The following is a 288,358-nucleotide window of genomic DNA, read 5'->3' on the forward strand; positions in this document are numbered from 1 at the left end:
ACGCAGGGCAGCGTTTATTAGTGCTGCGGTAACCACCCTTGTGGACTGAATCCCCCTCAAAGGGCTTCTTTTGGAGGACATGACCTTGGGGGGGACCTCCAGCTTTTCCCTTTGGGCTTCCAGCACACTCCAAGGACCTGACAAAAACCTTACTCTGGAGGAAACTGGCATTATCTTAGTTCTGTTGTTTCCAAAAACAAATTCTCAAAAGGTTCAGCAAATTGGCAAACATCCCGCATCAGTGATAGAGGAAAAAAAAATGGACTCTTCAGGGACTCTAGATATTGAAATCACTTGATACACTGAACCATTATAATTGCCATTTTTTATAGAGCTAAAGCCAAACTTTATAAGGCAATACAGTGCTAACAACTGTAAGAAGCAACAGATAAAACTCCCTGACGGTGGAGGTTACAGGACGCTGCTGAAGTGGGGGAGAGGCCAGAGGAAAGCCCACAAGGAAGCGTGGAGAGCAGAGATACAGAGCACGCAAAGATGCAGGTGGAGTCCGCAGAGAGCAGAGGGAGGGAGCATTGGCAAGGGGACCTTTGTAACCTGTTCTGACCGGTCACAGGAAGCAGGCTGTCCCCAGGGAGGGAAAGTGGCCTTGGGGAAAGTGGCTCTCCCCAGCGGAGGACAAGCCCGGCAGAGGGCTGACCGGTGAAGGCTGTCCTGTGACTGCACTTGTAGTCAGTGAGGGAGAATCTGGGCGGAACATCACAATATTCACTACGTGGAGCTAGAGAGAGCCTAGATAATGCTGCAAGGTTTATTTAACCAGGAAGAGATAACAATCCCATATATGTATTTCCTCCCAATAATATGGTCTCAATATACATAAAACAAAATTTGGGAGAAATACAGGAAGTAAATCCCAAACCATAGGACACTTTAACACTCGTTTGCTACATAAAAGCGTAGAAGTAGATAAAAAAAATCAGTAACAGTAGGCAAGACCTGAACAATAATAGGCAGATAGATATAGGGCACTGCAACAACTTTAAGCATTTACATTCTTTTCAAGAACACACAGCATATTAAAACATTTGACCATTTCTTGGGTCATAAAGTTTGAACAAATTTTAAAGGCCTGAAGTTACAGAGCTCTAGGGGCTACGTTTAGGTTAGAAGTCAATAAACAAAAATAAATAACCACTTACTTGGAAACGTAGACCTAAATGTAAAATACAAAACTATAAAACTATTAGAAGGTAACACAGAAAATCTAGGTGAACTTACACTTGGCAAGGACTTTTCTTGACATCAAAAACATGATACATGGAAGAAAAAAAAATTGAACTTTTATTAAACTAAAAAATATCTGCTCTGTGAAAGAAGAATGAAAGATAATCCACAGAGCAGGAGGCAATCTCGCAAAACAAGTATCTGATGAAGGGTTGGCATCCAAAATACACAAAGAACTCTTAATTCTCAACAATTAGAAAACTCAATTAGGGCTCCTGGCTGGCTCAGTCGGTGGGCATTGTGGGTTCCAGGCCCATGTTGGGTGTGGAGATTACTTAAAAAATAAGATCTTTAAAAAACAAATCAATTAAAAAACGGGTTCTTTGAAAAGATGAATACAACTGTCACACCTTTCAGCAAAATAAAAAGAAAACCAGGAGTGTCAAGAATGAAAGAGGCGATTATCATTACAGATTCCTTAGACATTAAAAGGATAAAGGGATATTTACACTCCTAGAGACTCCTAAATTCAACTTGGATAAAATGGGCAAATTCACGGAAAACCACAAACTATCAAAGCTCTAAACAGTCCCATAACTACTAAATTGCATTTGTCTAAAGACTTCTGAAAAAGAAACATCCAGGTGCAAATGGTTTCACAGGAGAATTCTTCCAAACATTTAAGGAATTAACACCAATTCTGTATAACCTCCTTCAGAAACTAGAAGAGGAATACGGCCCAACTCATTTTAGGAGGGGAGCGTTACCCCACAAAAAGGAAACTACAGATCAGTATCCCAGACTATTCATTATACGAATAAATACAAATTAAGACCACAATGATCCATGACCCCACATCCACTGAAGGCTAACATTAACCACCACTAAGTAACAACTAAAAATACCAAGAAACTGCTGAGGATTTGAAACACTCGGGACCCCTCCTATATTGCCGGTAGGAATGTAAAAATAGAAAATCCACTCTGGAAATCAGTTTGGCAGCTTCTTATGAAGTTAAACACACTTACCATAAGCTACAATGGTCTTAATCATACGTATCTGTATGAAGCCTCACGTACACATACATGTTCATAGCAGCTTTATTTGAAACAACAAAAACCTGAAAATAACTCAAAGGTCCATCAGTTACTCAGTTACTCAATGAATAAACACAACTAAATGATAAAAGCGGAACTACCAATACATGCAACAACGTGAGTACCTCAGAAGCATGTTAACCAGAAGAAATGGAGACCAGAGACTAAATATGATTTTCCATTTATTGGAAATCCTAGAAAAGGCAAAAGCAGTGACAGAAGCAGATCGATGGCTGCCAATAGGTAGATGTAGAAGCAAGGGATTGGCTGCAAAAGGGAACAAGGGAAACATAGGTGATAGGAATGTTCTAGATCAAGACTGTGATGGTAGCAATTACATGACTTTATACAATTGAAAAAATTCACTGAATTAAACACTTAAATTGGCAAATTTTATTATATATCAAATAATATCTTAAAACTTAAAAAAACATGGAAATACATCAAAATGTAACAGTGGCAACATGCTTTGTTCAATTCCCAAGTATTCTACAATAAGGGGGTTATTTTAAAATCAGAATAAAAATGTCATTTAAAAACAATTAGTATATTATATAATTATACCACATGATCATTAATTACTTAAAAATAAATATACACAAACTCAGCTAGAAGAGTGGAAAGGAAATGTACGATTTACTTTGGTGAGGGGGTAAAATAAATTCCCTCTAAAGCTTCTCAATACTTTCTACCTTTTAGGATAGACTCTGTTTTAAAACTGCAGTCAGAACAGAAAATTACTTGTTGTAATAGGTATAAATGTATCGGGAGCTTTGCCCAAGTTAATGAATTAGGAGGCATTATATGTACTCACTTTGCAAAGACATTTTTGAAAGACTACTTGGTCGTTTCTTTGCTCTTCCCCCCTCTAAGTTTCTACTTCAGGGTTTAAGAATTGTTCTAGGTATCACAAAGAAAATGAGGCAAATATATTTTTCTTTTTAACGTCTTAAATAACTACTACTAAATAACAAATAGTTCTTAGACTAGGAATAAATTCTCCACTCAGTAATACACTATTTTGTAAACAAAAGAAACAACACAAATAGCACCTTGAATCAAGATTTCCATCCGGATCGGCTATACAGAAGACAGAAACTGGGGGTGACAGGGACTGCTTTAATCGCTCTCAGGAGTTCCTTTAAACAATTCTTCAGGAACATTTTCCTCATTCTTCTGGAGGTTAAATACTGGTTTGGGAACATAGAACCAATTAACTAATAATCCCCCCCCCCATTTTTTTTTTTTTTTTTTTTAAGTTTCCTTAAAGGCTATCTTCTAAGAACAGTCTGGCCCACTGTGAATTTAAACTGGAGAGTAAAGGGAAGAAAACACACAAACAGACACATACTTACAGAGCAAGCAGGACCTAATGATCACCTTGAGTTTAGGGACAAAACCACAATATCGTGATATGACTTGATTCAAGAATTCAGTAAGAGATCACTTTTGGGAGACTAGCTAAGAGAATGGACTTAGGACACACAGTACATTCAAAACCTTTAGAAGGCAAGGATAGGTTGACATACATTCCCAGAAGTGGGAGCAGTACCTGAACCAGTGCTGTTACATAAGATCATCATAGCATCATCAATAAATCCCAGTCAGTTTGACACTCTTCCTTTGGTTTCTTTGCATTGTTGGAAGGCACAAGAAAATCTGTATTTTTAAGGATGCAGCAGGATGTTCTCTTCCTACATTTCTTTTTGCAGTACGTTCAGGACTACTTTTACACCTTTTGTCAGACATGTGAGTCAAAACGTTAGATCACAAAAGAAATGGTAGAAACAGGTCTCAGCAAACACTCAATGATGGAGCTGATGTTCAGTTAATAAGCTTTCTGCCAAGTTAAACAAAACACACTACCCAAAAGTGGCCAACTCAATAAAGGAGGGTTTATTGTATCAAAACAAGTCCATGTGCAAAGCAGGTTTGGAACTGCGTAATTCAGCAGCTCACTAGCATTATCAAGGACCCTGGTGATTTACATCTTTCCACTGAGCCAACATCATTATCCTCTGTAATCCTAAAGTGGCTACAGCAGTGCCAGACTCAGAGAAGACAATGTCCAAAGGAGAAAAACTTGCTCCTCTGAATCTACTAGTGAAGAAAATCTTTCTCAGATGTCCTCTTGCAGAGCTCTTGTCAGTTGCAATCGACAACACAGGTTCACATCCTGGTGCCTCAACAGTTACTTGTAAGGAGAGAAGCCCATGCACGACTGGCTTAGAACAATCTGATTCACCCTTGGGGTAGAGTCCAATATCCCTGGGCACCAGGCTACACAGAGGAGGAACACTTGAATAATCAAGCAAATGAGGAGAGACAAATGGCTACTGGATAGCAACCAACAATTTGTCAGTCTGATAAGCCTGAAACACTAGCCTATTGCTCACTGGCCCTAAAATCACACTAACTTCCATTGTCTGAAGAGTAAAACAGAGCATGGAAATGAATATAATGGATTGTTATAAAAAAATAAAAATTCAGCGACAAATAAAAACTATGATTTAGTGAGTACGCTTTGTGTGCCAGACACTAGTCTACGCATTTTACATCTATCAACATATTTAATCCTCACAATTGTTACCTATATTTTACAGATAAAGAAAACAGAGACGCTGAGTAACTTGCCCATGGGAGTTGTTAAGTCATAGCTGAAATCTGAACTTAGGTGGTCAAGTCTGGCCTCATTTTTTTCAACTGCTACATTATGCTGCACAGGGAAATGCAAAAGGGGTACAAATATATTCTAAAAAGATTTTAAAAAATCAAATAAGCCAAAGGATAGTGATGTAGAAACCAAGCCAAAAAGTTAGCTGACATTTATACACTGTACATTTTATTAAATACTGGGCTTTATTACAACAAATTAATTTACTTCTGATAGAAGTTTCATTTAAAAATGTGGCTGTGTTCAAATTTTTAACTTGACACTGCCTTTTGCGCCTAACCATTCTCTTTTTACTGGTTTCTATACTCAGTCACTGTGGGCAGAAAGATTAACTTCTCAGAACAAAGGAATTTCTCCAGTGGTACAACATTCAATAGATGTAAGAGCAGTCCTCCCAAACTGTGGACATGGCCACAACAGAATATATGATCAGAGAACATATTGCTTTTTATGGTATATTTATGATAGCTACAGATAACATTGTTAAATCATGCACATTACGTCTTTACTACTTACTGAAGGTTTCTACCTTACATATGGAAATTATTCATGTCCCATGGTTTGGCATCTAGCCCCAAATTAAACTATGATAGAAAATGGCTGTCAAATTGTCAGACCACCACAGAAAAGTCGTCAGCTGTAATATCCATCCTGGATTCGTGGTGGTAAGTTCCTGGGACTTGCTTTTTCCTGTGTTTTGATCAAGTCTATAATAGCTGACAGTACTGCACAGTCTCTGGATTTAGTGTCCTTCCAATCTACAGGATGCGGACTTTCGATCTTCTCTTGCAGAAGGGTATCTAGCTCCTTTCTTAATTCCTAAGGTTGGGAAAAACCACATGTTCAACAAAGGTAGATACACTATTAAGCATCATAATAAATAAAAGTGACTTTAACTGTTAGAAAGAAATTTCATAAGCTATTATACACTGAAATATCTAGTGAGCAACTAACTAAAGTGTGGTTATGAGAGTAGCCAACTCAAGGGTAGTAAAGTTAAAAAATTCGAACTTTAATCACATTGAGCCATTTAGAATGGGTAGTCTATAAATCCCTCAAAAAAAAAATTGAAAAAACTACACATAAATTTCTCAATACTTTTTGCTCCGCTGAAATAGAGCAAGAAATGTTCCATATAACATACATAACACTTGGCACAAAACCACAAGACTATATGCTAACTTGCATGTAGATTCAAAGACAATCATGTAAAGTCAGTCACCTTAACAAGATGGGCAATTCTTGCTGGAGACTGAAAGACAATCCATTCATCTACAGCAATAGTTTCTTGATCGTTATCCTTCTGGATGGAAATATCACCTCCAAAGAACAAGAGACAGTATGGAGAAACCTCTGTGCAGTCATACAAGTATATCTGTAATGAGAATTAAAGCAAATTAATACTCACAAATCTGAAAGGATTATTGCCACATTAATTCACTAGCACCAGTGTTCATCTATCATTAGTGCTTTCCTTCTAAATTAGGTATTATCCTCCTACTACTGCAACTACGGAGACTAATTTTAAAGATAGACCGTTTAATGTTTTTTTAAGATTTTTATTTATGTGTGAGAGAGAGACAGAGAGAGCGCGCGCACGCACACACACAAGCAGGGGAAAGGGGTAGAGGGAGAAGCAGATTCCCCACAGAGCAGGGAGCCAGATACGGGGCTCGAGCCCAGGACCCCGCGATCCTGAGTGAAGGAAGACCTTAACCAAGACTTAGTCACCCAGGTGCCTCCAAAAATATACCATTTTAAACTAGCCTGTATTCATTAATTCAGAGAACAAAGGAGTTTTATATTTTTGTTTCAAACAGCATTGTTCTTCAAACAAAATATTTTGATTGACAAAGCAAAAACACTAATGTATCTGCAATTACTTTTATCTATACATAAACAGAATCTTAGTGTTCTCACCAGTACTAATAAGGTACATTGACATATCCATAAAATTCTCCATATGGTGTAAACTCCTGTATACCCTAAATGCCAGTATTTCTTGAAAGCAGGCTCTGAAGGAAAACCAGGCAAATCAAATAACTGTCCCAATTAATTAAAATACAAAGATCCATCATCATGGACCAGCTGCACATTAAAAGTATAGATTTACTTCAAGAAGTTATAATTCATATCAGAAAAAAATACTTCAGGACAAATTTTAATTGTGAAAAGTATGTAACAGCAAAAATACATCAACACTGATGTTTAGATTCCGGATTACTTAAAATATTCACTTACACTACTTGTTCTCATCTTCAGATGATAGATAAGCCAGTTGTAGTGAAATTCTGTTTGCTCCACATTAACAGATTTAGGATGAATAGCAACTAGTCCATCAGTTTTTGTGTAAACCTTGACCCTTAAAAAAAAGGCAAAATGTAGTTTTTTAAAAAAATTCCAGGAGATTCCAAACCAATCCTAGAATCTAAAAAAAACCTCCCCAGTTGAGGTCAGTTAATTTTTGTGAAATAAATGTACAAATCTATATTTGAGAACAAAAAAAATTTACTTCAGTGTGTAGGAGTCTTTAATTAATAGAATTCAGCAGAGAGATGTTTGATTGTTTAAATGGTCCATGGTAATTACCTGTACTAAGTGACAGCATAAAAGGCTGGTAATCTGTTAACCCTTTCTACATTTCTAAGAGCATCTTTTCCATAGTACTAGGAATTCATAAATGCTACTAACCAAAATGAATCACGGTCACGAGTCATTATGCAGAATAAAATCAGAAATTATTTTTCCTCGCCACAGTCTATTTAACCAATGCCACCCTAGAATCCTACATCACTTAGAGCAGCAGGGTTTGGCAAACACTTTCCGTATCAGACCACAGAGAAAATACTTTGTGGGCGGGCCCTGAGATCTGTCACAGCTACCCAACTCTGCTGGCGTAGCAGAAAAGGACACACAGACATGTAAATGAATAGGTGTGGCTGTGTTCCAATAAAAATTTACACAAACAATATTTTGGCCAAGCACAGTAAAATTTGCTGAATCCTGGTCTAGACCAAAATAAAGCACCAAATACAAACAAAACTACATTTTTCCCATAAATCCTTCCTAGGAAGTCAGAGACATATAATATATATTTCAGAGTCTCTCTGTTATACTACCTGTAAAGTCAGGGAGTAGACACAAAAAGAAATGTGACAAGGACTGGTATCAGAGAAGTACCTGGATCACTTAGAATGAGGATAATCCAGCCACCATGATTAAAATTCAGGTAACCCACAATTTCGTATGTTTAACAGGGTTTCTCAACCTCTGCACTTTTGACATATTAAACTGAGTAATCTTTGTTGTGGGTGCTGTCCTCATTACTGAAGGTTTGATAGCATCTCTGGCCTCTTATCTACTAGACACTAACAGTACTGCCCCAGCTGTAACCACCACAGGATCTCCAGACAGAGCCAAATAAAATGTCCCTTGGCAGGTAAAGTCACCCCAGTTGAGAAACACCGCCCTAAAACATTGTCTGCACTTAGCTTATCTGAGATCTTGTACTTTTTCATGTTTATAATCATAGGGTATCCAAACTTTTTCATTTAATGAAAAATGAAATTATTTTGCTGAAATTACTTTGAAATTATTTTGTAAAACTATTCTGTTACTACTATATAGTAACTTTCATAAGCCTATGAGCTTAAATGCCATATGATATTATCAAATAATCTCCCCACTGCTACTGGACATCCATGTTCTTTATAGTACAGCTTTTATTTATTTATTTTTTAGTACAGCTTTTAAAAAACATTTGGAATTACTTCCTTAGGACAGAGTGCTCAAATTAACATACTCACTTATGACTCCACTGAGCCACTATTTTAATGACTTGACAACTGATTCTATCTAGTGTGCCTCTAAAAGGGTGGTACCAATTCACATACTACTAGTCATTTGTGACTTCTAGTTTCTCTGTTCCCTCACCAGAATGAACTCATTTGTTAGGCAAAAACATGCCTTACACTCTCCAATTACTACTAAGGCTGATTATCTATATATACAGTAAAAGTTACAGCTTATTTCTCAAAATAGTGAAATCACCACAATTTTCATCAAAGAGGTAAATTACAAAATTATGTCTTAGAAGAAATCCTAAAAAAAAAAAAAAAAAAAAAAAAAATCTTCTCTAGGTAATATCCATCCACCTCTGATTTTTTAGTAGTTGGCTTACTTTCCTAATATTTACCTTAGTATTATATTTTACTAACATTTTGTGTGAATAATAGCTGATGCCAGGTATGTGCTATGAGGGGAAGTGATGCCTATATTAAAGAGTCGGCCTTCTCTTAAGTGATCAAAAGTAAAGAACAAAGAATAGGGTCCAAATATAAATAAGAACAAGTTTACAACGTAAGTTCTGTTGCATTAAGAGTATTTCAAAAGCTTAAGGAGAGCATTAAGTAACTCATAATAATCTTCAATGCTTACATTTTTCTTTTTTTACCCAAGTTTAGTCGGATTTTAGCAACTTTGGGATATAAACCAGCACAGATGACCGCTTTAATTATCTTCTCATTATCTATTAGGGGGTAGGAAGATTTAAAAAAAAAAAAAAAGTAAAGTACAGATACAACAATGGCAAATGGCAACAAGCTTTTTACACTGAATTTTCTGCTTTACCTGAATTTATATTAGATTTCGGATCTTTAGGATTTCTACTGCTTACAAATCCAGCTCCAAGAAGATGCTCAGCAAACTGTCCTTTCATGTTATGCAGCATCTAGAGATCAATGGTAACAAACGGAACTAGAAGATCTTTCACACAGATTTATAGAGGCATATACTCATCAATAGCTAGTTCTCCTTGCTTTATAAACACTTGCAAAAATGTGGTGTTTTTAGAGCAGAGGTTGCAAAAACCTGTTTTTGTCAATAAACTATTATTGGACAAAGTCACATTTACCTATTACATATGCTTATTTTACACTATAAAGGCAGAAGTGAGTGGCTGTAATAGAGACTATATGGGCTATAAGCCTAAGATATTTACTGTCTGATTTCCTTTCAGAAAAGATCTACCTGCTATAGGGAATAACCACTGGTGTTTAACTATTTTTGCCAATTTTTGCAAAAAAGAGTCACTAATTTTAAAAGTTGTTCTCCAATATTTTGAAACAAAAAATACAGAAAAGCATAAATAAAATAACATCTGTATTTCTACTGCTGAGAATGAACTACTGTTTCACATTGGCACAAAGGCTTAAGGTCTGTTTGTTTTGAAGGAGAATTATAATTTGAGTACAAATGATGCATTGTTCATAAAGCACATAAGCAATGCAGAAATGTACATATGAAATTTCCCTGAACTCAGTACTGTCAGAAGTAACCATTAACTAAGGAAATACTGTAGACACTTACACATATTTACTGACAGAACTGAACAGAAATGCTACGGTAACAATGTGATAACAGTATAAAAGTTGTTTTAATAAAAGTATGAAAATTAATTTAGTTCAATTTGGGGGGGGTGCCAGGTAATTTTAGTTCAATTTAAAGTTTTTTTTTTCTTATGGGTGCCTTGGTGGCTCAGTCAGTTAAGCACCTCCCTTCAGCTCAGGTCATGATCCCAGGGTCCTGGGATTGGGCTCCATGCTCAGTGGGGAGTCTGCTTCTCCTTCTCCCTCTGGCTCCTCCTGCATGTGTGCTCTCTCACTCTCTCTCAAATACATAATTTTAAAAAATACTCATTTTATCTTTTTTAAAGATTTTATTCATTTATCTGGGTCAGAGAGAAAGAGAGTGCGAGCACGAGCACAAATGAGTAGGAGAGGGAGAAGCAGGCTCCCCGCTGAGCAGTGAGCCCAATGTAGCAGACTCCTGGACCACAACTTGAGCCTAAGGCTGACACTTAATCAACTAAGCTACCCAGGCGCCCAATTTTAGTTCAATTAAAAAAAAAAAAAAAAGAAAAAAAGGAAAACTAAATAGGGATAGAAATTAAATTGATGAATCCTAAATTTTCATGATTATAGTATAATAAAGGATCCCTGTAAACTTAATAAATGATGAAACATAGTCAGTCTTATTTAAGTGTATGCCCCTTTTATGAACTGTGTGACTTTAGCTTCCCCAACTAATTTCCTATCACTGACTCTCTAGACCACCCTCGTTTTTTTATTATATTGTTCAAGGTAATCTTTATATTCTATTCTGGATCTATAATTCCCAATACTGTTTTGTATTCATTTTGTGTTTAAACAATATTAACACACTTCGCTCAGATTTAGCATGCACTCTCCATTCCTGAAATTCTTTTGATTTACCTCTTAATAGGCAGCATTTCACTGTTGGTGAGTTTTTCAACATCAGTTCATGGGTCTAGTATTTCAAGCGCTTGACCTGACCTGACCTCTGTCTTTATAGTTGAATTAATATGCTGACTGGATGTAATATTCTCAACACTTAAATTAGGCCACCTTTTCATACCTGTAGTTCATTTTATTTTTTCTATTTCAGGGAAATGTTCTTGCACGTATCTCTATGTACACATTTGTAAATACACCTGAATTTTCTTTGGAGAGACATCTATTATCTTCATGATGGATCAGTCCAATCTTCCGGTCTACAATTTTTTCTTTTGCAGCTGAACCTACAAATTGTGATTATCTAAAGCCTTTCTTCTATGGCAATATTTTAAAGGGACTTCTACTTTGCGCCTTCTGATTCTCTTGGTCACTGTGTCTTCTTAGGTCTACCTGCAGTCTTTATATCCATTCTATTGGTTTCTTTTCTTTGTTTTACTGAATTCAGAATCTTCTTAAACTGGTTTCTACTATGAAGGAGTTGAAAGGTATTTTCTGTTACGATATGTTCTATTTCATTCTTTTCCCCCTCTGATTGTAGTAACTTTCAGAATTTTCTAACTCTTCATTCTGTTAATCTTTGAGCAGTTTTGATCAGATTTGCTAGTTTCTTGATTATTTTACCTCCTTGGGAATTTGTTAAATGTCCAATACCAGGGTTCATGCCACATAGCTGGAACGTACACGTAATAGGGGAAGGTGAGGAATTCCTATTCTTACACTTCTCCAATTCAGTATAGCCTTCAGTCTGATAGCTGTCCTATTGATTATCTTCTGTTTCACAAATGCGTCCTGTCCAGTGTTTTCTTATGACACAAAACAGTTAAATATAACCTACCCCAAAATTAACGTACAGACATTATCCAATATTTTAAAATAGATCCTCGGAGGTTTTTGTTTTGTTTAAGATTTTTATTTAGTAATGAGACACACAAAGAGAGAGAGGCAGAGACATTCGAGAGGGAGAAGCAGGCTCCCCACGGAGAGTCTATGAAGGACTCAACCCCAGGACCCCAGCATCATGCCCTGAGCTGAATGAAGACACTCAACCACTGAGCTACTACCCAAGTGTCCCTAGATTCTCGAATTAATGAAAATTTTCAGGCTAAATCATCAAAACAGCAACTAGGGAGTCGGGGAAAAATGGGGAGTCAAGCTTTACTACATTTTCCTGCTATACTCTGGAATCTTCGTTCTTTCCTTAGCTAATAGTAGCTTTATGTTTATTATAGTGTAAACCTTGTTTTGTTGCAGTTAATTTAATAGATTGCCTCTATTATTTTGTATAATCATTCAACTTCATATGACAAACTAACACAATCAACATTTTGCTACAAATCTAATAACTAAACAAAACGGATACATATATACTCTAACATATTTGGGAATCATTTCAAAACATCACCGTTACCTGCAATGTATTTGAAGACAAAAAATATTCCCAGCAATAGTCTTTTTCGTATCTGAAACCACGTCGCCTAGCTTCTTCCCAGCCCTATGGGGCAAAGAAATAAAGAGAACTATTCTGATATTTCATTTTCTTTGTAAAAGAAATTCAAAGAATTTTGAAATTTATAAGCAAAAAAACAAAACTCAAGTTTTCTACAATTCTAATTAAGTGATAGCTATTCAAAATAAATTTCCAGACCTTTTTTCATATAAACAAGTACAAGTTATATAGTAATATATTGGGTATTTTATACTAGATATAAATATATAGAGTATATATCAATCAAAAAGAATACTCTGTTGGACGAATTCCAATGCTATTGTATATTTTTAACTTCATAAATAGAATATAAACTTTCCCATAATATGTAGTACAAAACTGGATCAAGAACTATAGTAAAAAGATGCTATCTCTAAAAACCAAATTACATTTAAATTTTGCAAAGATGGGTGATAAATGTTTTTCTCAAGTAAGCATGACTTTTGGGAGAAGAAACGATCTCTCTAAATAATGTACAGGATTATAATACGCTATCAAAATGTTAAATCTAAAAGCAGTTATAGTTTATTAATGAACAAAATGAGATTATCTTTCATGAAAGTCAAAGATACAAATGAATACTATCAAATAACATCGAATAGGTTTCTGAGACAAACTCTCCACTTGTCTATTGTTATCAAAACAGACTTTCTTCCCAAAAGGATAAATATAACAAATTACCAGAAAATTGAAAAAACCTTTTTTCAATTTTTGAAAATTGAAATTTTCAATTTCAATTGTGTAAACACAATTTGAGTGTTCACCTAATTTTAAACACTCAGTAATTTAATCCTAATATCTATAATAATAGATACCTATAATAACATAGATTTTTAAAAGGGAGTATGTTCCTCTTCTATCAGCTTTTCACTTGAATGAATAGTCACAATCTAAGATAAGTCATTGTTTACTTTTTACCTCAAATGCATTTACAACTGTCAGGTGGTCACTTTTGGTGTCTTTTGCCAGTTCTTTTCTTCTTGCATCAGCAATCTTTTCTTTGCCCTTCAGAAAGGAGGGGAAAAAAATTCATGAAGGCAATTTAAAAAGCTCTGATGGTAAGTAAACACAGAAAGGCATCCTAATATAAAAGCTAATGAAAAATGGACCTAAACAACAACTATTCTATGTATATAAAAATGTCCAGCCTTTTATTTGTATCTTTCTTACCAACGGAATGACAAAGGGATCTTTGAAGCTGAGACTAGCAGCAATGGTGAGTACTGGGTCTAAACAACAGAATAGAGCTCCAAAAAGAATCATTTTTCCAATGTGTGGCTCAACTGGTAATCGTGCTAAGTGGACTCCAAGGGGTGTTAATTCTTCTTGTTTATCCAAGGCATTCTGTAAAGCAAGTATTTATGTTTAAAATAGACATTATAAAGCATCATATTCAAAACTATTTTAGCTTGCTTTAAAATAAATAAATAGCAGGAGAGTCCTCACCCTCTTAGGCCCAAATGCCCTAATATCATTCAATATTGTTTTCTTCATCAAAACTTAAGTTCTGAGGTCAGCAAAGGTTAGAAACTTAGATTAAAACAAAACAAAAAAACCCCACTTTACTCTAAATGTTAGAAGAGAAATACATTAGCAAACCTTCAATCAAATAAAGATAATCACTCACCAGATTTGTGGGGAAAAAAACAACAAAAAAGAACTATTATATATTTGGAATATATAATACAGAGCCTTGATTCTAGTAATTTAAGAGACATCAGACAGGAAGGCAAGAAAAAATGGGCATATCTAGAACACTGAAAAATGGGTGTGGACTACTGCTCTGATTACCTAGGGAATTTGGTCCAATCATCCCACTGAGCATAGCTAGAAAAGCTGCTTGAAGACACTGAGGAGTTAAAAAAAGTACAAGAATTATAAAAATAGAATTTAGGGAATAGAAGTCCAGGTTGGTGAGCCCAGCATCGGGGCTTCTTTTCCTGGCAAAAGCAATATAAATCCTCTTTGGAGAAGTTATCACCATCCCAGGCTTCAACTTTGTATCTACAAAGAACTATGTAAATACGATATCCAGTATATAATTAAAATACGTCTACAAGAAGGTATCAACAAAAAATTTTAAAAAATAAGAACTATAACACACATGTATCCCATTAGACAGACTTCTACTACACGTTTATGGCAGAAATAACCTTAATCTTACAAAAACTCTTTCAGAAAATAGAAAAACAAAAAATATATAATGCTCCCAACTTGTTTTTTTGTCCCTGGCATAATCTTAGTCATCAAATGTGACAGGGACATCTGGAGAAAGGAACACTATTGAAAAATCTTACACATGAGAAACCAAAGGAAAATAGCAAAGTGAATCCCAGCAAGTCAGATTTGTTTCAGGAACGTAAGTTGGTTTAATATTTTAAAAATCAATGTAACCCAATACATTTGTCATGACAAATTAAGCAAGAAAAAAAGAATCGTATCATAATCTTATCAGAAGCAGAAAAGGGATTTGACAAAATCAATTATCCATGCATGATAAAAATCTTAGTAAACTAACAATAGAAGCTTCCTTAATTTGATAGTTTCCACAAAAAAATCTTTTTAACAAACATGCGCAACAAATTGTTGACAGCTTTCCTGTTAAGAACAGAGACATAAGAATGCACACTATCATACCACTTCAGCTCGGCATTGTACAGGGGGCCCAGATATTGGGAAGGGATGTATAAAACTGTATTACAGGGGTGCCTGGGTGGCTCAGCTGGTTAAGTGACCGACTGTTGATCTCACCTCAGGTCTTGAGCTCAGGGTGGTTGAGTTTGAGCCTCACACCCACTTAAAAACACAGAAACTGTATTTATAAATACAACTGTGCATGCAGAAAAAAAAAATCTACATATAATCACCAGAATAAGTGGGTTTTAGTGACTGATTACAAGATCAACATTCAAAAACCAATTTCAGAGGTGTGGCTCTTTCAGTGGGTAGCTCAGTCGGTTTTAAGTGCTTGACTCTTGATTTTGGCTCAGATCATGATCTCAGGATCGTGAGATCAAGCCCCTTGCTGGGCTCTGCACTTAGCGGAGAGTCTGCTTGAGATTCTCTCTCCCTCTTTTCTGCCTCTCCCACACTCTTTCAAATAAATCAATCCTTAAAAACAAAACAAAAACCGGTTTCAATTCTGTATGTCAGAGTCATAAGAAAACGAAAAATCTGCTACATAGAATCCAAAAATACCACTAACTGAGAAGTAAATCTTTAAAAACTCTCCTAAAACCCCTACAAAGAAAACACCAAAATACCAAGAAATGTTAAATACCTAAAAAAATGGGATAAATCATGTTCTTGTCTGGTAAGACTCCATACTGTTCATTAAGGCAGCATGGCACTGGTTCCACAAAGACATACAAAAGCATTATAGTAGAACAGAGTCTACAAATCCAGACACTAGATGTAGGACAAAAGCTGCAGAACAAAGAGGAAATGATAAACTTTTCCATAAATAGGGCTTAAATTTTGCATCCTACCTTACTAAACACACACAGAAAATCAACTGCAGATGGGTTAAATATCTAAATGTGAAAGACTAAACACTAAAGTTAAATAAGTATTATCTTCATGACTCTGGGGTAAGGACTTACTAAAGAACAAAAATTACTAACGTAAAAAAAGACATGTGACTACATTAAAGTTGGAAATTTATTTATCAAAGCACAAACATACAGACACAGCTGACAAAGGCTCAGATCAAGAATACACAAGAAGGATAAAAGGAACTCCTTAAAACCTAACAGAAAAACAGGTATTGGCAGTTTATAAAAGAGGCTATCCAAATGAGCAATAAACCTACGAAAAGCGGTTGGCAAATTAAGTCATGATAATGCAAATTAAAACTACCATAAATTAAAACTACTGCAAACCTACCAGCAACCTCAGAACAAAAGATTCCTAAGGGCTGGTGCAGCAACGAGAATTCTCACCTACCACTGGCACTGGAAGAATATAAAGTGGTTCGACAACTTTGGAAAACTATTAGTTATTTACCAAAGTTGATTATATATATGTCTATAAATACATACCTTAATAGCCAGTAGATTCACTCCTAAGTATATATCCATGAAAATACATATAAGTATGTGCATCAAGAAAGTGAATATTGAAGATTACTCATCTCAACATTATAGGTAATAGCCTCAAACTGGAAATAAGAAAATGCCTTTGAGTAGTCGTGTAATAAAATATGGTAAAGAAATAAAATAAATTTCAGCTAAAAGCAATAATGTGGATGAAATCCACAATATTAAGTCAAAGAATCCAGAACTCCATCGTCCCCTTCAAAAACATCCCCCATATCCTGTGTGAGTTCATGTAAAGTTCATGAAATAGACAAAATTAAGTTGAACTCTTTATATATAGAAATGTACGCTTATATGGTAAAACAATCAAGAAAAACTCAAGAGATTACCATTAAGGTCAAGATAGAGGTTATCTTTGGGACTGAGGGACAGGGGAGTGCTTGGGAAAGGGTAGGAGGGGGACCTTTTAGGGATACTGGGAATGTTCTTACTTCTTTAAAATGCAGGCTTCACCAGCAGAAGAAAGGAAATAAAGACTGAAACAGAAATAAATGACATAGAAAGTAACAACAACAACAGAACAGCTCCATGAAACCGGGAGCTGGTTCTTTGAAAAAATTAATGAAACGGATAAATTTCTAGCCAGGCTTATCAAAAAGAAAAAAGACCCAAATAAATAAAATCACAAATAAATTATAGAGAAGAAATGACAACCATTGTTACAGAAATACAAACTATTATAAGATAATTTAATGAAAACTATATGTCAACAGATTGTACAACCTGGAAAAAAAAAAACCGGATAAATTCCTAGAAATATATAAACTACAAAACTGAAACAAATAGAAAACTTGAATAGATGGATAATCAGCAAAGAAACGGAATCAGTAATCGGAAATCTCCCAACAAACAAATTCTACCAAACATTTAAATAAGAGTTAATGCCTATACTTCTCAAACATTTCAAAAAATAGAAAAGGAAGGAAAACTACCAAATTCATTCTATGAGGCCAACATTAATTACACTGATACCAAAACCAAAGACATCACAAAAAAAACTACAGGATAATATCCGTGATGAACATGGATGCAAAGGTTCTCAATAAAATACTATCAAACCAAATTCAACAATACTTTAAAAGAATCATTTACCATGATCAAGTGAGATTTACTCCTGCATTGCAAGGGTGGTTCAATATTCGGAAACCAAGGACCATGATATACCATATTAATAAAAGAAAGGACATTAAAACCGTATCATTTCAACAGATGTAGAAAAAAGCATTTGACAAAATATAACATTCATTCATGATTAAAAACCCACAACAAAGTGGGTTTAGAGAGCAGATATCTCAATATAATAAAGGCCATATACACAAAACTCACAGCTAATATTCTTAAAGGGGAAAAGAGAACTTTTCCTCTCCCCTCAGGAACAAAACAGAGATGTCCACTCTCACCACTGTTATTCAACATAGTACCAAAAGTCCTAGCCTCAGCAATCCGACCGCAAAAAGAAATAAAAGGCATCCAAATCAGCAAGGAAGAAGTCAAACATTTCACTATTTGCAAATGACATGATACTCTATATAGAAAACCCAAAAGATACCTCTAAAAAACTGCTAGAATTGATAAATGAATTCAGTAAGGCTGCAGGATACAAAATCAACATACAGAAATCTGTCGCATTTCTATACACCAATAATAAAGCAGCAAAAACAGAAATTAAGGAATCAAAGCCATTGATAACTGCACCAAAAATGGTAAGATACCTAAAGAATAAACCTAACTAAAGAGGTGAAAGACCTGTACTCTGAAAACTAATAAAACAGTGAGGAAAGAAACTGAAGATGACACAAAGAAATGGGAAAACAGGGATCCCTGGGTGGCGCAGCGGTTTGGCGCCTGCCTTTGGCCCAGGGCGCGATCCTGGAGACCCGGGATCGAGTCCCACGTCGGGCTCCCGGTGCATGGAGCCTGCTTCTCCCTCTGCCTGTGTCTCTGCCTCTCTCTCTTTCTCTCTCTGTGACTATCATAAATAAAAAAAAAAAAAAAAAAAAAAAAATTAAAAAAGAAATGGGAAAACATTCCATTCTCATGGATTAGAAGAACAAACATTAAAATGTTTACACGACCCAAAGCAATCTACACATTTAATGCAATCCCTATGAAAATATCATGAGCATTTTTCACAGAGCTAAAACGATCCTAAATTTTGTATGATATTGGCACAAAAACAGATACATTGATCAATGGAACAGAACAGAAAATCCAGAAATTAACCCATAACTATATGGTCAGCTTATCTTTGACAAAGCAGGAAAAGAATATCCAATGGGAAAAAGTCTCTTCAACAAACTGTGTTGGGAAAATTGGACATCAACATGTAGAAGAATGAAAATGGACTACTTTCTTACACCACACAAAAAACAAATTCAAAGCAGATTAAAGTCTAAATGTCAGACTGGAAATCATCAAAATCCTAGAGAACGCAGTCATTAACCTCTTGGACACTGGCTGTAGCAACTTCTTACTAAATAGGTTTCCCAAGGCAAGGGAAACAAAAGGAAAAATAAACTACTGGGTCTTCATCCAATAATTCCTTATCCTATACAGCAAAGGAAAGGAAACAATCACCAAAACTAAAAGGCAACCTTGAAAGTGGGAGAAGATAATTGGAAATGACAAATCTGAAAAGGCTTAGTATCCAAAATATATAAATAACTTATAAAACTCAACGCCCAAAAACCAAATAATTAAAAATGGGCAGAACACACAAATACACATTTTCCAAAGACATACAGATGGCCAACAGACACATGAAAAGAAGCTCATCACCACTCATCATCAGGGAAATACAAATCAAAACTACAATGAAGTATTACCTCAGACCTGTCAGAATGGCTAAAATCAAGAACGCAAGAAACAAAAGGTGCTGGTGAGGATGTGGAAAAAGGAGAACCTTTCTGTACCATTGGTGGGAATGCAAACTGTACAGCCGCTCTGGAAGACAGTATGGTGGTTCCTCAAGAAGTTAAAAAGAGAAACACCCTCGGATCCAGCCACTGCACTAGTAGGTATTTACCCAGAGAATATACAAAAATACTAATTCAAATGGATACACACACCATCCCTCAATGTTTATAGCACTATCTACAACAGCCAAACTACAAAAGCAGCCCAAGTGTCCACTGACTGATGAATGGATAAAGAAAATAGTGCGTATTTTATATGGGGGGGGGGGGGGGATACTACTCGGCCACAAGAAAGGATGAAATCTTGCCATTTGTAAGGACATGGATGAGCTAGAGAGTATTATTGCTAAGTGAAACAAGTCAATCAGAGAAAGGCAAGTACCACATGATTTCACTCATATGTGGATTTTAAGAAACAGACCAAAGAGCCTACAGAAAAAAGAGAAGCAAACCAAGAAACAGACTCTTTAACTACAGAGAACTGATGGTTACCAGAGGAGAGGTGGGGAGGTAAGATGAACAGGTAATGGGGATTAAGGAGTGCACTTGGGATAAGCACCAGATGTCATATGTTAGTGCTGAATTGCTATACTGCACACCTAAAACTAATATGACACCTGTATGTTAACTGTAATCAAATAAATAAATACATATACATACATACATACATACATACTTAAAAAACAAAACCAAACAAAACAGGCTTCAGACCCTACTGTTGACAAGGATTTATTTCCTCGCCTCTTCATGATTCTGCTGTCTGCAAATGGCTAAGACTGGCTCTAAAGTTCAGTTCAGAGAGAGGAAGTCACATCTACTTAGGCTTCAGAGCCCAGCTAGCCTCTGGTTGTCCATCTCTAACATAAATAGTAAGTTGGTTCTAATTGCCACCTAGCTCTATGCTACTAGATAAAAAAGCAACAAAGCTCTATTACATAAAAGCCTGGAGGGGAAGACAGACAAGTCAGTGGTAAAACTACACTACTCCCTAAAATACAAGTAACCTCACTAAATCTAATACAAATTCCGAGATAGATAATTTACAATACTTTTTTATTTAAATATATTATTACTCATATTAAAAGCTACTACAATGCTGATATGGCCCAAATTCTCAAAATTAACTGTATAGATGGCTTAAATAAAACTGAAATATGTAAAGTACACCTTCAACAACCTCTAACAAAGAACTAATCATCAGAATTTGTGGCAATGACTAAAATGTTCTACTTCTGTGCAGTCCAATGTGGTACCCCACCAGCCACATGGGCCTACTGAACATCTGAAATGTACAACTGTGACTAGAGATACTGATTTGTAATTTACTTCAAAATTTAAATTTAAATAGTCACATATGGTTAGCGGGTACCTCACCGGACAGCACAGTTCAAACCACTTTCTATTTTGAGCACTACCTCACAGAGCCCTTCTCTGGGCACGGACTCACAGCCAGTCCTGTGACTCTTGTCAACATGGTCTTGCGCAGGGATGGCTACCAACTAAGTAGTCACTTGCCTAAGACACTGAAACTAGTTTCTCAAAACACTGACTTCATCAAAACCAACTAAAACAAAAAACTTTAAGAACAAAATGAAAGGCAGGGATATGAATATAAGGCACCTATTAGTTTTCTTTCAAAAACACAGGAGTTGCCTTTATAAGATATCCACACTGTCACTAAATTACTTGGATTTGACATTACAGTAATCAGAAGAGTCAATAAACCAACCAAAGTCATTTGAAGAATACAAATGAAGACAAAGACCAGTAAATTCAAAGATTTCAAAATTTTATGTAATTGTAAAACAAGCCTGGAATGAAAAATTATGTCGGAAGGGCCCAGAAAGAGAAAAACATCACAAAGGTATCATTTCCTATCTTTCTAATTAACATTTCATATACTAAACTGAACAGCCAAAGGATTTATCAAATTCAGCACGATGTATTCTTCGGTCTACCTTACAGTAATGAATAAAAATTTTAATGAGGTAGCTTACTTATTATTTTTTTTTTAAAGATTTTTATTTATGAGAGAGAGAGAGAGAGAGAGAGAGAGACAGGCAGAGACACAGGGAGAGAGAGAAGCAGGCTGCCTGCAGGGAGCCTGATGTGGGACTCGATCCCAAGACTCCAGGATCATGCCCTGGGCCAAAGGCAGGCGCTAAACTACTGAGCCACCCACGGATCCCATATGTGCACTAACATTATATATCTAAGTTAGAGTTTTTAAAAATAAAGTAAAATTTACCAGTTCCATCAAGTGTTTTATGGACAGTGACACTGCTTCATCTGATGGTGGATCCATTAACCTACTCAGAAAATAAGCAATTCCACCTAGCCTTAAAATCTGGGGGAAGACAAATATCATTAAACAGATATATTGACATTAACAGTTTAGTCCTGCCTGTCAATCACTTGAATAAAGCATTAAATCCATACATGATTTTTAAGTCACTACTTTGTAAATTACTCACCAGCTCTATATTGATGGTAAAAGTAGCTGGTTAAAATCTCATAAGTTAAGTTGATTACCAATCATCTTCAAAATAAGATTAATTGTATTAGAATATATAGAAGGTGGTGAAAAATGGTGAGTAGTTTATCATGTAGTAACAGTGCACAAAACTAACATTTACTGAACACTTACTATATGCCAGCTACTGTTCTAACAATTTTATATAAGCTTAATTTAAATAACTTGTCAACTAATAGAACTAGCTTGTCAGGGGAGGAGCTGGGATTCAAACACAGGCAGTACAGCTCTAGAGTGTACATGATAAAAAATGTGGTTAATAAACATGTGAAGGAAGTTTAAAACCAGTACTAACCCCTCCCCCCCACCCCCATTCCAGATGATATGGAAGGAACAGGGGCCTATGGCAGGGGAGGGGGCTGGTGTCCCTGAATCTCATGCATGCCCAGAAAGGCCTGGAAACTTCCATTTTGTTGAGGCTTTTGGTTATCACACACACACAAAAACACTAATGCATGGTAATAATTCTTCTTCACAGATTAATATGATACTTTCATCTCTATTAATGTTGAAAATTACAACCCTACCCTCCATTTATTTTAACTCTCCCACCTAATTTACCTTTATTTGTAAACAAAGTTCTTCTAAAGGAGTTCTCAAAATTTCTGGCAGTTGATAGTCATCCAGAAGGCTTGCTCGAAGCCCATTATACAGATGATAGCAATGACCAGGTTGAACTCTTAAAAAATAAATAAATAAGAGGAGCATTACTAATGATTTTCTAGAACTCCAGAGAATAAGTAGGGAAAGTAGCCAATATCTATATTTCAGTAAGCTACACCATAACTTACTTAATACTTCATTTTTATTAATCACATATTCTTTCTCCCCATTTGTTTAATAACCCTAGATCCACTACCCCTATGTCCTAGTTTAAGAAAGAGAAGATTTTCTCCTCCAAACAACTATTTGGTTCCCTATTTCTAACTTACAGATTCCAGATTGCTGCACTTAATAACAGCAGTCTTCTGAGGTTTACTTCTGTCCTGTGAGTATTTTAGGATTTTCTGTAACATATCCTAGCATTATGTAACCTGTCTGTATTATTTAAAAAGCTTTTAAGTATGTGCTTAGTGAACTTTCAGAGGGATGCTGGAAATTTTTTAATTGTTAAGTTTTTCTTTAGTGATGTGAATGGACAATGTTAAGGATAGATGTGCAGGGGTGAGGGTATTCATAAATTTTCAAGCAGAATAAATATTTTATGAGCTCTTGCTGCTACAGAAGGGGAATGCCATTTTCCTATGTTAATAAAAATAAATTCTAAAAATCTTAGCTATTTTTGTCCCAACTCTATAATGATCCATCATTCATTAATATAACATGCCCATAGAAACTAAGAGTGCCTTCACTGAGGACCATATAGTTTGCCCTGGCATTTAAATAATTATCAATCAGGCTTTGCTAAAGAAATTTACACTTATGGACCCTACAAGGAACTATGTTCCATCTGAACTAAAACACTATAATTCTATAGTTAACTTCTATCAAGCTAGCAGGAATGAAAAATTAAATGAAATATAATACTTTAATTTCTCTAATTGTTTTAAGGATAAATCTAAGACTAATATGTTTACTAATCATATTAGAAAAGTGTACCAAACAGTAACTACTTCTTCAATCAGTATCCAGTAGTAGTAAGTCTGAAGGACAAAATCTTAGTCTTGGTAGATCCCGAAATTAAGTTATCCCCCGACAGCTGATTAGAAGAGTACAAATTCTTAGAGTAAGCCATGACTTTGCCTCAAAAGCACCAACTGTATAATCTAAATAAACGGTCTCCGAGTTATAATGGGATAATCTGCAAAGATTACAGGTGAGACAGCTTTACTACATACAAATATAAAACAAAGCACTGATAAAATGATATATAGTTTTCTTCCAAACAAAATGATCTATAAAGTTTTCTTTCAATTCTTCTTTCCTTACTTAAATCAGTATCTGAAGGCTGATGGAATACTTTAGCTCTAAGAGGCAAAAGAACAACTCTCTCCTACAACTCCAGACAAGATCCTACCAGAGTAACAGGTGTGAAAATACTGTGAAGTATGCATTAAAATGAGTAAGTGCAGTTCTCTGAGTTAAGGTAAATCATTTTTCCACCATTAAGAGAGACGTTATTTCTTATGCCTACCACATCAAGGGAGAAAAGGTATGTTCCCTGTGTTTTCACTGGTAACTGAGTGAAAAATCAGTATAGCTGTAAAGTAAAAGACTAGGAGCCCAGACTGGAGCCAGACCAACTTTTAATTTCTTTATACCTTAACTTCCATACCCTTAAAAAGGGCACCATACCATACCTCACTGCACTGCAGTGAGAAGAATGGATATTCAAATATTACTCATTCTCATGATTATTAGTAATATGTGCTTTCAAAAAAGAATACAACATAATTACATATAACAGAGTAAGAATAAATTAAGAATAAAGAATAATTTTACTTAACTAGATGGAAGAATTAAAAGCAGAAGAATCATGAAATAGCAAAGAAATTATGATTAAAAGCACTTTCAGACAAATGTTCCATCTTACCTTCCAGCTCGACCTTTCCTTTGTTTGGCATTAGCTTTACTAACCCACTCAGCAGACATTGTACTGATGTTGTTTTGTGTGTCAAAGTGTGTTTCTTTTATTTTTCCTCCATCTATCACATAAACTACATCATCTATGGTAATGCTGTTTGGAAAATAGATATATTAAATATTAAAAATACATCAAAAGTACATAACCTCTAACAGGCCTACGGATAGGGATTTTATAGCATTTTCTTATTGGTCAAACTGATTTAGCAGTTTGGGATTTTCCCTATTGTTCTCGTATTTACCATTACAGGAATTAAGCAGTTAATTAAGCAGTTGATGCTGCCTCAATAGGCAGCATCATGGAGCTGCAGTGGCAGCTAATTCTATAGATGACATGATAAATTTTTATTTGCCCACAAACTTCACAGCTTACTTAATGACTTTTGTACACCTAGCACTGTGGGCCCCCGTGCCAAGGTTTAGTATCAGCTTCCAGAGCAAAATTTGGACTGTACAGACATATTCGTACTTCCAAATGAATATAAAAAAATTTAAAGGCTATTCACAACTGATTCAAACATGACCCCCAACCAGAAAAAGGTAAAAACAAAATTGACCTCAGCTCCCACACTTCTTTAAGAAGGCTTTAAACAAAAACACTAAAACGGCAATTTGTAAAGAGGGCTAAAACATTATGGGATTAAAAAACAAAAATCAAAACCTATGCTCTCTTCAATGCCATGACTAAATTAAAATGAATTTATGTAAAGAAATTATGAAAAATCTTTTAGAGATAAAAAAGTATAAGGTATATTAACAATCTATGGGACTCAAAACTAACAATTATCAGTAGTTGATATTTAAAACAATCTTTACCTAGTCTCTGCAATATTAGTAGCAATTACTATTTTCCGAACACCAGGAGGAGTTTTTTTAAATACCTGTAAAAACAAATCAAAACCCCAAAAGTACATTAATTTCTAATACATTATTCTTGCAATTAGAAGAATTACTTCACATAATATACTACTGACTTTTTAGCATTCTGTGTTCACTCATTTACATATGCATCTAGTATCTACAGATATATTTTATAGGTATACATCATTTTCAATACTATAGAATTCCCTTCTGGTAACACAAACTAAATCTCCCAGATTCTGGAACCTTATCACAAACAAGATTTCAAATGAAATATTACTTGGGCAACCCAGGTGGCTCAGCGGTTTAGCACCGCCTTCAGCCCAGGGCCTGATCCTGGAGACCTGGGATCGAGTCCCACGTCAGGCTCCTAGCATGGAGCCTGCTTCACCGTCTGCCTTTGTCTCTGCCTCTCTCTCTCTCTGTGTCTTTCATGAATAAATATTTAAAAAATCTTAAAAAAAAATCATTATTTAAATTTACACAATGTTTTTTAACAAAAGCTGAAAGTGGGATCCCTGGGTGGCGCAGCGGTTTAGCGCCTGTCTTTGGCCCAGGGCGCAATCCTGGAGACCCGGGATCGAATCCCACATCGGGCTCCCGGTGCATGGAGCCTGCTTCTCCCTCTGCCTGTGTCTCTGCCTCTCTCTCTCTCTCTCTGTGACTATCATAAATAAATAAAAATTTAAAAAAAAAAAAAAAAAGCTGAAAGTATATGTCTTTTTATGTAGTTAAACTTTTGAGAGAGAGAAGAGAGAGTTAGTTTAGCAGTAAGAATTAGGAATTATCCAAAACTATGAGTAAGGGCACCAACCAACCAGGTAAATGCCAAACTCATCAGAATGGATGTCTGGTTATACCATCACATATAAGCTTCTGAGATCAGACTGATTTAAAAAAAAAAAAAAAAGTCTTCAAATACCAAATCCTACAAACAATGGCACCCTTTACAAAGCCAGCCAAGTAGCGATTCTCTCTCTGCCTATGTTTCTGCCTCTTTCTGTCTCTCATGAATCTTAAAAAAAAAAAACAAAAAAAAACAAACAAACAAACAAACAAAAAACCAGGAGCCAAGTAGAAGACAAGACATATAATCAAGTACCACCTGCCTATAATGCAAAGAAATGCATAAATTCATCTCCTCATTTATACAAAACACAAGAGAAAATGTGTTTTCCAATCTAGTCATATAATCTCTAGCAAAGGAAAATGTAATTTACTATTAGGGTGTCAGAGAGGAAGTACTTCCACCCTGGATACTTTTCTGTCTGGTCTTCTGAACGAAGTCTTTTCTCTTTCCTCTTGTCTTCCTTTAGGTATGTACTTTGTATCTAAATAAACTGGCAGGGCCTTACTTGGCCTATGGTATCAGCAGAAAAGATATTAAAAGTCCCTCAATAAAAAACGTCTTTCTCACAACCCTGAGATCACGATCTGAGTCAAAATCAAGAGGTGCCTACACGACTGAACCATCCCAGGCACCTTGTCTTGATATTTTCTTACAAAGGAAGTGGAAAAGGTAGAAGGGAAGATGGATTTTCTTCTGATCCATCTCATCTTACCTGGGCCTACAAACACTGCAGTCCAGAAAACTACCTTGCCTTTGAGAATGTGGTGTTCATTCTAACTAGGGATATTCCTGAATCTGACGAGATAGAACATTCAAAGCCATACTAATATATTATTAATAAAAGAGGAAATCTCATACCTACAAACATACTAATTCTGTTAAATCAAAATCTCAAACATCAAGCTGTAGTATGTCACAGATAACTGAAACCCAAGCTAGTTATTGGTGAAACCAATCTTTAAACTTTTCCCTAGGAGCACCTGGGTGGCTCAGTGGTAGACCATCTGGCTTTGGCTCAGGTTGTGATCCTGGGATCGAGTCCCGCATGAGACTTCTTGCATGAAGCTCCCTGCAGCAAGCCTGCTTCTCCCTATGCCTCTGCCTCTGCACCCCCACCCCCGTGTGTCTCATGAATAAATAAATATTAAAAATAAAAAATAAAAAAAAATTTCCCTAATGTTGACAAAACTATCATCTGTTAATTATCCTCGGTAATTAAAGTTTTTGTCCAATTATACCCCGAAGACTCATTTGCAAAAGTTCTTAAAAAGCTACTTTTGTATAAATTACTACTTGAAAACTCACCTTTAAAAACATAAAAGATAATAAAACACACAACCAGCAGCCCTTAAAGCTCATCTCAGTGTGAAAGACAGAGGTTGAATAAACTTAACAACATACCTGTGTCTGGTTAACTGTAGGCATCAGTGAATGTAGAGGTATAATAAGAAACCTGTCTGAAAATTAAAAAAGAAAATTAAACTTTAAGATATATAGTTGCAGAAAAGCTCCAGCAAACAGACATGGAAAAATGAGATGAGATGCTAAGCCACATAATTCTTATATTCCTAGTATAATTAGAGTAACTTTATTCTTTTTATTTTCTTCTTTCCTTAGTGCTCCAACAAATTCTTGCTCACATTTTATGCTGTCAATTTATTTCACATTGATAAGTACATTCCCCAAATTCCTAAAGAATGCTTAAAGTTAGGAATATCTTTTCAAATTGTGATAGAAAAACATCATTAACTCCATTCCCATCACTTAACTGAAGACCAAAAAATTTTCCCTTAATATTAATGTAAGTTTATAGACTCTGGGTGATCCTTATTATTTTAATCAACAGAGAATATGTGAATTTTTAGAGCACATTACTTATGAAATTTCCACGTCCCTTTTTAAGTTAAAAAAATAATGAAACAACACTGGGTAAATATAATGCATTCCAGAAGTGACCCACATTTTTAAACATAATTTCATAGAAATGTAAGAAATCATATTCCTATTTTTAAGTTCCAAAATGAAATAGTCCATTCGTGATTTTAGCCAATAGGATTTGGTATAGTATTAGTGATGAAAATGAGGGAGTGTTAATTAAGGAAGGGTAGATTTCACGTTTAGCTATGGTTAGAAAAAAATGCAACCTGACTTAAATATCTAGCAAGTATCCAAATGACTCAAGATAGCTGTATTTCCCCAGGAGAAAACAAAACAAAACAAAACAAAACAATTTTTCTTCAAAGGAGCTATGATGCTCCCCAACTCTCTAGGACCCTCTGAATAAGGGTTACAAATCTTAAAAAGTAGTAAAAAGTGGTCAAGCAACTGATACTACTAAAAGGATGCTCTGACTTACTTGTCTCTGTGACACAATATGAAATACATCAAATCAGTCAATACTCAAGCCAAAAATATTTACCTTGAATTGGAACCGTAATATGTAACTTCCAGTTTATAAAAAGTACAGGTAAGAAAGGATCAAATGAAATGACACTATAATGATTCAGATTCAGAAAAATCTAGAAAGTATAGGTGGACCTAGTTTTTTCCACAAGTCATTACCAGGAAAGTGAGGAGGGTATGAAAGTGATTATCTAGAGTAAAAGATTTATGTGGTTTACATTTTTCTGTAATTTGAACAAGTTAGCTCTAAAAGACACTTTCCAGGAAAAACTGGAATATAGACTGGGTTACTAGACAATGCTTAAGAGTTAGGTATGATAATGACATTGTAGTTAATAGAAACATTGTGGTTATATACAAAATTTTCTATTTTTATTGATGCATATTTTTTGAGGATAATGTGATATCTGCAATTTACTTTAAAAAGGAAAAAATTAGAATACAAAAATAACTGCTGCACTGAAGTCAATGGAGTATGATACACATGATGACTCTCTAGCTGTCAGTTTAAAATGTTTCATTACAAGTTAAAAAAAAAATCAGCTGCCAGGTAAAACAATGAAAGTAAAAATAATTCCACTGAAGACTATAACTGGGATAAAAATAGTTTATAGTGCTGATATTGTGAACTACAGTAGTTAATGGGAACAAAGTCTATACTCTTAAGAAATAAGATAGTTGTTAAGCATTTGATAAATTGAGTTTTAAGATTCACCTTTCAGTCAGTATAGAGTTAGACCAATTTTTTGCCCCTTCAAAAATGGCTAACAGTGTAACCAAGTATTAATATTAAGGCTAAATTTAAAAAATAAAACTTGAGAAAACATTAAACTTTGGAAAGATTTTCTTTAAAAAGAATTGAGCTGGTAGTGAAAGTATAAAGTAATACTTCCTTCCTTGAGAATTACTAAGTTAGAAAATTAATAATCAATTACAATAATCTATAGTATCACGTCCTTTTCCACATTCCCTCCAAAATTATAGTATTACATTTTGGTATATCTGTATTTTTCTTGGTAAATACATACACATATACTCAAACTTTTTTTTTTAAACTTAAAGTAGATCATACAGTAGCATTTACTTTGGGGGTAAGAGAGGCCAACATTAGAAGGTTCAGCCAAAAAAAAATCCAGTTATTTCAAGAAAAAAAAAAATTGTTTAATCAAGACTATGCTTTTTCTTTAGAGAAACGTTATCACTGACCAGGAAAGAGAAATCAGCATTTCATTACAGAGCAATCAAAGTAATCAAACAAGAACATTTTCCAACTAGAGAATAGTAAATAATTTCAATTTTAATGTAGAGGGCATTACTATAGTGGGATTTAACGAAGAATGAAAAATACAGCTCTACTATTTCAGCCAATAGAATCAGGTAGAAATATTTTTAGTGTTTTTGGAAAATATGTGTCAAAAGCACTTCAATAGATTAAGATTAGAAATTATAATCAGAACTATCAAATACTACAGAGAATATGCTTAATATTTTACTGACTTAAAATAATTATTCCTGAAAATGCTCTGGCTGAATTTTATGGGAGAACAACGGCCTCATGTATTTCTCTAAGAAGAGATTGTTTCTCAAACATGCTACTAAAGCATCAGAATCACCTGACGAATTTCTAAAAACTACAGATGTTTAAGCCACATTCTTAGATTTGGAGTAAGGATAGGGTCTGAGTATTTGAATTTTATTTTTTTTAAAGATTCATTTATTTATTCATGAGAGACACACAGAGAGAGGCAGAGACACAGGCAAAGGAAAAGCAGGCTCCTTGCAGGGAGCCTGATGTGAGACTCAGTCTCAGATCTCGGAATCACGCCCTGAGCCGAAAGCAGACACTCAACCGCTGAGCCAGCCACCCAGGTGTCCCTAAGTATTTGAATTTTAAAGAAGCACCACTAGCAACTCTGTTGTACAGTCCCAGATGAAAAACACTGGGCTAAGGGATAAATTCAGCCTTTTCTGCCCAACTAAATGCAGCAGTGAGTGAAAAAAACAACCTCAAGCTCCCAACATCTTAACTTTAAGGGCTCAGTATTATTAGGCAAATTTAGGAAAAGAGGTAAAATATTCTTATCATCATACCAAATAAAGAACTTTACCATATACCTAACACCTTCATCTTGTGACTCAGAACTTTATTTTTAAAAGAGAAATGAGAGTGAGAGTGAGAGAGAGAGAGGGAAAGAAACAGAGAGATACTCAGCCTGGGCTTAAGATCATCAAGATCCTACAGTGAGGTAGCCTTAGAAGTTAATACAATTAAAAAGAACATAACCATGCTACAAATGATTTAAATGCTATTCTTGAAATTGCAATAAAATAAGTTAGTACCTGATTTAAACATCACTTGTGACATCAAGAGATCATGTAAAGTGCTGATATTGTCCCAGCCTGGTAGAAAGACCAATATTGCACCATCCTGTATGGAGGGGAAATAACCATTACAAAGGATCAAGTAACAAACACCCTAAAAGTAAACTTCTGTGCACACCTGAGTATCCATTAAAATTCTATTAGCTCAGGAAATTTAGTTACTGATTGTAACTAAAGAATACAAGTTCACTTTTTAAAAATAGGATTTATAATCCAAGTATTCCCATTTGTTTAGTCTTTCCTTTAAACAGATCAAATGCCTAAATCTTGGTATTTTGATATTTCTACTTCTAGTGTCAAAGGATTTTCTTCTATATGCTATTTTTAAAAAACATGTAAGAAAATTATTCTTGTTACATTAATAAAATTAAAACTATTTCACCAAAAAAAACAAAAAAACAAAAAACTAACCTCTTCTTCCAAAACAATGTGTCGGATAAGGGCAGCAATCAAATTCAGATCAACTTTATCATCATCTATCATTTCCATAACATCTACAGTACTTGCAGAATATCTATCAAAGTTAAATAGAAAATCATGAAATTACCTAATAGAAGTTTCTTAAGGTCCAACCTGCTATAATATCTTAAAATGAACTCAATCAGCAAATGGGGAAAACATATAGAAAAGAATTACTGGAATAACAACAGTTATGAACAAATTCAAGAGGACAATCTCTGCCTTTTTGTTTTAGTCATTCATCCTCTGGGCTAATTAAAAAACAAAACAAACACCCTACTTACCTTTTTCGCAGTTCCCTTACATAATCTGGCCAGCGTTCTTTATAGATTGCTTCTTTTTCTTCTTTTTCTTGTCTATTTACATGCCCTTGCATGAAACCTCTCTTAAATTGAGACCTTTGTTCTTTTTGTTCTGGAACATATCTAAAATTAAAATATTCTTAAATAGCTTCACTTTTTGGAAACTCTCTGGTTTTAGCAAATATGACATTTTACATTCAAATTTTTCTTTACATTCAAATTTTAAAGAACATTTTCATTATGTTTTCTAGTGAATGCTATTAAATACTTGTTTATTTGCAACTATTCATTAACATACAAAATGAGATAAAATTTTTAGATAAAAATCCTTCTCTACCGAAGTATATAAAACCTTGTAGATCATTAGCAATGGAAATAAAAAAATTTAAGAGTCACTTTTTACACCTTTCAAGTTTGCTCTACAAAATTAACATTAATGTAAGTCCAAAATAATAGTAAATGCCTAGTGGAAGACTCCGATTTTGAATATAGTTTACAAACCTGAGTGCACATAAGAATCCCATAGAGAACTTATAAAATACAGAATCCTGCATCCGATCTCTGATGATTTCGATTCAGTAGGTCTGGTTGGGGTCTGCTATCTAGGAATTTTAATTAGTGCCCCAGGAAATTCAGATAGTTTATAAACCCAAACTTGAGAACTGTTTAATTCTGCTCAGTCCTACTGTCAAAGCTAAACAGCATAGCCAGAATCAGTAGTCAAGTCTCTTATGTGTCAGTCCAGTATCATGTCAGGACTCCGCCATGCTGTGGTGACTGCTAAAAATAGAGGGTGTATCTGCCTAAGAATGCCATCTCCTTTTTTTTTTTTTTTTTTTTTTAAATTTTTATTTATTTATGATAGTCACACAGAGAGAGAGAGAGGCAGAGACATAGTCAGAGGGAGAAGCAGGCTCCATGCACTGGGAGCCTGACGTGGGATTTGATCCCGGGTCTCCAGGATCGCGCCCTGGGCCAAAGGCAGGCGCCAAACCGCTGCGCCACCCAGGGATCCCCAGAATGCCATCTCCTAATGTAAGTGGGTTTGGAGAGGCATGGAGGTGGGAAAAGACCAAAAAAAAAAAAAAAAAGAAAGAAAAAGAAATTAACTGATTTGAACTCCAAAGCCTCTCAGACTTTGCCTACGGGAGAGCACTTAGACGCAACAGGAAACTGGGGAGTGTGGGCTTTAGAATTAAACAGAACTGGACTGAGGTCCTTGGTCTGCCACTGACTACCCTGTGTGGCCTTGAACCAGGTATAAATCTCTGTCCTTTGGTTTGAGAAATTAATACTCTTATAATAATATTGGCATGAAAATAAAAGAAAAATCCAATAAAAGCACAGTGCCTGACACATAGTAGACACCCAAAAAAATGTTAATCCCCTTCCCTATTCAGTACCTGTGACCCAGGATTCCCCTAAGTCTTCGATACATATAGAGGCATCAACTTGAGGTAGGACAACCTGAGACAGAGATTAGTCCTAGTCAGCAGGATGGACCCACAGTTGGCTCCCTTCCCAGCAATTCCAAGAACCAGAGGTAACCTTCAACCCTCCAGCCCAAGTGCCCAATGACAACCCTCTGTATCATCACACTCTGTTTCCTTTCCTCTTCCTTCCCTGTATTGCAGCTCTTTTGTGAAGGGAGAGCTGGGGGCTACTGCCTGAAAACTTCTGTCCCAAGGACTACCCTCTTTCAACTTCCCTCTTACAGCTGACTAGGGGATGAGAAGTGCAAAGACACCATCCTTCTGCCTCAAGAGACCCTTTAGCTACAGTTCCCTGAACATTCTCTGGCTTCTAGGGAGCTTAATAAAGCAATTCATCACTAAGTAACTTTAGAGTACTGTTTCCTGAAACTTCATTTTCACTGCTGTCAAGCTGCCCCCCGTTATTCTATCAGAAAACAATTGGTGCCACAGTAGGAAGTGAGATGAATGGTGGAATCGAAGAAGGAATGCATAATAGAACTTATTGATGACAAAACCAGAGCATGGAAGACCAAGATTCTCTCTTATACTTTCAGTATGTTCTACCCTGACATACATACTTCCCATACTTGCCTTCTCTGAGTTTCACTGCTTTCCTGACTTGCCCAGTCTATCCCTACTATATAATCTCATTCCCAATGTTCTTTACTTCCCGCATAATGGGTCAGTCATACTTTATATGACAGCTTGTGTGTCTCCTTGTCTACAAGTAAGCTCTGAAGAGATGTGCCAAGTCTTTCCTTCTTTATGCTCAGACCCCAGTGCACAGTGCCAAGACATAAAATTTAAGAAGAATCTGTTAAATACATGTTCACACAAAATTCAGCTGACTTTTCTCCATCTAAAATATACTACAGGGTCTTTGTTTTCACCTTCCCATTATCACTTCCTGTTTTTTTCTCTTAACAAGTAGGCTGTGGAATACTGAAAGATCTCATCACAAATGTTTCTACATCTGTCTATTTATTCACGTTTACTACAGGCCAGGCACTGTACTGTGCACTTGGTACAGAGATGAACAGGACAAAATCCTTGACACTGAATAATCTGCAGTCTAGTGCAAGAGAAAAATATAAAGATTTATTACATGACAATATGGTTAGTATTTTGAAAGATGATAAAAAGTGCTATAGGAATTGAGATAAGAAAGCGACTCACTCTGTGAGAAGGAGGAGAAGGCAGTGAAGTTGGGATTTGTTCTTACAGCCCTGAATTTTTATATAAAAAAATGGAAAAGGTAGCATATGTAAGTCTAAAAGGAGAACACAGCATGTAATAAAGCACAAAGTCATGAATGAAAGAGAGTACTGGCTGGCATATTAGGGAACGGTGCATTTAGCATTGGGTAGGCCATGAGGTGCATAAGGCTAGAAAAAAAAGGATGGGGCCAAACTGTAAAGAGCCTCGCAATGACTAGCAAGGGACTAGAACCTGATCCTATGAGCTGTGTTTTCCCAGCCCTTCTCTCATCAAGAAATTCAAATATAATTTGGTTATAGGTCCCTGGAGGAGGCTGCTGATAGCTAATCAATAATTTGGTCATACCAGCTGAGGTATTTGGCAATAGATCATGACAAAGCATAGAGGTCCTTAAGTTTTAAAGGCACTCTCACATGTGACAGTGAAGACCTCAGTGACAACAGAGGAAATATTAGCCCAGGAGAGATAATAAGGACCTTAAGTAGGAGAAATAAATATAAGACAGCAAGTTCAAGGAGAAAGATTTCAGGGTTTGCGTTGTGGGGGCAGGTGAGAGCACAGAATGATTTAGACTACATTAGTTACTAAGCACATAAAGCAGCTAACATAACCTGCTTGATACTAGCTCTTCTGATTCACAGCCTAGACACTGGGTAGAGGATAATACTAGTAACCTCTATTTTTTCCTTTTAAATTTGGATATAACAATTTTAGTTGGGAAAGATGTGAGGTTCAGGGTATCTAAGGTGTTAGAATGCTGCTGAGTATAGGGTTAAATCCCAAATTTAATGTTCAGGAAGAGCTTCACTTCTGAAGCTGTGAAAATATAGAACTATGGTCCTGGAAACAGGACTGCACAGTGAAACCACAACAGACAGAAAAGGCTAATTAAGAACCCTCAAGGGAAATCCTATTTAAAGGGTAGGCAATGGAAGCCAGCAAAGAAGAATAAAAAGCAGGTAAGAGAACCAGAAGAGAGGTTTAAGCGCTAAGGACAAAGGTTCCCAAACTCTGCTGCCCAGGGATATTTAGAAAACTCTGAGGTCTGGCTGCCAGCCCAGAATTTATAATGTAATTAAGGTAGGGAGTGTGAATGGGGCATCTGGATTTTAAAAGGCTCCAGGTGATTTTAATGTGCAACCAAGTTTGGGAATTACCAATTTAAGGACAAACAATGTTGTAGAAGGAAGTGGTTAAAAAAGAGTTTCTGAGACTACAGTCTGACAGTACAAAAGGTTACATATTAGTATTTTTTAACATTTTTATTTCCTAATATTTACTTACCTTATTTTTTCAATTATATCTTCCAAAAGATACTCCACAACCGGAAAGGTAAAACCAGGTATGTGTATCATTGGACAGTTACCTATTATGGCAGACAAAACATAAATCTGTACTCAAATGTTGAAAAAAAAATCAGAAACTGTAAATAGGCCAGTAATGCTTTTCCTAAGCTCAAAAAATGGTCCTGGCACTTTGAGTTCTACCCTATTTTTTCATATAAAGAATTTAATGAGAACTAGCAGTCCACTCTTCCACTTGCTATCATTCTACTGCTACCACACAGTACACATCCCTCACAGTCCTACAAAGTAACCCAAAATATCAAAGAATAGAGCATTTTATTGGACTCAAAACCCGTTACTGGAAATCTACTTCCTCTCCATCATTAGCCAAGATGGTACCATCAGAACCCAATTTTTATTGAAATTAACTTAAAAAGTACTACTCCTATGTCACCCAGAATCAGGAAGAGAAAAAATAGTTAAAACAAGACCTAATGAAAAATTAAATTGTTCCTACCATTCTAGAATCACTAGTTAAAATAACTGTCTCTAGTGCTTAGTTACTTACGCTACTACTTCTATTTCATACCAAGCAAACAAGCACTAGACATGGTAAACAAAGATCAACACTGCATCACAGATAAAAGTATCTGAAGCGGTATCACAGCTCTGCCTCTGACTTGAAAAAGTTTGAGGGAGTTACTCAATATTAGTTCTGGATACCTCGTAACACACACAGAAAGAAAAGACATACAACTAATTTCATGGGTCTGAGGATCAACTGGGTTGAATATAAGAACACTAAAATACAGCTCTTCTCCATTTCAACCCCCCACCCTGATTTTCCTCTACTTCCCCCATGAGTGTAAGCAAGAGAGGTGTAATTTAAAAACAAATCTATTCTACAGCTAGTCAAATTTAGTTTCAAATCCTCTTACCACTCTTATGCAACCATTATAAGGAATACTGGGAAATAGCTATACAAATGGGAATTATAGCACCTACCTCACAAGGTGTTATGAAGATTAATGAAGACAAAGTGACAAATATAGCACACCTGGCATACTGAAGGTGTTCCCTAAGTGGTATTATTATTATTGGCAAACTGCCACCCTAGTCTGTGAAAGTACATAAAAGCCACGAAACAATCACAAAAAAATTATTCAAACCTGTGCTTTGACTTCAGTGATGCCACCTAATCCGATAGCACCATAAATTTACATGTTTTCATATAACACCTTAAAGATAATGCCACCTTTAAAAAAAATAGGCCCACTTCTCTAATCTGCTGAGACTAGGATAGTCTCAACTATTTAAGACAATTTAAATATTTTTCTGAATACCTAAAAGAATTGCTTAACACTCATTTTAACTACTTTCTACCTAGCAATGTTATTTTTTTTTAGCTTTAAATTCAGTGGCCTTATGACAACTTTCTAAAACAATAATCATAAAATTTACTCACCAAAATATTCTGAAAATTTCTCAGCATTCAAAGTTGCACTCATCAATATTACTTTCAGGTCAGGTCGAAAATTGAGAAGATCTTTAATAACAGTCATTAAAACATCTGATTGCAGATTTCTCTCATGAATTTCATCAAGCACAATATGACTAACACTGGACAAATGCCTAAAACAAAAGTGTGAAGTATGTAACTTAGTACAAAATTTGAAAACTGCATCACTCTACCTTACAACTAATAAAGTCCAATTTAATAATTACATCTCCTGATAATGTTTAACTAAATGTCTGTCCTGAAGTGAAACATACTCACGAGTCTGACTGGAGCCACTGTAGGATGATTCCTGTTGTACAGTATAAGATAGAACCCTGCTTCCTTGGCAACCGGCTGTGAACAGAAGACATGAGTTAACAGTTTTTGGTTTTCTTTACTAACAAATTACTCACTGCCACAAAAATTTAAAAGAAATCTTCAATTTAAAAACTTACAATTTAAACAAAATTTTCAGTTAATTTTTTGGTTCTAGGAATGCCTACTGCAACAGAGTATGTGAAATACCACATTCAAGTGCACTATACATTACTTTCATGATACATGAAATGACACATTTCATGACATAACTTTAATGTCTTTTTAAAGACATAACCATTAACATTCAGATGACAACTTAATACTTAGGGGCCTAAACTCTTGGTTAGTAACTGGAAAGTCAGTTCACTTAAAAGAGGTAAATTGAATCTTAAGCTCCAGAAAAGGACCACAGAAATATGGTGGAGTGAATGGGGGGTAAAAATACCAAAATCAATAAAGTCAGTGTTGGTACCAAAAGATAAAAGACACCAACTCCTTTTGAGTGTAGTGATGGTCTAATGATGTACATCCCGGAAAAAGTAATTTCTCTCATCATTTCATAATGTAAAGTTTATCTTAAAAAGGCAATCCAAACATGAATTTGGATTTTAAAAAGTTGCAAGCCTCCTCTGCTGTAGTTACTTTTAATGTTAATTTTAATTGTAATCAACATTAAAATGGGGGACATATTTCTTTTGAATATCTAACTTCAAAGTTTCACTGAAATCTACCTGTCCACAACAGGTGAACATTCTTTACCTTTGTAGACGAATCTGGTATCCAGTACTGTTACCATTGCCACACGATTCCGCCCTTTCTGCAGCCACTCTTTCTGCAACCTTTAATCAAAATGAAACATATTTACAAAGAAAATAGTTTCCTTTAGGAAAAAATCTTGAACATCCATGAAATCTGAGATTGTTGAAAAAAATGTTCATCAGATTTTCCTGAGTTAAAAAAAGAGAAGCAGATACTAAAATCCCAGGGATTTAAAACTTGTTTCTTAAAAACTGCAGACTACTTCTTAAATTTACTTTTCACTTCTTAGAAAGCCCTCCAAGGCCAATTCTCTCATTATTATTTTCAAAGTGCCTTTCTAGAGCATCCTTTCATTGATTCTTCCTTTCTTTGGACTATTCTATAAGAGTTAATTAAAATCATGGTCTAAGCTTATAATACTTTTGTGTAATTTGAGGGTAAATACATATTGATACTTTTTTTTCCCTCCAGTTTTTTATTGGTTTCTTCTTGGTATAGATTGGTGTTGCTTAATTCCTGGTTCTTGGTTGTGTTCTAAAAGTTATGGATGGCAAAGATGAACTTGGAATTGATGAAATGTTATTATAATCCAATACCGATTTATGTAACTAAAAGTAACCCACAGTCATCTCATAGAACAGTGGATTTATGAGATTAGAAACAGAAAAATCGGCACAATTAAGAAACAATACTTCAGAAGTAAAACTTTCCCATCAGCACCTCTTGTATTCACAGACTTAGATCATTATTTCACTCTTTATTACTTTACCCATTCAAGTACTAATAGATCTTGGAAAAATACACAAAACACAACCTAGTGCACATATCTTCCTACTGTCTATATATTGAAATCCTGTATTACTGAAAATAAGATTGTTTTTAATTTACTTAAATCTAGCTATATAATTGTATTATGACAAAAGTGGTTAATTTTCACTGTTCTTTGATTTTATGTAATTCCTAGGAATAGGACTCTATCAAAAAGATTGCTATTATACTTCTTTAAAACAGTATTTCTTAGAAAAAACAAAACAAAACAAAAAAACAGTATTTCTTAGAAATTAGTTTAAAATGTATACTCTATTCCCTCCAAAACACTGACATAATTGGTAATGCAGTTCCTAACCAGATTCTGTATTAATGAGTTAAAGATAATAAACAGCACCATCATATAACTAAACATAATCATAAACCTTTATAATTGAAATCTGCATATAAAATTATGTAACACTGAAATTAATTTACTATACTCATCATATGCTGCCAGAAACCCAAACAACTTTAAAGAACATATACCCATATATTAACTAAGTCATCTAACTAAACAAAAATGCTGTTTGCACTAAACATGTAATTACAACTGTGAACAGAATTAACTGCTAATTTTTCATGATAAATTCCCTCTTACTGAATAACTGCATTAGAAAAATTTTTAAATGCAACTTAAAATATTGCAATGCTTCCTGCTTTCACCACCACAGTACTCATGTACCGAAAAAACAATCAGAAAGAACCAAAAAATGATACTAAATGAATTAAGTAGTAAAATTTAAAGCATCTATATGGATGGACATTTTTTGGAACTTACAATCCTATAAAAATTTATCAGTTTTCTATTCTTCTAGTTTTATACTACAATTTGTCTGGATTAATAATTGATCTTAAACTCAAACACCTATTATCAGTAAGAGGTCATTTAAACTTTTTGTGTTTACTACCAAGTACTTACTTTCATAACAATATATCCTAAACCCAATTAAGAATCACTACAAACCTTCAAAATGAGTTTATTTCTAGCAAGACTGGGAGAATGGAAAAAAAAATGGGAATTTTAAAAAGTGAGACATTACTTACTGAAATGGCACTAATTCTTCTTGGCTGGGTGCAAACTATCCTGCATGCAGATCCTTTTCCTCTTTCAATGTAGTCATCCAAAATGAACTGAGTAACTTGAGTAGTTTTTCCACAACCAGTTTCACCACTTATTACGGTCACTTGATGGTTATCAATCATATTTACCAATTCCTATTTCAAAATGGAATATAAGTGAAGGATATCACATGGTGAAGAAATTCGATAGTGATCACAATTCTGTAATAACTGAAGTTAATTACTTTTAGCAAACATATTAATGCTTTTAAAATTTAGTTAAATGCAATGCTGGCAGTTTGGATATCTGGGATCTACCAGTTTTCAAGAGAAAACCAGCACTGGGGATCCCTGGGTGGCTCAGCGGTTTAGCACCTGCCTTCTGCTGCCATGATCCTTGAGTCCGGAGATCGAGTCCCACATCAGGCTCCCTGCATGGAGCTTGCTTCTCCCTCTGCTTGTGTCTCTGCCTGTCTCTGTCTCTCCCCACCCCCAGGTGTCTCTCATGAATAAATAAATAAAATCTTAAAAAAAAAAAAAAAAAAGCAGCACCAAATTATAAAACAAAGCCAGGTGTGGTTAAAGAAAAACACACCAACAAGAACAAGAAGAGAAAGCAGGTAAATTTTATGCATAAGAACAAACATTAATTAAAGAGAATGTTGATTGTCAGGCTCCCTGCATGTAATCTGCTTCTCCCTCTGCCTGTGTCTCTGCCTCTCTCTCTCTGTCTCTCTCTCTTGAATAAATAAATAAAATCTTAAAAAAAAGGAGCCACCTGGGTGGCTCAGCGGTTTAGCACCGCCTTCAGCCCAGGGCCTGATCCTAGAGACCCGGGAACGAATCCCACATCAGGCTCCCTGCATGGAATGCTGTTGATATGTAGGGTACTGAATAAAGACAAATCCCAATACTTAATTAACACTAAGGACATTAAGGAGTTATATCATAACTCATACAATATGGTTTCATCTGCAGAACTTCTACATACTGTTTTTAGAGATCAAGAATATGACTTACCTTAAGATTATTTCCTCTCAAGTAATTATAATAAGGATTTTAAATATCTAAATAAAGATTTTAAATATCTAAATTGGTAAACTTCAATTATCTGGAAAATCTTGTATTTGGGAAAAATCTTTCTTAAAAATTTTAGATAAACACTAATTTTTAATAGTAATATTCCTGCATTAATAAAACCATCCTACTTCTTCAAAGAGATATGAGAGGTTTTATCTACAGACAGTATTAGAAAACCCACCTTTAAAATTTTTCCCATCTACTCTTAACACATTATTTATACTAACACTAAATTATAACACTAAATTATAGCTTATAAACACAGAGAAGCAGCATGTGCCTCATTCATTCAACAAGTATTTACTGGGGGTCCACAGAATGTCAGGTATTGTTCCAAGTAACACACAGAGAACACTCTGTCCTCAGGAACTTACAATGGCCTAGGAGGGAAAGACATTGTGGCAGGTGGTGGTTAAGTGCTTTGAAAACCAAACCAAAATCAAATTAAGGCTGAGACAACAGAGAGGGATGGGAGACTATATTCTCCAAGATAATGGCATAATAAAGCACAATGAATTAATTTAAGCATTACTTTCAGTAGAGCCTCAATTTTAATTAAAATGTTTGGTCTCATATTAAGAGCAAGGTCATTTACCTGAGTAATTTCCTTTTTAAAGACTTTACTTATTTATTTGAGAGACAGAGAGTGCTTGCAGGCACAAAAGCAGGGGGCACGACAGAGGGAGACAGAGAAGCAGTCTTCCCACTGACCAGGGAGCTCAAAGCAGGGCTTGATTCTAAGACACTGGGATCAGGACCTGAGAGGAAGACAGATGCTTAACCAACTGAGTCACCCAGGGTGCCTCTACCCAAAGTAACATCTATATAAAAAATTCAACTACAGACAGAAAGGAGAAAACCTCAAGAAAATTGTTTCATGACCATTTTTTACTTTTGGGCTTCCAAAAATTCAAGACTAAAAGGAACTTTCAATAATACCTTTTAGGGGAAGGTTGTTTATTTTTTTTTCTTCATACAGAGGTTTAAAAAAATTATTTTACAAATCAAATTAAATAGTGTATATTCATTTTACCTTTTGCATTCCATATGAAGGCAGCTTTTCCCTGAAATGCTGAAAATTAAAAATAGTTTTTAATTTTCACAAAAGCAATTAATCAAATTATAATCATGGTAATCAGAATATATCAAAAATATGCTAGAATCCACAAATACTTTATTACCTCACAGCTTATGTCAAGTATCAAGACTTAAAAAAGAATTTTTATAAAAAGAACTAATGTATTTGGCAATCCCCTTTATTTCTGAAATACTGAATTTTATTATATTCAATAGAATGGAGACACTTTCTTGAAAGTGCCAGTAAAATGAAATCTGATCTGTCATTTAATAGCATTTTTATAATCCCCATTTTTTTTTCATTTTTTTGTTTCTTTTATATATGAATCTTACATTTGTTTTCTTTATCACATTCATTTTCCCACCCAATGATCCACCATTTACTAATCCATTAGGCACTGGAGAAGTTTAATTATTTCTGTGTACTTGCTTTTGAGAATAAAACTTGAAACAAGTAATATCTGAAACAGGAAAATCTGCTAATGCCATTTAAGAACTGTGATCTTAAATCCAACTTGGATCCTACATCCTTCAAAGGTTTTATCTCATACGGTTGCCATGAAATCTGAATGAAAAACCTTTATTTAAATTAAAAAAAAAAAAAAGCAAATAGCAGTTTTTAATACATAAAAGCTACTCAACAAATTTTTCATGAATTGCAACTGGAATACCAAAGAGGAAATGATTAACTCCTTTATCTTTTATTTGATAATGTCTAATTTTGAAGACTACGGAATCCCAAACCTACGCTACATAAAAATGACATACATTTAGGAGTGCTATGGTTTATAATAACCTACATAAATGAGAAAATTTCAATGGTAAAAAAATAAATAAACCACAGGTTTAACAAACTCCCTTTATTTAAAAGAAAAAAAACACACAAAATTAGAACTGTCCTAAGTAATCTAGTATAACTGCCGTATTTTTAATTTTTATTTAAAACATCATCCTTATTTTTTGCCTATTTGTCAAGATAGAAGACTGAAAAAAATCCTGATTTTTTTAAATTAAGATATAATTAACATATAACATTGTATCACTTTCAGGCGTACCACCATAATGATTCAATATCTTTGTATACTGTGAAGTAATTATCACAGAAAGTCTAATTAATATCCATCATCACACAGTTTGCATTTCTTTTCCTTGGGATCAGAACTTTTAAGATCTCTCTTAGAAATTTTCAGATATAAAGTGCAACATTATTAACTGTAGTTACCATGCTGTACATGCCATTCCTGTTATGGCCAATCAGGTAATTCTTAACAGTACCAAAAAAATTGAGAGTCAATCTGATGATTTTAATGAATTCTAGTAATTTAAAAGATCAGGTTGCCATTATTTTCTTAGTAATGTCTTTTATTTTAACATTATTTAAAACCATTTAACAATTTCTAAAAGTACTTCACGTACTCAAATGTAACAATCTCAATATTTAAGTATATATAAGCTAACCCATTAGATTTGAAACATTAATCAATTTGCTTTATAAATATGTAAAGCTGATAAAGACAGTAATAACCCAATATTCTTTCTCAAGACAGACAAACCTAAATTCTAATTTCCTAATTTTAGGCTTAACTCTGAGATAAGGAACAATGAGATTACAATCTGAGGACACATGTCTTTTTTAGTCTTCAGAAACACAGCACAATGACATGCATCTAGTAAGTGGAAAATTAACGTTTGTTAAATGAATGTAAGCAAAAAAGAAAAAAAGATGGAACATTACCAAAAAGGATTAAAAAGTTGAGCTCTTAAACATCTGAATTTTAGGCTTGATTCTTTTACTAACTGTACAACCTTTAGATAGGTCACTTAACCTAAGATTCTTTTTCCTCCTCTGTAACAGAGGCATAATCTCTTACACAGGGTTGTTGGGAGGTTTAAATGATGTAGCACAAGTGAAGTGTTTGCAAGTGTCTAGTCAACAGAAAGATCACCAACTTTTTTTTTATGTTTTACACATTTCTTCTCCTAACTTCTTTTGACTCTGATCACTTACTCATTTTCAGTAATTTGAGTTCTGTCCTCTATACAAAGCAGACAGTAACTAACTCTCCTTCCAAAGGCTATAAAAGAAGCTCTTCTCTCAATCACAACATTATGAAATAACTCAACCTGAAATTTCCTCTCCTCAAATCTTATTTTCACTAAATAGGCACCAAAATCTACACAATTCCACCCCTGGACAACCTCGCCTCACCTGTTTTTTTTTTTTTTTTTTTTTTTTTTTTTTTTAAGAAACTCTCACCTCACCTGTTCTGATACCCAATCTGATCATCAGCTACAGTCAATGGATCCTTTCTTTTTTATGGAAGATGTGATATCCTGCCTTTTTTTTTTTGTTTTTACAAACGGCAGCACATATGTGCATATTAAAGATATGGCCTCAAAGTTTCCTCAGTATTTTTCTCTTAAAATACATGAACATTTTATTACATCTATCTCTAGAATGTCCACAAAACAAATTTCATGTGTTAACAGGAAGAAACCTTAAAATATCTTGTCTAGGGCAGCCCGGGTGGCTCAGCGGTTTAGCGCCACCCTCAGCCCAGGGCCTGATCCTGGAGACCTGGGATCAAGTCCCACGTCAGGCTCCCTGCATGGAGCCTGCTTCTCCTCTCCCTCTGCCTATGTCTCTGCCTCTCTTTCTCTATGTCTCTTATGAATAAATAAAATGTTTTAAAAAAAATATTGTCTAGCATGGAAAGAACATGAAAGCCTCCATGAATATCTACTCTTGTCACAGTCCTGTCTTTAAAGTGTTGAAAATAAGCACATCATAATTTGGGATTTAGTATTATCATCTGTAAAAGGAATGAGTTGGATTAAATGGCCTAGAAACCTTACAATTCTAACTACCTTGTTTATGACATCTCACAAAACTGGCCTAAAAAACTAATTTTTTCTCACTATATAAGCTGCCATAGATGAGACAGGCTACCTTAGGTTATATTGTGCAATCCCATTCCTACTGCTTTTCTCTAGTATATGAGAAAGAATTCCCAGAGGATGGTCTACTGAAATACCACTGATCTGTATCATGTAGTACCCTCTAAACACAAATGTGAGAAGAAATGACAAGTAAAAACTTTTTCCACATCTTGCTTTCCATTACCTGCATTTCTATATACCGAAGGTCACTTTTTTTCTTTCGTAAGTCTTCCAATAGTTGTTGGTCTAAGGCTACATCTGGTTCATTTTCTTGCAAGAGATACTCAGAATCTCGGTCAATATATTTGTCCCTGATTCTAAATGTTCTCTTTTCTTGACTTATCAATTTCTTTTCCTGGTTCTCCAGCTTCTTCTCTGAGTTTGGTTTGTTCTCTGCAGGAATTTCAGTACCATATCTATTTTGACAAAATAAAAAAATGAGCCGCTAGAGCCCTGAAACAAAATACGCTATTTAAAAAATCATCAGCTTTTTTCTTAGATTAAGGAAATATTTAGATTCTTACATTACCAGATAAGTTATTCCTTGTGATAGTTAAAAAAATTAAAATTCACACAAGAGTCATCTCTCCATTGCAGTGAGTTACAGTATTTTTCTTTTTCGGATTTTCTGAGCTTTGTTTTATTTCACAACTTTATCTTCTTCCTGCCACCCTTTCTGAGAGCTATATACCGGCTGCTATAGAGGCTGCTCTAAACCGGCTGCTACTTTACATAGTTCCAGAAAACCCACTACTACTTTTTCCACTAAATGATACGGTTCTTGTGATCATCCTAAAAACATCAACAATTTAACTTCTTGCAGATCTCTCTCACTGGAGAATTTTGGAAATACAAAGAGGATGAGTAGGAAAGCAATAAATAATAACTTAATAAATCTAATACCCAAATAGACTGTTCTTACCACTTAGCTTTCTGTGTAATGAACATGTTCAATCTTTCACCAAATATGCTCAGTCTACATAAGGAAAAAAACTTACTTCAAAGTTGAATTTCACTTACTGAAGAGTCTAAGGATGTTACTTTCATTATCAACCTTTCCCTAGCCACTGCTATGGAAGAAGTGTTACTCTGTCCATTCTGTAAAAGAGTATGTTTTGTTTTACCCATGATCTTCGGGAGCAAACCAAGAGATCTGTGCTTCTGAATCTTTATCATTCTTAGCTTGGACTGAATGTAGCAGCTGCACAATCTGTTCTTCTCGACGTTCATCCATGTGTACAACAGCTCTCTGTTTTGTGCAAAGTAAAAAGTATTCTGATCAACACTAAAAAGCATGTGCAAAATTATTTCATAACAAGAAGGTAAATATGTTCGACAAACATATAGAAGTTAAAATTACCCCACATTGCCCTCTAGCCCAATTTCACTTCATAAACCTAATTAATGTGAACATTTTTGTATATCCTTCTAAACCTTTTTCTGTTATCTATAAAGTTACTTCTAATATGATCGCAAAGAAGGTACATTTATGTCCCTTACTAAAACTTTGGTTACTTTATCTTCTACCCTCTCACACACTGATTATTTCAATTTTTCCCTATCTTAAGTTTTCAAAGACACTCACAATTAAAGTTATTAAAACACAAATGTTTAGCTCATAAAAAAAAATCAAAAAGGCCAAGTTGAAAACTGGAAATAATATTTTGCTCACAAAAAAAAAAAATATTTTGCTCACAATGAGCATTTTAAATGCTCACACTAAAAGGATGAATATTTGGGGAAGAAGGTGGAGCTGAGACAGAATGAATAAAACTGATCAACACTCTGCAGATGGTCCAATGGGCCTGATAGTTGCTTCACAGAATAAGAAAAACAAAACAAAACAAAAAAACAGAAGATAGGAGTTACACTGTACACAGTAAGAATAAAATTTTCTAAAACTGTTCTTTTACAATTGTATGTTATAATTAGTTGAATTTAAACCTAGTAGTTACGAGAGGGTAGATTTTTCTTTAAGTGTGCAGACAGAAAAAAGAACTAATGTATTAACTGGAAAAAATCCAGCTGCAGAAAATACATGCAGCAGGATCTTATTTTCATTATTATTGATATTAAAATAGGTTATTCATTTTACATTCTACATTTTTGCAGTATTCCTTCCAGTTATATTTATGATGCATGGTAGATGCTGCAGTGAACTTTGTCAAATGGATGAATGGTTGAACCTATCTTTTACAATGAGCATGTGTTACATTAGTGTTAAAACCATTTTTCTCTCAAAAGAAATACACAAAAATACAATCAAAGAGTTTACAAAAACCGTCTTTATCATACAATTAAAAGTCCAATATAGTAAAATTCTGATAGCCTCATGAAATTAGAGATGATAGCAAAATACGCTTATTGACAGGCACTAAAGCCCTTTCTCTCTCTTTTTTTAAATGTTACAGCATGAAAATCTTTTTGAATTGGCTTCTAGATCAGACTAATGTATCTCTTCTCATGGCATAGGTACTTCACTAGGACTAGGAGCTTATACCCAGTTTCTCCTAGGCTCTCCCCTATGTATCTTTTTTACCTCTGAAGATTTTCATCTGTAATCATCTATTAAAAAAAAATTACTGTGAGAATACCAGAATTTGCGAATGGTCTTGGGGAAACCCAACATACAGGATCATTAGAACATTTTTGTCCAATACTTTAAATTCTGCAATGTTTTCAGCACTCATTAACATTTATTGCTTTCTGTACCTACAAGAGATGATTATCAAGTAAGTTTTTTCTTGGTTAGAATCTACAGCGACACTTTAATGATTAAAGACTACTCTGGGAAAGAGGCCCCAGGACATAAAGTCATTATCAAGCAGTTTCCTTCATTTTTCCAAACACCTCAAGGGCTCAAAGGCACTGTTTCTACCATTTACTTTCAAAATGGGAAAGACAAGATGAAGTACTTTTTATCAGAGAACTATTTATTTCCAACTGAAATTCACACTTATAGCTTTACTTCAACCTACCAAAACCTTACATTTTGAAGTTTTTACCTCTACTAGCAGAACACAAGCTCTCCTCACCCTACAGTATGAATTTTAGATATTCACAAAAAGGATGATTAAAAAACAAAATAGCCCCTGAATACATAATTTACACTTTCTATAAATTATTTTTAACAAGATTCCTCCCACAATGAGGCTCCAGAAGCTCCGGGCAGTGGAGAATTTAGGAGTGCCAAAATTCCAAACCTGGACCTAGCTTTTTTTTTTTTTGGGGGGGGGGGGGTAGGTCACCTCCCCTAACCTTCCAGCTGTGTCACCCTTCACTTTACCTGGCCCCAGCATGGAGAATAGCAGTCATGTTTTGTGTTTCATGACTATTTTATCATGCTATTTAATTTTGTTGTTTTTCCCTTTTTTGGACATCCTTAAATATTCCTCCTGCAGCTTCGAGTCACAAATTCCTGGCAAAGGAGATCCTGTGATTGCCTGCAAATTGTCTATGTTTATCAGCTTCTAATTATCTACAAGTATTTTAAACCCATACCACCTTTCTGTTCACATTTCACGAAATACAGTAGTCACAAAGAAAACAAAAACCCAAGGAAAATCAAGTGCTTGCCACCAAACCTAAGCCCACCATTATCAGAATCTTTTTGCTCTCTTCCTTCCTGTTAAAAGGGAAGTGGAGTCAGTTTTCCTGCTTAAGGCTAATCTCACCACCTAAACTCTGCTGCCCAATCCCTTTCATCTCCTGAGGGCTAATCCTATCTAGATTTACCTTCCTTTCCTAAATCTCTCTCTCTGGTAATCATTAGTGTGCTGATCAATATTCTGATTTGCTTCTTTCCAAATATATGGTAGAACTGGATTTTCCCACCCATGAGTTAAGCATGGGCATGTGACTTACTGGCCAGAGAAACATGACTGAAGTCTCTAAGAATCAGGGCAATGTACTGTATTCCTTCCCACTGCTACCAAAATCTGCTGCTTCTCAGATGGGTAGAGCTCTGTGAGCCATTCTCTTAAGGAGGACTCTCAACCTAACTCCCAATGGCCTAGTAAAGTGAGTAGAAAAACCAACCCATTAAGACTTGGAGACTATTTACCACTGCAGCATAATTTAGTCTACCTGGTGTTTCCTCTCCACTGACTCCTTACCACCGGTCCATGAACAAGACTATAGTCGAATATCTTACTTTTAAAATAAACAAAAAATCCTCTTTTGAATTCTCCCAAACCTACCGGCTACTGCCCTTTCTTCTTCCTCTTCACAGTAGAACTACTTTAAAAGCATTCCACTTCATCTCCTCACTAGCCACCCCACTGCAACCTGGCTTTTACCTCCACTGCTCCACAGAAAGTGCTCTCATCAAGGTTACCAATGACTTTGTTGCTAAATTCAATAGACATTCTGAGCTCTTACCTTACTTGACCTCTCTGTACCATTTGCCACCACTGACGACTTTGCCTTTTTTATTTACTTTCCTCCCTGAAACACTGTCCTTGGATTCTAAAGGAACACCCACCTTATTTTCTTCTCTGGCTGCTCCTTCCTAGTTACGAATCTAAGAATCTTCTCTTGCTCCATCCCTTAAATTTTCTTGTGCTACATTGAACAACACTAGTGATCCACAAGCTAGCAACTCTGACACCATTTGGGTGTCTGCAAGGAAAACAGAATCTTTGGCGCTACCTGAGTCCACATTTTAACAAGGTACCAGGGGCAAGTTTGAAAACAATAGTCTATAGAATTTAGGCTTGCACCCACTCCTTATCTTCTCCAGTCACTAGCTAGTATTCAAAGGACCATGAACTGCCAGTCTAGATTTTTCTAGATATCAGATCCACATGGCCTTCTACCTCCCTGAAATTCTCGCCTTTTTTTTTCAGATCTGTGAGAGAGAGCACGCATGCAAATACACACACACACACACACACACACACACACACAGGTGGGGGAGGGAGAGAGGAAGAGACAAAATCTCAAGCAGACTCTGAGCTGAGCCAGAGCCTGACGAGAGCCTAGATCTCAGCTAAAATCGAGTCGGATGCTTAACCAACTGAGCCACACAGGCGCCCAGAAATCCTTCTTTTTATGCCCTATAACAAAAATCAAACTCTCCTTAAGCTGAGTTCCATCATCTTCCTTCATCAAGTCTGTTCCTTATATAGCCACAAACATTCCATTTATTAATACCTGGTTTTCCCTGCCTCCAGATAAAAGCACTAAATCACTTTAACCTGTCCACTTTCCTCCATCTCTCTCCCAATGTCCTAATTCAAGCTATCATTCCTCACTTTAATTATGCAAAGGCTACTCAACTGCCCCAGGATTGTCTCTTATCAACTCTTTCTCTATACTGCTGCCAGAATGAATTTAAACACAAATTCAATCATTTAATTTTTTTTGTTTCAAATGATTTAATGGGTTATAAGAGCTCTTAGGGAAAAGTTAATGAATTTCAAGGCTCTGCTTATTTTTCTACTCTTAGGCTTTTCATATTGTAATTTTAGAATTACAAGATCATGACCAGTATTAATAAAAAGAGCAAAACAGGTACCAACAACACACCCTGACCAACATACAGATAATTAAGTATTATTTCATGAAGATTTGGTTCAATTATATGCATGTGTGTACTGGGCTGCAAATTAATATATACTCCTTTTCGTGGGAAGCAGTCAACATTTTGAAAGTCACTGCTCTACCTTCATCTCAGGACACGCCACCCCCATGCTCTATTGGTTCCTCTTGAATATGGAATATTCAAGAATATGAATATGTTCCTCTTAACCTCTAAACTGTGGCACATGCTGCTGCCTCTGCCTGAAAATCCCTTTCCAAATCCCTCAATTCCAAACACACCCACATTTTGCTATCTTTCAACTTTCTGCTTAAGGGTTACATCTTTGGAAAACCTAGAATCTTCTTAGTTTGAGTTAGGGAATGGCCCACATTCTCATTTTAATACTTTAACATTATATTCTATCCCTCTAACAGCCCCTAACACACCACAATTTCTGTAAGGTAATGACTACATTCTATTAACACAGTGCTTAAGGCTGTGTCTCAGATATATCAGATCCTCAATTTAAAAAAAAAAAAAAGGAAAAAGAAATGAAAGTTGGAAGGAAAAGGACACATCCTTAGAAAGCAATAGCTTGGCAAACAAAGGAATTAATTAAAAAGTAACTGAAGCTAAGGAAATTGACTGGGAAGCAATCACATGGGCTGAAGGTGGCTAAAAAAAAAAAAAAAAAGTGAGCCAATCATTGACAAATGGTCTTATTTAGATTAAGATGGAGATGCATTTCAGAGAGAATGGTCTGAGACCTGTAATAAAAAGCAAAACTGGAAGTATATCGGGATCCCTGGGTGGCGCAGCGGTTTGGCGCCTGCCTTTGGCCCAGGGCGCGATCCTGGAGACCCGGGATCGAATCCCACATCAGGCTCCCGGTGCATGGAGCCTGCTTCTCCCTCTGCCTGTGTCTCTCTGCCTCTCTCTCTCTCTCTGTGACTATCATGAATAAATAAATAAAATCTTTAAAAAAAAAAAAAAAAAAAAACTGGAAGTATATCTACAAAAGCTGTAATTACATCAGATTGGGGACACAGGCTCAGTACATGAAGAAGGAAACCTGGTATACTGAAGCTATATTACCAAGGTTTCCTGTAAAACATGTTAGGATCCAAGTGAAATGTATTCAACTCAGAAGTGATCTGGCTTCTAATCTCAGGTTGTGAGTTAGAGAATGAGATGATCTAATTTTTGCTTTTGAAAGCACCACAAATGGTTCTGCAAAGGACAGATTCAGTAGAAAACAGGAGTGGAAGCTAGAAGATTTCTTAGAACAAAATAATGGCTTGATCTATGGTAACTGCTGTGGAGACAAGAGGTTGGATTTGGGATATATTAAGAAGGCAAAGCTGGCAGATTTTGCTAAAATGAAAGAGAAATAACAAAGATAAATCCAATTTTGGCCTTTTAAGTAAACAAATCATAGTAACATTTACTAAAATAAAGAAGGTTTGAGGAGAGGGTAGAAATCCAGAGTTCCATTCACAATGATCCATCACACAACTAGCTTTAGATGGAATTAACAATGAACGACTTTTCCTGATCAAATTTTTCATCTGTTTACGTCTTATTTTCCCAGGCAATGTCTAATTTCTTCAGATCCCCATCACATCATGTGGGAAATGGGCTAAATAAAATGTGAGCCCGTTTTAACTTTCTAGTTACAGCAATCAGCCAATGATTCTTCCAATTTCAAGATGACTTAGATGAGCTTCATTTTAAAAAAAAAAGTTCATCCAATGAACAAATTTGGGCTCACAAATACACACACACACACACTTTTTTTCTTTAAGAGAAGAATGTGATAAGGTGTGAAGATAGATGGATGATATCAAAAACACACTTGGAGGGCAGCCCGGGGGGCTCAGCGGTTAAGCGCCTGCCTTCGGCCCGGGGTGTGATCCTGGAGACCCGGGATCGAGTCTCACGTCGGGCTCCCTGCAGGGAGCCTGCTTCTCCCTCTGCCTGTGTCTCTGCCTCTCTCTGTCTAAATAAATCTAAAAACAAAAACAAAAACACTTGGATAAAAATGACACGGGTCAAAGACAAAGAAATAGAGACGCCTGGGTGGCTCAGCTTGAGGCTGGGCACCTGCCTTCGGCTCAGGTCGTGACCCCGGGGTCCCGGGATCGAGTCTCACGTCGGGCTCCCTGCGTGGAGCCTGCTTCTCCCTCTGCCTGTGTCTCTGCCCCTCTCTTCTCTCAGTCTGTGCCTCTCACGAATATATAAATAAATCTTTAAATAAAGAAACAGAAGCCTAAGCGAGGATTTAATTGCATACATTCTGTGTCTAATACGAAAGGTGCTTCTAAAGAAGTCACTAAAAAGCTTTCCACTCCTGGTAAGAAAGCTTCTGTTTAACAAAGAAAAAAAAATTTTCTTTTTTCAAAGACACTTATGCTTCCCTCGCTACAGATCTTCGATACAAAGCCTGAAGAGACTAAATCAAAACATCTTTTGGAATTTGGAATTTCTTCCTTTTTTTTTTTTTTTTTTTTTTCTTTTTTCTAGGATCCTAAGTTTGATGCCCAAAGAGGAACTTGCTGATGAACCGGAACTCCCCCCGCCCAACATAAAGACAGACAGACAGGACAGAACACAAAAGCCCTGGATTTGTGGTTATTTTGATAAACGTGAATGAAAGCTGGACCATTTTTTCCTCAACGACCTACAAGTGCCAACGGCGCTTTGGCAGCTTTGATTCTGCGCAAACCGATGATGGAGGAGGCCGCGGTGCGGGCCGCAGCTCCCGCGGTGCAGCTCCCACCGCGCAGCCTCCGCACCGGAAGTCCCCGCCGGCACCTCGGCGCAGGCGCAGAAACCACAAAGCAACCGGAAGCCAGGGGCGGGGGGGGCGGGGGGCCCAGAGTCGGCCCCGTGCCCCCGTGTGCGCGACCGAGTCTCAGGGTTACCTCCTGCCTCTCCGCTTCCTTGTTCTTCTGACCCTGCTTCTTCGCGTACCACAGGCCGATCTCGCGGCCCTTCAGGTGCCCGGGGTGTCGGCCTCGGCCGCCTCGACCGCCGCCGCCGCCGCCTCCGCCGCCGCCGGGGCCTCGGCTCCCTCCGTGGCCTCCTCCGTAGCCGCCGCCGGAGCTGCGGGGCCCGCCATCCCGGCCCCAGCTCTGGTGGTAATCGTAGCTCATGGTCCCAGCCGACCGCAACTCGTGAGAACCTGCAGCCGCTAGAAATGGCGCCCGGGCCCGGAAGCGGGTGCACGTCCACTTCCGCTTTGCTTCCGGCGCCCGGCGCGAGTGGGAGGGCCGTCGGGGCGTCACAGCACCCACTTCCGGTGACGTCACGGGCGGGCGGGCGGCCGCGGTGGCCCGCGAGGTGGCTCGGGCGACGGCGCGTGCGTCCCCAGGTGTCTGCCTCTGCACCTGCCCAGCCTCGCAGGTGCCCTTTACCGACGCGCAGCGTGTGAGGAAGTGGGGTTCGCTTTGTACTTTATTACCCGTAGTGAAGTCTGCAGTTTGCTTCCAACGAGGCGCTGGACAGTAAGACATCTCTTGACACCATGAGACAACCTGTGCATGGTTCCACTTTCTCCTAAAAGTCTCCAAAAGAAAAAAAAAATGAGCTCACCAAATATATATTTTTATGTAGCTACCCCCCCAAAATGAGCTCACCATATATATATTCTTTAATGTAGCTGCCCCCCAAAAAATGAGCTCACCATATATATTTTTTTATGTAGCTACCCCCCCAAAATGAGCTCACCATATATATATTCCTTTTATGTAGCTACCCCCCAAAAAATGAGCTCCCCATATATATTTTTTTATGTAGCTATCCCCCCAAAATGAGCTCACCATATATATATTTTTTGTAGCTACCCCCCAAAAATGAGCTCACCATATATATTTTTTATGTAGTTACCCCCCAAAAAAAAGAACTCACCATATATATATTTCTTATGTACCTACCCTCTCAAAAAAATGAGCTCACCATATATATATTTTTTAATGTAGCTACCCCCAAAAAATGAGCTCACCATATATATATATATATTTGTAGCTACCCCCCAAAAAAATGAGTTCACCATATATATATTTATTTTCTATAGCTACCCTCCCCAAAAAAGAGCTCACCATATATATATTTTTATGTAGCTACCCCCCAAAAAATGAGCTCACCATATATATTTTTATGTAGCTATCCCCCAAAAAAAATGAGCTCACCATATATATATATTTTGGGGGGGGGTAGCTGCATCTTGAAAACAGTTCGACACTTGTTTCAAATAAGTATAAGACTGTCCCTGCATCTCTTACAGAGCTGTCATTATTTATTGCCTTTATCCAACAGCATAACAAGGAGCGTGGATGCCAAAAATCAGTACAGAAACTCTTAGGAAATTTGAATAAAAAGGCAGCCGAAGATTCACATGTTCCTGTGAAGCCATGTACGGTTGGTTGACCAGGTCACTTTGTGTTGAGCACAAACTCTTCTTGAATAAATCAAGCGACTGGGCCACATAGGCCCAGATATTCACCAGAGGACATCCAGTTCATTTGACATATTTTTAACAGGTTTAAATTAAAGGTGCCAGGGATACTGAACAAGACAAATGTGGCATCAGCTTTCATTTGTTTATGCTCTCGAGACAGTAAAGGCCAAAGAAGTGATTGTGCGACGAGCAAAGAAAGGAAGATACTGTATGCTCTGAAGGGGTCCAGACTACACCCCTGTAGCATACAAATTATTTTGAGCAGAGACATTTGAGTTCCTGAAATGTTTTAACTGCCTAAAAGCAGAGCCTCCCAAAAGAATTCCATCATCATAAATCCCTTCCCCTGAGAGCTTGCAAGATTGACTCTTATCTCTGGAGACTAGAAATCAGCATCACACCTGAGCAGGAATTGTCACAAAACTATTGTATATTCCATCTATGCTCATAAGAGCCCATTTTTCCTTCCTAGAAGTCGTTTTCCCATGAGTACTTTTCTCCTCCTCCCCTTCCCCTATTAAGACAGTAGATCAGCCCCAAGTTCCAACCATCTCCTTGAATCACATTTTTATGTGAAGTCCCACAGGTATGTGATTAAATCTGCCCCTTCTTTTGCTAATCTGTCTCTTCTTGGTTTAATTTGCAGGCCCCAAAAATAAACCTAAGATTGGGGAGGAAACAATTTTCTTTCCCAACAGCCATAAGAGGTTATGGCAAAATAATTTGATTTTGATGTCAGGTAAGTCTTTCTTAAAGAATGAGAGATTAAGCAGTGACTTTTGAGCGAGGGAGACTTTAGCCAAACTAAGCGGGAGGGGAGAGAGATGCTTAGCGGTGGAAGGAACAATGTATAAGAAGAGAAATAAGAAGATATTGGAGAGTGAGGAAAGTCTACCCTTAAATGTCAACACTGTTGGAGAAGACCAAAGAGGTAGAAAAAAGCCTAATCATGGAGACCTTATATGCCACATAGAGAACAGCAGTAAACTTTAGGCAGGAGAGTGATTTTTTTTGGCTATTTTGAGGAGAAAGGAATGGAGGATGCAAGAGTGGATATGGAGAGGCTAGTTAAAAGGCTCTGGTTTAGGAGAGGCAAGATGACATATGGAAAGAACTAGAATTAAGAGATACTGACTGATAAAAAAATGTCAGATTTGATGTTTCACTGAACGTGGACAATAGAGGAAAGCATCAGATAACTCTTGAGTTTAAGATTTGATTGACTACCAAATAAAGAGATACCATAACCAGAGATGAAGAACACAGATGAGGAGGGTTTTTTTTTTTTTTAATTGGGGAAGGGTTGAGTTAATGCATTTAAATAATACATGTGGAGTTTGAAGAGCCCGTGAAACAAAAAAATTGAGATGTCTAGATAGTGGTTGATGATGTGAGTTAAAAGCACAGAGAGAGCAGACTGAGATATATTTTGGTTAGTCCTTGACAAATAAGATTAAGACTATAGGAATGAATAGTTCCAATAAATGTATTGAAATTCACTGGACATACCTGATATGACAAATATGTTAATTATTCAACAGGTAAGATTGAGTAGGCTTATTGGGGATGGTCGGGGCAAAATTCGAAGGAAATAATGTGGATTGTTAGGTGAGAGTGTTATGAACTGAATGGGTCTCCTCAAAATTTCTGTTGAAGACCTAACCCTCAGGGTAGCTGTATTTGGACATGGGACCTCTAAGGAAACAAATAAATGAGGTCATCACATTGGGGCTCTAATATTACAGGATTAGTGTCCTTATAAGAAAAGATATCAGAGAGTCCTTCTCTCTTTCCTCAGAAGAAAGACCCTGGGTGGACAAAGAGGCTGTCTATAAGCCAGGAAGGGTGCTCTCGCCAGGAACCAAATCTGCCAGCACCTTGATCTTAGACTTCCCAGCCTCCAGAACTATAAGAAATTTGTTATTTAAGACAGAAAAATAGCATAAATAGATGGTACTTATTTATTCATTAATAGTGTTTATTTATTAGACCAATAAAGTAGTGTAATACCACTAAAATATGTAGTGTTTTATTAGGACAGACTGAACAGACTAATGGAATAATAAGACTAATAGTAACTGGGGAAGAAAACTAGCATTTATTTGTTGCCTACCATTTGCTAAATATTGGTCTAGGCAATTCACATTTGTGGTCAGCAAAATAATGACCGCCATAGATGTCCATATCCTAATCCCTAGAATGATGAATATGTTAAATTACGTGACCGAGGGAAATTAAGGGTGCTAATCAGCTGACCTTAAAATGGGGAGATGATCCTAGATTATCTGGATGAGCTCTATGTGATGAAAAGCATCCTTCAAAGTGGAAAAAAGAGGCAGAAGAGAATTTCATAGTGATGGGATAGGACTCAGGCAACTGCTGCTGACTTTAAAGTTGGAGGAAGGGGGCCACAAGTCATGGAATTCAGGCAACATCCAGAGCTGGAGAAGGAAATGGATTCTCCTTTAGAGCCTCCAGAAAGGAACACACCCTACCAACCCCTAGATTTTAGCCTAGAGAGGACCCTTATCAAAGCGTCTATGCTATAGAATTGTAGGGTAGTATATTTGTGCTAATTAAGACTCTGAGTTTCTGGTAATTTCTTATGGCAGCAATAGAAAAGTAATCTATTCCAGATTTCACATGATCCAATGATAACCCCAGAGAAAGGTAGTGTTATCTCTATTTCCTGATAAATTCTATGATTTCTCTTCACCTCATGTTTGTTGGTCCTAAACAGAATCTCAGTTATAAATTTAAAATTACTGATTTTTCCTAACTTCTTCAGCACGAAGTAATACGGTATTGCTTGAGGCTATTGCTTTAGGCAGACACTTTGGAACAAATGACCCTGTAGTAAAAATCTGGGCAAAAGGAAGATTTCTAAGCAAAGACCACAAAGATATTAGTGGGAAGAAAAGTTACCAGTTAGTACTTTCGTTAGTGTGTGTGTGTGTGTGTGTGTGTGTGTGTGTGTGTGTGTTTCTGCTTTGCTTAGAATCTGCAAGAATTCTTAAGTTTCCTAATGACAGAAAGCAAAAGGATTGACTGGCTCATTGTAATTGCCATTGTCACTCTTTCTGATGCTCTGCTTTGTCCTGTGCTCTGGGCAGGCCAAAAGATGTCTTTCATAAATGTGGTCTCCACTGATCATGGGCTGGGCACAGAATGCAGAACCATTGCTTTTAAACCCACTGCGCTTGGTCTCTAGGCCTACAGGCATGGGCCTCCCAATCCAGCCACTTCTAAAATGCAGCAAGGGTGAGCCACACAAGACCACACCACTATGGGAAACCAACCACAGATTTCCCAGTCTTAGGGAATCTCTTATTCTCCATTTTCGTTACCCCAACCCCATGAAACAACTTTAGCATAATTTTTTCATGGATCTCATATTCTTGAGGGACTGGGTGAAAATTCTTTTTAGTGTTCCTCTTGGAAAATGGAATCGTTAATGGACCCTTACCTATTCCTGGTGACATAAAGAAGGGACCATGCTGATAAGAGTAATCCTAGATATATAAAAATCTGGCTGTTTTGGGGTGGGGTAGGGGACATGGAGGAAATGGCTCTTTTGAAATCAGGAAAAATACAAGAGGATTAATAAATAACTCAGAGTATCTTGTCACATAAAATTTTGGAACTCAAATTGGGAAATTTTAGTTACCTTGAAAGAAAATTTGTGGAGAACATTTCCTGACTATAACAATTATAGTAAAATTATAAATTTACTTGAAACACAACTCACGTAGACAAAATGTAAGGTTTCATTATTATCATAATTTTTTATTACTGATCTAATGTCTAAATTCCCTTCTTGCTAGGCAATAATGGCAGAAACGTCTTAAAATTGATAGTTAATTTTCCTTATTTCAGGTAATTATGAAATTCTTATATTAGGCCTTTTTCTCTCTTTCTTCCCCCTCTCTTAGGGGAAGACTTGGTAGCTGGGGGCTGGAATCATTTGGAGGCCTCTTCATTGAAAGAGGTGGCCATCGATCCTGGTTTTTTTCTGGAACTGTAGCTGGCTATGGGCTGGAACACTTAGTTTAGCCTCTCCATTTAGTTTCTCTGTGTGGCCTAGTTTTAGTCTCCTCACAGTACGACAGCCTGGTTCAAGAGCAGTTGTCACAGAACAAGGTGGAAGTACGTGACATTTTTAGTAACTAACCTCAGAAGTCCTATAGCAACGAGTTACTAGTTGAGATGGTTATAGATGTCCACCCAGGTTTAAGGGCGGTTAGACCTCATCACATGATGGGAGAAGAGCATGTGGGATGAGAGATATTGTGTCCATCTTCACAAGATGCAGTTTGCTGTACGTGCTAACTTAGGCCCTCTTCAAACCATGTTGCACCACCGTTTTGACAGTTTTACAGACTTATGTTGTATGACAGACACATCTGCTATTATCCATATGACAACTAGAAGTAGGAAAAAGAATGATAATACTATAAGTAACATTTATTGAGTGCTTATTAAACGTCAGATACTATGAATAGCCATATTTTTTTTTCTCTATGGCTTCTTTTTATTTTATTACAGGTAGAGTAAGAAACTCAGGGATGGAAGGACTAAAAAGAATGAGACCTACCCAAGGCAAGGATACCATTGTACCTGATATATTTCATAAGAAGTAACATATTCTTGTGAATGTCAGAAAAAAGCTAGGTGTCAGCAGCATTCATTATTCATTCTTCCTTGCTTTATAAAGCTTCCATTTTCAATCACTGAAATCTCATTTATCTATTATCAGAGACACTTTTGAAATAATCAACCTATTTTTGGTTCTCTCCCCTCTAAATCATGTCCCCCAGCGGACATTTCAGTTATAACTCCAGAGAGGAGAGAGTGTGAAAGGCTTAGGAAAGATGATATGAAGGAATGAAAATCCCTGATACATAGAAAGTAGAAGAACAAGGAAGTCTTATTCGTGTGAGAGAATATGGGTTAGGTGGGGGAAGGAGAGGGAAGATGTGTTTGAATTTTGACCTCCCTCCTTCATCTCAGCTTTCACATTTCCTGCTTACAGATCTGAAAGCACACCATATTTTGAAATAATTTTTAAAAATCTCTGGTTATAGTTTTTTAGTGTATCCAGCATTTGTGCTAAAGAAAAAGTTAATTATTGAATTCCTGCATTCCCCTGGAATTCTGGGAGATTTTACTTTTTTGTTATCTCAAATTGATCTGTCTTCCTTTATGCCAATTTCATCAGCTCCCATCACCAGTTTCCTTGCTTCTCTGACCTTCGCAGAATCTTTTGGACAAGTCAGGATTTTGTCCTGGTTTTCTTTCTAAAACTGGTAAACGCTGAGGTCTCTTGATCAATGAACACCAAACCTGTGTCTTACCCAGATCCACCAAGGGTATTCTTCTTGAATGTAGAAGAGAATCATATGTTCGTCATAGTAGGGTTTTTATATAACACCGAGAAGTTGCAGATTCTTAACTTTCATTTAGTATTTTAAAACTTTATAAATAATGGTATGACTAAGAGTTTTTACAGGTAATCATATCTGCCTGGGCTCTCCTCATCCCTAATCTTTCTAACATCCACTTGAGAATAACTGAGCTCTAGAGAATTTGAGTGTAGATCACACAGTAGTAGAGTCAGAATTAGAATCAGAGATTGAAACTAAGCCTTCTGATTCCTAGCCCAGTGCTCTTTCCTCTGTACAGCTGAAGTGGAACACACTTAACACACTTGAACTGTTATAGATGGTGGATATGTCATTTAGAGTCTCTATAGAAAATAGATGGCAATCTTGGGGATCCCTGGATGGCTCAGTGGTTTGGAGCCTGCCTTCAGCCCAGGGCGTGATCCTGGAGTCTAGGGATCGAGTCCCACATCAGGCTCCTTGCATGGAGCCTGCTTCTCCCTCTGCCTGTGTCTCTGTGTTGCTCATAAATTAATGAATAAAATTCTGAAAAAAAGAAAGAAAATAGATGGCAATCTTAAAACAGGGTAATTCATTATTCAGGGGACATTTGTACATATACATATTTAAAGTATATATGCAGGGACAAAAGATCTTTTAAAGGGACTATAGAAGATTTCGTTAAGCTGGAGTTAGTAGTAATAGAGATGTTACTATTTCTAGGCCCAAGTGGATGAAGAAAGGGAGTACCAGCCTCCGGAAACAAAGTGGCAGAGTCAGCTTTCTACAAGAATCAGTGACTGCTGATAAAGGGTAAGATCCTGTCCAAGGTAATTTTTCAGGGAAAGAGGAATAAATACCCTGACCTCACTCTCTTCCTTGTTTCTTGTCTCTTGCTGGAAGTCCCCAGTGGCCAAACCTAGCAGGAAGCAGAGAACATTTGCTTCTGTCTGTTGCCATGGTTTGGTTCAAGTCAGGCTTTTGGTGCAGAGAGTAGGATGAAGAGTAGAGAAATTTGCGGAAGAAAAGTTAACATAACACGCTCTGGTCCAGAGCATACCTTTGATGCTTTTAATTGCAGTGAACTGTAAATATTTCAATAAGAGGCAGAATCAATCAGAGAATTTTCTGTCCCTTTATTCTCTATCAAATGAAGATATATCTGTTTTCAGCCTCCTCTTTTAATTTAATTGTCCAAACATTCAGTGGCTCAAGAAGGCACTGCTTTCTTTGTGACTTGGGGTATTTTACAGTTAGCAGTAGGAGTGGGGATGTCCTCACCTTTAAGCTAAATTTCTGAAGGCATGATGTACTTGTCCCCCTTTTATTACCTTCTTTAAAGGTAGGTCTTGATGATATACAATCATTATTTTCTTATTTCACTCAAAATACTGAAAGAGAATTTTTAAAATTCTGTAATAGAAAAATAAAAAACAAATGAGTACTTTTAGCAGGAAATTTATAGGCATTACCTAGTTTCCTTTTTATTTACTATAGGTATCCTGTATTTGGGGAAAAAAACATACAGATAAGGTATATCTTGCTTCACAACTCTAGAGTGAGTGTGTAAATTATTGTGCAATTCTGTAAAAGTTAAAGAGGACATTATAAATTATGTTAAGGAAACAATTGTAAATTGGGACTATTCCAGGCAAACCAGACATTTTGTCATTGTAACTATGAATTATTGTCAATGTCTGCTAATTCCATCTGTTTCTCATGAAAGGAAAAAAAATGGATTCTAGGATCCATGTTAAAGATCTTGAGTGTCTTACATAGCATACTTTCCCTTGAAAACCACATAATTTCATTAAATTGGTCGATTTTTCTCTGTCCAATGTAAGCAATTTCGGAATTTAGAAAAAAATTTTATGAATGAGTACTAAGAAACAAATTTTAAAATCATTTAATTTTCTTCTAATAATGAAAATACAAAGTCTTAAAGCTTCTATTAAGCAAGTAGGTATATCTTACTACTATAACCAAATGACTATGGATTTGTCTCAACCCTACTATTTTTTGACCCTCATATTTTAAAGCTTTTGGTAATTGTATTTCTGTCAAGTGGATAGAAACTAAAATTTGCTTCTGAGATATTTTTTTTTCTGAAAAAATTACTCAGTGAAACTATGCTTATATGAAGGTAAACATTCTCCTCTGTAATGAAGTGTTTCAAGATCACGTGAATCCAAGAATTTAAATTGTTTTGCATAATATTGCAAAAGATTGTCATTGTGGTCATTTTGTATTTGGATTTTGATTGCCCCATGGCAGGAAGTTCCTGCTTGTTCTTGAGAAGAACATGTTTTTGTTTTTTTTTTTTTTTTTGTATATGTGAATGTACATATGTTCTTTATACATTTTAAAATGGAGATCCCAAGACTGTAGGAAAGACATACAAACATGATTTTCTTTGTATCTTAAGTTGGAAAAAAGATCATATAAACAAACTGACCTAGGGTTTGGACCAATATAATCTGTTCTAGAATCAAGACCAAATAACTCAAACCTTGGGAAGAGGTGCCATTCTTGGATTGTGGTATGCAGTATCTCTGCATCTCATGACACCAGGGGGGAGGCACTATTTACATTGTATTATAGTTTGGCGTGTGATTGTCTAGTGAGGGGTCATAGCCTGTGGCACAGACTGGCTAGCTAGCCGTTCACCAAATTTAGGTGTCTTCTTCCTATGCACAAATAGATATTTTTCCCAGTCTCTGTTGAAGTTAGGAATGGCTGTATGTCTCCACCATAGCAAAAGCTGCAGTGACTGAGGTGCTGTTCTTACAGGCCATCCCTGGAAGTGTCCTTGTAGGATCCTCCATGCCCTTTCCCCTCCTGCCAGCTTACTGTAAATGAGGATAATGATCATAAAAAGGATAATGATCATGAAAAGTTGGACCTACAAGATAGAAAGAGCCTAAACCCTGAACCGTATCTTAAAGGAAGAAGCTCAACTAGTAAGGAACATTCATTTAACTGCCGCTGCTTTTCTTCAACTCTACCAAATCTTGCACAAATACCTCTCTTTGGCAGGTCCTAAACCTGAAAACTTGCCAGCAAGAAAGACTGGAAAATAGAGTTTTCAGGCTTCTAGCCTCTGAAAAATCGAGGACATTAGAAACATTGGGATTTTCCAAAGTAGTAACAGAAAATAGACGCCAGAGGTAATTTTTTTCTCTCAAGCTACAGGCTCCATAGAAAAACGTATAAGAAGTTTGTAATTTATTTATTTACCAAGGAAATCCTTCCTATTTATTGACTCAGAATACAATACCATCACCATCTCCACTGCTAAACCCTAATCCTAGCAAATATCTCAACCCAAACTACTAAAATATTTCCTCCTGTTTCTTCCGTAATCATGTTTCTACTTGTATAGTCTTTTCTCCTTGACAACTAAAGACAGTAATTTTGTATTCAAATATGTCACTCCTTTGCTCAGAACCCTCCAATCACTTCCCACCTCATTTAGAATTAGATTCAAAGTCCACAGGTACCTGGTCTGCAAGGCCCTAATGAACTGTCCCTCCCTGCCCTTATCTGGTTTTATTTCCAATCACTATTTGTCTTTCTTACTCATTTGCATTTACATTGACCTCCTCAGTGGTTTCACAAAATACAAAAGGCATACTCTCACTTCTGGAAACTTGATGTTCCCTTTGCTAGAACTATGATTTCCCTAAACACATAGCATGTTTCATCACTGTATTTGACTGATGAAATATTGCCTTATCAGTGAAGCCTTTCCTAGCTGAAGTATTTGAAAAAGCACTCCTTCCATCATTGTCCTGTTATTTTTCTTACCATTTTTATTACCTCTGGTACCTACTTTCTGTCAATACATTTAGCATTACCTGAGATATATACATGTACACGTGTATGGTATGCAAATGTGTAGTGTGGAACTTAACCCCATCCAAAGAGAGGTCTCTCCCCTTTGAGGAGGTTGGAACATCACGCTTTATACGAGTGACTTTGGCGTGGTGGATCAGCTAAATAGTAACGTGTGATTTCAGGTGGGACTTTGCATCATTCCTAAAGAGCTTGACTTCTTGAGGAGCTGGAAATCAATCAGGTGAGCAGTCAACCATTGCTTGCCTCTGCTCCTACCATGATGGAGCCCCAGTAAAGACACCAAGTTTCAAATGAGCTTTTCTTCTTGGCAATATTCCCTGTATGCTGTCTTACACTGATGGCTGGGAAAGTAATGCTGTCTAAGACTTCATGGGGAGCAGACAACAGAAGCTCCACATGTATAGACTTTTTCTGGACTCTGTTGTATGTGCTTCTTCTCTTGGCTCATTTTAATCTGTATCCTTTCCCTGTAATGCACTGTAAGTAAGAAAACAGATTTCTGTGACTTTTGTGGGTCCTTCTAGTGAATTATTGAAACTGATCATGGTTTGGGGGATATCCCAAACTTGTAATTAGTGTCAGAAGTGAAGGAAGTCAGGGCACTGCATGGCTCAGTGGTTGAGCATCTGCCTTAGGCTCGGGCCATGATCCCGGGGTCCTGGGATCGAGTCCTGCATCAGGCTCCCCACAGAGAGCCTGCTTCTCCCTCTGCCTGTGTCTCTGCCTCTCTCTCTGTCTCTCATTCTCTCATAAACAAATAAATAAAATCTTTAAAAAAAAAAAGTGAAGGAAGTCTTGTATGGATTGTATTCTCTAAATTTGCACTTGGCTCAAACTCATTATGTATATACATTATACATATATAATGTATATTTGTGTGTGTGTTTTGTTTTTGTTCACATCCATAATCCTAAGTACCTGGAACAATTTCTAGCATATAGTAGGCTTTCATTAAATGTTATAATGAATAAATGAATGAAAGTAACTGAATAGAATGAGAAATTAAGAGAAAATCTGATAAAATCCAATATTAAAGAACCGTGTTGAGAAAAGCTTCCAAATAATGTATAACCAAATGGTTTTTATATTCTGAATAATGCTGTGGATTTCAAAATGGTTGCCTCTGCCAATCACAATTCTTTGAGATTATATCCATGTTTATATTAACTGGGAGTCTTAGGTATTATGTCTTTTCAGTTTGTAGAAGTCACCACCAGATGGTGATATTTTTATTAGGTAATAGTTTTTGTCTTCAGATTGATCAGTTTATAGAGAAAATAAATTATGCAGAGTATAGTACTACTAATAAAGCCTAACAGGGTAAGGTATTTAAATACAGCATAGGATATCTATAAAGGTATTTCCTATACCAGAAACACATTTTAACAATCATAATCACTTTAAATAGTAAGTAGACTTTATACTGATGTAGCTTACATACCCTTACTCTTTCTTAACAAGGATTGAGAGGAGCCATTCATGCTTAGTCGTAGCCCCTGTAGATTTTTCTTATAGCTTCAACTACAATTGGATTGGATGACGATGATGATGACGACACAATGACCACATGGGGCTCAATCCCAGAACCTTGAGATCATGACCTGAGCTGAAGGCAGACACTTAACTGACTGGACCATTCAGGTGCCCCTAATACAGCAAAACTTTTACGTGTATCTAGTGTATAGTTAATAGCTAAGGGCACTTAAATGGAAATATCCTAGTTTTTTTGTTTTGTTTTTTCCAGTTCTCTCAGCATAGGCCCAAGTCCAATGAAAAGAAAATAATGCATAAGAGGGAAAAGGAGTATTACTGTCTTCCAGTTGAGTTCTTGTGCTCTTTAGATCTTGATTTCCATCATCTTCTCCTATGCATTGAAGAGCTGTAGCAATTATAAAGGATTTGTTTCTGTTTAAATCTTTATTATTTTCTTCACTTTTATTATGATTCTGTTTCTAATTTCCTTGCTGCCAAAAACTGTACTTTAAGGCAACAAAAATCACCTTTCTCTTTTGTAAAACTATACACCTAATTTAATATATCAAAGCACTATTAGAATATTCAACTTTTATCTTTATTTTTTTCAACTTTTAAAACAGGCATTCAATGCTATTAATCTATAATATTTGATTTGTCTAGCCATCTGTCATTATGGTAAAATAGCCCTCCATTATGGGGCATCTAAGTGGCTCAGTCAGTTAAGCAGCTGACTCTTGATTTCAACTCATGATCTTAGGGTTCTGGGATCAAGCCCAGCTTAGAGCAGAGTTGGGTTCTGCGCTCAGTGGGGAGTCTGCTGCAGGATTCTCTCTCTCCCTCTGCCGTTCCAGCCCCCCCCCCCGAGTCTCTCTATCTCTTTCTAAACTAAATAAATAAATCTTAAAAAATAAAATAAAATAAAGTAGCCCTCAATTTTAAGGATATAAAAAGTCTTTTTAAATAAATTTGTCATGATAATATGTTTGAATTTGAACTTATATGTTATGCATTATTTGAGTCTTGCTTTACAAACTTTATTAATGGCATTACCTTTGTTTCCGAAGTTTAGAAGATGAGCTATTGAGAGATTAAATGAAAGATAAAGTCCATTGAGATAATTACTTTGAAAATAAGTTCTTTTTGGCAAAAAAAAAAAAAAAAAAAGTCTTCTGAAGATGAAACATTCTGAAAGTTCATGTCAAGTAATTTAGAATTCTGACTCAGTATAATAAAATAGAAACCAAAGTAAATTATTAAAAAAATAATAACCCCATCTGTAAATAGTAAATAAGATATGTGAGTGAGGTGAATAAGATAGTAAATAAGTAATAAATAGTAATAGTAAATAATAGTAATAAATAGTAATAGTAAATAAGATATGTGAGTGAGGCACACAAAATCAGATACCATGTAAAATGTCAACTCAATAACCTTGGAAAATAAATATTTCAGTAATGCATTTAATGTATGTTTAAAGGAAGATCAGAATAAAGCATTTTGAAGTAAAATCAATTTGTAATTTTTGAAATATACATTGCTAATATTCTGACAAGGTGATTCCTGTTTTATGCAATATAACATTTGCAAACATTGCATAACTACTTTTAAAATTAGTCTTGAAATGTATACCTTACACTCATTTAATAAAATATATTGAATTTGCTTGAGATATACATATCTTTGAGAAAAAAAAAACTCAAAAGCACCTAAAGTTAGAACAATATTTGTACTAAAATTTTCTGTACTTCAAGAATGGCCGAGAAAATTTGCCAAATCTGCAGCTTTAGAAACACACTTTTATTTTTTTACTTAGTGGATTTTCCTCTACTTTACCCAGAAGTTTGTTAATCTAGCTGAGTATACCTCACAGAACTTAATCTGGCAGTGTTTTTCCCAAATTTCTGCTTAAATAAAACAATTCTAGAAATGATAATGTGTACATTTACAACCTTTTTCCAGTAATGTTTGAGTGATGGATTACTAATTCCACTTGTAACACACAGCATTTTGTGTCAAGGGCAGTCTTGACATAATGAAAAGATGAAAGGAAAATACATTTAAGAGTGAAAGGAAGAAAAACATTTAGTAAGCAATTTGTACTTTATAGAAATGAAGGAAACAATTATTTACAGACTACAGGCATGCATGTTTCAAAGTTGGAAGCTAGTCTGCCATTTTACATGAGAATATATTTCCTAGACATGAGTGTAAAGCTAAAGCAGTAACTGTAATAAGCTTGTTTTGCTAGGCACATGTAGGCAAGTCTCTTTAAATAAACTCAGAGTTTTGCTACATTTCTTCCATTCCCAAAATATCTTCTCACCCCTTGCAGTAAAGGCCAGCATTATGTGTTGAAACATGAGCATATGAACAGTATATTCACTGAATTTTTGCAATTTTCTCTTTACTCTGAGGATGACCAGAAGGCAAAAACTTTAGTAAATGAGGCTGATATTTAATCTAGAAAACAGCTTTAGGAATCGGATAAGAAACAAATCTTTTAATTACCACAGTGTGTGATCTACAGATAATACATCAAAAGCACTTAAGTGTGTACACAAGTTCCAGCTGCTTAGCCTAAAAACAATTAACTACAAAATCTGTAATGCTTATGTAAACCAACAAGAAATAAAGGAAATCAAATAGCCTCAGAACAAAAATGTTTAGTTGAGCAGTTTGAACTCACAGACTCCCTTCTTGCCTTTATTAGACCAAATGATCACTGGTTACCCTTGCTTTCTTCCTCTCTTTTTCTGTAAGCTTTATTTAATAACTGGATTTCCTCCTGGTAACCATCCTTCTCTTGATGCTGCCGTTTACTGTTTTGCCTGTGTGCTTCAACAGTGTCCGGAATGGAGATGTTGATATCACCGTCAGGATTACTCGTGGGTAAAAAGAGAGAGTATGAGGCTGTTTCCCCTAAATCACAGGAAACAAATCTGTTTTCTTTCCTTGAGTAGCGTAGGGATGGAGATCTGACCTGTGTCGAGGACTGGCTGATGTTACTAATGATTGACACAGTGTCCAAGGCTTCTTCATTATCACAAATTTCGAGAACTTCCAAGTGTATTTTCACGCTGGTGTCCGCAAATGTGGAGGGAGTGTCTTCTGAGTTTGGTTCATGGCCAACACTTTTGGATCGATAGACTTCTATTTTCTTGGAGGCTGGGGTTATTTTTTGTCCTTCTGCACTTACCTCATAGGTAGATAGAGATAGGGTTTTCCCTGTAGGCGCTTGGAGAGACACGGTCCCCTGGAATGCGCACAAGGGAATGGCCAGGGCACCACCAGAACGCTGGGGACAAAAACAAATTGTTATTATTGAAAACTGGTTTCTGAAATTAGGCCATTTGGAAATTCATTTTATTTATCACTGTGGTAAAGTTTTTCCATTTTATCCAAAATGCATTTCCCTAGAAACGTTTATCAATGAGATTTAAATTCTTCCATCTAAAACCTATAGTTCAGTTTCTCCTAGTCAAATATAACATCTAAATGAGGACATCCAGGAACCTATTTTTTGAAGATAGAGGACATATTCTTGTAGTTTAAGGCAAATTTGAGTATTGCTGGGCGCAGCAGTAGATGTTTCCAAAGGCAGAATGTGGGCCAAAAATTGAATGCATATTTACAATCTGGAATTGCTTTTATGTTTTTGTTACATTAAAAAGTTTGCATAGGTTGAAAGAAATGCAGATTGTTATCAAAATGCACTTTCTTCCTGCTTAGTATGTCAGAGAGAATAATAATTGTGAAACTGTGATTCAGATTAAGTATGAAGTATATTTCAGCTGTTAGGTTTGAGCATACAGAAGAGGAACCAGATGTCCCAGGACTGTGCTAAACTGTGCTACACCATGCTTGCTTTTTCACAGAGAAATCACAGTCACTAAAGTAAATCCAATAATAGAGAACTTCCTCACATCTCTGCAAAAAATGTTCTTAAGGTTAGAACCTTCTATATTATATTTAAGACTTCACATGTTAAGATTTTTAAAAATCTGTACTCACCATGGATAAGTACTTAAGAAATGAAAGAAAACAGACTAAATCCTATAATAGCCAGTATTTTATATTATTGATTCATGCCTTCTTACTTCAGTTGACTTGTTTTCTTTTTCAATTACGTTAGTCTCAGAAGATACCAAACTCCTAGAGCAATGTTCTGAAAGCTAGATTCCCAGATTGGTGTCATCAGCATTACCTTACAAATTGTAAGAAATGCAGATTTTTTTAGCCCAATTCCAGATCTACTGAATTAGAAACTTCGGGGATGAGTTCCAGTGATCTATTTTAACAAGCCCTCCAAGTGATCCTGCTGCACAGTAAGGTTTGCAATCCCTAACTAAAGAAATGTTTTAGTCTGGAAAAAGAAAGGGTAGGAAGATGGTCAATAGACACTTTTTATACATGTGCTGTCTACCTAAAAGTTACTTTTTAGCTGAGTTACTAACTAAATTGGCTTAAATGTGTCTTTACAGGGGAATTGGCATGAGGGCTCATCATATTTTGCCAATTTAGGATGATCAACCTTCCTGTTTGCCTGTAACTATGCCAGCTTTAGCACTGAAATTCTTGCATCTCAGGAAACCTCTTAGTTCTAGAAAAACCAGGATAGTTGGTCACCTTATTTGCCATGGGCATTCTGTAAATGGACCTAAGTGTGGCTGGAAGAAGGCCAGGACTTCTCTTCTACTAAAAGAAATTTTTAAGGGAGGATGTATCATAAGATTCATTTAGGTGCCTTCATGCCCAATTCTTTGAATTTAAGGACAATGAAAAATACAGTCTAGGATATATGAGACATGTTACCAGTCTTTTGCAGTTATTCTCTATGGAGAGATCTTGAATCCTCTTTATCCATAAAGGTTCCTGGGAACCTGATTTTAGGGCTTTGTACCATAAAGGGTTGAAAACTTTGAACACTTACATTATAAAGTTCAGCTTACCCTTCTGCTGAGGCAAAGAACGTCATCAACTTCACATGTGTGACTGAAGCAGGGAAATAGGGACAATACTTAGGTTCATTACTATACCAAAGCATTGTTTGAGTGGTAGCAACTTTCAGCAAAGGGGAAATGGCCTTCATTTATTTATTTTTTTTAATTTATCCATTCATTAAACATTTGCTGAGTGTTATAGTAGTCCTCCCTAGCCACAGTTTCACTTTTCACAATTTCAGTGTGATCTGACAGCAGACTATCCTCCTTCTGCAGAAGGTCAGTAGTAGCACAACGCTATGTCACAGTGCTTGTGTCATTCACCTCACTTTCATCTCATCATGTAGGTATTTTATCATCTCATCACAAGAAGAAGGGAATAAATACAGTGCAATAAGATAGTTTGAGAAAGACAGAGAACACATTCCCATAACTTTTATATACTGTTTTAATTGTTCCATTTTATTATTAGTTATTTCTGTTCATCTCTTACTGTGCCTAATTTATAAATTAAACTTTAAAAAAAATAAAAAAATATAAAAAAATAAACTTTAGCATAGGTATGTTTGTATAGAAAAAAGCATAATAGATTTTGGGTTTGGTACTAACAAGGGTTTCAGACATCCCATTTTGGGTCTTGGAATGTATCCCCTACGGATAAGGGGCGAGTACAGTGCGTATAAGATTCTGAACTTTCATTGGTACACAGATGTACTATCTCTTCCTTCAAAGACCTCATAGATATAATTGGGTGACAAAAGCATGTAACAAAGAAAATAAAATCTTAGTTCCAACTATTTTAGTAGAGATAAGAACCAAGCTCTATGGAATCCAAGGAATGACCACTTTTGGTAAAGAGATTTCATACCTGGATGGCATTTGAAATTGATCTTAAGAATTAAGAAAAGAGGAATCAGAAAAGACCCCGAATAGCCAGGGGAATTTTAAAAAAGAAAACCATATCTGGGGGCATCACGATGCCAGATTTCAGGTTGTACACAAAGCTGTGGTCATCAAGACAGTGTGGTACTGGCACAAAAACAGACACATAGATCAATGGAACAGAATAGAGAACCCAGAAGTGGACCCTCAACTTTATGGTCAACTAATATTCGATAAAGGAGGAAAGACTATCCATTGGAAGAAAGACAGTCTCTTCAATAAATGGTGCTGGGAAAATTGGACATCCACATGCAGAAGAATGAAACTAGACCACTCTCTTTCACCATACACAAAGATAAACTCAAAATGGATGAAAGATCTAAATGTGAAACAAGATTCCATCAAAATCCTAGAGAAGAACACAGGCAACACCCTTTTTGAACTCAGCCACAGTAACTTCTTGCAAGATACATCCACGAAGGCAAAAGAAACAAAAGCAAAAATGAACTATTGGGACTTCATCCAGATAAGAAGCTTTTGCACAGCAAAGGATACAGTCAACAAAACTCAAAGACAACCTACAGAATGGGAGAAGATATTTGCAAATGACGTATCAGATAAAGGGCTAGTTTCCAAGATCTGTAAAGAACTTCTTAAACTCAACACCAAAGAAACAAACAATCCAATCATGAAATGGGCAAAACATGAATAGAAATCTCACAGAGGAAGACACAGACATGGCCAACACGCACATGAGAAAATGGTCCGCATCACTGGCCATCAGAGAAATACAAATCAAAACCTACAATGAGATCCCACCTCACACCAGTGAGAATGGGGAACATTAACAAGGCAGGAAACCACAAATGTTGGAGAGGATGCGGAGAAAGGGGAACCCTCTTACACTGTTGGTGGGAATGTGAACTGGTGCAGCCACTCTGGAAAACTGTGTAGAGGTTCCTCAAAGAGTTAAAAATAGACCTGCCCTATGACCCAGCCATTGCACTGTTGGGGATTTACCCCAAAGATACAGATGCAATGAAACGCCGGGACACCTGCACCCCGATGTTTCTAGCAGCAATGTCCACAATAGCCAAGCTGTGGAAGGAGCCTCGGTGTCCATCGAAAGATGAATGGATAAAGCAGATGTGGTCTATGTATACAATGGAATATTCCTCAGCCATCAGAAACGACAAATACCCACCATTTGCTTCAACATGGATGGAACTGGAGGGGATTATGCTGAGTGAAATGAGTCAATCGGAGAAGGACAAACATTATATGTTCTCATTCATTTGGGGAATATAAATAATAGTGAAATGGAATAGAGGGGAAGGGAGAAGAAATGGGTAGGAAATATCAGAAAGGGAGACAGAACATGAGAGACTCCTAACTCTGGGAAACGAACTAGGGGTGGTGGAAGGGGAGGAGGGCGGGGGGTGGGGGTGAATGGGTGACGGGCACTGAGGGGGGCACTTGATAGGATGAGCACTGGGTGTTATTCTGTATGTTGGCAAATTGAACACCAATAAAAAATAAATTTATTATTAAAAAAATGAAAAAAAGAATTAAAAGATTTACAGTTTCAAAAGCTTTGCTTTCTGAGTCGTAAGTCATGAGAAGAAGAAATTAAAAACTTCCTATCCTAAGAACAATTTTTATCAAAGACAGAAATTTGCTTTTTCTATGGACTGAAATAAAAATAAAAATGGACTGAAATATTATTTTTTTAAAGATTTTATTTATTTATTCATAGAGACACAGAGAGAGAGAGGGGCAGAGGAACAGGCAGAGGGAGAAGCAGGCTCCATGCAGGGAGCCCGATGTGGGACTCGATCCAGGGTCCCCAGGATCACAACCCAGGCTGCAGGCGGTGCTAAACCGCTGTGCCACCAGGGCTGCCCTGAAATGTTATTTAATCAGAAAAGTTGTCATTTAATGATGTGAATTATAAATACTTCCTTCTTCATTCTGAGAGCTAGTAATATGAAAACTTAACTTCCTTACATTATACTTTATTGCAAGAAGAAAAAAAGGCCCCATCTCAGTGCTTAAAAAATTGTTTTCTCTTCGACATAGTACACTATATAAACAAAGTCCTATGGAGTACACTAGTTTAAAAAAGAAAAATGGGATGAGAAACTGAGTCCTCATACAGTGTTTAGCAGTATTGGCATGTCTGTCTTAAAAGAACCTTCACTAGAGCATCAATAGTATGACCGTATCTTTATCTGTATCTTTATATTAATTGTGCATCACTGATGAGCAGTTCATATAAAAGCAGATGTGATAAAGATTTCTTTGTATCTGATATCATACATCCACATAATGTGATTTCAGTAATTCTCTCATGTTAACTTTACTTAAATGAACAAACAAGCTTTACTGAGTTATTAAATGACATTAACGACATTCAAGAATTGCATAGTGCCAGAGTTTAGCTAAGTACGAAGTCTGTTATTTGAAAATAGTACACAAAGTCTTGTGTTATCAAAACTAGACTTTGACGGGTGCCCGGGTGGCTCAGTTGGTTAAGTGTCATGATCTCATGGGTGGGTGGTGAGACTGAGCCCCACGTTGGGCTCCATGATTAGCAGGGAGTCTGCTTGCAGATTCCCTCCTTCTCTTCCTCCCACCACTCGCACACTCATGGGGCTTGCTCTTTCTCAAATAAATCTTTAAAAAAAAATTACACTGTGAAACATTCTTTTTTTTTTTTTTTTAGATATTTATTTATTTATTTATGATAGACATAGAGAGAGAGAGAGGTGCAGAGACACAGGAGGAGGGAGAAGCAGGCTCCATGCCGGGAGCCCAACATGGGACTCCATCCTGGGACTCCAGGATTGCACCCTGGGCCAAAGGCAGGCACTAAACCGCTGAGCCACCCAGGGATCCCCAACTGTGAAACATTCTTATTCAAAGGGATAGTCTTCATTTGAGAGTCACACAAGTCAAAACACAGAGACAGATTGTACAGAAGCAGATGTGAGCATACATCTTTACACTTTTAATCCACAATTGACATGTTAATTTCAGCAAAATGGTACTGTCACTTTAAGCCAATTTGGTAATTTTAATGTTACTGGTTATGAAAGTATTTCATGTATAAATTTATTTTGCTTTTAGATTTGTATAAGGACTGTAAATGTAAAGAGTTTTACTGAATATTATTTATACGTCCTTAAACAAAATCATAAAAATTTGATTGGACAGTAAGATTCATGGATTTATTCTTTTCTTTCAGAGAGACCTGTATGTTATTTAAGTTAGAGAAACATTCCTCCAGGTGAGGGAAAATGAGACCTTGAATGAAGGGAGAAGTAAAAGGGATAGAGATTCAGGAAGACATCTAACAATTTGAGTAAAATAAACAATTTCCAACTGTCTTGCAATATGGAAGGAAGGCTAAAATGGAGAGAGATAAGTAGCAAAAAAAAAAAAACAGACTAACTGAACCACTATTATGTATTAAGATTGGGTTAGCTGATGGGTCTGTAGCAAGGAATGAAGAGGCTGTCATATCTTAAGAGTTCATAGAATACACAAATACCAAGCTCGTAAACAATTGCATTTCCATGTGACTCATGCTACCAAAGACCTAGGCTGGAGAATTATAAGAATATGGAATAAAAGCACGTAACCAAGGTGGACTGAAGGAAAAGGAGACCTGGACAGGGCTCAGTTTTTATAGATGAAAAGAAATACTTGAAATCAGTCCTACTCTTTAGCATTGTTCTTAGCTAGATAACAGTCAAGGAAAAGGAATATGAAACATAAATATTGAGCAGGAAGAGATACAATTATCACAATTTTCATGTGAAAATGTCTACTTAGAAATTCTGAAGAAGAGACTCTAAAAAAGAACTAATTTGGAAATTTAGTAAGGTTGCTAAACTGTGGGTAAATGTTAAGACATCAATAGCAGTTACCAATTAAAAATATATTTTAGGGATCCCTGGGTGGCGCAGCGGTTTAGCGCCTGCATTTGGCCCAGGGCGCGATCCTGGAGACCCGGGATCGGATCCCACATCGGGCTCCCAGTGCATGGAGCCTGCTTCTCTCTCTGCCTGTTTCTCTGTCTCTCTCTATCTCTCTGTGTGACTATCATAAATAAATAAGAAAAAATTAAAAAAAAAAAAATAAAATAAAAATATATTTTAAAAAGGTCCCATTCAAAATAGTAATAAACCTATAGAAATATGTGAGAGCAATATGAAAAAACACTATAATGAAAGAACTCCTGAATAAATAGGAGACAATGTTTCCACATGGGAAAACTCTATTGTAAATATGGCAATTTTATTTCATCAATTTAGTACAATTTTAATAAAAAAACTTAATAGAATATCAATGAAATTTTACTTGGCACATGCAAGTTCCTCCTAAGATTTATCTGCAAGAATCAATGTTTATGTATAACCAAGAAATTTTGGAAACAGACTAATAAGGTAGATTTACAAACATAATATGAAGCTACAGTAATTAATACAGGTTGATAATGGCAAAATATGATAAGTAGTCAAGAAACAAAATATAGTATATCACAAAGATGGCATTTCAAAATAGAATCAATTGGCTTTCCATTATAAAATTAAATTAGATTCCTTTTCATGTTATAAGCAAAAATAATTCCTTGAGTCTTAATAATGCCTTTTAAATGCTGTTTGAGGAAGACCTTTACAAATCTGGAATGAAAATCAGAAATGACAAAATAAAAGGGACAGATTTTATTGCAGAAAAATTGAAAATGTCTGTGTAGAAATTGATGCTGAAAGCAAAGGTAAAAAAACAAATGGCATCCTAGGAGAAAATATTTGCAGCATACATAAGACAAAGTTTTATAGTTATAAAGAGTTTCTCCGAATCAATGAGATAAACATCCCAAAAGAAAAAAAGGAAGTGGGCAAAGCAATTGAAGGAAGAAATACAAGTGGAGAATAAACATGTGAAAAGATACTCAATTTCACCAATAATCAAAAAAATGTAAGTAAAACAATGGTTCATTTTTAGCATCTCAGATTGCCCTCCACAAAGAGAAAGGGGCGGGGGGGGGGAGAAAGAAAGGAAGAAATAAAAGGCTAGAATGCCATCTTTAGAGTACATTTTGATTGTAGTTGATTATAAAATAAAACTACATATACTTACCAGCAATCCTATTTCTGTGAGTCAGTCCCACCACCAAATATCAACACATAGTATTGTTTATTTCACCACTGTTATAAGTCCCCAAATAGAAATAACCTAAATGTACTGGAAAACTGTCTTGAAAGAATGAGATAAAGCTGTAAGTCTTGCCTGGGTAAAATAATTTCGATACATTTGGAGTGATAATAGCAACTTTAAGTTGCAAAACAATATGTAAAGTATGATCTAATTTTCTTGTAGGAAAAACACCTACCAGAAAGCAACTCAGCAAGCGATACCTGTACCAGAATAAAAGATACAGACACACAGCACACACATATATTCTAGGCACAGGAAATATCTGAAAGGCTACATTCCAAACAATTGTTTCCTCTGGAAGTGGGCGGGGGGGGAGGACTTCAACTTTTATGTTTTATATGTCTAAATTGTTTAATGATGATGATGATGACTTTGCTTATGGAAGTCTATTAGGTAAAAGAGGAGGCAGAGAGTGCAAAATATTACTAGAAGGGCATCCAGGATGTGGGGTAGGCTACTGAGTGGGTGCTGTCTATGATGATAGCTCAGAGTTCACTTTGGTAGTCAGTTTGGAGGTTGTGCAGTATTTGGGGTTTGTGCTATATTGGAGGTTTGTTTCTGCTGCATTTGGGGTTTATGCTATTTTTAGGGTAGGAGAGAGGACACAAGGTGCGTGCAGAGCACTGTCACAAAATTTTACTCTGATGGTTGATTGATTAGAATGAGAGTCCCAACTGGGGTATAGTTTATTTTCTATCCCCTTTTTCCCCCATTTTTTTAAAGAGTAGCAAATGGTGCTTTTGACAAGAAAAATAAACATTTTAGAATATCAGAAATGAAAAGGATCAATCATATGGACCTAAGAAGACAAAATAAAGTGACTAGGGTCTGTCATGAGTCAGATTCTCTTCACTAATTTTACTGTGAAAACTAGTATAAACATTTGAGTCCAACAATCTTTCAATGCAAACATTAAGTTCAAATAAAGAATCCCACTTCAGAAAAAACACATATAATTTGAATCACAAACTGCAATGTCATCCACAGATTTGTAAGCCATTCAAAAAGTTCAAGAATAATTTCAAAGTAAGACTAAAAGTAAAAAGCATTAAATCTTAAGTGAAATTTAACATTAATTGTGAGGAGATTTAAAAAAAACCCTGTTATTATTGGTTTAACTTATCTTTATCTTTGTACTGGGTTGACTAGTGTGTCTCATCCAAATTTATATCCACCTATACCTTGTGAATATAGTGTTATTTGGAAATAGAGTATTTTCAAACATAACCAAACTAAAATGAGGTCATAATGGATATGGGTGGGCCCTCATCCAGTGACTGATATCCTTTTAAGAAGAGAAATTTGGACATAGACTCACATAGAGGGAAGATGGCCACGTGAAGAAAGAGACAGCACTTAGAGCTATGCTATTATAAACCAAGAAACGATCCTCCCCTAGAGCCTGCTGACACCTTGACTTTGGACTTCTGGCCTCCAGAAATATGAGACAATAGATTTCTGTTGTTTTAAACTGTCTTAAGTTTGCAGTAATTATTTGTTACAGAAGTTCTAGGAAATTAATACAGTGTTTTATGCAAACAGGTAAAAAATACTTATGAAAAACATTTGCAAAGTTCTACAGCTGCCCATTTTCTTCTGGAGACTGGAACTGTGTAGCATTTTTGCCAAATCCAAGCAGAATGTAATCTCCTCCAGGGAAAGGAATATTTCCTTATGGGTCTTTATTTTCTTTATCATCTATGCCAGTGCCTGACACGTGGTAGGCCCTCAAAAAATATTTGTTGAATGAGTAACCATGTGCATGAATGAATGAATCTGCAACATTGACCTTGTTTTAGATTCCATATTTTAATTTACTAAAGCAGAAAACAATAAGATCATCTTTCAAAAGTGTTAGTGTTTAAAATTTATTTTTTTTATATTTTAACAGCCCTATATAATAAAAGATAATAGTTGCAGATGCATCAGAAGGTGATTTTAAACATATCCTTTTTATAAAAATAAAAGAACATTATGGGAATGAATTATAGGTGAATGTTTACTGCATGATTAAAAAAGTGATAAGATTCAGAGAGCATAAAACTAGTCATTTCATAGTCTCTACTTTCTTTCCATTTAAAAGTCTATGAATTAGCATATGCTGTCAGGAATAATGATAATCCATTATTGCTGTACCCCTGAGCGTAGGTGGCTGGGAGCTTTTTTATTTGGAAATGAAAAGCAGTCTCTAAACCTCACAAATGCTTCAGGAGGAGAGAGCGTGCCATGTAAACACATTAGCACAAATAATCTGCTGTGATAATTGATTCAGACTTACTGACCTTGGGCATATTGAACTTTTTATTTCTTTACTATAAGCCTCGGTGGGTTCAGGGTGAAATTATAATATAAAAGAGCTGCTCCAAATTTCTCTCCTAACAAGGTGAAGTATTGTGTTATCTGAATCACTCAATTTAAGAAAGACATATTATAACACGTACAATCATAGCACTTACCAAACCACGGAGTTCTTATTTCTCATTTTATAAAGGGAGAATTGGCAGCCAGAGAGATGAAGCCACTTTCCCAGGGTCACACAAGTAACAGTAGGATAGATGTCTTGATGCCCAGTTAAGTGTTCTTTCCAATGTACCATGTTGTCACTTTAAAATAAGTCTGCTTTAGCCAAGAGTAGATCATGGGTTTTCTGCCCTGGAAGCTAGAATCCTATCACAAACTCATGAGTAATCCAAGTGACTAACAATTTTAATCTAAATTAAAATATAGATGATCTTTAGGTTATTTAGGTGAGTCTTAGGCATCTAAAAGCACAGACATTGAAAAAATAAGTCAAGCAGACCATCTAAGATGGTTTGAAGGAGAAGAGATAAAGACACTAAAAACAAAAATAAGAGGGAGAATGAGAACTTTGTGAGAAAACAATAAACTAGAGTTTTAATAATTTACTTTTGGAATTTTATTTAAAACTGTGTGATTGCAATATTTTCGACTTCTAAAATATTCCTTGTGTCATCTTCCCAGCTTCATTTAAATGTTTAGTACACCAGAATAAGGAGGACACATGAATTACTCAAGAAAAAGAAATAAGGGGCACCTGGGTGGCTTAGTGGTTGAGTGTCTGCCTTTGGCTCAGCATGATCCCAGGGTCCTGGGATTGAGTTCCGCATCAGGCTCATCACAGGGAGCCTGCTTCTCCCTTTGCCTATGTCTCTGCCTCTCTATGTCTCTCATGAATAAATAAAATCTTTTAAAGAGGGCAAGAAAATAAGGACCTTTATAAAGGGCACCATGTATCATTGAAAGTGCTAGGTTATTTAACACATTTGACTTAATCCTCACAGATCTTTAAACTGTAAATTAAGCCTCCTTTTTTTTTTAATGATTTAAAGTTTCACAACTGAATAACAAATTTAGGATTTATATCCATCGTAACAAATATTTATTGATTCTACTAAACAGAAGCCATATGTCAGACTACTTACCAAGCATTTTATATACATTTTCTTACTTGATTTTCTTATCAACCTTACAAAATAGAGACACTCATTATCCCAATTTTGTAAATAGTGTAATTGAGCCATGGGGATATAAGTCAGTAAATGGCATAGTCAAATCCCAATCCAAGATTATCTCAAACACTCTGCTCTTAGCCATTCTGTTACTACAAGTCATAATGTTTGTAATAAAATATGAATAATATCTCATTCTCCTAACCCAGTTAGAACCCACTATGTCCTGTGAATGATTAATTGATTCACACCAAGAAATGAAAGGAGTATTTAGAGAAGGTACTTGAGAAAATGGTTTTAAAACAGGTCCTAAAAGATAATTTCAGTAGGCAGAAAGTAAGAAAAATGAATTCCAGGATGAGGGAATAGTAAGACCAAAGGCAAATGGAATTTGGTGGGAATGATATAGTACAAGGAAATGAGACTAGAAACAGAGGTTGGGCCCAGGGCAAGGAGCCCTGTATACCAGGGTAATGAGTTATGATTATATTCCATGGGCAAGGGGCAAATGTGATTTTTGTTTTCACACTTATGGAAGGAAAGAAATTAATATGTATGGAAGTCTACTATGTGCAGGCAGTGCATTTGGCACTTTACATGTGAAATCTAGTTTAATACAACAATCTATAAGGGAGATAAAAATTATTTTGCAGACAAGCAGATTGAGGTGTGGAAAGGTTAACCAACTTTCTTAGGTTACAATGTTAAGTTTTGAACTGTGATCTAAATTCAACCCAGACTCCAGATGTTTTCTACTATCCCACTTAAAGTCTAAGAAGATGATGGGGATCCTGTGAAAGATAGATTGGAGAAAGGGGACCATGGCGTCAGGGAGATCAGTCAGCAGGTTTTAAAAGCCACTGTGCGCCAAGGGTAAGGGAATCTGAGTTTCAATACTGGTAGTGGAAATGGCAAATTTGAGATGGGCTCCAGGGGAATTGCAGAGGCAAAATTTGCATACACCTATCATAGAACTCAGTTGAGTCACTGTCGTTATAATCCTTACCTTTCTAAGTCTCAGTTTCTCATTTGTAAAATATGAAGAATAAATGAGCTAATGAATGTAAAATGATTAGCTGAGTGCCTCACACAATGTGCTCCATAAGTATTAGCTATTAGGTATTATTGGGAGGTGAGTAAGACAGGAACCCATGATGTCTTTCAGATTTCTAGTGCCAGTAGTTGCAATAAGGAGATCAGGAGGATGTACATAAGGTAATACTACCTTTGCAGTCTTCATCTCCTAATCAGGCAGCATGTTCCTCTGCAGTATTTTGTCCTAATGGTCTAAAGATGCTAAATAAAAGCCAGAGGTTATGAGAATGGGTTAAAAACATGACAACTACACACTGTCTATGAAAAACTCACTCTAGATATAATGCTACAGGCAGGCTGGAAGTTGAAAGATGGAAAAAGATATAGCGCACAAATATCAATCAAAGGAAAGCAGAATTGGCTATATTAATATCAGATAAAATAGACTTCAGAGCAGAGAATATAACTAGACACAGGGAGGATTATTACATAGTGATGAAAATATAAGTCTACCAAGAAGATACAGCAAACCTAACTGTGTATACACCAAATAACAGAGTTACAAAATACATAAAGCAAACTGATAGAACTGAAAGGAGAGATGGTCAAGTTCACAGTTGCAGCTAGAGATTTCACTACCCTTCTCTCAATAATTAATAGAACAGCTAAACAGAGATCAGCAAGGATATGGAAAAATACCATCAACTAACATGATCTAATCAATATTTGTTGAAAATTTTATAGAAGGAAAAACTTTTATTTATAGAAAACTATCCAATAAGAGCAGAATACAGATTATTTCAATGTAACATATACCAAGATAGATTGTATTTGGGACATAAAATAAATCTCAATAAATTTAAAAGAATTAAAATTATACAGAATGTGTTCTCCAGCCACAATGGATTCAAGATAGAAATTAATAGAAAGATAACAGGAAAAATATCCAAACTTCTAGAAAGTAAAGGCACTTCTAAATAATCCACCAGTCAGAGAGAAAGTCTTAAGGGGAAATAAAATAACATTAATTGAATGAAAATTAAAACAACATATCAAAATTTGGGGGATACATCTAAAGCAGTGCTGAAAAGGAAATTTAAGGACTGAATGCGTACATTAAAAAAGAGGAATAGTCTCAAGTCAATAATGTAAGCTCCTGCTTCAGTAATCTAGGAAAAGAAGAGCAAAATAAAATCCAAGCAAGATTAAGGAAAAAATCCTAAAGATGAGAGCAGAAATCAATGAAATAAAAACAAAACAGTAGGGAAAGATCAGTGAAGCAAAGAACTGCTTTTTTTTTTTTTTTTTTTTTTTTTTTAACAGATCAGTAAAATTGGCAAACCTCTGGCAACACTGACAAAGAAAAAAAGAAGACACAAATTACCAATATTGGGAATGAAATGAGCCATCATCACAGTCTCTGCAGAGGATAAAGAAATGTTACAAACCACTTTACGTACTTAAATTTGACAACTTAGAATAAATGGACTAATTCCTTATAAAACACAAACTATAATAATGCACCCAGTATGACATAAATAATTTGAATAGCCCTATAATTATTAGGGTAATTGAACTCATAATTTTAAAACTCTTAGAAAGAAATCACCATGCCTAGATGGTTTCACTGGAGGAATCTGTCAAACATTTAAAAGAGAATTAATATAAATTCTACACAGTATCTTCCTGAAAGTAAAAGATGGAAGGTAGTTTTGCCTTGTTACTAAAACCAGACAGTAAAAAAAATAAAAATAAAAAAAAAATAAAACCAGACAGTATGAACAAAAATAAAAACAAAAAACTACAGATCTATATTATTTATTAATATATATGCAAATATCCTTAACAAATATTAGCAAATGGAATTCAGTCAATAAGAAGAATTGTATTCCATGGTTAAGAGTTTATTCCAGAACTGCAGGGCTAATTTCAGTATTCAAAAATAAGCTGATGTGATCCACCATATTAATAGGCTAAAGAAAAAAAATCACATGCTTATATCAATTGATATAGAAAAACAACTTGACAAAATTCAACATCCATTCTTGATAAAAGTAGGAATAGAGAGTAAATTTCTCACTTTGATAAAGAAAACCAAAAAACAAAACAAACCTCTAGCTAACATTTTACTTAATGGTGAGAAACTCTTTTCCCTTAAGATCATGAACAAGATTAGGATGTCAGTTCTTACCACTCCTGTTCAACAAAGTGCTGGAACGTCTAACCAGTGCAATAGTCAAGAAAAGGAAATCAGATGTGGATCAGAAAGGAAGAACTAAAACTTCAGACGCCATGACTAGCCTATTTAGAAATTCTCAAAGAATATAAAAAGTCATGCAACTAACCAATGAGCTAATCAAGATTACTTGCAAGTGGGATGCCTGGGTGGCTCAGCAGTCGAGCGCCTGCCTTTGGCCCAGGTCATGATCCTGGAGACCTGGGATTGAGTCCCACATCAGGCTCCCTGTATGGAGCCTGCTTCTCTCTCTGCCTATGTCTCTGCCTCTCTGTGTGTGTGTCTCTCATGAATAAATAAATAAAATCCTTAAAAAAGAAAAAGATTACTTGCAAGTTAAACCTACAAAATCATATATATTTCTATATGGTAGCAATGAGCATATGGACATCAAAATAAAAAATACAATACCATTTACTGGCTCAAAAAAGGGGAGACGTAACGTAAAGACTGCTAACTCTGGGAAACGAACTAGGGGTGGTAGAAGGGGAGGAGGGCGAGGGGTGGGAGTGATTGGGTGACCGGCACTGGGTGTTATTCTGTATGTTGGTAAATTGAACACCAATAAAAAAAAAAAAATAAATAAAATAAATAAAATAAAAAATAAAAAATAAAAAAAAAATAGAACGGCAAAAAAAAGAAAAAGTGAAATACTTAGGTGTTAATCTAACAAGACCCGAATAGAATTTATATGCTGAAAAAAAAATTACTTATATGCTGGAAACTACATAAAGGAAACCAAAGATCTAAATAAATGGAGAGATGACATATTGCATACATGGACAGGAAGACTCAATAAAGTAAAGATCTCAGTTCTTTCCACATTGTTTAATATAATTCCTATTAAAATCCCATCAAGATTTTTTTTGCAGATATAGACATGATTATTAAAAAAAATTGTGTGGAAGGGCAAATGAACTAGAATAATAAACCTACTTGGAAAAAATGAATACAGTGGAAGTAATGAAACCTACCTAACTCCAATATAGTTATGATAATCAAGACTGTGCTGTTGGTGGAGAGATAAATGAGAGAACCCAGAATAGAAGATCTGCACATATATGCCCAACTGCTTTTAGACAAATGTGCAAAAACAATTGAAAAAAAGATAGCCTTTTCAACAAATAGTGTTGGAGCAACTGGACTCCCATAGGCAAACAAAACATCTAGAACTAAGTTTTATATTTTACTCAAATATTACTTCAAAATGGATCACAGTCCTAAATGTAAAATGTAAAACTTTTATTAAAAACATAGGTGGCTCGGTGGTTGAGCATCTGCCTTTGGCTCAGGTCATGATCCTGGGGGATTATTCCTGTATCATGCTCTCTGCAGGGAGCCTGCTTCTCCCTCTGCCTGTCTTTGCCTCTCTCTGTGTCTCTCATGAATAAATAAAATATTTTAAAAAATAAAAAGAAAAATAAACACATAGGAGAAAATCTTCGAGATCTAAGGCTAAGCAAAGAGTTCTTAGACTTGATACCAAAAGCATGATCCAACAAAGGAAAATTGGATAAATTAGACATCATTAAAGTTAAAAAATTTTTGTTCTGTACAGATGCAGGTTCAGATTTAGTAGGTCTGTGGTGGTCTGAGATTCTGCACTTAGTAAAAGCTCTCAGATGATGCCGAGGCTGCTGATCCATGTCCTTTGCACAGAACAAAAATGTGCTGTACTTTTTGGGTAGCAGAGGATGTACAATTTGTAAGGCTCCTTATAATTCTAAAACTGCATGATTTAGTGAGTAAATAGATTTTGTTAACTTTATCATGTTGGCAATTTAGAGAAGTAGAGAACTCAATTTTAATTAAAAGAATGACAGAAAGCCTCAAAAGCCAACTTTATAGCTGAACAGAATGAAAAACAAAATCTTACCTTTTTGAAAACCCTTCAATATATTCTAATGCCATATTCAAATGGCACTCATTTCAATTGGTGAACCGTTCTGATGAAAAATAATCAAGTTTCAGCATCAATCTTTATTTTATATTAATCTTATGGCCATAATGTAAGCTTCTGAAATGAATATACCATTGCATTTAATTGCTTTATTTTTCATTTATGGAAATTGGTATTCTCATATTTTCAACTCATACTTTTTGACTTTATCTGAGCCCATGAGCACAACCATCAAAGTCTACAAGAAATCTTGTGAGAGTTTTAAATTTAAGTGTGCTGTTACTCTTGGGATTATTGAATAGGTTTTTCTATTCTCTGGTCTAATAGAAACTAAAATCTCTTGTCTTATCTCTAATGATGACATTTCAACTCAGATATGATATATCCAAATTTATTTCCATATGTTTCCAATCTTTCTGTTTTTATAACAAAATAAAGAATAAACTGTAGCTTGAAAGGAAGCACACATTAATTCTATTGAGAAAATAAATAAAATTCTATCAGGAATAAATGAATCCTAAAAGATAAAAAATAGTTTTTTTAATCTTAATGATATAGATTCATTCAATTGACTGCTATGTCAGTTAGAAATATCCTACTAGGGATCCCTGGGTGGCGCAGCGGTTTGGCACCTGCCTTTGGCCCAGGGCGCGATCCTGGAGACCCGGGATCGAATCCCATGTCGGGCTCCCGGTGCATGGAGCCTGCTTCTCCCTCTGCCTGTGTCTCTGCCTCTCTCTCTCTCTCTCTCTCTCTGTGTGTGACTATCATAAATAAAATAAAAAAAAAAGAAATATCCTACTAAAAATGGTTGCATGAAAAAATTTTCTCATATCTCCTTGACCAGATTAGGTCAGAAAGAAGATACATATTTTCATGTTTAAGAGAGATGTTCAATGTTCATGTTTCATGTTTCAAAGGATGAATACAGTATTCCTGGTAATATTACTATACTCTAAAGTGTTAAAATCCATGTTGATGGTATTCATAAAAGTATAGAAGACAAAAATGTTTTATCAGACAGTGTACTATAGTAAAAAGATCGAACCAAAAAACCAAATCTGCGCAGACATAGTTTAGAGGCATCCTGGGACAAGGGGGTGGTGATAGATTGTGAGTAAATGGTCACATAAAATCTAACTGATGTGATGAAAATATTCTAAAATGATTTATAGTGATTGCACAACTTGGTAAATTTACTAGAGATCATTCAATTGTACATATGAAATATAAGAATGATATGATATGTAAAATATCCCTCAATAAGGCTTTGTGTTTTTTTTTCAGAGCATTTGACTGATATTCAGGATACCTTGAAATATAGCACTTGTTCTGCCACTAAATAAATAGCTGTGTGACCCTACACAAATAGTGTACTCACTATAGGCCCTTATTTCATTATCTATATAAAAGGGGGAATTGGGCAGATGCACACCGAAGTATCTCTCGTCTTTTTCCATTTCAATATTCTGTGACTCCATTTTGGCAAAGTTAGCCTCAAAGAAAGTACTTTTATTCCTTGAAAGATATCTAAGTAGAGATGCTCTTCTGAAAGAAATTAAGATCGCAAAATTTACTTTAAAAATTTGCCAAAAGAAATTATAGATCCAAGCCCCTTAAAAGACCCTCCTTTTTTAAATCAATAAAGCACTGTTGCTGATGGATCATTTTCTTTGCTTTCCAAGTATATGAAATGTAAGCCACAATGCACTCTGTGCAATAATAATGTCTGTTGTAGGAAGATAAAATAATAAGAAAGAAAGTGAAGCAATTTATAAACCAATGTTTAGAAAGAAACCTGTCGGGAGGGTTTAACAATGCCTATAATAGTTCTGATTTAAATCTCCAATCATAAGAAACTTTTATTGAACACTAGACATAGATAAGAGACCACATAATATTTTGCACACATGTATGTGTATGTGTATATAAATGTATGGGTTTGTGTATGTGAATATTATATACATGTGTATAATAATTTTTTCTGATGATAAAAATAATACATTACAGCTTAAGTTTTGCAATTTATACCTTAAAAAAAAGACAATAATGCAATTAGACTCTTGTGGTTTGTGCTCTATGAATGTAGATAAGCTGAAAATTATATTTTCCAAAATCCCCTTCCTTGTATGCTTCCCGGTTAGAATCAGCTCAGTATTTGGGAGGTAGAAACAAGGCAGTAGCCATAACCATCTGGAGCTCTTTTCATGGGGAGACACAGGGATGGGCAGAAGAGGTGCCCGGCAGGTGCCCAGCTTGCCATTTCCCTCTCTTGCTCCGCATCTAGCTTTTCTTCCTGACTATGGGCCATCAGTGGCCACAGATTCACCCCCAGGTGCTTGGCTGTGGACTCACTGAGGTCATGGTTTATTTATAGGCAATGGTTTTTCACAGACCTCTACACAGATTCCCCCTTCGTGTTCCTACATTGGTGACTTGACATACTTGGCTTCTCAAACTATGACTTATTGATAACTCCATCCCTGACTCTGCAACTTCTCTTTCAAACCTTTACTTCCCCAGCTTTTCTCGTAACTCTTAATAAGTCTCTTACTCCGTAACACTCATAGTGCTTCTGCTCTCCTGACTAAATCCTAAGTGATGCAAAGTCCTCTCCAATGGACGAAAAATCTTAAAAGAAAAAAAAAAAGAGTTGGTTTTTAATTAATTCAAAAACCCAAATATACTTATAGATAGAGGTTCAATCACAGAATCTCATCCAATAATAAAATGAAGGGAAAAAAAAGAATAGCCATGGATTCAAGCAGAGACCAAATAAAAGACTCAGCCTCATGTGTAAGCTTGAGAAGGTAATGATCACAAAAAGAAAACAAATGATGACCCACTTCTCTAAGCAGCTGTACAGAAAGAAGATGACTTGAAAGTATCCTGAGAATTCTATGAACTCTGTTTTAGCAAGAAGATGGTTTGAAGCAGAGGTACTTAAGTGAGGGAGTCTATATAGTCAAAACCATTTTCATTGTAATACTAATACTAAAGCTTTGTTTGACATTTTTAGTGTTTTGACATGTTTCATGTTCACTGGTGGTGCAAAAGCAATGATGGGTAAAACTGCTGGCACTTTAACAGGAATCAAGACAGTGACATCAAATTCTACTAGTAGACATTATATGTTTGCTCGCTGTATATGTGTGTACACACACACACAGTCTAGTTTTACTTAGTGTCCTTGGTGAAGGACTTTCCTTGGTGAAGATGTTCAGTACCTTTTTCCTTTTTTTTAAGATTTATTTATTTTAGAAAGAGAGAGTGAGTATGCATGCACAGCAGGGGAGGGACAAAGGGAGAGGAAGAGAATCTCAAGCAGACTCCACACCTAGCAGAGCCCAACGAGGGGCTTGATTTCACAGCCCTGACGTCATGACCTGTGCCAATATCAAGAGTCAGACACTCGACTGACTGAGTCACCCAGGCACCCCTCAGTACTTTTTTCAATGTCAAATAGTTTCTAAATGGTAGAAATTATATTCTAATCTGGCCAGTGTAGCTCTAGAAAAAAATTATATAATCCAATTCATTCATTCACTATATATTTTTTATTGAGTACCTAATATGAGCCAGACACTCTTCTGGGGACTGAGGATATAAAATGGTCTCCCTCCCTTGCTTCTTTCCTTCCTTCCTTCTTTCCTTCCTTCCTTCCTTCCTTCCTTCCTTCCTTCCTTCCTTCCTTCCTTCCTTCCATCCACCCACCCATCATACTTATCTCTGTATATGTGCGTAGAGAACCCTGGTTCTTTCTGGGTAGTATGATTATAGGCTAATTGCCTCTCTCTTCCTTTCCGTACTTGCTTGAGTTTGAAAAATAGTGAGCATGTTATTTTTATAAAAACAATAAAGTCATTATTCTTAAGACAAAACGTAATGTAACTCATTGCTCTTTTGAAGAAATGCAAAGTAAAATTTCAAATCTTAAACTAAAAGGAGTATAAAAAAGAGGGCTCTATTCTTTCTTGTCACACTTAAATTTTCTTTCTTCTCATTACTTACAAAGCCAATAGAACATGACATGTGGAAATTGTTTTCTAAGACTGATTTAGAAGGCAAGGTCTCCAAAATCTTCTCATCCCACACAGCAAATACTAAAGCACTTCTTTTTAAAAACATTACAAAGGTTCTTTAGAAAAAAATTAACTAAAAATTTTAGAGGTATCATTGGATCTCCAAAAAGGAGAATGCTAATGATGCATTATGCATGGAACATCACTCATATGCACACTCTGAAAATTAACCCCTTGCCTTCAGAGGAGATAAGCCCTGTGAAAGTGAAAATGGCATATCTGGCTAGTTTTTCTTGTTCCTGGGGAAAGAGTAATATACAACAGCATAAGGAATAGATAAAAGTCCTTGTCCTAATAAAATTTACATGTTTGTAACATGCAAGACAGTGTTTTTTTTTTAATTGTTGGAATTACTAAGATATTTACATTTAAATTTTTTTTGGATTTTGATTTTAATTCACATTATTTGTGTAGTGGATAGGACAACCATATGCACAAATACATTTTAACTTCACAAGATGAAAACTGATGATGCTCCAGTCTCTCTCTCTCTCTCTCTTTCTCTTTTTTTTTTTTTTTTTAGTTTGGGGCAGTAGTGTTTTTCTTCCCTGCTATCACTCTATCAGTAACTACTAATGATTCACAATAAGTTGGCTGTCCTAACATGGCAGTCCTAGGAATCGGCAATAGGTCATCTGGGTTCTTAGATCAAATGGTTCTTTGTATCATAAGTGTTTGAAGAAAATTAAATCCATGGATTGAGACTATCTGTACTTCAATAAGTCAGGCCTACAACCTGGCCTGTTCAGTACTTTAGACCAGCTGTTTTCAAATGCCACTTAGAGATCAGTGCTAAACTGTCCACATAAGAATCGCCAGGAGAACGTATTAAAAAATACAGATTTTTTTTTGTCCTCCCTATGGAAAATTCTAATTTGGTAGGCTTAGAACTGGAACTAAGAATTTATATTTCTAAAGGATTCTCCAGATGACTCTTATATATAGCCAGATTTAGGAACCATTGACTTAGGAAGATACTAGAAAGTGAATATAGAGCTGTGATGTCACAGTAGATAATTTGCTGGTTAATTTACAGACATTGAGAAAAGGACATTAAGAAATATCCTGTTCTGTGTATATTCTCAGATTTCCCAATTGTAAGTAAAAAATAAACTGGGAATTTGTATTAGCTAGAACACCTAAAGACTATTTTAAAATATCAAAACAAGAGACAGGAAAATAAATTTATCATGAAGCTAAAATTCCAGAGCCACTCACAAGCATGGACTAACCCGAGTGCTGAATACTTTTGGAAGCTATAGTGTTCTGGAAGGGTGAGGAAGCCAAGCTGCAATCAGAAGGCATTTCTAGGTAAGTATATCTGGAAAGTGGCATAAAGAGATCTCAGAAGAAAGATACTTCAGTCTCCAAGGTATCAGTACATTTGTTGTGATTTCTCTTCTTGTTCTAAATAAATAATCATTTTCATACCTAATTTTATATTCATGATTTGTATACTTTTTTAAGAAAAAGATGTGTCCTCCAGAAGATGCAATATTCAAGTCCCACATAACCTGTATGAATGCCTGTTTCAATAGTCAGTCAGTATTAAGAAATCACAGCAGGAATATAAGACTTATTTAGAGATATGTCACTGGAGAAGCATTAGACATAAGATCACTTAATAATACACAGTACTGGATAATCTTTGAAGAATCCTCTAAGAGGGACTGAATAGAGGGTGCAAAGGTCTGGTGGGGAAAAAAGCATGGCATCATCAAAGAATTAAAATTATTAATATCTAGAATGGCTGGGGCAAAGACTTCAAGAGGAGGTTGAGGAAAAATGAAGCCACAGGAGCCAATCACATAGGCCACATTAAGGATTTTCTACCCTGATTTGAATGAGAAAGGAGCCACCAAAGTTTCTAAATAGGAATCTGACATGATGAAAATTACATTTTTGCCAAATGTATTCTAGACTTTGATCAGTAAAATAGATTGGAAACGTTCAAACCCAGAGGCAGGAGGACAGTAAAGAGGCCGTTGAGAGAGAATGGTGATTTACATTTGGAAAGGCAATGGCTGTGTGAGACATGGGAATAGCAAGACATATTTAGGATATAGGATTTGGTGACTGATTTGATATGAATTGTGACAGAAAAAGGGAGTCAGGGATATTGACCAAATATTCTGACTTGGGCAACTGGATGGATGATGGTGTTATTTCCAGAGAGAAGGAACACAGAAGAGAAGCAAGTTTGGAGGAATGGGATTAGGGGGGATCATGAGAACAGGAATTCAGTGTTGAAAGCTGAAATTGAGGTGCCTGTGCTGTGTCCAACTAGAGAAATTCAGCAGGAGATTGGATACTGGGGCCTAGGGCTCAGGAGAGATTTGACCTGGAATTTATCTTTGAATCTATACTGGGTATATACTTGAGATTAAGTTGAATTAGGACAGTGTGTGAAATGAGAAGAGGATCCTGAGGACCATGAACATTTAAGGAATGAGCAGGGATAAGGGAGAGCATAATGGAATCCAGGGAGTGAGCCAAAGTAGTAGAATAATCAGAAATGTAAAATGTAATGGAAACCAAGGGAAGTAGAAGAAAGATACAACAGTGTAGATGTTACTGAGATGTCAGGTAGGATAAGGTCTGAAAAGGTCATCGATCCCTCAAGAGGTAGAGAATACAAGATGGAGAACCAAGTCATCACAAATGGAATCAGTGCAAAAATGCACATATACACTCTCTCCTCAGGGCCCAAAACAAGAGCGGTGGCTGATGAAAGCCACGTTGGAAAGCCCTTGGGAAATTTTAAAAGAAGTTCATGAGCCTTCAACACTGATTGCCAAATGCTTTGATCAAATAGCTTGGTTTTATCTGACAGTTTGTTTGAAAAATCCTTTTTTGTCATGCATGTTTCTTTTTGTCAGAAGTGGTAGTCAGATTTTTTTGTTGCTGTTCAAGGAAATGTGGTCACTGTATGTTTTAGGAATACATACGATGAGAACAAGAGATACAGTTCATCCTGCCTTCTACCTTCTTGTATACCAAAGGCCTAACGAGAGCATACATAGCTTGGTTCCAATTCTGTACCCTTTCCTGCTTCCCTCAGGACTCCTTTTTTTTTTTTTTTTTTTTGTCAGGCATCTACAATTCTTCATCAGCATGATGCGTGGGATTTTAAGGAACAATAAAATGCCATCAAAATAGGTAGATGTCTCTTCATTGCTACATTCTCAGTGCCTAAGACAATGCCTGGCACTGAGTAGGCCCTAAATAAATATTTATCAAATGAATAAATGAAAAGAAAATGGAGGAAGCTAATTTGATCTTTATGTGTAATAGAAGAATGGGGAAAAAGAAGAAAAAAAACTGCTAGAGAAAATATCCTAGAGTTTTTGCCTTTTCAGTTGCAAAAAATTATGAGCCCCCTCCCCCCAATATCAGCTCTTTGAGAGCTTGACCACATATCTAAAGTGGCTCACACAAGTCTTAACATTCTCCAAGAGTCCCCAGATGGCAAAGTGTTGGGGGCAAGGACTGTCTCTAGTCCCTGGTAATACTCGGAAATAACAAGGTGTTCCCAACTCAAACCAAGCCTGGTCAAATATCAAAGGAGAAAAAACACAGCCATGTCAAATTTGTTTGAATTAGTGTATATATCTCGAGGGCACGATTTAATAAAAGAAACTATTCTGGGCAGCCCAGGTGGCTCAGCGGCTTAGCATCGCCTTTGGCCCAGGGCATGATCCTGGAGACCCAGGATGGAGTCCCACATCGGGCCCCTCTGCCTGTGTCTCTGTCTCTCTCTCTCTGTGTGTCTCTCATGAATAAATAAATAAAATCTTTTAAAAAAAGAAAACTATTCTTGGTGAATCTTAGGAAGTAGGGAAAGATTGAAAAGCAGTTGACTGTTGGTTTGTCTCTTGTTTTTTGTGATACCATCATTGGTAATGCAGGTTTCAGTTCTCAAACCTTGGAACGGGCTGAGCAGACTTGCTGGCACTTCCAACAACTCACCAGTCCTTTCTAACAGCATGTGATTGCAGCGCCACTTAATAGCCTTGTTCTCTCTGGCTAGCCTTCCAAGTCTGTGTACATGGTGTGATCCAGTTTGAAGATAAGTAGTTAGAACTAGCTGTAGAGCAGCTTTTGATAGAGGTTTGTTCGTAGAAATTCTAATATCCTTTGCTCCTTAGGAAATACTCAATATGAAATTTTAATCCAAATGTTCACCCAAGAGTCACTTTTTAATATTGCTTGCTTCCTTTCCTTTGCCTAGTAGGGGTACGCTATCTGTGTTAATATGCAATTTTGTGTTAAGTAGGAAACATTACCTCAAAAAATTAAAAAAAAAAACAACCTTAAATGATTTGAGAACATTTGTCCTCAATAGTTCCATGCCAAAATATGGCACTGTGCAAATATTGTATTTTTTTTCAAATTACTTTCATCTTTTTAAAAGTTTTCTTTCTCCCCATTGAAATCTGTTCAATGCTATCATCAAAGCTAACCCCAGGACATCACTGTCAGTATTAAATTTGTATAAATTCCTATACAAAATACCCTTGGGCTATTTTGTCAACTTGAAACTAGAACATTATTTTCACCAGAGGACTAGATGTGCCAGAATGTTAATTTTTAAATTGCTGAACAGATCTTAATCTGAAAGTTAATATGAATTATGTTTCCTCATATAGTGGCAGGCAGTCCAAACAAAAATTGTAAAAGATGAGTTATGATGAATTGGGTGTATTTTCGTATCTCTGATTATGGAAAGTGTAAAAAACTTCCTGTTTTTGTTTACTCCTTGATTAATTCAACCTTTAGTTGCTGGAAGAGGCATTACTCACAAAACCTGTAATGGTATTCTCATTGCTTATAAAGTTTATAGCCAGAGTTTCAGTTTTCTTAGAGACACATTTCCTCTGCAATAAAGTTTCTAAAAATGCATCTATAGTAGCTTTGTACTTTTATAAATGAATTTTGTCTTTTCAAATGGCTCCTCTTTACTTATATATGCCAGAACAAAGCCATGTGTATAAAGAAATTGGTTATTGGAATAAAAATTCAAAGTTCTATCAGGAAGTAAAATAAATGGTTTTAAGTGTGTGTGTGTGTGTGTGTGTGTGTGTGTTTATTTAGATTGTTTGTATGTGTTTTTAATAACTTTTCCCAATTACTAACACCAAACAAATGTTATTTTGGAGAAATGGATAGCAAATTCATCTAATGTGTCCACATATTTCATGGTTTGTCTTAGGAAAGCTGGAGGGAAGGAGCAGTACATTCAACAGGGCATTTCTATTTTAAGGACCTATATCTAAAAATACACAAAGCAACAATGCTATTGTAATGAAAATGGATAGGGATAACAATAATGACTGTTTTATAGGGTTATTTTGAGAATTATATAAAATAAAGCAAGAAGTAAATAAAACATATGTAGTCAGAAGAGTGTATGTTTTAAGAAATATTATTATTATAAGCTCTAAACATTGATAGGCCTGAATTAAACACACACACACACACACACACACAAATCACATCAAAAGATAACAGTCAGGCACCCAGGTGGCTCAGTCGGTTAAGCATCTGCCTTTGGCTCAGGTCACGATCCAAGGGTCCTGGGATGGAGCCCCGCAGCAGACTCCCCTCTCTAAGCATATCTGTAGGCCAGTATGACCCTGGGCTAGAACATGTTCCTGCCGTCCTCTACAATTATTATTTTAGTTTTACAAACAGCTTTATTAGGGTATAATGTACATACTGCTAAATTCACTCCCTGTAAATGTACAGTGTAGTGTTTTCTAGTCAATTTATAGAGCTGTGCAGCCATCAGTACAATCCAGTTTTAGAACATTTCCATCATCCCCCTAGAAAAAAGTTTCCTCATACGTACTTAGAGTTAATCCCTGTTCTGGTTTTCAGCCCCTGGAAACCATTACTCTGCTTTCCGTCTCTATAAATTTTAAATCTTACAGACATTCCATATAGAATTATACAATATGTAGTCTTTTGGGTCTGGCTTCTCTCACTTGGCATAATGTTTTTGAAGTTTATCCCTGTGGTCGTATGTTTTGGTAGTTCGCTCCTTTTTTTCATTGCTGAATAGAATCCCGTTTATGGGTATACCACAACTTTTATCCATTCTCTTCTTGGAAGACATTTGGATGGCTTGGAGTTTTTGGCTATTATGACTAGTGCTGCTGTAAACATTCATGTACATGGCTTTGTATGAACATGTGTTTTTATGTTGCATATAATCCTGGGAGTGGAATTGCTGTGCTATATAAGTTTATATTTAGCTTTTTTGTTAAATATAAACTTGTGCATACAATTTTACATTCCCACTAGCAGTGTATTAATGTTGAAGTTTCTTTATATCCTTTCGTTTGTTTGTTTCTTTATATCCTTTTCAACACTTATTACTGTCTTTTTTATTATAGTTATTCTAGTGGGTGTGTTGTGGTATCTCGTTGTGGTTTTAATTTGTGTTTCTCTCATAATGTTGAGGATATTTTCATGTGCTTATTAGCCATTCTGTACCATCTTTGGTTAACTATCTGTTCAAATATTATGATCATTTTAAAAATTGGGTTGTTTTTCTTCTCATAACTGTAAGTATTCTTTACATATTATGGATGCAAATTCTTTATCAAATGTATGATTTGCAACATTTTTCCCAGTCTGTGGCTTATTTATTAATTTTAATGGTATCTTTTGAAGCATAAAAGTTATATACTTACCTACTTTTATAAGTTAACTTATTTACTTTGATATAATTTTATCTATTTATTTTTTTATGAATTCTGTTTTGGTGTCATATCTAAGAACTCTTTGCCTAACTCGAGGTCATAAATATTTATTACTTGTGGTTTTTTCTATAAGTTTTGTGGCTTTAGTTCTTGTAGTTATACCTTTGATCTATTTTGAGTTAATTTTTATGTATGATCTCAAGTAAAGTCTAATTTCTTCTTTTATTTTTTGCATATTGATATGTAATTGTGAGCATTATTTTTTGAAAGTCTGTGTCTTTTACCTATTGAATTATTTGGCCTCCTTGTCAAAAATCAGTTGCCTGTTAATGTAATTTTTTTCTGGACTCTTAATTCTTTCTCATATATATGTATCTCCATCATTATGTCAGGACCAACTGTCTTGAATACTGTGTCTTTTAGTAAGTTTTGAAATCAGATAGTGCAAGACCTCCAAGCTGTTCTTCCTTTTGTACTGCTATTTATAGCCTGTTTACATTTTAAAAGTACAAGATTTAAACATAAAGTCAATCCTGGGGTGTATTTGTGTGTGTGTGTGTGTGTGTGTGTGTGTGTGTGTGTGTACACATGTGCATGGGTTTTCTGTTTAATTTTGACTAAAAACTAAATTTACTACCACATTTTACTACCCCCATCTGCCAACAACAAAATCAACAACATGGAGACAAAAAACAAAGTACCTCTCAACCCTCTTCTATTCTTCTATTTTCTAGAAAATAAAGATTAGGCTCAAGTGGTAAATGAATATATGTTTTTTTGTTTGGGTATATTACTTACATTAGTTCATTTTTTGCTACTATCTCTGATAAAGTGTCTGTGTTTTACTATCGGTGAAACTTGTAAGCATCAATGGTATGCAGTTTCTAGGATACTGAACTTTTATTCAGGCAGTCTCCTACTTCTGGGGAGTTAACCACATGCATTAAATTGTACTGCATAAACCCAAGTAAGTAATTGAAAAATTCTTGTTTAGTGGAAAGATTTTTCTACTATTTGAACCAATTCTCATTTCATCCAAAACCCTTCTGTTGTCACATTTAATGCAAATAAGGAACAAAACAAAATTAAATTAAGTAAACAGAAAAGTTGTCCTTTTTGCAAAGAAACTGCTCTTGTACTACTTATTCCTGTAGTTACATGATTACATTAAATTATTTCTTTGTTATTTATAGAAATAAAGCAATATTAATATTAATATAGTTAAACAATATTGATATTAATAAAATCACATTGAAAACATATGTGGACCTTTATGTTTTTGGATTGTTATTTACAGTAGCCAACACTGATTGTTGGAAGCAATCCAAACAATCATACCATAGATGAATAGATAAAGTACACACACACATTCACACACTCACATTCACACACACACATACACACACACATACAATGGAATATTATTCAGCCATAAACATGAATCTTCTCATTTGCAGCAACATGGATGGACCTAGAGAGTATAATACTAAGTGAAATAAGTCAGTAAGAGAAAGATATCATATGATTTCACTCATATGTAGAGTTTAAGAAACAATGAACAAACCAAGAAAAAAAAGAAACATATGAGAAAACATGCTCTTAAACACAGATAACAAACTGGTGGTTGCCAGAAGGGAGTGGGTGGGAGGATGGGTGAAACAGATAAAGCAGATTGATGACCACTGAGAAATGTATAGAATTGTTTAATCAAAACCACAATGAGATCCCACCTCACACCAGTGAGAATGGGGAAAATTAACAAGGCAGGAAACCACAAATGTTGGAGAGGATGTGGAGAAAAGGGAACCCTCCTGCACTGTTGGTGGGAATGTGAACTGGTGCAGCCACTCTGGGAAACTGTGTGGAGGTTCCTCAAAGAGTTAAAAATAGACCTGCCTTACGACCCAGCAATTGCACTGCTGGGGATTTACCCCAAAGATGCAGATGCAATGAAATGCACCCCGATGTTTCTAGCAGCAATGGCCACGATAGCCAAACTGTGGAAGGAGCCTCGGTGTCCATTGAAAGATGATGGATAAAGAAGATGTGGTTTATGTATCCAATGGAATATTCCTCAGCCATTAGAAACGACAAATACCCACCATGTGCTTCGATGTGGATGGAACTGGAGGGTATTATGCTGAGTGAAGTGAGTCAATCGGAGAAGGACAAACATTATATGTTCTCATTCATTTGGGGAATATAAATAATAGTGAAACGGAATAGAGGGGAAGGGAGAAGAAATGGGTAGGAAATATCAGAAAGGGAGACAGAACATGAGAGACTCCTAACTCTGGGAAAAGAACTAGGGGTGGTGGAAGGGGAGGAGGGCGGGCGATGGGGTTGACTGGGTGGCAGGCACTTGGGGGGGCACTTGACGGGATGAGCACTGGGTGTTATTCTGTATGTTGGCAAATTGAACACCAATAAAAAATAAATTTATTATTAAAAAAAAGAATTGTTTAATCATATTGTACACCTGAAATTAATATAACACTGTCTATTAATAAAACAAAAACAATATTATTTCATCTAAGTCTCCATTAAAAATCCCTTTTACATAAAAAAAGTAAAAGATTATTATGATACACCCTTGGTCTTAATTGTTGTGCTCTCCTCTACCTCTCACCCCAGTATATACATACAATATGCCATGTTCAGTCTACTGGTAAGAGATCAAACATAAACATAGTGCTCCTCTTACAATATGGAAATATTAAAGCATGAATAACAAGTTAACTTATAAAGGTAGCAATTTTATTTTCTAGTTGGCTGTCCTCATTATTATCAGGTTTGTTCAAAGAACTGAGACAAATCTATTTGCTGAATCTTCTTGAGGTACTCTGTGATTCTCTTTGAACTTTAAAATGTGGAGATAATAGCTCATTAATGATTAAAAATAGAAGTAAACATTTATACTGATGAAAATCATGCAGGTTCTACTATGGCTGAGAAAAATAGAGGTCACTCTTTCATTATGTACTTCAGCAAATAGGCTCTTTTAATCTGCAAATATCCTTTTAATACCTCCCCAGATCAATTTCTCTTTTCCAATCCTTCTTTTAGAAATTGACATTGTTTCAAGTATAATATTCTGAACTCATAATTAATGTAAATTAATTATTTCAAGCTCAAAATTATTGTGCCTAAGTAAATTAAATCCAAACTGCCAATATCCAATTCTGTAAAAGCATTTAAGGATTAGATTATTCATATGGAGTTTTTTTTTAAGTCCATTAGCATAATAACTACCTGGTATTAGGCTGTATGTCCATATAAGTCCCAAGCCAACCCAAATCCAACATCTTCTGAGCTAAATCAATGTTAGATACAGGATTTTAAACTAGGAACATAAAAGCCAAAGACTAAGCCCTGGGGCAGAAAAAGTTAGAAGAAAATTCCTACAGTTGTATTTTTGGAGTCTAGCAGATACAATGTTTTAGATCAGTAGTTTCCAAATCTACATATTCATCAGAATCTCTAAAACTTTTAAAAATACAAATACCGGTATTCCACACTCAGACATTTTGATATAATTAGTCTAGGTGGGGACTGACCATCTTTAAATGATTCTAATGTACAGTCAGGGTTAAGGAATTTTGCTCTAAATAAAACCTCAATAAGGCAGCAAATTGTGATATTATGACTAATACAAGTGAGATTTTTTTAATGGGTTAACCTATATTAAAAACAATATGGATACCATTAGGAGAATTTTACTGCAGAATCAAGGTGCATTCACTGGACTGCCATGCCCGATGCTATTCATGTGATCTTATCTGTTTCACTCATGTACCCATGATCTAACAGAAAATAATCTGAAAAATCGATGTATTCATGTTGCTCATCATGTACTTGCTTTTCACATAACTTCTCAGATCAGTAGTCACTATATCATTTATACTTGAGAAATTGAGCTTTTCCAGCTAGCATTATTTTTGAGTGCCAACAAAATAAGGTTTTACTATTTGAATTTCTGTATTTCAAGTTAATTCAATTTTGTTGGTCTCCAAATACTTAGGGTTTAGTTTTTCTTAGAAGGAATAATTATTTCAAAATGTTCTCTACCATACCAGAAATGTCTAATTGCTTTAAGATATTGAATATAAAGTCATTATATTTGGTAGTGAGGGGGGCGAGGAACTGCAAGATAAAACAGACTTTAAGATATATGTTATAGAACAATTTACTAAGATTTAACTGTAGAAGTAGAGGTAATGATTTGAAGTCCATTTATGCAAAAGCAGTGAGGTCCTATGTTAAATTGTAGCACTGAAAATTGAATTTGGTGATATATACTCTTTCTTTATAAGAGTGACTATTTTATTTTATGTTTTAAGTTTTTATTTGAATTCCAGTTAGCTACCCCCCTTTAAAAAAAAAAAAAAAAAAAGATGTGATTACTTCCTACCACAAGCATATTGAGAGTATGTGTCTTTACAAGGAAGTAAGGGGAAATATTATTCTCAACCTAAATGAATCAAATTGATGTTAAAATTGTCTATTTTGCTGCCCAAGTACTTCTATTATACTCCAAACTATAAGAAACCTTCCAACAAAAGTTATTCTGCTAAAAGCTGGTAAGATTTTTTTTCAACATCGGGGGTTAATATATTTCCCTGTGGGTTTTCAAGGTTTCTGATAACTCCACTACTATGAGAGACAATGAAATATTTAAAAAACAAGTATTTGAAAGAGAAAGAAGACAGGCCTCTGGCCTTTTTTTTATTATCATTTTGAGATTTGTCAATAAGGCTGAACACAATAAGTAGGAAGAGTTGGGTCTCTAGTATATGGCTCCATTTGGGTAAGATAAGATAGTCAGCAGTGGCTATTTGGTCATGAGTAAGACCAAGCTACTTCAAGAGGTGGTATTCTTCAATCAACACCAGGGGCCATATGTAGCAGAGCTTAGCCCTGGGTAATTGATATAGAAAATACTCTGAAATTCAGGAAGGCTGATCATTGGAATAAGAGGTCTGTCTGTGGAAGCACAGCACCCACCCAGGGAGCTCCATATCCCTTTACCAAAAATCAGTGCTGAGCAACTTAAAACTCAGTTTATTAAAAGATCAATTTATCAAATGATGATTTCATCAAATTTATCAATCAGCAAGTGCTTATCTTGAGAAATCATTTTCTTGAATATATTCAATTAATAAATTTTACTCTAGCTATATTTTAATTAATGTTCAATTTATTAAATGCTGAGGGTCATATGGGTCATTAAATTTTCTTATGAATATGTTTTTGAAGAATAGTTCCATAAGTAGAATTTAACATTTTCAAGAAGAATCCATTTTGATCACAGTTAAGTAAAGTAAGACATATTTTTTCTGAATATAGGCTTTATATGAATATCTCAAAATTCATTTACTATATTCAAAAAGAATATTCCTTAAAACAAATTGTTGATATATTGATAAATGTATTAAATTCAGTGAATTAGTTATTCAGAAAATAACTCCTTCAGGGAATTCAAGTTGCTCTGTCTTCTGTGTGAGCTAGAATTTGGAGGTAGGAGTAGGGCTGAAATGGGGGGTATCAGGATCTGGAAAGAGTAGAAAATGGCTCTAGTTTAGAATGTAGTGAGGGCAACTCAGGACACAGTGCCCAAGCCCTGTGACTGGGGCCAGCCTGCAGGAGAAGGGATACTATAATAAGCCTGGATGAATGGAGGCATTTATAGCCTACTAAAACTCAAATTGCTCTGAAAATAAATAGTGAGGCTGGATTTACAGAGATGAAATGAGTTGACCCAGCTGTGAGAGAACTGGGGAAGGTGGAAGCTCAAAAAACAGGCATGGGGCTGAGAAATTCCACTGAGCAGGCCACATTTACACCATCTCAGACCGCATACTATCATCTCTGCTTCTTCCAACTCATGGGTTATCCCAAGGTAGGAGACAGTGCAAGTAGGATTTGGCTGAAGCTGCAAGCACTTGCTTCTGTATAGATTTCTGCCCTTCAAAGGAAGCAACATTTGCAGTTCTTATTTTGTTTCAATCCCTGGCAATGAATATGGAGCACGGTACTGGGCACACTGAAGTAGGTAAAAAAAAAAAAAAAAAAAAAAAATCTTGTTGATATAGTAATATGCGGACTCTTGAAAACTTTTGTCAAGTCATTTGAGGCTTTCCCATGACAAAAATTCTGATTTATGCTTTGTATGGCAAATTCTCCAGTACTCGAGAATCCCATATTCCATAGGCATGTGTTTGAGAAACAGAGGTGCTAAAGTCAGACTTTGACCTTTGAGGAGGATATAAAGTTACATTACAAGATACTTGATTGAAACCATGTTCTTTGCACTCAGGGTGCTGAAAATTCAGAGGAGGTTTAGAAATTCCTGAAGTCTAAAAAGCCCCAGGCACTTCCCCAAAGCCTTAGGTGTGGTTTTATTTAAGTTATAAATAGCTATTACTGGTAAAGCAAAGGTGTAGCCATTTCCTCATGTAGAAATGTTTCCAGGCTTTAATTAATATAATACAAATTAGGAACACTTCAAACATGAAAGAATTATTCAAAACCAAAATCTGTTTACCTCATCAATACTGCCTCAAGGCACATAGATTTATAATAGATAGAAACATGTTCAATAAAAAGTACCAACTGAGGCAATTACATAGTTGCTGTGGAAATCCAAATATTGGGCTGATATAACTGGAATAGAGAAAACCCTCGTACTCTGGAGAGAGAACCTTTTTGAACTGAAATCTGGGGACTGTGCCATATATGAAAGAAAGATAGAGCATAGCATTTTAGGGCTGGAAAAGCCCTGAGGTCACCTAGTTCCAATCATAGGTTCTTCCTCATATTTCTCATTTCCCAAATAAGAAAACAAAGGCAAAGAGCCTACTCAGTGTCACATAGTCACAGAACCAGAGCTAGAGTCCAAATTCTGTCCAGCAGCAAGAAAGCTATCTAGGGTTCTGGGCTTATGTGCCTTCATGTCTAATTATTCTGTGTCATAGTAGAGCTAGTGTAGGGTCCATGGTTGGAGCTCCATCATTAGGAGGATGACTTTTTTTTTTTTTTTTTTTTTTTTTTAGCTATAGAGTAACTATGGAATAGTTTTTAGTGCTTCTCATAGGCAGGAAAGGGTGATACGTGAGCCACTGCCAACTGTTTTTTACCTTCTCTTCTACCAACTTCTATGAGTTTCCCCCAGATGGACATGTAAGTAGACTACAGTTTTGAATGCATATGATTTGTTTTGTGAGTGTGGTTGTGTTTTGAGAAATACTATTTTTTAAAGTATATGAGTGTGTAGTACGTATCTGAACTATGGATTAGATATGGGTCATTCTGTGTCTGGGCACTTGGTGTGTAGCTGTTGTCAGGTAGAGAAGTCATCTGCTGGAAAGAAACTTGCAGTACGTCTGCTTTATGACAGTAAAAGGATGATGAATTTGAAGGTTATTTCACTTGATTTTTGTACCCTATCCTTGGAGACCCTTTGGAGATAGAAAATCCAGAGTAGGCATTCATATTCTTCATAATGTCTCTGAGTACTAAGCAACTTAAAACTCAGAAGAGGAACTCTTACATAGGCAGGAAATTCTTTGTAAAATTTCGGTAAGCCAATCAGTGTCCTCTTTGTGAATTACTGCCTGGTTTTCTCATAGATAGTGGGGTAGTGAGTAGGGTGAGAAGAGAGATAAAAGCGAGTCCTCGAGTCTGACACTCTGGGTGGAGTCTTGACTAGGCTGTTTACCAGCGTGTGATTTGGGGAGAGCTCCTGGTTTTGTCTTTGTTTTTGTTTTTGTTTTTTTTTGTCTGTTTGCCATTAAATCTACACATAGATTCTTCCTTGAGAAACTGCTTGAGAGACAGACATAAATCTAAAGACCTCCCCAATGCATCTCCAAGGCAATAACTGTCACAAATTTCTATTCTTTCTGCCTCTGGTGCAGATAAGGCTGATAATGGCTCATAACAAATATTAGTTGAATGAATTCATGGATACATACCTATGTAATTAACAACAAACACCTAATATTTGAAAGATACTTCATACTTTTAGCTTGTTTCACCTCAATACCTTGTGAAGTGAGTATTTTTATCTCCCTTTTCAGTCGAGGGTATTGAAGGTCAAAGAAAAGGTTGAACAATAGTTATGGATCAGAAGTAGAAAGCGCCACCTTTGAAGCACATGGCTCTGACTCCAGAGACCCACAGTTGCAACTTACACAACTACAAAAAGCTACATGTCATTTCTGAAGATCCAAGAATAACTGTTCATCTCTGTTTTCAGCAGTATAGGCTCAGCATGACAAATTCCCACCAAAATGATTTAGATCTGACCTCAAAGGAATACTCTACCATGGGAGGAGTTTGGTACTTATCATGGTGCAATTCCATGATCATTGGAAAGGGTTATTTGTATAAATATTTTAAGGCATTAGAGTTCCAGTGGAGCCTGTACTCAATGCTTGGATTACACAGGAAGGCTTTTGTAGTGTAAACTAATTCCTTAAGGCAATGTGCATCATTCCCCAGGAGAGAACACCTCTCACTCTTTGATTCCAACTGAGGCTTGTGATAGAGAGACTGTGAATTCTCTATGGGCAAGACATCCCCATGAAAGATGTTGCTGGAGAAAATACAGAATTAGGGACAACAAACAAAGAAACAAATATGGCCACTGCCGATAGAATTCTCATGGAGCTGACACTAAGATTTGGTTATTTAAAAAAGATTAATTTATAATTTTTCTTGCAAGGGCATTTCTAATTAATAAAGTTGAGGATGTCTGAATAAGAGAGTCAATATTTTTAAAATATTATAATCTATGTATTTCCCTCCTAATAATCTGGGATAAATTCAGATTTTTTCTTTTGGAAGAAAAAGTGGAAGTATATTTTTTCTCCTTTTTCCTTTTTTTTTAAAAGATTTTATTTATTCGTGAGAGACACTCAGAGAAGCAGAGACATAGGCAGAGGGAAAAGCAGGCTTCCTACGGGGGGACCCTGATGCGGAACTCAATCCCACGACCCCGGGATCACCAACCTGATCCAAAGGCAGATGCTCAACCACTGAGCCACCCAGGTGTCCCTCTCTTTTTTCCTTTAAAAAAAATCCAGGATTGGGATCCCTGGGTGGCACAGCGGCTTGGCGCCTGCCTTTGGCCCAGGGCGTGATCCTGGAGACCCAGGATCGAATCCCACGTCGGGCTCCCGGTGCATGGAGCCTGCTTCTCCCTCTGCCTGTGGCTCTGCCTCTCTCTCTCTCTCTCTGTGACTATCATAAATAAATTTAAAAAAAAAATTTAAAAAAAATCCAGGATTATATCAGGATTATACTAACCACATGTTAAATTTTTAAATGTATAACTGAATATACAACAATATCTATCACTACAATTTTTGAACTAAAATTTTATACCAAAATATAATGTGGAAAAAATATATATAATGTGGAAAGTTCCTGGACTTTTTGTGCCTCTTTGTGTTGGAATGTGCTCTCTTCCTCCCACCCCTTCTGCAGGGTAGACTGTCATTCCTTTCAAGGCTCATAGTGAAAGTTGTGATGATTTCTGCTCTCCCTTTGGCAGAATTAGCTGTGTCTATAGCATTTCTGCACAAACTGCAGTCATCAGTTTTCTGGAAATATTGTCATTATTTGTACCTCTTGCCCTTCCTGATCTCTGAATAATGAGAGCAAGTTATCTTATTGCCTTGAATATTATATTAGGACCTAAGCCCTGGGCTCAAAGAATGTTTGCTGAGTGGATGATATAGGCACAGTCAGGTACCCTCACATTCTCCCCACGCTACCTGAGGTTGAGATACAGTGACCTGACACAGACTCAAACCTGACTGGACCCAAGCAATAGGTCAAATCTCACATCTTCTTTAATTTTGGTAGAGTATGAGTCGCTGATCCTAAATTATTTTCGTAGTTCAATCATCTACTATCTCTGGATGTCTTATTAAACTTCAAAAAGCTGTACCTTCTCCTACCTCATGGGAATGGTGGAAAATAAATAAGACCACATCTAAAGAACCAGGATTTCTTATTGGAGAGTACATTATTATTATCATATCAAGCAAGCTCTCCTGAGAGCTGAAAAATCTACTCCAAGAAGAAAAAAACAACCTGGAAACATTTTCATCCTACCAGTGCTGTTTTCTATTATTAAACAGTACACATCCTGTGAACCCCTATGGTATGATTCTAGAAGAATGAAGCAAAAGGTAAGATAAATGTGAAAAAAAAATAAGCCTAAGCACTATTTTTGTGGAGGGCCACTGATTTTTGTAACTCACTTCTAGGTGTGCAGAGGTATTTAAAATAAATTTTTTTGCCTTCTTTGAGTTGGAGGAAAGCATACTGATATGTAAACCATACATAATTTCTAATGAAGTGCATTAAAAAAACACAACTGGCTTTTCAGGTGGTTTTGAAAAACCATGTTTGAGTCAACAAGTTATTTGGAAAATCCCAATGATTCTCTGTTACTTTGCATTTAAAGCACCCTTACAGTTAGTTTTTCTCATCTATAAAAATGAACTGTGACACAAAATAATCATGAATTGCTGAGTAAAGAGCAACATTCCAAAATATGTGTATTCTTATGAATTGTAATTTATGGGAAAAGTACCAATTTGGAATCCAGTTTATCAGGAGAATTTCAAACAACTTCTTTCTTTCTCTGTTTTTCCCCAGCTTTCCACAACACTACAAGCTCTTATTTCTCAATTTTCTGGCTCTCTAAATACTTGGGTCCCAACTATGTTTTTACCTGAAAACTCAGTTAGAGATGACTTTCTGGCACCTTAGAAGTGACATTCAGAAAACTTAGCCATTGCCCCCTGCCCTCCCCTGTAGAATTAACAGAACAAGATCAGACAGGCCATCATTTCACTTACCATCCTTGACTCTGTTTCACCCAACTCTGTTGACCTAACCTTGACACCAGTCCATGTGACCTGGAAGTTGGATATATAAGCACAGAACGATATCATTCATGGCACAGTCGGAGGAAGAGCAGCCTTCTTCCTGATGGATCAACCACTCTCAGGAAAAGCAGGATAGAATCACTGTTATGCTAAACACTTTACAAATATAAACATGTATTTAAATAAAGTAATGGAACCATTTGCCTTTATTAGGGCACTACCTAGTGAGTGAGAGTGGGGGTTAACATAGGAGAGAGTAAGAACAACAAATGGGTTTCCTCAGAGTTCCAAGAAATGGTAACCACTTGTAGCAAAATCTGGGAGAGAGTGGTTGAGCCCCACCCAGATCATGTGTTCTTTTGTCCATCATTATGCAGTACTAAGTTCACAGCAAGTACCATACAAGACTCTGGGAGACGCAAAGTTCAATTGTAAAGATGGCAAATACATAAGTACAAAAACAGAAAGGGTAGAGAGAGAGAGGTGCATTTAAAAAGGCATAGAGGAAAAAACAATCACTTATGCTAGGAGCAGAGTGCATCCAAACTTACTCAAGTCACCTGGGAAATGCTCCAAATCATTTTTGGAAATGCCCTTATCTCCTATGAGTCGTCCCTTCTAACAAGGGAAACAGTGGGTCGGCTGGGATCATCATATAGAAAAGCAAATGTTTTGTAGATGTTTCAGTGCAGACTAAAGCCTCCTGGGTTTGGGTGGGCACTAATCTTGGATTAGGAGTGGGTAGGATGGAATTTGAGTACTGAGTGTCTCTGATTTCTTCTTTATAATAACCTGATTTTGGCAGTAATGGATGCAAAGGAAAAAAAATGCACTTCAGCTATTTAAAGAAGCTTTAGAACATAGATGCTATAGAGCAGCTCCATCCAACAGAACTTTCTGTGATGATAGAAATGTTCTATGACTTCACACTCCAATGAAGTTGCCACTAGACAGAAGCTACTAGCCACATTTCAAGCCACTTAAAATGTGATACTGAGGAAATAATTTTTAAATTTTATTTAATCTTAATTTAAATTTAAGTCTAGCCATATGTGGCTAGTGGCTACATTACTGGGCAGTGCATCTTTACAGCATAGAAGACCTGATCCCAGAAAACTGAGATGGAATGGCCAATCGAGCATAACTAAATTAACAAGTATGAGTTATTTTAAAATACAATTGGGAGAAAGTTTTGGATATTATAAAGCTTAAGTCCGAGTATAAGTATTTTAAACATCCCAAGTATATAGATACGCAGTTCATTGATTAGCATTAACCAGTCAGCTGTCAGAGGCCTTATGATAGTTGTCTTCTAACTCACATTCCAACATCCCTATGATTAGATTCTGTCTACCAGTTACCATTCAAGCTGAGTCCTCCCTTCTGACTTGGTAAGAAGAGCAATTGCGGGACACCTTGGTGGCCCAGTGGTTGAGCATCTTGCCTTTGGCCCAGGCCATGATCCTGAGGTCCTGGGATCGAGTCCCACTTCGGGCTCCCCGCATGGAGCCTACTTCTCCCTCAGCCTGTGTCTCTGCCTCTCTCTGTGTCTCTCATGAATAAATAAATAAGATCTTTAAAAAAAAAAAAAGATTAATCGCTTTCTTATAGATCACATGTCTGAAATAGATTGTCTTAGATGCACTAAGTCTAATTCTTATATATGAAAAATTATAATAAGGAAGAAATTTTTAAAATTTGAATATTTTAGAAGGAAAAGTGAAGGCTGGGATTCCCTGCTGTAGGAAGCTAATATAGGCCTGAAGATACTGACCTGAAAAAAGTAAATAATACCCTTAAGAGCTGACTTGTTCTTAGGATGTGAACAGAAAGCTAAGGAGGTAGATTTGGGGAAATATGTTTTTTTTTTTTAGGGGGGGAATATCTTTTAAATCAACTTGTTTAATTTCTAGACCGAGACTAAAACCATCAATGCCTAAAAAATCATATAATCTGTCAATTAAAGGTAATGTTTCCCAAACCTTCATGTATACAGCCAAAAAACCCAGATGTGCAAATTAGAAAATCATATAAAAGTAATTTCTTGATAGGAGAACACAGTTGGGGAATTCAGAATATTTATTTAATATTCAATAATAGTATGTTTCTTGACTATTTATACTTTTCCTAATTCCTTAGGCTCGGATAGGGGCGGCCACTATCAAGAATTATAAATATGCTAATACCGTGTATCTAGTTTTGAACCTAAATCTAAATACTGCTGGAGTAGTTAGGGTTTTGTAAGAGTCTGACTGGAACATTTCATTCCAAGCAAGCTTTTTTTTTTTTTTTTTTAAATGTTGCCCAGATGAGCTTCAACTTATAAATAAAGAAATAAAGTAAAATTTTTCTTCATATCAACCTCCATTTTTTATTTGGGAATCTCTGTTTAGCATGGGATCAATATAACTATTGCCATTTTATAAATGAGTCAACTTAGACACTAAGAGATAAATTAATTGTCAAGGAATAGTAGAGATCACATGCTATTTGTTTCTATCTTTAAGAATTTATATTTTCAAGACATAGCTAAAGAAACAGTATTCTTAATTATGAATATATAAACTCAAAAATATATATAGATATATTGTTGTGACTTTTACTATAACGGGAGACTTAAAAGAGTTTGTCTATAATGAATTGATTTTATTACTTCTCTTTTGTTTGAAAGACTCCCTAAACCTAAAGGTTATTGCAACTCAGTAAAGGAGCTCTATTGAACATTATATAATTTGATGAGATGTCATATTCAGATGGTTTAAAATTCTAAATTATGCCTGAAGATGAATAAAATACCATGATTCTATAAACACAATTTCAAATAAAGCTTGATACTAATAAAAAATTTTTTAGGAATATAAATATTAAGATCAGATTTTTTATTATATATGTAAGGACTTTGTAGGTGTTAGAGATTCTTTCTCTCTTCTTTTGTCTTTTTAAGCCTTTAAGTCTTCATCAATCATTTCCACCAGGCTGGGGCAGGGAAGGAGACAGGTTTTTTTTTAAAAAAAAAAAGGGAGAAAGAGGATGATTTCTTCTGTCAGTTCCTTACTTCAAAGAATATAGTTTTTAAAAAGATTATTAGATTAGATTATCTATTATTAGATATTATAGATTTAAAAAGATTATTAAACATTGAACCTGAAGATACTGAGTTTTATTTTTAAAAATGTTTTAAAGATTTTATTTATTTATTTGAGAGAGAGAGAGGGAGAGAGAGAGAGAGAGCACGAGCAGGGGGAGAGCAGAGGGAGAGGGGGAAGCAAACTCCTTGCTGAGCAGAGAGCCCAACACAGGGCTTGATCCCAGGACCCTGGGATCGTGACCTGATCTGAAGGCAGATGTTTAACTGACTGAGCCACCCAGGCGGCCCCAGCCTTGAGTTTTAAGCTTGCAATACTAGCCATATAACTTGGGTGTTTGTATCTTTTCCACTGTTTCGTATGTCCATTGGGAATGACGGGGGGAAGGAAGGAAGTGTTTATTATTTAGACGTTGCCTTTGAAATGGAAGCAAATTCAACCCCTATTGTTCAGGAAAAGTTGAGAATCAAGCTAAGAAGACCAAATGCCTAAGTCAATTCCGGGGTGAGATGCCTGGTAAAGGACAGACTCAACTCATAAATGGTAAAACAGAGAAAGAATCAGATTCTAAGAAGAGATAAAGTGAAACACACCACATAAAAGCAGGAGGGAAGGAGAGTGCAGGACAGCTGGCTTAGAGGGACTGTGTGGCTCATGTGATCAGACACAGAGTGTTACGGTTTTATGTTGAATGGAACGTGCCAGTGATATAATGAAGCTGGCTTGTATGACCCATAAAAATTTCAGGAATCTTGAGAGCCAGTTGTTTCACTTTCATCTTATTAATGTATGAGAATATGAGCCAATGTTCATATTAGAACTATATCTATCTTCAGTTGCAACTATGGGGGCTATGCAGAATTTACAATGGAGAGTAGTATCTATTTTAATATCATTTCCACAAATGTTTTACAAATGAACATTTAGTGTAATAAATATCACTTTTATCCTTGACTAGTCTTGGACTCCTTTCTCAGTACTCTGGATCTTATCTGGAACCCAAATCCCTCCTGGAACTTAACTCCATATTAGAGTAAAAAATTCCCTTAAGTGTTTTCAGAGGTGTTGGCAGCTTTCCTCTCTGTCCCAAAGATAAATGGTCCATTTGTCCCGGTAAGATTGTTAGAAGTATTTGAAGGCATGGCCTGAGGTATCTCTGTGGCACCATTAATAAGAAGTCCTTGTTCTTTGACACACTGAGCTCTCTTTATTAGAGAACAGGAAAATAATAACTGCATTACCAACACCTCAGTCACTTCCACACTTCAGTTTGAAACATAGTTGCCTTTACTGACAACCATTCATTTTGAAACAAATATTATTCTAAACAAATGATATGTAATAACTTTTGGTTTAATCATGGATTATGATGTATTTTCACTCTAGTAGTGACGAGTCTCCTATGGCATGTTTGGAAACAGGCAGGCCAGAGTTCAGTGTTGCTTCTACCTCTGTACCCCAGTATCCTCATCTATCATATAGAGAAATAACAAAACTGATATTAGGAAGATTAGGTCAGATCGTGTACATCACATATTTATTTCAGTGTATAATGCAGAACAAACACACTATATTTAATACTATTCTGCTATTCTTTCTTTCTTCTTTCATTCATTCTTTGATTCTTTCTTCCTTTCTTTCTTCCATTCAGCAGCTAACCAATTGCACGCATACTAGCTTCCAGGCACTATGCTTTATGCCGATGAGAGATAAAGCAGCTTACAAAAGAAATATCCACTCTGTCATCATGAAATTAATTCCCAACAGAAAAGTTAAATAAATGAGTATTTAATAAGTAGAGGGCCTAATATTAATGTCTTGACTGGAAACCTAGGAAAGGCTTCCCAGTGTATAAGGTATTCAAATGGAGACCTTGAAGAACAAGCAGATTTAGCCACGTCAAATGGGAAAGAACATATCCAGAAAAAGACGTGTCAGGCTCCAAAGCCTAAACACTAAAGGTGTTTCTTAATAAACCAAAATGAACAAGGGGACTTGTTTCTGGTAGTGTGCAGCAGACTTCTTTATTTGGCCTCGTCTCACTCCACATTTTTAAAACAACAGTTTAAATAAAAATATAAAGAGTGACTTATTAAATCCATGGTGATTCAGATTCGGGAACGAGAGTATAGAATTCATGTCTTAGCATCATCTGAAGGCATTTTTTGATAGCACTAGAAAAGGCTACCAAAAGTAATGGAAGAGTGGGCTAAATGGAACAAGATGAAATTGAACAGAGATAAGATATAATTGGGTCCAAAGAGTCGACTACAAATGTATAAAATGGCTAAGCAGCAGCATGAGCAAAAAGGATATAAGGGTGTTAGCTGATATTAAACACCCCCAGCAGTGCAATATGACTGCTTAATAAGCAAAGGTGATCTTAAGATGCATTAAGAGGAGAACAGTTGGCCATTGAACAATATGGGTTTGAATCACACGGGTCTACTTATATGCAGATTTTTTTTTATAAATACAATACAGCACTATAAATGCATTGTCTCTTCCTTATGTTTTTCTCAATAATATCTTATTTTCTCTATCTTACTGTATTGTAAGAATATAGTATATAATACATATTTTGTACATATTAATACAAAGTCCATGATAATGGACTGTTTATGTTATTGGTAAGGTTTCTGGTCGATAGTAGGCTATTAAGTTTTTGGGGAGTCAAAAGTTATATATAGATTTTCAACTCTTGGGCGGTACGGGGGCTTGGCTCTCCTAGTCCCTACATTGTTCAAGGGTCAACTGATAGGTTATAGCATAAAGGAGGAAAGAACTTGAATGTTCTGTTTGATTATGGGTTTTGCATGAAGGGCCATGGGCTCCTATAAGTGAATTTATGAGGAGAAAGGTTGAGGTAAGTAAAAACATTTAGTTAGCATGGATGAGAAAAGACAGCAATATGATGAATTGGATAACTATATTCCATTAGCTTAACAGCAAGTGGCAGAGGTACGAGAATTATTCTGGATGGTCCCAAGAGACAGAGGCAGGACATGTAAGAGGCCTAGAGCAATAGATGCTCATCAGAAACCATCCGAGCAAACTATGTTTAGTATTTTAAAATTGTGAAACATAACACACATCCAAGACAGCATAAAGGATAACTATGCAGTATAGGAGAATATAATCACTCCCTAAGATGACAAATAGAACATTTCCCGCACCCCAGTGGACCATATGTGTACTTTCTTATGTACTTTCTTTCTAAAAACAAACACTACTTAGACTTCTGTGATAATTACCTCTCAATCCTTCTTTATGGTTTTACCATTTTTGTATGTATCCTTAAATCATTTAATTTAGTTGTGTCTGCTTTTAAGCTTTATTGAATACAGAGTATATGCTCCTTTTGTTATGTTCCTTTCATATATTTGCAAAACTTCCTCACAGCTTGCATAGCTTCAGTTTTTAAAATTTCATTATTTTTTGGTTAGGGGTTGAGCCAGATATTGAGGGGCTTGAAGCTAATATTTGCTTGTCTCCTTTAAGAAAAGGAATACACAAATATTATTATTGTTAATTTTACAAAAGCATCTGTCCATATGAACACATTGCTAAATCATCTCTCAGCCTTTGAAGACATCAGGCAAACTTCTTTTGCTTTATGTAAAATACACTTCTGCACATGGTATTCTGTTGTAAAAATATTCAAAAATTTATTTATCCATTCTAAGGTTGCTGGACTTTTGGTCTATCCCTAAGTATTGGGGCTGTTACAAATAGAGCTTCCAGAAACATAAACATATGTTCTAGGGTAGCACTGTCCCACAGAACTCCAATGATGGAAATGTTTTATATTTGTGTTGTCCAATACAGTAGCCACTATCCATATTTGGATATTAAGCTCTGGAACTATGAATAGCACAACTGAGGAACTGAATTTAAATAAAAAATTGATTAAAAAAAAACTTATTTATTTGATAGAGAAAGAGAGAAAAGGGGCAGGAGAGGGAGAGAGAGAATCCCAAGCAGACTCCCCACTAAATGTGGGGCCCTAAATAGGGCTCAATCTCATGACCTGTGAGATCATAACCTAAGCCAAAATATGAGTCCTGTGCCTAACCAGCTGAGGCACCCAGGTGCCCCTATTTAATTTAAACTTAAGTAGATATATGTGGCTAGTGGCTACTGTATTGAACAGCACAATTCTAGGGGATATGCCCAAGAGTGGAATTGCTGGGGCGTGAGGCATGTATATATTTAACTCTTGTAGATGTTCCCAGACTGTTTCTCATTAACTCTTGGCATTGTCAGATGGTTTAATTTTGGCTACTCTTGTGGGTGTGTAGTGGTATCTCATTGCTATTCTAATTAAGATTTTCAGATATTAATGATGTGATATACCTTTATATATATGTGTGTAGTTATTTTGATTTTCTCTTATATGAAGTATGACTTTAAATCTTTGGTCATATACTATTGGGTTGTCTGTCATTCTCTTGTTCATTTAGTGGTGTTCTTTGTAAATTATATATTCTAAATGCAAGTTCTTTGTTGCTGATATATTTTGGAAATATCTACATACAAAGTTTTTTAAAAAAACATTACACAAATCTTGCTGCATACCAGTTAAATCAGAATTTGTGTGGGTAGAATTGGGTCAGTTTTAAAAGTTTTGAAAGTTCCACAGGTGATACTAATCTGCCAGTGTGAATAGATAGGAGTTAGAAAGAAATGATTTGCTAACTATGAAAATTATTTCTCTAAAGCAGTTATGATAGTGCATGTATGGACTATCTCTGGAGTCAGTTAGCCTGAGTTTGCTTCTAGACTCTGATAGACTTTTCTATGCTTCAGTATTTTCATCTGTAAAATTGTATAATAAATCTACCAGATAGTCTTTGTGAATACTAAATGAGAAATTATATGTAAAGTGCTTAGAGCTGTGTGTGGCACATAGCAAGTGCTCAGTAAGTATTAGTTATCATCGTATTATCATCACCATCATTATCATCATCAAAAGATTAAATTACCTGCTTTACAAAGTAGCGAAAGCCAGTATCTCCTTTAATGAGAAAGCATCATAAAACTTTTACTAAATCAGAAATGAGGCAAGGATGCCTGTCTTCTCCAGTATTTAGAATTGTTCTAGAGGTATTAGCCAATACAACCAGACAAGAAAAAATAAAAAGAGGTGGATAAAAAAGAATGGATAAAAAAGCAAACTATCTCTATTTGATGACGATATGATAATATACCTAGAAAACCCTAATCAATGATTTTATTTAAACAATAAAATAATTCAGTACTGTAGCAGAAATAATATCAACAGGCAGAAATCAATATCCTTAATATATACAAACAATAGCCAGTTAGAGGACATAATGGTAGAAGAACCTCATTTACAATGAAAACAAAGAAGATTGAATATTTTGGAAAAAACTTAATGAAAAGGCATAAAATATGTAGGAAGAAAGCTTTAAAATCTTTCAGGACAAAGATAGCAAGAGTAGACTAGCAAAAATGGAAAGACATACCCTGTTCTCATCTCAGATGGGAGAATTAAACATTGTAAAGATATTATCAGTTTTCTCTGAACTAATTTATAAATTTAACACAATCCTGATAAAGCTTTTTTATGGAGTTAGGCAAGTTGAAAGTGAATTACATATGAAAAAAAGCAAAAGTTCAAGAATAGCATGGAAAAATACTGAAAAGGAAAAAAAAAATACTGAGGGTAGGGGAACCAGCCCTACCAGACAATAAAACTCACTATAACAGCCTCTCCAATTAAAACAGTGAGATACTAGTGCATGAATAGATAGTGGGATGGAATAGAAGGCCCAGAAATAGACCCAAGTAGGTATAAGATAAAAATGATACCTCAAAACACTGTGGGTAATGATGGACTTATAAATAAATTACTTTTTAATGGGTAGCCATCTAGAAAAAAGACAAAATTATATTCATACCCTAGATCAAATACAAAAATAAATTCCAAATGTATCTGGAATCCAAATGTAAAAATTAAAACCATACAAGTAATAGAATAAAACATGGGCGAATTCCATTTTAAACTGGTTTTCTAACTATGACTCAAAATTCAGAAGCAAGTAAATAAAAGACTGATAATTTTTACTGTAAACAAATTTGAAAAGTATGCATTGGAAAAAAACTACCATAAACAGAAGATAACTGACAAACTTGGTAAATACCTTTGCAATATACATCACAGACAAAGGAATAATATCCCTAATATATAACTCTTAAAAATCACAGGATAAAGGGACAAAAACCTGATAGGAAAATAAGGAAAAGATATGAACAATTTACAAAAAAATAAAAAGACAATAAGTCTCTTACACATATGAAAACTATTGAGACCCATTTATAATCACATAAATATAATTTAAAACAATTCTGAGGTTGCATCCTCTCAGGCTGAGAGAAATTTAAAAACATAATAATGAGGTTGTGAGGAAAAGAGCCTTCTGTTAACATATTGCTAATGGGAGTGGAAACTGGTATGACCCTTCCGGGAGAGAATTTGGCAATTCCTAACAAAACTACACTTATTTTTGACACAAAAATCCTAATTCTAGGAATTTATTCTAAGATACACCTCCAGCAATATGAAAATACAGATGCATAATGTTTACTGCAATATTTTTTAATTGCAAAATACTAGAAACATCATAAGGCCCATATAAGAGAGTGACTGAATTAACCATGGTGTATCCACAGTATGGATAATTGCACAGCTATAAAAAATGAAATATCTTTATGAACTGATACGGAGTGACTCCTATGATACACCATTTAATGGAAAAAGTAAAGTACAAAAGACTATATGGAAAGAAGAAGGAAAAATAAGAAGTTATACATGTATCTGCTCATTTGTGCAAAAAGATATACAAGGTAGTTAAACCAAAAACAATGAGATTGATTACTTAGAGGGCACAGATAGGTAAAGGAAAGAATGGGAAAATGGGAACACGGAGGAAGGAATGAGGGAGGAAATGAGGGAGGAAAGCACATATTTAATGTAGTTCTGACTCTTAGAATCATGGTAATGTTTCACATACCCAAACATAAATAATTGAAATCAAAAAGAAAGTGGGAGGAACTCAAAACATAATATAAAATGAAAGGAATTAAAATGAAAATAACCTAAATAAATGGGAGAGATTGTATTTTAGCCATAAACTGTAAGGTTAAACATAAAAAAAAAACTATACAAAATTATTATACTCTAGTCAATACTTTTTTTTTTTTCCTCACAAGAGTGTAAGTTTACAGTTTTTAGACTACTTTATATGTATACCAGAATTGACCAAATACCTAAATACATTAGTGGAGAGTGAGAGCCAGTTGTCTCGCTGTCAGAAAAAGAAATAACAAACAAGAAAAGGGAAAGGCACGAATGAATCCTATGGTATTTGATTGGACTTGGAATTTATCAGTACAAATTCATAGTATTAAATTATTTAGACAGAGAGACTGTTATAGAAATATAGATGTGTACATGAGTATACATCTATCTGTTTCCTAGATCTGCCCAACAAAGTCTAAAAGCAAGAAACTCCAGTAGCAATGAGCATACCTAGAATCCAATGTCGGTTTCTAAATACCATTTTTCAATAAAAGAAACCAAAACTCCCTGAAAATATAGCTGATTCTAAGGATGGGTCAGTAATAATACAAGATGAGGCTGGAATCTCTTGTACTGCTAGAAAGTAAGAAAGATGAGGATAGGACACTGGATGGATCTGGCTTCATTCTGAAAGAGCTTCCAATAGTCAACAGTAGGACAACTGGAGTAACAAAATAAGGAATAATAAATAGTATGGCTTATAACTTCTAGATTAAAACAAAATCTTTGAGCCCAAAATGACATGAATAAGTAAGCAAACAAATGGGAAGAGATAGCGTTTTCTTACAGGAGGATTTCAATAATAAATATAGAAGAAATGATATAGAAAAATTATCTTCATATAATCATTGCAAGCAAGATTCATCAATTAATGTTGAAAGTAGTGGACAAAAGTATACATGAAATGGAATATTTGCATAGTTTCATAATGTCATCTCCCCATAAAATACTTATAAATTATAAGGGGAAAAATAGTAGCTTTACATGGAGAAACCTGGAATATACCACCTTTACAAAAATCACCATGATAAGACATATCAACATCATGTACCTCTTGATCTGATGAGCTGGGAAGGGCAAACATCACTTCTGTGGTACTCTTGCCAAAAATGCATAATTTCAATTTAATCAATAGAAAACATAACACAATTGAAGGATATTCCAGAAACAAACTAGCCAGTAGTCTAAAAGCATCAGTCATAAAAGACAAGATTGAAGAACTGCTACGGGTTAGAAGAGACTGAGGAATCATAGCAACTGATGCACTATGAGATCTGGAATTAGATTCTGGACCAAAAAGAAGATATAAGCAAGACAACTGGCAAAATTGAAATAAGGTCTATGAATTAATTGCTAATTTCCTGATAATTACATTATTGTCAAATACCATGTTAACATTAGTGGAAGCCAAATGGAGGATATATTAAAACTCTCTGTACCCCATGATCCTCTGTTTTGTTTCTTAAATTTCACATATGCATGAGATCATATGATAATTGTCTTTCTCTGATTGACTTATTTCACTTAGTATATAATACCCTCTAGTTCCATCCATAGGGGAAGAGAGGAAAAAAATAAAACAAGACAAAGCCAGAGAGGGAGACAAACCATGAGACTCTTCATCCTATGAAACAAACTAGGGGTCCCTGGAGGAAAGGAGGAAGGGGGAGGGGGTAACTGGGTGATGAACATTAAGGAGGACACATGATGTAATGAGCACTTGGTATTCTATAAGACTGATGAATCCCTGACCTCTACCTCTAAAACCAATAATACATTATGTTCATTAATTGAACTTAAATAAAATTTTTAAATGTAAAAAAAAAAGAGGAACTTTCTGTACCATTTTTGAAGCTATTTTGTAAGTCTAAAATTAGTTCACACTAAAAAGTTTAAAAAGTATAGTGACTTTCCAGGCATTTGCATTCAAGGAAGGGAAACTATTCAGTAGGAGGTTATAGAAGAGATTTGAGCCGTAACTGGGAAGCTCCAATACGTAGCCTTTTAAGGTCTCCTTAAACCATGAGGCGTTTTTGAGAATGTCAACAAAATTCTTAGTTTAAAAGGTGAATTATAAGATTCCACACAAGCTTTGATCCAATGGTAGCCCCCTTGAATTTTGAGAAAGTCAATTAAACTTAGCTGAGTTTTACTTCAGTTCAGCAAATGATACATGTTGTGAGGATTACAAATTTGTTATGAAATATTTGAAGTGGTTTTACAACAAAACCCCCTTAGCTTCCACTTTCAAGACTTTAAATACTTGAGAATGAATTTGCATTCATGGATGAGCTTTCAGCTGCACTGCAAACAGCCATTCTAAACTATACTAGATAATCTCAGAAAGTGCTTGAACAATTTAAAGCAGGTGGAAATTATACTCTTATGCAAAGAAAGGCATGCATATATGTATATGCATATGCATGCTTTTGCAGCCTGATCCTGTTTTTGTCAAAAATAAAAATATATGCATGGGGAAGAGCCTGAAGTTTTATATGATAAAATGTAAACAGTAGTTAACTTCGGGTGGTTGGAATTGGGTGTTTTTTTCTTTGCTTATCAGCAATTTCTAAATTTCCTACAATAATTATATTACTTTGTCATTACAAAACAATAAAGGTTATAAATGTTTTTTTTTTTTTTTAAGAAAGCAATGTAACAGTGAGTAATGGACTAACTGCTCTAACAAATGGATGTAGCTAAATATAAACTATCTATACTCCAGAGAATTATTTGTGTTACTTGAGGCTACAAATAGAAGGTGATAAGTGAATTTTTCTCCTTTGGTCACTTCAGTTAAAAATGTGAAAAACTACTCAGAGAACAGGTTTAAGCATTTGCAGTTATTAAGTTAACAGTGTCACAGGAAACACTAATATTTTTTATGCCTGATTTAATTTTTTAATTTTTTTTTTTTAATGAAAAGAGAAAATGGGAATGCCTGGGTGCCTCAGTGCCTCAGACGCCTAAGCGCCTGTTCTCGGCTTGGGGCCTGATCCTGGAGTCTCGGGATCGAGTCCCTCATTGGGCTCCCTACATGGAGCCTGCTTCTCCCTCTGCCTGTGTCTCTGCCTCTCTCTCTCTCTCTGTGTCTCTCATGAATGAATAAATACTTTAAAAAAAGAGAAAAGAGAAGATGCACTGTTTTTAGGAGAGGTAGGCCCCTCACTTATCCAGATACCACTTTCTGTGGTTTCAGTTACCTGCAGTCAACCACAGTCCAAAAGCAGATAATCCTTCTGAGATACCATCAGAAGGTTAGTGGTAGCCTAACGCTGCATCACAAAGCCTATGTCACTCAACTCACTTCATCTCATCATGTCGCATTTCATCATCTCACATCATCACAGGAAGATATTTTGAAATTGAGAGTGACCAAATTCTTATAACTTTGATTACAATATATTATTGTAATTTTTCTATTTTTGGTTATTATTAATCTCTTACTGTGCCTAACTGATAAATTAGACTGTATCTAGGTATGTTTGTATAGGAAAAAATATAGTATTTGTAGAGTTCAGTGCTATCTGCAGTTTCAGGCAACCACTGGGGGTCTTGGAACACATTGCCCACAGATAGAGGGACCCTACTGTATTGGAGTATTTTCTTCCAGTCTTATTTTACTTTATGAGGCATATAGTAAATGGAAAGAATTGATTTTGCCCTTCCCTTTAAACTAGTATTTATCTCCTAGTGATTGGATGCTAATGCAGCTGCTTAAATTTTGATGTTCATTTGAACCAACGGGGGCAGGGGGATTCTGATTCTGTAGGTCTGGGTTGGGACTTTTTATTTTTACCAGAATCAGCTAGGGTTTTGTCAGAAATGCAGAATCTTGGAACCCATCTCAGATTTACTCAGTCATGATCTATATTTTAACAAGATCTCCATTTGACTTATTTGCACATTAAAATTTGAGAAGCTCTAATTTAAAGAACCCAGAATAATCTAGTTTGACTTGGTTTCCACAGTTCTTTATGAAAATTATTTAAAGAAATAATAATATTTAAAAGTTATAGGAACCAAAGTTGCTGTGTCACTCTGATAGAAAACACAACTTTGATTTGTAAAACTATTTTTAGATAGTTAAAACATTTTCCTTAACATGAGAGTAAAATTTCTTTGATGCTCAGGTGACTTTAAAGTTAGTTCTTGTTTGTTTATCCATCCTTATGCTAAGTGGTTTGTGTAGCTAATTCCAAATGTAATCACTTCCCCCTGCTTGGCCTCTCATTTGAGAATGATTGTTACAGACTCTATTTTCCTGGCATAGTGGATGACTATTCATCTTTCAGATGCTTTGATGAATGGATTAAAAAGGGGATGGAGTGACATAGTTACAGCACATCTTTGTTTCTGATTTTTTATAATAAAAGAGTTTCTAGAGCTTTAAGACAACATATTAAAAGAAAAGAAAATGGCTTTTCTTGATGGGCTTTGTTTTAGAAGAGAAAATTAGAGTGATTACCCACAAGCCACCAAATTATTTCGTATGCCAAATGTCCTTTATTCACAGATGAAAAAAAACTTTTAGGTTCTGGAAAATAACTGTTTCTTTTCAGGAACAGTCAAATCATGGCTACCAGAGTAAAACTTTGTAACTGAAGAGCTCTGACATTTCTAACTATTTTTTAATGAATACATTTTTTAAGATTTTATTTATTAATTCATGAGAGACACACAGAGAGAGAGGCAGAGACACAGGCAGAGGGGGAAGCAGGCTCCATGCAGGGAGCCCAACGTGGGACTCGATTCCAGGACCCCAGGATCACACCCTGGGCTGAAGCCAGCGCCAAACCACTGAGCCACCTGGGCTGTCCTGTAATGAACATTTTAATAGCAAACTTCTTGGGACTCTACCTACTAGGGATCCAAAAAGAAGTAATTGTATGGTTAAATTTAACACTGAATTTTAGTTTTACAAGCACTTCCCACTCTGATACATTTTAGTAGATCACAATTAAACCTGCTGAAGCCATTCTACTACTGCCATCTTCTTTACACCTTAACCTTACCTAATGCTTTCACTCCTTCCAGGATTTTCAACAAAATACAATGAGAATTCGTTTACTAACATAAACTCTAATAAAAAATTAAGCAACATGTATTGTCAAAAGAAAATAAGGATCAAAAAAAAAAAAAAGAAAATAAGGATCACTAAATAGATTTTAAATCAAACTTGCTTTTTTTAAGCCTAAGAACAAAGAACACACTATAAATTGTACAACAATTAAATACAAACTGATAGATTGAGCCTAAATATTTAAAGTACAGCCATGGGAAATCAAAAGAGATAGTATTTTTATAAACTTACTGCAGTGTCTACTGCAGTGTAATGTACCACTTTAAGATACATAGAGCAGAGAAGTTGGAGGAAGAGGATGATGACATGAAAGTGCTAAGTCACCGTCTACTCCCATGAAGTATCTGCTGGTGAAGAATAGGTGGCCGGTTAAAACCTGTCTTTGGTCATGGAAAAGTTATCAGAAGCTTTTAAGCCCTAAATGTATTTGGGTTACATGTTAACCTTAAAGTCCAGAGGCAGTTTTGCCAAAGGCAAGTCATGTCAATAACATCAGCCTATAATTTAAGGATTTCTTACTGCTGCTTGAAAATTTATTATAGTATTTCATTTAATTTCAGTCCCCAAAATATAGATTTTTATCTTTCCTGAATTTTCTCTATTTTATCACCAATCATTTTTTTTATAACCACCATTTTAGGTCAGTTTTCTGAACTACTTGTTCTTTGCAGATGTTAAAATATTAATACTTCAGCAAATCGTTATAGTTGAAAGGTGTCGATTGATACTTGATCTGGTTTGATCAAAATTTAGTTCTTTCTATATATCATTTATTTTTTTTATTTATAGAGGTTTGTGGGTAAGTTGTATTTCATTATGCTCAAGGTACAGTATATTATTGTGTAAAGTGTCTGATCCTTTCACAAGTTTCTAGGGTAGTTAATTGATTATACTCTCCAAACTATAATCAATACTTTTAAATGAGGACTATATTTCTGATATTTTAATAATAATCTCCAATGTTTTAACAAAATACATTAAAAAATGGAGTCATTTAAAGTAATGTCGAGTGGGGAAAAAACCAAATCCCAGAAGATTAGGTACAGTATGATGCCATCTTTAGAAAGCTCAAAATAAGCAAAACTAAATAATATGCTGTGTTAGAAATGCATTCACTTGTGATAAAACAATAAAATAAAAAAGCATGAGCAAGATTCAGGATAACCGTAATCCCTAAGGGGTAAGCATGGGGATGGGATAGAGGAGTAGCACACCAAGGTAGTTGCAAGTTATTGGTGTGTGTACATCATGGACACACACACACAAAACATTTCATCATGAGTATTACTTAACAATTCTTAAGTGCAAGAAAACCAGGAGGTTTATATTATTCAGGAACAAATTGATAATGAGACTGTAAGGATTTTCCTCTTAGCTGGGGTACCATTTTGTTCTAAAAATACTGAGCATTGTGTCCAGTCAATAATACATTTTCATATTATCTTGTAATTTGTGGCAAATATTTAGTGATGTTTTTCTGAAATACCTAATCACTAAATTGTATGAATAATTATTTTTAATAATATATTTTGTATATTTTGTTTTATTGTCCAACTTACTTTTTAAACGATATTAAGAGTAGGACTAGTAGCTTTAATTATCACTGAGAATAAAGGAAATCTCAGAGTACTCTGCCCATATTCATACTTGGTGTTATATGGTCATATTTTGGTCAATAAATGTAGTATTCTTTGCACATATTTTTGGAATTATGACTTTGTTTTGACAAGTGGACTTTGATTTCAATTGAATCTGGCAGAAAACAGCTCATCTTTCTAGTAAATCAGTGGTGTGGGAAGCCAAAGCAATTTTAATTACCAGATATGAGATTTTGGAGTAAAGAACAATCTCATATCAATATTACACTACAGTTTCAATAAAATAAGAAGTATCTCTCATCATTCTAGGCAGGCTGAAACCTAGGAGAAAATGGGATGAAATTAAGGTGCAAATTCTTTTCAGTTTTATAAAACATAAAGCCATTCTTCTATCCTTAAAGGGATAGGACATTTAGCAGAGCTTGCAAGGGCTCACTTGGATATATTCTGGAACAGATCTTTATTTTTTTCCCCCTGTTGAATACTGGAGGGACTAGTTCTAGCAAGACTAATAGGCAAGCTATCTAGTATAGTTGCAGCAGGACTACCCTCCTCACCACTAGCTGTATAAATATTTTCCTTTATGGTAAAAAAGAAAACTTCCCTTGGGCACTTGTGAAATACTTTTTTTTTGGGTGGAAGAGGGAAAAATAAAGCATGCAAGTTAACTAACTTGAAACAAGTTCTGAGAGGCTAGTCTGAATTTTGACAGATTACTTGAGGTTAAACTAGAAAGCTCTAACCTTCTCAAGAGCCTGGTTAGCTCTGCCAATCCCAAAATATACAGATTTTGACTGGAAATGTAGAACTTAAAAAATTTAAAAGTCCCTCCAAAGAATACCTTGAAATAAAATTTAATATTATGGAACTTAAAGCAAGTGAAATTAACCTTAGACTTGATTGAATGAAATAAACAACTGATCATTGTTTTTTTTTTTTTTCATGCCTATCGTATTTGGTCTCATTTTTAATTTGACAGAAAGAACAGCCTTTACTGTACCTGACGAGGAGTTCTTTCTGACTTACTCCTACACCATTCCCAGTCTGAAAGGTCTGGTTTCTGACTCTCCTCATGAGAAAGTCTTCTTTCTGGCCCTTCCAGAAAGGTGGTTTCTTCATAGTTAGCATCATGTCCCGTTTTTTCAGAAAGCAATGGATCAACGCTCTTCTCACCGTGGCAATCCTGCTCAGCTTCGGTCATGTCAGTATTGGTACATTTGTTGATCCCTTTTAGTATGGAGCTGTCCCGGGAGGGTGCAGTGCTGATTTCCACTTTTATGGCATTGAAGATGCTGTGAGTGTCTCTCTGAGAGTCTTTTGCAGTTTTGCATTCAGAATTCATGAGATTGTGATAGGATACAGAATTTTCATCATCATCATAGTAATCTTCATGTGCTATTTTATAAATCCCATAACTCCGTTGGAATGATAGATTGAATTCAAAGCCTCTCCTCTTGGCTACGTAAAAGCAAAAGGAAAGTCCCGTGGTTAGGAAGGTAGCTATAAACAATAATTGGGTGTACATAGTGAATAAGAATAAGAAAGTGCATCCAAACTGATTACTATGAATTTAAAAACTACCTTCATTTCCTGCCAATTATGCAAAGTAATTAAATCTTATAAATCCAAGGTGTCATCACTCTGGGCCTAAATTTTCTCACTTGCACAATGACGGGCTTAAAATATTTACAATTCCAAGAATGCTGCAGTTTTCAGAGAAGTTTTAATGAACAATAATTTAACCATAAATTAGGAAATTCTCACATATATTTAGTTTTAACTTTCTCAGTTTACCAATTATCTATATATTTCTTTATTTGGTGATAAAAGATATTGTTTATAAACTACTTTGTTGGAAATTGTTGAGGTCTTAATATTATATAAGTTATTCAGCTGACAATATCACCAACAGAAATGACTGTGTTAAATATTTTGATGTATGACACTTCCATTTATATGTTTATAAATGCATACATTAAAAATTAGAAAATGCCACAATATGGTTTTTAAACTTTTTAAAATAGCATATGTATTTCTGATACAAATAAATTTGTAATAAGTTGTAAAAAATAATGAATAGATTTATATTTTTGTGATCTAAAGCACTTTACAGCATGTCTCTAAACCTGATTAATACAAGGTGAATTTAGCAGGAGTGCATAAAACTCTTTATGGTTTAAACCAAGCGAAATGTAATGCTATTCTAGTAAAGTACTACTAGTTAGTAGATATGGTACAAATTCTTAGTAGAATAACAAGTGAGAATGTGACAGAAAATGACACAATTTTTATGTGTGAATGTAATAAAATATTGGATCATTTTATGTATTAAGGTGGTAGACAAAATGCAATTTAATGTTTTGGTTTTCATCTTTCAAAATATGGCTCATTTCAAAGTATTTTTCTTCTTAGATAGCTGTCATATACCAGACATTTAGCTATCCTTGGTGGAAAAATCTATGAAAAACTATAAAATTCTATGGGAACAACAGAAAAAATTTGATTCATTTTACAATATATCCTAGTGCCATTCACATGCTGATTCTATTACTAAAATTTTCCCACTACTGAAGATTTACAAAGCAATTCCACTAAGTGATAATAGAACTTAGAGGTAGCATTCATTATTTGAGTGTTTAAAACATTCATTGTTTGAGCCACAACACAAACAAGAATTTCTGTCCAAAGAAAATGGAAAAGTAGAAACATAGTTAATATTTTAAAATATACTTTTATGTATAGTTCTACTTACTTTTTTTTCTACTAATATGTCCAGTAAAATTAAATTGGGATTTTTAACTTACTTCAACAGTGTGAAAGTTGAAGGAACTAAAAGGATGTATTAATTATGGATGGGTTTCCCTTTTCTCTAAAAAAGATACAAAGTGGCAAATCGTCAATTCAAAGACAGTAGGCAAACAAAAACACATATATCCCACCTTTAACATATAACAATAAAATTGATGTTTCCAACTATGTACCTTATTAGCTGTATGTTATAATTATGAAATATGTAAAGCAAAAGTGAGTAATGTTTTCGAAGTAGTGTGCATACTGTCAATGGGGAATCTCCATGTCATGAAGTGGAAGAGGTAGTTTGAGTTAGGCTCTGAGGGGGGAGCGCAATTATGACGCACACCATGCAGAAGCAGGAAACTCCAGGGCTAAGTTATGCACATGGTCTTGTCGTTTAATGGGCAACAACCCTACATAAGAAAAGGCTTATTGATTCTGTTTTACGGTTGAGAAAACTGAGGCTGGTAGAAGAAACCTACTTAAGATTACTTAACTGGTAAAGGGTTTTGAATTTAAAAGCCAACTGATTCTAGAATTGGAGTTACCAACCTGTATGTGAAATTGTTTTACTGCTAATTAGACGCATGGGAGAACTAAAGGTAAATTTCTGACTAAGGTAATTAATGGAGATAATAGGTCATAACAGTGTAACAGTTGACAATGTTTGACTAATAACTTACCAGAAACTTAAGGACTGTCAGAACACAATCAGGATCTTTTGAAGTCTATACTATACTATACTTTTAAAAAAAATGTAATCTTGTATTTGTTCTGAAGGCTAAACCCTGGACCAAACATGAATCAGCTTTAGTCTTTTGCTTTTAACCATATCTTGCTAATTGCATTTTTAGACATAAGTAATTATATCAGCTTACAAAAATAAATAATTCTTCAGAATGATACCTAGCAGACACTTTGATTTTGTTTAAAATAAAATAAAGACTGAATACCTGTTTAACTGTTTAATTAAAAAAGGAAACAGCATTTCGTGTAAACAAAATGATTGTGAAAGCCACATCTATCCCATATGTCTTCCACCTGAGACCTCTGTGTTAAAATCATTTTTTTAACACCTTTGTTTTGAGACATTAGTAATACAGGCTTATGTTAGAAACAGGAGAGAATTATTAATCTGCAAAGTATTTCCCATTACTGACATGCATTTTCTTTTGATTGCATGTCTCTCCATTTCCATTCACTAAAGCTGAAATGTAGAATTATATTTACATCTGCAAAATGAACCTATAGCAGATATTAATTAGGAAGCTTCCTTGCTTCTGGAGTTCACTGACAAAGAATGTAAAAGGGGGAATCTTAGTTTGTTAAGGAGAAAGAGCTGAAATGTAAAACTGGAGCCATATTCCCAAAGAATCAAGGCATTTGGTTAGGCACTTGCCTATTTGAGGATGATCATTTTTGGGATTTTGCAATTTTGTTCTCGTGTCATCCTAGCAATAGGAAAATATATGATGGGTTCTCAGACAATGAAAACATATCATTCTTGTTCTCAGAATTTCCCTGTGGGGAGACCTGGGATCATAAAAGAGAATGGAACCATTTGGACCACAGGCATTTTAGAGTAATGTTTCTCACAATGTTCGATTCTTAAAGCTATGTGTCTTTGTATAAACCTACACGTTTCAGGGAATTTATTCCTTGAAATTTTAAACAGAAATAAGAGGGATGGTAAATTTGGAGGAAGATATTATTTTGCTCTTGAAAAGGCATGGTTTTATTTTCAAACATCGTATATTAATGTAATGATTGATTGTTCCAGCCTGCCGTAGGCTCTTCTGTCTTGTGCAGTACAAGATTGAATTACTTCCTAGGCCATTTGCGGTGATAGGTCTCTTGCGTTGTTTTGTTTTCAGCTCTGATATAGGTGTCCCTTACTTCTTAAAATGACTCCCTATGTCACTTCCCTAAGACTTTTCATTTTCTCTGACATTGGACTTTCATCGTCTCTCTCACAACTTTAAATACTATAAGACAATGCTGGTTCACTAATGTAGTAGTCAAATGTTAACATTTGATAGAATGTTAGAACTTCCAGGCTTGTAAATGATTTTTATGTATGTTCGATGGGGCTCAATGGGATTTATTACTAATTTTCTGTGTCACTGTTGCTCCAGATATTAATCTCCAGAATCACATACTTGTTATATAAGTTCCATAGTTATTTTATTTTAAAGACCTAGATGAATTTGGCAACTATTAATAAAAAAAAAAAAAACTTTACAGTGTCCTTAAAACTAAAGAAATCTTCTGGTCACTTGAAAAGTTATCTAGACATATTACATTTTAAATGTAACCAATACATGGAAAATGACCAGTTCATGATTAATTGATGTTTATAAAATAACCCTGTTGTAGAATTGATTGCAGAATATACTTTAATATTCTCCACTTTCTGTATCTCTGAAATAGTCTGAGATGAACTATTTTGTTTTCCTTTCTTTTCTCTCTGTTAAAGAGTGATATATTTGCTTATTCTGACCAAAGGATAATAAATGGAACAGTAATTCAGCAAACATTCATGCATTTTTAGGTTTATTAAATGGTAGACCATCCTATCTTTTGTCTGGAATGACAAACGAATATCCTTTTTCTTCCTGGCACAGTCAAAATAAAGGGTCATTCCTCAACTGTTCCTGCCTCAGTATGAGAACATCACACTCTAGAGAGTTTCATAATTGACCCCACTCCCATTCTACGTATACTCTTTAGAACATAATTGTTGTTGTTGTTTTTGTTGTTTGTTTGTAATTAGCATGGCTATATTCATACATGAACATACATAGACAAATCTGTCACATTTTCCCTTCTTGAAACTGAGAATTTTTTTGTGTTTTCTGAAAGCAGAGCCATACACTTACAAAAGTTACTTTCTTTTTGTCTTTTTTTTTCCTTCAGATTTTAAGTAATCTCTCTACCCCCCATGTGGGGCTTATATTCAAGATCCTGAGATCAAGAGTCATGTGCTCTACCAACTGGGCCAGCCAGATGCCCTTTAAAATTTTTGAACTGTTTTGAGGCACTCTCCTTTGAAAACTTTCTAAAAACCCTGGAAGAATACGAGAAGGAAAAGAATAAAAATTCTGTACCATTAAAAAATAATAATGGGCTGTCAGATAATGTGTTTTTAACACCTCAAAGAGTTAATCTCTTTTCAGATGCAGGCTTCTCATATGTAGACTTGGGAAAGGAATCTATTTTCTTCTCTGGGCTAAGAACTAAGGTGAATGGATATGACTCCTAAGGGCCTTGTTGACTTCATGCTGTGCTGAATAAATTCTTTCTTTTCTTCCCCCAAAATAATTATTCGATGTCCTAGCACTTTACAGAGTTGTTTTAAACCTGCCTCCTTTAAAACTTATCTCCGCACTGTGCTAAGAATTGTTTCACATTATAATTTCTTGACTTTACCATTTCCATCTGTCCTTGGATTCGTCATTCACTACTCAGACAACTTCTCAACAGCCCACTTTTCTGTGTTTGACTGTATGCTTATTGCTCCCAACCTCCACACTGTCAAGGACTTACTTTTTTCCCCATCCGATGCCACTGTATAGGCGTCCTGCTTACAGTTGATGATGCAGCCACAGGGCAAGTGGGTCCAGCGTTTGGACAAGACAAACACTGGGGTTACAGTGGTGGCCAGCAGGGTTAGTAGAAAGCTGAGCGTCTCGAAGGGAGGGCTCTGAAACCCCAGCACGTGCTGAACCATCATGTGAATCTGCAAAGGCAAAGAGCTTCAGACCTATCCCAGGATAAAATTTTCCACTTTGCCAAGTCTTTCCCCCAAGCATGCTGCCCCAGCCCTCTTCTCCAGGCTCCCTTCCTGCTTGAGAGCCAGAAGCTCTGTTTTGGTGGTGGACCACTGGGATCCCTTGGGATGAGGCCGGATGATTTAGACCACAGGATGGTTTCTGCCCTCTGGGTGCCAGGTCTGTGCCCCCTGCTGCCTCAGGTCTCTTCAGGGAAGCACACTTTACAATGCTGGGGACACTACGAGGAAAAGAGGCAGACGAACTGGACACCTGCACCCGGTCCTCCAGATGGCCTTTGTCACATCCCTGGGCCCTCACCTCCCCCCTCCCCGTCCCCAGCCTGCTTGTCACAGCAGGGCGCCACCTCCCCACACCAATACTGGGCTCCCTCCTGAAGGCTTGAACAGAAACCCCTGTTTGGTCCCTGTCTTCTGTTTCTACTTCAGATCACGCCTCTCCAATCTCTCCCCCTTGCTGAGGATGGGCGGCGTCCTTACTCGGCAGGAATGGAGTGGAGAAAAAGGCAGGACCGGGGTGGGTGGGGAACGACTTTTACTACCTCCCTTCTTTTCTGAATATTCCCAGCTATTGCCAGAAGAGAGGAGAACACCCCCGGCCACCACCGGGATGGATGGGGGGGAAGACTGTGTCCCGCGCCCCGAAGCGCTCCCTGCCTCCCCCCCCCCCCCCACACCACCACCACGACCCCTCCCCAGTTTGGAAGCGAGAAGCCTTAGGCGCAAGGAGGAGCTGCCTTCCTGCAGGTGCGTCTCCAAGGGCGAGCGAGCGAGCCGCAGGTGCAAGCGGACGGGGCTGCGCGCCTCGTGGGCCTCTCGCGTCCCGGGCCCGGCCCGACCCGCTGCCCCGGCGCACGCCCCCGCGCGCCGCAGCGGCTGCACCTTTACCATCATGGGCAGCCAGAGGAGGGCTTTGGTCAGCGCTAGGATCAGGGAGAAGCGCTTCTGCGCCACGCTCGCGGGGAAGCTCCCGGCGCCGCAGGGGGCCCCCCGGCTCGCGCGCCCGCAGGCTCCGGGCAGCGGCCCCCGCCCCGGCCGTGCCCCCGGCGCCGCGTGGGGGCCCTGGGAGCGCGCCCCGGGGCGCCGCGGCGCCGAGCCCGCAGCATCCTCGGCGCACCGGCCCGGAGGGGTCCCGGGCGTGGAGGCTCCGCGGGAGATGTGCTGGTAGCTGGCGTGCAGCCGGGGCGGCTCCTCCGAGCACAGCAGCTGGTGGGTGAGCGGCACCGAGAGGCCGGCGAGCAGTGCGAAGGCCGAAGTGTACACGACGAAGAGCAGCAGCACGTAGGAGCTGGAGCAGTCGGCCCCGCAGCCCCAGGGCGTGCGCACGAAGGCGCCCCAGCCGCACAGCGGGAGCGCGGACAGCCCCAGGCTGGCGGCCCACACCGTCAGCACCACGGCCAGCACCTGGCCGCACCTGCGGGAGGCCGCCCCGCCCCCCGCCGCCCCGTGCACCGAGTAGAAGTTGTAGGACACCAGGAGCGTCGCCTTCAAGTTGCTCGAGAGGCCCTGGCACAGGTACAGCAGGGCAGAGGTGGCACACAGAGGCCGAGAGTACGCAGGGACCTCGCTCGGCCACTGCAAGACCATGAAGATGGTCACCGACAGGACGCCCAGGAGGTCGTCCCCGGACCAGGAAGCCACAAGCATGGACACGACCGTCCGGGTCTGCATCCTCAGCAGGGACACCAGCGAGTAGATGCTGCCCGCCAGGGCCGCGAGAGTCATTAGGCATGTCAGGCAGAAGAGATAGATATTCAGAGTCCCTGGCAGACTTAAAAGGTCCGTCGAATCACCACCTCCTTTCCACAGGCTAGAGTCGTTTGCTGACAAGTTACTGGAAGATCCAGACATTGTCTTGGGCTAATAGTCAATCCCCCCTTTCAGCGGGTCTGTGACTATTGTCAGAAGAAAGCATGATTGTCCGTTGCAAATCAGATCTCATTCTCCCCTACCAAGTTCCCCTCTAGATGTTGCCCCGTCAGTCCAGCAGAAAATGATCACGCGTGTCTCCTTTAGATCAGACTCAACCCGTATTTAAAAAACTGAGTTCCGTGTAAAGCATTCAGCAAGAAACTTTTCGACACTCCGATTAAAAACAAGCAAGCCAGAAACTTGCTCCCGAAACCATTAAGTTTCTGGCATAAAAGGAAAAAACACAAAAACAAAACAAAAAACAACAACAACAAAAAAACCTCCTCGGGTAGACTGAAAAACAATGATGTCTGGCTCCTTTTGTGTCCTTCTTATGGAGCAAAGCAGCTTGTAGCTTGAGGTAATCAAACTCTATTCACTTTTTTAAGAGCAGGAAGGCGATGCATTTGGTTCCAGAGCTGGATTCAAAGGCTGGGAGATTATCAGGTAGGTTTCAGCTTTGCAGGTTCAGAGAGAGACACGTGCAAAAAGGAGAGAGACAGAGAGAGAGAGAGAGAGAGAGACTGAGACTGAGCACAGCTCCCCGTCGAACCGCTGTGTTCTTCAATCAGCCTGTGATCCTCGGAGCTGCAGGAAGGAGGAGTCAACTCCAAGCAGGAGAGAAGCAGGAACAAAAGGGAGGGGAGTTCAGTGTATGAGCAAAATGATGTACATCTTCTCAGCCTGCCTCATGCAAGGCAAGAAACAATGTCCTTGCTGAGCCTTCCTTTGTGGTTTTGACATATAAAACTAGCCCAGATACTTGCTCAGACTTGATGTGAATGACAAATACCATCTTTGAGAGGTCCAAGCTACTACGCTAAGAGATTTTCATTTTATTCTTATCTAGACCTCTCTGATTCATAATGCTTCAGAGGAAGAATAGCCTCAGAGCCAGTTTTAAAAGAATAGAATGTACCAGCTTTGTTTTTTTAAAAATATATATATTATACTTAATGTCACAATGGTCTTCATTACACTAAAGGAATTTTTGCAGAATCTTCGGGCAGAGCCATCCATACTAGCTTCAGGCATGTAACTATTTTCTATCAATGTCGTCCGGTAAGCAAGCTGCCATTTGAATAACTCATGTTTTCTAGCTGATAAAGTCCGATGACTGTGTGTAGGGTGTAAAGGCCGATGACCCCACAAAAGCATTTTTGACCAGAGTATTTGCAGTGGGGCATACAGTAACTGCATCTCTGACCTCACCAAAAACTTGTCAGCTTTGCAAGATGAGTGACTTAGCAAAGAAGTTGCAGCAACAGTGGTTCTGTTAGCGGAGTCGGGTATTTGAGCCCGACCACTGAAAGGAGGCCAGACCCAAAACCAAAGGCAGAGGAGAGGCTTAATTGGGGCCACAGCTTCAGCTGAAGGGTGACACACCATCAATCTAGCCTCCCCGAGGTCCTAGAGAGGCCCTTATATAGAAAGTCCCCTCTCAAGTAGTGTCCCCAACCAATATACTAAGGAGGGAAAGGAAGAAAAATAAGGGCCTCCTCCCGATTGGTTGGAGGAGACTCATCCCGATTGGTTGATACTGGCAGGCAACTCAGACAGCTAGTCAGTGTTTTTTGGAGCCTGGGGCGGGGAGGGAGGCTCTGTTTTTAAATCTGGCTTGGATGCGGATCCGCATCCCAGTTTTGCTCTCTAAGAGAAACAGTTTAACAACAATAGCCAACAGAAAGCGCCCCAAGTGCATAATGCTTTTCCCTTAGGGCTTGATCCCCAACTGTCTCAGTTCAGGTCAGGGATCTCCCTGAACGCTTTAGGGTAGCATTCCTCCTTGGCTGGCCTGGAGAGCTGAGGGTTCCCCACCCCTCACTCTCCCCCACCCTCCCTGTACAGAGCTGGGGTCCGAAGGAAAGCAGGGAAGGAGAAGCTGATATGGTAATGACCTAAGTGGATGGACGTGGTGATAGAACTCTGATCATTCCTTTTATTTTAGAGGTAACTGGAGCTATGAATTAAACCTGAATCTGCTCATGTGGGAAGTGACGGTGTTCGCCGTTGCCCCCCAGACCCTCAGTAAACACAGTAGGCACTTTGCTTACCTTCACATGTTGTTTTATGTCCCCTTCTCTCGGCAAACAGAAACAAAACCCGCCTGTTGCAGCTAGCTGAGCACTCCAGTCCTCCCTACTGATATGTTATAGGCCCTGCAGTGCAGGTCTTGCAGTTAGAAGAGTCTGGGGATAACTTCATGTTAAAATAACGTGGCTTCAGAAAGCACAAAATGATAAGCAGGACTTTTCTTTTTAAAATCCTTTTCAAAGTTCTGCATATGCTCTTCTGTGTCTTTTTCTGAGACCTATTCCTCCCTCCTGTCAGCAAAAATACTACTTTCTTTTTTTTTTAAAGATTTTATTATTTATTCATGATAATACACAGAGAGGAGACAGAGAGAAAGAGGCAGAGGCACAGGCAGAGGGAGAAGCAGGCTCCATGCAGGGAGTCCGACGTGGGACTCGATCCCGGGGTCTCCAGGGTCACGCCCTGGGATGAAGGCAGGCGCTAAACCGCTGAGCCACCCGGGCTGCCCAAAATACTACTTTTCAGTGTGGCATTTAATCTTGGATTTTCTGTTGAGTTGGACAATAAGTATGACCATTAAAATACAAAGAGTAGAAATTGACAATAGCTGTTGCAGTACCGTTTGAGGCCTGGAGACATTTCCTCTATCATTACCATCAGTTTGGGGTTTTCCATTCAATACAAATTTGAAAAAGAGGCACCTAACCACCCTGTCGCCCTGGTCTCTAGAATATGACAGAAGAGGCAAGAATGTTAGCACACCCGCAAAGGTTGGAGGTAGAATGGCAGCCAGTATGGAGCTAGGAACGATAGCTGAATGTGGACCTCACACCCTGCCGTTGCTGGCTGTGTAATCTGGGGCAAAAATCACTATACCTCCTCTCCTGTTTCCATGTCTGTTTCCACATCTATAAAATAAGGGAGCTCGACTGAAGTATCTTTAGGTCCTTTCAAGTTCTAAAATTAGATGATACAATTTTAAAGCCAGGTTAACTTTATCTCAATTTTCTTTTCTACCTACTTCACAATAATCAATATTGTCATAAAATAAAAGGAGGAAGCCTAAAGACCTGATGCTTGGATTCGCCATCCCTGCCCTTGCCATCGTGGAATGGAGGCCCTTACTAATATGAAGATGGTGTAAGAGTCAGGCAGCCTGGAATGTTGGGCAGACTGGAGGACTGGAGGACTGTGGCTGCCCTGGAGAGCCGAGGCAACCAGTATAGGCCTTGTATGAGTGCGAAGTAAAATTTATTGTGTGAGTCAGCTGATTTGGGGTATTGATTTTTTACTAGGATATAATGCCTCATCCTAATATGGTTAGGTATACTCTTGCCCCCACACAGTTAGGAAGTGGTGGAGTCGGATTTAAAAATCATAATCTGGCTTTGCATTCTGACCCACTACAGACATACATTTTTGAATTAGCCCCTCTTAGCATCTCATGCTTGTGAATACTTCCAATGGATATTATTATCATAGACTTGTTTCTCAGAAAGAACGTTTGAAGTGTTTCATTTTTCAGAATGTTGATTTATTAACAACATTCTACCAAGCTTTATGTTTTATAATATATATTATAAATGCATATATTATATACATGCATTTCTTGAACCTTGTAAGCCCTCCCCTGAGTCATGATCTCATGTTCTTTACAATATCCTCTGGAGTTTAAAAAAAAAAATTAAAAACTCACTCAATACTTTTCAAATAGCCAGTATAACTTTTAGTAGGCTGGAAAGAAAGTTCTAAGAGGTTCCTTTGTGCCTTAAAAAAATTTACTCCGTTCCTATGAGTAAACCTCCTTCCCCTGCCTCACTTACAATAAAGCCTTAGTCTTCAATTATTTAAAATTCTGTCTTCAGGGCATCTGGGTTGCTCAGTGGTTAAGCATCTGCCATCAGCTCAGGGTGTGATCCTGGGGTCCTGGGATCGAGTCCTGCATTGGGCTCCCTGCATAGAGGTTTAGGTACTTACAGCAAGTATCCAGATTAATTAATTAATCAATTAAGCATTGGACTCTTGGTTTTGGCTCAGGTCATGATCTTATGGATCATGAGATGGAGCAGGGACGTCTCCCTCACCACCCCCTACCCCCACCCCAGCTCTGCCTTGGGCCCTGCATTCAGCCGAGGAGTCTGCTTGAGATTCCTTCCCTCTGCCCCTCCCCCCACTCACTCTTGTACTCTCTCTCTAAAATAAATAAAGCTTTAAAAATATATACAAATAATATTTGACTACTCTACACGTGGTAACTATAAACCTTCATTCATTCGCTCCACATCTATTTGATGTCTAAAGGTCAGTGTGCATTATGTTTTCTGCCCTTGTGAAGCTTATGATCCAGTCATTTTTCATACTATCTTCTTCCTTAGATTGCCTTCTGCTTAACCTTTCATTCTGAGAGATTCAATACAATAAATATTTAATGGCTAGGATTAGAATGTGCTTCTGTACAACAAATTGAACAAGCCTTAAATTAGTAATGCAGGAAGTAATGCAGGGGAACCCCTGTACCTCGTTTCCCCGTAGTCGATTTGAGCTGCACGGTCTCAATTTCAAATGTTGAAATTGTTCCAACATTTCGGTATCTCAAGGATAGAATAATATCCTGAGCTAAGTACTATCACTATGAGTGATATACAAAAGAATTCTGATATTAACTTTTAGTTTTTTTTCAATAGGGAGTAGATGAAAATGTATAAGCAGCCATGAGGTTAGTTCTTGGTTCTGGTCTGGTCCGGATTTCTTTTCATCTTGAATTAGTTACTGTTATTCTGATCCTCAATTTTTATGTGACCACCCCTCCCCTTCCCCTGCCACCATTACTCCTGTTCCACACTAGTGTGTACTGGGACATTGCTTCCTTATTCCTTATTAGACTTTCTTAGTATTTTCAGAAACTTTTCAGTCTCTGTATCTATAAATGCTCAAGGTTTTCTTTAAGTACCTAAACTTCATTGACCGTGTTCTCAAAAATGGTTGCTCTTTACAGTCCTTCGTGAAATGAATGCCACTCATTTCCTTAGGAATGGCTCCTCTGTGCTCAGTACTGTGGCTTTGCTTTCTCACCTGAGCACTCTGCCCTGTAGGAGCATCATTGTCTTGCCTTGAGATGATATCTGTGGCACGGTAATGGGAAATATATTTTATCTTGTATTTCTTGGCAGGAAGGGTATTTTCCTTACTGATGTCTCAGGTTACTTCATTAAGTAAAGAGAATGATTTTGAAAGATTTCTTGGTTTATTTTAAAGGTTGGCAAGCTAGAGTCTGCCTTTATAAGTAAAGTTTTAAGGGACTATAACAACACCCATTCATTTAAGTCTTCCTGTGCTTACTTTTAAGCTACAACAACAGAGTTGAGCCCTGAGTAATTGTGACAGAGACTGTGCAGTCCATAAAGTCCACTGTGCAGAAATACATATATCTGGCCTTTTACAGAAAAAAATTGTCAATACTTGGTTTATCTAAAAGAGCATTTTAATGCAAACTAATCTCAAATTGGTAAAATGTTTAGTTCATTTGTGAGAGCATATCCATATCTTGTGTATTCTAATATACATAATATATACGATATTATATAATAAATTATATATTTATATGTAATTAGTAATAATAATAACAATGGCTAACATTTATATAGTTCTTAAATGTGCTGGACATTCTTCAGAGTTATTTACATATATTAATCAATTTCACAATTCTCTGATGTATTAGTTTTAGCACCATTTTCCAGACATAGGAAGTGATTCATAGAGAATAAATAACCCACCTGAAGTCACACTGCTGGTAAGTGAAAGGGTTAGTTTTTGAACGCTGGTAAACCAGAGACAGAACCCTGACTTACAGAGGCAGGACTGTAGGTGCTTTATTTTTCTGCCTTATTCTCTAGATTTCTTCCTTCAACAAACATCCTGTGAGCTCCAATAAATCAGAAGGATTGCTGGGAAGAGAACATCCTGAGGCAACATTTCTGAGGTCCTAACTCAGTAAATAGAATAATGCAGATGGCCTCCTGTTGTTTCTTTTCATTTAGTATCATTGAGCTCCAAGGGTTTTAAAGAAATTATTTCAGTAACTCTTACTTCCCAAAGGAGTAGTGAAGTTTTATCCAAACTCTACAACTGAGGAGTCAGAGCATGCAAGCAAAATCACGTATTCAAGATGTTACTCTAATTCAGTGACTGAAATAAAAATCGACCTTCTTTCTTTTCCTCATCTGTCATTTTCGAAAAGACAGAGGTGTCTCTGGGCTGTTTCTGGGTGTAATCGAATGGAAAGTTTATTTATGAAGGACATATAAAATCTTGAATGAAAGACAGTCATGATATGGGCTTAAAAATAATAATCCTACAGAGGTGAAAAGTGGTATCGATTCCCTGGTCACTGTGGTTGAGAAGCTGGAATCCAACAACCTGGATGTGATTTCTAACTCTCATCAGGCTTGTTTTGAATCTTTCAATAAGCCACTTAATCTTGTCTCTGGCTCAGCTCCTCTATCTTCATAGACAGAATATAATACTTATCCTGAAGAACTTTAAAGGTTCAGATGAAAAGCATCATAAGAGCTTAGAATAAATAATGATGAGTCTCTGGTATGCTTATCTTCATAACTGACAGTTATCTTCAAAACATCACCAGCTCTGGGCTCTCTGGTAGATGACAATGAAGGGGAAACAGTTGTGATGAGGCATTTACCTCCTTCCTTTCCTTCCATATCCAATACATGGTCAGAACCAACAGACACTCTACATGTTATACCATTTCCCATTTGATGCTCAAATTAAAATGTGCAATGAAGAGACACCTGGGTGGCTCAGTGGTTGAGCGTCTGTCTTTGGCTCAGGTCATGATCCTGGGATCCTGCGATCGAGTCCCACATCAGGTTCCCATCAAGAAGCCTGCTTCTCCCTCTGCCTGTATCTTTGCCTCTCTCTGTGTCTCTCATGATTAAATAAATAAAATCTTAAAAAAAAAAAAAGAAATAAAATAAAATGTGCAAAGAAAAGAGGGTAGAGGGCTGCCCGGTGGCTCAGTGGTTTAGTGCCACCTTTAGCCCAGGGCCTGATCCTGGAGACCCGGGATCGAGTCCCACGTCAGGCTCCCTGCATGGAGCCTGCTTCTCCTTCTGCCTGTGTCTGTGCCTCTCTCTCCCTCTCTCCCTCTCTCTCTGTGCGTCTCTCATGAATAAATAAATAAAATATTTAAAAAAAGAAAAAAGAAAAGAGGGAAGAAAAAAGGAGTGTGTGTGTGAGGGAGTGGGGTGGGGATTATAGTAGACCTGAGGTATCTAGGCTGATACATTGGGGTCCTGGTGATGGCAGGTATTGGGGTTGGAGGAATATGGCCAACCTAGCAAGCTCAGGGGTCGGAGATACAGACAAATTGATAGACATAGATTCTATATTTTAAAATTTATTTGTTCATCATCCTTTCGAGATGAAACCCATTAAATCAGACTTGAAAATGGATTAGATACAATTGTGAAGGGATGGCAGAAAAACAAAACAAAACAAAAGAAAGCTATGCTCTCACTGTACAAAAGTTAATTCCATTAGCAGTTTCTTGTGTTCACACAAATGGAATATATACATATGTAGTCCTACTTACATCTTTGGTATTTTTTTTCGTGGATCAAACCACCTTGGAGATCACTTCATATCAGTGTCTCATTCCTACTACATAACTGTTTTGTTTTTGACTATATGAATGAGCTCTAATTAATTAGTTTCTTATTGAAGAATATGTAAGTTTTCTTTCCAGATTGTTTTGCTCTAAAAATAATATTGAATGAACACCCTTGTACATATATCAAAGCAAAGCATCTTTTTATAAGTACATCTACAAGGTAAATTCCTAACACTGGAATTGCTGGGACAAAGTCACTTTAAATTTTGACAGATTTGACTATGTGCCTACCAAGAAGTTGCACCAATAACAGTTTCATAACCCAAATATTATATAGATCACCTGTTTTTCTCACATTCTCACCAGTACTGAGCATTATGAAAAAAAATTTTTTTGGTCAGTGTGCTAGGTTAAAAATTATGGATTTATAAGTGCCTGTTGTGTATAAAGGAAATACATTTATATGGTCAGATATTTGTTCTGAATTTGTCAATTACATTTGATCTCGTTTATATTAATTTTTATTTTTTTAAAGATTATTTTATTTAGGTTACTGAACTTGGAAGATTATTCATTAATGAGAAAGAGCTCAAGGAAAAAGAAGGGGACTGGGTCATATAGAGGCGAGTAAACAATGGAACTACTGATAAAGTTGAAAGTAGTGTTATCCAGAAAAATGCCAGAATATGGTGGCCTGTTGTATTTAATCATTTGCAGAACATAAAGGGTGGGAATTTCTCAACCATTACTGTTTTCTTGGAACAAAGGGCTCAGATAAAGTTCAACATTGTCGTGTTCCCCTTTTGTTCAAAATAAATTTTGTCGCTGAACAACTTAGAGGTAATCAAAGACTTCATGAGTGGAGAGAAGCAGGATCTAAGAAATCATCTCTTGTCTCTGAAGGGTACTTGTTAATCTATTTATATATTTTTAAAGACGTTTTTACTTTGAAGGTGAATTATTAATATTTTCATTTGTGTCAGAAAATACATGAAAAGTATTTTTGAAGTATTTTTATTTTATTTAAAATAAATTTTGTCATTTTTTGTACTAGTATGGAAGCACTTTTTGCATTTGTATTTTTACTTGTTGAATATATTTGGGACAAGGATTTAGGAAGGGATTCTGCTTGATTTTTATTTCCCAGGTAACTCCAGTTGATCCAACATAGTTTTATATAATTTATCTTTTCCCAACGTGTTTGATATGACACCTTTAATATACAGATATAATTTCCCATATGAATTATATCTATTATATCTTTTTTCTTTTTAAAAAATTTTATTTATTTACTCAGGAGAGATACACAGAGAGAGAGAGAGAGGCAGAGGGAGAAGCAGGCTCCATGCAGGAAGGCCGACATGGGACTCGATCCCGGGTCTCCAGGATCACGCCCTGGGCTGAAGGCCGCGCTAAACTGCTGAACCACCCGGGCCACCCTTACATCTTTTTCTATCCTCCATTCACAGATTATTTCCTGTTGATTTCTTTCCAATAAAATAATATTTTTAAATAAATTCCATTGAAGTATAACATGCATATGAAAAGTGTGCAAATAATAAAAATCAAATCAATAAATTTTCACGAAGTAAGCTCCCCTATGTAAATAGCACCTAGATGAAGAAATACTGCACCAAAATGTCAGAGCCCCCGTGTCCCTTCCAGTTGCTACTCTCCCCTACCCTAAGAGTCAACAATGTTCTGATTTTTAACCTATTATTATAGACTAGTTTTCCTTGAAGAGATAAAGTATGCACTCTTCTGTATCTAGTTTCATTTGCTCAACATCACGTTTGTGAAATTTACCCATGTTTTTAAATATAGTGATTCTTTCTCTCTGGTGTATAATACTTTATGAATATCACATAATTTATCAATTCCAACATAGATGGACATTAGTGTTGTTGTCAGTTTGGGGCTATTATAAACAAACACTTGCAGATTTTACCCTATTTGCAAGGTAATAAGTTAGGTTGCTAGAGTTTCATGGCAATATACAGGGGATTCCTGGTTCAGAAATAAAGAATTTTATTACTCACAACAGTAGCAGAATATCAGTATTTTCTTGTGCCAGCTTCCCAAGCCCAAATTTCCACAGATTAACATGCAGAAGGCCAAATGACCACCTGCACACACAATAGAGATTGTGTTACAGGGGAGAAACCCTGAACTAGCTTAGGAAATACAAATAGTTTATTATGGTCAGTGAGTATGCCTGCCCTTCACTCTGGAGGGAGACACTGTTTTGTTTTGTGTTGTTTTGTTTTTTTCCAAGGCTATAAGCAAACCTGCCTTTTACTTTGAATACAGACATCACTACAAAGAGGATATAGAAAGGCATTCAATTCTCTGCTCGTAAGACATGCAGAAACATGAGATATGCATGGATAATTGTCTCCCAGTAAGAACAGAACAAGTATACCCATACCCACTATTACCATTACAGTTCAACATATTGCTAAGGGTCCTAACCACTGTAATGAGGAAAAGAAAATGAGTTTGGAAGGAATGGAAGTTAAGAAAGAAAATTAGTATTATGTGCAAATGATATGATCATAAACCTGGGAAGCAAAAGAACTTACAGACAAATTATTACAACTAAAAAGAGAATTTGGGGTGCCTGGGTAGCTCAGTTGGTTAAGTACCTTTGGCTCAGGTCCTGATCTCAGGGTCCTGGGATCAGCAGCATGGAGGTCTTGCTCAGTGGAGAGTCTGCTTCTCCTCCTTCTCTCAAATAAATAAAATCATAAAGAAAGAATTCATTTGTTGTTCAAGAGATCAATTTTTAAAAATCAATAGCACTAACCAACTAGAAAATGTAATAAAATACTTATTTTCATAATTTCAGCACTTGAAGCACTAAAAAACATGAAATGTCTGAGGAATTAATTTAACCATGAACATTCAAGCCCTACTTAGGAAAACCTTTTTAACAAAAGTCTAAGGAAGATGATTTAAATAAATGGAGAGATTTCTGTGATTCTGTATAAAGTTACATTATTACAATGATATAATTTTTTTTCTAAATTTATCCATACAATGCATTTCTGATCAAAATTCTAGTGGACTTTTTTTGAAGAACTCAATAAACAATTTAAAACTTATTTGGAAGAATAGAGGTCCATGAATAGCTAAGTCAGCATTATAAAAGAGAAATAATACATACAATGAAGCCATTGCTCTAAAAGTGGTGTGATATTAGGACAAGAACACATGAACTACCAATGCAGTAGAACAGGGAGTTCAGAGACAGACCTGTGGATATCTGACAACATATTTTACAAACATGTTCCCATGAAGGACAAACTATAGTAGATGATGTCTTACTTTATGGAAAAAAATTTAAATAGATCCTGACCATGTATCACATTTAAAGGTGATTTGGGGTAAATGAAAGACTTAAATGTAAAAGGCAAACTACTAAGATCTTTTGTAATCCAGAGCAGTGAAGGTTTTACTAATTTTTAAAAAAGATTTTATTTATTTATTCATGAGAGACACAGAAAGAATGAGGCAGAGACACAAGCAGAGGGAGAAGCAGGCTCCATGCAGGAAGCCTGATGAGGAACTCAATCCAGGGACTCTGGGATCACGCCTTGAGCTGAAGGCAGACGCTCAACCGCTGAGCTACCCAGGCATCCCAAGGTTTTACTAATTAAAGCTGAAAACATATGACTCAAAAAGGAAAAACATTGATGATACTTTTTACATTTAAATTAAGAAATATTTCTGCTTAAAAAAACCAAATACCATGGACAAGGTTTATAAGAGATCACAAAAGGAAAGAATATTTTTATAATTACTAAAACCAAAGAAAAACAAAAGATGAGTAATGTCTATTAAAAGTAGTAGCTTCATCTGTAACTGGCTAATTTCACATAGCATAATGTCCCTAAAATTCATTCATATCACCACATATTGGTGAATTTCCTTTTTTTTAAGGCCAAATAATAGCCCCTTGTATATTATAGGGGCTATTATTTTTTAAAAAGATTTTTTATTTATCTATGTGATAGTGAGATAGAGCAGGAGTTGCAGGGTGGAGGCGGGGGGCGGCGGGGAAGGAGATGCCAATTCCCCGCTGAGCAGTAGCCAGAGGCAGGGCTCATCCCAGGACCCTGAGATCACGACCTGAGCCAAAGTCAGACGCTTAACCAACTGAGCCACCCAGGCGCCCTGGAGCACATTTTCTTTATCTAGTCATCTGCCAAGGCACATTTAGGTTGTTTCCACCTCTTGGCTGTCATGAATGTTGCTTCAATGAACATGGAAGTGCAGATGTCTCTTCAAAATGGCTAACAGCAATGTATTGTAAATAATGAACACATTGGATCCTAAGGAGTAAGAAAAATGGGATTGGGATATAGAAATAAAAGACAAAAAAGAAAAAGAATTTACTTCATTTGGGTTTTCAAATATATTTGCATAGAGTTGAGTAAATCATTCTCCAATGATTTTCATGATTTATGATTTTCTCATATCTTGGCTATTTCTCTCCAAGTTTCATTTTGAATATTTTTTGCTTTGGCACTTTACTTTCTTGACTAGATTGTAGTAGATAATCTATTTTATTGCTCTATTTAAATCCATTTAAAACAATGGATTTATTTACAAATTCACTGTTTTACTTCTTTTACTCATTAAATTAAAAAAATCAACTTATTTTTGTTTTTTAACTTCTTGGATTGCATAATTAATTAATTCCATTTGTTTTTGCATAGCAATGGGAATGCTTGAAAAAATATACATAATAAAATTATTTTTTAAAATCTATACTTTGTGATAGCTAAGTCTCATAGGTTTTAGTTTGGAGTGAGAACAGAAGTATTAGTCTGTATGTACTGGAACCAGATGATATTTTCCAATTGTGAATATTTTGCTGTCTATGGGAGAATAATTCTAGAGTAAAGTAGCATCTTCTCTTTGGAGCTCAAATTAATATTGTTCCTTAATTTCCAACCTATGGATATGTTTATTTTATTGAATGACCACCAAATTAAATTCTTATTCTGATTTCAACAAGAAGCCCTACTAATTACAATAGGATTTATCTGCTGATTGAAAACAAATAGCTTTCTATTTTGGGTTTTGACTGTTTCCTTGGGCTTTTCCTGGCTGTGGTGAACACTAGAGTCTTCTTCAATGCCTCCTCATTGAATGGGCAACAGATATGCATAGAATGAGCAGCACAGGAGAGGAGATGAAGGAGAATGTAGAGATTCATATTACTTTCATTATTATCATTTAAAAAATTATATGCAATTTGGGCTGTTTTTCACTTAGATCTAAAATTATTTGAAAGAGTTTTCATTTTAATTTCCAGATGGGAGAACTTAAAAAAATATTTTCTACATACTTCTAATAGAATTATATTGGATGAGAGACAAATGACCCACATTATTTATAAATTTTGGAATGAATTTAGATTTTCTTGGCTGTATAATATTTAGTTCATTTTTGTGAAAGATCCATGGGCACTTAAAAAGAAGATATATTCTCTGTTTTAAGATATAGCACTTGATAGACTTTTTGTATAACTCTGCTCTAGATTACAGTGTTCAAAGATAAACTGAGGTGTAATAAAATTTTTAAAACTTTTATTTTACCAAAAATTGATTGAATTGAGTAGCCCTTGACTAGAAGTGGTTAGAAGTACTTAACTGAGAGGAGCCAGGGGAACTACTCACAGGGAGATGGTGTGGAAGCAAAGAAAGGAAATGATCCACTCATTATAGCTTAAGCCTAGTTGGCTTTTAGTAACTGGCTGTCCTTAGGTTTCCATTTCCAAACCTGGAGGCATTTACAGGTTTAGATTTTGATTTGCTTATGTAGGCCACCATGGCACTAGAGCCACCTCCACCTAATGGCCTCCTCATGTGATTAGTTTAACAATGGAGACATGTGTTTGCTTTTGTCTTCTTCCCATCACCTTCCGTACGAAACTTACTGATTTGGACACCTTCATTAAAGATGGAGTTTTGTTCACTACTTTCCATTCTCCTTTTTTGCGGGGAGAGGTGTTTAGATTTTTTGGAGAGTTGAGTAGAAAAACGTTTTCACTATAATCTTTGTTTGGAAATCCCCCTAATAAATGTTTTAAAGTAAAATGTGATGATAATAATGATAATGAAGCCCAAATTAAATATATGGAACTCAAGAATTCATTTGCTTCAAGTGAAAACAGAGAACCTATGTTGCACCTATGATTGTTATTAAAAAGTCTTGAAAATATCAAAAATTAAAAAAAAAAAAAAAATAAGGGATCCCTGGGTGGCGCAGCGGTTTGGCGCCTGCCTTTGGCCCAGGGCGCGATCCTGGAGACCCGGGATCGAATCCCACGTCGGGTTCCCGGTGCATGGAGCCTGCTTCTCCCTCTGCCTATGTCTCTGCCTCTCTCTCTCTCTCTGTGACTATCATAAATAAATAAAAATTAAAAAAAAAAAAAAAAGTCTTGAAAATATCTCAGAAGACTCCTCCAATTCTCTCTTTACACTAAAATTTTATTGTCTTGAAGATTCTGATTCTTGGAATCTTCTTAGAGGATTGTTAAATTGAGGACTAATGTCTTATTCATTCATTCATTCATTCATTCATTCATTCATGTTTATAGCATTTGGTTATAATGGGATTTGACCAAATAAAAAAACCCAACATTGGCATTTTATAAATACTTAAAATATAATATTCATGTAAATATTATAGTCAAGTTTCTTACATAAAACCAGTTGGTAAAAGAACTGATTAATCTCGAATATAAAAATGGATTTTGGGATGCTTGGGTGGCTCAGTGGTTGAGCGTCTGCCTTCAGCCAAGGGTGTGATCCTGGAGTTCCAGGATCAAGTCTCACATTGGGCTCCCTGCGTGGAGCCTGCTTCTCCCTCGGCCTGTGTCTGCCTCTCTCTTTGTCTCATGAATAAATAAATATTTTTAAAAAATTGATTTTAACATATATTGGTAATGGGTAAACAGTTATATAAATAATAATTATGAAAGAGCAAAGAAAAACCTGCATGATGATTTCTCTTCTTTTAGAATCACCTGCTAGGAAAGACTTCAGATTGTATTGTTTCACTCATAAGAGTAAGCATTCAGTATTTGTCTTATTGAGGTGAACTAAACTGCCTTTGTAAACAAACGAAAAATAGTGAAGAAATAAAGATGAAGGTGGAGTCATAGCATTCCATTATTTTAGGTCAGGTTCTCAACCTCTGAAAAAAAAAAATTGGATGTCCTGAACATGGCTTGATGTTGAGTTTGAGTCTTTGAAATATTCCAAATAAAAGGCTCTTAAAGAAACTGGGTATGAAAAAGTCTGAGAAAGAAACATATTTAGGGTTTTGATGGTAAAAGTGATAATAGCTTGCATTTATTGATTGGATAATGCTTTACTTCCAAATGCTTTACTTATGATAGCCGTCTGAACATTTGTAGGGTTTTCATAAGGAAGTGAGATTAGACTTATTCTTTGATTCTCCATCTGAGGAAATTAAGACCACACTGTGGAAATTAGAAACAGGCAGATTTAAAGTGAGTATATGAATTTTAAAAAGAACCCACCAGAACTCTTTAAAATTGAAATGACGCTCTCCCAAAGTAGTGAGGTTACATGTCATGGGAAGTGTCCAAAAAAGCATCCAGGCCTGGGACATTTTAGAGATATTTCATAATTTTAATTGAAGGTAAGATTGAGTGACATAGAAAGCCTATCCCAGTTCTGAAAATCTGTGATTCTAGGACCTATTTGTCGGATCTCTTTAAAGAAAGTAATGCATTTTTAGAAATAAAAATACAAACTTTCGACATTAAGATGTCGAAGTTGTCAGTAAATTTAGACTTATCCTAGAAGATTTTGAGATACACATTAAAGTAGTAAATTGCAGGCTAGTTAGTATTTGATTAATAAAACCAACAAAACATACTTGTCTCTAAAACATTAGCCCCAGAAGACAGGTTTACTCTACTGTTAACATAGCCAATAACCAACATCCAGATCCAGTTAATTTGTTGAAAAGACAACAAGCATGCTATGAGACTGTGAAATATTCTTTTTATAGTTCCACTTATCCACAATTAAATACATGCAATATATTAATCTAGCTCTTTAGATTTTCTCTTCCTCCTTCCCTCTCTCTCTCTCTCTCTCTCTCTCTCTCAGTCTCTGTTTCTGTCTCTCTCTTCTTGTTTCTCATGTAGTTCTTCCAAACACAGAATTTTCTCTTAGGAACTTGTGGAAACAGAAATGGCATAGAGGCAAAATATAACTAGAACTTTTTGTTTTCTCAGAAGGAATACAGAAATGGACTCGGTAGCTTTTATTACAGTCTGGCATCCTTAAATGATGATGCATCTTGGTGCTTTTCTCTACATTACTTTTAATATTTTTATTTGCAAAGTACTTTATAGTTTACTGAGCAATTTCACCTACATGGTGATCGTCTTTACTCTTCCTATAGTGTAGTTGATTTAAAAAATATTTACCAAAGTTCATTATCATTTGCCTTTTGCATATAACAGACCTTTGACATTTACAGTAGCTATATTTCCAAATTTTCAGTGTATACAAGAAATTACTATGGCATATAATTTCCCTTACAGATTTTTTTCTTTTTTTCTAATCAAGAATGATCTCTTTTTGGGAAGCCTATGACTCTCTGCATTTTAGTCACCGTCATGAATATTTGACTGTCAGAGAACATTTTAAATTAAGAACAATGTTTCTGTGATTACAAATAAATTTCAGCAAGATTTGTAGAGTTTGAGATGCTGGGTGTTCAACTAGATTTACTCACTAGCTAAATGCCACGCTCTTACACAAAAGACTTGTCATGCACAAATTAGGCAGAACTATCGATAAATTAATACATGGCATGAACCTTTTGGATGCTTATAAATACTCAACATGATGAATGTTGCATGCCCCAGCTACGTGTCAAAGAAAGAATTGACTTCCAGTTGCTGGGAACTGCTTTCATGTTTGAAGTGTTTATCCGAAGTCGGTGTTGACAGGAACATCATATTTTATGGAGCTTTAGAGATTTTGATAACACGGAAAATATTCCTTGTGCAGTTAGCAGAATAAAGAACTGGTTTCTTCCTTAACTCTGGTTCTGAGAACATGCGTTTTATGGCTACAATAGTAGCTGGGTTGTGAGTAATTTTTGAAGGAGACTCTAGAGGTTTGTCTGTGCTTTGGAAGTATGGCTTGAGTGCTTTAGAATCTAATGAAGTAAGTGTTTTTCTGAAGCTATCAATATCCCTCGTGTAGTGAAATTTTTTTGCAAACCAAGATTTCATTTAAGAATAATCAGACATAGCACATTGGAGGCATAGTAGGTTTTGTGGTAAAAATCTCAAATAACTGATGACTTTCTACAAAGAGATCGATTCCCGAGAGGTACTGAAACTTTGTAATCTAAGTAAATAGATAAATCAGTTTCCACCATTTAAACTTGAGTTTGACACAAATCCCTAGATGTGCTATGTGCAATTTGTATCTAAGCCTAAATGTCATAGAATCATGACTCATACTTCTTACCTATCCAGAGTTACTGGTTGTAATTTTTTTTTCGTAAGTCTAGAGAGCAACTATAACCTAGATGATGGGTACAGCCTTTTCAGTTTTACCAATAAATTGTTCAAGAACTAAATTGGTATCATGATATTTTCAAGCTAGTTTCTCACAAAGGCTCTTTAAAGACTGTTAAGATTTTCGTAGCATTTTGCTATTACAGAGTTGTGATGGGTGACTCAAAGTTAAAAATAAATTTGGTCTAGTGCATTAAGCACTATTTTTTGGTAATTATCTAAATTGGATGTCAGTCCATATCATTATATATAAAAGTCTAAAACACAGAATGAATATATTTTAATAGTAGACAGTATTATTATACCCAGAAAAGAGGTATAGGGTCCCTGCAATAGCCCGATGAATTAAAAAAAAAAGCATATTATTTTTCCTTGGAAGAGCTTAAATTAGCAATCTGCTATTATAATCAAAGAATTATAGAGCTGAAAAGGACCTTTTGGATCATTAATCAATGCCTTAGTTTGGAGAGTTGGAAACTGAGGCTCAGAGAGGCAAGTGACTCACCCAAGGTCAGAAGCTAGCTAATGGTAGAGCTGGCTCTGATACTAAGTCCATCAAGAATTAAATAATGTTTTAATTTCTTTGGCAGCGTTTTTAAGACTATGAAATTTCCCAGTTCTGCTAGGCCAATGGAAACTGCTTCAGAAATGACTTTCTGGTGCTCTAAGTCTTTTCTTCTTCTTCTTCTTCCAGTCCTAGTGTCTGTCCACCTTCATTTCCTTGCCTCCACTCCTCCCAGCATCTCTAATAGATTTTTCTGCAGGCCCAGATCCACCTGATTTTCTGGCTAGATCTGAATGAGGTAAGATGTGTAAAGTTGTGCTATTTATCTTCTGCCTCCAGCTAGGGACACTTTGGCTTAAACCACCATCCCGAAGCTGTTTGTTTTTAGAAGATATCATTTGAGATCTTATTTTCTATATAAAGTAAAAATTAATGAATGAAATGAATAATCCTTCATTAATTCATTTATTCAACAATCACTTATTGAAAAATTACTGTAGGCCAGACATTGTGCTAGGAAGTGGAGATACAAAAAGGAATAATCCATGATGCATGTCTTCAAGAACTTGGTAGTCTAGTTACAGGGGTTATAATGTTGTATGTGTCTCCTGGAGGCACAGGTGAGGCTCACTTGATGAATTACTTCCCTTCCTACTAGGAAGCCTCGAATGTCTCACAGTTCACACAAAATATTCCTATACCCATTATTATTATTATTATTATTTAATTTAACAAACACACAGCACTTACCCATGTGCCAGGCACTATTCCAGGAACTTCTCAATTGGTAATTCATTTAGTCTTCAGTCAACCCTAAGAGGTAGGTTCTATGGTTATTCCCACTTAAAGATGAGGAAATAGGCACAGAGAAATTAAGCAGATTGCCTAAGCCCACAGAGCTAGTAAGTGGTGAAATTAGGATTTGAACCCAGGTAGCCTGTGTGCTTAACCACTGCATTAAGAACATAGACTAAATGAAGAGGGAGCACTGATGAATTCTCTTTTTAGTAATAAAAGGGAGTGGAGAACAGAAGGACATTAGAACGTCTGGAAATTAGTTTAAGAAAAATTTCAGAGATTGAAAAGGGTGTTATGAGAACTTTTGAAGATTTGATGTGCTGGTCTGTTTGCCTACAGTAAATCATTAAAAAGCTAGTTGGATAAAGGCCTGGCATGCTTATTTTGAGATTCAACAGAAAACAGCCTGGAAAATGCCATCAGATTTTCATTTAAACCTCCTCCCTTTCCTTGGTGAGTATCAGCATTATCCACTCAGCCTCCCCAACCAGAACCAACAGTCTACCGTAATTGGGCACTCATTGAATTCAACTGGGGCGACCTTTTACAAACCCTGGTAGGTGGGTCAGGGTCTGGACCAATGAAACCAGAATCTCTGAGGTGGGAATTTCTTTTTCTAAGCTTCCCAGGCAATTCTAATGTGCAGCTATGTTTGGAAACCAATAGCTTCAAGTGCTTCTCGAACTTTAGCATTGGAATCCCCTAGAGGCCTTATTAAACATGGATGATGGGACCCCATATCCAGAGTTTCTGGTTTAGTTTCCGGAGTGAGGTCAGAGAATTTCTAGTTCTACAAAGTTCCTAGGAGATGCTTATGCTTCTGTTCCAGGTACCGTTTTAAGAACCACTGGCTTTACGCTTCTCTTATTCCATAACCCCCTTTCTGATCACTCCCAAAGTCTCCTGAGTAATACTACCTTCCAAAGATCTTCACATCCAGCTTTCCTCTCCATTCTCTTTGTCCTAATTCTCCCCTCTTAAAATAGCTTTCTCCCAGTGTTCCTGTTTTCAGTCTCACCCGCTCCAATTCATCTCCACATTGCTGCCGGTGTAATCTTTCTAAAAATATGTATATTATGTGACCATGACTCTACAGGTTCGAATTATCTGAAGTGTGAAATCCAGTGACTCTTTTATAGTCAGCCATATTTCTACTACTTATTCTATCTTCTAGCCAACTTTCCTGACCCCCCAGGAAAATCTTAGCGCCTCTTTTCTTGTACAGCATTGATTCTGGACCTCTGTCATACTGTTCATTACGTCATACAGTGATTATTTAGATAAAAGTCTTCCCTTCTTCACTGTGTACTGTAGGTGGGGACAGTATTGCATGTGATTCATCATTGTATACCAAGGAGTTAAAACAGTGCTTGGGGAAAGCAAGAGTCTGATAAATATCTGCTGAATTAGTGGGTTGTATTTGTAAACTAATTTACTCCAAGTTTCTCCTATACTTTTTGGACAATTCTTCAGGAAGGCTTTGAGTAAACAGAAATTTACACTTGATCATCGCCAATGTAATTATCACTGTGGTGGTGTTTTCTTTTTCTTTTTTTCAAGTTTATTTATTTTTAGTAATCTGTACACCCAACTTGGAGGTCAATCACGTCCCATTCCTCCGACTGAGCCAGCCCCTGTAGTGATGTTTTTTGATACAGGCTGCCTTCTGAAAGAAATTGAGAGCTTTTGAAATCTTCACCATCTAAAAAAATTAACATTTTTTTTCCCCAGAATGGAATGTCGTAAGTCATTGTATAAATATAATTTAAAATATTTAGGTTTTGGTTTTCTTTATTACAGTCAGATATGTGCAGATATTTTTGTATGTGCATAGCAAAATAAATTATGGCCTTTCAGTAATGGGAATGTATTTATGATATTAAGTATACCATGTAAAACATTATCCTACAACTTTGGCAGTGAAATTTTATTCTGTTTATATAAATTGTGAGAAATTGACACCTTCTCAAATTGACATTAGAAGGAATATAATGATGTATATTTTTAAGAGCTCTACTTAAAACTCTAAATTGTGAGATCTGACTAAAATTAATCATAATTACATATACTCTACATCTTTGAGTAGAAATTTAAGGGTTTTTTTACATGTTGATTTATATTTTATTCAAGTAATTTTCCAAGTTTTATGTGTACCAGAATCAACTAGAGAACTTTATAATAATTCACAAGTTGCTCCACACCCAAACACAACATATCAAAATCTCTTGGGAGTGGCGCACCTATCTATAACAGGTTCTCAGAGTGATTTTGATGCCTACAAAAAAAATTAAAATTGTAAACTTTTCAACTACTCCTAAAGGGGACTTATTCCCTGTAGTTTTTCAACACTTAAGAGAGAGGTAACTGTTTACTAGATCTTTGTTGCAATCTCCTCTGTATTATTGAATAATAATAAAAACCATACAGAAAGATAGGTTATCACTCTACTCTGGAATGAGATTGAAGAAGGCTGTTTGCTCAGATGTGAAGCCAAATGACACCTTTGACTATCATAATCTCAAGAAAATCAGCCACCAACAGGATGGTGGTCATTATAAAGACCAAATTTTGAAAATCTTTTTAATTAGTTTCTTGCTACTAAACTATTCCAGAGTCAGTCTAAATCTAGGTTCCCATACTTCAGGATCAGTAAATAAATTAATATTTAAGTTAATTTGTGACACAAAGGTACATTTCTCTCTTCTTAAATACATGGATCATATTGAGATCAAAATGTTGGCTCAATATGTTCCTCTCTGTCAATACATAAATAATCCTTATACACAAGTTTAGTGTAAAAGCCAAAAGGATAGTACTTGATTCAGTGTTCCTTTGGAGGTAGATTTTACACTGTTACAATCAAATCATACACATATATTTACAGGTGATAAAAAGAGAAAGTACGTGAGTGTCTAATTAATGCTTTGCTTTGCAATGCAAAAGACTAAGGCATGGGGGGCCACCTGGGTGGCTCAATGCTTGAGCATCTGCCTTTGGCTCAGGTTGTGATCTCAGGGTCTTGGGATCGAGTCTCACATCAGGATCCTCAGAGGGAGCCTGCTTGTCCCTCTGCCTATGTCTCTGCCTCTCTCTCTGTGTGTCTCTCATGAATAAATAAATAAAATCTTAAAAAAATAAAAGACTATGGCATGGGTAGAAATTTAGCTGTGATTTAGGATGTAACTGAAATTTATAAAGGGCAATGCTACTCTATCTGAATCTTAGTTCATGTAAAATTACATACTAGGCTTAAAAAAAAAGTTTCCTTCTTTCTCCATATAGTAGGATGTTGTTTTTTTACTACCCAGCATTTGTTCTCCTACCTGTGGTGAAACACTCCAATATTCCTTTTTTGAGGCATCACCTCTCTCTTGTGTGCAGTGATGATGCTTCTGGCATAATCTCAATTTACTCCATTTCCAAGAAGATTTTACTTTGTCTTTATAGTAGTGCTAATTTTGGATGCTTCCCAGGTCAAATATATAATAATGATGATGATAACCACTATTTATTGGACAACTCTGATTTGCAAACCATTGTAGATATTTTGGTATGTAACTCTCAAGAATAAAGACTACTTTTAAAAAGAGAGAGAGAGAGATTATTTATTTTAGAGAGAGAGAGAAAGAGTGAGAGAGAGCACAAGTGGGAGGGGCAGAGGGAGAGGGAGAGAGAATCTCAAGAGATTCCACACTGAGTGTGGAGCCGATATCGGGGCTCCATTTCATGACCCTGAGATTGTAACCCAAGCTAAAACCAAGACTCAGAGCCCAACTGACTTCACCACCCAGGTGCCCCTAAAGACTGATTTTTAAAACATAATCCCAGTAGTATTATCACATATAAAATAAGAAATATTAATAAGAAGTTTATTATATCAAGTACATAGACTGGATTTATATTTTTCCAATTGCCTAATACTTTTTCTCCCCACCCCTACTTTTTCTTTCTTTTTAACAGATTGTTTAATCAGTGCCCAAATAAGATCTATGTATTTAGATTAGTTGCTATATCTCTTAAGTGTTTCTTGATCCATAGATTCTCCGTAAATGTCTTTTTTCTGTCCTTAAAGTCTACTTGTTGAAGAAACACATCATTTTTCTTGTAGATCTTCTTCATAGACTGGATTTTGTATATCAGATTGTCTCATATGCTCTTGATTAACAAGTTTCTCTGTCCTCTGTGAATTGATAGTTATTTAAAGGTTTGGTAAGATTCAGGTTCACCTTTATTCCCCCCTAAATACCGCATAGTTGATGTGTATTTCCACCAGGCGATGCATAGTATCTGGATGTCTCACTTTTTGTAATACCATTAACCATTGATGTTAACTTCCCAGATCTGTTAATTCACTAGAGGTTACAAAAATCTGTCAGTTCATCTTCATTTATTAGCTGCGATAATTATAAACAGAAACTCTCTCATCAGCTATTGTGTTATCATGAGGAATCATATATTTTAAAGCAGCAGAAAAGGTTCTAGATTCTTTCCCTTTGTTTTCCAGTTTTCAAAATAATGAATTAATATCCTAAGATCTTCCAAACGTGACCAGTTGTTATCTTTGAAATATTACTATGAGTTTTTGGTTTGCATTTTTATTTTTTTTCTATCAATTATAGTTTTCTTTATTGATATTTGAATTTTCCCATCTTTGGCTAGTGAGAGCCTCTTAAAGTTGGCTCTTGAGTTCTTTTCACACAACTCTAGTAGTCTTTGATAATTTCCTAGCATATTGGTATATAGATAAGAAGTAATATTCTAGGCTTATCTGATATGTGTTCGGCTCCAGATAGAGCAATGAATTATTATTATTTTTTAATAGAGGAAAGTTTTAGTGTCAACTTGAAGTGACTAATGAAGTCACTTAATAGATGATCCTGTCATATAAGTGATTAAGAATATTTGGTGAAGATAGAACTGAAGCCCCCCTTTTAAAACAACATTTGGGAAGTGTGCTTTTGAGGGAGTGATGGTCATTCCTGGTTGTATTCTTTGTTCTGATTTGGTGCCTTTAATGGCTCCATTCATGTGGAAAGATAAGACCACAGACAACTGGAAAGATTAAAACAAAAAAAAAAGACCCCTGTTTTTACCTACTAGGTCTATATGTCAGGGTCATTTTTTTAATCTATTCTTTTTATATATTCAGCTCTATTTACAGACCTAGTACTCTGAAACCATTTTTTCATCTCTCTGCCTTGGTCCTTTGGGGTTGATTATCTCTGTGGTCTTGGCCACAGTTTATTTGGCCCTCCTCTCTTGCCTCCACTTCTGCCTACACTCCTTGCTATTCAGAGTAGGCTTGGCCCCACCTCATTCCTCATTTAAGCTGGCCCCTCAGAACCCCAGCCTAGTTAGGCTTCTGTTCTCTCTCGTTCTTACAGAGGAATTTTAATTTTTGTTGTCAACGTTATGATATGACAACAAATAGTACACCTGAAAAGATGATATTATATGGTTTTGCCACTTATTTTTTTGTGGGAGAAGAAAGATACTACTTTGGACCAAAAGCCTATAAATAGTTTTCTTTTTTTAAGGATATATTTTTTAAAGATTTTATTTGTTTATTTGAGAGAGAGAGAATGAGCAAGGGGGAGAGAATGGGGAGCAGACTCTACATTGAGTGCAGAGCCCAGCTTGGGGCTCGATCCCACCACCTGGAGATCACAACCTGAGCTGAAACCAAGAGTCAGATGCTCAACTGACTGAGCCACCCAAGTGCCCCAAGAATAATTTTTACTACAGAAAAAAGAAGGTAAATCTCCCAAACTTAAAACCTCTGACTTATTTATCTTTTTTAAAGGGGAGGTGCTACATTTGACTAAATCTGCTGTTGACACTTTGAACAGTATTCCAATGTTTGCATACTCTACTATATGGAAGGAGGTACACAACACTTATCATTGCCTCATATCAGGTAAAAGGAAAACATCTGTGGAAGCATTTCCTAAGTATGTTATTCTTTACTCATTATGGACTCCATTTTTTCCTCAGTGAGCTTGGTTGCCTAAAAGCATTAAGAAGCCCCATGATAATGATATAGTCAGTTATATAAGACATCTCAAAGTTGTGATTAATTCTCTGTAATACAACATATAAGCAATGAGGTGAATCTACAAAGAAATGGTTTCAGAATGTGAAAAGAGATCTTAAGAAAAGGCATGATATCGTATCTAGGAAGATTCACAAATCATGCAATTGCCCCTTATAGCACTTCAAATCCTAAAGGTAGATTCAACAACAACAATGTCTCTCATATAGTGATTATTTACTATCTGTCAGTCTCCATTGATACCTTATTCACTTACTGCATTTAATTTCCACAGTGGCCCAGAAAGTAAGGAATCTCCCATGATTCAGATAACAATAAAGTCTCATAGAGGTTAATTACTCTATGCTGTATCACTCAGCTAGTTAGTGGTGGTGCAGAAGTTGAAAATCATAGTTCCCTGAATAAAAAGTTCATAGTCTTTCCATTAACACTACATTATCTTGAAATTGCCTTAAGAGGTTAAAAATGTATTTATTTTTCATACACTAATCCCATCGCCTATTCCTTTTTACTTATGTTGCATTAAAATAAAATCTAAAAAAAAAAAACTAAAAATAAAAATAATAAATAAAATAAAATAAAATCTAATTTCTGATATTTTTCTCACTACTTGTTGGATATTAGTACAACATGACCAAATAAAATTAGTATATATATTAATAAATATAGTATATTAATGTAATGTACCATGATATATTAATATAATGTACTAATAAAATTAGTATAATATGATTTCAAAATAAGTAATTTAATTTATGTTTGCCATTATGTGTGTATTCTAGCAGAGAATACATCAATTTTAATATTATTTTTACTTGGCTTGAAGCTTTGTTAACTAAATTAATACATTCACATTTATTACTTGAAAATTTTCAGACTACAATGAATAATGTACTTTTAAAGTATAATGTAGCAAACTATAAAATAGGGCATAATTATGTTGAATGTGTAAAGTATTTAAAATCAAAATCTGTCATAATGTCAAATAGCAAAAAGGAACAAAGCCACATATATGATGCAAAATCATTTATCTTTTATGAATCTGGTGAAAAGAGTACTAATGAGGTCTCTAGAATACCTTGGAAAAGGTAATGTATTATCTTTGGTGCCTCATCAATGAAAATATATTGACAGAAAAAAGAAGTTGGGATAAACCTGAAAAATTAAATGCTAGAAATCTTGAGTTTGAGTCATTGGGAAAATTTTGGTTGAGGATCACTACTTACTACTTCTTAATTTGTGTCACCAACATACTTTCTAAAATAGTCAAAATAAGTCAGTTTTGCATGATGCTAGAATATCTCAATATTGTGGAATAAGATCATTTTTCTTTAAAATTTTTGATTAGATCTGATTTAAGAAGACACAGTGGGGGATCCCTGGGTGGCGCAGCGGTTTGGCACCTGCCTTTGGCCCAGGGCGCGATCCTGGAGACCCTGGGATTGAATCCCACGTTGGGCTCCCGGTGCATGGAGCCTGCTTCTCCCTCTGCCTGTGTCTCTGCCTCTCTCACTCTCTGTGTGACTATCATAAATAAATTTTAAAAAAATTTAAAAAAAAAAGAAGACACAGTGGATTATTCCTGTAAAGTACTAAGATATTTTTAAAATATTCTACTTTTCTGGAAGCATTTGTTATTTATTATAATCAAAAACTTTAAATGAAAGCCATTGTTTTGATGGTTTATTATGAGGTTTTGCTACACTAGTGATAGATACTAAGTTTGAAGGATAAAAGCACCTTTGATTCTTAAATGTGCATAGTAAAGGTCCTTTAAATAGCAATAATCAAGAAGTTTTTATTTTAAAATGATTCATTTGATTAATGGAATTCCTTTTTCCTGGGAACAGTTCTTTTAAAATGTGACCAAAAAAAAAAAAAATAACAACACAAAAACAAAAACCAAACAAAAATCACATTACCGTTTTGAACTAAATGTTTATATCTTCACAAAAATACCTATGTTGAAATCCTACTCCAAGTGTGACAGTATTGGGAAGTAGATAGAGCCTTTGGGAGGAAATAAGGTCATGAGGTTAGAGGCTGGATGGATGGGATTAGTGCCCTTATATTCCTCAAGGAGCTCTTTACTGTGTGTGCTATGTGAGAATACAAGGTGACATTGGCTGTCTTCAGTTACTGCCTTGGAAAGGGCTCTCACCAGAATCTGGCCATGCTGGCACCGTGATCTTAGACTTCCACCCTTCAGAACTTGAGAAAATAAGTTTCTGTTGTTGATAACCCACCTAGTTTTTGATATTTTTTTATAGCAGCCCAAGCTATTAACTACATGAATTTCCTAAGGCTGCTATAACAAATTGCTACAAACTTGATGGTTTAAAGCAATTGAGATTTATTCTCACAGTTTTGGAGGCTAGAAATATGAACTCATAATGTTGGCTGGGCTAAAGTTCTAGGAGAGAATCTTTCCTCGTCTCTTCCTAGTGTCCCCAGGCACCTCTTGGTTGGTCACTGCATCACTCCAACTTCTGCCTCTGTCTGTCTTCACATGGCTGCTGCTTCTCCCGGTCTCTCTCCTCCTTGTGTTTCTTTTAAGAACAGTTGTCATTGGATTTGAGACCTACTGGATAATCCAGAATGTCCTCATTTTGAGATTCTTAAGTACCTCTGCAAAGATGCTTTTTCCAAGTAAGGTAATATTCACAGGTGCCAAGGGTGAGGATGTAGACATCTTATTTTGGGAGCCACCATTACCATTTTAATAACTTTACCCAACCTTTATGTTTAGAGTTCAAAAATGGACTTTGGGATCTCAAAATTTTGGAATCAAGTGTTGTCTCCACTACCCACTAGCTGTGTGATATTTGGCAAGTTACTAGTCTAGTGCATACATTTGGAAACTAATAAAAATAGTGATCACTAATAAAAATAGTGATCATAGGGCACCTGAGTGGCTCAGTCAGTTAAGCATCTGACTCTTGATTTTGGCTCACGTCATGATCTCAGGGCCGTGAGATAGAGCCCTGCATTGAGAATAAATAAGTCTTTTAAAAAGATGATCATAGAGGGTTGATGAACATAAGAATTTTGGTGTGAATTGATCATTGATCTTTTTCTTCTCACCTACTGAGTGGATTTCTTTTGACCATCTGCATTTTACTTGGTCACTCTTATTTGACCTCGAGGTATCATTTGACATTGTTGACTACTTTCCAATTTTTTAATATATTCACTTTCTTAACTTCTAAGGTGTCATGCTTTCTTGATTGTTCCTTAGCCCTCTGATTATTCTTTTTCTTTCTTGTGCTCCTATCTTGCATCTTAAATATTGTTTCCCTAAGATTCCTAGTACAGGCTTACTCTTTAGTTATTCTATAAATTTCCAGGTGACTTAATCTATTTCTAGGATTTCAATTAACACCTGATTTCTGATGATGCTGAAGTCTACCTCTCCAACTCAGATATAGCCTCCTTCAGCCAGAAACCTGTATATGAGTGGCTCCTCGACTTCTACACTTAAACATCTCACCTATAAGTCTTCATATTTCACATTCAAAGCTAAACCATAATTCCTTCATCTTGAAAGAATTGTCATCTGGAAATCTATGTTTTCCTTGTTGACTTACTTATTGTTACTCTCCATTCATATTGGCAACTAGTATTTCCCTAAATATGTTATGCTCTTTTACCCCTTCTTATCTTTATCCATACCTTTGTCTTGCCAAGAATGCTCTTTCCCAATTTTGTACACATTTATTTATTGTTCAAGAGTTAAGTTAAGCATCACTTCTTTCCTTAAGATGACCATTTACTCTTTTTTTTTTGAGCCCCACTGAATTTTATATCTATTTTCATCACGTTAATTGGGAGTTTTTATCCCCCGTTAGACTATGAGCTCCTTGAAAGATTAAGTATCCATGCCTCTTTCATCTTTGTATCTTACTTTTAAAAATAGTGCACAATTTCATGTCTAATTCTGGGGAGATTAAGATATTTAATTTTGGAGTGAGACAAGTTTCTTAACTTTTTTTTTGTCTCTGTTATTTATAAAATGGAGATAGTCTTATTTACTTATTTCATATGATATTCTTAAGATTAAATGAAACGATGCCTATAAGATTCTTAACATAATGACTGGCATGTAAAAAGTTTTTATTTTATTTTATTTTATTTTATTTATTGTAATAAGTTTTTAAATACCATCAATATCATTATAATCATTACCATTTCTTCTGACCTAATTCTTATTTTACTCTAGATTCTTTTTTTATAAAAGTTCATGTTTTTATTTATTTATTTATTTTAAATTATTTTATTTATTTATTCATGAGAGACAGAGAGAGAGAGAGGCAGAGACATAGGCAGAGGGAGAGTCAGGCTCCATCCAGGGAGCCTGATATGGGACTTGATCCTGGGTCTCCAGGATCATGCCCTGAGCCAAAGGCAGATGCTCAACCACTGAGCCACCCAGGTGTCCCATACTCTAGATTCTTGTAGATTGATATGATACAAAGATTTCTTCTTGATGTCAGTAAGAAGGCAGAAATATTCAGAATAAGAATAATCAAATGGTTATTTACTAGCTGTGGTGACTTTGAATAAACCACTTAGCTTTCTCATCTATGAAATGGAGATAGCAATATGTATCACACAGTTTCTTTGATAAAGTGTGTAAAGGAACAGATACCCATGACATAATTTATATTCAATAGCTTAATTTATTCATCCTGAAAGCTCAGAATATTCCAAGGACCTTGTACACATACTTACAGTAAAAATCTTTATTAAGTGATCCATATTTCTATTCTAACTCAGAGTTTATGAAAATAAGATTGTAAAAGATGAATTATACAGTTGAGAGTGATTTGAAAGGAATAAGAAAATGAGATGTTTTAAAGTAGTTTTTCTTTTTCATTCCAAACAAGATCTGTAAATCAGAATAGCTACGCAAAATTTTGTAGTTTCTATGTTTCTTAAGGATAACTTAAGTAAACATATATATACTGTTAAAAATAGTCATTTTCTGGGGCACCTGCTGGCTCAGCTGGTTAAGCATCAGACTCCTGATTTTGCTCAGGTCATGATTTCAGGGTTGTGAGATTGAACTCTGTGTCGGGCTCCATGCTGGGCATGGAGCTGGCTTGATTCTCTTTTCCTTCCTCTCTGCTCCCTGCCCCATCTAAAAAAATCAATTAGTTAAAAATAGTCACTTTCTTTAATAAATAACTTTTTCTCATTTTCCCTATAGATTTTTTTTCTTTTTTTAAAAGATTTTATTTATTTATTAATGAGAGACACAAGAGAGGCAGAGACACAGGCAGAGGGAGAAGCAGGCTCCCAGTGGTGAGCCTGAACAGGACTCAATCCTAGGACCCTGAATCACAACCTGAGCCAAAGGCAGATGCTCAACCACTGAACCACCCAGGTGCCCCTCCCTATAGATTTCTATAGGGAATAAAACATTTTCATTCTGTTTAAAATGAGCTTCTTTGGTTAATATTCACCATGTCTATATCAATTAGTTGTTGTATTTTCAGCACATTCATCTTTATTTTTCATTGAACTTTGTCATATTCCAATCTCAAACATTCGTATAGAAACTCTGGGCTAAAATGCTGAAATGTTCTGTAAATCATTGCATGCTAATTAAATTCAGTATTGTTAGAATCTTAGTTTCTTTTTTTACAGAAAGATATCTAAAGATAATTGATGGAAGGACGTTCTATTTAGAAAAACATGTAGGCCTATGTGCCTTATAAACACAAAAATAAATCAACTTACAAGTTCCAGAACTAAGGCTGATTTTGTGAGAAAAAAGCTCATTGATATTTGGAAACTTTGTGAATTTAAAAGTATTCTATTTCAGTGAAACTATTCATAAAATAGGAATGTCTCAAACAATCTTTGGTACCGTTGATGATATTCTTTTTCATTAGGCAAGTGATCACCTAAGAAGGCAAGATTCTATAGGCTATTGAGTTACACAGTATGGTGGAGTGCCATTCTATGTGTTGGCTAAAAGCCGAGGGTCAGATTGGCTCTGTGTGAACCTGCCACTTGGTACCTCAGTTTCCTCATCCGTAAAATGGGGAGTACAATATCACTTAAAAGGCTTCTGTGAGAAAACAATGAGATCATCTGTATGGAGTGCTGAGGTTTAGTATATTGTAAGTGCTCAAAGTTAACTTTTATTCCATTACTATAATTTATGGTACCATCTTCATAGACAGTTTCTGAAATGCTAAACCATTGCTTTTCTAATGCCTCCCTAATGGCATTTCTTTGAAGAAAACCTTATAATATTTAGTCATTAAATTGAACTGGGGCTGCCAGATCTTAATTCTGATGGAACTTCTCTATGTGGCAATCCTCATTCTAGATGAGCATGAGGAAGGTCTTAGTTGGCCAGAAAAGGGATTTTAAAGCTGTTTCCTAAAAAATAAATAAATAAATAAAAAAGCTGTTTCCTTTTAAAAGTTAATGAATCTAAATCTTCCCAAAACCACTCATGAAAAAATTTTTAAAAATATTTTGATAATCATATGGAGGCAACTATTGGGTTAAATAGAGCATCTTCTCCATCTTCTACTCTATAGAACTAGATGAACTACATTCAACTTAGACCAAACTCCTATTGTTCCAAAATGCTGCACATCTGTAATAGCTTCTCTTCCACAAGAAAGATTTCTGGCACCCCATTAAGTCCTGTAGTTGAATTCCCATACCTCTGGGAATCACTCCTGGCTCTGCTTTCCACTCTTTGGTCATGTGTTTACTCTGCTATGTCGTTCTACGTTCTTCTGTAACTATCCAGATTTTTTGTACTGGACAGGATAGTCATTCTGATTCTGGTTTTACCCTTAGATAATCTCTCTTTCAGTTCTTTCTCTTGGGTTTTGTGTTCTACAGCCTATAGACTGGCACTATTCTACTTCATCCCTAGTCCTGGCCCCCAGAATCTTGGTTCTGGTAAATTATTCTAGAAGGTAAGTTTATCTGTCCAGATACAAGGAGTTAGCAGGTACCCTAAGGGATTTTCCTGAAGAACTTAAAGTTCACATTCCTTTTTATGTAGCATGAACCAGGGTTGTGAATGAGGGTTTCAGGGTCACCTTAGCCACCAACACCCCTTCACCAAATAAGAGAAAATGAGATGACCCTGAAATGCTGGATACCTTCGATTGATAGTTGTAAGATTATAACAAATTCCATAAATGCCTCAAGTGAATGCAGCCACACTTTAGAGCCTTGATTTGGAATTGTACAGGCCTTTTTTTTTTATAGTGAAACAAAGTTTTGATTGCTATTTCTGAAGATCAGACTTTTAAGAGTTAAAGAAATATCCAAAAATAATGCCCTTGTTCCAAGTTGATTTTCTCCCGCCAAAACTTTTGATGAGTTTGTTCTGAATCTTACAATTCCTCTGACCCAGCCATCTTGCAGCTTAGAGTACTCATGGCTTAGAGGTGTACTTTTTAGAGAATTTCCCAGCCCAATAATAGGAGGTTTCTGTGAAATATGAAACCATGCCCCCAAGGCAATACCAGTGCTATACTTAACATCTCTGTGGCCCTAGTCTAAATTATCAACACCAATTACTAAACTAGCACATTCTTTTGGAATGCATTTTTTAACTCCATAAATTTTATTGTTAGATTTTGTAGGAAATGCACGGGTGGATATAGTTCTTATTCCTGAGCAGATTATGACCTATGAAAATGACCTATGAAAATTCACAGAAACACTTAAGTGGTAAAATGTGTTTTTGTGCTCTAAGATATCAGAGAAGGAAGTGATCATTTCAGGTTGGCTGCCCCTGGTTTTATAGAAGGTATAGATTCACACTGGGGTTTGAACAATAGATGATTTGCAGGTATGGAAAATATTGGATGGGGAATATTCACATTGACCAAACCAAAGATTCACATTACAGCTAGAACAAAGCTGATTATATCATTTGTATTCTTAAAACCATTCAATGTTTACCAGTTGTGCTTCTCAAACTTAAATAAGCACATTAAATTAAATGATTCAGATTCAGTGGGTATACAGTGGAGTCTGACAAGTTTCCTGCTGCTGCTGCTGCTGGACCTCAAATAAAACTTTGAGAAACAAAGTTCAGTATAGAGGGGATGGGGGTGAGGCAAACTACAGCCCATCCATCAAATCTAGCCTACCATTTGCTGTTTAATAAAGTTTTATTGGAACACAGGAACATCCATTGTTTACCCCTTGTCTATGACTGCTTTTGTACTCCAGTGATGGCATTGAATAGTTGAGAGACCATATGGCCCACAAAACTTAAAATTTTTACTCTTACACTTTACAGAAAAGGGTTTGCCAATCTCTTGCCTATATAATTGGATAAAATCTAAATCCTCTAGGAAGGTATGCTAGGGCCAGCAAAATTTGCCTTCAACCTATTGCTGTGTACTTTGCCCACATAGAGTACATTACTGCCACATGATCAATTTGATGGTACCCAATTCAACATAGTCTTTCTCATTTCTTTGCATATGCCTTTTTCCTGCAATGTTTCCTGTTATCCCCACCTTGCTCACTCACTCATCTTTCTTTATTTCTGATGATACTTCTTTTGAGAAGCTTTCTCAAGGTTGGGCTAGATGTTTGCCTATGCTTGCTGTAGAACCCACTATTTCCTTCCATCAGAGCCCCCTTTTTTAAATTTAAATTCAAGTTAGTTAACATATAGTGTAGTATTGGTTTCAGGAGTAGAATTTAGTGATTCATCATTTACATATAACATCCAGTGCTCATCCCAGCAAGTGCCTTCTTTAATCACCCATTTAGCCCAACCCCCTACCCACCTGCCCTCCAACAACCCTCTGTGTGTTTTCTTTGTTATAGTCTTTTATGGTTTGCTTCCCTCTCTGTTTTTATATTATTTTCCTTCCCTTACTCTTTATGTTTTGTTTCTTAAATTCCATATATGAGTGAATTATATATTTCTCTTTCTCCGATTGACTTATAATTCAATTAGCATAATACCTTCTAGTTCCATCCATGTTGTTGAAAATGGCAAGATTTCATTCTTTTTGATGGCTTCCAAATAATATTCCATTGTATACATATACCACATCTTCCTTATCCATTCATCAGTTGACAGACATTTGGACTCTTTCCATAATTTGGCTATTATTGATAGTGCTGCTATAAACATTGGGATGCATGTGCCCCTTTGAATCTCCACTTTTGTGTCTCCTTAAATATCTAGTAATACAATTGCCAGGTCATAGAGTAGTTCTATTCTTACCTTTTTGAGGAAACTCCATCCTGTTTTCCAGAGTGGCTATACCAGTTTGTATTCCCACCAACAGCAGAGCACTCATTTTTATGCACAAATCCTGCCTGTTTCCTTTCTCACTGGAAGGCAGGGATTGTGTTTCATGCTGCATAATATATAAAAGATGTTCAATAAATATTTAGTAAATGAATAAAGCAGTAATAAGTGTAGCACACATGGGATAGAGTAAAGAGGGAGGTTTAATGAAGGACTTATTAAGGAGAGTGTTGGGAAATAAGGCTGAACAAAAGAGAATGCAGCCAAACAATAATGACCTTGAAACCAGGCACAAGAACTTGCTTTTCTTATTTCAAGTAAGCCGTTTTTCAAATGACTTCTAAAGAATGCTGGGACTATGAGATGCTCTTTGATAACTGGTCTCCATTGTCAAACAAATTTCAGAAACTGCACAATATGTCCTCCTCTCATAGATTCATAATTAACAGACTTGACAGTAAAGGGACGAGTTTGACTTTATTTAATCCAGGATAATTCTAACTTTCTTGACTGGAATCTTTTTCTCTGTTGAAATAGCAAGTGCATTTTGAGGAGTTTATACTCCATAGAGTTCACTTTTAGAGATATTGATTTGCTAACACGGAGCCTGAAAGTCTATAATTGAAGTGATATTCTATACAAGATACTCCTGGCAGATACAGAGTGGATGCATTGGAGAGGAAGGGAATTGGGTACAAAGATGTGCTCTGACATTAGGTATGGGATGATGAAGGATGTAAATATATCCATATCATGCGTAACAAGGAGGGTCAACATTTTCTTGACTACTTTCTGTAATGGGTAGCTCTCTAATACAAATAGCAACTCATTTTACATACTGGAGGAAGTTTTGCTTTGATAAATCTATCTTTTTCCACATTTTCCTCATTAGCAGTAATTCTCAGGTTAGAGTAATCTGATACACAATAGTAACATAGGGAATCCAAAAGTCTGTAAGTGCTAGATGAACAATTAGACTCATATCTTTAATTTCAGAAGTATCCCATCTGGAAATATGTTGAACATGATATTTGAAAATCAAACATTGGGGCAGTCCAGGTGGCTCAGCGGTTTAGCACCGCCTTCATTCAGCCCAGGGCGTGATCCTGGAGACCCAGGATGAAGTCCTGCATCCAGCTCTCTGCATGGAGTTTGCTTCTCCCTCTGCCTGTGTCTCTGTCTCTCTGTGTCTCTCATGAATAAATAAATAAACAAAATCTTAAAAAAGAAAAGAAAGTCAAACATTGTTTAACAGTAAGTTTGTCCTATGCTTCCTAATTTTGCAGACATCCTAGAGAGTATTATACATTCATAGGTCTAGCATGCTGGTAAATGGGACATGGGTGAACTAGGGATGATAGCTATAGGCAAAAAACTGTTGAAAAATTTCCATAGTTTTGTTTTTTTAATGGCAAATTTTGAATTGGATTTTAATACCTATCCTGAAGTATTGGGATATTGGTAAAAAAAAAAATATGAGCGTTGTGTTTCCTAAACTATGTATCATGAGAAATTCACAAAGTGTTATAATGCGCACACACACGTACGTACATACTCACACACATTTGAAAAATTCTAGTTAAACAGAATTATTTGTTGCAGGAATTCTTTGGGCCTCCATATAATAATGTGCACTATAAATCTGCAAGAAGGGATTTTGATATGCAGGGTTTCTTAAGATAATTTGGCCATGGGATCTTTCTGATAAAGAATACCATTCGCCTTCACTAGTGTTTTGTAGGATACCAGTGCTGCACTAGTATATAAATGTGCCATATATGCTTAACAGAATTACTCTATAATTACAATAGGGACAGCTGCAGATCCAGGCTCCCCTGCATGGTATGCTGGCTCTACTACTCAATAAATATGTGGTCTTGGGCAAGTTGCTTAATCTTTTACGAATCATTTTTTCTTCATATATAAAATTGATACAGTAATTCTCTAAGTCTCTATGTTATGGAATTGTTGTTAGGACTAAATAAGATAAAGTAAACAAAGTGCTTAGCCTGGCACCTGATATACTGCAGCTGCTGGCACATACTGTCTTTTAATGTAATACTGTTATTATCATAACTTGCATTTCTGTTTGACTTTAACACTACCAATGTTTGTCATTATCCTTCTGTTTTCCTGCCGTGTGCTATGACTTTCAAACAGCCTATTATTATGTACTGATATAGATCACTGTGCTAAAATCAGTGATTAAAATCAGCTTTAATGTTAAATGAGATAACATTGTATCCTATAATTTCAAAATATTATGTTTCGGTAAATTTTAGAAATATTTCTCGTTTAATTACGGTGTGTAGTAGCTGAACTTACAATTGTAGTCCTCCAAACTCTGTGAGACAAAGAAAGAATTTCTCATCTCATGAAAAGATGACAAGGATATTTCTTAAATTTATTCCCTGAAATTTATCATTGTAAAATGACAAAGAGAACTACACATTTCTAGAATAGATAGAAAAAAATCTTCTTGTTATTTATACTGTTGATGTCAGAATCCTCAGGGAACAAGAGAATCCTCAGAAAAATAGTCTTCCCTGTGATATAGGCCTCTAGGAATTGAAGAAAGGTTTACCATCTTCAATGATAGAGTATAGTAGTTGATATGTTTCAAAACTTTTTTAAATTTCATGATCTCATTTGATCAGATATATTCTTGCCCTGATAACCCTAGATTTGGAAATTGTACATGGATTTATTCTGAAAATCCATACATGTAAGGAAAATATGTAAGGTCAAAATGTAGCCGAACTTTATGTAGGTTATATCTTTGTTTTTTAAAATCTTATTAAATCTCTCAGTATCCAGTACATTATATTTAAAGTATCTATTGTTTAAATTAGAAGGAAGTGCGAATTAAGGTAGTTTTTTAAGATTTTATTTATTTATTTGCGAGAGAGTGAGAGAGAGAGAGCACACGCAGAGGGAGAGGAAGAAGCATACGCCCCTCTAAGCAAGGAGCCTGTTGTCGGGCTCTATCCCAGAAGCCTGTGATCATGACCTGAGCCCAAGGCAGTTGCTTAACCTACTGAGCTACCTGGGCACCCCAAAATTAAGGCAGTTTAAGAGAGAACTATCACCCCTCAAACCTAGATTACCAAAACTAAAACCCTTAAATGAAAAATAAAGAGCAATTAAAAACTATAGCTTAGAAATTACAGGTGAATTGCCTATCTTTCATCTTTTACAAATAACTGAAACCTAAATGTAATTTTGTTCTTGTTTCCTATCCTCTATGTGACATTGGTGTTACTCAGCTTGAGAATATTCATTTTCTCTGGAATCACAGTAGCAACAAACTGGGTCAGGAAGGAAAGCCTGCCAAGGACCATCTACTGATCCTGACTTTGGAAAGCCCTTAGACCTCTCTGAAACCTGGTTTCTCACCTGCAAAATAGGCCACATAATATCAACTGTAGATTGTCTACAGTATTATCGTGAGGATAAAAAAAATCAAATCAATGTAGGTGAAACAGAAGGGAAAGCCACAGCTCATAGTATAAATGTTTAGAATTATTGTGGATCAGAAACCATTCAAATTGTTCTTGGCCCTTAGATCTTTGCAAGACTGGGTTCTCATCCTTTAGGTTTTAACTTAAATGTCATCTCTTCAGAAAGGGCTTCCGTGACAAGTTTATCTAAGGTAGAAATCCACAGCCTCCACAAGTCACTCTTTGCTCTGTTTCCCTTTTCATACCACTCATGATCATCTGGAATTTGCCTGCTTCTGATTTACGTGTTGTTTTCTGCATCCCTGTCCTATAGCGTGAGATCCACATGGCTGGGACTGCTGTCTGTTGTGTTCATTGCTGACCCCCCAATGTATGGAACGTGTACAATGAAGGAATGTGCTGTTTACAATCATTCTTGTCTCTAGGTACATCTGTTCAAATGGATTTAGGTCTTAGAGATGTGTCAAGCTGAACATTTTCACATAACTCTCTATGTCCTGGGCAACAGAAGGTTTCAGAAAGTACCACATGCATCCTTCCAGCCTAATGATGAACCACCCCAAAGAGAATGGTTTTCTCTGGGAAGTCATTTTCGCCTCAGAAAGAGTCACTTTATTCAAAATGCTGTACAGATTTCATCTATTTCTGGACCACCAGAAGAGACTTATTTTTTGATTCTCCCTTTTAGAGTGGTCTAGACCCCTCTGTTGGTGTTACTCTCTCCAGAGCTAGCCAGCAATTATGATCGTAAAGCTGCCAGGTCAATCTGGCCTTCCCAAATGGCACAGACATACTGCACATGTTGGTTAACAAGTGAGGCAGTTCATTCCTATCAGCTAAGGAACCCTGAAGTTTATGTGACTGGAGAAATAAAATATCCATGCCTTACAAAACTAGTGAACGAACCCCAAATCTTTATAACCACTTGTAAACTCTTAAACCACCTGGCCTCCTGTTAGTCTTCCTGGCTTTCTGTCCACCGCTCCTCTCATCACCCGTTTAGCCCCAGCCATGCTGGCCTGGTGTTTGCTGGAATGTCACCTTAGAGATGCCTTCCTGTCCACCCTTTCTAAAAATCACAAAACCTGCTCTACCCTATCACCTTCCTTGCTGCTTCATTTTTTTCCCATAGCTTATCTGATCTATTTGTTTTATTTATCTGTTTATTTTCTCTTTCTTCTCCCCAAAATCTAAGTTCTATGAAGGCAAGAATTTTTGTACATTCACTGCTATGTACTGTCTAGCACATGGCAAGCAGTTAATAAATATTTACTGAATTAATTAATGAATGAAAGAAGAAATTAATATGCAAAAGAGTAGCAAATTTGAATAAAGCTCAAACAATTCATTAAAATTAATTATATACAGTTCTCCAACACTCGAAGCTGAGTGTTAATTAGATCGCTGCAAGGAACAAAAATTGCAGGGTTACTCTAGGATGCAGGATTTTATTTTAAAGGATTTAGGGAAAGTAAGGAAATGGAATGTCATTCGGACTACCATTCAGGGTATAGTGGCCGACCTAGTGCTGTGGTTCTTGAACTTTATGGTACAGCGGAAGCATCCGGGGTGCTTACTGAAGACACAGGTTGCTGGACCCCACCCCATTTTGGATTGAGTAAATCTGTGTGGGCCCTGAGAGTCTGCACTTCTAACCAGTTCTCAAGTGATTCTGATCCTGCTAGACTGGGTCTGCCCTTTAAGCACCCTGGCCTAGTAAGATAAAAGCCACCATGTTGACCATAGGGCAGTCTAGGACTAGTGACTTGGTTCCTTCAACTTCGCTTCCATAGTCTTATTTCATTTTATCCTGATACCAGTTCTTACTTTTATCTTGAGTCCTCGGCTTACTCAAGAGAGTCTAGTGCCTCAACACTTCTGCTTTTTCCATTTCCTCTGCATTTGTACCTGTCAGCTGAGTCTGTTTCTCTCATTTAAAGTCCCCTAAGATATTCCCGTCACCCTTCGGTAGAGAGTAACCCTATAGGGCACAGCTCTCGTAATAAACACCTGACAGGCCCCTTTGGTCATGCAAAGATTCTGGACTTGCAAGGTCATGCAGAATAAGCCATAATCACCTGCGTGTAACGCATCTCATCTAACTTTGTTTAGAAGGGGTCTGTGAGAATGAAGACACTAAAGGATTTTCAGAAGAGGGCTCTGTACATGACAGGCAACTTGCATGGAGTGTCTAATTCAAAGTGATTAAGGAGATTTTGAGAGTGTAGAAAAGAATTCCTGTGTTTTTATTGTCAAGTAAACCATAAATTAGTCCTAGTAACACTGGGCAAATTTTTCTTTTAATCTGGACCTCAGTTTCCCCAGTGATAAAGCGAGGGAATTTAATGTGATGCCTGCAAGTTGCTTTTCACATACGGCGTGCTGATTTGATTAATCTAGTTTCTAGTGTATCTACGTAGATGTACATACCTAGTATATATTCTAGGTCATCCTCAATCTCCAGGGTGTTATGATCCAATCTACTTTGGTTGAACTTTATATATTCTCTTTTTTTTTCCAGTTTTTGTTTTGTTTGGTTTTGTTTTAGAGACTAGATATAGAACCAACTTGTCTGCCAAGTGGTTCTGCCACTTACCAGCCATTTGGTAAATTTGCCTTGGGCAGATTTCTTTGTCTGAGCCCTAATTTCCCCATCCATAAAATATGGTTTATAATAGTCTCCTTATAGCATTGTTGGATTAAACGAGTTATTATGTGTAAAAATACTTATAATAGTTGGGGATGGGGGCGTCTGGGTGGCCCAGTTAGTGAAACAACCAACTCCTGATTTCAGCTCAGGTCATAATCTCAGGGTCCTGAGGTTGAGCCATGTGTTGGGCTCTGTGCCCAGCAGGGAGTCCACTTGGGATTCTCTCTCTCTCTTCCTCTTCTCCTCCCCCCAGCCCATGCTCACTCTCTCTCTCTCTAAAATACATAAATATGAGGCACCTGCGTGGCTCAGTGGTTGAGCATCTGCCTTTGGCTCAGGTCGTGATCCCAGAGTCCCGGGTTCGAGCCCCACATTAGGCTCCCCACAGGGAGCCTGCTTCTCCCTCTGCCTGTGTCTCTGCCTTTCTCTGTGTGTCTCTTGTGAATAAATAAATAAAATCTTTTTAAAACATAATAAATAAATCTTTAAAAAATAGTTGGGGATGAAATGGTTTAATACATGTTAAAGTATTTAGCAGAGTATCTGGCACATAAAAGAGATGATATGCATGCTCTTAAACTTATTTTCATATACAGTAGTCTCCACTTATCTGTGGTTTTGCTTTCCACAGTTTCAGTTACTAGCAGCCAACCATGATCTGGAAGCAGATGATCCTCCTTCTGATGAATCGAATTGTCAGAAGGTCAGTAGTAACCCAAGGCTACGTCACACTGCCTGCATTATTCACCTCTCTTCATCTCATCACATCGACATTTTATCATCTCACATCATCACAAGAAGGGTGAGTACAGAGTAATAAGATATTTTGAGAGAAAGACCACATTCACATAACTTTTATTACTATATTATTATAATTGTTCTATTTTATCAGTAGTTATTGCCGTTCATCTCTCATTACGTGTAATTCATAAATTAGACTTTATCATAGGTATGCGTGCATAGGAAAAAACAGTATATATATATATATATATGGTTTGGTATTATCTGGAGTTTCAGGCATCCACTTGGAACATACTCTCCACAGATAAGGGGGACTCTTGTATTTTCGTCTGTATTTAGTATTTTTGTCTGTTTTATTATACATGGCTGTACTGTGCATAGGATTTTTACTTAAAATTTTGCTCAGAATATGAAGTTATACGAAATTTCTATAGTAAAATCCTATTGTAGCGAGAAAATTTCATAGTATTTCAGAAATACCTATATTCAAGAAAAGAAATACCTATATTCTTTAAAACCTTTTTTTTTTTTTCATATATAGAGAGAGCCTGTACACACACTTGTACAAGATGGGGTAAGGGGAGAGGGAAACAGAGAAGGAGAATCTTAAGCAGACTCCATGCCCAGTGTGGGCTTCAGCTTGCTCTCACAATGCTGAGATCATGACCTGAGCTGAAATCAAGAGTTGGACGCCTAACCAACTGAGCCACCTAGGTGCCCCAATACCTGTACTCTTTTAAAAAATATTTCTGGAAGCAAAGAGGCATGTGACACTCTGTAAAAAGACAAAATTATGAGACATAATAATCCTTGCCAAAGTCTAGGGAGGAGGGAGAAAAGTTGACCACATAGTGGCATAAGAGAATTTTGAGGGTGAAGCCATAGTTTCTACTTGGTTGTGGTCCTGGTTACATGACTGAACATGTTTGTCAAAACTCAGATACAAAAGAAGGAATCAATTTTACTGTGTCTTTGTTGTAGCTAAATAAACCTGACATTTGTTTTAAAAAATGCTTCTTTTGATCTGGGAGATTTTGTAGAATATGCAGCTGTGTATGATTCTGATCCTGCAAACTGATTTTCTAAACTTGAATTAATTTTTATTTCAAGTATTTAAAATGTAACATAAACTGTCAGTAGAAGCACTACCATAGCTCCTACCATCCTGCAGCACCTACAATCCTTTCTTATATTTGGTTAGACAGTCTGTGGCACTTTCTTATCAAAGAGCTCCAACCTCCCTTGCACTTCTGCCTTAAATGCCATCCCTACTCCACCTCCATCTACTCCTACTCACTTCTCTTTGGGTGCTTTAGGCTTCCCCTTGCCCAGAAAATGGGAACAAAGGTGCCGGTTTGATATGAGTTCATGCTATTTTGAGCAATAGTATTTTATAGAAGTTATTTTCTAAATTATTGCTGCTGGTACGCTGAAAAAAAATGTTTTAATGAATATTTTATATTCATTAACTTAGATAAATTTTATATTTGTAGATATCTTTGTTATCCATTTAAAAAATCATACTAAAGGAGGTCTTAGTTTGCTATTTTTAAATTATTAAAATAGATGTCAAATTTTATGAAACTTTTTTTCTGCATCTACTGAGATCACATTTTTTTCTCTTCATTTTGTTAATGTGGTGAATTATGCTACTTTTAAGTGTTAACACAAACTTGATTATTATTATCTCGACTATTATATTTTATTTTGTATTTATTGAATATGATTCGGTGATGTCTTGTTTAGGATTTTTGTGTCTATGTGTATGGGTGGGGTTGGACTTAATTTTCTTTCTTTGTGATTTCCTTGTCAGATTTTGATATGAAGATTATGGTAGCTTAACAAAACAAGTTAAATAGTTCTCACTTTCCCCTTATATTCTAAGGGCTTTTATAAGATTGAGGACAACTCTTCCTTAAGTGCTTGGAAAAATTTACCAGGGAAGCCATCTTGGTCTAGAGTTTCTTTAAGAGATTTTAAATTATGGATTTAATTTCTTTAATAATTACAAGACTAATCATGTTTTTGTATCTTCTTTGTTCATATTGGTCAATGTTCTTTATTAGAATCATGTCCATACCACTTACTTATTCACTATTTTATCAGTATAGAGTTGCTTATAACATGCTCATATATATTTTCAATGTTTATAGGATCTATAGTGATGTTCCTTGGGTGATATGTATTGTCTTTTGTTTTTCTTGATTATTCTTCCAAGAGTTTTACCAAAGGTTGGTCTTTTCAAAAAACCAGTCTGTGGCTTTGTTGTTTCCCTCTAAATGTATATTTGTTTATTTATTAATTTCTGCTCTTATCGTTCTTCTATTTTTTTTACTTTATTTTGTTTTTCTTACTTCATGAGATGGATAGTCAGTTCATTAATTTTCAGCCCTTCCTTTCCGATTTATACATTTAAATTTAAAAGCTATAAATGTCCTTTAACACTTCCTTGTCTATATCACAAAAATTTGGTTATTTCATCTTTTGTTATAATTTTATTATAATTTAGACTTAAACTTTTCTAATTTTTACTTTAATTCATTATTTAACACATGGGTCATTTAGTATTTCTTAATTTCCAAATATAGAGATATTTGTGAGTTGTTTTTTTATTATTGATTTCTAAGGTTTAGCTTCACTAAGGTCAGATTTTATTTAATCCCTTGAAATTTCCTTTTCACCCAATATATTAGTCAATTTTTGTAAAAGTGAAATAGTTGGCTTTGTCTGGGATTTAAAATCTGATATCCACCAATTTTCAAGAAGCCCAATAATAAGAATTCAGGAAGTTTATGAACTCAAATGGGCAAAAAAACTACATCTTTATTTTTATTGATCTCTAGCTGAAATTTAATGTTTCCTTCAGTAATGAATCAACAAATCAGAATTGGCTACCAATATAGCTATTTTCAAATCGCAAAACAACTGTCGGAAATATCTTAAATATTTTTCTCCTCACAATATTATTATATGGTTGTTATTAGACTACCTGCTAGATCATCTTTGTATAATGCATTAATGAGGAAACACATGTATTGCTGTACCATAGGCTTTTTAACATTTTGATAGCTGAACTTTAATATAATTTGTTTCCTTTGTATTCCTAAGCATTGTGTTTTATGCATTTGAGAACATTACTCTGAAAAGAATCCCTAGGCTTCACTAGACCTGAAAGGCCTCATGGTGCATACATGTACACACACAAACACACGTGCATAGGCACACAGACAAGGTTAGGAATACTATTGCAACATGAAGGCAGGCAGAGTATGTAGATACAGAAGCAGGGAGTTGAACATATTTGGCACTGGAGAGGTTTTAGTGCTATTGCTTCTAATTTTCTGAGTGATATAGATGTCAAGGTCATCGAGAGAGAGTGGGAAAGGAGGGAGGAGATAATAGAAATTTGAGTATAGGAAAGAAGGTGTGAATTAGTTTTCCAAGAGAAGAACGTTCATTTACTAGGAGAATGCAGCTAAGATTGCAGGCCAGTGCTCAATACCCACTTGTATTTTCAGACTTCAAGGGAGACCACAATGGTGTGTCTTTTTCTCCTGCTCTGCTCAACTGCACAGAACAGAGCAGTACCCAAATTTTTACTCACTCTCACAGCACTGCAGAGTGAGTAAAGAGTTGAATTAAACAGAATTAGGATTTTCCAAAAGAGATGGGTGGAGAGAGAGAGGAACAAGGGAAATGAATGATTAATATAAGAGTGATACCAGGGAAGGGATTCCCAATACTGGATAAAGAGGGAAGTGAGAATATAAAGGAGTTAATGTTCCTTAAAGTCAGTGGGTAGGAGGTTTCCACAAGGCGGATGGATTTGTAGAGGGAGGGATGCTACAGTAAATAAACTAGAGAGAGAAGTAGATTAGAGAGAATTAAAAAATGTTTTTAAATACACTAAAAGAAATTATAGTTTAAGGGAGTGAGAAGCAAGTGAATATTTTAGGGTGGTTTGTAAGCTTACAACTGAAAATTTGACATTAAAATCAGGCCCTCTTTTCTTGACTGTCCACTTCCAAAGTTTCCATGCCTAGCCCTCCATGCACATTTGCATCATCTCTGCCTCTGATGTTTCCTGTTGACTTTCCTCTCAGTATTCCAGAGACCGATGCTGTTATGGAGTAGCAATTGCAAATTACTCAGACAATGCCCCAGTATTAGTATTTACTTTGTGTTTACTCTGTACTGTGTACTGTTAGGCACTTTTTGTTTGTCTTTCACACATAATCCTATGACATATAGTTGAAAAACTGTAGCTTGAAGAAGAAAAGTAATGATTAATGTAATACAGATATACCTGAAGGAAATGGAATTTTTAAAAGCATCTGTAAACCATTGATTTTTCCATGTTTGTTACCTTGTCAAGGACTCTTGTTTTACCACCATTTGTAGGATCTGTTTATACATAAGCCTAACTACGGTCATTGTTCATGGTTCCCTTGAGAAATCCATTTATGCTTTTAAATAATATTGAAGCATAAATCTTACTTAATTTTGACATAGTTTATTAAATCAGCTAAGCCTTAACTTTTTTCTTTTTTTTCCTTCTTGTCTATCTTCTTTGAGCCAGCAATCTCAGTCTGGAGACTATATAAGTAAAATGTTCCCCCAAGTCCTTCTGCTTAAAAGTATTCAAAATTCATGTGTTGTTCTTTGTCTCTCTTATATTATTCTTAGTGTTATAATTTCTGTAAGTTGTGATTCAAGTTGTTCCTATACAATGTCAGAATGACCAATTTGTTATGTAATCCACTGAGGGAAAATCAAATTATCTGCTTAATATGTATATCTAGCATATTGTAGAGTGACTAAAATTTTAAACTGTCATTGGGTTGATTTTGTGCTGCCTAGATCTAACCCGTGTATTATGGAGATAAAGCACTTTAACACAAGACTTCTGATTCAGCTGAGCATATTCATTCGTTCACTTATGTATCCACCCTACACTAACTCCAATGTGTTGATAGGATGTGGTATGAGAGGTGATGCTGTTTCTAAAATTTCTCTTAGCTATGGGAAGTCCTTAGGAATCATCAGGAGATTTTTTAAAAAGATTTTATTTATTTATTTATTTATTTATTTATTTATTTGAGAGAGAGAGAAAGAAAGAAGAAAGAAAGAAAGAAAGAAAGAAAGAAAGAAAGAAAGAAAGAAAGAAAGAAAGAAAGAAAGAAAGAAAGGAAGAAAGGAGGGGCAGAAGGGGAAGGAGGGAAACTCAAGCGGACCCCTTGCTGAGCATGGAGCCCGGTGCGGCGCTTGATCTAATGATCCTGAGATCATGATCTGAGCTGAAATCAAGAGTTGGTTGCTTACCTGACTGAGCCACCCAGGTGCTCTCATCAGAATTTAAAAATAAAAAGTGATGGGAGGGTCAGCCACAGTCCTCCACTCTACCAGCTGAACTACTGAAGGGACTGAAGCAATCAGAGAGGGAGACAAACCATGAGAGACTCTTGACAATAAGAAACAGACTGAAGGTTGCTGAGGAGAGATGGATGGGGTGATGCAGTAACTGGGGGATGGGTATTAAGAAGGGCACGTGATATGATGAACACTGGGTTTTACATGCAATGATGAATTACTGAACTCTATATCTGAAACTAAAGATGTACTGTACGTTGGCTAATTGAGTTTAAATTTAAAACAGTGATGGGGGCCCACTCTGTATATTTTAATTCAGTAGTTCTAGTGCATTTCCTTTGTGGCAGTAGGAACAGACCCCCCTTTGAGGATGCTGCCATTTGGAGACATGACTTATCTATCAAAAGACACACTGAGGTAAGCAGTCCCAAGCCATGGTATGGGGCTGGGCAGTTAGAGCATGGGATGAATTTTAGCATTCTTTCCTCCTTGGTCAGACATTTGTGCAGGCCCTCCAAAAGTAGCCCTGTGTCTTAGCATCTCAAAAATGCTCTTTTTCTGTTATTGTTAGGGGTGCCATTCTACTAAAAACTCTTGTTAAGTGAATGTTGGCTGTAGGCCAGTGCCTCTCTGATCATTATGAACATTTGTATAGGGAAACTAGAATTTCTGAGTTATTTTTTCTATTGGATATGTTCTAGTGCTGTATAGAATTGACCCCCTTCTATTACCTGTGTTTATATGATGCCAAGTATTAAAACAAAATAAATATATTTTCTACATGTACCGTTTATGTGTTCCTAAGTTTCAGATTTACCTGAAGTTTTCATGGGTAAGTAAAATTAATAGCTTTAACTTTAATAAAAATAATTACCAACTTAGCAATTTTATTGTCTATTCTGAATAGACCAGTATTTACTGAGTTCTGCTGGGATGATATTCTGTGGTCACAAACATAAGGGTACAAAAAAAATCTTGCCTGGCCAAATTAGCACTTAGGACTAGAAAAGCTTGTGATTATAAACTTAAACATAATATATATATATGTGTGTGTGTGTGTGTGTGTGCGTGTGTGTATATATATATATATTTTAGAATTTGCCAAGCTGTTTCCAGGAGAGATGGGAGATGGTATAAATTTGTCAAATCTCAGAAACAAATAATGCCAGAAACAGCAAATTAGAATTGATCAGGGAGTCATTATCTAAAAGGGTTTTGGATAAAAATGGCTTTGAATTCTCAAGGAAAAAAAAAATCAAGGACAATTACTTTTTAGAGACTTAGACTATTCTGAGGTTACTCTGTCCATGACAAAGGTAGTGATTTTGAAAAGTAAATGCAACAGCTCAGAATAGCTCTCCTTTAAAAAAGATCTAATGTAATTGTCATATTCAGGAAGTAAGATAGATTTTGCACTTTTAAAAATGAGATCAGAGTTCTAAAGAGAAGGAACAAAGTAGAGACAAAAGTGTATAAAATGGTTCAATAACTATGATGAAAGTTACTAGGATGATCTCAGGTCGTAATTAAAAATAAATCTATACCTGAAATAGATTCTAAGGTTTTAATATCAAGCTTACCATAAGTACACATCACTTTTTTGGAAGTTTCATATTGGTTATCATTTTTCTACTTTATAAAATCTTGTGCATTTTCCTGGTGATAAATGGAATATTACTCCTATCATACTGCCAATTCTCCAACTAAAAAAAAATTGTTTTTAAATGTCTAGTGTCATGGGCATTATATTTATATAATACTACCTACCATTCCTTTTTACTTCCTTATTTATATTTTTAAGGGATTAAAATGTTAAAACAAATTAGTGTTGTTTTTATGAAAATTTTCATGGAAGAAAACAATACTAATACTTATTTTTCAAATGTTAGAATTGTCCCCAGATTAATGATGAGCTTTTGAAGAATGAACTAGATTTCTGCTACCATAATTCTGTTCTTATGGAGGCTGGCAAATGAACAAGTGTCTATTTCAAGATGATTTAAAATTCAAAACCAAATGTGCAATTTGAAAAGCAGCCATTATTATTTCAGTGAATATTATTGACTATTTACTACATACCAGGTTGTAGGAATGTCAACAGAAAGCAGGCAGTCACCACTGGGGGAAGTTCTTGCTCATTAATGTGGCCCTCAAATGTCAGATAATGAATTATCTCAAAACTTAATCACAGAGGTCTCTATGGATCATATGAATCATGGTTTAATTATGAGTTATTTAAATACTTGAAATAACAAAATATATTATTTCCTCCTACATCAGTAACATGTTATAGTGGATTTTTACAAAACCATTTTATTTAAAAGTAAAATGCAGTTATGGAAACTCTTCACAAACAGATGGATAATTTATTGATATATTTAAGGTTAACACCACGTAATCAGCAGCAAGTCAAGGAATAGAATTTTGTCACCTTCCCCAGAGGTTCCTCCAAGTGTGCAGTCCCTCAACCTCAAAAGTTACCACGACTTCACTAGTCAAATGTCCTGAGTCTTTCACTACATAGGATGTAAGTGGGAGCTGGGGGGACATAAAGTGAAAAAAACTGAAAATTAAAAGAGACTTTAAAAATATTTATCCCAATTCCTAAAATAACCACTTCCTTCTTTTCTTTATAGTTTTCTTACCCTAGTGTGAATTCCTTAGAGAGTATAGTGTAGTCTTGCCTCTTTAAAATTTTTACTTGAAATGTAAAATGTAATGTCAGCTTATGTATTTTTTGTGATGTTAGAAGATGCTCAATTCTCAGTGATCAAGTAAGCTCCTGAGTCCTTTTTTCTTTTTTTTCTTTTTTTAAGAATTTATATATTTATTCATTGAGAGACACAGAGAGAGAGGCAGAGACACAGGCAGTGGGAGAAGCAGGCTCTCTGTGGGGAACCTGATGTAGGACTCCGTGCCAGGACCCCAGGATCACGACCTGAGCCAAAGGTAGATGCTCAACCACTGAGCCACCTGGGTGGCTCCTGAGTCCTTTTGACATACCTTAGAAGTTTGTGATAGCTTCTTCACTGTATGGTTGGACAGGCTCATCTTTATTTATTTTTATTTTTTAAAAGACTTTATTCATTTATATGACAGAAACAGAGAAAGCACAAGCAGGGAGAGCAGCAGGCAGAAGGAAAGGGAGAAGTGGGAAGCCTGAGGGGGACTCCATCCTAGAACCCTAGGATTATGACTTGAACCAAAGGCAGATGCTTAACTGACTGAGCCGCCCAGATGCCCTCATCATTCACATTTTAATGTGAAATTTGTGAAATTTGTCTCTCTGTGATTTTTGAAGGGATCTTTGCTCAAATAGCTTTTCTCCTTTCATAACACTCTCTCACTTCATTCATTATTGCATAGTATTCTAAAAGATGACGACTCACTTTCTGAGATTTCCTGGCTCTCTTCCTCTTCCCCACTTTTACCTAGACCTTTTATTTCCTTTATCTCTGTTTCACATACCATGCTTGATTTTGATTCTACTTCCAGAAGTTTCTCTTCAGTGTGGGCCCTCTCCTAAAAAAGAGCCATGGCAAGTTCGTTTCAAGAGTACCCAGGCTCTAGGGGCTAAAATTTTCCGCCCTTTTAGACCCCCTCGTGGAATCCTTTTATTTATCCAATATTGAATTGAGCAAAATCTCTCCAGATTTTAGCTCTTGTTTCCAAATCAGCTTGATGTGCTTTCCAATGATTAGCTCTTGGCCCTTTTGGGATTTTCTTATTCTTAGATCCATCAGATTCCCTGTTTCTTTCCTCTGCTCTCCCTTGCTCACGTGCTAATACCATAAACTCTTGTGGCTATAGTTTGTCTTCATCTGCTTTGTATTTTGAGGTTCATGAGTATAGTCTGTCACCTAATGTTTTCCATGACTTATTTAGTATGGTTCTTCTGTCTGTTTTTATGTTACTATTCATGGCTTGATGTTGTCTTCATCATTCCAGAATCTTCTGACGCTAGATTTTGGTATAGATAATTTGTAGCAGGTCTTTAATTTTAATAAACATGTATGGAAGAGAATTAAGATTGAGAAGATTCTTTCATTACTTAGTAGTAGTAGTAGTAGTGTTTTTAAAAACTTCAGAAAATTGCGTTTTATTTTATTTGTAACAACAGAGCACTTTTTGTTAGTGGATACTTGTTTCAGAAAATCTCTACGAAGCTAGACAGTAACATAGGGAAAATAATCGTAGAAAATCAAATAATACTTTAAGATAGCCATGGTAAATAATCTACCTATAGCCAGAAAATAGACTCCATGATATTTTTTGCCACGTACATATCATAAGAATATGATGATTTCATTATCTGATGAGGACCTATTTCTGAATGTTTATTCCTTTTGAAGCAAATATCTATTTCTAACATAGTTGTGGAATACTTTTAAGGGGAAAGGTAGGAAAACTATTTCAAGGTTGTTCTTTTTAAAAATAAGATCGCTGTAAAGACATAAAGCTCTGGGAGACTGAAATTGCCTCGCAGGATGAGCGGATTGAATAGCTCGGAAGGCAGTATCATCTCTTTCAGGTCATCAGAACATCATTTAGTAATCACTGATAATATTGCTAAAGATAGTATCCCTGTGGTTCTTAAGAGTTAATGCAGCTTCCAGGGAACAGAGGCAGAGTGCAGTAAGCAATGGTGTTAGAAACATAAGATCTTGCTGCAGTCCTGATGTTGCCATTTATGATGTATGTGATCACGGACGAGTCATTTAATTTCTTTAAGCCCTGAATTTTTAACCTGTAAAATATATATTACATGTGATTGGTGGCAAAGTAAAGGACCTTGAGGTAATTTAAAAAAGAATTATAAATGTTATTATAAAAATACCAATTTCTAAGGAGTGGCTAAAACACATAATAACCACTTCTTTTTCTCAGTTTTCAGTCTTCAGTACATGGCACAGCACCTATTCAGTTGTCCAAGCCAGAAATTCTGATTATTCCTTGCCCTTTCTACTGGCATCTGAACCATCACCAGGGCCTACAAAGTCTACTTCTTAAATATCTCTCAAATCTATTTCTCACTGTACTTACTATCACTACTGTAGTTCAGGCCACCACTGCCCTTTGTCTGAGTTATTGCCAGAGGATCTTTATGAATCTTCCTGCCTTATAGGTCTTACGTTTTCTTTTTTTTCCTTTTTTTCTTTTTTTGTCTTGCATTTTCTAAGAATAGTCTCCATGGTACAGCTGGGGCAACCTTTCAAAAATACACGAGATTACAATACTTTCTTTTTTAAGCCTTCTTAAGTAATTATTATATTTAGATAAATTTCCAACTCTTTAACATGACCTACAAGGCCCTGCCTGACTAGCTCCATTTGTCATTAATTTACAGCCCTTGCCCATTGCCATGCAGTTCAATGGAACTAGCCATGGTTTCCCAAAGTGCTGTACTTTCTTTTGCCTCTGCAGCAGTGTTTTCGCCTGATGTATTCTTTTATCTTCTCCATGTCCCCCAACGCGAACTGTTAGCCTGCCCTAAATCCCCAAGACTGGGTTGACTATGCCTCCTCTATTCCCAGCACCCTAATTTGTACTTATGTTACATTATACTTTTTTATTCAGTTAACTGCCTTCCACATATGAACTCAGCTCCATGACGTCAAAGACTATGAGGTTTTTACCTTTATATCCCTTGTGCCTATCAACAATATTTGTTGGATAAATGATGTACCATGTTGTTCCCCAAAGAACTCATGCTTTGTAGCTATTCATGCTCTGTAACTGCCACTCTCCAGGCATTCTTCGTTAGGAGATTATTCTGAATCAAACCACAAAAAACAACTTCAACTTTGAAGGATAGGAACATTCACATTCTTCTGATTCTTATGTAGAGGTTCAGATTATGTTCTAAAGTTTTAAGAAAAATCTCTGATAGATATAATAACCATTTTCTAAAAATTGTTTTATTTCCTTTCTAGAAATTAAGCAAAAGCTTTGTACATTAATATATGTGCCTCATAGCTCTCTGTGGTACTTGTCTTTCCTCAGATGCATCATGATTGAAGCTCTTGAAAATACATAGCCACCCATGAATCATTCTCTTGAGTTCTATTCTTACTAAATAACTATCAATCATCATTATATTGGCTTAAGTGGAATACCAAAAAAGAAATCAAATGTTTACAGCCAGAAAGCCAATGTGAGCCCTTCTACTCCCTAAGGTAGAAAACACCAAAAAGCCAAGAATAGAAAATAAAAACCAAGACACTAGAAGGGGAAGAAATGAAGATATCATTCACCCAAAGCTTCTGTGCTGACTTCTTACACAGGAAAACTTTTATTCATAAGGGAAATTTTTGCTGACTACAGCAGGGTTATGTTCTGGGCCTCTCCCTCCATTTTTCACATCTCTGAATTCCCCTTTTCAGGAATATAAGAAAATGCCTGATCAAGAGAAAGCTCACCTAAAGTGCTCACTCTTGCATGGCTCTGAATTTAGACAGTATTTTTCCAACTGTTTCATGATGGTATTTCTTCCCACTATTGGAATATCTGGGATCATAGAAAAAAAAAGTTTATTACCTTTTATATTTCCAAAGAGGGCTCTAAAACCCATTCTGAAAGTGTTATGCATCTTGTTGGTCCTGCCTGCATACTTTGAAGAAACTTAGTATACAACTCATCTGAGTAGGTGGATCCCCCAATTCATCCTAACATGTCTGAGATTGTATGGGTGTATTGTTTTAGTAGAGATATCATCAAGTGAACATCAGTTTGACAAAGAATCCATATCATCATATTCAAGGCAATAGCAGTATATTGATGTTAATGTGGTCAGAATGTCCACGGGCTCTGAAGAATTTTAAAGATTAAATGTCAAGGAAGGGCCCAGGAGGTTCATAGTTCTAAAGAGAACTGATTTGAGAATTAGGAGTCTTGGATATTAAGTTAAACTGCCGCTAGCTCTGACTCCTTAAAAACTCATGAATGTAATACTCAGTTTCCTCTCCAACTGAAATGTTATTCCGTATGTAGAAGGAAGTTAAATGAAATAAAGAAATCAATGGATATGGAAAAGTTAAAAATGCTTAATTGGTGTAGTTGAAGCACTACTAGAATATAGGAGACGTGGACTCCTGCTCAGTTACTGGGTAAGACCTTTAGTAGGAACTCTAATCAACTACCCGAGGGCCTTCTCGCTTGCCTCAGAGTCAACTTTGTGACTTCTGTGTCCCCTGAGGAAGGCTCCAGTGTCAGGATAATAACACTATCACCCTTCTCCAAGTAGCCTTAGCAAATTCCTGACTAGAGTTGGTGTATACATACCCCAGCTCCCTTGCCCCTCAGGGAAAACTCTCAGGTATATGTTTGACTCTGACTCTGAATTTCCCTAGGAGGATTAACCTCTTGTTACTCTCCCTTCCCTTTCTTTCTCCCCCTCTCTCTTACCCAATACTTCCTGTACTTCTAAAATAAATGACTTCTGTATTTGAATTCTTATCTCAAGATTTTCTTTCTAGGAGAACCCAAATTAAGAAAATAAAATTGTACAGTATATTTCTAGTTGTGTTATGAGTAATGCTCCTGGACTCCTCTTATTTTGCTTTGGGAAGGGAAAGAAGACCCCCTCCATTTCTACCACCATGGGATGGTTGGGATGAGATGATGGGAATAATCTTTTTAAGAACTTTACACTACTCAAAAGGGCAGCTTCTCTCTCGTAGATACCTTCTTAAAATGTCTTGTGCTGAGGGTACAGTCCTGGTTGGTGTTAGGACATAGCCTTTGAACTAGACACTTCTAAGTAGTTCCTACAATGAAGTGGATAACATGGCCTTTGGTGGTTCTCTCAACTCAGAATATAACAGGAATATCCCACTGAGCCTCCTATATCAGATGCCTGGGTTAGGTCCTCTCTAGCTACAATCAAGAGGTTCTCAGAGAAATTCATAGAGATGTGGGAAGAGCTTGTTCAACTAAGACAATGATCTTGGGAGAAGGATGAACAAGGACAGCTAGGGAATGGAAACACAGGCAAGTTCTTGGGCAGCATGCAGGCTGTATGGCCTGAAGGAGGTGTAGAACAGTTTCTGCCAGCTGGGCAGAGGTGAATTAGCTTCTAGATAACCCAAAGGAGAGGAGACTACTGGACCTGGTTCTTAAATGTACTTCACTAGCCACTGACAAAATAGGAAGTTGCTGTGGGGAGAAAGAGGAGGACTCTAGGTAGACAAACTGAACTTGCAAAGCACAGAAGCTTACGACAGTTCATGTATTCACGCTGGGAAAAGTGTTTCCATGGTTCTTGTTTAATGCCACTACTGTTATCACCTATGGCATTGTGTATTTTCACTGTTATTTAATAAGTTGAAAAAAATGTCTTTAGATACCAATAGTGATAGGAGTTTTAACTTTCTTTAAAATTTAGGAAGCAAAACATCCTCCTACCTAAAAAGTTTTTTAAGCTTTAAAAATGATGGAGCTCAAAACCTGCCATCTGATGCCTATTTAAGTGACAGCTTCTTGGCTGGTTTTCCTGACCTTTGACAAGCCTTGTGATGTCAGTGCTTGTCATCTTCATCATCACTCATATCTTCTCTGCAGGCCATTCATGCTTTAGGTGTCAAGGCAGGTCACCTGCCTCGCAGTTTTGGATGGCTTTCATTCTGTTGTCAATGAGGAAGAATTGCCATATTTGAAATGACTCATCACCTTCTATAGTCTTCCTGCTGACAAACCTTAAATTTCGTAAGCATTTTGAATCAGATATGTTAAAAGTATCATTTAAAAATAGATTGTATTTTTACTTATTTTTGCTTTTGTTTTCCAGCAAGACACCAGAAGTCACATTCCCCAGCCAGCTGGCACACTGGTGTTAGTTCTCAAGGACACATTAGTAAATCTTCCAGCTCTATTGAACCCTGTTCTTGTGGCAAATGCCCATTTTGCAAGACTCCAAAAGGAATTATCACTCTAGGGTTGAAAATCCTTCTGTGAGAAAGTTAATGTCCTCTTTCTGCCTGGCTTCCTAAATTAGGATTATATTTTAATTTCTACTTTAAATAATTCCATCTCTATGCTAAGTTGGAATTAAATATCAAATGGAGAGAAAATTATTAAACTATGCCATATCACTCAATTGTGCAATGGGAACCTGTGTGTAAACTTTCTAAAAGAAAACTTAAATTCTAATTATTATGTTAGGTAAAATCTCTCTTCAAAATTGCACAATTGTCAATTAATTATTTGTAAATCAATAGAAAAATATCTAAAACAGAAAGACAAAAATATGCCAGACGTTTAGCAGTAGAATCATCACAGAGAGTTGAAAAATACCTGCTTATGTGGGGCAAGAAATGGGGAAAGACAAGCTCCCTTCCCACCCCACAGGCCTTATGAAACCATTTGACTCCAAGTTATATATATGTCTTACTTTATGGAAGTTAAAAAAGGGGTCATAAAGAAATTTAGAAGTCCAAAAGAAAACATTTTTAGTATGTATTTGTTTTTAAATTAAAATTATATAAGAATTTAGCTCTATTTAATTTGAAGAGAATTGGTTATTGATTATTAAGTAATTATTAAATAACAAATTAATAATTGCCATAAGTGTCTTTCAAAGATTAATATAAGAAAGTAGGAAAATATCTTTTGTTCCCTTTATTGTTTTGGTTTAATTCTTTAAAACTTGTTTTTGTTATTTTAGTTATTATACAATGTTGTATTAGAGTCAGATGCATAACATAGTGATTGGATAATTCTATATGTCACACAATGCTCACTACAAGTGTAGTGACCGTCTGTCACCATACAAAGTTATTATAGTATTATTGACTATATTCCCTATGCTTTAATTTTCATCCCCATCACTTATTTATTTCACTTAAGTGCCACTGGACTACACAGCTTCTAGGAGTTGTCCCCAGCCCTGAATAGAAGTATCCATAGTGGATGGGGCTATGTCTCAGCTCCCTTGCTTGGGTGGGATGAAAAGGGGCCACTTCAGGCTACTCTGTTTCCATAAGAGGCTCTCTGGTTGGAAGGGGCCAGGAGCTACCCTCAACCTTGGCTAAGATTTAACCCCCCTGTATGTGCATAACACAGGAATGTTCCATGCTTGGGGCTGGCTTTCTATTCTATAGAGGATCAGCTCTGTCCACCTGCTTCTTAAGTATTGCGGGGCTTCACAGCTTCCAGGAGTTGTTGCCAGCCCTTTTGTTCAGATAGGACCAGAAAACACTCTTCAGAGTGGGTGGGGCTGTGATTTCTGTCATAGATGAGCAATACATACATGTTAGGAGAGGCAGATGTCATTTCTTCTAGATATTTTTGGTACTTGGCTCTTCCTGTGCTGGAGGCTGTTTCAGAGGTTCTCTTAACAGAGGGAAAAATTCCTTAATTCTGTTAGATACCAGCCAGATGTCCATGTTGTTGAGAAAAAATGGCAAAGAAGCAAAGATGGAAATGACTATGATATAAGATGTTCAATATAGAAATTATATCCCATAGTGACTTGGAATGTGGATCAATTGCATTGTCTACAAAAACAGTAGAAGAGTAGAAATATTTGTTGTCCTTATTATGTGTATCAGCTGATCATCTCTCTTTGCATGATGAGTTGCAAAAGTGAGGTGTTGAAATAGTACCCTATAAAACCAAGATGCAAAATGTGCACTGGGGCTAAAGGCCAGGTAATTGGACAGCCTAACGAGCCAAGATCTTCTCAATGAACAAAAGGGTAGTGACTGGTGTAAATGGGACTAAATGATAGCTTTGTAAATGGTTCAGATGAGTGTGAATTGTAGATAAAAACTTTTAGGTTTAACTGGTCAAAAAAACTGATAGAACTGGTGACTGGTGCTGGAATTTGATGCCAAGGAAATTTATCAAATCTCCAACCACAAATATTATATATTAATAATAATAAGAGAAGTTATTGATTCATTGCCATGTGCTAACCACTGTCATTTTTAAAAAAAGATTTTATTTATTCATTTGAGAATTGAATAAATAAAATTGGAGAATTTATTCATGACCTGAACCAAAGGTGGATGCTTAACCAACTGAGCCACTCAGGAGCCCCATTTTTTCAAAAAGACTTTATTTATTCATTTGAAAGAAAGAGAGAGAGGCACTAACTAACCACTGTCATAAATAGTTTAAGTGCACTATTTCATTATATATGAATAGGTAATATTAGTATTATCCCACTTTTACAAATGAGCAAAATGAGGCACAAGTATGTCATTACATCCTTAATTAGTAAGCAGTGAAGTTGGATACAGAGAGTTCTGTGGTGGAGGACTGACTATGCAGGCTTAGGGGAGTTTTAGCTCTGGCATTTCTGTTTCACATACCTAGGGAGAAATAAATAAATCAATACTCATTTCTTTTTCCATTGGCAAGCACCACCAATATACTTTCTGTTCCTGTGTATTTCCATTTACTTTTCTGCCATTTTTCCCTTTAAAATATTAAATGAATAAAAATTACGTTTCATTTTTAAGCAGCTCTTCCAGCTGTTTGTGTCAGGGTGCTCACTCTCATTAATAAAGTGAGATGGGGAAAAAAAATAAAAAAATAAAGTGAGATGGGTTAGTTTAAAACGTTAATGTTAAATGATGAGTACTAGGGACTGTTCTTGTGAGATACTGAGATACAGGGTCTGCTCCAGGAGCAATGACTAATGGTGTTCTTGGAAGAATCAAGGCCTCTGAAAATTGTAGGAATGATTAATGAGTACTTCATCTTCTGTTTACATGGCAGAGTTTGAACCCTATTATTTCTGGCTTTTTCAGTATAAGCTATATTTAGCCAAACTATTTCCCATTTTTAAAATGATGCTTTTTTGATACTAATTTATTTTCTCACAAATACACATTGCCTACTATGTGCTGGGTATTATACTAGATTCTGGGAATAAAGATTGCATAAGTTGATAAACTCCTTACATTCTTAGATGAATGTGAGTCTGAAGGAGACAAATATAAAACATAACTTTACACATGTTTCTTTAAGTAAAATGATGATGAACTGTCAAGGGAAAGTGCAGGTTTATGAGATACCAAGGATACTAATTGTTATATGAAGGTTGGAAAAGAGAAGTGAATGTTCAATCAAATAAAGTCCTTTGGGCTTTCAGTGGATTTTATTCTGAGTGCAATGAAAAGTCACCAAATAGGGAGACTGAAAGATTAACACCTCCAACATAAGGCCACTGGAATAGCAAAATGATCAGATTGTAGGGTCTTGTTTTAGTGTGGGTAGTCTCTGAGAGGAAATGATCAGACAAGTTATAAAGTTAAGTATATGTCAGAGTGGCTTGGTCATTGATAAGCTAATGCAATCTTGAAGTTAGAACAAGAAATTTGGATGAAAGGGCTAATTTTGATTTTTTTTGACCTATAAAGTCCCACATGATATAGGAGTATTCATATGAATACTTTATAGATAATCCAGGCTTGGTATTTTGGCTAGAAGTGTAGAATTGGGACCCATACACAGGACTTCTATGTATAGTATACCTGGCTGAGTTCAGGGAAGGTGCAGAGCTTTCAAATTTGTACAAAAGTGGCTTATAGTCACAATCTGTGCATCTACAGAGCTGTGTGTGCCCAGAAAGTCTGATTTTTTTTTCATTCACACTGGCATTTTATGAGGTGGTAGCAGACCTGATCCATAAAATCAATTTAAATTGGAAATTGGAAGAACTCTTAAGAAATGCATGTAAAAGAAAAGAACTAGGTCAATATAAGTAGAGAAAAAGATAAGGAACAGGATAATATGTTGGAAACATAATGTGAAAATAAAGAAGAGATTAAAGCAAGCATAAGACAAAGATATGAAGAAGGAGGAAGATGTCGGTGGTACCAAGTGCAGTGAAAATGTTCAGCAAGGGTTAGGTTGAAAAACTTATTGAATTGTTAATATTAGTTAGGGAATTTAGGGAAAGTTGAGAATATAACCCAGATTTATTTCATTTTTATGTCTATTCATTTACTCATTCATTTAAAATATTCATCCAAAAAATAAAAAAAATAAAATCTTCATCCAGACCCCTTCTATGTTCTGGGCATGTACTAATATGCAAAGTTTGTACCTGATGAAGACACTCAAGGAGATGAGCCAAGAGAAAAAGATGATGTGGGCCAGAGGAAGCCACTTTTATGAAGGTTCACTCAACAAAAGAAAAATCTAGTTACCTTTTAAATAAAAGTAAGATAACCATTGTATGGTGAGACATTAAGAATAATAAAAATCCCTTAGGGAAAAAAAGAAAACGTATGGGAACAAGAAATTTAGAGATTTGAGAAGGAGGAGAAGATAGTCACAGGATTTAAGAGATGTTGAAGTGGCAGTGTGTGAATTTTGTATCACTAACACTAGATTTATTAATCAGTTTTTATGCCTTACAATTATATTTTTGACTAGCTTAAAATGCCTTTTATAAACTTCTAGTGTGAATTTGACCACGGATTAACTACTAGATTAAAAGAATATATTAAGTTAAAATTTACTACATTAAAGTTTCATGGGTAGGCCAAGGACAGAGAACTTAGAAACTGAGACATTTAATTAAATTCTTTAAGAGTCTTTATTTCTGGTGCCATCTGTCACATTTTCCTTAATAGTTTTATCATGGATGAAGAGCCAATCAACTTAGGAAAATATTACTGGGAAATAAATTCTGAACAATCAATCCTATGTGAAAATAAACTGCACTTGGTTTATATTTCTCATAGTTAAATTTATTGTTTTTCTTTTTAATTAAATTTTTTTCATGTGAAAATATTAGTGTTTCTCCATATTAGCAACAAACATTTGAGAACGAAACTTTAAAATAGTAATGCTTTATAATAGTATTAAAAACATTTTAGAGGTGCCTGGGTGGCATAGTCAGTCAAGTATCAGAGCTGCAAGATCAACCTGAATGCAGAGCCTGAAATTCTCTTTCCTTCTCCCTCTGTCCCTCCAGCTCAGGCTTACTCTTTCTCTTTCTAAAATAAGTAAATAAGTCTTTAAACAAAATTTGTGTTTATGAATAAATTTAATAAAAGTGTACACAACTTCTATACAGTAAATGAAAAATATTTCTGAGATAAAAAAATCTAAACAAATGGAGGATTATTTTTATGGATGATATCATCTAATATTTTTAAGATGTCAAGTTCTCAAACTGACATAGAAATTCAGTGCAATCCCACTTAAAACAGCAATAGGTCTGTATTTATTTATTTGCAAATATAAATAAAGTGATTCTATAATTATTTTGAAATAAAATAACTTAGAATAAATAAAACAATCTTGAAAAAGAATTAGGTTGGAGACTTCCATTACTTGATTTCAAGACTTACTATATAGCTATAGTAATTAAGCCTGTGATGTTAGAATAAGAATAGAAAGATAAGTTAATGGAACAGAATAGAGCTCAGAAATAGATCCACTGGGATACATGGGTGGCTCAGCGGTTGGGTGTCTGCCTTCGGCTAAGGGTGTGATCCCGGGGTCATGGGATCAAGTCCTGCATTGGGCTCCTTGTGGAAAGCTTGCTTTTCCCTCTGCCCGTCTCTGCCTCTCTGTTTCTCATGAATAAATGAGTAAAATATTTAAAAAGAAAGAAAGAAAGAAAGAAAGAAAGAAAGAAAGAAAGAAAGAAAGAAAGAGAAAGAAAGAAAGAAAAGAAAGAAAGAAATAGATCCACCATTTATGGTCAATAGATTTTTAATGAAGGGCTTAAGAATTTCAATGGAGAAAGGAAATTTTTTCAACAAATAGTACCGTAACAACCAGAAAAATATATGAAAAATAATTAACCTTGATCTCTACTTCATATCATTCACAAACATTCTTTTGAGATGGATTATAGACTTAAACATAAAAGCTAAAAATATAAATATTCTGGGAGAAAAAGGATAAATTGAACTTAGAGATTTTAAAACTCTGCTATTTAAAAGACTCCACTAAGAAAATGAAAGCTGAGCCATTAGACAGGGTGATAATATTTGTGACACATACATCAGGCAAAGAACTTATAGTCAGTAAAATAAAGATTTGTACTTTTTTTAAAAAAGTAAATTTATCTGAAAGGAGAAGGAGACTTCAGTACATTTACTTCAGAGTCTGAAGTACTCAAACAGTAGAAATAAATACTTCTTCAAAGAAAGTGACAGGAAATACTAATGATTTACTGTATTTGTATCACACTTTGTGTTTTTCAAGACACTTTCAAACTGATAAAAATGTGGGCCTGTGCCTTGGTGAACAATATTCAAGTGTATTGTGCTACCCAACAGTATTTCTCATCTAAGACGTATTTTCAAAAATTTACTTGCCAATACGTTCTATCAGAGCAAAAGTCTAACTACTTTATAGTGTCAAGGTTGGAAGAGCCGGTGAAAGTCACCTACTGTCTAGACTGCTGACTTGCTAATAAAATTTGGTTACATTACACCCAAGTGTACTTTTGGCCAAAAAGATCAAACTGTCAAGACCAGGATTAGTGAAAGGTTAAATATGGTGAGGAGAGAAGAGGGTAGGAGACTTGGAAGGAGTGCAGGGAGCAGACGCAGCTTATCTCAAGAGAACACAGGAACCCTAGAGTGGATGGACGCAAAGAAGAGAGAGGGAGGGGATGTTTGTCAGGCAGACAGCCAAAGCCCTGCCTCAAGTAGCCGTGGTGAAGATGAAAGCCTAGAAACATGGAGCTTCCAGCACCAGCTGGGAAATTTGCTTTTTCTTTTTCCCGTTCATTTCTGACTAGATTCGGAGAGGCTTTGCCTCACCCTCTTAGAATAACCAGATGACTTAAAACTTAGTGTCATCTGACAGGGCTCCTACAGTAAGAAAGTGTGTATAACAGCTCCCATTCTGGCCAGGCTGTCACACTGATTATTTTTATGGTTCTTGTGTCATTAGTCATGTATGTTCTTATGAATTATAGTGTTTCAGAACATTATAGCTAGAAGGGACTTCCTACATTCTTTTTTTTTACATTTGTTTTTATTTAAGTTCGATTTGCCAACACATAGTGTAACCCCCAATGCTCATCCCATCCCTCAGTGCCCATCACCCAGTTACCCTATCCCCTCACCCACCTCCCCTTCTGCAGCCCTTTGTGTGTTTCCCAGAGTTAGGAGTAGCTCATGGTTTGTCCCCCTCTCTAATTTTCCCCACTCAGTTCCCCTCCTTTCCCTTATAATCCTTTTCACTATTTCTTATAGTCTATGTATGAGTGAAACCATATGATGATTGTCCTTCTCTGATTGACTTACCTCACTCAGCATCATACCCTCCAGTTCCATCCATGTCGAAGCAAATGGTGGGTATTCATCCTTTCTGATGGCTGAGTGATATTCCATTGTATATAGAGACCACATCTTCTTTATGGTGTGACTTGCTACATTCTGTACATTCTGTACATTCATTAGAGGGCATTTTGTGAAACGATAAAAAGGTTATGCCATCAAGTGAGTTAGCTACTATCACAGCTACACAATTACGTGACTTTTCCCAGCTCCCAATATGCTTAAGATGCATGGTCAGTTTCCAAGAAGGGGAGTATAGTGCACAAGGATTCTTAAAATCACTTGATCATAGATCTTGCTTATTTATTGATTTTTGTCTACAGATGATCTCATAGGACTGGTCCACCAGAGAATACATGTCAGGAATGCCGATCTGTTAGAACTCACTTGACAGAGTCAGTGTCAAGTCATTTGACTTTGTATGAAATAATGTGAAAATTTTAGCTTTAACAACCAACATCATATGGATTCCTCTTAAAGTAGATTTAGAAACCTTGGGTATGGAAAATAAGACTCCCAAGAACAAGGGTGTCAGTAGGAGCTTAAGAAACAACTATAATAAAAATGGTTAAGTTATACTGTATGACAAAGCAAAAGGTTATCTGTTTTCCTCTTGACGGGTAAAGAGACTCGGGAGAAAGGGAGCAGCGAGGTGATGTAAAGAAGGGAAACCAGATGAGGTGAAGAACCTCAGAAATTTCCCAGAAGTCAGTACCAAAGGACAAAGGTTGCATAGTATGTAGTTTGAAATGACTCCTCCTGCTATCATGCAAACCTCCTCTGTCATCCTCAGATCTTCAGGAAAGTCTTCCTTCCCCACAAATGTGGTGGAAAATCAAATATTTTTGGGTGGAAATTGATGAAAGATTTGGATTTCATATCTGGATCAAAGCAGTGAGGAATAGAGAAGACTGTAAGCGTCTAAGAACTCTGGGAATTTGCAGACCTCTCTGGGGGTATGAAACTGGGGCAGGTCTTGCCTGGAACTCAGTGGGAAGAGGAATCTTAGTTGACATCTCAATATACACATACACACATTGCCATCGTCACCAGATTTTAGTGGGCTGGAGGGGCCCCATCTGACATCTGGGAATATTGCACACATGCATTACTATCATCCAGGCCAGGGGGTAATGGTGAGCAGCAGGAAGATGCGTTGCTTCCAAGAATAATAAAATCATCAATTAAGAGAAATAATCTATGACAGAGACTAACCGAGTCACCAAAACCATTTCTTCCTCCCGGGCACCAGCTTAATTACATTTCCTAGCTGACCTCGGCAGTTAGAGGTGAGCATACAACTGCGTTCTTGTCAATGACACGTAAGTAGAAACGAGACATGCCACTTCCAGACCTCGCCCTTAGAAACCTTTCTCACGAAATCCTTCATGATCCTTCTCCTTTGACTGATTCGATATAAGCAAGTGCTATGGGCATTGAGCACTGCATGGAGAAGATAGAAAAATAACACAGTAGAAAAAGACAAATTCAACTCTTTTATATTACTCTGTGAAAACGGGTTTGGGCCCCCAAGTATTTTTTTCATTGCCGCCAGGCACTGAGGCTTTGCAAGGAGAAGATGGAGAGCTATGGAAGGAGAGAACGGCTCTGCTTCCTGGCTCCAGTGTGTGCTCACTCAGCAGGCTCCTAGCGCACTTGCAGCTTCTCCATCCTCTGCCTCCTGCGGCAGCTGGTGGTCAGCAGAATTCAGGGGCCAACAGCTTCCCTTGGTGATACTCTCACAGAATGCCTCTGGGGAGATATTTCCCTGTGGGTTGCTTTCTCTGACACCCTAGACAGCAGGTTTCTGGAAGGTTTTGCTGACACAGGACCACAGTGACTTTTCTGCTATTCAGTTAGATGCAAGCCATGTCCTTCCTCTCCACCAAGGTTGAGAACTCAGCCTTTTAAAATGTTCTCATTCATTTGGGGAATATAAATAATAGTGAAAGGGAATATAAGGGAAGGGGGAAGAAATGTGTGGGAAATATCAGAAACGGAGACAGAACGTAAAGACTGCTAACTCTGGGAAACGAACTAGGGGTGGTAGAAGGGGAGGAGGGCGGGGAGTGGGAGTGAATGGGTGACGGGCACTGGGGGTTATTCTGTATGTTAGTAAATTGAACACCAATAAAAAATAAATTAAAAAAAATAAAGGTAAAAGTTGGTAAAAGAAAAAAAATAAATAAAATGTTTATTCTAAAGAATTTTAGAACTATTTATTTAAAAATCTTTATGGGAACCAGGCAAATGTTTATTTATAGCATGTCTCAATCTTGATGATAACACTGTCTTATTTATTTATTTTTTTGAGCATAGTTGACATACAGTGTGACACTAGTTTCTGGTGTATGACATAGTGATTCAACTTCTTCTGTGCTTTGTGTCATGCTTGCCACAAGTGCAAATCACCATCTGCCACCATCTGATACTATTACACTATCATTGACTACATTCCTTATTCTATACCCTTCATTCTGGTGACCCATTTGTTCCACAATTGGAAGCCTGGGTCTCCCACTCCTGCTCACCCATGTTGCCCATCCCCCTGCCCCTCTCTCCTCTAGTAATCATCAATTTGTTCTCTACATTTATAGGTCTGGTTCTGCTTTTTGTTTGTTTGTATATTCATTTGTTTTTTTATTTTTAAATTAATTTACTAATTTTTAAAAAAGATTTTATTTATTCATTCATGAGAGATACAGAGAGAGAGTGAGGCAGAGACATAGGCAACGGGAGAAGCAGGCTCCATACAGGGAGCCTGATGTGGGACTCGATCATGGGACTCCAGGACCACGCCCTGGGCTGAAGGCAGGCACTAAACCACTGAGCCACCCAGGGATCCCTCATTTGTTTTTTTTTTTTGTTTTTTTTTTAGATTCCACATAAAAATGAAATTGTATGGTATTTGTCTTTCAACTATTTGACTTATTTCCCTTAGCATAATACCCTCTAGATCCTTCCATGTTGTCATAAATGGCAAAATCTCATCCTTTTTTGTGGATGAGATTTTGATCTGGAGTGTATAATTTTATCCCTAAACTATTTAAGCAATTTTTCTACTATGAAGCATGGATATTGGTATTTAAGAACCAATAATGAATGCATGGGCATATTATACATTTAAATATACTGTTCCCAAAAACAATGGTTTAAATTTAGGTAATAAAAGATTTATATATATATATATATATATATATATATATATATATATATCAATGAAGCGTATACAATTTTTGTATATTTATATATATGTATATATATACTTAATTATCCATATGATTCTAACATTTTCATGAGTCATTTATCTGGCTTCAGTATAACAGAAACAGAAGTTTCTAGCTTTTATTAGAAATATTCAGATATTATAAATGAATATGATAGGCCAATTAAGAAAAAAATTAATAAAACTATAGTCAACCAAGCTTTTAGTTATTTAATATAAACTGTGTACCACCTGTCATTAAAGTGGTACAGAAATCTAAGTACATCTACCAGACTTATTAGAAAGTGTTTGTTGTTTGTACTCATTAAAGGAATCTTGGGTTATGTTCAAAATTATTTAAAACAAGCTGAAGTAAAAGTCTAAATCCAGTGTTAATGGGGAAGTTATTGAGCTTCTGTTCCAGCCAGTAGCAATCTGCCTGCATATGCACAGCCAAAAAATTGTATCCTGCTCTGCAGCTTGCACATTATAGAGAAATAGCCTTCTGGTCTCTGAAGAAGCAGCAACCTCACTAGTATCAAGTTCCTAATTCCAAACTCAACCATCTCCCCTACCTATATTTCTCTAAATGCATACTCACTAGCAAACTATTGTCTAAGTAAAGCTGAGGTTTGTCACATGTTTGGTCACCCTGTTCATCCAGGGACCTGAGACATGTGTTTATGCAATTTTATGCAATATTGTGAATACTAGAACGTCCCTATGCAAGTCTCTTGCATTCATGTAATAGTAAAACAATGCTCAAGTTAATTGCTTTCTATTGAGTTGGACTTGAATTACATGCAGACATAAAAAAGGTTCCCTAGCATATGTGATTCCAGGAGCTTGGGGAAACCCATTTCCCAGAAAAAAAACAGCACTACAATGACGAAGATGCAACTACCTGTTCTGATGTTTTAATATTTGGAAAATACATACAGATATAGATTCAACAAGTAGGTAATTAGATATCTCTGAGAGTCATAAGCTGCTTTAAATTACATTAAATACTGGGACGTCTGGGTGGCTCAGCGGTTGAGCATCTGCCTTCGGCCCAGGGCATGATCTCGGAATCTGGGCTCGGGTCCTGCATCTGCCTTCCCACAAGGAGCCCACTTCTCCCTCTGCCTCTGTCTCTGCCTCTCTCTGTGTGTCTCTCATGAATAAATAAATAAAATCTTTTTAAAAAATTCCACTAAATACCAATAGCAGATATCGGATTGTTTTCGGAGAGTTGGTATAGGGAAGAAGAGAGTAGTACTGCGTGCCTCCCAGGAAATTGAGAGCACACAGGACAAAAGGAATTCAGAAAAGAGCTTTTGAGAGACAATATAAATATAAATTTAAATTTAAAACTTTGACTAAGAGTTATAGAAAACTGTGCATATTTCCAGAATTTTAAAGCATATTGACAGTTTGTCATATTTATTTTAGATCTCATTTTAAATGGTGAAGATGAAAGTTGAGGTTCCCATCTTTCCCTTTCTAGTATGTGTACTGCTGGTTCTCTCTGCAGATGATCCCTGTGATGTTACTATGTATCCAGTGCATATTTTCTTTTTTTTAAAAAAAATTAAATTTTATTTATTCATGAGAGACAGAGGGAGAGAGAGAAAGAGAGGGAGAGGCAGAGACACAGGCAGAGGGAGAAGCAGGCTCCATGCAGGGAGCCTGATGTGGGACTCGATCCCAGGACTCCAGGATCATGCCCTGGGCTGAAGGCAGCTACTAAACCGCTGAGCCACTCAGGGATCCCCAGTGCATATTTTCATGCTTTCATTGCATACATATGTGTCTGAAACAAACAGCATATTCATTGTCCTGTTTATTTTAAAGATTTACATAACCGGTTTCATATACAAATAGTTTTCTACAACCTGCTTTCTTCACTCAACATATTTTTGAGGTATATCCATTTTAACTACTGCATAAAGTCACTCATCACAATGTGTTCATCCATCCCCCTCCCATGGACATTTAGATTATTTTCAGAAGTTCACCATTATAAGTCAATATTCATGATCAAGGCTGTTTACGCTCTTGTGGGAAAGCCTCTCTAAGGAGTTGCTAGGTATTAGAGAATGCCCATTAGCTACTTTTCTGGACACTAGGAAAGTTTTTCTTCTTGGCAGTTCTAACTGTTTTATGGAGGGATGCCTACTTACATAGACACAAACATAAAAGTGTTTTACAGATTTTCAAATCAATGCTTACAACTATGCTCTTTTGAATCTCCTCCTGGGAATTGCATTTCTAATAATTCAAGCGTGTTTTTTCACCTTTATAGTTTCCTTAGTGTAATATATTTATTCAAATTTTCAATTTCTTCTTGAGGTCAAATTTCATAGTTTTCTCTTTTGCCAGGAAATCATCTTTCTCTACAGGTTTGTATATTTAAAGTTACAGAGTTACATAATATTTTCTGGTAATTATTTTTATTTTCCTTTGTCTATGGTTCCATTCTCATTTCTAAACTCGTTTGTGTGTTTCCCTCCTTTTATAAAAGATTTATTTATTTATTTTAGAGAGAATGTGAGCATGGGGAGGGGCAGAGAGAGAGGGAGAGAAAAAATCCTAAATAGATTCCCTGCTGAGAGCCCATCGTAGGATGGATCTCATGACCATGAGATCATGACTAGCTGAAACCAAGAGTCCACACTCAGCTCACTGAGCCACCCAGTTACCCCTCTTTTGTTTTTCTTGATCAGATTAATCACTAACCTTCCTATTTTCAAGAACCAGCCTTGGATTTTTTTTTTTTCATTAAAAACTAATTTGGGGATTCTTCTTATTAATTTCATCTTTATAATTTTTTTTGACTTGCTATTCCTTGTGTAATTTTGATGGTGAGTACCAAATATTTTTAGTTTTTATCTGAATAATGTTTCTGTTGTGTCTCATTAGTTTTGGCATGTATTCAGTAAATATTTATTGAACATTTACTATGTTCACTGATTTAGGAACACATTAACACAAAATTCTTGCCGTAAATGTGCTTACATTCTAGTAAAGTTTGCATACTATTTTTTCTGCTATAAAGTGTTCTCTTTTCATTGCTTCCTATATAGCTTATTGTTTCACATTTATATTATCTTTGATGCAAGTGCTCTCAAGGAGAGTGTTTCCTAATATCTGAATACTTGAGGGTTTTTTTTCCTCTAGGCCACCTGAGTGGCTCAGGGCATGAGACAGAACCCCAAGTTGGGCTCCGTGCTTCAGCATAGAGTCTGCTTGGAGTTTCTCTCTCCCTCTCCCTGTCTCCCCCACCCCCTAGATAATAAATTAAAATAAATAAATAAATAAATAAATAAATAAATAAATAAATAAAATAACACCTGTCACTAACTTAATTGAATTTTATTCTGACAAGGGGTTTTCTTTATAGTCAGACAAATCATCAATTTGGTAAATATATGCTGTAAACTTTTTGTTGTCTAGATCTACCTCATTCCGAAATACACCTATTGTAGGTTCTTATTTTAATAGTATACATATCAAATTCTGATTCCATTTTGAATGTTTTTGCTTTATATAATTCATTACTTGATAGTTTTGTACATATTGATTTATAATTGCTGCATTTTCTTCATAAGCTGTAGAAGAACTTCTATTTGGATTTAGTATCTATTTGTATGTATTTATTGCTTTTAGTTTCACATTTCACCCTGTTGATACTCTGCTCCTACTTCCTTCTTGTTTTCCTTTGCCTGTTCTTTTTTCTTTTATTTTCTCAACTTGTTATTTTCCACCATAATTTTGTTATAAATGTATTTCTTTGAAGCAACAAATAGCCTGTTTTTTTTCTATTGAGAGATAATTGATCTACTATATACATTTAAGGTGTATTACATGATGGTTTGTGAAATGATTACCACAAGTTTAGAATTTAGTTGACATCCATTATCTATCTCCTATGAATACAATAAAAAGAAAAGAAAAAAAATTCTCCTAGTGAAGAGAACTATTAAGATCTTCTCTCTTAATGTTTTTTGTTGTTGTTACTGTTTCAACTTGTCTGATTAATAATAGATTTTAGTGTTCATATTTAGTGTAATGCCTGATTTGCTTGGTTTGTTCCCTCTGCCTTTATGTTTGTGACTTATATTTTTTGTTAAGTTCTTCTTATTCTCTTTTTTCTGGGTGGGGGGGCTGGGTCAAGGAAGTTGCAATCGATTTCCTTTATTCCCTCCTCCAACATTATATGGATTCTCTCTTTCTTTGTCCATATTTCCCTGTCTTGTTCAGTTTATATCATACTAAAAGTAATTTTTTCTACAGTGTAAGGCTTTGGCTTGAAAGATAGTTTTGATTTATTAGTGTCAGGAGTTTATAAGACCCAGACGGCTCTAGCCCCTTCACTCACCGTGAATCAAAAGTTTCCTTGTGACTCTTAGATTGGTCCACTGCACTTTCCAGAAGGTACTTATTCATGATTTTAGGGGGCTTCTATGCTCAGGGCTCACTAAAGCCTAAGTGCCTTCTCTCTGCTTCCTCTCGTACAGTGCTGATACCACATGGATCTGAGTGGCTTTTACCACCTCCTTATTTGTGGGGATGTCTTATCACCTGGTTTTGGTATTGATGTTATCCATGGCTTTTGTTTTTGCTCTCCTAGTTGCTCCCTGTTTTTATGAAAGGTCTTGAGAGATTCATAAACCCAGTCCTTGCTGCCAAAAATCTTCCACAGAGCCTCCTCTTTGACTCTCTTTTTCGATAGAAAAATCTGGCTTCCGTGTGAAGAGACAATAAAGAGAGCGATAGGAGGTGACACTGACAAGAGACAATGGTGGCATGGAACAGAGTAGCTGTGGTGGTGGAGAAGTGGTTACATTCTGACATCCCTTTCGGTGTTGTTCTTATGTTTTATTTCAAGGCTGCATTTTCTCCTACAGCTGTTCCATTTCTTTTTTTTTTTTAAGATTTTATTTATTTATTCATGACAGACAGACAGAGAGAGAGAGAGAGAGAGGCAGAGACACAGACAGAGGGAGAAGCAGGCTCCATGCAGAGAGCCCGACGTGGGACTCGATCCTGGGACTCCAGGATCACACCCCAGGCTGAAGGCGGCACTAAGCCACTGGGCCACCGGGGCTGCCCCTGCCATTCTATTTCATTGAAAATTTGTTTTGTGATTCTTTTGGTTGATGGCTTCTTTTAGATGTGACCTTTTTCCTTGTTGGCTCATCACAGCTCAGGTCTGGTGTATGAGTATTTGAAACTGTGGGAGTTCCAGAGGTGGTAGGATGTGGAAGAGGGATTTCTATCTCTGTGGCCTTCTGTTGTAGAGGCAGGCATGCTGCCAGTTGCCTATTGAGGCATCTGGCAAATCTACTTTGATTGTTTTGTTCCTTTGCTCTCCAAACATTAACTGCAGGAAAAACTTTGTTCTCCCCCTTCATCCTTTATTGGTCTTTTCCGGCTCAGGAACACTCTACACATTCATAGAATGCATAGTTGCCTTCGGAACTCTGAGAGACAAGGTCTTCTCAGTTCTTGTTGCTTTCCATTCTTTGTTCTTGGCCTGTCACTTGGATAGAGTCCCACACTAATTCCTTATGCCAGAAAGGGTTCAAATTCTACAAACCTATAGATTCCAGGAGGCATTTGGCCAGGAAAGATAGTGTAATAGCTTAAAGTTGATAATGGATGGGGAGAGGGAAGGAACTATTTAGGTCACATGCTACAAGAATTTGCTCTTGAAAATCCTCTTACTATCCCAAATATCTTTAAAATTATCAGAACTTGATTAGTCTTACCTTAATATACATGTGAATTCAGTACATTTTTGTTAACAGATTGCCCTCATTACATGTTGTCATATAGATTGATAAAACTGTAAAAATCATAAAAGAATAAGTATACATCCGGAAGAAAATAAAACTTTTTTTTTAATCTGTATTTTTCTTGAACTTTTTGCTTTATAAGATTGTTTGGAAATAGAAAGTAACATATGAAAGAGTTCTTGCTCTCTGGGTGTTTACAGCCTATTTAAAGAATGTCATATATCAAATTTTAAAAGAAAGAGAAGAAAAGAAAGAAAAAAAGTATCATCTTATAGACAGTACAAGTATCCTATAAGACAGTACAGTTCCATCTGTGCTTTCCAGACAAGTGTCCTAGCCATTCAGAGGAAGGACAGAAAACTGGCAGCAGTAACCTTCAGTTTAGAGCCTGAGATATTCTCCATATTTCATATTGTTATGGCTAATCAGTGGTTAGGTGAATTTTATTCTACAAACATCTCTTCATCAAAACTATGTGCCAGGCACTGAGGATTCAACAAAGAAGGCAACACTGATCCTTCTTGCCAGGAATTCATGATTTAGGAGACTCCACTCAGAAGGACATCCATCCTGAATTGTTCCTTTTTTCCAGCTTTGTGATAGATTTAGTTCATGACCAACAACATACATATTGATATGGTTTGACCAATCTATTGAAAACAGTATCTCTAATGGCTGGTGCTTCTAAGGAAATCAGCAGATGCAAAAGCCCAGATTTGACAGTGACTCTGCAGTTAAGATTTGGCAAGTTCCTATGAACATGATGACATAAAACCTGAATTTCTTGGTGTTTGTCAGCACTGGGTATGGAGATAGAACTTGCACTCATTCGTTTCTAATGCTGATCTTATTAGAGAATATGTGAAAAATGTAAAACCATATATTTTTTACTTAAAAGTTCTGATTCATGCTCCATTGGCACTGAAACATTTTGTTTAGATGCAGCCTCAAATTGTCTTTCAACTGAGTCATTTTTGAAACTTATTTTAAGCAAATGATTTTTAGTAATGATACATTAATCTTTGTGATGTCAAAATCATTAATAATAATAAAGTCTTTGTACAGAGTGGTCTCTGAGCAATGTATAATTTCATTATGGAGCTAAATCACATGCATACAGTTTGGCTGTTCATGATAAGAAAACATAAAGACAAATACATATTTTTCTTTTATTTTTTAAAGATAAATGAATTCTGTCTTTTTATTCTGTTTAAGGATTCACTCTTATTCTCCTTCAGTTGTGAATAAATATAACAAGAAAGGTCACTGAACTAATATTAGACACTGTGGTATTAAATCCTAGAGAAAAGTTGTACAAAAAGGAAATTTATTTCATTTTTTAGTTTCAATCATGAAAACGTAATACTGACGCTTCTAAATAGATTAGTGAGGTGTTTTTTTGTAAGTCATGGAGCTGTTTTGAGGCCATTGGCCATGGTCTATAAAAATTAAAGTCTGAAAAATCCAGATATTATTTTCAGTGACGTAAAAATCTATTCACTAATGTAGTGATTTGTCTTACTCATGGTTCATATTAAGGTATGGAATAAAATCCACAAAAGCCCATGACATTACTCAATGTCTGAATGGCTAATGGTTTCATGCAAGGTATTGCAAAAACTTTCAAGATGACAAAGCATTAGAAAATTCCTATTCAACTTGAAATTATTCAGTGAATCCTTGACAACTAGGCCTTTGGCTACTTCAGATTCATAATGTCTCAAGTATAATATTAAGTATGTGCAAATCCAGAAACCTAAAATTTTTTTTTAGGTATGTCAAGAATTCAAAACTTTTTTATTTCTACAATTGTTTCATGGTTGCCATGGCTTCAAAAGTAGTTCTAAAGTATTCAAAATCTCTTTTCAGTGTTCTGTGGCTTTTCTATATTGTTACTATCATGGAACCAGGGGCTCTCAGTGGCTATAGGAGCTTTGTTCCTCTTGCCAGAGCACAAACCAAATGAAGGTCATGCCTGAATTTACTTATAAAATCCTATCTGAAACAGATTAACCGCTGAATATTTGTAGACAGAAAATTTTAGGAATTCAGAAAAGGCTTCGTTGTGGCTTACCTTACAATTCATGTTTTCTTTAATTTGCTCAGTTTTAAGAATCCCAAAGTATAATTCATAGATATTTGCTTCAGGAAGACTATTCTGACTGCCTTCTTTCTTGGGCCTCCCTGTGTCATAACCCCTGTGCCACTAGATGAACGTCCATTACCACTGAGTCATCGGAAAGCTCCTTCAGGCGGGCAGCCATGCACATTTGTCTTTGTACTTTCACTGACTGGTCAGTGCCTGCATCATGGTGAGGGAAAACATGTCTATGGAATAAATCAATCGCAGGTTTAAATTCAGGGGAGACAACAAATTGATGAGAAAGGCAAGTAAGATAATCTTTTGCATAATTATGTAGTGTATCAACTTACTCATATGTACCAGTTACTTGTCATCCATTTGCTCTTACAACTATTTTCATTCCCTTTATAGGCTACGGTTTTCTACCAAAGTTCACCTAAAAACACAGAATGAACAAAGATCCCCAGAGGCTGGAAGCTTAGTCTGAAGGGATTGTTATAGTTGTAATATGTTTATGTTTCATATTTTTAAAATGTGGAATTTCCTATTATCCATGAATATTTTATTATAAACCATATACAAAACATATAATACATATAAAAATATCTCTCCATATTTATTATAAACATGATTTTTTTCTCTAAACCTTCAATTAAATTAGATAGTCCAAGAATATTCATTTTATGTATCCTGAGGATTTTTATAACTTCTGACGGATAATGGATAAATGTGGCACTAAGATACATCTCTTCAACAACAGGCTATCTCTGGAAACAAAGCTCGCTTTTCAACTATGAGCATCTTGATTGCTTCCCCACATAACACATTTATAAGCTTGAATTCTGAAATATTATATTAAAATAAAATTTAAATGATAAAAAATTCAGATTTCTTGAATGATCAATTAGGATTAGAAATATTATCCTATTTAAAAGGGCACAGAAAATATGAAAAATATTACACAATAGAAGGAAAAATGATATTCTTTCATTGCCATTTAAAAAAAATCATTCCTTCATTCTTTATACTTCATCCATTTATCACGTTATCAACCCTCTAAGGAGCTTATGACTTCTTAGGAAAGACAGACAAGGGATCCCTGGGTGGCGCAGCGGTTTGGCGCCTGCCTTTGGCCCAGGGCGCGATCCTGGAGACCCGGGATCGAATCCCACGTCGGGCCCCCGGTGCATGGAGCCTGCTTCTCCCTCTGCCTGTGTCTCTGCCTCTCTCTCTCTGTGTGTGTGTGACTATCATAAACAAATAAAAAAAAAAAAAAAAAAAAGGAAAGACAGACAAGAAAATGGCTTACCACGGTGTAAGACAGATGCCTGTGCTGTAACAGAGATAAAAATCCTGGTGTGGGGGAGAGGTGAACATAGAGGTGTAGAATGGAGAAACCATATGGAGGAAGGTGTAGATACATGTGGCTAATTGGAGCACCAGGATTTAAAGCTTGGTGTAAGAAAATCACCCCCAATCTGCTAGTAAAAGTCTACCAAACTGATTTATTGCAGCCAATAAAAAATAAAAGATTAGAAAGAAGTATCTACCACATGTGGGTCCTAATATGAAAAATGGAATATTGTGGAGCTTGAGCAGCCTTCAACAGAGCAGTCCAAGATTTATCTGCCTAGGCTCTTTTTATTTATTCACATATTTTTATTTTTTAAGTAGGTTCCATACTTAGTATGGAGCCCAACATAGGGTCTGAACTCATGACCCTGAGATCAAGACGTGAGCTGAGGTCAAGACTCAGACGCTCAATTGACTGAGCCACCCAGGTGCTCCTGGGCTCCTTTTAAAGCAGAAGTTTTATTATTCCATACCTCAGACTTGTGTACTTAATCTTAAATATGTAGACCTTGGCTAGAAGAACTCAGAAACTGAGATATATGTATCAGCACAACGTGTAATGTTCCATCAAGATTTTGAAATAAGCTTGTAATTATCTAATAGACATTGTTCCCTACTGATGCTCTAGTTATGCCTGACCTTACTGACATGACCATCCATCTACTCCTCATGACATTCAAGGACAGCAACATCAGTAAACTGTTCTGTGTTGTTCAAGGTGGAGCCTCAGAGACACACCTTTGGTCATTTTTCAGACAGGAAAGAAAACTGATAACCAGAGATAAATATAAACAGAATAGGCTGACTGGTGAAATAATAAAGAATTAAATTATAATAGCATGTTTTGTAGTATTTTAGAGGTTCTAAAGAATTTTTTACATAAAATCTTTGTAAATGGGCATTAGTTTATATTTCATTGACAGCCAAGTAATTATTTCATAGTCATCCAATCAGCAGACTATGACCTAGATTTTGCTCCTTCACTCCTTCTGTTTCTTCTGAGACAAGGTGGCCGTCAGGGATGCTCTACTCTACAGGGAATTTCTACCCTGGGTTGATTTAGATGCCATTTCATGTCCTTGAGGATCTAAGATTCCTTGATTCCGTGATAAAAGTTTCCATTCAGACAGAGACCTGTGAGTTGTGCAGGAAAGGTTGGTAAATTTGGAGAAAGCTCCATCTGCAAAGCAGTAGAACTTGGACAGAAGCTGTCTACACAAAGTAGATGAGGAAAATAATGTCACTTAGGAATTTGTTCCTTGGTAAATTAGTATAGTAGTGGAGTTAAAGATAATTCACATTTTAAATCTCAGTTGATGATAGAAATAAAGCCCAAAGCCTCATTTGTCAACATTATAAAATATGCCTCATTTTAATTTCATGCTGTTGTCCCATTATAACTCTCCCTTTTGATTCCAAACTTCTGGAATGATCTTTTTTTTTCTGTTTTCATATGTATATACTCACACATAAGCACACATACATGTTTTGATAACTGTGCAAAACTCAGATTCTACCCTTGACCTATTATGAATTTTTCATTCAAATATAGAAAAAGTATTGTAACTATTGTACCATAATTGCTGAGAAATCGTCTACTTCTATTAATTTTTCAGAGCTTGCTTTTGCAGGCTTTTCTAACCAGTGACTACAAGGACAATGACTCCAAGGACAATTGCCAGCTGCTATTTGAATGAGTTTAGCACTGTCCTTAATCAAATGACTAAAAGGCACAGTCTTAACCAATAAACACTATGAATCTCAAGGGCTTCTTCAGTCTTCTAAAACTCACAGTTTACATGGCAACCATTTGAAGGAGAGGCTATGGAAGACAAAAATATAAATTTTTATATAGTAATTTAAATACTATTAGTTATAAACGATTAACATTTCTATCTTCTTAGTCTCTCGTTCATGCCTTTCCCCATGTGTTCACATGCATTTTCTAATCCACTGTGATAGAATAACTAGTGCTATGGTCTGAATGCTTGTATCCCCCCTCCAATACACACAAAATCCATATGCTGAAATCCTAACCCCTAAAGGAGGTGGTAGTATTAGAAGGTGGAGTATTTGGGAGGTAATTAGGTCATGAAGGGTAAATCCTCACAAATGGAATTAGTATTCTTATAATAGATCTCCCCCAAAGAACTCCGTGGTCTTTTCCACTGTGTGATTTTACAGAGAAAGTTTGGCACTCTACAACCCACAAGAGGTTACCATGCTGGCTAGCTCCTCTGGTCTTGGGCTTCCAGCATCCAGAGCTGTGAGAAATAAATTTCTGCAGTTTATAAGCTACCTGGTCCATAGTAGTTTATTACAACAACCTGAATGAACTAAGAAAACCAGTAATCATTAATCCTGGAAGCAGTTGGGATGGGGAAGGTCATAAGAAATGTTACTCATTTGTAGTTTTTTTTTTTATTAAAACAGAAATTTAAGGCATTTGTGAAACACTTTGTAGGAAAATTAGATAAGCCCATATAGCCACTATTTCTGGAGCTCCAGAAGAAAAACTCTTACTGGTAAAACCAATTTATCCTTTTGCTGTATTCCTGTTAAGTCTCTTTGGCAATTCATTCAACCCATGGCCAGAACACTGGCAGCCTAATCACAACCAAAGCAAAATTCCTATGCCTCTCTTGTTTTTAGCCTCTGCATTGCTGCTGCTCCCCCAAATAACCCCCAAAGTCTAAATAAAAGTTGGATAATAGGGTACCAGGCCTGAAAGCTTCCTCAGAAATTATTTGGAAAACCAATGTGCTGGCAAATGCATCTGTCTATATCTATTTCTAAAGTACTAAATCCAATTTTGGAGCCTCCAAATGAAAATGCTCTATTTCTGGTACTGGCTGAGAACATCTCTGATGAAAGCTTACTCCAAAGGAACATCGTATTGAATGCTAGATAACAATATCTAGCTAGATAATAGATGAAATTATTTCCCCAACCCATTCATCCAAAGTTTCTTTCAAAAATTAGTTTCCTAGGCTGTGGACACAAAACTTTGTGATGCTTTGTAATAATTAGGATAGTACCTTTACCTTCTCCAAGATAAACCAAGGATAGTACCTTGTTCATGTAAGGGGCTTTTTTTTTAAGATTTTATTTATTTATTCATCAGAGAGAGAGAGAGAGAGAGAGAGGGGCAGAGGCACAGGCAGAGGGAGAAGCAAGCTCCATGCAGGGAGCCTGATGTGGGACTTGATCTCGGGTATCCAGGATCACACCCTGGGCTGAAGGCAGCACTAAACTGCTGAGCCACCCAGGCTGCCCGTAAGGTTATTTTTTTTTTTAAGATTTTAATTTTTTATTTGACATAGAGAGAACACAAGCACGGGCAGTGGCAGAGGGAGAGGGAGAGGGAGAAGCAGGCTCTCTGCCGATTTGGGAGGATGGAAATCTAGTGTTGTTAAACCCAATTTTTATGTTGAGATTGGAAAAGGGGAACTAGATGTGACTGGCAAAGTGACATGTCCACTATAAAAAGACTTTAATATATTTTAGATTTTTTTTCAGTATAGATTTTTCCCTAGAAACTTAAACTTTACAGTCAACACAAAAGCTAAAAAAAATGCAAAAAAAAAAAAAAAAAAAGCACTTTCCATTTCCCTGACAAAAATTAAATAGTTTTTAATCCGCGAAACATGGTCTCACTGAAAGGTATGTTTTTCTCCTTATTTCCTAAAGGAAACACCCCAAAGAATCCATGTATCCTCTTGAGGAAAAAAATTAAGTCCCCTAAAATCTTTGTGACTGAGAGCAGTGGTTGTAACATGAGTATTTAAATTAGGGAAGCTTTCTCAGAAAGTTGTCTTGATATAAAACATCTTGTCAGGAAGCAAATACCTGGCACTATACATCTGGCTCAGGAGGCTGAGATATTGTATTATCCAGCTTAGATACCTGAGGAAATTTTATTCTTTAATGACTCATCTGATTACAATACACTTTAATATATCTAAGGCTATTTAAAATACAGAGATCAGGGATCCCCGGGTGGCTCAGTGGTTTGGCACCTGCCTTGGGCCCGGGGTGTGATCCTGGGGTCCCGGGATCGAGTCCCACGAGGCAGTCCTGCTTCTCCCTCTGCCTGTGTCTCTGCCTCTCTCTCTCTCTCTCTCTCTCTCTCTGGGTCTCTCATGAATAAACAAAATCTTAAAAATAAAATAAAAATACAGGGATCTGAAATCCCACAAAGAGAGATGTGTTTAACATGTTGGAGATTGCATCCTGAAAGGCTGGCTTTTGTGCCAAAAGAGGTTTGACTTAGAGAAAATTGAGACAGCTCACTCAAAGTTGAAGACGAGTGAAAAAAATTCCAATGGCTAGGGAGGTAACTGGTCTTCCTCTCTTCCTCTCCCTTTCTTTCTTCTCTGCTTTCCCCATTGTTCCTGACTGCCCTGCCTTGTTCCAGAAAAGATTGAAATATTTGACAGTGATCATAGAGTACATGGAAAAATGTAGTCCACATACTTTCAACAGACCCTTTTTGGAGGGTTACATCACACAGAGATCTGGTGGGAAAGGACACACTCCAAAGGGCAATTGAAAAAACTTGAGTGAAGAAGCTATATACGAAGTGTAGGTAGGGCTGCAGGAATTACTCACGAATAGTGAAATACTCAAGAACTGGCTGGCAGAGAGCAGGAAGCCTTTATCTTCCTTACGCTTGAAAGGGCAAGGAAAGGCATTCTGGGAGCCAGTGGGTGACCATATATGACAAGGTCTCAGCAGGACCTGAGATCTTAGGAACAAGAGAAAACTACTACCAAACCTTGGCCCATCAGGCAAAATGCAGAGAATAACTACCCTGACTTCTCTGCCTCCTTCTACTGTCTCTTCTTCTACTGGTGTCTCCCATCCGCTAACCCAACCAGAAAGCTGAATGTTAACAGACCCTGGCTGGAGCCAGAGCACAGAGCAGGTTATTGAAGGCTGCAGAATTGATCCAAAAAGGCAAAGAATATCTAATGCACGGATATGCCAGACAATATATATTACACTTAGCATCTTATTTTTCTAGATAGTCTATGTAATGTAGCCGATGAAGACATTATAAAGAGAATAGGTTCCTAGTTTCAGGAAATAATTTATAAAATTTCCCCACAGAGGTATCTTCATTTCCATGGTCTGTTCCACCTATTATTTTTTAAGATTTTATTTGAGAGACAGACAGAGCAAGAATGACCAGGGAGAGGGCAGAGGGAGAAGGAGAAGCAGACTCCCCACTGAGCAGGAGTCCAAGGTGGGACTCAAACCCAGGACCCCAGGATCATGGCCTGCGCTGAAGGCAGATGCTTAACTGACTGAGCCACTCAGGTGCCCCAGTTCCCCCTCTTTTAAATGGGCTTGAGTCTGCCTCACTCCCTACCCCAGTCAGTCAAGATTACCAGTAACTCCCATCCTATCAGACCCAATAGCCGTTTCTCTATTTTCTTCTTGGTACTGGACACAACTGACCATTTCCACCTTCCTGAAACACTCTCCTTTCTTATCTTTTGTGACACTTCATACTTTTAGTTTTCTTCATACTTAACATCCATTTCTTCCCATGCCCTTTGGTTAATGGCCTCCCTTCTCATTGATTTCTAAAGCCTGTAAGAAGCAGAGCTTTGTTTTTGGTCGTCTTCTCTTCTCTAGATGAAAATTTCTGGTTTGATGCTTTAAATACTCTAATTCATATCTTTATCCAAGAACTTTTCCCTGAGAATTCTAATGCCTGACACCCACACTTGGATGTCTGATAGACGTATCTCACACACACACACACACACACACACACACACACACACATTTAAAAAGCATATTTAATACCAGAGTGTTGATTTTATTCTCTAAACTTGTACCACCCTCAATTTTCTCATCTCAGTAAAAGATACCACCACTGCTCAAGCCAAATTCTTAAGAATCTTAATTTTTCACTTTCTTTCTTTATGCATTGGCAAGTCCTGTCAATTTTACCTCTAGAGCAATTTGAATTTAGGTCTCTTAGACTGCATTTGCCCCCAACCTAGACCAAACTGCCGTCCTTTCCAGCTGTATAACTGCATTATCCTCTAACTGATCTCCCTACTTCCATGCATTCCCTTGAAGTCTATGTTCTACACAGCTGCCAGAATGCCTATTTAAAAATGTTCATCAGAAAACCACTTTTCCCCCATTCAGTGCCATCATAGATGAAGATGCAAATTCTTTGCTCCAGCCCCAAAGCCCCAATGATCTGGCTTTTTTTTTCTCCTATCACTTAAACCTAGTCTTTAACCATTCTTTTTGTTGATGACTTCCCAGGCACAATAGTTTCTGTTCTACAAATAAGTGTTTGTGCTTGATGCCGTGTCTGCTAGAAAAGCTTTTTAATAAAGCATCAGCTAAAATTTCACCTTGATGATGAAACTCTTTTGGTTCCGTCTGAGTCAGGGTTTGCTACTCCATCTTTTGTACTCCCACTACACCCTGACCTGGCAGCAAAGGGCATATTTAGTCATTCTTTCATACAATGATTTTCTACTCTAGAGTGTAAGTGATTGAACAATAACTTCCTTATTTGTCTTTGTTTCTTCAATGCCTAGAGCACAGAATATACTCACCAAACAGGTACTGTATTTATGAGAGAACCTTAAAGATATTTTGTGTGAAGAAAAAAGCTAAAGTGAAATACCCAAGATAGTAATTTTCAATGACTACATACCATTATATAGAAGAGATAAACATTTGTTTCCTTTGAGAATATGCCTGGGTTAACTGTAGACATTGGGAAAGGGAGGTTTTCTTCAATTTAAGAAACTTCTAAAAATTAGAACTCTACAGCTAGAATTGAAAGAGTATGTGAAATAAATAGGACTGACTCACCAAAAATACACAGGAGATTGGGCTAACTGGCTGCAAATATTCCTAGGGAAGAGATCCCTGCATGGGCTGTGAGGGGTTTTGTTGTTTTTGTTTTGTATTTGCTTATTTCGTTTTGTTTGTTTGTTTACCACTAGATACTTTATGGCTTGTATCACCCCCCCCCCACCATTTCTGTGTTTTCATAAATTACAAAAGTTACTTTCAACTTCTTAAGTCTACTATTACTTTAATTTCCAAGCCTACTTCCTATATACTCATCTATATACTCATGTAGCAGCTTTTTTTTCTCTTGATTATTCTTATTTATTTATTTATTTATTTATTTATAGAACAGGGGAGGGACAGAGGGAGAGGGAGAGAGAGAATCCTGAGCAGTCTCTATGCCCAGTTGAGCCCAATGTAGGGCTTGATCTCCCGACCCTTGAGAGCATGACCTGAGCCTAAGTCAAGAGTCGGACACTTAACCGACTGAGCCACCCAAACACCCCAATAATTCTCAATTCTTACCTAGTATGATTGTAGGTGCATGATATTATTTCCTACTAAACGGTTTGAATATTTTTATTTGCAGAAAAGCAGCGTGCACAGCAAACAGTTCAGTATTTAGTCTCCAGAACCAAACTGCCTAGGTTTGAATGATGTCTCTATCACTCACCAGATTTATAGGCTATTACTACTTCTGCTACTACAGCACAGTTTATGATACTTCTATTCATTAATTACATCTATGATATTGAGCTCTAAATCTGTTCATTCACTGTTATTTCATGTGATTATACGTACTTCATCGAATATTAACCTTGGCCTATTTCTTTCATTGTACATTTTTAAAAAGTTGATTATTTCTTTGAATTAGTCATATTGATTGTAGAAAGTACACTTTGAATAAATAAATGTACACTTTGGAGTAACTTTTAATGATAGAATAACATTACATTATGTATATATAGTATAATTTGTTGCATAAATCATCTATTGGAAGTATAGTTTCAGTTTCCATCATTATAAATGGTAAATATCCTTTTTCAAACACATTTGCATATTTTACCCCAAATCTAATCAGGATCAACTCCTAGATGTGAATTCCTATGTTCAGAGGCATGTACTTTGTAAGGCAATATATGTTTTAGCAACTCTCCAGAAACTTTCATGGCTTCCAATAGCATTTTTTTTCTTATTTTATTCCTTTTTCATTGTAACTAAAAGTAGTTTCCTTTTTTATATGTCACTCTATTTGTATAGTAAATTAATATTCAATCTTCCATGTCAATTCCAGGATATGTTAACCTACTTCAAGAGACTTCAGCCATTTCTATAATTTTCCATCATACATTTCTTTAGGTACATGATTTTTCTATGATAATTACTTAGTGCATCTTTAATTTTTTCTAACATATTAAAAATGTTTAAGCATTGGTTTTTATTTCCTAATCTACAAGGAATAATTTAATTAGGAATCTTATTACTTATCCACATATTTGAGAAGGAAGAAGTATATAATTTACTCTTTAGTACTATACTGATCTTTTTCTCTGTGGAAATAGCTTTGAGCTATTCTGTAGATCAAAGCACTTACATTAATAGCTATCACTGAAGTATATTCATAATTACAAATTGTGTGCCTGTTTTGGGTATTCAGATCTCATCTAAAACATTAAAATCAATATATAATGTACATTGTTTGTAAGAAAACCAAACAATGAAATTCCCCTTATTTACGTATAGGTCTTATTATTTTATATCATATTTTCAGTGTGAATCTCTAGGTTTCCTGCCTGTTATATGTCCCAAATCACTGTTGGATTTGGCAGTCCTCAACATAATATCTAAAAGGTGATATTCATTTTTAACGTGAAAGTGAATTTCTAGTTTAGATTTTTTTTTTAATCTTATGGCATCCCTTGAGATTAAGTACAACTGAGATGATATATAACCTTAGCTAGGAGATACATTTTCAGACGTTTCTATTTGTTGATGCTTGTGGAAAATGAAATAGAAATTACTAATGCTGTTGAAATTCAGATATATTGAATTTCTTGCTCTGTTTTGTCTGACTGGACCATACAAACTTTGGAGGAAAATTTTGTTATATATAAGTCTTTGAAAATCCTCATTGATTTTTGCAAATCTAGAAGGCTGTAAAATGGTTGTTGGGTGGAATAGGTGACACTTGTGCCTGTTCTTGCCTTGAGCATGCCAGATCTTATGCTCTTAACATTTTAGATTCAAATATAAAATCAAATATCACCTCTAGGCATAAGCCAGTTAAACTATTTAAAAGCATCTTTAGAATTAAAAATTATTCTCAAAGACTGTGTAATTCATCATTTTGGTTTACAGTATCATTCGATTTTTCTCTTGACTTTCACTTTGACCTTTTTATTATTCTTCCACTATGATTATTCAAACTTCTGAATTAATTTGAATTGGCAACAGAAGTTGTTTGTTAAGCTATATTTTTCAGTAAAGAATGGGTATTGAATATACTAAGAAGAGACATTTTTATATTTTCACAATTATAATCAGACACACGCTCAACAAAGACTTGTTGAATTCTTATTATATACCAGGTGTTGGGGAGTCCAGAAATGAAATAAATTTCTTCCTTTTAAAGGACTGAGAATGAAGGGAAAAATAATTATGGTACCACATAATGACTCCTCTATAGTTATTTGGCTAAGGTGTGATTGCAGCCCTGCAGAGTATAATTCAGCACTGGGACTCAGAGTGAGCTTGAGCTCGGCCACAAAAGGTGCATATGGTAGTGAAGGTTTGTAGAGTGATACAACTGCACAAAAGAGAATATTTCATTCCTGAAAGATCTTATATGATACTACATTTTTTTGCTCCTGAAGTTGAATGGTAACCATTAAAGATGCTAAGCAGTGGAATGAGGTAATCCAGTTTGTGCATTTGGATGTCACTCTGGAGAAGTATAAAGGATTGATGGAGAGAGAGTTAGGACACTGTGTAGAGAGTCCATCAAGGGCTGACAATGGCTGAACTCGCACAGCGAGCTGTAGAAATGGAGCTTTGAGAGCAAGTTTGAGAAGTATTAAGGAAATAGTAAAGTTACGACTCAGTGACTAATTGGTTGTAGGGTCATGGCAAGAAAGGACATAAAGGTAATGTTCACATTTCTTGCTTGGGCAACTGAATACATGATGAGCCCTATTCTGAAATAGGGAACAAAGAAAAAATAGCGACGATTAACAGGGATGATAAGTTCAGATTGAACATGCTGAGATACCAGTGATACATTCAGTTGGAGGTGTTCTGTAGGAAGTTGGGAACATGGATTTGACAATCCAAAGAAAATTTGAAGTAAAAGATTAGATTCTGAAGATATAGGTGACATTATGATCAATATTTTGGTGGTATTTGAAACCACACATGGGGATGAAATGGCAAAGGAAGAGAGAGGGTAGGGTATGAAGAAAAGAATGCTGAGAAGGAAGGCTGGATAATACCAGTACTTAGGAGTTGGGTAAACGAATAGAAGTTTGCAAAGCAGGCTATAAAGGAGTCACTAAAGAGATAGGAAGGCTATTATGAGAGAGTGATTTCATAGAATTAAAAACTGAGAATATAAATAATCCATTGATTAGATATATTGGAGGTAATGGCTAGGTTGGTAAGAACTGCAGTGGAATAGTGGGGATTGGATACTGAGTAGATTGGACTTCAGAGGTGAGGTAGAAGAAACAACTCATAATGAACAATTTCTTCAAGATATCTGTATACTATTGAAGGTTTTTGGTAGCCTGAAGATCACAGACTTACCAGTATTACCATATTACTGAACTGCGGACCTAAAAGATTTTTTTAGAATAATGATTCTCATTCTCTAAGGTTAGGAGTAGAGAAATGTGGTAGGGAATTTGTGACATACACCCATCAAAAAGATGACTATAAATAAGTTGAGGACATTGATATTTTAGGTTCTAAATAAAAAGAAACAAAACAATAACCTGATTTTGGAATAAATACCTCTATCCTCAAATTAGGCTAGGACAGGATGAAATCACATTATTTGAGTTCCAGATCTAAAGAACAGGAAGGTGGTTCTTTAATTTTACACACAGCCTTCAATAAATGCACAGATTCTAAGAAGGTCATGAGACCCTTTGTGTTTTGAGGACACTAGTACAGTTGACAGCAGAAAAGATCCATGGTTTGCTTGCTGAATGATTCAAATATGTTCTTCTTTACTCTTGTGTTTTATGCAGAGAAGTGAACCACTCAATGTAACTTGGGGGGTTTTGCCTTATTGTTAAATGGGAAGCCCCCATCGGTTAGCCCATAAATGTCAAGGCAAGCATGTCAGATATCTGTGTGTGTATAAGAGGAGTCAGTCTCTATAAATTATACGACTCTGGGGCTTTTGTCAAAACAGAAGACTGAGATTTAACAGTAGGCACAGCTTTCAACATATTAGCATTTTATTGAGAGAGGAAGAATGAGATCTTCATGAGACACACCAATAATCCAATACTACATTCAGACTGGTGAAAATATCCTATAGGGATACAGACAAGCAGCCAATATACAACGTAAGAATGGGGAACCAATCTGAATAACTGAAGGTAGCTAGCGGAAGAACGCAGAAATGCCATTTCAGCAGGACGACACTGATAAGATAGAAGAGATCTTGCTGCTACATAAGATAGATACGGCCAAAACTAGATTAGAGATAAATATCTTCTTCATCTTTTTCTTTATATTCTTTTTCAATGTAAATAAAAATCCTAGTAGCTTTCTTTACCCCAGAGTTCTGTTGTGACAAGCTTTGTTATAGCTTGTTAAGTAACTCCAGGGCAAAGGGCAAAGGGAGCATTCATTAGTGATGAAAAAAAAATCTATATATCTAAGAGAAAACGTGTGATAAATTGAAAGCCAAGTGATTAAATATATACATCCTACATATAATACATCATAATCTATAAGTTATGTCATAACTATAACAGCTCTTTTAGTCACTTGGGACAATTATAGAAGTAATCTGATACTTATACTTCTGGGTTTTTTGAAGTTCATAAATTATAGATAACATAGATAACTTGTCTGGTTAAAATTATTGAGTACCCTTAATAACATATCAATAGTAGTTGTTACCAGTTAAGCCTTTTATGGTTCAAGAGATGAGAAATTTTATAGCACAGACTAAATTAGTAAAGAATTATAGATCTTATGAAATACATAAAAATTGTAAACAAACAACAAAGAATATAGCTGTGGTTATGTGTAGGATGTACATTTGGCATCCATGACCATACAGAAAATAGTTAGAGGTGAAGAGGAAACTAAAAGAAAATCTCTTCAGGGACCTAATAGAAAATTCAGAAGTCAAAACATTAACAGCTAACATAGTGATCCCAGATAAAAGCACTGATCTTATTTGTACATGATTGTATATCTTTTCTCAATCAGCAGGAAAATTAAAAGTACTAAATGCAAAGCAAAGATGTCTATTGAGGAGGCTTTAAATTTTAGTAGGAAAATAGGGAACAAGGCATGGTTGGGAGTGGGGGTTGGAGAAGAATAATTCACACAAATCTAGTTTGTAAGAATTCTTGACATTTAAAGGAGTTAAGCATAATGTTCATCTCCTGAATACCAGATAAGGGATCTGAAATAGTATTTTATGAGACCCAGGTTTAAGCCCTGGCTTGCTGACTTACTGGCAGTGTGATTTTATGGGAAATGAGAGATTTAAGCATCCTGCTTTCCTAGCCATAAAATGATGGAACCACAGCTATATTTCATTGATTACAAGGAGCATGTTTGTTTATGTTTTACCATCCCTGAAATAGAGAATGTGTGTCACAATTGATGACATCTTGTCATTGGAGCGAGCCAGGTGGGTTTTGTGACATAGTTAACATAGTTAACTGTCCGCCTATGCACAAACTAGGCTCCCGCTGTCATGGTTAGACCACTGCAAGCCATTGGTGATTCAGTGAACAATTTAAGGATCAAATAAGGAAGAGACATGTATCCTGGTTGTTGTCCAAAACCTTTTATTGACATCTTCTCAGAAGATCAAAAAATGCCCCAGCATCAAAACTTGCAAAATGGGTGTCAGTGTCTAGGAAGAATTTTTTTTTAAGATTCTATTTATTGATTGAGAGACACAGACAGAGAGGCAGAGACAAAGGCAGAAGGAGAAGCAGGTTGCCTGTGGGGAACCTGATGTGGGACTTGATCCCAGGACTCCAGGATCATGCGCTGAGTCGAAGGCAGCCGCTCAACCACTGAGCCACCCATGTGCCCTTAAGAAGAAAATTCTTAAGGCAGAAGAAAGGCACTCCTTTGTCTGCATCACCCATGCTCATGGTGGCACAGAGGATGTACTGGATAGCAGAACAGGGGCATCTATCATTCTGAGTTGAAAAGTGATTCAGAAGAGTCAAGTCAATCATGAAGATAATTGAAAGAATACTGTAGACTAATCACTTTTTATCCTTTTTGAGTATGCTCCAGAGTATTTATATGATAAAAATTTATACCTAAATAAATCTAAAGAAAACTTTGAATAAAAATTGTAAGAGATAAATTCATTGTTAGTTTAATTGGGAGCTTTTTCTTTCTTAGGGCTACATGAAATAATGATGTCTCAATCAGTGCCATCTTATACTTCAGAAGTATGGTATTTGAGGCAGTTGAAGAGATTAGAAGAAAAGTGAAAGTGGTTTGTAGGACTAGAAAACAATGAAAATATTCTGGGCAATTGCAGTGAAAAGAAAAACTTGGCTGGGTAAAAGATATAAAAAATGGGCTCTAAGTGGGGCGCTGAGGTGGCTCAGTTGGTTGGGCATTCCACTCTTGCTTTTGGGTCAGGTTGTGATCTCAGGGCCATGGGATCCAGCTTCTCATCAGATTCCACACTCAGCTCAGAGTCTGCTTGAGATTCTCTCTCCCTCTCCCTCTGCCCCTTACCCACTCCCTCAAATAAATAAATAAATAAATCTTTTTTAAAAAATGGTCTTTAAATTTAGATACATCTGTACTGAAACACCCAAAATTCGATCCTGGCCCTTATTTACATTGTCAGGTACCTTACCAACTGCTGCTGACATACAAAAAGAAACAAAATTTATGTGCCTCTACAGAATTGATATTTATTTTCATGACTTCCATATGAAAAGAAGTGCAAATCACTGTTTGTGTTTTACCTTAAGTGAATATACATCTGAATATTAATATTCACTTAGTTTACAAGTGCCATTGGGTTCAACCCAAAAATATAAAAATCAATTTACTTTTGTTAAAAGTAAATATCATTTGTAAACACAGAATTTAGGGATCCCTGGGTGGCACAGCGGTTTAGCGCCTGCCTTCTGCCCAGGGTGTGATCCTGGAGTCCCTGGGATCGAGTCCCACATCGGGCTCCCTGAATGGAGCCTGATTCTCCCTCTGCCTGTGTCTCTGCCTCTCTCTCTATCTCTGTGTCTCTCGTGGATACATAATAAAATCTTAAAAAAAAAAACCCACAGAATTTAGTAAATCACAGAGTGTTTATATTTTGTTCATAGCATATACAAAGACCCTTAGTTTCTAGCTTAATTTTCTTGGTGAACTTTAGGCTACATTTATAAACATATACTTATGTAATTATATATAAATAGACACTATTTTGCAGTCTGTTTTTTGAACATAATATATCTTGGCTATTGTACCATGTTAGTATGAGTTCAGTTATCTATCCCTTTTTAATGACTGCTTTGTAAGTATATCTTTTCCAGTTCTTCATTCATATTCATTTGTTAATTTATTCAATATCTATTTGTTGAGCACTTATGTGCAAGCAACGTTTTACATGTTGAGTACATTACAGTGAAAAATAAAGATCACTATCATTTTAATTAATTAAAAAAAGACTTTATTTATTTGTTCATGAGAGACATGAATAGATGTCCTTCTTTATAACTTTAGGGAGACTTCTCTATTTGTTAATTTCTTAAGTGCTTTTTCTAGAATAAACATGACATGATAGACTATGGTCTAACTAGTGCAGCTGCAGTGTAGTGTAGAGCAACGTGTTCTTTGTTCACAAATAATTTTCCAATGAAATTAATTACATTTCAGTAATTAGATTAAATTCAAATATAGTAGCAAGATTGGCTTGCTACATGAAAAAATGTTGATTATACTTCATACTGTTCAAGAGTTTGCCTAGGAAAAGAGTTCAAGACCAGAAGTTAATAATACTAATACTAATACCAGAGAGGCAGTTATACTATAGAACTTTTTTGGAATACTTTTTAACAAACCAGTTTGTAACAGAAGTCACCTCTAAATCTTCAAGTACATACATAAAGACCAGGACTATTCCTGGAGGAGACTTGTCAATTCAATGACTTCTTACTTCATGGTTGACCTGTTTCCTATCTATGTTCTATGTCCCATTTATATAACATCATGTTGTTTGAGGTTGTATCCTTTGCTTTGAATAATTCACACAGGAAGAATAGTACCTCATGAGTTTACCTATTAAAATTTAAAGTGACAATGATTGAGAAATTATGAATGTGAACTGTGTCTTCAATGACCTGGATATGAATGGTTATCAATAAATAAATGATGAATAGTTGTAGTATGAATAAAATTTGCCACTCCATATTCCCACTAGGGCTACAGCTACATATGGAATTGGCCAATTTTCTTACCTTTTTAATCTCCTGTTATAATATCAAAAATAAAGTCATTAGTTTAGAGTGAGTTAAAATCAGAGGGTTACTGGATAAGAATATGATTGCCGACTGCCTTCTCTGAAAAGGAAAATAGAGGGCAGTTAACTTAGGCAATTAGATTTTTCATAATAAGAAACTTTCCTGAGAAACAAATGAAAACTCTCACACATCCATACAGATTCATGAAATGCTTATGGGATCTGTTCGTGTTTCTATAGAACTGTGGTATAATAGAGTAGTCAGTACTTAGTATTCCATCAAGAGGCTGTTTTTCATCTCTTGAGCCAGTAACTTCTTCAAATTTCTTATGAAGCAAGCAATTTTTTTCCTCTGTAAAACTGAATAGGCAGCGGGTTTCTTCAACTATGCAGTTTTATAAATGTCAGTAACACACATTTTGTATTTTAGGTGCCAAAATAAGTTAAGTTGTCCTGAAATCATTTAAGCTTATTTTACAGAGAATAAAATTGCAGATTCTCTTTGTAATAGATTGATAAGAATATATTGCTATTTTTTATATTTTATTTTTATTTTATTTTCTTTTTTATTTATTTATTTTATTTATTTATGATAGTCACAGAGAGAGAGAGAGAGGCAGAGAGACAGGCAGAGGGAGAAGCAGGCTCCATGCACCGGGAGCCCGATGTGGGATTCGATCCCGGGTCTCCAGGATCGCGCCCTGGGCCAAAGGCAGGCGCTAAACCGCTGCGCCACCCAGGGATCCCTATTTTTTATATTTTAAACCTATTTAATAATATGACGTTAGTATGATCATTTTATTTATCTGTTTTAATTTTTATTTTTTTAGGTTCTATGCCCAATGTGGGGCTTGAACTCATGACCCTAAGATCAAGAGTTGCATACTCTACCCCTAGGATGATGTCATAATGTTTAATGTTTATTTCCCTTTCTTTATTACTGTAAAGTCATACTGTCCAATTATTTATTTTTGTATATTTAGATTTAAGCTGTTAATTTTTGCAATGACTTGCCTTCTTTGTAAAGATAATCATTTTCATTCACTCATTCATTCACTTAACAATGAGTTATTGAACACTTATGTCCCTAGAGCAGTGTTAGGCACCATAAATGCAATACAACTCTCCAGTTCAGGAGAAATAAAAGAGAAAAGAAAAATATGCATGATTGTAGGATGTATTGGTAACAGATGGAGTGGTTAAGATCTGGAAATGGAGAGCTTAATAGATTAAGAGGAGTAGATCATGAAGGTGACAACTAAGACTTTGTGCTCAATCTTAAGGGCAGTGGGAAACTCTTAAGGCTTAACCAGAGGATTAACATTAATACATTAGTATTGTAGAAAGATCACTTTTGGCTGCCGTGCAGAGAGTAGATTGCAGAGAAACTGCAAGTATAGCAACTGGTTAGGAAGCTATTATGATAACTCAAGCAAAGATGATGGTGTCCATAGTAAGTAGAGGCAGTTTATAGACAAGACTACTCACCAGAACGTATAGTATTTGAGGGGAAGAGAACCTGAAATTCTTTGGAAAATAGCATTTAAGAGATAAGTTGAAGAAAGAGAATCCATAATGAAGTGGTGGGAGTATAACCAGGAGATATTTTGGAAGGGGAGTCCAAAGCTAAATGTTACACTGCATTACTTATGTGCCTGAGGAGGAAAGTGTTTTGATACTTGTATTAGGTTACAATAAAGTAGTGGTTTTCTTTTTAAAACAAAGCAAAGACATAGCATTCCCTAAGTTATCACTATTGCTTGGTCAGTTGTCAATAGTTCAATAGTAATTCCGGGAAAGGGAATTGGAGCAAACTTCCTTAAGGGGAGACTTTTTAAGAGATGTCTTGAAGTTTGTATGGGTAATGAGGCTAATCGATCAGCATCATCCTGTTATTTCAGGAATGTAGAGATGATAAATGTGAATATGTCTTAGTTCCAGAGACTCTGTAATTAATTACCACCTTACAATTATCTTCAGACACATATTAATAACATTTAAATTTAGTTTTAACAATCTATCATAGTCCTTTTAAGTAGGAGGCTTCTAAATCCCAGCAGTTGTTTTCATTAGCTGCCAAATAGAAATATGACCATGTGCTCTGTGCAAGTCAGAAAAGCTAGCAGCACTTTTGCTTTCCCAAATGTTCATTTAACTGCAGGGAAAAACAGCAATAATAAAATTTAAAAAGGACTACATTTCATTCAGATCTATATTTCACAGAGCATTTTAAATACGACTTTTACATTTTCCATTAGTAACATCTAATTGGTATGAACAGAGTATGATTTTACATTAAATATAAACAAAATTCTTATAACAGTCCTAGGAAGTCAGTATTTGTGGTGTCTCCAATTAACCAATAAAGGGCCAGAGGCTCCAAGTGGTTCAGTTTACACATCTACAAGTGGAAGGAAGAACTGATATATTCAAACACAGGCTTCAGATGCTAAATTCTTTGTTCATTTGACTTGTTCAATGGCTTTAAAATGTACTTATTTGTCTTTTGAGTCCGGATCCCTCTCTATAAAGAAGCCTAATCTGTAAAAGCACCTGTTTCAATGCCAAGGGCCTTCTCAGGATTTTTATGGCCCCAGAAAGCTAATTTAAACATGCATCAGCCACAAGGCTGCCTCCTATTTAGATGAATTTGAGCTCCAGTGCAGAGAAAGATCAACAGAAAAAAAAACAAAAACTAAAACTGAAACTAACTCAATATATTGATGAATTTTTTTAAAGAAAGGTTTATATTGGATACAGTTCATTATTGTCTGAAATTTTTTTTGAAAAATATATTTCTGCCATCACTTTTTAAAAATATATTAACTTTAAAATAATTTTAAAGCTCCTTTATTTCCTCACCCATGTTAACATGTCACATGACCATAGCACATTGATTGAAATCAGTAAATTAATATTGCTGATTACTATTAAGTAAACTTAAGGCTTCAGTTATGCACCAGTTTTACCCCAACATTCCATTTCTGTTTCATAATCCAGTCCTGCTTCCTACATTGCATTTAGTTGTTGGGTTTCCTCAGTTTCCTCCAATCTGTGGCAATTCCTGTGTTACCTTGTCTTTCATTATTTTGAGATTACAGAGGAGTACTGGTCAGTTATTTTGTAGGATATCCCTCAATGTGGGCTCGTGTAATGTTTATTCATAGTTAGATTGATGTATCCTTGGCAAGAATACCACCAAAGTGATGATGGTGCCCTTCTCGGTGAATCACATCACTATCTTAATGGTGATGTTGACTTTTTTCTTTTTAAGATTTTATTTGTTTATTCATGAGAGACACAGAGAGAAAGAGAGAGGTAGAGACACAGGCAGAGGGAGAAGCAGGCTCCATGCAGGGAGCCTGATGTGGGACTCAGTCCCGGGACTCCAGGATCACACCGTGGGCCCAAGGCAGGCGCTAAACCGCTGAGCCACCCAGAGATCCCTTGGTAATATTGACTTTGATCACTTAGTTGAGATGATGTCTGCCAGCTTCCTCCACTTTAAAGTTGCTGCTTTTCGCTGCTTTTTGATTTTTTAATAAATATCTTAGAGGGGAGAACACTGAGATCCTGTTTTCTTTTTTTTCTGAAATTTTTATCTACTAATTTTAGTATCCATTGGTAGATGTTGCTTGAAACAATTATTACTGTGGTGTTGGCTTCATGGTGACTTTTGTATTTCCCCCTTCCTTCCATAAATTAATTCGAATTCTGTATGGAAGAGGTGGCCCTATCTCAGATTTATTTTCTTACTCAATTATTTCTATTTACCGGTATGGACTCATGGATATTTATTTTATTCTATGAGTTATAATCCAATATCATCATTATTTTATTTCTCCTATCATTGCAGCTTTGGTCATTGGGAACTTCTTCAGGTTAGCTCCTGTGTCCTTTTGATGTGCCCTCACTGGAGCACATTTCTTTACTTCCTGGAACCACTAGATCCTCCAGGCTTATTTTGTGTTTTTTTCCTGCCTCACTTTTAAAGAGCCCTGATTTCTTTTTCAGAGAATGGTATTCAGAAATCAAGATCTGGATGATAGGTGTGTGTCCTTGCTCCTAGGCCCTCTCAGTGGACAAACTTGGTAATATATATATGTGTACCAACCTGTGCAACCTATTTCTTCTTTTCTGTATCTGTTAAATAAACACAAGTTCATACTGATACCTCAACCTAATTGGGCTTAATTGTCATATAAGCTGTTCTAACTGAAATCCTTGAAAAATGAAATTTTCAAGTTTTCCAGCTCTCATTACAGTAGACTCTAAATGAAGAATGTGTTATGCTTCCAGATTTGCTAGAAACCAGTTGTTTCTACCTCCTGACCTATAAAAGTGGTATAATAATGCCTGTCCTATCTAGGTCACCAGGTGGTTTCAGGGATTAATAATTAATTGATTAATCAAAGTCTTGATTCTATCTCTCTCTGTCAGTGTCTCTCTGTTCTTCATAGCTAATCTTCTTCCCTGCCTCTAGTTCTTATTCCCCTGAAAGCTTACCTCCACCCTGCAGAGATCAAACAGAAATGAAATTTATTTTCCTGTTTAAACTTCCCATGACATTTTATCTGCTAAAAAAATCATATCTGAGGACATGACATGATAAACAAAACCCTCTATGGTCTGACTCTTTCCTACTCATGGGTCTCATCTTGCATTATTTTCTATTCTCATATTCTATGTGCTACTGTTACAAGATTTCTTGAAATTGTCTTCCTTTGTAAACAGAATCCTTTCTTCCAACACTTTATTTTTGCGATACTATTTGGCCAAATTTAAACTGGGATACCCTTAACAGCTTCTTCTAGCTAACACATACTTAAATTTCAAGGATCAGTTTGGTGTCATGTACCCACTTATTTTGTCATATGCTGGTAACTGGTACCTACCTGGTCAATTCAATAAAAATTTGATAACTTGATGAGTTGTTTCTACTTTTCTGATACCACTTCCTTGTTACTCCTGATGCCTGATACCTGAAGGCACTGTATTTTGCTTTCTGCCTCCATTAATAATCTAAAATTGCTCTGGGTAATGTAAACTGCCAAATTCATGGACAATTTTTAGTTCTTATCTAACTTAACACTTAAAGTATATGGGATGATAGAGGTAATTCATTGTGGTTGTCATGTAGAGGGTTCTAATAGCAATGCATGAGTGGAAGTGGCCTCGTTGGGAAGAGAGCAGTGCTGAGACAGAGCTGGAGCCGTATACTAGGGCCACCTCTTATAGAAATCAGTAGGCCATATTAAGGAGATCAAACTTATCCTAAAAGCAATTGAGAGTGTATAAACAGTCTAAATAGGAAAAGTCATATTTTAAGAACATAATTCTGAATGAACTTGGCAAGACTGGATAGCATGTCAAAATGAAATAGGGCAATACTGGAAGGAAGGGAAATTAGATTGTTGCATAATTCTAGAATAAGAACGTGATTTATGTAAACTAAGGTAGACAAGGTATAGAGAAATATGGGAATATTGTAAAGGTATAGTAGATAGAATTAACGTGATATGATGATGAAGTGGAAATAGAACATGAATGGGAAGAAGAAATAATAGATTTTTGGTTACTTTTTAAATGATAAAGGAATTCCTAAGATCAGGATGCAGGAGGATGAGTGGCTTTGGGAGAAGATGGTGAGTTTATTTGAAAAGGTTGAGCTTGAGACTCCTGTGGAACATCTAAATGGAGCTGTCCCTTAGCAGACTTTCTATGTGTCAAAAAAGCATTAAATACAAATGTGGGCAAAAGATGCAGGTTTTGAAATCAATAGCAGGTAAGTGAATCTATGATTGTAGATAAGACATCCCAGGATCTGCGGAGAACACCTTCTGTTGCATTCCCCTTCTCATCTTAGTGAACAGAACCACCACTTGCTACTTGGAAACCTCGGAGTCATGCTCAACTACATCCTCTCTTATCACCTGTCCAACCCACGTGTAAAAAACTTCCCTGCTTCAATCTTCCTTGTTCTGACTATCTCTGCCTAAGCTCAGGCACTTGGAATTTCTTCCATGGACCAATTATTGTTCTTACTGGTCTTCAAGCTGTCAACTTAACTTCTCCCAAACCATCAGTCTTATGCATTTTATACCCCCAGAATCTACACATTATTTACAAAAATACTTATTGAGTGAATGTTTCTCTTTGAAATTCATAAAGTGCTAAAAAAATAGCCAATAAATTTTGACCAAGGTTGAAATCTCAATTCTCCTTAGAATTGTTCTATAGAAATGTATAGGTGAGACTAGATAAATATTATTTTTATATTTGAGATTTCAATTGAGATTTGAATTGAGATTTCAACTCTCCTTAGAACTGTTCTATAGAAATGTATAGGTGAGACTAGATAAAAATAATATTAATATTTATTCTCTTTATGGATACTTAATACCATCTATCATGGGGAGAAGGAAAACTCACAATAATCTTAAAGAAAAACATAACTATTATGTGGGGGTGTAATATGAAAGGTGGTCTAGATAAGAGAATACAAGCTGTTGTCTTAAGGCAAGAGGAAGAAAGGAAAAACATCAAAGAAGTCCTATCAGAGTAATTTGCATATCTTACCCCAGATTCCTGGCATGATCTGAGAGGTTCTAAGACAAGGAGTTGTGATGGCAAGCAGCCAGATTGTGTCCCCTTTAGCTAGTAGCATCCATTGCAGGCTGGTGGGGAGCTTCTGATGACAAACCACTTTGCCACAAGCCAACACCTGTGATGACACATACAATAGTCTTTTGATGACTACTAATGGCTGATGGTTTTAAGAGAATAGATTAAGGGATGCCTGGGTGGCTCAGCAGTTGAGCATCTGCCTTTGGCTCAGGGCGTGATCCTGGGGTCCTAGGATTGAGTCCCATATTGGGCTCTCAGCATGGAGCCTGCTTTTCCTCCCTCTTCCTGTGTCTCTGCATCTATCTGTGTCTCTCATGAATAAATAAATAAAATCTTTTTAAAAAGAGAGATAATAGATTAAACAATATATGTGACATTTTAGGTACTTAATATTAGGCATAAGCAAGGACAGAGAAGAGAAGATCAACTCTAAAATGGTATGCCTGGATCCTTTCAAGAGTTTGTTGAAAAGCAACATCAAGACAAAGGTAAGAGCAAGAAAAGTATCAAAACTGATCTTAATTTAAAAACAAATTGGTCATCGGTAACATTTCTTAACTAATTGAATAGATTTTTATTTTTTCTTGCTGTTTTACAAGCTCCTTTTCTTTGTGTAAAATGCCCGGAGATAATTTGATTTTTTATACTGAGAGTTTTGTTTTCACACCAACACAGAGAACTCTCCGAAAAGCAATAGAAGACAGATGTTTAATTCAGTCTCTAAATGTTTAAAAATATGGTGGGTTTTAGAATGCTTAGATTGGTAAACCAGCATAGTAGAGTAGTGAATTTAGGGTAAGGAAACATAGTGATTTCCATACAATTACTATTTGTTCATTCATTGATTAGCATATATTTATTCAGAAATAAATATGCATCAGATACTATTATTGATGGAAGCATACAGCAGTGAATAAAGTCAAGTCCCTGGCTCAATATGCTCACATTCCAGAAAGGGAGATTGACAATAAAGAAATAAGTAAATATATATATATTTATATTATACCGTCAGATAGTTACGGGTGTCATGATGAAAAATAAAGTGGGTTCTGAGATAAAAAGTAAAAGGGGAAGTATTTGAAATGGAGTTGACCTAATTCCCAATGGGACGTCTAAGACCATTTAAAAGTCTCAAGTATTTTAATCTACATATGTAAAAGGGGTATCATTTGGACAGTGGAGCTGTACATTGGAATCTATATAAAAATAGGACAACTAACATGCATTCTTTTTTATTCCAGTATAATTATGTACAGTGTTATATTAATTTAAGGTGTACAACATAGAGATTCAACAACTCTGTATGTTACCCAGTGCTCATCATGATAAATGTACTCTTAATCACCTGCACCTACTTCACCCATTCCCCCTTCACATCCCCTCTGGATAACTATCAGTTTGTTCTCTATCTTTAAGAGTCTGGGTTTTTTTTGTTTGTTTGTTTGTTTGTTTGTCTCTTTTTTTCCTCTGTTCATTTGTTTTGTTTCTTAAATTCCACATATGAGTGAGATCGAATGGCATTTGTCTTTCTTTGATTGTACTTACTTAACTTGGCATTATACCCTATACACCCAACCATCTTACAAATGACAAGGTTTCATTTTTTGTGACTAAGTGATATTCCATTGTATATATATCACCTCTTTTGTATTGGTTATCTATCGATGGACACTTAAGCTGCTTCCATATCTTGGGTAATGTAAATAATGCTGCAATAAACACAGCATGTAAAAAATGCTGCACATATCTTTTTGAATAAGTGTTTTTGTATTCCTTGGGTAAATACCCAGTAGTAGAATGGACCATATGGTAATTCTATCTTTAATATTGTGATGAACCTTCATACTGTATTCCACAGTGGCTGCTGCATTCCCCACAATAGTGCAGGAGAGTTCCTTTTTCTCCACATCCTCACCAACACTTGCTGTTTCTTATGTTTCTGATTTTAGTCATTCTGACAGGTGTAAGGTGATGTCTCATTGTGGTTGTGATTTGCATTTCCCTGATGATGAGTTATATTGAGCATCTTTTCATGTGTCTGTTGGCCATCTGGATGTCTTCTGTGAAAAAAATGACTATTCATATCTTCAGCCCATTTTAATTGAATTATTAGAGTCTTTTGGTGTTTAGTTGTATAAATCCTCTATACATTTTGGATACTAACCCCTTATTCAGATATACCATTTGCAAATATTTTCTCCCATTCGGTAGGTTTTTCTTTTGTGTTGTTGATTGATTGTTTCCTTGGCTGTGCAGAAGATTTTAATCTTGATGTAGTCCCAATATTTTATTTTTGCTTTGGTTTCCCTTGCCCAGGAGATATATCTAGAAAAATGTTGCTACAGCTGATGTCAGAGAAATTGCTGCCTGTGCGCCTTTCTAGGATTTTTATGGTTTTTCATATATTATTATTTATGTTGAGGTATGTTCCCTCTAAACTTACTTTGAGGGTTTTTTAACATGAATGAATGTAAAATGCTTCTTTTTTTTTTTTTTGCATCTATTGAAATGATCATATTGTTTTCACCCTTCTTTTATTGATGTAAGGTATCACACTGGTTGTTTTGCAAATACTGGGCCACGCTTGCATCTGAGGAATGAAAACCATTTGATAGTGGTGAGTGATTTTTTAAATGTATTATTGGATCCGATTTGCTAATATTTTGTCAAGGATTTTTTTCATTCATGTTCATCAGAGATATTGGTCTGTAGTTCTCTTTTGTTGTAGCGTCTTTAACTGATTTTGGTATCAGGATAATAATGCTGACTTCATAGAATGTCTTTGGAGAAGAATAGGTATTAACTATTCCTTAAATATTTGGTAAAATTCTCTGATGAAGCCATCTGGTCCTGACTTTTGTTTGTTGGGAGTTTTTTATTACTGATTCAATTTTATTGCTGGTAATCAGTCTGTTCAAAATTTCTATTTCTTCCTGATTCATTTTTGAGAGGTTTCTAGGAATGTTTCCAGGAATTTATCCATTTTTATGTCAATTTGTTGGCATATAGTTTTTCAAGTACTCTCTTATAATCCTTTGTATTTCTGTGGTGTCCATTGTTATTTCTTTTCTTTCATTTCTGATTTTGTTTATTGGAGTTCTCTTTCTCTCTCTCTCTTTCTCTCTCTCTTGTTTTGATGAGTTTGGCTAAAGGTTTATCTATTTTGTTGATCTTTTCAAAGAACCAGCTCCTGGTTTTATAGATCTGTTCTATTGGTTTTGCTTTGTTTTGTTTCTTTTTTTTTTTTTATTTCTACTCTAATCTTTAGTATTTTTTTTCTTTCTACTTGTCTTGGCTTTTCTTTGTTCTTCTTTTTCTATCTACTGTAGGTGTAAGGTTAGGTTGTTTACCTGAGATTTTGCTTGCTTCTTGAGGTAGGCCTTTATTGCTATAAGCTTCCCTCTTAGCACAGCATCTGCTGCATCCCAAAGATTTTTGACTGTTGTGTTTTCCTTTTCAATTGTCTCCATGTTATTTTTGATTTCCTCTTTGATTTCTTGGTTGACCCATTCATGCTAATAACATGTAACATGCTTTTTTAACCTCCACATATTTGTGTTCTTTCCAGATTTTTTCTTGTGATTATTTTCTAGTTTCATAACATTGTGTTTAGAAAAGATGCATGGTACCACTTCAATCTTTTTGGATTTGTTGAGACTTATTTTATGACCTAAAATGTGATCTCTTCTGGAGAATGTTCCATGTGCACTTGAAAATAATGTGTATTTGTCTGTTTTAGGATGGAATGTTCTAAATATATCTGTCAGATTCATCTGGTCCAATGTGTCATTCAAAACCACTGTTTCCTTGTTGATTTTCTGTTTGAATAATCTATACACTGTTGTAATTAGAGTGTTAAAGTCCTCTATAATTATTGTATTACTATTGATTTCTTTCTTTATGTTTGTGATTAGCTGCTTTATGTATTTGGGTGCTCCCATGTGGTGTGCATAAATATTTACAACTGTGATATTTTCTTGTTGGATTGTCCCCTTTATTATTATATAGTGTCCTACCTTGTCTTTTATTACAGTCTTTGTTTTAAAATCTTTTTTTTCTGGTATAAATATTGCTACTTCAGCTTTCTTTTGACAACCATTTGCATGATAAATGTTTCTCCATCCCCTCACTTTCAATCTGTTGATTTCTTTCAGTCTGAAGTTAATCTCTCTAGGCGACATATAGACCGGTGTTGTTTTTAAATTCACTCTGTCCCCCTATGTCTTTTGATTGGAGCATTCAGTCCATTTACATTCAAAACTATTATTGATAAGTGTGTACTTATTGCCGTTTTAAAAATTTGTTTTATGATTGTTTCTGTAGTACCTCTCTGTTCCTTTCTTCTCTTGCTCTCTTGTCTCATGGTTTGCTGGTTTTCTTAGTGATATAGATAGATTCCTTTCTCTTTATTTTTTTCATATCTATTACCAGTTATTAATTTATGGTTATCATTAGGTTTATATTTAAAATCTTATGCTTATAACAGTCTATTTAGTTGATGGTAGCTTAAGTTTGAACCCATTCTAAAAACACTACATTTTTTTTTAAAGCACTACATTTTTAATCCTCTTCCCTCCAAAGTTTAGTATATAGTGTCATACTTTACATCCTTTTGTTTTGTAAATCCCTTGACTGATTTTTATAGATACATTTAATTTTATTGATTTTATGCTTCCATTTTTTTCTTACTCCTGATTATGGTGTTTCCTTTCCATTCAGAGTCTTCCTTTAATATTTATTGTAGGACTAGTTTAGTGGTAATGGATTCTTTTAACTTTTGTTTGGGGAACTATCTATCTTTCCTTATGATAGCCTTGCTTGATAAAGTAGTCTTGGTTGTGGGTTTTGTTTTTCTTTTTTTTCTTTCAGCTCTGAATATATTATGCCACTCTCTTCTAGCCTGCAAAGTTTCTGCTAAAAAATCAGCAAATGGCCTTATGGGGTTTCCCTTGTACATAGCTGTTTTCTTTTGTCTTACTGCTTTTAAAATTCTCTATGTATTTTTGCCATTTAATTACTATGTGTCTTGAGATGGACTTCCTTGGGTTGATTTTACTGAGGCTTTCTGTGCCTCCTGGATCTGAATTTCTGTTTCCTTCCTCAGATTAGGAAAGTTTTCAGATATTTTTTCCTAAAAAAAAAAAAAAAAAAAAAAAAAAAAAAAAAAAATTCTGCCCTATTTCCTCTCTCTTCTCCTTCTGGGATCTCTATAATGTGAATTTTTTTTTTTTTTTTAATGTGAATGTTGTTATGCTTGAAGAGTTTCCTTAATCTATTATCATTTTTATTAATCTTTTTTCTTTTTCCTGTTCAGCTTAAATGCTCTCTTATAATTATATAATGTGCATTTTAAGGTTTTTGGTCCTCGATTTTTCAGAGACCTCATTGTTATACTTTCTTACCTAAACATAACATAAAAACAGTTAAATTTATTCTCTGTATCTTGGAAAAGCCCTCAAAGAGCTCATGACAGCTATGTAAATCATTCAGATTTATGTCTTTTTTATGTCTAGCAGTCTTAAGATTAAAATGCTAAATCCATCTTTTGGGGGCAGAAGGCCTGAGACAGGAAGGATAATTGTCCCCACATTGATTACTTCAAAATGAGGGGCATCTGAATAAAACATTCTAAATTCAGCATGCATATTCAGCCTGGCTATATTTTGTAGCATTTTACATTTGTAATCATTTATTAAATGTAGCTATACTGAGGAAGCCATGGGACTCCCTATGAACTCAGTGAACTCAAAGTCATCCATTTTCCCTCTAATGAATAGGATTATATCCTCCACAGAGTCCAGAGGCTGTGTTATTCAGTAGAAATATAATGTGAGCCTTATGTTTAATTTAAAATTTTCTAGTTAGCCACATTTTAAAAAGTAAGCAAAAAGATAAAATTAATTTTAATAGCATATTTTATGTACCCAACATATCCAAAATATTATCATTTCAGTATGAAATCAATATAAAATCATTGGGATTTTTTTTCATAATAAGTCTTTGAAACCTGGTATGTATTTTATACTAGCAGTGTATCTCAATTTGAATTAGCCACATTTCGAGTGCTCAATAGCCATATTTAACAGCACAGAGTTAGAAATTCTTTATGTTTTGAAGCAACACTCATTTTATTTTCTTTCATTTTATTTCCTGAATCTATTTTGGGCCTCAGAAGATTTTACATCTTTTCATGCATGAACTTACAACAGATATTTTTTGATTGTAGAGAACATGGAGTATTACACTACTTATGTCATTTCCTTCACATTCCTTCAACTTTTGCCTGAAAGAAGCTTATCGGTCCTGTGAATAATGGAACAATAATAATATTGATCAGAAGAATGTACTTTGCATATCTAATTCATTTGGGGATCTCAAATACATGAGACCCAAATCTTAGCTTTGACTTATTATACTCAGTTTCTCTGAAGATGTTGGACATTTCAGAATAATTCAAGTGGCAACACCATTTAAAAACAGTCACAGGGGGATCCCTGGGTGGCGCAGCGGTTTGACACCTGCCTTTGGCCCAGGGCGCGATCCTGGAGACCCAGGATCGAATCCCACATTAGGCTCCCTGCATGGAGCCTGCTTCTCCCTCTGCCTGTGTCTCTGCTTCTCTCACTCTCTGTCTCTCATGAATAAATAAATAAAATTTAAAAAAATAAAATAAAAAATAAAAATAAAAACAGTCACAGAGCCAAGGAACTGGTATAGGTAAAGAAACAATAAAAATCTCAGGCTGTAACAAATGAAAGATTTGAAAGACTATAGAAGCAATACAGATTAAGAATGACTGATTCTATAAAAAACAGATGCTTGATATACATTGGAGTATATTCTTACTTCCTCTTATCCTGCTAAATATTTCCAGTAGCAGTTATGCAACCTGACTTTAAAGTTATATTAATCTAGGGGATCTCTGGGTGGCTCAGCGGTTTGGTGCCTGCCTTTGGCCCAGGGCGTGATCCTGGAGTCCCGGGATCAAGTCCCGCGTTGGGCTCCCAGCATGGAGCCTGCTTCTTCCTCCTCCTGTGTCTCTGCCTCTCTCTCTCTCTCTATGTCTATCATAAAATAAATAAATAAATATTTTTTTAAAAGAAGTTATATTAATCTGTGTATATTTGTCTATTGTCTTCCTACTCCACTTAACACTTAAACCCTATGACAGAACCTGCTGCTTATTGCCATAATCTCTGTGCCTAGAACATTGCCTGGCACATAGTAACAGGCACTAAATTATAAAGGTTTGTTGCATGAATTTGTTGGTGAATGACAGCATTAAACTTTCTGACTACTTTCTTGTTGCCAAGAACAAATAAAAATATGTGGAAATTTAGAACTGAAAATGACATTGGGGATTATTTCAATTTTCTTAGCTTACAGCTGAAATAATTGAGGCCCTTGTAAATATACACTTGACCTAGAAGACTACAACAAAAAATATGAGGTCAAACACAGAAAGTCACCTACAACTAGATTTCTTTTTTGAGAATATGACTGTACTATGCTAATGTCAAGTGAATCATAAAGCATCTATTCATTGGCAAGAAAATTGTATAACCACTATTTCTCTGGCTTCAATGCCCTGCCAAGCACAGTTCTGTTCCCAAACCCTCTGGAGTACTGAATATAAATATAAAACATAAATACAAAATGTTGATTAAAAAATTAGAATTTGAAGCATCTGAAATACACTCTACAGGGATTCCAAGTGTATATTAAAATATTAAATATACACATCAGTATTTTATATACCTGTTTTGTTCAATCTAACTTACATGAAATTTCCAGAAGATCAAGATATTGTATCATGGATCTTGAGCATTGAGCCCATCTGAATAATCCAGGCTAATCTTCACATTTCAAGATGCTTCACTTCACATCTTCAAAGTCTCTTTTACTATAACATAATATATCCACAGTTTTCAGGAATTAGGATGTGGCCATCTTTGGTGGGGGACATTATCTTGTAATTCTTCAACTCTACTGGACAAAAGTCCATAAGTTAACCTCTTCCTCTACAGATCTGGCTCAGTCAAGAGAAAGTCAAGGCTAATACTGTATTTAAAGTACACTTAGTAATCTCTCTTTCATCAGTTTCCAAGTTTCAATTATTTTTTCCAACCATTTAGATTCTAGTTATATTTTAGAATGCTGTGAAGGCAAAGTTCACTGAAAACAACAGAAGAGAAATACATTTATTTATTTATTTGAGAGAGAACATGCACATGTGGTGGAGGGGTGGGGCAGGGCGGGGAATAGTAGACTCTTGCCCTGAGCAGGGAACCCAGTGTGGGGCTCCATCCCCAGGATCATGGACCGCAGGATAATGACCTGAGCTGAAGGCAGATGCTTAGCCAACTGAGCCACCCAGGTGCCCCAAGACAAATGCATTTTAGAGGGTAAAACTATCACTTTGAAGAGGAGCTCTTGCTTTAATTTGCTAAGTAATTTTGTTGAAAATGCCTCACGTGATTCTGCTGTAGAGGTTCTGTAGCTACCTCTGTCTTATTACAATTTCAAAAGATAAGTTAATTGAGCAAGAGGAGTAAGCTGTGCCTATGCAATCCCATGCCCCATGCCATCTGAAAAATTATCAGCGTATTACAGAGAATGCTCATAATAATATCTCAAAGTCATAAAGAGAGTAAATCATGGCAGGTATTTTAAGAATACTTTTTATTTTTGAATGATTTCTTTTAAAAAAGATAAAAAAGCTGTTAAGCAATTATAATATGAAGCTCCAGCATTAATTAAAGAGTTCATTAATATTCAATGCTGGGGGAAAATATGGTGATATTTTGGAAAACTGCTATTAAATTTCTAGGAAGACTTTGTAACCTGGCTTGGAATATCAGCCTTAATTTAAAATTTTGTTTATTAATTAACTTTAATTAATTTTTGTTTTATTAATTAACTTTTAAAGTTCCATTTGTTAGATGGAAACTATTTTTGTTAAATGGAGAACAGTATGGAGGTTCCTTGAAAAGCTGAAAATGGAACTACACTATAACCCAACAATTGCCCTACTAGGCATTTACCCAAAGGATACAAAAGTACTGATTTGAAAGGACACATTGCACCTGTACTATATGGTTGGAGGTATCTGTGATTTGTCGTGAATAACTGACCACCCCGACCTGAACTACCTGAACGTAGGCAGGCAGGTTGAGGGATGTTGTTTGTGAGACTGGTGCTGCATAAATGGCCTTGGGAGCCTAGTTAGTTGACATTAGCTGGCCCCCAGGTCAGAATTGGCTCTTCTGCTCTGGATGCCAAGAGCTGTAAATTTTGCCTACATCCTCTCTGATTCCAATCTGGGCTTGTCCCCTGGAATGGAATCTGGGACAGGAGGCAAGCACACCTAGCCCAGTCCCCTTTAATATGTAAAGGCCTGATAATATATAAATACAGCTCGCTCCATACTGCACATAGGTGAACAAATGTTTAACATCAGACCCTTTCACTTGCCCTTTAAATATGGCCCTTATAGGGATGGTCTGTTGGAAGTCTCACCAGAGGGAAGGATGCTCCACCCAGACCTCTGAATCAGAACTGCCTTCCACCTGTCCTCATGGGGCTTCCCCAGCTAAAGAGGTTGGATGTTTTAAGTATCTGATTTTACTTAACTTTGCCTTATTCTCCTTTACTGCTTACTATAGTCCTAATCTATGTGTAGATTTCCCTTTTCTTCTTTATGTCTATAAACATAAACATAAAAATCTAAGTTTCTATAATATCAATAAAGTGTTTTTTCCCCTTTGAAACTGAGAGTATGGCTGCCATGAATCTTTAGAACAACATTATGATGTTTATAGCAGCATTTATCAACAATAGACAAAGAATGGAAAGAGCACAAGTATCCATCAACTGATGAATGGATAAAGGGGTAGTGTGTGTGTGTGTGTGTGTGTGTGTGTGTATGAATATTACTCAGATTTTGCAGGCCCTTGAATAAAAACTCAGGTTTTGCAGGCCCTTAAATAGAGTGTGAGAGTTGAGTCATCACACATGGTAGTATAGAATTGCCAGACTGTAAGAATATCATATTCTTATATCAATTGGATGTATTTGAGGGATTTTTTTCTTAATTTTAGTAAGATACAAACAAAAAATAATGAAATCTTGCCATTTGCAATGATGTGGTTGGAGCTAGAGAGTATTGTCATAGGAGAAATAAGTCATTCAGAGAAAGACAAATACCCTATGTTTTCACTCATATGTGAAATTTAAGAAACAAAACAGATGAAGATAGGGGAAAGGAAAAAAAAGATGCAAACCATAAAATAGACTCTTAGCTATTGAGAACAGTATTGCTGGAGAGGAGATGGACAGTATATGGGCTAAATGAGTGATGGGTATTAAGGAGGGCACTTGTGATGAGAACCGAGTGTTGTATGTGAGTGATGATTCACTGAATTCTACTTCTGAAACTAATACTTTAGGTTAACTAACTAGAATTGAATAAAAGCTTGAAACAAAAATAAAATAAAATAATTCTGTAATGCAAAAAAACCACCTATTTTGTATTTATACATATAAATATTTTTAAATTGAGATTATGTGATTATGAAAAAATGGGTATTTTATAGTGAGTTTTTGTGGATGATAACAATAAAACTTCACAGAATAGCAGTGTATCCCATTACTTTTTATGTATGTTGTTGGTTTACTCCATTCATTGTTAAAGCCAATATTGTGGATCCTGTTACATGCTTCATCTACTTATTTATTAATGATGTTTAGCTGATGCTTGTTCTAGTGGTCTCAAGTCAGAGCTTTGCTGCTTTCACTGATTCTGCTGGAAATGAGAAGTAGGCAGCAGCATAGGTTGGATAGTGCAAGGATAACACAAGGAGTCAATGGAGCAAGTCTCTTTCTTTTTATGATTTTACTTAATCCAGAATACAGCATCAGGTGCCCAGACTTAAAGCATGCTGCTGGAGCTCTCATTAATGGCTGCTGAGTATTAGACACTTCAAATCCCACTAACCTCCATACAATAAAGTACACAGGGCACTGGGTTTACAGGCATTTCTTGGTTTCAGCTGATGAATATTTAATCTTATTGAGCACTCGGAAAAAATGGAAAAGCTTTGCTAAAAATCCAATTTTAACAATTAGGGCTTCTTGTACATTCTTGTTCTGAAAATCTTTGAATTTATCATGTAGAATGGCTAAGGAGGGAAAATAGGTTTTAAGTCTCTTACCGGAAATTACTTGGGATTTTTTTTGGAGAATGGTGAACAATAGTGTAATTGCCCTTATCTCCCTGTGGAAACAAGAGCCTCTTGGGTCTGCTATTGGCAACTGGAAGAAAGCACTCTAATGTTCTTATTTTATTCCCAAAGCTCTGGTAGTGATGATAATGGACTTTGTTATAAACAGACTAAATGACATCTCTTTTAATCATCACAGTTCTTCTTACCAGAATCTTATATATCTATTAGTCAGAATTACCAAAATGGTGGACATATAATTGTAAAGATGTTTTATAGAGTGAGGAGGGAAGGAAGTGCTTTCATTTTCTGTCCTCCAAAATATCCCTGACCATTTTGTCATGAATGTGTGTGTAGTAGTTTTCCCCTTCTCTGTTTTACATTTCATTCCTCTTCAAGTAGTCATTTCCAAATTTCCTGTCTTTTTCAATGACACTTGGAATAATCTTACCCATTTAGTTCTTTATGTCATACTCTGTTCTCCTTTAAAGAATAAATAACCTCAAAGATGAAATAAACGGTTTTTCAAAAATTTTAAGAAATGAAAAAGAGATTGAAAGAAATTTCAAGGGAATGACAACCTAGCTGATCTGATACTTACCTGTCACATTAACATTCAATCTGATTATTTCTCTTGTTTTATAAAAGCATTGAAGGTTAGGGGAGTACATGAAAAAGCACAGGGAACTATTGGAGATCCTGAAAGCACTGACTGGACAGTGATCTTTTTTTTTTTTTTAAGATTTTTTTTTTTTTATTTATTCATGAGAGACACAGAGAGCGAGAGAGGCAGAGACACAGGCAGAGGGAGAAGCAGGCTCCATGCACCGGGAGCCCGATGTGGGATTTGATCCTGAGTCTCCAGGATCGCGCCCTGGACTGAAGGTGGTACTAAACTGCTGAGCCACCCGGGCTGCCCCTGGACAGTGATCTTGATCTTGTTCTGAATTTGCACACTTGCACTCTACTTCTAAATCTTTTCTCAAATGTCAAGGAATGAAAGTCTTAGAGCTTCCAAATGGGAGAGCAAAAGGAAAGCTGAAGCCTCTCTGGTTACAATCTTCATAGATCACTATTATTTTTTGCTGTATTAGACATTTCCCCTTCCCATTCAATTGATCTTTTCTCAGAAAAAGTATTGTGGAACAGATGGCATCAGATTTTGGACAAGATTTGCTAGAAACCAGTAGGGACTTCAAGGGAGAATTCACCCCAAACAAGTATTTTTCCTTGAAATCATTTCTGGAGACAAAAAGGAATATGTGATGCAAAGAAAATATGATGGATTTTCTCAGCTCTGTTCACATCAGTATTGTTCCTGCATAGGAAGATAAAACTGTAAGTAAAGATTTTTTTTTTCATTTTTATTTCTCATTGTTTAAGACCCACAACCTTTTGTAGCTTGAGATAAATCAAGACCTATATAATAGTGACATAAAGCCAATAAAATCAGAGTGATCTAATAGAGGCATTTCTCAGGACTTCCTTGCCAAACTTATGGTCAATTATTATTCATTGAAGTAAAACTTGCAACTTGCTAAATCAATTTCTGTGAGAAGAGAACTAAAAAAAAAAAAAGAAAAGAAAAGAAAAGAAAAACAAAATTATAGATGATGCTTATAATTGTTAGTAAAAAAAAATCTCACTTTAACTTAATTTTTTTTAAAAAGAATAATCTCAATATACACAGAAAAAAAAAGCATTCAACAAATCTAACATCTTTTCATGATAAAAAAAAAAGCATTAAAAAGTTGGAATTGAAGGGAATTCCCTCAACAAGATAAAGGTATTTATGAAAAACTCACAATTTAACATCATATCCAATGGTGAAAGACTGAAAGCTTTTTTTCATGGATCGAGAACAAGACAAGGATGCTCATTTTTGCTACTGTTATTCAATGTCATTCTGGAAGTCCTAGCCAGAGCAATTGGGAAAAAAAAAAAAAAAAAAATAGATGTAACTAAATCGAAAAGGAAGAAGTAAAATTACCTCTATTCACAGGGAGCATGATTCTCTATATAGGACATCCCAAAGAACCGAACAAAAAATTATTGGAGCTAATAAACAGATTTAACAAAGCGGAAAGACATAAGATAAACATATGGAACTCATTTGTGTTTTATATACCAAAAAAAAAATCTAAAGAAAATTAAGAAAACAATTCCATATATAGAGCATCCAAAAGAATAAAATACCTAAGAATAAATTTAAACCAAGGAGGTGAAAGTCTTGTACCTTGAAAACTACAAAGTATTGCTAAAAGAACTTAAAGAAGACCTAATTAAATTGAAAGATATTTCATGTTTATGGATTGGAAGAGAGTATTGTTAATATGGCAATACTTTCCCAAATGAAATAAAGGTTCAATGCAATCTTTACCAAAATCCCAATGATCTTTTTAGCAGAAATGGAAAAGCTGATCCTCAAACTGATATTAAATTTCAGGGGATCCAAAATAGCAAAAATAATACTGAAAAATAAAAACAAAGTTAGAGGGCTCATGCCTCCTTATTTTGAAACTTACTAAAAGACTGTAGTAATCAAAATAGTATGGTGCTGGCATAAGGTAGACATGTGGATCAAAGAGTAAAACTAAGAGTCCAGAAGGAAACCCAAACAGAGGGTCAATTGATTTTCAACAAAGGTGACACCACCATTCAATGGGGCAAGAATAGTTTCTTTAATAAATGATACTGGACAGACAACTGAATAACTACATGAAAAAGAATGAGAGTGGGCTCCTACTTTGTTCCACATATAAATGTTACTTTAAATGTATCAAGAACCTAAATTTAAGAGATATAACTATAAAACTATTACAATGAAACAAAGGAATAAATCCTCATGACCTCAGATTTGGTATAGATTTTTTTGATATTAAAAGTAGAGACAACAAAAATATATACATTGAACTTCATACATTTTATAAACTTTTGTTCCTTAAATAATACTATCAAGAAAACTTATGTTATTTAATTTTTTTGAGAGAGAGAGTGAGCAGGAGGAGGTGGAGGGGCAGTGGGAGAGGGAGAGAATTTAAAACAGGCTCCATGCCCTACAAAGAGCCTAATGCAGGGCTCAGTTTTACAACCCTAAGATCATGACCTGAGCCGAAATCAAGAGTCACATGCTTAACTGACTGAGCCATCCAGGAGCCCGAAGAAGAAAACTTAAAGATAACCTACAAAACTCAGAAAATATTTGCAAATTATATCTCTGGGATGAGTTTAGTATCTAGAATATATAAAGAACTCCTGTAACTCAACAACAAAAAGACAAATGAACCATTTAACAAGTGAGCACTGGGCTTGATATTTCTTCAAAGATATACAAATGGCCCACAAGCACATGAATCTCTTTAATTTCACTTGTCATTAAGGAAATGCCAATCAAAACCACAATGAAGTATAACTTTGCACCACTAGGATGGCTATAATAAATTTTCAAAAATCAGACAACAAAATCAACAAGTGTTGATGAGGATGTGGAGAAATAGGAACTGTTGGATGCTACTGATGAGGGCATAAAATAGTGCAGCAACTGTAGAAAACAGTTTGGTGGTTCCTGAAATATTAAATATAGGATTACAATGCGACACAGCAGTTCCACTCTTAGGTATGTACCCAGGGGAAATGACAATATATGTCTACACAGAAACTATGTAAATATCTATGGCAGCATTATTCATAAAAACCAAAAGATAGGAACAATTCAAATGTCTACCCACGGATGAATGGATAAATAATGTCATGTATACATGTCATGGAATATTATTCTAATATAAAAAGGAATGAAGAACTGATAACCTGATACAACTTGGTTGAACCTCAAAAACATTATGCTAAGTGACAGAAACCAGACACAAAAGGGCACATGTGATTCACTTTATACCAAATATAGGCAAATTCATAGAAACAGAAAGCAGATTAGTGGTTGCCAGGGGATGGGGGAGTGGGAGGAATAGGAAATGATCACTTAAAGCATATGAGATATTCTTCAGGGGTTTGTTAGAGCTCTGCAGAGAAACAGAAGAATAATGTGTGTATATATACAGAAAGGTATTTATTTTAAGAAACTAGCTGATGTGATTATAGAGGCTGGCAAGTATAAAATCTGCAAGGTGGGTCAGCAGGCCCCAAACCCTGGGATATGGCAATGCTATAGTTTAAGTCCGAAGGCTGTCTGCTGGCAGGACTCCCTCTTGTGCAGGGAGGACAGTCTTTTGTTTTATTCAGGACAACAAATGATTAGATGAAGTCCCCCACCATGGAAGGCAATCTGCTTAAAGGGCTGTCTTAAATGTTAATCTTACCCAAAAATACCTTTAGAGAAACATCCGGAATAATATATGACCAAATATCTGGGCACCATGGCCCAGCCGAGTTGATACATAAAATTATCCGTCATGTCGGGGTGATAAACAGGTTTTGAAACTAGAGAGAAGTGATAGTTGTACAGCACTGTGAATGCACTAAACACCACCGAAGTGTACACTTTAAAATGGTTGTTACTTGCATGTTGTATGTACTTTCACTTTCAAAACAAGACAAAACAGTAAAAGAGCACATCGCGTCACCTTTCCCTAATGGCTGATGTTACCTATCAGCTATGTCTCCTCTTCATGGTATTTAATTTCCCCCATTTCTAATGGGAGTTTTAGGAGTTCTTCCTACAGTCTCGATACAAGGCCTTTGTCAGATATATGGGTTGCAAATATTTTCTCCAGCCTGAAGCTTGTCGTTTCATTCTCTTTACACAATCTTTCACGGAGCAGAAGTTGTTTGTGTTGATGGGGTTCAGATGATCAGATGGTTTTTCCTTTTATGTGTTTGTTACATTTTTGGTGTCGTGAAGTACTTTCTAATGTCAGGTGTATAACTTAAAATCTTCTGACAAATGGAAAATTCCATACGAGACACAGATAGACACTGAAGAGTAGCAACGTAACCAGAACTACTCCCTCATTATCTTGAATAGGTGGGAGCACATTGAAGCAATATTTCAAATTACAGAAGTTTAGTATGGCATTGTACTCATTATTAACTGCACCAGTCAGGAGCACAACACAAGAAGAATTTAGATGCTCTTAAATAATGTCTGCAAAATTATGCCAATTCACTGGCAAAAATGGCAAAGAACTATTTTATAGGTGCTAAGAATTGTCTATTTTCGAACAATTACAGTAAACTTTAGGTTGAAAATGTAGTTAGGGTGCTTGATAAAATATAGGACTCTGAGCTAAATTTGAGTTAAGATATTGCATGGAACATACTTATGCTAAAAAGTTATTCACTGTTTATCTGAAATTCAGACTGAACTGAGTGTTCTGTATTTTTATTTACTAAATTTGGCAACCTTAAATGAAGCACAAGTGCTTTCATAAAAGGGGTGCCCTGGGCTATTTAATGAAGCTCTCACAAAACAGATATGTTGAACAAATACCTGTTTTTATAATTTAAGCCTTTTTATTATTACAGTTTGTGTTTACTCAATTTAAGTGGCATCTAAAAGCCATTGTCATTAGAATCAAAGACTAGGGGATCCCTGGGTGGCTCAGCGGTTTAGCGCCTGCCTTCGGCCCAGGGCGTGGTCCTGAAGACCCAGGATCGAGTCCCACATCAGGCTCCCCGCAGGGAGCCTGCTTCTCCCTCTGCCTGTGTCTCTGCCTCATGAATAAATAAATAAAATCTTAAAAAAAATCAAAGATTAATAAAACTAGAATGAACCATAGAGATCACCCAGTTTCAGGCCTGTCGATTTCAAGATGAGAAAGCTGAGGCCTATGGTGCCAACTGTGGTTCTAGACAGAAGTGGGGATCAGTGCCCCTTCTTCACCCCACTGGAGTTTCAGAAATCCCCCATAGTCTTAGAATATATGAAAAGTACAAGCTTTTATGGCCCAAGCCACTGAGGAACTTAATAATTTGGAGCCAAAGGGATCCCTGGGTGGCGCAGCGGTTTGGCGCCTGCCTTTGGCCCAGGGCGTGATCCTGGAGACCCGGGATCAAATCCCACATCGGGCTCTCGGTGCATGGAGCCTGCTTCTCCCTCTGCCTGTGTCTCTGCCTCTCTCTCTCTCTCTCTCTGTGTGACTATCATAAATAAATAAAAATTAAAAAAAAAAAAATTTTAAAATAATTTGGAGCCAAAGGAAATGTTCCAGGATTTGATAGAACTCATTATTATGTCTTTACATCTACATTAAAATATTAAGTAGAAAAAAATGAAATATAAATACTAGTCTATATGAAGGTAATATTTGCTTTGGGAAGGAGATACATATTTAATTTAGAAGAGTTGAAAAAATTACTGGGGGATTCCAAATGTGAGGGCAGAAAACTAAAGCCTCTCTAGGTAGTTTTCACTTATTACTATCACTAAGTGAGAGCCCAAAGTCATCAGAAACAAGGATTCAAAGAAGAAAAAATACGAAAGACATTTTCCATAGCCAGGGATATTCTGGGCAGCACATCTACATCATGCCGAGTTAATGGCCATATCTCTTATGTTCTCTCTCAGTTTAATGTCTTTCTTTTTCCTGCTTAAGTATTTTCTAAAAAAAAAAAAAAAGAAAGAAAAAAAAAACCTCTCCATTCCATGAGAAACATATTACCAGAAGACTTTAGAGACACACACAAAACCTCTAAGAAGCACACATATTCTTTTAGTAGGTGCTATAATTAATAAGTCAGCCAACGCTCAGTTCATGAAATATTCTTTGAAAACATGCATCGATTCACAGCTGTGTAGATGGTAGGATAAAGGATTAATGATTTGCAAAAAGAGTTCAGTTTGGTGGGATGTTGAACTGTGAAATAAAGGCAGCCAGACATGGGAGAGTAAGGGATGATAGAAGAAGCAAAGCTTATAAAGGTCAGATCAGATTGTGAGATGGAGTAATGATGGGTTATGGAGCCTGTGTAAATCTGCAGAAGGAAAGCTCTGGCTGCCTAGCGTGGGAGGCAATGTTTTCTGCACCCATCACTCGAAAGACATGTAAATGTTTACATCGGGACAAATGCTGAACTCATTCGTATTTATTCACATGATCCTCCCCTGTGCATTTCTACTTTCTAAATACGTATATTCTTTGGGAAGAAAATACAGAACCATGTTCCCTCTGTATCATTAAGCATCACTTCTTTTCCTGTCTTCTTTAAGACGGGAATTTGGCTTTTCCCAGTACTTTGTGGAATGACTACTGTCCTTGCAGAGGGACACATAGGTAACTGCAGGAACAATCAGGGTTTTTTTTCCCCCCTTTGACTGATAAAAGGACAGGTAAGACTCAGCAATTACCCTTCTGTCTCTGGGGAGCTGCCTTCCGTTACAATCCATCCACTTCCTCTGTGTTTTGATTTCTTAATTGAGGGTTCAGGGGGGACAGGAAAACAAAGTTGTTAGGCTTCCTGGCCCTATAGTGGTTCGGCCGTCTGGCCCGTCAACATCTGGATTCTTAATTCCAAAAATGGGACTGCAGAGGATCCTTAAAAGGTCACCTTTCAAATTTGCATATCATCTCTGTCTTATCTCTTCTTCAGTTCATGGGAAGCCTGGGGCAAAGCCGTTTTTATTGACATTAGTGGTAAGAAAGAAAGGATGGGAACTTTTTTGTTTTAAAAAGATTTTATTTATTCATGAGAGACACAGAATGAGAGAGAGAGAGAGAGAGACAGGCAGAGGGAAAAACAGGCTCCCTGCGGGAAGCCCAATGCGGGACTTGATCCCAGGATCATGCCCTGAACCCAAGGCAGATGCTCAACCATTAAGCCGCCCAGGCATCCCAGGATGGGAACTTTAGACTTTAACTCTGTCACTGATTTTTTTTCTGTCCCATTGAAAGACACTGGATGCTTTAAAATGCGTGGGCCATAAATGAAAAGAAAACAGGAAAAAAAAATATGCTCTGATTATTTTCCCTTCTCCTTTAACCTTCAACGTCATGTTTACTGTGCTCACTGTTGCTAAATTGAGAGTAAAAATACCAGGAGGGAAGGGAAAAGATTATGCAAGTAAAAGTTATTTTTCTTTAAAATGATTTTATATTTGAAACTTTATTTATTGACCCTAAAACTAATTAAGCAGAATATAAACATGATTTAGCAATAGAAACCACTGGCATACCTACTTTTCAAAATCTAAAATATGTATTTTTAAACATCCAAAAATCATACAACAGTGAGTGATATATCCGGAAGTAGTACATGATTATATTGAAAAGAGCGTAAACGTAAATGGTGAAGAATAAGGGTCAAGAATTCTCTGAAGTATTTTTGTCTATATTTTTGTCCACTTACATTGAAATACTGATTATATACCAGCTTAAGTCATCAATTTTGTCATTTAAAAGCATGTAAACGTATTATATGACTTAGCTGATGCTCAAAGTGCTTATCACCAAAACAGTGTTCTTCTACTGGCTGTAGCCAATTATTTGTTATTTTCAAATGGATGGGAAATTAAAAATAAAAGCATTATTAGCATAAAAATGTGAACATTTTTTATATGGGCAGGAAAAAAGTTGCATTATACTAATTTAGAGTGGGTAGCGGGAGAGAAGCTTTCATCTAACATACTCTGTCTCAATCTTTACTGTGAATACAAATTGCTGGAGATGTTAAAGTGAAGATTCTGATTTGGTGGTGGTCTGGGGTGGAATTTGTGACAGATCCCAGCTGATGCCAACTTCTGGTCCCTAGACCATGCTTTGGGTATCAGGGATTGAAAACAAAGATATTTATGTAAAACCACACAGATGAAGAAGAGCCATTAATACAGATAGGCTAATAATGTCACTTGTTTTGCTTTATAGTAATGCAGATAGAGTGGTTTAGAAATTCTTTTGTTATAAAGACATTAAAATTATTACTTAGGGAGCTATTTGTTTGTACTAATTTTATAGTGATTGCTCTTTTAACACCTAGAATATTTTGTTTCTTTAAGAACGTGGACAATAAGGGGCAAGCAGCCTTCTGGATATCTGAATCTAATTCACATGTATGTTAATTATTGAGTGAATAAATTTGACTGAATTATCTAAAACTGACTAAAACTTCTACTCCAGACTATTGGAAATTATATAGAGCAGTGGTTCTTAACTAGGAGTGATTCTGTCCTCCAAGGGACATTGGGCAATGTCTAGAGATATTTTTGGTGGCCACAACTTGGGGGGATGGATATAGGGCGGGGAGGTTTGCTCCAGGTGCCTAATAGGGAAAGGCCAGAGATTCTGCTAAACATCCTGCAATACACAGGACAGCCCTAGCGCAACAAAGAATCCTCTAGCCAAAATGTCAAATGTAGTGTGTGAGAGAGAGATATGTTGTCTCCTGTTGAGGGTTGTTCAGATATTTGAGGATATAAGATGAACCTAAATGAAATGATTAATAAATAGGTCTCAAACAGCACTGTATGTAGGGCAGTGGGAACAGAATAGTAGAAGACATCCATGTGCCTGTACAACTGTCAAAACAATTTGTGGAAGAGGCATCTCTGGAAGAAAAATGGGCAGGATTTAGTTTGAGAAAGACTAGTGGAACGAAAGAATTATACCTTTCCTCTTTCTAAGAAAGACACTTCTCATCTTCAAAATGGAAATTGTCCACTTTCTTGATAGGAAGTTTTGAGAATGAGTTTTTACAGAGTTTTTTTTTTTTTCTTGAAGGCAATTGAAATCCCAATTTAATGGGTAGAATGGCTATTGACTATACACGTGAATTAGAAACACATCCAAAGCCCTACCTATCCTTTTCCTAACAATATTGCAACTTTCCAAAGGGTGTTATTCTGAGCAGAAACACTAAACAAAGTAAAATATTCATGGAAGAGAAAGATTGAATTTTTGAAACTATACATACAATTGGCTGTTTTTTATTCTATTTTTAATACTTCTGTGGAGCTATAAAGATCCCAAGAGGAAAAACGAAAACAAAAACCTGATCATAGCAAGTGGGTAGGATGGTAAAGTTGTATTTTATATTTATGAACATTATAAGTACATAATTAATATTATGAATATAGAAATAAAAAATCCGTTTTTTTTTTTTTAAATCAGTTTTTAACAACAGAACCATATTGTGATACCATGCCTTTAGTTTCTAAGATCTTTCTAAAACGTGGTATGAACTAAGGAAGTACATTCAAAGAAATACAGTTGATTTTCATTAATTGAAGAGTTCGTATTTGCTAATTCACCTACACATTAAAATTAATCAGCACTCGCAGTTGTGGTCATTTGTGGGTCCTCTCAGAGCTGCAGTAAATTTGGGTTGCCCACTGCACATGTTTTCCGCTGAGGTTGAACAAGGTAATGCCCGTCTTCTTATTTCAGTGTTCGTATTGTAAACAGAGGTATACTTTTCAGTCTTTTTTTTGTGTCGTGTTTCTTGATTTTTTTTTTCTTTTTGTTGACTTTGCTATTTCGAGTGCCCCCCCCCCACCCCCCCATGCATAGTGCTTGAGGTGCTGGGTAGGTTCCTAAGCATAAGGACAGGATTTGCCTTCTGGATGAAATACATGTTAGATAAGCTGTGTTCAGGCATGAGTTCTAGTGCTCTTGACCATGACTTCATTGCTAATGAATCAACAACATATATTAAATAAAGACACAGAAACACACATAAAAAAAACAAGGTTATGTATTTATCAGCTGATGCAGATGTTGTGACCAGAAAGAAGCTCATAGGAACCTAAGCCCTGTTTTTCCCCCAGAAGCAATGCTTGAGTACCTGTTAATACAGTTCTCATTAGTGTTTGCGTAGACTTACTAGAACATAAGTAACCACAAATAGCAATGATTGACTGTAATAGCATCGGCAAGTTGAATTTTTTTCTTTGATGTGTTTCTTTTTGTGGAGGAAATGATCAACGTCATCACTCCATCATAGAGCAGATGGTATCATCTTTTGACCCGTTTATTAAGTAGCTTCTCACTGATCTTGTTCCTGGCTTGGTTCCCTAGGCCTGTTCTCTGCACAGCAGGTTGTAAGTCAGATACATTACTCCTTGGTCCAGAGCCTTGTGACAGTTCTTTCTTTTCACTCAGAGTAAAACCCAAGGTCCTTAGAATGAACCCTGAGGCCACACATTATTCCCCAACCCCCATCAGCACTTCACTTATCTGACTTTATCTTCTACATGATCCCCCTTGCTGAACTCACTCTGCTCTAGCCTCTGATTTCCTTGATTTTTCTTCCCTCTAGAAACCTGATATCTACCTGACTTACTCTCTCCATTACATGGATTCTTTGCTTAAGTTTTCCCATGAGGCCTTTCCTGATCACCCTATTCAAAATTGCTACACCACTCACACCCCATATTTCCATTCTCCTTCTTTACTTTTTTTTTCTGTAACATTTACCATTCTTTAATGTGTTATAAACTTTGTTTGTGTTTACTATCTGTGGATAAAATCTAGGTAGAAGATACTTCTAAGAGGAAAATAATTTTCAGTGTTTTAAATTTTTGGTATTCTCAGTTTTTCTTGCATTTTGATAATCTAAGAAAAATTAGGCTCTCTAACATTCACCAGTTTTAGTTACAGCAACAGCAACCCCAAATAATCATTACAATATTCAAATAGCAAATATTTATCATTCAAATTATACCTTTGCATTTACTAATTAGAACATATTATTATAATGCACAAACCACATGTGTAGTAGATTTTTACATTCCTAAAATAGTCCCATAATTTTAGAGTGGTGAATAATCACCATGGGTATAATAAAGACTCCCAAATCCTCATCTCCAGTTTAGTGACCTCGATTGAACACGAGACCTACATCTTAAGCTGTTTGGTGGAAGTTGTCATTTGGAAATATCATGGATCCTCAAGCTCCACATCCCTCTCCTAACCACTCTGTTTTTCCCTCTTGCCACAGCAAACTTCTTTCAGAACCTAGAACAAGTTACAGTTTTTCTTGATTGCAGACCTTTATACACACATTTTCCTTTGCTTGGAAAACAATCCAGAAATCCCTCAACAGATATTAATTACTCTCCTATTTATCCTGTATATCTCAGTTTAATTGCAGCCTGATTTCCCTAGACTAGGTTAGGTGATCCACTGTGTTTCCATTAGCATCCTATAGCATCATCACGCTTTATTGGCCTTGTTTGTTGAATGTAAGCTCTGCAAGAGCAAGAACTCCATGAGTCTGTCTCTTGTGCTTAATGTATTATCAGGCACATGGTAGGTGCTCAGTATATATTTGATCAACTGAAAAAATAGTAAATTGGTAACACCAATGTAGTAAAACCTGTCTTCAAAAACATTTAATGATGTGGGACAATGATCAGATATAATGATAAGTAAAGAATGCATGTTATGGGATTATGTATACTGTGATTTTAGTTCTATAAAATAAGAAAATATAAATTTTTACATTGAAAAAAGATGAGAGGTATACCAAAATGTTAATAGAAAAAGTATTTTTGTTGCCAAAAGACTATGTGATTTAGTTTTATGATCAGAAAAGAAATGAATTATTCTAAAAGGAAAATCAATATCCTTTTCTAGATTCCTGTTAGGACATAAATAAGGATTACAAACCATTATTTTCCAATTCATCCTTTTAGTCATTTTTGATGGAAGGTTTTGGCATTTTTATACTCTTTGGGTCCCATGAAACATTTTTCAAAATAGACTCAACAAGTCTATGATCATATAGCTTCTCCTATGCTTAGAGGCACCCTGAGCACTAATATAAGTCTATACATTCATATATTATTTGCAATTCTGTAATGTAACTACATTCATTTAGTCTGTGGGTTTTTTTTAAAGAACTCTTTCTTTCCTGACTAATTACTACTGAAAACATTATCATCTTTCTTACCAGTTAGGATTTTGAAGGGTTTAGGATTCTTTCCTCAGTAGCCAAATTTAAAGAATGTAAAATTTTTTATACTTTTGTAGAAAATATGTGATACTATTAAAGAACCACAGATCACCATTAAATGTGAATTACTTCACAGTGGGATAAGGCACAAAATACATAGTTTTTTTTCTATCTCACAGTTCAGTAATTCTGGCTGGCTTATTAATATTGAAACTTCTTTTATATATAATATATTTTCTGCCTCTCAAGTACATTTAAAAAAATTATCCCCAAGTCAAAAACCCAATATTGTTTTATTGTAATTAATTTTAACTCAGTTATTCAACAAATGTATATAGAGTACTTTCATATGCTTGGCAGAGTGCTACGCTTTGAAAGTACAAAATTAGTAAGATATGGTCCCTGTCTTTGAGGTGTTCACAGCCTATTGAGGAAGAAATATTATAAAAAGATATATGACAATACAACACACTAAATCCTGTTATATAGGGAGAACAAAGTACTTGAGGCAAAGAGATTGAAGTTGAGAGTCATTGAAGCCTGTCCCTCTTACATCTTGCTGCATCAAGCTACTGTCACCTCTTACCTTGCTTGGCACAATAGCCTCCAACTGGTCCCCCTGTTTCAATCTCTGCTTCCTGTAATCTATTCTCAACACAGCAGCCAGAAGATACCTTCAGAAATGTGTTGAATATGTCCCTCCTTTGCTCACCTCACCCCCTACACCTGTTGGCCACTTGTTTCACTGAGTGAAAAACTAGAGCCCTTTCCAAATCCTTCATGATTGTGTCCTCCCACCATAAATTGCCTCTTTGTCTTCTTCTCTTCCTATGTTCCCCTTTGCTGAATCTGCTGTTAGCCACATTAATCCTTTGATGATGTTCAAACTTATTAGCATGTTTACACTTTGGGGACCTCACATTTGCCTTCCCTCTGCCAGAAAACTCTTGACCCAGCATGATTCCCTCCTTACTTAAAATCCTGATTGCATATTACCTACTGTATGAGGCCTAGTCTGGCCAGGTCATCTCAAATTACAATTTGAACTTTCAAACACTCCCAATTCCCCTATCCTTTTTTTTTTCTTTTTTTTTTAAAGATTTTATTTATTTATTCATAGAGACACACAGAGAGAGAGAGGCAGAGACACAGGCAGAGGGAGAAGCAGGCCCCACGCAGGGAGCCCAACGTGGGACTCGATTCCGGGTCTCCAGGATCACACCCCGGGCTGTAGGTGGTGCTAAACTGCTGCGCCACCAGGGCTGCCCTCAATTCCCCTATCCTATCCTTATTTTTTTTTCTTTAAATTTGTTTTGTGCTTAGCACTAACCAACATTATTATTGTTTACCTGTCTCCCTCATTCACAGATTATTTTTTTCCACTAATGTATTGACTACATTTACAGAAAAAGCTTTCATATGTGTTCAATATTCAATAAATGATGAAAAGATGATTAAACCTGGTTTTTATTATAGTAAAATCTAAGTTTTTACTAATTCAGAATTTGTGGTAATTCTTCTTGGATTCAGATGAGATTCATCTTTACATTTTCTATTAACATATTGTTTTTTTTTGTTGTTGTTTTGGTAACTATCTTTTAAGTTGGAATGGGAGAAAAAGAATAGCCTCTTTAAGACAACTATTTTCAATCAATTTTTACCTACTCTATATAGAGAATAAATGCAAAACTGATTTCTAGTTGGAAACCTCTTCCTAAGATTTTAATTATTATTTGTTGTTGTAATTATATGTTACTAAAGTATAATACAATTGCCTTTCCTTTAAATTGGTGGATTCTTCAGACTTGAACTAATTTTGGACTAGCCTTCTTAGCTAATTGTCTGCATTAAAGAACAATTGCAATATTAAAAGAAGTCAGTTACAGATAGATATAAAATGGAATGTTGCAAGGTATGGTCTTTATAAATCTCTGACATTTGAAGACACTCTGGTTCCTGATAGAAGGCACTAATAAGAGCCTTTAATCAAGCTAATGGCTAAATCTTGTTCTATTGGAAAGACACATTAGAAATATATTAATTATTTGAGGCAACTGGAGTACCATTATTTCACTGCAACATTTTGGTGATTGTAAAAAAAGAAAATGGAAACAATGGACTGTGACATTAAATGATTTCTTCACGGCCTGGAAGACTTAGTGACTGCCGTGAGTGTTCAGCACTCCTCGAAATGTAGTCGTTTTTCCGATTAAGTCCGTGTGTTGCCTCCACTAAGCAATCAAGACAGTAGGGATCTTGAATTGACTTTTGTGTGTTCTGTGGTTTGAGCGCTTACTTACCCTGAGCTCTTCACACTTCGGACAATTCTCCATTACACATAATGCTATGTATTTGCCAAGTAGTTGCTCAGAAATCTGGTTTAGTTTCTGGCCATGGACCTATGATCCTGAGTTCACCACCATGGAATCAGCATTCATTTTCAAAAGGACCTTAGCTCTCTCTCAGTGGCACTTAAAGAAGTTAACTTTGTTAAGGAAAAAAGACATGATGACAATAATGAACTATTTGGCATTTTAAAAGACCCAGGGCTCCTCCCACTCTTCTCTGGAGAAATTACCTAACTGCTAATTTGCTATGCAGAAAAGCCTTCCAAACTGCCTGCTGCCTAATTAGCTTTATTATGAACACACATCAAACTTGCTTGGAGTGGTGGGCTCATTGTGTGGAAAAGGATGCAAATAAGAGATTACTGACTGAAAACAAGTAAACAGGTGCTCACTTATCATCAAGATGTTAGAATTAACAAAAAGAGCGTATTAGTAAGTTGGTCTTTTTTTCAAATTGCCAAGCAGGTGGGAGGTTTGAATTGGTATCTTTTGTGAGCTCTTGGTTTGAAATGAAGAGAGTGTGAGTTTCCCTCCACCCCCGATTATCTGATGTTCATTTTAATTTGAAGTTCTCAAAGATATTTCAAAGTGAGATACTGTTCTTTCCCTTCCTCTTCCAAAGTTTAATCAATTAGCATTTGACATGTGTATGAAATGATAAGCATTAGCTAACATAATAAGGAAGCAGGAACGCAATTTGCCTTCTCCAGCTATATATTTGAAAAATTAATCAGTGCTTATAAATCCCCCTCAACTCCTTTTTTCCCCCCTAACAAATGAGTTTGTATTCTGAAATTATGAGATTAAAGAGTAATTGCAGTATAAACGGAAAATGATGAGTATGGGAGGGTTTGACTGAAGTGATTCTATTTAGCATTTGGCTTTCTGTATTTATCATTGCAAATTAAATGAACTCAGTTTAGATCGGAGATGAGCCAATGTATGCAACGTTGCTATGAAATCTTTAAGATGCTCTAAACCGAGAGACTTTGCGTAATAGAAAAATCCCCTGTGGATAGACTGGGGATCAAATCCTGATTCTGTCACATTTTGTGTGGCCTTGGATGAATAGCTTATCTTTTCTGAATCTCAATTTTCTCATCATAGACAGCATGGATTCTAGACTGTGAGGATTATGGAACGTCCTTGTGTGATGCTCCATAAATTTAGAACCTCATCTTGATATTCTCCTCTTCTACATCTATTTTGGCATCCAAAGATTAACGTTGACCTTTTGATGCAGAGATCAAGGATGTATAATAGTTACTCTATAATGTAATTGTCATAGAAAGTATAAACTGTGGTGTCTAAGTGTGGCAAAGTATACAGTTTTTAATGCCATTCTATCTTTGAAAACTCTATATTTTTCTCTATGAGATTATTCTTGCATAAATCTGAGTGCACTTGAGGGGAGGTTCCAAGGAGCAGCTGGGTTATTTCTGGGTTGAAGGTATTCAAAACTCTGACTAAATCTTAAAAACAGAATAATTTTCTTCCCTCAGAGAACGGTATGATAAGAAAGGTGGTTGGACTATTTGGATGAGTATATAAAAGCTTAAGTGAAAATAAGAGAGAGAATACTTCTATATATTTGTTTTCTAGTTTACCTATAACATGTTAGTCTTCCCTAGCTTCATAAAAAATCCTCTAGACTGAGATTAAATTAGTACAAAATCCAAACAACCAACACCACTGGTTTGTTAATGTCACACTTCTCCCATTCTTCTTGCATTTTCAAATGTTATACGGCCCTCAAGTAAGGCAAAGAAAAATGTTATAAAAAAAAACCCAAACTGACCTCCAAGGAAAATAATGAAAAAAAAAATCACCAATACCATCACCGACTGCAACAAAAAGCCAAGCCCAAGCTGTAACTAACAGACACTCAGAAGTAATTTAGGTGTGGTTTTCAATAGCTTAGAGACTCCTTATGTAATTCATTTATATGTTCTTAGGCAATGTGTAGAATGATAAGAATAGAGATTCTAAATGCCAAATATTTAAACTTCTAACACACTTCTGTAGTGCGACGGTAATATACCACTGGAAGTTTTGAGGGCTCCAGCATTCATTTCTTACCTGAAGATTGCATTTATCCAGAATCATTACTTTAAATTCCTGAGGCCACTAGATGGTTCAGTCCGTTAAGTGTCCAACTCTTGATTTTGGCTGGAGTCATGATCTTGGGGTCATGAGATCGAGCTCTGTGTCTGGCTTGTGCTGCTCGGGATACTCTCTCTTCCTCTCCCTCTCTCCCTCCCTTTCTAGGTGGTGCACTCAGTCTCTTTCTCTCTCTCATTGAAAAAATAAATGCCTACGTGAAATAATAAAATAATAAAAATAAAATAAAATTCCTCAGTACCTTTTGTAAGACACATTTTGAAGAATATCTTTACATTCCTACTACAACAACCTATTTAAAAAAAGCTACACTTTATTTAATCAATGAAAAAAACCTAGTTTCAGAGAATTTAAAAGTTATATATACCCAAGGATTAACATAGTTCTATTGGTAAGACCAGGTTTTGAACTCCATTTTCAAAACTGATGTTCATTTCATTCCATCATGGGTTTTTCCCATGTGTGGGATGGGCTTCTCCCTACTGTATAGGATTTTTGTAAATATCAAATAAAATAATGTGTTTGAGGGGATCCCTGGGTGGCTCAGCAGTTTAGTGCCTGCCTTTGGCCCAGGGCATGATCCTGGGGTCCCGGGATCGAGTCCCACGTCGGGCTCCCTGCATGGAGCCTGCTTCTCCCTCTGCCTGTGTCTCTGCCTCTCTCTCCCTCTCTCTGTGTATCTCATGAATAAATAAATAAAATCTTTTTAAAAAATGTGTTTGAAGGCACTTTACAAAACTAAAATTATGTGCATATATGTTAAATGTATAGGTGATCTCTCCCTTTTGGGAAGACTTCATGAGAAACTAAGCCACATGTAAACGATGTGGTATAATGAAAGAAACGGAGTTTTAGGATCAAATGGAGGTTAAAAGAAGGTCCTTCTGGGATGCTATTTTATACTTTATATCAAAGTTCAGAGAGATCAATGGCTTTGCCCTTGACATTTACCTCATTCACAACACTTTATCACATCTGACTCCTCTTCATGATTCATATCCCAGCCCTGAATTCTCAGAGATACCTTCCTTGAATACCATATTTAAAATCCTCATTTCCACTAGGGTGCTGTTTACCATTTCCTCCACTTTTTAACATTTTAACAACATTTATTATTACTTAAATTACTGATTTTCATTGTTGTTGTTATTTGCTTGTTTACTATCTTCTTCAGGGGAAATCTTTCTTTCTTTACTGTCTCTGTGCCCTTTGGTATACAGTTGATGTTTAATAAATATTTGTCAGAAGAGCATCATACTTTTAGTTAGGAGACCTCAGTTCCATTTTGAGGCTGGCCACTAACTACCTATGTGACATAGCAATTTACTTAAGTCTTCTGGACTTAAGAATCCTCATAGTTTAAAATGATAGCAAAACTGTAGAATCCACAGAGTTTCCAGATCCATTATTTTTAAAATAAAGAAGTGAGAGAATCAGACTAAAAGAACACATGTATCATTTTCAGTTCTAAAGTTTGATGTATCTAAGTCTTTGATGTATAGCTTACTTTTAATTGTTCTCTAAGTAATCACATAGAAATATTTACATATATACCCAAAAACATACTGGGATTTGGGATCCTTGTAACATTATTTCTTTTCTTCTACTGACTATTTATGATGTAAGTATTCTGTGACATTATATCTGTGTATTTGTTAGACAGTGAAAGTTTTTAAAGTTGATAAAACATGATATTTTTTTTAAGTATTTTCTTTAGAATTTTAGTCAAGACCTTGTTTGGAATTATGGTCAATGCTCAATAGAGATAGTATCTGAAGAAATTTGCCCTTTGGCTGCCTTTGTCATTGCATTCCATATTGATTGTGATTTGGAATCTATCCAGATGATTCCCTACTCACCATTTCTTTCTATCAGAAGCATTATTTGCATATCACTTTTTTTTTCTAAAATAGGATTTTTTTTCTAAATAGGGCTTGTGTACAAATAATGCTTTGCTTAAAACTAAATAAAAGGAAGAACATGAGATTTTTGGTGATGACCCTACTGAAATGATTGCTAGAGTGCATTTCATTATTGAATCAAAGAATCATGCCTGGAAGAATGAAAAGACCAGAAAGAAAACTCAATGAATCTAATTTAATTCAATATTTATTTTTTAAGTTTCCACTATTAAACTATTTTAGGATTTAGACTGTTATCAAATAGCTTTTGGAGTGAACTCCTTTTAAGTTTTTCTTATTTAATAGGTGCTGCAATTATTTGTCTAAAAGAGGTTTTTGGAGTTAAACTGCAAATTGTATTTATATTTTCAGTAGTTTCCCAATTTAAAATTTTCTTTAAAATTTTTACCTCTTCAAAAAATATTTTTCTACCTGAAGTGCATAAAATTAGGATAATCATAATTCCTTTTTTAAAAAAAGATTTTATTTATTTATTCATGAGAGACAGAGAGGGAGAGAGAGAGGGAGAGAGAGGCAGAGACACAGGCAGAGGGAGAATCAGGCTCCCTGCAAGGAGCCCGATGTGGGACTTGATCCCGGGACTCCAGGATCAAACCCTGAGCCAAAGGCAGACACTCAACCACTGAGCCACCCAGGCATCCCCATAATTCCTTTTTTAAAATATTTTATTTATTTATTTATTTGAGAGAGAAAGAGTGAATAAAGAATCTGAAACAGACTGCACACTGAGTATAGAGTCCAACGTGGGGCTCAATCCCACAATTGCGAGATCATGACCTGAGTTAAAACCAAGAGTCGGAAACAAAACAAAACAAAACAAAAAACAAAACCAAGAGTCGGACACTTGACTGACTGAGCCATTCGGGCACCCCAAGATAATTATGTCTTATTTAAGAGATAAATAAATAAGATAATTATATCTTAATAAGACATAAATATGTCTTATTTCATGATGTATTTACATCATTAGTTTATGTAAAGTCCTTATTTGTTTTGTTTATTATAAAATAAGCACCCCAAAACTCCTCACCCAACACAAAAACTAGAATATCAATAAGAACTAACATCCACCTAGTTTTCTTTTTTTTTAAAGATTTTATTTATTTATTCATGAGAGACACAGAGAGGCAGAAATATAGGCAGAGGGAGAAGCAGGCTTCCTGTGGAGGCTGATGTGGGACTCGATCCAGGACCCCGGGATCATGCCCTGAGCCAAAGGCAGGTGCTCAACCACTGAGCCACCCAGGTGCTGCTCCATCTAGTCTTGTACTAGCCTGTTCCAAATGATCTCAGACCTCCTGTATCATATACTGACTTGTTACCTCCTCCACTCACCTTTTCTTTGTTACCCTCATTTTCATCCTTACCATAACCCTATATCATCCACTGCCCTTAGTCTACAAGCTTTGTCTTGCTAAAAGAGGATGTGAAGAAAGGGAAACCCTCTTGCACTTTTGGTGGGAATGTGGGTGCAGCCACTCTGGAAAATAGTAAAGAGGTTCCTCAAAAAGTTAAAAATGGAACTATACTATGATCTAGCAATTGTGCTACTAGGTATTTACCCGAAGGATGCAACAAATATTAATTCAAAGGGACACTTCCACCCTGATGTATATGGCAGCATTACCTACAATAGCCAAATTATGGAAAGAACCCAAATATCCATTGACTGATGAATGGATAAAGAAGATGTGACATAGGTATGCAATGGAATATTACTTAACCACAAAAAGGAACAAAATCTTGCCATTTGCAATGATGTAGTTGGAGCTAGAGAGTACTATGCTAAGGGAAATAAGCTAGTCAGAGAATGACAAATACCATGTGAGCTCACTCATGTAGAATTTAAGGAACAAAACGAATGAACAAAAGGGGAAAAAAAGAAAGAGAGGAAATAAACCAAGAAATAGACTCTTACCAATAGAGAACAAACTGATAATTCCCGGAGGGGAGGTCAGTGGGGGAATGGATAAAATAGGTGATGGGGGTTAAGGAATGCACTTGTGATGAACACCAGATATTGCATGGAATTGTTGAATCACTATACCTGAAACCAATAGTACACTGTATGTTGACTGGAATTTAAATAAAAACTTTAGGGATCCCTGGGTGGTGCAGCGGTTTGGCGCCTGCCTTTGGCCCAGGGCGCGATCCTGGAGACCTGGGATCGAATCCCACGTCGGGCTCCCGGTGCATGGAGCCTGCTTCTCCCTCTGCCTGTGTCTCTGCCTCTCTCTCTCTCTCTCTCTCTCTCTGTGACTATCATAAATAAATAAAAATTTAAAAATAAATAAATAAATAAATAAATAAATAAAAACTTTAAAAATGGTGACATATATAAATAAACAAGTAAATAAATAAATAAAATCTGTTAAGATACTTTGGTTGCAAGCAACAGAAAGTGATTCTTGTTCATCAGAATTAACTAGAATTAAACTTATTTAATAGAAGGAAACAGAATTAACTAGAATTAAGCTGATTCAAATCAATCAGAAAAAAATGTTCTGCTTATGAGAGAGCTTATGCAGTAGGAGAGGTTAAGAACTAAGCTTCAAAAGGATAGGAACTAGAGTAACTACAGCGGAAACATGTAGACAGTTTTGTTTGTTTTTGTTTTGGCTGGGGGAGAGGGGCAAAATCAACTTCAGTGCTATCAAATGCATGGTTGGTGTGGCTCAAAATCATGTACCATAAGACTGTATCCAACAGAAGAACTGTTTTCCCAAAGCAAACGTGAGTTTGCTATTTCATAAAGAAAGGGAGAGATGTTGTGGCCAAAGCAACACCAGTGAAGAAATACTTTCCTCACTCCAGACACTTGGGCTAACTGAATTTAACATCAGTTCTCCTTACTTCATGTCCTATTAATATTGAGCTACCAGTTATTTATTTGTGATCTAAATAAATGGCCATTTCACATGATTTAACTAAATACAGCTTTATAAGGAGAAGTGACTCACCACAGAATGTACTTTCCTCTTTATAGTTGCTATAAGAAGAGCTCACTATTAATTTTTTTATTCTCTGAATTTGTAACTTCTGTAGTTATTCTTTCCACTGTGCTGTACAGCAAACAACCTCAGATAGTTTTCTAATGGATAATAGGATAGCATGGACTAATAGAGAGATTTGGGTCCAAGTGCTCATACAAGAGTGTAAATCAGGGAAATCATTTAAGTCTAAGACTTGGATCCTTTATCTATTAAATGGGTATTGCAAAAGTTTCCTCTCTCACATTGCCCAGAGTTGAGTGAAACTATGATCTAAAGTGCTTAGCACAGAGCCTGACAAAAAGGAAACCCAGAATCCATGTTAGTCATTGCCATTGAGTAATGACACTTAATAATTGTTTTAATTTGAAAATTCTTATGTTAAAACTTTAATCATTTGACTAACCTAGGAGAGAAAATTGAATTCACTGGAGGACAGGCATTCTCTTTATTCATGTGAATCCATTTTGGTTGAAAATAAAAACGATATACACAGCTTTGGGGAATCCTCCTTCAGGCTGACAGTGTTTTCTAGTTGAGAGTCTACAAAGGACAAGCTCTGAACAATCGCCTTTGGTTGGGAGCCATATATGTACTTTATCCAGGTGATGCCCTGAGGAAATTAGGACTAGAGATCCCATTACTTTACTAATCCTATATATCCTTAATTTTTCCTTCACATGTGGAATATTTTTTCTTGCTTTGCTTATCCAAAAAGGAAAGCCTTAAAAAATCCTTACATGTAACACAGGAATAACATGATTATGTGCAACTTACAGAGTAGTTGTAAGTCTATAAATGAAAGCAGAGTGACATATTGTGTGTCATAAATCACTTTAAACAGCTAATGTACTATTAGTATTTTAATTATGTTTGTATTGTTTAGGCTAAAGGCAATGTAAAGTAGCAGTAGTAGGTAAAAGCATGAGCTCAAGAACCACGTGGCTAAATTCAAATTTCAACTACCCTACTTTGGGCAAATGACTTGAACTTTAAGTGGCTCGTTTTCCTTGCTTTGAGTTGAGGATAACAATTTCTCAATGTAATCACTTTTAGAATTAACTGAGTTCATATATGAAAAGCACTTAGAACAATGCCTGACACAAAATAAATGATATAAAATTATTCCTGTTATTATTACTGTATTCCTTGTAAAAGCTAATACTTTGAGTTCTACTTTTAATATTTATTTCAAGATTTTCAAATACAACTATACCACACTGCTAAGTCTTATTTATAAGTTGTCCTAGAATTATATTGTTGGGTGAGTTATTCATATCTCTGAGTCTTGCTTTTGCATCTGGATTTGTCCTTTGGGTTAGGTCATGTTGGCCACATTTTATTATTTCCCAAAAGAACCAATAATTCTCTCACATGAATTAAAAATCTTTCTTTCATTCTTTTTCACTTGCATACTGGTTTCTCTTAATCATATTTCAAATTTTATTTTGACAGAAGGGCATCAAAATCTACTGGATTATAGTGAAAGTATTTTCAGTATCAGTTCCCAGTTCAGTTTCCTTGCACAATGAATAATAGCTAAGGCTGTTGGGCCAACGTGAAAAGTTACTCCAAATTTGGTTCTATTAGGACCAAATTGGTACTGCTTTTATGGATGAGATTATCAGAACATTTCAAAAAGCCCACACTTCACATTCTCACTTTGAGGAAAATTGTCAGTTCTTGGCAAAAATGAACAACACAGTCTCTTCTCCCTTTCCTCCTTCTACCACCCCCCCCCCCACACACACACTCCAAAACAAAAGCAAAAAAAAACGGAATTTTCATTTATTTCAAAATAATTTCAAAAATATCTTGCTGGAAGATTTTGCCATTATGTGGTATATTTATCAAGGTAGGAAGGCATATTATATATTAACATTTTTAACTTGTTCAGTAATTCTTAAATATTTAGACATATGACAAGTCGGCCTCCATTTGTACTCTTTTATTGTGTTAGGATGGTTTAATTCTTTAACGACAGAAAACTGGGTTATATTTAATGCAGATATAATTTGTAGGGAACAGATTTGAGAGAGAAATGTCATGCTACATTTGCATGCTGGAGTTTCATAAGTATTAATAAGTGTTTCTATTCACAACAGTGAATCCATTAATACAACAAATATTTATTGAGTTCCAGCTATATCCAGGCATTCTTACAAGTACTGAAGGCACAGCAGAGAACAAAAAAGACAAAAAAATCCTTGCTTTGGGGGAGCTCACATTTTAGTGGGGGAGGAAGATAATCAATGACAGGTAAGTCTATGATGGTATTACTTAGTAATAAGAGCTATGGAGAAAAATAAAGCTGGGAACAGGGATTAAGTACTGGCAGGATGTGTTGCTGGTTTAAATGGTAGCCAGGGGAGAGACTTTCATGAGGAGATGTCATTTGAGCGGAAGCCTGAAGGAAATGAGGGCGAAACTGCGAATATCTGAGTAAAGGGCATTCTAGGCAGAGGCTGTAGTGAGCACAAGACCCTGTGATAGAGTGGGATAGGCATATTTAAGGAACAAGAGGTTGGAGGGAAATAGGCAAGGGAGAGAGAGGTAAGAGATGAGGTCCAAAAGGGGTCATGGCAACAACAAGACTCCATGGTCCTGGTAGGGAAATACATAGACTTTGGCCTTTATTCTGAATGAGACAGGAAGCTACTGGTATTTGGAGCACAGTGGCAAAACTGAATGAGGTTTAAACAATACCTCTGGCTAATATTAGATGCATTAAAGACTGGGAAATATAGGCAGAAAAATCTGAATGGTGGAGTTGGGTGGGACTTCAATGTGGAAAGCGGTAGTCCAAGCAAGAATTGTCATCTTAAACGTTACTTAAGATTAAGCAAAATCTTTCTTAAAGGATCGACATTTAGATGTTAAAGTGTTAGTGAGCTATGCCTCCTCAAATTACTTCATGTTACATTAACATCTTTATAAAGAATAATATTTTCCCTGAAAGAGAAAAGATGCCGAGTTTAAAAGATTTGAAATAAAGAATTTCTGATGTTCTAAAACACACTAATGACATACCAACTCAAATAAATTATCACATTTTCTTTAATTTTTCTGATGGAAGAACAAGCTGTATATACTCTTTTAGAGACCAGATAAGTTCTATTAGAGAAGCTAAAAAATGTTAATGGAAACATTTTAAAAAGTGGACTTTATAAAAACATGATCATGAAATCAGAACATATTTAAATACAAAATTAAATGCCTGTTTGAGGCACTGGTTCATCTTCTGTGGCCTTTACAATGTCAGTGTCAGAATATTAAAAAGGAGATTGAAGTTAAGTCAGTAAAGAATGAATCGATGGTAGCTACAAATACAACCCTGCTTTCTTCGTTGGTAGAACTGAAATAATATGAAAGACTCCCAACAAAATCAGAATTTCTTTTTCCTGCTCAATCTCACCCTTACCCTCTCTTTTTGGATTTTGAGAATAAATACTACTAGTGTTTGGTGCTGAAATATTCATTTATCATATGTTATAAAAACCCAGTCTCTTGAGCAGGTTTCAGTTTCTCTAGTCTATGTTACTGCCCATTATGTGTAAATATTATGATGACATGTAAGATATTAATGCACTAATTAAATGGAAATGCTAATAATTTACTTTTGTATACTGAATGCGACTTATAATTCCCCAGGTATAGATTTACTTAAGCCGAGCAAACTGCAATTATGATTTGCCTTGAAGATACAGGATGATTTTAGGTATATACTCGTTCACACATCTTTAGTTGTGTGTCATCCTGTTACTTATTGTGAATCTATGACCCAACAAATAAACTTTTATTAAATTTCTGTTGTCCAGCATTACACTGGGTGGTTAGGATCAGAATTCTTGCTAATAAAGTTACTGCATAACCTGGAAGAACTATCTTTCCCATAAGATTTAAGATTTTTCTCCTTACTACTTATAATTTAGAAACTCTGTTAAGGAATCGAATTGGCATTAATGAGAACCTACTTTTTCCTCAGAGCTGTGGTAGCTGCAGAGGAGAATACCACAATGGGCAACCATTGGGCACAATGGGCAATTCTCATGGCTAGAAAACCACAATGGGCAACCCCAAAGTAGGGTTTGAGGGTGGGTGGTCAGACTGTGAATACTGCAGGAGCACAGAAATGGTGGCACCATTATGGAGTTGGCATAGTTAGGAATCATGAGGACATGGTCCTGGAACTGTGGCCTGAGATATGGAGAGTCTGTGGAACGCAAGAAGCATATTTCAGAGGTTCAGGCTATCGGGAATAAAGAAATATGGCGACACTTGGATGTAGTAAAAATAGATGTGGTTCTATAAGTGCCATAATGAGTAATACATGGCTTGGGATTATTCCTTCTACCTTCCATCCTCCCAGCCTGGGAGTGAACTGACTGCTAAATGATGTCTTTCTCTTTAGGTACCAAATCAGTTATTTTGGCATCAAGTAATCATTGCTGAAGTTTTCATTCTTACCATGTGTCACTTTCCTGTGACTTAAAAAAATATGGAGCACAAGTTATCCTGACCATGTTTCATTCAGTAGCAACACTTTGTAGAAGCACTTGTTGCCTGAAGCCACTGCTTAAGATTTGGAACCAAGTACAGGGGTTCCAAGCAACCTGCTTCTTGCAGAAACCAGAGAGAAGCAAAAAGAAAAATCAACCACAGTTACCCCAAGTGAAGATTCACCATGTTCCCTTTACGTTAACCTGTGAGTTCCCCGAAAGCGGGTGACAATGTCTTATTCACCTTTGATTCCCTCAGTGCTCAGCACCATGTCTGGCAAGTGATATGATGTAAGCGTTTGCTAAGTGAATACATAAATACAGATGTTAAGCATCTGCCTTCGGCTCAGGTCATGATCTAGGTCCCTGCTCAGCGGAGAGCCTGCTTCTTCCTCTCCTGTGCACCTCCTCCTCCTCCCCCCCAACCCCCCTCTACATTGTATGTGCTCTCTTTCTCTCTCAGATAAATAATAAACAAAATCTTTTTAAAAATTGGCAAAAAAATAAATACGTAAGTTTTGCTATCTGTGTCAGGAAATCCACATATCTGTCCTTTTACTCATTAACTATATCCAATCTTTTCTTCACGTGTAGTTTGAAGTGTAGAAGTCTCTGTTATGTCTTCTTAATGTATGATTACAAGATTCAAGATTTTTTTTTAGCATCCTGAAAAGCAAAAGTTAAATGAAAGAAGTGTTCACAGGATGGGTTTAAATCTCAGACCTCTATCCCACATAATTCTGAAATATACTGAGGTGGTTGGCTGTTCCGTAAACAGATTCTCTCTCTCCAGGGAAGGTGCTAAAAGAAGACAGAACCTTTTGTGAACCTGCCTCTTAGAACACTCTGGAATGTCTTTGTGAGGCAACTCTTAGAATCAGGAGGTGAAGAGCACCCACCACAAAAGCCCTCACTCCTCACAGATAACGGAATTTTCTTGCTTTGGAGGACATTCAGGGCTGCTGTTCTCAGAAATTTATCTTTGCTATTCATAAGAGTAGCTGACCCACCCAGAAGTTTTCAATATACCTTCTTAAGAAAGATTTTAGTCAGTTAATTATCTGTGGGCAAGAATGCCAATTTGTCAGAGTCAGGAAATAATGTATTTTGGTAAATAGAATTCCCTGTAGGGATTTCTGATGTTTGAGCAAATTGAATGCGTAGAATATACTTTGAACTTAAACTACATAGAGCAAGCAATCCACTCTTCTGATAACTGAGAAAAATTTTCAGATTCTAGTCCTTCAACAGCCTGGGACATCTAATCCATTATCATTTTATGTATATATGCATGAAGAAAGTATAGGAAGTCACACCAAACATGTGATAATTCTATGACATAACCACACAAAAAAAGGTTGTTTCAAAAAGATAATTACCCTTACCTATTTACTATTTTTCCTCTGGAGCTATGTAACTGTTTAACCTTTACCTTATTAGGTGAATCATATTCTTAGTTGATTATTGAGTAAGCCTGGATTTTAAAAGAAAGGCCAAAAAATAAATAAAGAAAAAGAAAAAGAAAAAGAAAAGCCATATTTCTATGTCTTTTCATGCTTCTTTCTTCTATTTCACAAGCATGATAAGATTTAAGGATATATATATATATATATATATATATATATATAAAATTTAAAATGGATATATATAAACATATTTTAAAATATATGTAAAATGTGGAAAGATTATATATATATAAATATGGAATGATTATGTCTGAACAGTGAGAAAAAGGAACAGTGAGTGGAATTTAGAACTGAAAGCAACATGGACAAAACCAACTTCATCACTTTGAGTGACTATAGAGAAAATAAGTGTAAGAACAGCTACTCAGTGTGGCACATTGTTTCAGAGTAATAATTTCATTATATTTTTTGGTTGGAGGATGAGGATAAACCCATTTTCAGCAAAACTTTATAGGTAAGAGATCCTTTTCACTTGAATTAAGGGACTGTCTTTCCTGAGATAGGTTGCATTTCTTTTTCTGCCTGTAGTCCTATGAGTATCATTGATCTTAAAATATATTTTATATTAGACTCTCTGCTAGTTAAACTTTACTGACCGAATCAGGGCTATAAATCTGAACCCAAGCCTGTGATGGCTAATTCTCCAGGGAGTTGTTTTCCTTTGACCCTCCAGGATTTTCCTTTTTTTGTGAGCTCACCTATATATTTAAAAAGATGTTTATCAGATTTTATCCAGGGCATTTATCTTTTCTATAATTTTTCTGGAAATTGATACTTTTTATTTCATGAATTCTTTCATATGCTTTACTCTTTTTCATTTGGGCCCTATTCTGATCTGAAAAAAAAAAAAACTTTCTGAATGCTACTAAGATCTCAATTTTGGAAGTGACCTGTTCCTTGTGATCTTCTTAAGTTTACAAATCCATTTATATTTAACTTGCTGGAGTATGTGCATTTTTGGATGTTAGGAAATACCTTAATAAATACTTAATATCTTCTGTGGCCATATATTACTCTATTCACTTTGGACTGATTGAATGCTGGTGGTATAACTGTATGAACACTGATAAATTTAAGAGGTAAAAATTTCCAGGTCCCTCCCCGCCCCCCCAAAAAAAATTGCATCTCCAAATCTGTGGAGTAGTAAGGAAAGTCAGTTAATACTATCTGCCATAGATGACATTAACTGACTGCAGGGAGGTTGCCTCGGAGTAATTCATCTTTCATTTTGATTTGGAATTAACTCACTGGAAAGATATAAATGATGTTGACTTGATGTAGACTGGAAGAGGATAACCCTTCATCCTGCAAAATGAACTAAGACTAATGTAAGCTCATAATAACCGCTAATAAAAGTCTCTCGGGTTGAAGAGGGATGATGCTTTGGTTCATGGATCCAAAAGATTGAAACCAAAGCAGGTTTTTTTTGTTTTGTTTTGTTTGTTTGTTTGGTAGACTACAGAAGAAAGGGTGCCTTAACAGGTTGACACCACATCTGCTTTTATCAGAGCCAAGGATTTTAGTCTGCCATAACATGATTAAAATAAACTAGTCACTTATTTATCTGTGATTTTCAAAGATGGATATAGCCAATATATTAGTTCTCTAAATTAAGAAATGTAGTTTTAAGCCCTCAACACACATATATGTGTATTATGCGTATACACACACACACGTGTTTCCTTATTTATCTAAAAATAAATAAATCTTTTGTTGTTTCAGAGTTTCTATTAGGCCTCAGAGAATCTTGAGGCATGCCAGGCCATTTGTATTTAATTGAGATGACTCCTGTTTTGTGAGATCTTAATGTCTGCTTCTTTTAGGAGTGGGAGGCAGTCTTCTGCGTCTCAGTTTCTTGCTTTTGGTGTTGTGACTCCTTCTAGCAATCCTCTTTGCTTTAATTTTTTTTTTAAAGATTTTATTTATTTATTCATGACAGACACAGAGAGAGAAGCAGAGACACAGGCAGAGGGAGAAGCAGGCTCCATGCAGGGAGTCCAACATGGGACTGGATCCCGGGTCTCCAGGATCAGGCCCTGGGCTGAAGGCGGCGCTAAACTGCTGAGCCACCCCGGATGCCCTCCTCTTTGCTTTCAGTTTGCTATTTCTAGTCACCTATGGCTTGATTCAAACTGGTTGTTTTCAATTAGAATTAGTGTTCTGAATCCAAAAACATATGTTTGAATGAAGGATCATGGGACCATCCAATGACAAAATTACCCTAGTTTTAGTGTCTGGGTCTACTTGAATCTGTTCTGACTGCTCAGAGGAGTTTTTAAATTTTGGTTTTGTTCCAGACACTTAAGATGGAGTCATGTGATCTCCATATAAATGAAATGTTCCCATCCCTGATGAAGAATGAATAATGAGTTGATTGACCAGCAAGAATGTGGCCCAGATGAAAATCACATTCCTTATTACAATTTAATAAACTATTATTTTGTGTTATAATCTTTTTTTCCTGAAACTATTAAAAATGACTCAATTTACCAGATTTATCAAATCAAAGGGTATAATCTATAAAACTGAGTGACAGGACTGTAAAGCCCAGGCTAAAACTTCCTCTTGTCTCACTCACTATATAACTATATATGGCATTTGTTTTTGATTAAAAAATCAGTATGAGAAGAGAGAAAAAAAAAAAAAGCTCAGAACAATCATGATACTTTGGTTAATGTATAGGCTGAATCAGTGACTCAAAGATGAACAATGCAGCCTTGGCATCATTCACCCTGTTCCACTATTTGTCAGGTAGTTGATAAGTTTTAGAAATTCCCTTAGATTTTATGACAGTCTTGCTGATGTTGGTTTGCCACAGCAGCAAGCCTGGGCACTGAAAATATAAACTTGTAAAATGGGAATGCGTGCAGCATAAAGATGTTACAATTTCTGAAGCTCTTTCATGAACATGTATTTATTATTACCTTTGAGACCCATGTTTCACTTTTTAGTTTAAACCCAACTACATTCCATTTTTGAATTCAGCTCTGGGTATGACGAATTAAAGATGTGAGAGTTTAGTGCTGTGTTCCCCAAGCTTGGCTGCGCATCAGAATCACCTAATGAGTTTTGAAAGTTCTTAATACCCAGGTCACACCCCAGACCTATTAAATCAGAGTATTTGGAAATATGACCCAAGCAAAAGTGCTTTCTAAAGTTCCCCCCATGTGATTTCACCATGTAGCCATGACCGAGAACCACTTTTTACTAATAAGACCTAATTGGGTTATAGTCATTAAAGGGCCTGATGCATGCCATTATAAACACACGTCGAAACCCAGCTGGGCCATGCAAGTTTCTGAACAATTACTTACTTACTTATTTATTTGAGAGAGACAGAGATAGCAGCAGACATAGCAAGAGAGAGCAGGAGCAGGGAGGAGAGGGAGAAGCAGGCTCCCCGCTGAGAACGGAGGCTGACATGGGGCTCGATCCCAGGGACCCTGGGATCACGACCTGAGCCAAAGGCAGACCTTAACCTATTGAGGCACTCAGGTGCCCCTGAATAATTTTTAATGCAGTTTTATTTAGCCTCTCACATATGTCATGGAGGCCAGCTTTAAACCCTTATAAATCTTCATCATTTTATTTCACCTTTATTGTCTTCACCCCTGACAGATAGTCTTACCTCCTATAAAAAAGAAAGGAAAGAAAGCCACCTAGAATTAAATTCTTCAATTTCCCTCCCTTACCAGTAACCTCCTGGATCCCTCCTTCCTCCTCAATGGCCAGAACGAGTGCCCTTGATTTTTATCCTCTGCTTTCTTCTAGATTTTGCTCCAATCAATCCCCCATCTGTGTTTACTTCTGCTTCCACAGACTGCTTCTCCTTTTTTGGCCCAGTCTTCCTCTCGAGCTGTCACCCTAATTCTCTCATTCTCTTCTCTTCCAGACCATCTGAACACCTAACTTATATTCACTGAATCAATCGTATCCCAAGAATCTTAATCTGGTCTCCACTCTCACACTGTAAGACTCTGTCCAAGGTCACCACCTGTGACTTTCAATGGCCAGTTCCAATAATCCCTCTCACTTTTCACCCTCCTGGACTGCTCTCTTTGCTGAAACTCTTGACCCCTCCATGCTCTTTATATATTCTGCATTCTTGGTTGCCACGACCCCACCTTTCAATCAACTTCTTTATTTTTCTTTTTTAAAAATACCTTAACTAGTTAATTTCTAGTCTTTTCCTGCATGTTTTCTTTGGATGATTCTGACCAGTCTCTTGGTGTCAGCTAATACATTCATATTGTTGGCTGATAACCTAACTTCTCCCCTAAATGTTGGGCTTTTGTAGTCAATCATAGATATTGCAAAAATCTCAAAAATGTCTGTGCCTATAATTGCCTAGAACCAACCACTCCACCTCTGTAAAACTAAATCTCAAACAATAAAACAAAAAGTAACATAACAAAAATTCCTTGCTTCTGGTATTTGTGCCATAATTTCCCCAATCACCTAAACCCTAAACTTCTGTGTTTCCCTAAAACCCCCTTTTACACTTCAATGATCTTTTTTTTTTTTTTTTTTAAGATTTCATTTATTTATTCATGAGAGACACAGAGACACAGGCAGAGGGAGAAGCAGGCTCCATGCAGGGAGCCTGATGTGGGACTCAATCCCAAAACTCCAGGATCATGCCCTGAGCTGAAAGCAGATGAACTTAACTGCCAAACCCCTCAGGTGTCCCTCAATGATCTTTTAAATTAATCTCTTTCTCTGCATTCCAGTGCCTGAGCTAGAAAACTCTTCTTCTACACAAATCATCATGATCTTTTTTTTTTATAGTGCCACCAGAGTGATTTTTTTAAACACACAAATTTTATTGTAGTATGTTTCTGCTTAAAATTCCTTTTTTTAAACTTTTTTTTTTTTTTTTCCCCTAGAAACAAAGAAAGAGAGGGAGGGAGGGAGGAAGAGAGAATCTTAAGCAGGGTCCATCCATGCCCAGTTTGGAGCCAGACTTGGGGTTCGATCCAATAACCCTGAACAGAAATCAATAGTCCAATGCTTAACTGATGAGCCACCCAGGCACCCCTCTGCTTAAAACCCTTAGGGGCTAAGGACACCTGGATGGCTCAGTTGGTTAAGCATCTGACTCTCGATTTTGGCTCAGGTCATGATCTCAAGGTCGTGAGATAGAGCCCTGCCTCCAGCTCCATGCTCAGCAGGGAGTCTGCTGGAGATTTTTTTATCTCTCCCTCTCTCTTTGCCCCCTTAGTCCTGCTCTTATGCTCTTTTTCTCTCTCAAATCAATAAATCTTAAACAAACAAGCAAACAAAATATCAACTCATAAGAGCTCTCCATTGCTTTCTAAGCCCCAAACTCTTCCCTGGCTGGCACAGACCTCAACCTCTCCCACCCTGTACTCCACACCCTACCACTGTGCAGCACTGATCCCTCAGGCATTGTTCTCTGATATTGCTTATTATCTTTCAATTGTTTCTCTTCAAAGAATCCTAAATATTCTTTAAGATTCAGACTAAGTATTATTGTTTCTGTGAAGTTTTTGCCGAAAGTAATTTTCTTTTATTTCTCTGCTTATCTTGTAGATTTAGTCACTTCCTAATTTGGGTTCACAGGATAATAGAATTTATTACATTGTTTTATATATTTTTTTAAATATTTAAAATAAGCATGTGCTTTTCTGGAAAACTCTACTTTATCAACCCCAATTCCAACCATACCATTCTGATGTGTAAGCTTGTGGACCCTTTACTACAGTTGCATGTACACATAGAAAAATATGGAATTGGTTTTTAATACCTTTCTCGAAGTCTAATTAATGTATGATAGACTTCACATATTCAGAGTATATAATTTGATAATTTTGATACATGTATGTATCTGTGAAACCATCCAAGTTTCTTTTTGCTGCTTTGTTAATTGTTCTCTCCCATCCTTTTCTGCCTCCAAATCCCCAAACCACTATGTTGTTGATTTTTGTCATCATATTTACGTATTTACATTTTCTAAAAGTTTGCATAAATGGAATGCAATGTGTAGTATTTTTTCCTCTGGCCTTTTTCACTCAACAAAATTGTTTTGAGATTTATTCATATCTTTGTGTTCTTTTTTATTGCAGAATACTATTCCACTGTATAGCTATACTACAGTTTATTTTTCCATTTACATGTTAATGGACATTTGAACTCTTTTCAATTTTAGCTATTATAAGAAAGCTGCCATGAACATTTGTGTGCAAGTCTGTATGGGCACATGCGGCCACTTCCCCTGGGTGAATACCTAGGAATAGAATGGCTGAGTCATGTGTCATATGGTCATAGGACTCTTTTAAAGTTTGTTTTATATATAATGTCCAGAGCTTTTAGTGGGTGAGATAGGGTAAATTCCAACTACTTCATATTCCTGGAAGTGGAAATTGAGCCCCAAATTCAATTTTTGTATCTGGTGTCATAGAAAGATATGGGTCTTTGTTCCTGTTGGCACAAATCTCCAAAAACCCTTGGCATTTCCTAGTGATTGGAGTGATAGGACTATCTTGTGTTCTAATGAGATGACTCATGGTGAGTGCTTAGATAGCTTCAGGATGAAGCTGGTTGCCAGAAGAAAAACGATTTGATTAGAAACATGGATATTTCAGCCCCCTGCCCCAACCCTCTGGGAAGGGAAGAGGAACTAAAGATTGAGTTAATAACCTATTATGCCTATGTGATGAAACCTCCATAAAAACCCCTAAATAATGAGATTCAGAGAATTTCTAGGTTGGTGAGTACTTTGAGGTACTGAGAGAGTCGTGCACCTGAAGAAGGCATGGAAGTTCTGTGATCCTCCCCCATACCTTGCCCTATGTATCTCTTCCATTTGGTTGTTGCTGAGTTGTATCTTTTATAATAAACCAGTAAAAGTTAGGTAACTGTTTTCCTTTCTGTGAGTCATTCTAGTGAGTTATTGACCTTGAGATGAAGCTGTGGGAACCCTATAACTTATAGGCAGCTGGGCAAAAATAAGAATATTTATTTTTATTATCTTTTTATTATATTATATAATATCTAATTTTTATTATAATTATCTTATTATTATTATTATTTCCTGAAGTGGGAGCAGTCTTGTGATACTGCACCCTTAACCTATAGGGTCTGTGCTAACTCTAGATAACTAGTGTCAGAACTGAACTGAATTGTTGGACACCAGTTGGTGTTGAGCAATCAAAGAATTGGTTAGTATCAGTAGGAAAACCCCCATAATATCTCTTTATTTCTTTGTGGTTATCCAAATATGAATCCTCTGACTCTTGGCTGTAGTTCCTCTGCTTGTTTTCTCTTATCCTATACTTACAATTGGCAAATGCCTTAAGGGGAAAAGTGGCTTAAAGAATGTCAGTTCACCTTTCTTGAGATTCTATTCTGTCTCTGATTTGGCCTCCCACACACCACCTCTCTTCAGAGCTTTCCTTTTACAAACAGTTGTGGGGTTATATTGTTTGTTTTAAATCTAACCGTATAGTTGAAGTATTAGACTGCTTCAGGCTGCTCTAATCAGAGCCAGAAATGGAAGTCTGACAGAATGTCATCTTGTATTTAAATAAAAATATTTGTTAATCTGGTTATTTTTACAGTTATTCTACAAATATTTTTTTAGCATCCCCTATGTATAAGTACTCTGCAATGCAGTGATTTCTCAAATAGATCCAGTTCTGCCTTTATGGAAATTTAATTAGGGAACGAGATGTTAAACAAATCATAATATAGATAAATACAGAATTATCAACTGTAATGAATGCTAATAATAATAGTGGCTAATTTTGATGGATTTTTTTCCGTGAGCAAGTATCTATTTTATTGCCATCTTGTAAGTGTGGCCTTCCTCTCCGCATACCTTTGATGTATTTTAGCCTCCTTGCTCTGCTTTATTTTCCCTGTCCTTTTATCTATCTATCTATCTATCTATCTATCTATCTATCTATCTATCTATCTATCATCCATCCATCCATCCTATGTATCCGTCTATCTATTTTTGGTTATATGTTCCTCCAGTAAAATGAGAACTCCTCAAAGGTAAAGATTCCATCCATCTATCTTATTTTTTTTTTCACTGATGTATCTGCAGATCCTTGTGCATGGTAAGTACTCAACTATTTTTACTGTTTGGTGACTAGCTTTTATTACATGCGGACAACTTCACTAAGAATTTTTGTGCATTTAATTTTCACCTACCTTACTGTAGTAGGCTGAATGATAGAAACCACAGATACCAGGTTCTAATCCCTGGAACCTGCAAATGTTACCCTAAAAGGAAAAAAGAACTTTGAAAATGTCATTAAATTAAAAATTTTAACATGGAAAGATTATTCTAGATAATCCAAGTGCAGTCGTAAGTGTCCTTATAAGATGCAGAGAGATAGATATTTTTAAGGAATATTTTACCAGCTAAAGGGCTTTTTAAATGTATTTTCATATTCTGAACAATGAGGTTACCAATACATGTCTTTAAGATCAACAAGATATTACTATACATTTTATAAAGACTTTGATTTAAACTTTTTTCCTATGTACACTCAATATGAATAGAATTGCTATTAATATTAATCATTTTAAATCTTCATAGCTTAGTTGGATAAGCAGAGCCTCAAAAAATTTTAAAGGTGAAGAAGACCTAAGAGAACATTATTCCAAGGTTAGGTTTATGTCTTATTGTCAAAAAATATTTTGAAAGAGTCATCTATAAAGGATATTGAATATCTTGCTTCCAGAATGAAGGATATTAAAATGTATGATATAAATCTATCATTCAATCTGATTGTCTTGATTCTGGTTGACCAGAAATTGAAACTGGAGTTCTCAAATATTGAAACTAAATATAGTTTTATACTGCATTTATTTAAAACTTATCTTTGTAATCTTCAATAAAACTATCTTAAAACATCACTGCAATAAATAAAGAAAAATATTCCCTTAACACGCACGTATATGTTCAATACTATTTAATTTCAAATATAGCTATGAACATGCAAATGAGTCTTAATCATTTAATGTCAAATGCTAAATTTAGAAGACATAGACAAACTTATTATTAACAAGTTTACATTTGAATTTAGAAAGTAGTTTTAACATCATAGTAATATTCAACATGGGCCACTGAACTTTAGAGGAAGAAATGACCCCACTGATGATCCAATAACAAACCTACTGACCTTTAAAATTATTTAATCTTCTTTAAAGAATTTGAATCTTAAAAGGTTTAAGCAAATTTCCATGTTAAATATGGAGCATATTCATTCACTCATTCATTCATTCATTCATTCTTCAACATTTATTGTGTGTCTAGTGTGTGCCAGAAAGTACGTAAGACACTTGGATTACAGAATTTTAAAAAATTAAAATTAATCATCAAAAAATGATTTCTGGGACATTCATGATCTGATGGCAAAAATGAGACTAGAACCCAAGATCAGAACTACTTGGTGTTGGTTGCTTTCCAGTACATGTTCACATGCATTTATTTGTATCAACAGTTCAGAAGTTGTTTGGTTAGATTCTTAGAATTCTAACTTTGGACAAATTATTTTCAGCCCCAAAATAAAGCTTTTAGACTATCTTTCTGGACTTCTTTAATAAAAACATTATTCCACATTATGAATTCAAATTAAGCTCTAAAGAGGTGTGTAGGTGGCTTTGACTTTTTACTATTCTTTTAGTAAAAGAATAGTATAGACTATTTACTTATTTATAGACTTTATACTATTCTTCCAACCCATGATCAGGGAATGGTTTTTCATTTTCCTATGATCCAGCAATTGCACTACAAGGTGTTTACCCAATGAATACAAAGTTTCTAATTCAAAGGGATAAATGCACCATAATGCCTGCAGCAGCATTATCCACAATAATCAAATTATGGAAAGAGCCCAAATGTCCATTGATTTTTTTAAATAAATTTATTTTTTATTGGTGTTCAATTTACCAACATACAGAATAACACCCAGTGCTCATCCCGTCAAGTGCCCCCTCAGTGCCCATCACCCATTCACCCCCGCCCCCCGCCCTCGTCCCCTTCCACCACCCCTAGTTTGTTTCCCAGAGTTAGGAGTCTTTATGTTCTGTCCCCTTTCTGATATTTCCCACACATTTCTTCTCCCTTCCCTTCTATTCCCTTTCACTATTATTTATATTCCCCAAATGAATGAGAACATATAATGTTTGTCCTTCTCCGATTGACTCACTTCACTCAGCATAATTCCCTCCATTTCCATCCACGTTGAAGCAAATGGTGGGTATTTGTCGTTTCTAATGGCTGAGGAATATTCCATTGTATACATAGACCACATCTTCTTTATCCATTCATCTTTCGATGGACACCGAGGCTCCTTCCACAGTTTGGCTATTGTGGACATTGCTGCTAGAAACATCGGGGTGCAGGTGTCCCAGGGTTTCATTGCATCTGTATCTTTGGGGTAAATCCCCAGCAGTGCAATTGCTGGGTCATAGGGCAGGTCTATTTTTAACTCTTTGAGGAACCTCCACACAGTTTTCCAGAGTGGCTGCACCAGTTCACATTCTCACCAACAGTGTAAGAGGGTTCCCTTTTCTCCGCATCCTCTCCAACATTTGTGGTTTCCTGCCTTGTTAATTTTCCCCATTCTCACTGGTGTGAGGTGGTATCTCATTGTGGTTTTGATTTGTATTTCCCTGATGGCAAGTGATGCAGAGCATTTTCTCATGTGCGTGTTGGCCATGTCTATGTCTTCCTCTGTGAGATTTCTGTTCATGTCTTTTGCCCATTTCATGATTGGATTGTTTGTTTCTTTGGTGTTGAGTTTAATAAGCTCTTTATAGATCTGGGAAACTAGCCCTTTATCTGATACATCATTTGCAAATATCTTCTCCCATTCTGTAGGTTGTCTTTTAGTTTTGTTGACTGTATCCTTTGCTGTGCAAAAGCTGCTTATCTTGATGAAGTCCTAATAGTTCATTTTTGCTTTTGTTTCTTTTGCCTTCGTGGATGTATCTTGCAAGAAGTTACTGTGGCTGAGTTCAAAACGGGTGTTGCCTGTGTTCTTCTCTAGGATTTTGATGGAATCTTGTCTCACACTTAGATCTTTCATCCATTTTGAGTTTATCTTTGTGTCTGGTGAAAGGGAGTGGTCTAGTTTCATTCTTCTGCATGTGGATGTCCAATTTTCCCAGCACCATTTATTGAAGAGACTGTCTTTCTTCCAATGGATAGTCTTTCCTCCTTTATCGAATATTACTTGACCATTAAGTTGAGGGTCCACTTCTGGGTTCTCTATTCTGTTCCATTGATCTATGTGTCTGTTTTTGTGCCAGTACCACACTGTCTTGATGACTACAGCTTTGTAGTACAACCTGAAATCTGGCATCGTGATGCCCCCAGATATGGTTTTCTTTCTTAAAATTCCCCTGGCTATTCGGGGTCTTTTCTGATTCCACACAAATCTTAAAATAATTTGTTCTAACTCTCTGAAGAAAGTCCATGGTATTTTGATAGGGATTGCATTAAATGTGTAAATTGCCCTGGGTAACATTGACATTTTCACAATATTAATTCTGCCAATCCATGAGCATGGAATATTTTTCCATCTCTTTGTGTCTTCCTCAATTTCTTTCAGAAGTGTTCTATAGTTTTGAGGGTATAGATCCTTTACATCTTTGGTTAGGTTTATTCCTAGGTATCTTATGCTTTTGGGTGCAATTGTAAATGGGATTGACTCCTTAATTTCTCTTTCTTCAGTCTCATTGTTAGTGTATAGAAATGCCAGTGATTTCTGGGCATTGATTTTGTATCCTGCCATGCTACCAAATTGCTCTATGAGTTCTAGCAATCTTGGGGTGGAGGCTTTTGGGTTTTCTATGTAGAGTATCATGTCGTTGGCAAAGATGGAGAGTTTGACTTCTTCTTTGCCAATTTGAATGCATTTAATGTCTTTTTGATGTCTGATTGCTGAGGCTAGGACTTCCAGTACTATGTTGAACAGCAGTGGTGAGAGTGGACATCCCTGTCTTGTTCCTGATCTTAGGGGAAAGGCTCCCAGTGCTTCCCCATTGAGAATTATATTTGCTGTGGGCTTTTCGTAGATGGCTTTTAAGATTTTGAGGAATGTTGCCTCTATCCCTACACTCTGAAGAGTTTTGATCAGAAATGGATGCTGTATTTTGTCAAATGCTTTCTCTGCATCTAATGAGAGGATCATATGGTTCTTGGTTTTTCTCTTGCTGATATGATGAATCACATTGATTGTTTTATGAGTACTGAACCAGCCTTGTGTCCCGGGGATAAATCCTACTTGGTCATGGTGAATAATTTTCTTAATGTATTATTGGATCCAATTGGCTAGTATCTTGTTGAGAATTTTTGCATCCATGTTCATCAGGGATATTGGTCTGTAATTCTCCTTTTTGGTGGGGTCTTTGTCTCGTTTTGGAATTAAGGTGATGCTGGCCTCATAGAACGAATTTGGAAGTACTCCATCTCTTTCTATCTTTCCAAACAGCTTTAGTAGGATAGGTATGGTTTCTTCTTTAAACGTTTGATAGAATTCCCCTGGGAAGCCATCTGGCCCTGGACTTTTGTGTCTTGGGAGGTTTTTGATGACTGCTTCAATTTCCTCCCTGGTTATTGGCCTGTTCAGGTTTTCTATTTCTTCCTGTTCCAGTTTTGGTAGTTTGTGGCTTTCCAGGAATGCGTCCATTTCGTCTAGATTGCCTAATTTATTGGCGTATAGCTGTTCATAATAAGTGTTTAAAATCGTTTGTATTTCCTTGGTGTTGATAGTGATCTCTCTTTTCTCATTCATGATTTTATTAATTTGAGTCTTCTCTCTCTTCTTTTTAATAAGGCTGGCTAATGGCTTATCTATCTTATTAATTCTTTCAAAGAACCAACTCCTGGTTCTGTTGATCTGTTCCACAGTTCTTCTGGTCTCGATTTCATTGAGTTCTGCTCGAATATGTATTAACTCTCTTCTGCTGGGTGTAGGATCTATCTGCTGTTTTTTCTCTAGCTCCTTCAGGTGTAAGGTTAGCTTTTGTATTTGAGTTCTTTCCAGTTTTTGAATGGATGCTTGTATTGCGATGTATTTCCCCCTTTGGACTGCTTTTGCTGCATCCCAAAGATTTTGAACGGTTGTATCTTCATTCTCATTAGTTTCCATGAATCTTTTTAATTCTTCCTTAATTTCCTGGTTGACCCTTTCATCTTTTAGCAGGATGGTCCTTAACCTCCACGTGTTTGAGGTCCTTCCAAACTTCTTGTTGTGATTTAGTTCTAATTTCAAGGCATTATGGTCTGAGAATATGCAGGGGACGATCCCAATCTTTTGGTATTGGTTCAGACCCGATTTGTGACCCAGTATGTGGTCTATTCTGGAGAAAGTTCCATGTGCATTTGAGAAGAATGTGTATTCAGTTGAGTTTGGATGTAAAGTTCTGTAGATATCTGTGAAATCTGTCTGGTCCAGTGTATCATTTAAAGCTCTCATTTCTTTGGAGATGTTGTGCTTAGAAGACCTATTGAGTATAGAAAGAGCTAGATTGAAGTCACCAAGTATAAGTGTATTATTATCTAAGTATTTCTTCACTTTGGTTATTAATTGATTGATATATTTGGCAGCTCCCACATTCGGGGCATATATATTGAGGATTGTTAAGTCCTCTTGTTAGATAGATCCTTTAAGTATGATATAGTGTCCCTCTTCATCTCTCACTACAGTCTTTGGGGTAAATTTTAGTTTATCTGATATAAGGATGGCTACCCCTGCTTTCTTTTGAGGACCATTTGAATGGTAAATAGTTCTCCAACCTTTTATTTTCAGGCTGTAGGTGTCCTTCTGTCTAAAATGAGTCTCTTGTAGACAGCAAATAGATGGGTCCTGCTTTTTTATCCAGTCTGAAACCCTGAGCCTTTTGATGGGGTCATTAAGCCCATTCACGTTTCAGAGTTACTATTGACAGATATGAGTTTAGTGTCATCATGATATCTATTCAGTCCTTGTTTTTGTGGATTGTTCCACTGAACTTCTTCTTAAAGGGGAATTTTAAGAGTCCCCCTTAAAATTTCTTGCACAAATGTCCATTGATTGATGAATGGATACATAAGGTGTGGCCTCTATATTCAATGGAATATAACTTAGTCATAAAAAAGAATGAAATATTGCTATTTGCAAACACATGGATGGAGTTAGAGAGTATTATACTCAGTTAACTAAGTCAGTCAGAGAAAGATAAATACCATATGATTTCATTCATATGTGGAATTTAAGAAACAAAACAGACAATCATAGGAAAAAAAAAAGAGGCAAACCAAGAAACAGACTCTTAACTGTAGAGAACAAACTGATAGTTACCAGAGGGGATGTGGGTGGACAGATGGGTTAAATAGATGCTGTGGATAAAGGAGTGCACTTGTGATCAACACCAGATGTTGTATATAAGTGTTGAATTACTAAATTGTACCCCTGAAACTAATATTACATTGTATGTTAACTAACTGGAATTTCAATAAAAACTTTAAAAAAATAAAGAAAATGTCACTTTCTAAAAGTGAAAGTTGCAAAATTCAAGATTCCATGGCCAGTTTATTTCTATTTGATCACCAACCATATTTCATTTCATTAATCTTACCTAGAATCGTAAATGTATTCAGTTTATATTTCAATTAATCCATAAATCTAATAAGCCAGCCAACCAGCAAATATTCACCATGCACAAACTCTTTGACCAAGCAATTTAAAATATTGAAATGTGCCTCTGATGTATGACTCTCTCTGAGGGAAAAATGTATTTTTGAACCTCAGAGGGATACTTCTCATTACCTTGGATCAAATAATCTTTTACCAAAAAGAAAGGGCAGAAAATGCCATGTGCCTTAAGTAAATAACTTTAAAGGAGGTTTAAAAATTTTCCAAAAGAGCATAGCTGTGAAGTGCTATGCTCTTCAAAGCTGTAAATGCTCATTTGTGTGATGCAATATTAATAAAGTACAAACATTTTCATGTCTGAAATCTTGAGCAGCTTTGAAGGGTGATAATTAAGTATTTATTTTTCAATTAATCTAATTTTATCCAAAACTATAATGTTATGAGCACAGTGGCAGTACTTTGATAGTAGAACAAGAACAACACCAAGTAGTTTTTGTCCTGGCTTTTTTACTCACTAGCTACATATCTATGTGTTATATTTTTACTTTTTCTGGGCCTTAGAGGAGTATGACTATACATTCTGACTATAAATTGGAGATGATTTTCTGGCTATAAATTGGAGAATTCCTTAGTGAAAGCAAAATGCCCGTTCAATACATTAAGAATTTTAAGTCAGTCAAACTCAAAGAATAGTCTTGAACTTGGGATTGTTTTGTAGATCATGATGACAGGCATTTATCATAGAGTAGGGTATGGTAATTGAACATCATAACTAGAAGTTTGAAATAAGTATAAAGATCTGACTACATATGAAATGCAGTGGTTTCAAAAAAAAAAAGAAATTCAGTGGTTTCAGAGCCATTAGATTAAAAATATCACAAATACAGATAAAAGAGTTATTAAGAAAACCAAAATTAGTCTACATTATTTCAAGCTTTTGAATATCTCCTTTTGTAGAGTCACAAAATATTCACTAACTTTGCTTTATGGCTTTAAAAAAAAAAAGAAAAGAAAAACCCTCTTTTATGTGATCTACACTGCATGTCTGGCAATTTAAAAGATATTTTTTCTCTATGTCTAAGATTGTTTTCATTTCTAAAATAATCAACAGGGTCTAGATTTCTCATCTGAGCTCTAGGTGTCTGATCTTTCCCTCCACACATACCCTTTCTTCACTGTCCCCCATCAAAGGAAATGACACCAATCGGTTATCAACAAAAATAGAACAGTTTTGGGTGACAGATACATGCAAGGCATTCCACAGGGGGGCCTACAGTGTTGAATGAGAAAGACATGGTCCCCCCGCCAGGGGTTGGGTGTGGAATTTGTCTTTCAGCAGGTAAGTGAGATATTAAACAAATAATTACCCAGTAATTTCTTTAGTCACAATTATATGTGGCAGCTATTCCCGATATTCTTTACTCAGTTATGGTCAACAGAAGGGTTCATTTATTAATATATATTCATAAACATACTAGTAGCTGACTCCAAGGGCTGGTAACCTTAGAGCTCAGATGTCTGCTGCCGTGGTGCGGACACCCTGGAGGCTGGCCTAACCTTGTGGCCCAGTGGACCATTGGTGGGTGGTTTGGCTTACCTTGAAGAAGCTTGAGGTATGGTTTGCTCCTCTTACCCACCATGCTGGAGGACTTGGTGTCCTGTGTGTGTTATATGCAATGTGACTGGGACAGCAGGTGATTTGAGACACATTTTAACTTTGGTTTCTATTAGAAATGTAACACTCCCAGCTCCTCCAAACTTGCCTCAGGGAAAAGGGGGGAAAGTTTGAGGACAGTGGTCAACCCTGTGCCATTCACCACTTCTTATGGTCCTACCACATTTCAGTCAGACAGGGACACATTAGTAGAACTCACTCAACAAACTTCAGCTGATCAACCACGTAACTTTCTCCTTTGCTACAGATGACTCCATACTACGGAGTCATAGGAAGAGAACGGTGAGCCAGTAGCAAATGTGCCAGTCTTAGATTCCCCAGTGCTCCCCATCTCTTTTTCTCATTCTATCCCCGGCTGTACTGAATTTCTTTCAGTTACTGGAAGATACTGCACTCCCTTTGAGCACAGGACTTTTGTAAGTGGTGTACTCTCTGCCTCAGATTTTCTTCTTCAACTCACTGCACTGCACCTTCTTAACCCTATTCATCCTTCAGCTTCTAATTTAAAAACTACTTCCTGGGGCAGGAGGTCCCCCTTCCTTTCTTTTATATGATTTTATAGCAACTCAAGCGCCATTCCTCATCTACATAACAATTGTAACAGCTTTGTGTGATTTAACAAAAGTCTCTCTCCAGCACTTATCCTTGATGTTAGTAGTTGAGAGCCCCCCACAATATAAAGGATACTATTAGGTAAGGCCAGTCAAATATACATGAATTCATTTAAAAAAAAAGATTTTTTTTATTTATTTCAGAGAGAGAGACAAAGAGTGAGAGCGCAAGCAGGGGGAGGGGCAGCGAGAAAGGGAGAAGCAGACTTCCCTCTCAGCAGGGAGCCTGATGCTGGACTCCATCCCAGGACTCTGGGACCCCCACATGAGCCAAAGGCAGATGCTTAACCAACTGAGCACCCAGGTGCCCCTATGTATGAATTCTTATGAACATATATATTCAAGAGAATAAACTGGCCTTCCTGTTTGCTCGTAACTGAGTCAAGAATTTCAATAATACCTGCTACATATAATTTTGAGAGCTGGGACAAATTTATTCTAGTCGTTGAATATCAGTGATGATGGCATGTAGTACATACTCAGTAAATACTGGCTGAGTGAATAAATAAATAAGTGAATATTAGCTCTAAGGAATTTTGACTGAAAGAGGAATATATAGCAGCTTCATTATCACAAAACATAAATCTACATGGAAAAGCACTGCAGATCGAGTTTACTACAGCCACAGTGAGCTATTTGTTTTTCCTCGAGAGAAAATGCAACAGCAGCGAAGTCCATCCTTGTAGTTCTGATGAGTTATGTTTTGGTGATGAGATAAGAAAAGAACAAGGCTCAAAGACAGAATGAAAAATAACAATCATATGCTTTAGTATAAAATCTTATATATATATACATATATTTAAGTGGCTTTAGTCACAGTTTCCATTGTGGCTTTTATTTTCATGCTAAGACAGCCCAGATGTTTGGAGCAAGGCCAAGTTTTTAATAACGATGAAGTCAGAAACTGCCAGCATAGAGGCATTTGAGCAATGAACCGTGGGCTCTAACCTGAGCTTATTCAGAATCTATTGCAAGACTTTGTGAAGGATATCTCTCTAAATGGACTATCAATAGTAAATTCAAAAGAGAATACTTAAGAGAGAGAAAATACTTTAAAGTCTCTTAATTGCTAAATTCATGCTTTCAGATAAACTCTTTATCTTGTAACAAACACATTTGTCATCCTATTCTCCTGTGCCCATTGCAGGCAGTGCCCGCGTGAAATACCCACAAATCTGTTCATTCCCAACTTACTACATTTGGGAAAATTGCCATTTCATTTTAACCCTCTCCTGAGTGCACAGGATTGCAGCAAGATGTCAGACAGTAGGACTTTGAGCTGCGAAGACTCTCATTCTCTTCCCATCCTGTCTCTCAGCCTGACTTCAGACAGGCCCCCACCTCAGCCCTACTGTCAAACAAATACCTTGTTCCCTGAAAGATATTCTTAAAAGATGATTCCACAACATTTTTAAAATATATTTTTCAATGAGTATTTAACTGAAACTGGAGACACTGAGATTATTTCTTCTTGTCGTCAGTCTCTAAATAAGAATAAACCAAAACCACACTAAATTACCCTTGGCTATCTCTTTTGTATGTGAATGAATCTAGTTCTTTTCTAGTATTTTGGTGATTTTCAGGTGTCAGTATCTACGGTTACTTGACCAAACCAGTTTTTGTTTTGTTTTGTTTTGTTTTTGTTTGTTTGTTTGTTTGTTTGTTTTTTAAGCATCTACTGGTACAAGTACACAGGGTTTGTCCTTTTGGAATAGTGTGGATTGAATCTGGACATTATGTGGATAGGTTGGACCAAGAGAAACCTCTGAAGATGAAGCAGCTGAATACATGAACAGATAAGCAGGAGTTTTTAATCTGCCAGAGCTCACCCTTTCTACTACTAAACATAAGTAGAACAGCTACCTTTTCACTTTCCTTCTTTCCCTATCATGGCACTCAGAATTGAAAGGTAGAAGGTGGGGGACACCTAGGTGGCTCAGCGGTTGAGTATCTGCTTTTGGCTCAGGTCATGACCCCAGAGTCCTGGGGATGGAGCCCTGAGCCCTACGTCGGGCTCC

The 288,358-nt window shown here is 36.1% G+C and overlaps 2 protein-coding genes across 6 annotated transcripts; both read right to left on the reverse strand.

Moving 5' to 3' along the window:
• Nucleotides 1–2,652: 2,652 nt before the first annotated feature.
• On the reverse strand, nt 2,653–66,403 carry DHX36 (DEAH-box helicase 36). 5 transcript variants are annotated; one of them, XM_038571265.1, is made up of 27 exons: nt 66,325–66,403; nt 62,307–62,438; nt 54,649–54,743; nt 46,786–46,910; nt 45,846–46,077; nt 42,678–42,716; nt 40,550–40,720; nt 38,696–38,775; nt 37,898–37,972; nt 37,586–37,752; nt 36,119–36,200; nt 32,124–32,264; nt 31,792–31,894; nt 31,339–31,426; nt 27,997–28,052; nt 25,701–25,765; nt 24,835–24,978; nt 22,863–22,980; nt 22,017–22,115; nt 13,927–14,100; nt 13,675–13,761; nt 12,679–12,762; nt 9,586–9,685; nt 9,394–9,484; nt 7,198–7,318; nt 6,179–6,331; nt 2,653–5,775 (listed from the first exon to the last, which is right to left on the reverse strand). In XM_038571265.1, the coding sequence occupies exons 3-27, from the start codon at nt 54,727–54,729 to the stop codon at nt 5,590–5,592; spliced, it is 2,862 nt and encodes a 953-aa protein (XP_038427193.1). In that variant the 5' UTR covers nt 54,730–54,743; nt 62,307–62,438; nt 66,325–66,403; the 3' UTR covers nt 2,653–5,589. The 5 variants fall into 5 exon arrangements, with proteins under 5 accessions (XP_038427193.1, XP_038427194.1, XP_038427192.1 ...); XM_038571266.1 differs by having other exon boundaries at nt 54,649–54,751; XM_038571264.1 differs by lacking the exon at nt 62,307–62,438 and having other exon boundaries at nt 66,325–66,377.
• Nucleotides 66,404–67,803: 1,400 nt separating this feature from the next.
• GPR149 (G protein-coupled receptor 149) lies at nt 67,804–133,660 on the reverse strand. The gene is made up of 4 exons (XM_038571267.1): nt 132,085–133,660; nt 130,953–131,145; nt 125,614–126,071; nt 67,804–69,654 (listed from the first exon to the last, which is right to left on the reverse strand). The coding sequence occupies exons 1-4, from the start codon at nt 133,045–133,047 to the stop codon at nt 69,079–69,081; spliced, it is 2,190 nt and encodes a 729-aa protein (XP_038427195.1). The 5' UTR covers nt 133,048–133,660; the 3' UTR covers nt 67,804–69,078.
• Nucleotides 133,661–288,358: the final 154,698 nt, after the last annotated feature.

Source organism: Canis lupus, chromosome 23 (assembly GCF_011100685.1).
Source record: "Canis lupus familiaris isolate Mischka breed German Shepherd chromosome 23, alternate assembly UU_Cfam_GSD_1.0, whole genome shotgun sequence".
Taxonomy (NCBI): Eukaryota; Metazoa; Chordata; class Mammalia; order Carnivora; family Canidae; genus Canis; species Canis lupus.

Excerpts from the sequence above, each read along its gene's own strand:
- DHX36 (XM_038571262.1), bottom strand. The coding sequence starts at position 54,340 with ATGAGCTACGATTACCACCAGAGCTGGGGCCGGGATGGCGGGCCCCGC. Across the intron at positions 46,078-46,785 it reads TTTGCTCCCGAAGATCATGG|ATATGGTACTGAAATTCCTG; the intron begins GTAAAACAAAAC and ends TTGTCAAAATAG. Across the intron at positions 6,332-7,197 it reads TGAAGATGAGAACAAGTAGT|ATATACTTGTATGACTGCAC; the intron begins GTAAGTGAATAT and ends TTCTCATTACAG.
- GPR149 (XM_038571267.1), bottom strand. The coding sequence starts at position 133,047 with ATGTCTGGATCTTCCAGTAACTTGTCAGCAAACGACTCTAGCCTGTGG. Across the intron at positions 131,146-132,084 it reads TCCTCTGGCTGCCCATGATG|ATTCACATGATGGTTCAGCA; the intron begins GTAAAGGTGCAG and ends TTGCCTTTGCAG. Across the intron at positions 126,072-130,952 it reads GGCATCGGATGGGGAAAAAA|CCAAGAGGAGAGGCTTTGAA; the intron begins GTAAGTCCTTGA and ends GCTTTTACGTAG.